Consider the following 245,801-nt stretch of genomic DNA (forward strand, 5'->3'; position numbering starts at 1 on the left):
TAAGATAAGAGATAGTGATGAATCCTAGTAATGGCGTACCTTTGCACTGTTAAAAAATACAATAGCAGATAGGCTTGAGTGTCACAACAGAAGAGTTCATCAGAAGATTGTAAGTTTGGGTGGGAATTCTGGTGGTATTCTCTCCCCTGTCACTAATCAATTATGGCATCTATGAGTTCATGTATGTGGAAGAAGTCCAGATGTGTTAAACAGTTTAGATCATGGCACCTTTGGTGGTAAATATCAGTTAATATTAAGCCGCATACCCTGATTGCAATAACTGCATCAAGCCGGCAAACCACTGACATCTTCAAACTGTTGCATTCTTCTCTTCTAGGTTCTAAGTTGTTTAACACATCTAGATGTAAATATATAAACAGTCACTATCTGGTGTGACCTCCAGCTGCTTTAAGTACTACAGTGCATCTCATCCTCATGGACTGTACCAGATTTGTCTGTTCTTGCTGTGAGATGTTACTCCACTCTTCCACCGAGGCATTTGTCAGTTCCCGATCACGTCTGCGGGGACACAATGTTACATGTAATTTTCCACTGCGAGGATGATCAGCTGTCCTTCCTGTCTCCCTGTAGCACTGTCTTAGGCATCTTACATTACAGACATTACAGTTTATTGCACTGGCCACATCTGCAGTCCTAATGCCTCCCTGCAGAAGGCCTATGGCATGTTCACGTAGGTGAGCAGGCACCCTAAGCATCTTTCTTTTTTTTTTTTTTTTCCAGACAGTGGCTATATGATGTTGAGATCCATCTGTTCACACTGAGGACAACTGGGGGACTCGTACACAGCTATTACATAAGGTGCAAACATTCACTGATGCTCAAGAAGGTAACACGATACATTAAGAGCCAGGGGGATGTAAATTTTTTAACAGGATGTTCGGTGTAACTTGTTAGTATTTTGTCTTCTGGGAGACATGTAACTATACTATTTAGCATCTGAAGGGCAGTACTAAATGAGAAAAAAAAGATCTTTAAACAAAATAAACAAATTGTTAGAAAGGGGTCAAATATGCAGAATATGATGGGGATAGCACAGGATGTGCAGGGCCTGGAGGATTTTTCTGAAGAACAGTGGGCAGTTAAACTGCTCAGGACAAAAAAGGGACTCATTAACAATTATCACAAAATAAAGAAACAGTCGTTGATCATCCAGGTAACACACAGTATTAAGAATCAAGGGCATGTAAACTTTTGAACAGGGCAATTTTTAAAATTCAGCTAATATCTTGTCTTGTGGGCTATATGTAAACATCTTTTATGTGAAATAGTTTATTCAGGACAGTACTAAATAAAAAACAATATGGGATTTTTATGATCACTCTTATTTTGTTAACAGTATTAAGATTTAACAGATTCTGCAAGGGGTATGCAAACTTTTGTGCACAACTGTGTGTGTGTGTGTATATATATATAGTGTATTGAACACGTCAATATTTTGTTCAGTAAACATATTTTCAATGAGGTTATTCACATGAAATTTAGACCAGACTTTGGTATTAACTCAAGAAATCCACACATTAAAGAAATCCAAACATTGAAGTCCATACATTAATCTATTAAATCGTTTAGCAGATATGATCTGACATATTTTTTTGGATATGGCCCATTATGACTAATATGCCTATATCTTGTGTGTACAAAGCCCAAACTTCTCAAAACTGTACGTATGGAGAACAAGTCATTCTGAGGATACATGCTTAGTTTCATGAATTCCCAACTACACATTACTTCATTACAATTAATTAATAGCTAATAAGGATAAGAACATATAACTCTTATCTTCTTCATGCATTATATCAACAAATGTGAGCTGTACATTTGGACATGGAAGCTGTTGTAAAAAGCCTTAGACTTGGGCTTAACCTAAGACATCAGCACAAAACAAGTTACTTTACAACACTTGCTTCACTATGCATAGTTTTCATATACCCACTGGGTGGCAATGGCACCATAGTGCTTGGGCCCTTCATCGCTGCTTGCAGCTATATTTATATGTTGTAATGCTGTAACGTGTTGAGGGTGGAAAAAGTCAATAACTGACAATTTGCAGTCAATAACTGCCTGAAATCTTAAACCCATTGACATCATTAAATGCTGAGTTTCCTCCCTTGAGATGCTTTGCTAGGCCTTTACTGCGGCTGCCTTCAGTTGCTGCTTGTTTCTTGGTCCTTCTGCCTTCTGAAGTTTTGTCTTCAGTAAGTGAAAAACATGCTCAATTGGTTTAAGGTCATCAGACATTTAAGAACATTTAAATTTTTTCTCCATAAGAAGCCCTTCTTATCAGAGAGATGGACAATTGGTCTCCAGATGGCCTCCTTCACTTGCATCATCACCTCTTTGGATCGCATATTGAGAGTTCCCATGAACAGCTAGCAAATGCATATTCAATGCTTCGAATCAACTCCAGACCTTTTATCTCCTTAATTTCTCATGAAATAACAAGGAAACAGGCCACACCTGGCCATGAAATTGTTTATCAGTTTATAGGTTGCTCGAGCATTTTTAATTTTCCTAAATTTGTTTTCAGTGATTACCGCTACAGTATGTATTGGCATTGCAAAACCAACAGTTTTTCTTTTTAATTTTACTTGGTTTAACTAAGATGGCCATCTTTGTGTCATGGCACGCAACAAATTTGGTTATACAGCGGTTTATCGAAACCTCAATATCTCGCCTCAGTATGGTTTTAGCTCCTTGGAACAAAAACTGATCTCTAGAGCACATTACAAGGTACATGTTCATATATAAACATTTTCCACATTCTTGTTCCTTAGACTTAGGACTGAAGTCCAAATGCAATGCTCAAGATTGCTCACAGTTCCACATTTGGCATCAAGTTATAATGGGAAGGGTTCAAGTCTTTTTTATGGGGTACCTAGGTAAGCATATTGTGCATGCAGAACATTTCAGGTTTGAGACTTCTCTTTTTTTATGGGGGGTGAGAGAATGCATTTAAAAAAAAATAAAAAATCCCCTCCCTTTCAGGTTTAATATCTCTGGTGCAGGACTAGATACAAACCTGAAATGTTCATAGAAATAAGTACTCTATAGTAGCATGCTGATGAAAATTTTTTCGTTTGAGATTCTACTGATTACAAAGCTAGTACTAGTAGAAATCTGTGGAGAAGCCTACTTTATTCATGCATTTTGAGAAACGAACAGATACAATATAAGCATAACAAAAATAATAAAAATGAACCGTATATTACAGTAATTGTTTATCATTGACATACAATAGCATATGCTTGTCATTGAGATCTAAAATGTTACTATATATAGTCATTTACTGCTTTTATCACAGGAGAAACAATACCACAGCTCTATTTATGATACTGTTCATTTGTAAAACACCATGATGAACACTGTAGTTCCATATTTGGATAGAATCTATTTATGCATAACAACTGTACACCTGTTCCAACATGATAGATCAGGTCAGTTCTTCAAATTTGGCCCTCAAGGTCCACTGTCCTGCAGAGTTTTGACTCTAATCAAACACACCTGAACAGGCTAACCAAAGTCTTCAGGATTACTAGAAAATTACAGACAGGTATATTTGGAGGTTGAAGATATTTTAAGAAACTGGATTTTAAGAACCCTGTAATAGATCATGCTTCACTGTTGCCAATATCAAATTACTTACATTTTAGACCTCATTGACAAGAGAAAGGCTGGACCAGTACAGTACAACAGTACAGCTGGACCAGCCCAGTACAACGCCTCATGTCACACAGGTTCAAATCCTCTCTGCCAGTCTCTGATAGCTTGCTTATGCCACAGATCATGTATGCTGCACCAGAAAAGTTGCAATGGAAATATTGGTTTGCATGTCCACATATGACAGGTGAGCCAGGGACCTCCCGGAGCTGAATATCAGGAATGTAAGGATGAGGCCTCTTTCAGGTGAGCCCACAGGGTGGGGGAGTTTGGGCCACAACCTGCATGTAGCTGGTCTCCATTCTTTTGCAGGTACTGCAAAGAGGTACTGTAGATGGCATGGTATATAGGTGCAATTGTGTAGCTCTGCACATTGCAGAGATCTCAGCACAGACACAGCAGCTGGGATGGCCACAGCAAAACTTCAACAGCCTTTCACAGAGCACAATCACAGACTGCTTCAAAGAAGGACATTAAAAGCAGTCTTGGGGAGTAACTGAGTACATGTTACAGTTATGTACATGTTACATGTTACATGTTACATGTTAACATGTACATGAGTACATGTTACATGTTATGTAATCAGGATACAAAAAACGGGTAACTGTAATCGGTTACAGTTAGGTTAGAAAACAAAGTAATCAGATTACAGCTACATTTTGTAATAAATAAATAAATAAATAAATAAATAAATGCATAAATACAAGAAAAATTGGAATACTATCAGGATTGAAATTTTTCTTTTTTAAACCAAAGAAATTTAACTTTTGCAGGGCTTGACTGTGCAAATTACATTTTTGTGAATGACATTTTTGCCACTAGCGAGAATAAAAATTTACACGTTATGATGAAATATTTGCATGCAATGTCTTTTTAATTGCGTGTTCTGTGAGGAGCAGCCTGTTGTCTTTTGGCTGTCATAATACACACCATGTTTGGAGAAGAAATGTCACTGCACATCATCCTAAAAACATTACACCAACAGTGAAGTTTGGAGGTGAAGCATCATGGTGTGGGGCTGTTTATCATCACATGGTACTGACAGACTTCATATAACTGAAGGAACGATGAATGGAGCCCTTTACCGGGATAATCTTGAGAAGAATCTGCTGCCATCCACCAGGATGATGAAGATGAGATGTGGGTGGACTTCCAGCAGGACAACGATCCAAAGCATACAGCAAAGGAAACTCTCAATTGGTCTCAGAGAAAAAAATCAAGCTGTTAGAATGGCCCAGTCAATCACCTGACTCGAATCCAATTGGACAAGATTTAAAGACAATATGTTTAGAAGAACGGGCCAAAATCACACCTGAATACTGCGGCCGATTAATTTCTTCATACAGTCTTGAAGCTTCTCCACTAAGTATTAAATACGTTTCAGTTAGCGTGTTCAGTACTTTTTTCCCGTGTCATTCCGCTTTATTACACATAACTTCATTTATGAACGTTAATGTTTGGATTTCTTTATATGTGTGGATCTCTTGAGTTAATACCAAAGTCTGGTGAAAATTTTATGTGAATAGCTTCGTTTGAAATATATTTACTGAAAAAAATGTTCAGTACTTATTCTCCCATTGTATAACATAATGGTTAAATAACAAATTCAGCACTCATCCTACTGTCTGGAATGCAGTGTAATTGTTCCGATCATGTGGTGTTATTTAGTAATAACCCCAGCTCACAAAATAATTCCTAGCTCTGCCACTCTTTTAAGGGTCCAGATGAGGTTGCCCATGGTGTGAACACCAAGAAACATGAAGCTCTTGACTCTCTCCCCAATCACACATTTCATGTGCAGTGGAGTTGTTTTATCAACATTAAAAGATAGATTGTTGTCTCTGCACCAGTCTGCAGGTTGATCCACCCCTTCCCTGTATGCTGACTTGTCATTTTTGATAATGAGGCCCACATCAGCAAATATGGCAAAGTGGTTTTATCTGTGGTGAGTCAGCAGCAGTGGACTGAGCACATAGCCCTTGGGAGCACCATTGTTCATTGTTCCGATGCAATATTCGAGGGCCCACCTACATTGCCCATGATGTTTTCCATATTGTACTGTTGTTGTAATAATGATTAATGACAGAAAGCATGCTTTTTGCTAGTGTCTAATTTAATCTATGTAATCATAACGCAGACTATCTGAAGAAAAGGTCTTTTCCTAAATTGGCAGCTGTTTTTGAATCTTTTAAAGAACATAAACATACTATTTTAAAGAACATAGCTACTCTTCTGACGAATGCAAAAGACTGCTTAAAGTTATAATACAATTTGTTACTTAAAATATTTTTAGGAACGTAATTATTACAGAATCTACTTAGTGTTTCATTATAATGTGTTCAGTGTGTGGAGAGATTTTTGACAAGGTAACACGTCATCTTCAAAGGTCATTGTGACATTGAGTACTCTTGAGCAGTCTCAGACTGGACTTCTAGAAAATGAGCTCTCAGACTGCTATTCGATGATATGTCTATGAGCTTTTTCAAGAGTTTTAATGGGGAAGCAGCTGGAAGCTTCATTTCAGTGTTCTCAGTGAAGGAGTTTTTAATCCACTGGTAAGAAGCGGCTTGATCCTTTGTGCAGGGAAATATCTGTCAAATTTTTGAGAGATGCACAGTTACGTGATCTTTAATGATGCTGAAATCCAGCTTTCTTTCTGCTATGAATGCATGTGTTGCTCAAACATGTTACTGATTCAAGAGGAGGCATGTTCCAAAGAGATCGTTTTCTTTCGAAAGTCTTTGGTGATTGCATTGCTTTGTCAAATTCTTTGTCTTACTGAATATGTCTGCAAGATAGCTAGAGCGGGCCATTTGCCATAAGCCAAAAACTCCACACGATCAGATATCTTAATACAGCAAAGTGGAGGCCATCCACATCAGATCTGCCTAAAATCATCTCAACAAAACTTTGACTAAAGTATGCTTAACATGGCAAACATTCAACTTGCTCAGTATTGAGTTCAATACTGACGTTTAGTTATTCTTCTTCTATCTTTAGTAGTTTGATATGTAATATTTAACTACAATATAACTACAATATGTAATATTGTAATATTTATTTGTAATAAGTGTACATTAGTTAGCTCTCTGACAAAGACATTGCAGCATTAGAGATGTGTATCCAGATGCTAGAAAGAGGTAGCAACAGTAGGAGCAGCATAGTTTTGGTAAGGGAAAGTCTGGATGCCTTAGGCAGATATAGCACCAACTCTAGCATTATAGCCCTCTGTTGGATGATGACTAGGTGGCATAATCTCTAAGCCAAAGCTAACGCTAAGGTTCCCCCACAGAACACCACTCCTCAATGCTTCCCCTGTCAAACAGGTTTGGCACCCACTGACATGCCTGAAAGACCTCTGGTTATAGGAGTGGCACATGAAATTAGCTAGGACTTTAGGGGCACCAGGAGCACTAGATAAGTGTTTACCAAGAGCCAGGGCACCTGACATAGGAGGTTATCTTAGGTCTTAGGAAGCATAGCTTTTCAAAGGTAGCTTTCATGTAAGAGCTAATGATATATGCCTTTGTCAATCAGACTAACATTGTAGAGGTGTGTAAATTCCACCATATTGAGACTGTGTTTGTACCCTGAGCTAAACATAAATGTAGAAATATGCAGAAAATTTGATTTAGTAACCTAATTAACAAAGTATTTCATACTAAATACCAGCCAGCACATTTGATCTGAAGCTAGAACTTTTGAATATTAGATCTCTTAGATTTGATATCTATTACTTAAGTAATAGATATAAATATACAATATTTATATTTATACAGTACATATACAGTTATTTACATCACCCTCATCTATCTGGCAGAGGAGAAGGTGTTGCATTTATATTTATTTCTAGGCCACAAAAAAATAAGCGTACCCAGTCAATTCCATTAATTAATATTTACAAACCCCCAGTGCTGTATTCTGAATTTCTTTATGAATTTGCATATCTCTCCACCATAGTAGAAGATAACAAAAATAATTCTAGATTTTTATTTAATACTGTAACAAAGTTAACTTGGAATAAGACCACCACAGAAGCATACACACCACCAATATTTAGTAGTAATGACTTTATGAATTTTTAAATGGTGTGACGTCACTAGAATACCCATAAAACAATTCTCCTCATTGAGCTGAGTGTTTTGTTATGTCACAAGTCTATCTTGTGGTACTTTTGTGATTCTACTTAATTTGGGGTGCATGTGACATCACATGATATGATCATATGATGTCACTAAAATACCCATAATGCAATTCTCCTCATTGAGCTGTTTTAGCTTTAGCTAGGAAACTATTTCTAGTAACCATATAAATCATACAAGTCATGCACATTTTATGGACCATCCTTTCTTGCAGAAAAACTACTGAGTATTTAAAGATACAGTAATCGATGGGTTTATATTACAAAACACAAATGCACGATATGTAGAAAATAGAAATAAAGAATGTAGTTATAAAGCTGATGGACAGAGTCACAGGTATAGGATGCGTGATGGTAAAGCATCTGGATTCGTGATGGTAAAGCATCTCTGGTGGTAAAGCCTAATGTATTGTACAATGCATACCTTTTTATACCTCTGACCCTTTGTGAAGTGTATCATGACAGAGAACCAAATGGAAGTGACACAGTGTATTTTACGGCATTATGGAGATCACCCTAGTGAATTGTAGGTTAATTACTTTCCTCAGAATGAGTTGGTGGGTACAAAGGCAAAAGGTCTCCTGTGTAGACCATGTGGTCTTACACACATTGTAAGATATAATAATATATATTGTATCTTTCATTTAATACAGTTGTATTTATGTATGACATCACCACATTATTCACGATGAAATATGGATTAGATTGATGATAAACATGCCCTGAAGAATATTGTAGTTAAGCATAGTTTAGATGACTAAGTTCAGTTCACATGGTCTCTTTGACCCACATTGCTGATTACTTTAACCTTAAACAAATTACTTCCACAGTTTATATATGTAATACATTCATCAGTTCATAAGGCAAATGTTATACCTGCACTTCATTAATCAGCACTCATCTGAATTTTGTTCTTTTTATTCAACTCTCACACTAGGCTTTACATATGTAGGGTTTTAAAGTTGTGTGTGTGTGTGTGTGTGTGTGTGTGTGTGTGTGTGTGTGTGTGTCTGTGTGTGTGTGTGTGTGAGTGAGAGAGAGAGAGAGAGAGACAGACAGACAGACAGACATAGACATATGCACATATTTTCCACTTTCTGATGATGTAGAGGTTCAAGAATGTCCCAATCATATCGAGTCCCATGATAGGTTTTGAAAAACATCAGGCTTTGGAAAGATGGTGAGACTTATGTGAGACACTGGACAAAGTGGAAGATGACTTTAAGGAGAGCTCAGACACAGTAGACACCTTGGAGGGAAGGTCAGAGGAGTTGGAGATATTTGTGGGAATGGAATGCAGGGCTACGGCTTCTTCAGCAGGAACTGTATCCTCAATTGTCCTTTAGAGATTTTTATTAAGCATCGTTAGAATCTGAATATCATGCAAAGTAAGCCTATGGACCTGTAGTATTTCCCTGTTTTAGCACACTTGATTTGCCATATATAAATCCTTCAAAAGCTGGAGCAGGGAAAATGTTAAACTGGGCAGTTTTATACAGTTGAACAGTTCAGTAAGATTCTCCTGTTCTGGTCAGTGGAAAGAATGCAATACATGATCTAAATGTGAACTCACCTCCTGTCCAGAGACCAGAGCTTATAAATTGATATCATGTACAAGAGCCCTCCAGTAAATTGAAATATACTTCCAGCCCATCCAACAAACAATGGTGTGCCCAGATCAAACCTGAAATTAGACAGAGAAGCAAGACAAAACCACATTGTTCTCCAACTCAGTTAATTAATGATATATCACAAATTACAAGACGAAAAAAAGTTTGCAGAACCATAGTAGTACTTCACTGATAATCCTGATTATTTGATTATTTAATCAAATGCTTATAAAGTGCTTACTTTAATTCAAAACTAGGATTGAAGAATTCTGCTGTAATGTTGCGAGCATAGACAGCATACCCTGCTGCAGATAACAAACCTTTAAGATGAGAGATTGAAGAGAAACAAAGTGGTTAATTTCACTTTTGAGGGACTTACTGTCAAGGTCAAACATATAATAGTAATTTAAAAAATGAATCTCAGTACCACTGGTAGTATGACAGAGGCTTCCTATGAAGATGGCTCTGTTCTTCTCCTTCTCTTTGCCTCCTATGTAAGTGCATTCCATCCCTACCAGGCTCAGAATGAACCCCAAAATGCCAATGGCTACTCCACCCATTAGTAGTGCCCTCACAATCTGGACATTATCTGGACATATAAAGTTTATTAAGTTGAATAGCTTTCTTGATACAGCACACGTCATTATTTGGCGATTTGTCAATAAAACAGAGAAATATGCACACCACCACAGCAGCAGTAATTGGTCTAAGTGTTATTAGATAGACTTTTGCCTGTACTTACTTTCCACGGACCAGAGCACGGGAAAGTCATAGCAGTTGGAGACAGCATTAGAGGAAGTGGTGCAGGTCCGCCACAGACTGGACCAATACCAAGTAATGTAGACGACAGAGCTGCCTCCCTGGCCGCCAGCAGCGGCCACCTTCCAGCCCTCCATTGCCAAAGAGCAAGCAATGAAAATCCATCCCAATACGGTCAGTAAAAATCCCCAGATCTGCGTTTCACGGACCTCCATATTCAGTTCACTACTCTACTCTCAGATACTGATGTCTGATTTTTTTTCCCCTTGTTGTCTGCCTGTCTGTACCTCTTTAGCAATCCATTTTTTCTTCCTCAAACCTATTTTGTCTGAATTTACTGCACATGCGCCTGTCTAGTTTTTAACCTTTTACTAAAATTAGTCCTTTTAGGAGTTTTCAACAAGTTTTTAACTAGTCTTCCCCTCACATGGTCACAATTAATCTAAATCCTTTTTTTTTTTGTTGCTTTTCTGCAAACCAACAGTAGAGAACTGGCGCAGGAGACAATGTGTCCTTCTTGTTGTCAATGTGAGTGAGTCTTAGTGTACATTCTCAGAGATGGACTGATAAGTGAGGCACAGAGAACTGATAAAGTGCTTACCTAGACATGTAGCTCAAATTTCTGCTTGACTAACACATTGTACCTGACTTAGGAAACGTTTGTCTATCAAGAGAAGAAAATCCTATCTGAGTCAAAAGGAATACAATTATGACTTAATCTGTCAGCACAGGGTGTTCTGCTATGAATCAGTACTATAAGTAGGAAAACATGAAACTTTTTTAAAGGGGAAAAAAGAATGTGTATTTATTATGACAACAGAAGCATCCAAATATTTCACAGATTTTTTGCACTAATGTAAGCTGTCTCCCTTGACAATTTGTCTACTCCTAACAATCTGAAGATATAAATTAAAGCGAAATCTCAGTGTTTATATGGATTAAGTGACGATAAAGGCTGAGAAGAATTACAAACAAGAGAAAGGTCTTTATTTACTTAAAATATTGTCTCAGATTTAAAAAAGACATTACAGTATTAATTTTGCAATGTTTTGTGTGTATGTATGTTGGAGATGTTTAATTGGACATGGGTTAGAACTTTGTATGTAAACTAGTAATATCTCCTCTGCCTTTGATGTTTTGATATTAGCACCTTGTCAAACCAAAACATGGCTTAAGACTAAGAAAGTCATCCTTGTTTATCATCTACAGGTGAGTATGTATTTTTTTTTTTCAGTATTAATGCTTTTATTAGTCATACTGCCTCAGAAATTACCCAAATTCGAGAACCAACAAGAAGTAAACTGTAATGATCAACTTTAAGACATGCTAGTAATAAAGAATAAAGAAATAACAATATGAATAATAAAGAAATTGATCTTTAATTTGCAGTTCAAGTAAATCAAAAATAGTTCAATATGACTGGATTTACACATTTTAGATATATTACTAAATAAATGATTCAAAGGCAGCTTTCCCCTTTGAGGATTTTTAAGGAAAATGATAATTTCAGTGGTCTGACACTCATATAAACAAACTATTTTTCAAGTTCAGAAAATGTTTAGAAAATATGTTTCTTGCCATATCTTATAGTCATAAAATTTTCTTCAATGATTATGTTTTGTTGTTGCTGCTGTTATAATTATTTTAAATTCAAAGTAACAACTTAACGGTCATTCCATCTCAAGTGGTCCAATACAGGTTGCTCCGCCATTTTTAATTTTCCTACTTTTTTTTTTTTTACCTCTATGTATTGGCATTGCAAAACCACAAATTATTTATTTCCATCCATCCGTCCATCTTCTATACCACTTATCCTTCCTACAGGGTCGCGGGGGAACCTGGAGCCTATCCCAGGGAGCATGGGGCACAAGGCGGGGCACATCCTGGACAGGGCGCCAATCCATCGCAGGGCACAATCACATACACACTCACACACCCATTCATACACTACGGACACTTTGGACACGCCAATCAGCCTACCATGCATGTCTTTGGACTGGGGGAGGAAACCGGAGTACCCGGAGGAAACCCCCGCAGCACGGGGAGAACATGCAAACTCCGCACACACAGGGCCACGGTGGGAATCGAACCCCCGACCCTGGAGGTGGGAGGCGAACGTACTGGCATCTCGGCTTAGGATGGTCTGAAATCCTCGGAACAAGAACTGATTTCTAGAGCACATTACAAGGTACATGAACATATATAAACAACTTGCACATTCCAAATGTACTGCTCAAGATTGTGCACAGTTCCACTTTTAGTATCAATCTATAATGGCAGTACGTGACTACAACTCGGAAGACTCTCACTGCTTTTATCACAGGAGAAACAACATCACAGCTCTGTTTATGACACTGTTCATTTGTAAAACATCCAACTGAACACTGTGATTCCATATTTGGATAAAATCTGTTCACGCATACCAACTGAAGACCTGTATCAACATGATACATCAAACTAGTTCTTCAAATCTGGCCCTTGAGGTCTACTGTCCTGCAGAGTTTAGCTCCAACCCTAATCAAACACACCTGAACAAGCTAACTAAGGTCTTCAGGATTACTGGAAAATTACAGGCAGTTAAGTTTGGAGGTTAAAGCTAAACTCTGCAGATTTTAAGAACTCTTCAAATGTAGTAATATATTAGACCTCATTGACAAGCATAAGCTATTGTATGTCAATCATAAACATAATTACTGTAAAATAATGTTCATTTGTATGATTTATTATGCTTATATTTAGGGCTGTAAATTAATTACAATTTTAATCGAATTAATTACATGATTTGCCAATTAATTCATCTAATTATTCATCTAATCACCATATTAACAGGCCTATAGTCAACAGCAATCCATTTAGCTATCACATTTGTTAGTTTTCCTGATGTAGACTTAATAATTCTGTGCTTCTTGCTCTCGATCAGTGTGGTTTGGTAGAGTGTGTTGACTGTAGCCGCCAGGGTTGTGCTAACTGTACAGCTTGCTAAAACATGTTTTGACTTCAGGTGGCATTTCAGGCTAGAACTGCTTTGATGGTATGCAAATTCTTCATTGCAGATAGTGCATGATGGGGATGGGGATGGGGGTGTGGAGGTGGTTGTGCATGAACACAGCACTTTAAATGCTTTAATTCAGGGGTTCCCAAACTTTTCCAGGGCGAGGCCCGCCAAATGGCATTAACATTTGCCCGAGGCCCCCCTTTTGCAAGATGTCTTTAAAACACATTAAAAATACAGACTTCTGAATATATCCTCGTTTTTTATTAATAATTACATCTTACATCTTTACATTACATTACATTAGGAATTGATTGTGTGTGTGTGTGTGTGTGTGTGTGTGTGTGTGTGTGTGTGTGTGCGTGTGTGTGTGTGTGTGTGTGGGGTTGTCTGAGAGTGAGAAAGAAAACATCATGTATTTATTTATTTTTCACACCAAATTGTTGAGGCCCCCCGGGCGCCCCCTGGTGGCCCCCACTTTGAAAACCACTAGACTGATGTACAAGAAAAAGTTGTTTACAATTGTTTACTTCCTCAATATCTTGATTGACAGATGTGTCGTGCAGTCAGCAGTAAGTAATCCATTCGCAAAATATACCCACCTTTTCCGTTTTGTCCGACTTGTTAATGTGTTTTCAGATTGTCATTGTGTTTATAATTTGTTGTTTTATTTCTGAATTTCTTATTTTGTTTTCGGAATTGTTATTTTGTTTTGTATTATATTTGTGTTTTGTTTTGCACTTCTTGGCCACTGCATTACGTACTTTCTGAACTACTCATCAAATTACTTGTCTTTTCTTGTCAGTTCCCTTTCTCTTACTCATGACATCACCAGTGTTAAATGAAATCTGAGTGCAAAACAAATTCTCTCTTTTGCACTAATTCTACTTTATTTATTACCAACCTAAATTATACACGGATAAAACAGACATTCATGAGTCATGACTAAAGGGTTGCATCTTACACAATGGTTGGTAGTGAACAATTTAGAAAAGAAGAACAAAAAGAATATATTTATAAAAAGTTTTTGTATGATACACCATTTCACTCAAAACAAAACAAAACAAACTTATAGTGAACTGATTCCTAACCATTTCACCCCTTAATGGATGATCATGAGAGAATGCATGCACACACATAGCTTACTGTTACTATGTTACTGTTACTACAGTAAGATTCACAATATGTTAGTTGCTCAGCCGAAACGAGTAGCTTGTCATAAAAGTCTTGGAGAAAGTTTTGGAGAAAAACGGCAATATAGATGAAAATCTCTAAATTTGAGCAATTTAGTTTATAATATAAACTATAATATAAATATTCTAACTATTATATAGTATATAATAAATAAATAAATAAACTTTATATGATTTTTTATAAAGTCTCCGCTTTCAAAGGTAACTTTGAAAGCGTTCTTTCTCATTTGTAAGTCGCTTTGGATAAAAGCGTCTGCTAAGTGAATAAATGTAATGTAATGTAATGTAACTACCATTATCGCTAGCTATTAGTAGTCTGGTTCTGGTGGCCAACTAGTTATCTGTCAACATAATGTTATAATAACCAAATACAGCCAGAAGCAACTGTTCAGTCTTACCTGTGAAAGGTAATTCCCCAAGATCTGGTTTGGATTGTGTGACAGTTTGTACAGCCCCAAGCTCCACATGAGTCAAGCATCTTATCACCAATCCAGTTATGAGATTCGACAAGTTGCCTGGATCAATATGGCAGCGTCGTTGACGTATGATTCAGTGGCCAATGCAGCATCTATGTATCTATGGGTTTAACACTTGAACTTAATAGCTGTGTCCTCGACATCATAATGCTGCATCCATCGCGTGTACCTAGCTAACATTTTTGCTTCCTAGAACATTCTGGGAATCAAAAACTAACTAGCAAGGAAAGATTTAGTTATGGAAATAGATCATTGTTTTGGGGTTTGCGGATCATTCCCCTAACGTTCCCTAACGTTCTCTTAATTTTCCCATAATGTTTTCTTAATGTTCCTCTAACATTCTCTTAACGTTCCCCTAATGTTCTCTTACCCTCAATTTTCATGATTTATGTTTAATATATGTACATTCATGCATCATTAATGATAAATAAAACAAATCAGTCTATATAAATAAATAATCAGCACACAATCCATGTTTTTGTTGATCCATTGTTTACATAAAATTACAAGCCATGAATCTCAGATCATTCTAAACAGTATTTATCTTTTTTTTTTTTTAAATCATGGAAACCTTTTCATAGATAAAAAAATTGCAAGAACACTGTACACCTGCCATGATCAGATGCAGTAGAAAGAAACGGTTATGCGAGTTGAATTCCAAACAAACCAACTCAGCTGATGGCATGCTCTGACGTAGATCAGCGAAGATTGACAGGACAGGGACACTTCAGGGGCCAATCAGATTTCAATGCCCCTCTGGCCCCACCCCTGGATCGGCCAGTGCTTGGAGGAAATTTCAATTCTCTAAATTGACCTAAAAATAACCATTAGAGAACATTCTATATAGGTTCTCTTTAGATTGTCACAAAAACCTCCCTGCAATGTTTTGGGAAGGTTAGTATTTGGTTACAAAAATAAAACCTAAAAATAACCATTAGAGAATGTTCTATATAGGTTCTCTTTAGGTTGTTAAAAATAAATCTCCCTGCAACTTTCTGGGAAGGTTAGTTTTTAGTTACAAAATAAGAACCTGCATAAAACATTCCTAGAACATTGTTATTTGGTTCCCAAAAAATCAACATTCTGTGTTTGCTGAGTAGTACTCGTCGAAAAACTTTGCTCACATTCCGAAGTATGTCTTCCTAACCCGCTGCCGTCAATCAGAGTAAGAGGGAATAAGGACAAACTATAAAGTTCCAGTCTTCAGAAGGGTTCGATTAATGCAGGCATGCATGCTGAAAAATACAGCTGAACTAGCTTTATTGTCAGAGCTCTATTTGGTTGTCTCAAGACAAACTTTTTCCTCAACCACCCCACTTTTCCTCACACGCTCCACCTCTCAGACCTAGCCCAATTACATTCAAATCAAAATGGAAATAGAAATAAATCATAAAACAAATTATCCAATATCACACACATTTAAAGCAATTTTACAAAAATAAATCTCACAATACATTTATGTAGTGTTCTAGATTGAAACCGTTCTCTACTATGTTACAGGCTATTTTCTCTTGTTTAAATTAAGGTTTTTCAGTGCTAACTTGTATCCTGGGTATAAAGTATGTACTATATGGAGAAGGAAAGCATTAAACTTTTAAACTTTATTGTGTGTCAAACAAAAATGGATGTTTATAATAGCAGGAAAAATAAGGTTGAAAAAAGGAAGTCATAATATTATAATGGTTATAAAAGTCCAGGATTTTAGTCGATTTTCTCTTTTATAAAAAGAGAAAATTGTGACAAGTTTTGAAAGAATTTGGTACCATCTCTTGTTGATGATGAACTTTATTTTACACATACCTTGTCTTAAAGACATCTTATGGGTCTGTTTTGCTTATTTTTTGTAATTTAATTATTCATTTTTGGTGTTTACCAGAGGTTTTAATGTTTGAGTAATTTAACTTTTTTGTTAATATTCAATTCTCTCTCAAATATGTATAGATGTGTTCTCTGTTTTCATGTACTGGTAAGTTCATTCTTGCAAGATAATTCCTACTTCCCAAGTACACAAGACTTTACTGTGTGTACTTGATGTTGTGAAACACCCCTGTTCTCTGAACTCATATATATGAACTTTTGAGGAGGCGCTAATTAATGTGGGACACCTGAAACCTATCTCTAGCCTATTGTTATGCGTTTACTTGTTTATTTCAGTTTTATCTAGCCTAATAGTTTTTCTATCTATCTATCTATCTATCTATCTATCTATCTATCTATTTATTTATTTCCTGGCCTTTGTGCATGCCAGTAATAATTTTAACTATTAATATCATCTCTCAAAACCAGTGGCAGGGCTTAATGTGTGATTGGGTGATCTATTTGAATTGATTGTTTTTGGAGGTTGTGAGGCATTATCTGAAGTTGGTTAAATAGCTAAACCAAATATGCAATTTTATGTTTCTGTTAAGTGACTGCAGTTGAACTGAGAAAGTACTGTTGTTGTGGTGCCTTCATCCAAAGAATATTGCACAGAATTGCATTGTCCAGTGGGAAATTTTTATTTGAAAGGCTTTTGAATAATACTTAGTGCTCAATTAAATCATACATTATTTGATCAATTGTTTGACATTTACAACTCCCTATTAAATTGATAGACTCAGATTCACTATGGAAAAGTTTGTGAATTATATCAGTGCATGCATTATAACAGCTAAAAATGTGTGACCTCTCCAGATCCCACATGAATTAGCTGATGTTGCTAGCTACTTCATTAAGTCAACATATCCACCAAATGGTAGGAACTGTGAGCAAAGCACTAGGATGTGAAAGATGTTAGAAATAAACAACAACGTTAAGACTGAAGTTGTACAAACATTAAAATCTATTTAGACATTTAGGCCCATAATTGTATTAGAAATACTAAGCTTGTAAATGAGAATTACATGAAATCACAAGATTTCCTTTATGTATAATTTTGTAAAGATACATTTACAGAAATGTTCACAATAATGAATTATCACAACCATACGTGCAACTAATCTTATATAACTTCACAACCACTAGCAAATACTAAGGACATGGGCTAAAAGGAGTAAACAGTACTAAACAGTAGACTGAACAGTAAAATTACCTTGCCAGCAAATATAACTTATAGCCATAACTCTCATATCTTCTATATATACACAAAAATTTCAGAAGTAGAGGTTTTATTAAAAGTACAATGTACTTTATTATATTACTTAACTAAAAACTACAACCATAACTAAACACTACAGTTTACTGGAATACCCAACACAGAAACATGTGGTTGGAAAGAAAGGTCCTGCTGCCAGCGCAGCAGAGCTCTGGAACGCACCAGAAATCTTCGAGAAACAGGGGTCAAAGTCTAGGGTTTCCAGTGATCATGAGGTGGAGACAGATGCTAGGTCCTAAAGAAGGTGAGTAGGCTGATCTAATTTCCGCATCTAGACAGCATGTTCCAGAGCCGGAGGTACATAACAGGAACCAACATCATAAATGTCTGTCATCAATTCAGTTGGTTATCAGGTCTCAATTCAGCAAAGGGCACATCCATTAAAGACAGAAGACTCATTCCATCTTCACTATATGCTGTCTTTTATTATCCCGACCCCCCCCCAGTCATCCCCCACCGCTCCCAAAAATTACAAAGAACGCTTCAGTAACTTCAGACCTGGCAATCTATGCGAACACTTTTATGTCTGTAAACGTCTAAAAATGCACAGGTATGAAAAGTTAGATAGTTATATAGTACTTAGTAGATTTGCTTTTAAAAAGACTAAAGCTAAAGTACAAAATTACATTTTCACTTTAATATCTACTTGCTTTAGTGATGGTCAATGTGTTATCTGTGGTCGTTTCCCTTAGTGATTATGGTTGTGCATAAAGCATATCCATTTTACAGCCTATAACATAGGCATTCGCTCTTATTGGTCAGTTTTTTACAGAACTTTCCTGTAGAGATATTACACATAGGCATTTCTCCCAAACTGCCTCACAGAGTAGCCTTGATCTGCGGCACCTTTTTCAGAACTTACAGGACTTTTGCCATTTTTGCTTTGAGTTTTCATGAAAGAGGTGACTCCAGTGTAGGTGTATTCCCTTTAAATGTGGAGAAAGTGTGATACATTATCATCTGTAACACAGACTTGTAAAATGATAAGTCGAAAGAAACTCATTAATGTTAATACTTCATATTTAATTAACAATCTTTTAATATTTGAGATAAATAGTTATGTACCTCATGCTGAAGCCCTCTGTCATGGAGAAGCAGAAGATACTGCCCCCCAAAAAGCAAAGGACAGATCCTGCCCATCCAATAAACAGTGCAGCCCCCAGCTCAAACCTGGACAGATAATAACAATTAGGCTGATATAATCAGATTATGTTTATAATAATTCCTATAATTAATATAATAAGTTTAATTGCTTTGCTGCAGTTACTTACTTTTGTGCCACAAATAAAGGGTCGAAAAACTCAGAGGTTATTCTGTGAGCATATAGTGAACATGTTGCTAATGAACAGACACCTGTAGAGAAAAATACAGTGAGAGATTAAATTCTTATCCAAATTACAGACTGAACTAAATGTCCTCATGCCAATAGCATGGATGCTAGTTTATTTGTTAATTCTATGCTAAAAAAAAATAAAAATACCCCAACCTTGTTACTCAACTAAGAGCAAAACACAACCACTGTCAGCAAAGAACATTAAAGATACTGTTACCTGAAAATGGTTAACACATTTATTAATTATTAAATTCAGGTTTTATTAGTTTCAAATTTTTTTTTTTTTAATGTTTCAAAGTTAGGTTAAATGACACCCCAATCATGGAATAACCCATCACACTTTTACATTCATTTGCCAGCTCACCTATTAAAAGAGGTTGAATGTAACCTCTTTCTGAGTTGAATGGAATACAACCCTTAATGAATCCTGTAAAGGATATTTTCCCCAAGAGTACAGTAATAATTTAATAAACTATGCAATAATTTCCTGTACTATGTAGTACACTATATACTATGTAACTATGCAGTGTAGAATAAATACCATTTTACATTTGATTTTATATATTGCAGTGTTCATTGCAAATTAATTATTATGAACCTTGAATTTCAACTAAAGCAAATTTCTCATTCCATTTAATTTACACAATGATCATTATTCTTACTGTGGCATTTTGTAGGTCAGACTAATCTTTTGATTTGTTTGAGTTGTTTTATTCAAATTTATGATGTAAATTACACTGAACATCTATATGAAAGTTTATGAAAGCTCTAGATGAAAGTTTCTCCTAGTGACAATGAAGATGTATAGTATCTATAGACATATTGGTGAGGAATAGGTTCCTGACCCCAGGTCTATTGATTGTAGTAATTAGAAAAGTAGTATAAATGTAGTAGAGGTCTAGACAATTACCACTGAGGATAAAATGTAGTCCAGAGAGGCAGGTAATCCTGGCCTTGGTAGTCTCAGAGCCACCTATCTTTGTGCATTTCATTCCCACTAGGGCCAGAATGGCCCCAAAGAAACCCAGGCACACTCCAGAGATCATCAGCCCACGACACACCTGAATATAAGCTGCACAATCAGGACAACAGATGCTTGAATTCACTGAGGTTTTCAGTGTACATCAAAGTAATGGCTGATTGGTAATATAAAGTAGGTAAGAGGTGCCAGTCAGTCCCACAGATTTTTTAATGACTTGAAGTAAAGGATTATAAACTGACTGTGGTAAAGAATAAGAAAAAAGTAGGCATTTAGAGACTACTACACTATATGACCAAAAGTATGTGGACACCTTACCATGACACCCATATTTGAGCCTTCCCCAAACTGTTGCCAAAGCTGGTAGCATATAAATTTCTAGAATGTCTTTGTATGCAATAGCATTACCACTTCCCTTCAATTGAATTCAGGGGTCTAGCCCAAACCTGTTCTAGCATGAAAATGATAATGAATCCTTATTGATCACATATACATTACAGCACAGTGAAATTCTTTTCTTCACATACCCCAGCATGTTAGGAAACTGGGGTCAGAGCACAGGGTCAGCCATGATACAGCACCCCCTGGAGCAGAGAGGGTTAAGGCCCAACAGTGGCAGCTTGGCAGTGCTGGGGCTTGAACCCCCAACCTGCCAATCAGTAACCCAGAGCCTTAACCGCTAAATCATCACTGCCCCATCCAAGTGAAGTCCATGAAGACATGGTTTGCCAGGGTTGTGGAAGAACTCAAGTGGCCTGCATTGAGCCCTGCCCTCAACCTTACTGCGCACCTTTGGGATGAATTGGAATGCCCGTGTACACCAGGCCTTCTCGCCCAACATCCGTGCCCAACCTCACTAATGCTCCTGAGGCTAAACGGGCAAATACCCACAGCCATGCTCCAGAACTAGTGGAAAGCCTTCCCAGAAGAGCAGAGGTTATTATAACAATGACTGGAGGATTATATCTGGAATGGGATGTTCAAAAACCACATGAGTGTTATGGTCAGGTGTCCACAAACCTTTGGCCACATAGTGTATCTTAATGCATATCAGAATGCTTTCCTAGACTGAGATTAAGAGTTTGTAGTGTTTATTACTATAGTTACCCATGTTTCCCATATATTGAATGCAATGATTACCAAAGTTAACTGATCTTATACAATTTCCAGAAATTGTACTTCTGTATGTCAGCACTACAGACTGGGAAGTCCTTCATGTTCTAATCTAGTGTTAGGGTTACTTTAAGTGCATTTGGCACAATTTAACCTTGGCACAGTGATGGCCCTTTCAAAATGATGCATTAAGCTATTTGGCCCTGGTTATTTTGCTGGGAGAGGACATCACTCAAGCCAAAGTCACATTAGAGCTATCTGATACTTTGCTTCTCTTTTTCCATTAACAAATGTTGTCATCTACTCTTCCTGAGAGGAAGACTTAACAAAATTAAATCCAGTCTCCCGAGAGGTTAACATCTCTCTACAAGATCGTCTAAGCATACATAAACCTAAAGTAATTTTAGTTTACCCACAAACTCACTACAAAATCATTTTTCTCTAGTAAGGAAAAGAAAGGCCATAAAAAGAGCAAATAACAAACCATCTAAAGCCAGCATGGAAGGGAAGTCCTTGCAGTTGGAGATTCCAGTTGAATCCGTCACACATGTCTTCCAGAGATTGGACCAAAAGGTTGCTGTTGTGATGACTGTTCCATCCACAGAGGACACTTTCCAGTAGTCAGTGGGCAGTGTGGAGGAGATCAGAACCCAGCCTGATATACTAAGCAGCAAAGCAACAATCTCCATAACCATCTTTCCCATAGTTTTCCCAGAGTCCAAATATGAACAAAGCCGAATCACTTGAAATCAGTGATTCAATATTGCCAGTCAATAGTTATTATAGGAAACAGTACTCAGGGTTGGCTATGGTCACTACATGTCAGGATAGCAGTGTTTCTAGTATGTGCTTCAGGAGGATGTGTTGTGGACTGAATTTGGCTAGCACTGGGTCCCTTTTGGTTGCATTATATACAACAGGGAGGGCTTTGTTCTCAAACCTTTTCAACAACTGACCAATAGCCTTTTTTATTCACATTAACCATCCATTTCACCACAACACAGTGACACACACACACACACACACACACACACACACACACACACACACACACACACACACACACACACACACACACACACACACACACATCACTCCACAAGAATGATTTGAAGAGGAAGGGTAAGCTATGAAAGGTCAACAGATGAGTACATTAGAGGTAGATGTTATTGAAAGGGCCTGAAATGTTGCAGTGGACATTGGGGGGAAAATCTTTATATAACAGTATTTCAAACACATATTACAAAAAGTTGTTAGATGTTAATTTTGGAGCAATGCAAAACTTTGTGGGTTTTTGTGTAAAATCAATTATAGGTTAGATTTCTGTATAGGTATTACTATCAAAACTGTTCTAACTCCACCATTGTGATTTGTTAATTAAAATAGTGTAGCAAGAGAGTAAATGCTTCTTTATTTGGATGTTTACATTTATTATCAATCAATATCTTCCACTCTGATACATTAACCAGTGTTGGGGGATTACAACCATGCAAAATATCAACAAACGTGCAGACCGTTTTAATGATGATATACCTATTAAGCTCAAAATAACTTGGGCTGCAAAGCTTTAATCATTCACGTTAATGATGTTCTTTCTTGTGTGCTATGGTGGTGCAATGGGTCCAGGGTCCTTGGTTTGATGTTCTCCCCATTTTGGTGTTGGTTTCCTAATAGTTTCTCTGGATTTCTACCAGCTCCCAAGACATGCTGGTAGGTGGAATGGCTACTCTACATGTGTGCGCATATGTAGCCTTGATATGGACTGACGTTCCATCTGTGAATTCCTGCCAGGCATCTGATTTCCTGGGATGGGCTCTGGATCTGACGCAACCCACGAGGTGGTTTCACCTGCAGAGCTCCAGCCGGAGGTCAACATGGTGACCTCATCACCGGAGGTCAACGTGGCGGCCTCATCTCCAGAGCTCCAACCTGAGACACATGAGGTGGTCTCACCTGCAGAGCTCCAGCCGAAGGTCAACGAGGTGACCGCCCACGTCAAGTTCAAGTCAAAGGTCGAAGAGGCGGCCTCCCACGCCATGTTCCTGTCTGAGGTCGACAAGGTGACCTCCCAACCAAGTTGCTAAATAATCCAATATATGACTTTTCCAATGTCACCTGCATTCACAGCTCTCTACGTATCACAACAATTCAACATTCAGCAATCCAAAATTTGACACTACCAAATCCAGATTCATTCACTGAACCTTCACCAAAAAGCATTCTCACTTAAGCTTAAGATTTTTCTTATCCATGCAGTATAAAATCCACCCAAATCATGCTTGCAAAAACTTCTTGACTTTACTTCATGTCACAGCTTACTTTGATATGTCCTGAGGCATTAAATGTTCCACAGCAGGAATTAAGGAGGATTGATGTATAGAGGTGGGTAGTAACACATGTACTTTTTACATTTTACATGTTACATTTACTCAAGTAACTTTTTGAAAGTAAGGGTAGGTTTAACTGGCTATACTCTTATTCAAGTTCATTTTTAATCACAGAAATGTACTTTTACTCTGCTACATTCTGTGTTGTTCCTCCATTACTGTTAAATGGTAATGAATATAAGTAGTTTTAATAATTAGTTTAAATCACGTATAATGAGGTCACGAGTCTCGCAATACGCTGTTGCGGACACAACAACTGCTCACTTTTTTTTACCGGGTTCAGTCCTGGAAGATAATGGCTGAAGAGGTGGAAGAAGTGAGAGTATTGATGGAGGCAAGACACACACACGTGCACACACACAGGTGTGACTAATGTTCGCACTTTGTTGTTTCCTGTTGAAAACACTCGCTGGAGCTCAGTCGTATCCTGCCAACAAGGTCACTTGAAGGATTGTGAAAAGTAATTTTGTTATTTTATTATTGAAGAATAATAACGACCTAGATACTTTGCGGCTCACAAGACAAATGGTAATGATAAATTTGGAAATAGGATGTAATTACTGAATGCCATATCACAGAAAACCAGTGACTCCATTTCCCAGGATGCACCATGAACTACAAACATGGCCGTAGAGGACTACACTTCCCACACACGCACGCACGCACACGGTCACCTTTTCCAGAGCTCTAATTACACACACCTGTTACCAATCTCACACTCACTCACTCCACAGTATATAGAGACTGTTTCAACACAATGACTTGGTGAAGTATTGAGTGTTGTCACTGTACCAAGCGTTTGAACCTTGTTCCTCAATATTGATTCTTGCCTTGCCTAGTTTATACCTGTTTTTGACCATGCTATTGTCTCATGATTTGGATTTGTCTGCCTGCCTCTCTTTATTAAAAGCTGTTATTTGCATCCGTCCTTAAACTCCTTACATGACACTGAAGAATAGTCATAATACCAATACATGACATTGTGTCACTGGCCACAAGGATGTAATGCTAGAATGCTACTGCTACATAAGCTCGGAAATTACATTTTCACCAGATTACAAAAAGATTAGAAGATTACAAGAGTAGAAAACAACTGTTGCTATTTTGAGATCACAAAAAATCATTGGCTTTTTAGACTTACTTAAATGCATTATTATTTCTATAGTAAAAGCTCATTCACAGGGATATTTATGGCAGACACTCTACATAAACCAGTCAAAATGTGCGTAAAGTTTTCTGTTATAAGACATTTATTTAACTTACAAGGAAGTAGTTGCTGTTACTGATTACATTGTAAGAGCTTTAGCCTATTGTTCCCTCATCAGCCTCTCTTTTACTCTTTCTCTTGAAGTTAATGTGGCAAAAGAAAACTCAATTTGTCATGATAAACTACTCTGTCTTGAAGACCCCAGTCGCATACGATCTATAACAATAAACAGTTAAAAAGCGAGATGTATTGTTCATTAATAAATAAAAAAAATTATTTGTTAGCATCATAAGAGGAATGCTATCTCCAATATGCAAATTCAAAAACTATCATTTGCATACATAATTTACTTTAATTTATAATATACATAAAATAGAAACCAAGGTAAATTACAAAGTTATGTTCAGCATCATGGACATAGGATGCTTGATGAAAAAGCATCTCGGATGGTAAAGCATTGATGGCAAAAAGCCCGTCTAATGGTACAAGGCAGCTTGACAGAGGTTTCTGTGGCTGAGAGGGTTCATCACTTGGTCATGGATGTAGTAATGTTTGCTGTATTGTTCACAGGATGCTGAAATTAGGCAGGTGGTAATTAACTCAGGTCCCTGATGTCTATGAATGAGGATTCATTGTTTTATGGTTCCAGTGGCAAACTAAGTGAAGTTCTTTTGTAACAATTTTTTTACTTCCTTTGAAACATCCAGATTTCTGTGGTTTTCTTGCTGCACATAGAAAACAAGAAAACCATGTGTGTCTTCACATAGAAAACAAACTTAATGCTCCAGCAAACAAAGAGTTAATAGTAGCAAAAACAATTGAGCACCAGAAAAAAACAACAACAGAGAACTAAAGCTAGGAAAGGCTAGGAAAACTTAAACTAGAAAACAAAACTATACACATTGAAAACAATAAATAATTTAACCATGCACACAGGCACAAACAAGGAGGAAAAACACACAGAACTTGAATAGGGTAAGATGATTGGGAAATACAAAACAGGTGTGCATGATCATGACAGGAAGTGGGGCAGACAACAAAAGAAGAAGTTAAAAAATGTGAGCGAGAGTGGCCTCTAGCGGTCTCGAGAGGTATTGTCCATAGTGGCTGTGACAACGCCTCTCCAGTCAAACCTGAGCATATTCTACACTGTCCTACCCTAATGCAGGGCCCACCCACAACATTCCCCTTAACAATGACGGTTAAAGTGATGTTCCTGGAGCTTTCAGTGTAAAGAAAAAGCTTGTATGTGCACAATGTATTTGGTCAAAATGCTCTTTATTTCCGGCCGGTCACCATACTGGTGGTCACGTGACTGGTTACTTGACTGTTATATTATACTGCCCTCTAGTGGTTTCATCAGTATGTAAAACACATATCAATACAGCTCCCCTTTTTCAAAAGACATTGTTTAACTCTGAACTTAAACCAGTTATAACATAATAACTTAAAAATCTGACCTTTCTAACCAGGTGACACAAAATAAATTTCTTCTTTATATTTCACAACTTAATAACAAAATCAGTTATTTCCACAGATTTGTGGTCAATTGTCCCGTATTACAGTCATTGGAATTCACTCCAAGACATGCAAAGATGGCTTTTGTGTGTGTAATTATCTGTTCTGTTGTTGCACTTGGGTTGCTGGTATCTATGACATTGGCATATCTCAAAACGCTGCACTAATGTCACAATGACTCTGTGAATGCCCAGCCAATATATATATATTTTCAATACTTTTTTCCTGTTTCATTCCACTTTATTACACATAACTTCATTTATGAACTTTAATGTTGTGAATTCTTTATATTTCCAGATTTTTTGAGTTAATGCTGATGCCTGGTGAAAATTTCCTTATATATTTGTAAAGAATGTATATTTATATTTTCTATATATTTAGTGAAAAAATGTTGACGCATCCAATACTCTCCCTCTCTCTCTCTCTCTCTCTCTCTCTCTCTCTCTCTCTCTCTCTATATATATATATATATATATATATATATATATATATATATATATATATATATAGAATGTGTATATGCAAAAATAAATCTCTTTTTTATCAGTGGTTTGATAATGATATTATATTAGTTGGTCAGTTATTAAACAATGATGAAGTCTTATTTAACATATACAGAATTTGTAAATAAATTTAAAATACCAATTAGACTTAAGGAGTTTAATGTTGTAGTGGATGCAAACCTGAAAAAGGTATTGATTCTTCTCAAAAATGCATGGTGGGAGAAAGACCCACATTTTGTTGACATCAAGAGTAAAATATTTATTGGTAATACAAATATTTTGAGTCTCAAATAACGGCATTAGAAATATACTAAATAACATTGTTTATCCTCCAAGTAATTTTTTTTTTTTGGTCTTCTGTTTTTGGAGTCTTGGATTGGTGTAAAGCTTGGGGTCTAAGGAACATTCTGCCCAGTTTTGGGCCAATGCTCAAGCTCCACTGTGGAGTCAAATTTGGGCCTAATTTGGAAGTATGTTTATCGTCATAACTTTTGAACCATGTGTCAAAAATTGAAAAGCCCTGGATTCCTTGGGTCAAGATGAGTTCAACACACCCCATGACATCAATTTCCACCTAATTAGACTTTGTGCCATCTTGGATTTTTTCAAAAACAGATTTTTTGCTAAATCTCCTACAAATTTTGTTCAGTCATCACCAGATTTGGCAAGCGTCATCCTCAGAGTAAGCCTCGCAAAAATTATCAAAAGAATTCTGAATACTCCAAATGCTTTGCCCGTAATGGGCCAACGAATCTGACAGCGAAGCAGCCAAACAGGACGTGAGGCTGTATCTCAGCAAACACTTTGTATACTAACACAAAACTTGGTAAGCATTTCAGGTACATGACCTGAGGATATGCAGCAAATTTCATGACAGCGCCAGCGTCATGGTTAAAAGTTACAAAATGCTTCCATCTAAGTGCCATTTTTGCTACTCCTCCCCTAAATGTTGTTCATATTTGACTCACATCATCTTGAGACCTGTCTAAACAAAAGTTATCAAAGGAACTCATGTTAAAAACCATTCTCCCATAACGCATTACCCTATATTTTGTATAACAAAATAAGAAGAAATAAAATAACAACAACAACAAAACAGTCCCATGCACATCACAAGTTGAGACCAAATAGGAACGGTACCCAAGATTGAGGAACTGTGAAGATATATTCACAGATCTTGCTGACGTTTGTATATCTTGGTTTTATTTTTTCCATATTTCATTTTGTAAAATGTTTAGGCAGGCCCACTTTGGGTTTAAATCCGAATACAGATAGTGGCATTGTACCCCAAACATATACAAATAATACTGATAGGGAGAAAAGATAAAACTGCCCAAAACAATCGATCATAAACTCGGGAATATACTGTTATACTCTCATAATATATCCTTTTGAATATTTTATTTTTCTAGTTAGAACATGTTGCTAATTTTGAAAGTAATCCTAAACACACGTTCTGTCAACGTAGCCTAACTCATTTTATACAGGGGGGAGGGGTGGACTCACCCAGTGACTTTATTGGACCAGCTAATCCCCGCCCCCTTGCCGTGGTCGTTTTCCGGTTCCTATTCTGTATTAGCCAATGAAACGAATGAGAGAAGAGCAGTTGTAAGGACGGCAAATTTTATTGGTGTAAAAATCAGGTCTCTGTGTTATGATTGGTCCGAGCTACAAGAGCCTGTCTACTCTACACAAGGACCGAATGATGGCCGTGCTTAAGATGTTGAAGATCTTAGTGTTTATCGTTTTTTCTCTGTATGTAGTTTCTGTGAATTGCGCCGATGATATTTTAGTTGGCTGCGGTGGGTTTGTCAAGTCAGATGTGGAAATTGATTACTCCCTCGTCGAGGTGAGACTGAGATTTTGTTTTATATAGACCGAGTTGGTTAGCCTGCTCTCCAGCTGAATTCATTTCCGGACACAGGTGCTTGGTTTATCGGCTTTCTACCCCCAGCTTTGACATGCGTGTAGCTAACCAGGCAACACAATCTCTAATTGTTACATTTGTTTTAAATACATTGTTGCAAGCAACTATTTATAGTAGTACACCAAGCAGCGTCAGAGTTAGACAGTTAGCTAGGACTAATAATAATAATAATAATAATAATAATAATAATAGTAATAATAGTAATAGTAGTAGTAGTAGTAGTAGTAGTAGTAGTAGTAGTGTTTAGAGAATAATAGTTTGTTCTTCTGGCCCAGTGCTTACGAAACACCGAAGCTGAAAAACAACAGGAACAAAATAATGTAGCCATATTATGAACAAATACGAGTTCAATTAAAAAACAAGTATTTAATGGAGAAAATAACTCTCTTGTTACAGTTACTTGTTACAGCAAGTAACAAAGTACTGATACCAACGATACACAGAAAATAGTTTCATAATGTTAATATAGAAACAAATTGCTCCCACATGCAGCTAGAAAGTCAGTGTTTTATAGTCGTGAAGCTTTGATATTTTGGCTTTTATTCTCCAGATAAGGCTGTACACTAAGCAAGGCTCCCTGAAATATCAGACGGACTGTGCTCCCATCAATGGCTATTTCATGATCCCGCTCTATGACAAGGTATGGCTGTAATATTTCTTACTTATGTAGACCGTAAACAACACGTGTGTAATTTCCTATTTGGAAAATTTAATGCAGTGTAAAGTAAATCTTAAGCAGATGGATAACGTGTATGTAAAAGTATTACTAGTCAGGAACATTCCAAGGACTTCTCTTGATCTTTCCTTACTTATTTATTGTAAAGACTTTTATTTTTTATATTTTTTTAAGTTTGAGGCTGAAAAGTGAGATTTAGTGCACTCAGTTTTACATGTAAAGTATGATGATGCTGTTATTTAAAGGAGCATTCACTGCATTGTATCTCTCAGCCTCAGCATTTTCAAAGAATTCACAATTTTTGATGTGGTTTTGCTTCACAATTCACACACACTAAATACCCAGCTTATACACTATACGGCTAAAAGTCTGTGGACACCTGACCATCACACCAATATGTGGTTTGCCGACAAACTGTTTCCACACAGTTGTATAGGATGTCTTTGTATGCTGTAGTATTACAGTTTCGGACGGCTGGAACCAAGGGGCTGAGTCCAAACATGTTCCTGCATGGCAGTGCCTCTGTGCACCAAGCAATAGCATCAGGGGGCATCTGTAATAATGGAGGACATAGTTTTCCAAGGTTGGGGTGGAAGAACTCGAGTGGCCTGTACAGAGCCCGGACTTCAGCCGTTCTGAACACCTTTGGGATGAATTGGAATGCTGACTGTGCCCCAGGCCTTTTCACCCAACATCAGTGCCAGACCTCACTAATGCTTCTGGGGATTAATGAGCATAAATCCCCACAGCCATGTTTCAAAATCCATTAGAAAATCTTCCTAGAAGAGGTTATTATAACAGCAAAGGTGGCACTAAATCTGGAATTGGATAATCAAAAAAGCACACATGAGTGGGATGGTCAGGTGTCCACAAGCTTTTGGACATATAGTGCATGTCATACAACTGTTGTGCTAAACTACTTTGATCAACCAGTGCTGATTGCTAGTCATATAGTGATATAGGGGACAGTAAATGCTGTGGCAGATAGTACAATGGATATAAAAACATACCCCTGTTAAAATGGCAGGTTTTTGTGATGTAAAACAAATGAAACCAAGATAAATCTTGTCAGGACTTTTACCACCTTGAATGTGAAATTACAGTGTATAAAAGCTAAGCGAAAAACAATTAAACATTTTGGCGAAAATGAAAAAACTTACTTAAGGGTGTGCACACCCTTTTATAATCGGGTTCAGAATGAGCCAGTCACGTTTGTTCTCATGTTCAAAAGTAATCATCATACAGCTGTCATCAACGAAATTATTCAGGTTAACCCCAAATAAATACCAGCTGTTTCTGAAGATTTTTCTTGACATCACCTTGGTTTCATCCGACTTCTAAAGCCATGGTCAGCAAAGAGCTTTCAATCGCTCAGGAGAGGGGTATAAAAGAATTTCCAAAACATTAGATATACCGTGGAACCCAGTGAAGGCCATCATTAAAAAGTGGAGAAAATGGGGTATTGCAGTGATGTTACCAAGAACAAGACATCCCTCAAAAATTGACAAAAGGACAAGACAGAAAATGACCAGAGAGTCTGCCTATGTTGCCTACAGCAACATTAAAGGAGCTGCAGGAATATCTGACAAGTACTGATTACACTCTGCATGTGATAACAGTCTCTCATATTCTTCATGTCTGGGCTATGGGGTAGGGTGGCTGGACAGAAGCCCTATCTCACAAAAAACATCCAAGCTCATCTAAATCACTCCAAACCATAATATTACCATAATTCTAGAAGGTATATTTGGTCCAAAAAAACAAAGCACATCATCAAAAGAACACCATACCTATGGTGCATCGTGCATCGTGCTTTGCTGCTTTTCTTTAGCCAGAACTGGGGCTTTTATCAAGGTGGAGGGAATCATGAATAGCTACAAATACCTGTCGATTTTAGTGCAAAGCTTTCAGGTGGCTGTTAGTAAGCTAAAGATGAAGGAATTTCACATTTCAGTACGATGGTAACCAAAAGCATACATCCAAATCCACAAAGGACTGGCTTAATCAAAAGAAGACCAAAGATTTATCACCTGAGACACCTGAATCACCTGAGGAAAGCATGGGAAAATATTGGCAAGTCAAGATGTGCCATGCTAATAGAGTGGTGTAATAAAATCAAACGGTGCTTCAATAAAGTATTAGTTTGTGTGTGTGTGTACCCTTATGCAACTAGGTTATTGTAAAAAAAAAAAAAAAAAATTAATAATAATTCCTATTTTTCTCTCTAACCTTTCTGATTGTTTTTCACTTAATTTTTGTATGTTCTAATGTCACCTTGAAGGTGGTTATCTCAAACTGGTTTCATAAACATGACCGTGAGTTCAGTGTTCTTCAGTGGCCTTACCAGTCTCCGATCTGAATCCAATAGAACACCTTTGGGATGTGGTACAATGGGAGAGTTGCCGCATGAAAGTGCACCCGAAAAATCTGCAGGAATTGCATGATGCAATCATGTCAACATGGACTAGAATCTCAAAGAAATGTTTTGAATGAAGAATTGAGGCTGTTTTGAGAGCAAAGGGAGGCCCTACCCAGTATTAGTATACTAATATTAATACTAATTCTATATAATAAAGGTTCGGTGTGCACGTGTGTGCCTGTAGATCCTACTCTACTTTCAGAATCTATAGATTATTGGTGTTTGTCAACATAGGAATGTGTTCAATATGTGAAACATGTATGTACTCCATTTGCTGACCTTCAGGGTCTGATGAAATACTGATGTGGCCCAGGCAGAATTTGAGTTTTATGCACATGCTTTTGCCATAGCTGGGATGTCAGAATTTGTGGCCAAAGTTTTAGCAGTTGATTGTCTATTGTAACACAATAAATAAAACAAATAATTTTTTAATAGTGGTTGTTTCCTCTTACAGGGTGATTTTGTCCTCAAAATAGAACCACCTCTTGGATGGAGCTTTGGTAAGGGATGATTTTTCATCAGCAGCCCTGAGCTCTCTGTAGATATACTGTTCCATATGCTGCTCTGTTTAACGTTGCTCCCTACTCACCATTCCCTACATTGGAGAATCATGAGCACCATATAGCATGTTGCTGTGTTGATCTTCATTCTATGGCGCTTATAGTCCCAATTCATGAAATAAAATGAACACCATCCCAAACATCTCATCTATTATTGAGAAGTCTGAAACCTATTAAAATGTATAGGTCATGTATTCCCTTCAAACAAAACTAGTTCATTAGTAGATAAGTATGTTGCAGCTGCTAGAGTGAAATGTTTACATTTTATTGATTATGCTTTCAGATACGATTACAAGATGACAGGTTTTAACAGTGTCCAATAAAGTAAATGCAGTGTTGTATCCGATAAGATGTTTTAACTATTGACACTTTGCTTCCTTTGCTCTTCACTTGATTCCAGAGCCAACCACTGTGGATATCCATGTGGATGGCCTCAATGACGTATGCACCAAAGAGCAGGACATTAATTTTTTCTTTACTGGATTCTCTGTCTTAGGAACAGTAAGAGAAATATTCTTGCCTGCAGTTTTTTTTTTCATGAGCAAGTCTTGTTTTATTCAATTTAATAATTTAAACTGTCTTTTCTTCAGGTTCTGAGTAAAGGTCATCTGCAAGGCCCAGCAGGAGTGGAGGTCAGTCTGAAGAATGCTGGAGAAGATCAAATACTTCAGATGGTGTTCACTCAGGCTGAAGGACAGTGAGTTGATATTCTCTTTTTGTAATATCATTCATTTGACATCGCTTGTTTAGAAAAATGCAGCAGAACTCGTACCATCAAGGCTCTCATGCAGGTCTATTAAGACTGGAAAAATATTGATTTTTAAAGGAACTTTAAACAAGCTGAGAAGTATGGAAATTATTTGGAAATATTATGACCATATATGCTGTAAGAGACCATGTATTCCTATTCGTGTATTCCTGTGACTGGAATGACTGACTGAGGCGCACGGTGGCTTAATGGTTAGCACGTACGTTCGCCTCCCACCTCCAGGGTCGGGGGTTCGATTCCCACCGTGTCCCTGTGTGTGCGGAGTTTGCATGTTCTCCCCGTGCTGCGGGGGTTTCCTCCGGGTACTCCGGTTTCCTCCCCCAGTCCAAAGACATGCATGATTGGCGTGTCTAAAGTGTCCGTAGTGTATGAATGGGTGACTGTGCCCTGCGATGGTCCAGGGTGTACCCCGCCTTGTGCCCGATGCTCCCTGGGATAGGCTCCAGGTTCCCCGCGACCCTGAAGATGGAGTAAGCGGTAGAAGATGGATGGATGACTGACTGATTATATTTGTTCTGCAGGTTCACTTTTTCGAAAGTACTTCCTGGAAATTACGAAATTACAGCATCTCATGCATCGTGGATCCTGGAACGGGTAAACTGTCTCAACTCAGTAATGTTTTCTCGTAGCTTGGCTAACAGTTTATACTAATTAGCAGGTATCAGCCCAAAAATATTGTTGGGGCTAACTTTACAAATGTAGTTATGGCTTTGTTTTTAAGTGTTCCTTTTTTTGCCACCTTGTCACAGTTATGCTCATTAATTTACATACCCCTTGCAGAATCTGCAAAACGTTAATAATAAAAAAAAGAGGGATCATAAAAATTTAATGGTTTTTTTATTTAATACTGTCCTGAATAAGCTATTTCACATAAAATATGTTTACATGTAGTCCACAAGATAATAATAATAATAGTAATAGTAGTAATAATAATAATAATAACTGAATTTACACAAGTGAACCAGTTCAACCAGTTCAAGTGAACCAGTTTGCATACGCTTGATTCTTAATACTGTGTGTTGTTACCTGGATGATCAATGACTGTTTTTATGTTTTGTGATGGTTGTTCATGAGTGCCAGAGAGATGTAAACTTTTGAACAGGATAGTTGGTGTAAATTGTTTTTATTTATTAATTTTTTTCATTTAGTCCTGCCCTTCACTAGCTACATAAGATATTTAAGTTTTTTCCAGAAGACAAAATAACAATTTACAAAGAACATCCTGTTCAAAAGCCCGTGCTGTGGGGGTTTCCTCCGGGTACTCCGGTTTCCTCCCCCAGTCCAAAGACATGCATGGTAGGCTGACTGGCGTGTCTAAAGTGTCCGTAGTGTATGAATGTGTATGTGATTGTGCCCTGCGATGTATTGGCACCCTGTCCAGGGTGAACCCCGCCTTGTGCCCCATGCTCCCAGGGATAGGCTCCAGGTTCCCCGTGACCCTGAAAAGGAGTAAGCAGTTGAAGATGGATGGATGGATCCTGTTCAAAAGTTTACATCTCCTTAGTTTACATCTCTTCATGTATCATGTTGCCATGTTGAACATCAGTGAACGTTTGCACCTTTTGTAATATAGTAGTTGTGTATGAGTCTCTCAGTTGTCCTAAGTGTGACGAGATGGACCTCAGTATCATATAAACTGTTGGAAAGGGGTCAAATATGTAAGAGATGCTAGAAAACCAAGGAAAGTGCAGGACGTGGAGGATTTTTCTGAAGAACAGTGGGCAGTTTAACTGTTCAGGATAAACAAGTGACTCATGAACAATTATCACAAAACGTAAAAAAAAAGTCGCTGATCATCCAGTTAACAACACACAGTTTTAAGAATCAAGCGTATGTAAACTTTAGAACGGGGTAATTTGTATAAATTCTTTTTTGTGTGTCTCGCGGACTATATGCATACATCAGTTACGTGAAATAGCTCATTCAGGGCAATACTAAATTAAAAACTATGTATGTTGTTTTGATAATGTTATATTTATATTCTAGGCCAAATGCTTAAAATAATCTTCTGTTTAAAGTATCTCAAAGTTTTCATCTCGCAAATATCTGTTCAACATGGACTCATTGGTTTGTGTTACCCCTGCAGACCTCAACCTCTGTAGTTGTGTCAAATGCCAATGCCCAGGCTGCAGCTCCTCTAGTGGTTAAAGGCTATGATGTCTCTGGTGAGGTGCAAAGTGATGGTGAACCCATGAAGGAGGTTACATTTCTTCTTTACTCTGCCACAGTGATGCAAGAGGTGAGTAGTTTCAATGGTCAAAACCTCATCAAGGACACTTTCCATCTATCCCAGTTCTGCTTGCATGCTTTTGGGACATTTACATACATTTACATTTATTCATTTAGCGGAGGCTTTTATCCAATGCGACTTACAAATGAGGAAATACAAGCAAAGCGATATATCAAGCAGAGAACAATACAAGTAGTGCTACTGTACAAGATCCGTTAATTGAGTTCCAGAAGAAGCAAAGTGTGCAGAGTAGTGGCGTAAGTGCATTTTTGTTTTGTTTTGTTTTGTTTTGTTTTGTTTTTTTAAAATTATGAGTTGGTTAGGTGTTGATGGAAGAGGTGGGTCTTTAGCTGTTTTTTGAAGATGGTGAGAGATTCTGCGATTGAGGTTGGAAGTTCATTCCACCACTGAGGAACAGTTAGTTTGAAGGTTCTGGAAAGGGACCTCGAGCCACGCTGAGTTGGAACTGCTAAACGTCGGTCGGTCGGACATAAGTTATAAAACAATGGAGCATGCCAAAATAAAATAATCAACCAAAGTAGTGGTGTGATGCAATGCAAATATGAAGTTGATCATTTTCCTATAACCACACATCCCAAAGTATTTCATTTCTCTAATGCCATCGCACTTTGCCAACAATAGAATTTGTGTTAAACAGCGACACATTGAACTTTTAATGTCCACAGAACAAGTTACATTATTGCAGGTTTAAACAGTCATTCCCTAACTTTCCCATGAAGACAGTCAAAATAAAAAAAATTTAATGAAATATTAAAATACCAAGGATAAAAATAAAAAAGAAAAAGATTTATCTCTGACTGATACAAACCACCGACACTGGAAACTCCTTCTGTAAATATGAGATAAAACTTCAACATGCCAACAGTTATACATTTACATTTATCCATTTAGCAGACGAGGAAATACAAGCAAAGAGATATATCAATCGGAGAACAATACAAGTAGTGCTATAATACAGGATTTTAAATTAAGTTCTAGAGAAGCAAAGTGTGCAGAGTAGAGGTGTAAAAGCCAGTGTAATAATTTTATTATTATTATTTTTTAAAATAACGTGGCGGTTGGCAGGTTAGGCGTTAGTTCACGGAAGAGGTGGGTCTTTAGTTGTTTGTTTTTTTTAAAACAGTGGCTGATTCTGCTATCCGGAATGAAGTTGGAAGATCGTTCCACCACTGAGGAACAGTTAGTGTGAAGGTCTTTTAACCAATCACAGGTTGCGTGAGAGAACGTAAACCTCAAGAAGAGTGTTGAGGTAGGGGGGAGCTGTTCCAGATAAGGTCTTGTAGGTGAGCATCAAGGCGTTGAATGTGCTGGGGCGGCTACAGGAAGCCAGTGGAGGGAGATGAAGAGGGGTGCTTTTGGGCTGGTTGAAAACAAGGCGTGCTGCTGCGTTCTAATACATATTTATTTGCTTAAGAAATTTCTTTGGCTAATACTTTTTTACATGCTTTATTATGAGACTTAGATTATGTTAATCATCCACACACAGGTCCCTATTAATAAGCAGTTACTATAGAAACAATTATTACTCAGTGCCAACTAGTGATGAAACTGAAAGATTTTTTAAAACCAATAAATGTATTTTTTTTGTATAATAGTATTAGACTTTTTTTTTTTTTTCATTTAATCAATTCATCACTTGTACACAACTGTTCCTCTGGGACACCTTGCTCTGTGCTGCACGTCAATCCTTCAGCCAATGCATTCATCACCTCTGCCTGTATCATTTCCCGTGCATGCTGCTCAAAGTAATGTTCTTTAAATTACGGCTCTAGTAATGCTGCACTGCAACAATAAACGAGGGGTGGGGTGTGACGGCATATATTCTCGGCTCATGTTTTTGCCCTTTATTTTCTTTCCCTCTGTCGGCCAAAAATTTTTTCGGCAGCTGAAATTTTGTCGCATCCCTGATGCCAACATCTGTGTGTGACAAACAGGAAGCTTATTGAAGGTTATTAGGTTATTGAAGAAAACTATTCTGGACATTTGACCATGCTGTGATCTGTTTGAATCAAATCCAAAGTCTATTCAGTTAATCTGCTTGTTACAATAATAATTTCTTCTAAATTCTACAAACATTTGTTTTTGAGATATTGCACTAATGGGAAGCTCGGCTGAATGGATTGATGGGCAGACAACCCAAAAACAGAATGTCTCCACCGGAGCGTAACAAAATGTATTAAAATATGCATGTTAATATAATTTGCTTTGCAGCCGGCTCCATTATGATCAAAGAGTGTTGTGTTTTCTGCAGATCAGTGGCTGTAGCTCCACTCCTGTAGATGGTGCCTTGTCAGATGATCCATCATTTGTATATCTGTGTAGTGCACAGTCACGTGAGGATGGCACCTTCTCCTTTCCGTGCTTGCCCAGTGGTGAATACACAGTGGTATGATTGTCCATTTTCTTTTCATCTTTGCAGAGTCACAAAATACTGTAGAAGTAGCATCAGAATTTGAATCTGTTTGAATCATCATGGAATTTGAATCTGTTTGAAATCCCAGGTGCCATATTACAGAGGAGAACGGATCACTTTTGATGTTGCTCCATCCCGGCTAGATTTCAGAGTCGAGCACAATTCTTTGAAGTTAGAGGTAAGGCTAATGATCATTTCTTCTATAACCGTATGACTTGTAAACTGATGAAGAATATCAATAAATCTATGAGGTGTATGAGGTAGTTGCGTTCAGGAGAAGCATACCACTCAAAATTACAATTGGGCATATCAACATGGTAGAAAAGAAACATTTATGTTAAAGCATAAAATTAGCATTGGGCAATTACAACAGCAACAATGTAAAAAACCTGCAATTTGTCATTCTCAGCGATTGGTACTGTTGGTTGTTGGGAATGCTGTTGATCACACCTTTTCTTTCCTTTCCGTTTTCCTCCCTAACGTTTTCTGTAGCCAATTTTCCGAGTGATGGGCTTCTCAGTAATGGGAAGAGTTTTGAACAGCCCCGATGGTGAGGGAGTGGCAGGTGCAGTTGTCACCCTTAACAACCAGATTAAAGGTAATTATAGTAATTTTATATAAAAGTCGTCGCATTTCAATTCAAAAAGGTCAACTAATGTTAACCTTAAAGTTAAGACCTCTTCCATATCCTCAGAAAAGCTTTTAGATCCTTTCAGTCGTACTACTCGCCTCAAATTCTTTCTGATATGTTAGAACTCAACTCAGCCCATAGAACCGCTTGTGGGGAATCTTATGGAAGTTATGAACTGGCACACAGATAGAGGACAGTCTCAACATTAACAGTAGCAAGATTGGAGTCTTTCTCAAGCCCTCTAGTGCCACCAAGTGATGAAATTTTGACATACGTTTATGCTAATAATTTTTGAACTGTAAGGCCTAGAAACAAAATGCTTTTCACCTGTTCCTTGGCTCAAGGATGACCCCTTTTCAAACTTGTCCTAGATGCTTTGTCCAATTTTCACCAAAATTGGCTCAGATCATCTTGAAACCATGCTAGCAAAATGTTATTAATAGCTTTTGTGAGTATTATTATTATTATTATTATTATTATTATTATTATTATTATTATTATTATTATAAAAAAATTTTTTTGGATGAGTCCATCTTTTTTTTTTTTTTTTTTTTTTTTTTTTTTTTTTTTTTTTTTTTTTTTTTACTCAACTTTGAGTGATGCCATAATATTTTCCTGGAATAAAATAAACTAAAATTAAACACAAAATGTTTTCTCATATCTGTGATTTGTTTATTTGCTACGACGTAAAAAAGCTAGGTGAGCATTCTTTAACTGTTGTGATTCCATAGTTTTTTACCAGGAGTTGTATCTATGTAGCCATCTCAAAGTTTTGGCACCCTATCTGTCCAACGCTTCACATTTTGACACCCTGTCTGTTCAATACTACAAGTTTTGGTACCCTGTCTGTCTGTCTGTCTTAAAACTGGACATTAACTTCAGATTTCAAACTGATAACTATTTTTAAACTTTCAGACTGGCTTTGTCAAGCCAACTTCAAAGTCAAGCACACATAAAGCAAACTTTACCTATCTAGTTAATCATTAATAAGACACAAACCAGAACGGAAAATTTGTACAAAAGTGTCTTTTAACATCCCTGTGTCTAAAACAAAAGGATACAAAATATATCAAGTCCACTTCTTGTTCTTTGCTTGTTTTGGAGTACAACTTTTCAATAAAATGTCTTGCATTGTCAGTGTTTACCAATTTTTTGTTATAAGCTGAAAGCAAGAGTTGCAGCAGTAAAATGTAATGTTGAGGCAGGAAAAAAAGCTAACTAGCTTGGCGGTGTGCAACGTAGATGATTTCACTTAGTTCTGGTCAGCAATGCCGTATTTGTCTGTGTGCTGGAAAGCTGTTGTGTATGATAGTTACACACGTGGCAGCAGAGAGTAGCAATGTAACGTGGTGTATTGCTCCGCCAAAGGGTTTCATGGCAGTCTGCGACTCCTGTGTGGAGAAATGGAGGTTGTTGTAGTATGATTTAGAGGGAGAGTGGTTGCAAAATGTTTGGGGAAGCAAAGCCAGACACACTCTGAGGAGAACCACTAGATTAATGAACTCGATAGGATCAAAGAAAATCAAAATGAATGTGTAGCTGGTCATAGACAGAAATGCATTTTAATCTGCAAGTCAAAGGTAAGGTAACTGCCTGATCATACAACATGACTGTGACCCTAATTAAGACTTGTATCCAGAGATAGTAACTTCTAACCATGACCTGTATGCTTTTCTCAGCAGTATTACATATGCTTTGGGGAAAAAAAATCTCATCCCTGTCAATCTGCCTTGTTGTTGTCTGCAGTGATTACTAAAGAGGATGGTTCATTCCGATTGGAGAATATGACCACTGGCACCTACACCATCAGCACTCATAAGGAGCTCATGTTTTTCGAGCCGATCACAGTGAAGATTGCACCCAGCACTCCTCAGCTGCCTGACATTATCACAGCAGGGTGAGACCTACATGGGTTGATTTTCATGGAATGTTGATGAATATTGTGTAGTATCAAACTTCTCATCTCCCAGGTATACGATTGAAATAAATCCGCTCCATATATACAGTAAATTTTTAAAGGGAGCAGGGCTACAGCGGTTGTAATCTTATTACACGCATCCAGTGACAGAAGCAGAAATATATAATTCGTTTATGTGAATAAATAAGGTAAAAGTAAATTATTCTTAGTCTCAAATTCTAGCAAAAAAGAATGAGGTCATAAAATCAAGTTATGAAGAACACAACGTGGTACTAACCAGGCAGCTTGCTAATGTTGATTTAATCACTTTGAATTTGAATGTTTGAGTAAACTGTATGGGGTGGTGGGGCTGTAAATATGCTCTTTGTTTATTATCAGATTCAGCATGTGTGGTCAAATTTCCATTGCCCATCTACCAGAGGGTATAAAACATCTAGGACGCTATAAAGTCATGCTTTCAGGCCAAGGGCATGATCAGACTGTGATCCGCATGATTGAGAGCAACCAGCAGGGAGTGTTCTGCTTCCAAGCCAAACCAGGAGACTACAGTGTCCAGGTATTACAGCTTTCACGAGTGGGCATTACAGTATCTAATTCTCTCTCTCATATAATCTAGAAGCCGCGCAACCTTCTTACATCCAAACAAGAGACTAAAATTGAATCTGAAATGTAATTGTACATTCTCTTGCTAATTTTGTTTTTCATGATGTTGCCTACATAGGTCACTTTACCAGAGGCTGAGGCCAAGGCTGGACTCGCGTTGCAGCCTCAGTCTCTCAACATCTCCCTGATTGACCGCCCAATTAATGACCTACTTTTCACCCAGTTCATAGCAGTTGTCTCTGGCACTGTCTCATGTTTGGGTAAGTCCTGTATTTTTATTTATTTATTTATTTATTTATTTTATTAATAATAATTATTTTTTGCTAATTCATTATTGTTCTATTGAGTTAGAGGTGCAGCTGGATAGTGGTATGGCTGAATAGCTTTCGGTTTACAAAATTTCCTTAAAATTTTGGTGCCATGCAAGAGTTTAAAGACCGTTTAACCTTTTATTTGGGGAAAATAAGAGGACAAAAGTTGCTTTCATTTAAAGCATGCATAAGAGCTTTGGAGACCTCTCTGGAAGAAATGTTATTGCAAGCAGCACTTTAGAACCTCAGTTGTGTTCCATACTTCTCCAAGAGGTGAATTATACTGAAGTTGTAAGGTAATATGCATATTCAGTAAATGGTAAAAATGACTTTGGAGGATGTAATTAGTGTAGTGTTACAATCAGATTTTTAAAATTTACTTTAGGGATGTGTCTGATATACAGATGTCTGATAGCGTGCTCATTTACCTGGGGGTGGGGGTATTATCTGATCTGGAAGAATAACAATGCCAAATGTCCTCAAGGCAAAATGGCTTGTTGAATTACATAAATTGAATAAAAACATATCGCAATAACGATACTTGAATTTTTCTGCCCAGTAATAACAACACTTGAGTTAGTTTCCTCTGCAATTCATTGCGTCTGAATATTTTGATTTAAAACAAAATTCCAGCATTCAAAATTCATTGCACACACATTCACCTTCCTAAAATACAGTTCCAAAATATTACACATTATTTTTCAACCTCGCATAGAGGGAGTGGGAGAGAAGAGACAGAAATTGTCACAAGTTTAATACTTGAAACTAAATTAATGATTTGTATAAAACAGAAAATGCATTTAATGAAGTTGAATATACAGTGAGGGGAAAAAGTATTTGATCCCCTGCACGTCAAAAATGTTATAAATTGATTTGCATTTTAATGAGGGAAATAAGTATTTGACCCCTCTGCAAAACATGACTTAGTACTTGGTGGCAAAACCCTTGTTGGCAATCACAGAGGTCAGACGTTTCTTGTAGTTGGCCACCAGGTTTGCACACATCTCCGGAGGGATTTTGTCCCACTCCTCTTTGCAGATCTTCTCCAAATCATTAAGGTTTCGAGGCTGACGTTTGGCAACTCGAACCTTCAGCTCTCTCCACAGATTTTCTATGGGATTAAAGTCTGGAGACTGGCTAGGCCACTCCAGGACCTTAACGTGCTTCTTCTTGAGCCACTCCTTTGTTGCCTTGGCCGTGTGTTTTGGGTCATTGTCATGCTGGAATACCCATCCACGACCCATTTTCAATGCCCTGGCTGAGGGAAGGAGGTTCTCACCCAAGATTTGACGGTACATGGCCTCGTCCATCGTCCCTTTGATGCGGTGAAGTTGTCCTGTCCCCTTAGCAGAAAAACACCCCAAAGCATAATGTTTCCACCTCCATGTTTGACGGTGAGGATGATGTTCTTGGGGTCATAGGCAGCATTCCTCCTCCTCCAAACACGGCGAGTTGAGTTGATGCCAAAGAGCTCCATTTTGGTCTCATCTGACCACAACACTTTCACCCAGTTGTCCTCTGAATCATTCAGATGTTCATTGGCAAACTTCAGATGGGCATGTATATGTGCTTTCTTGAGCAGCGGACCTTGCGGGTGCTGCAGGATTTCAGTTCTTCACGGCGTAATGTGTTACCAATTGTTTTCTTGGTGACTATGGTCCCAGCTGCCTTGAGATCATTGACAAGATCCTCCCGTGTAGTTCTGGGCTGATTCCTCACTGTTCTCATGATCAATGCAACTCCACGAGGTGAGATCTTGCATGGAGCCCCAGGCCGAGGGAGATCAACAGTTCTTTTGTGTTTCTTCCATTTGCGAATAATCGCACCAACTGTTGTCACCTTCTCACCAAGCTGCTTGGCACTGGTCTTGTAGCCCATTCCAGACTTGTGTAGGTCTACAATCTTGTCCCTGACATCCTTGGAGAGCTCTTTGGTCTTGGCCATGGTGGAGAGTTTGGAATCTGATTGATTGATTGCTTCTGTGGACAGGTGTCTTTTATACAGGTAACAAGCTGAGATTAGGAGCACTCCCTTTAAGAGTGTGCTCCTAATCTCAGCTCGTTACCTGTATAAAAGACACCTGGGAGCCAGAAATCTTTCTGATTGAGAGGGGGTCAAATACTTTTTTCCCTCATTAAAATGCAAATCAATTTATAACATTTTTGACATGCGTTTTTCTGGATTTTCTTGTTGTTATTCTGTCTCTCACTGTTCAAATAAATCTACCATTAAAATTATAGACTGATCATTTCTTTGTCAGTGGGCAAACGTACAAAATCAGCAGGGGATCAAATACTTCTTTCCCTCACTGTAGTTCTACCATCTACTTTAATCTCATATCCTACCCTGAACATCATCCTTTAGTCACTCACCATCATAACATATTAGATACTTCTCAACCTTCTAGCCTTGATGACTGTTTTTGTGGAGCAGACTCTACACCACGCTCAGGACTTGTGACCCAAGCAATAACCCTAACATTAAAACCACCTGCCTAATAGTGTGTAGGTCCCTCTTGTGCCAGCAAAACAGCTCTGTCCTGTTGAGGCACGGACTCCACAAGACCTCTGAAGGTGTGCTGTGGGATCTTCACCAAGACGTTAGCAGCAGATCCTTTAAGTCCTGTAAGTTACGAGGTGGGGCCTCCATGGATCGGATTTGTTTGTCCAACACATCCCACAGATGCTCTATCGGATTGAGATCTGGGGAATTTGGAGGTCAAGTTAACACCATGAATTCTTTGTCATGTTCCTCAAACCGTTCCTGAATAATTTTTGCAGTGTGGCAGTGCGCATCATCCTGCTGACAGAGGCCACTGCTATTAGGGAATACCGTTGCCATGAAGGGGTGAACTTGGACTGCAGCAATGTTTAGGTCGGTGGTACGTGTCAAAGTAACATCCATATGAATGCCAGGACCCAAGGTTTCCCAGCAGAACATTGCCCATCACACTGCCTCTGTCAGCTTGCCTTCTTCCCACAGTGCATCCTGCCATCTCAGCCCCAATTAAGCATCGCACATGCACCCGGCCGTTGCTAAATCAACTGACAAGAAAATTTTATCTCATTTAACGGCCTTCACACAACTTCACAATATTCTACACCCCCTGGCAAGTTTAGATCAAGTACAGGAAAAAAAATGATGGAATAACTCAATGTTGAGGAAAAAATTATGGAATCGTAATCACAATTAGTACTTTGTTGCTCCTCCTCTGGCTTTAATAACGGCCTGAATTCTTTGAGGCTTGGACTTCACTAATGAAAAATACTCTTCTCCATCAAGTTGGTTCCAACTTCCTTGAATAGCAGTTGACGAATCATCTTTGCAGGATGGAGCCTTGTCATGGACCTTTTTTTTTTTTTTTTTTAAATTTCCACTCTTGACACAGGTTTGCAATTTAAACAAATATATTTAGTAAAAGAGAGAGGACATACCTTCTAGTCCTTCATCCATGTGCTTCTTGAGGAAATGACATGCTATGCAAATACTTTGATTTTGGGAAAAACCATTCCTTTTGATGTGCATTTCCATAATGGGTAACATGGTTGACAATGCTTTTTTTTGGTCACATAAAATAAGGTATAGTACAATTATTTTTGTAGTACTCACCAAAATGTTTTGATGATTTTAATCTACTGTATCTGAAGGCAAAATAATTAACTGAATTTATATTTGAGGTCATTTTCATGCTTAGGTGCAGAGTTGAATGATCAAATTTACAAAATTGGACAGCTGAATACCAGGGTTTTACGTGATATACACCTTCTTTTTGAACATAAGACATGGCTTTCCTCACGTGTAGTTGTGAGATTTGTAAAAAATATTATTTTGCATTAGGAATGTAAGCATTGTTCCTATTTATTGATGAAAATATGTTAAAGATCTATCTAAAAAGAAAACAAAAAAAAACAAAACAATCTATTTTAAGTGCCATGATTAGCCTGGGCACGAAGATTAGTTAATGTTGAAGAAGAAAAGACCTTTTTTTTTTTTTTTTTTTTTTTTTTTTTTTTAAAAGCAGTTGTTCGGTAGTCGATCAGCCACAATAGCCATGACAGTTTTGCGCTTTGCCTTGAGTTTAGCATCATCTAAATCATTACACACTTTGTGGATCTGTCTCCCAAACAGTCTTGCTGTTCTTTTGGTTTCTGACCCACTGTTTCTATTTAAAACACACACACACACCACACACACACACACACACACACACGCACACACGCACGCACACATGCACGCACACATGCACACACACATGCACACAAGGACAACAGTCAAAACCCCATGTAGAAAAAATGATCAATTTCATTGTGTGTCAGTCTCAGGTAGGGGGAGTGGCTTAAAGCTTAAAGGCCAAAATGTACACTTGGGGCTTGGGTGATGAAATAGCTCACATTTAATTTATATGTATTTTGGTTTATTTTGCTATTTAATGCATCTGTCAAATGACTTTTTTGAGGTGTGTGTGTGTGATTAGAACTATTAAAAAAACACACACACAGTAATGTTGTATAATTGTGTAACGAGTGTGTGTACTTTTGATAGATTAATTAATCCAGCAGTGATCGTCCAGTCAGTTATGTGTGTAATCCTCTGTTAATAAGCTCATCACATCTAAATCACATTGTTTCATATCATCAGGTGATGATAAAGATTAAAGCTCCATCTCATGAACATGAGATGTACTCAAAATTATAAAATGACTCTGTGACAGTCAAGTCAAAGCAGGCTGCAAGCAATGCTTTGTGAGAATATAAATAGGAGGAACTACAGCATCTTCCTGCAATACAAGTAACCTTATAGCACATTTTATGCTGTTTAAACGGTGTCTTTAATACCGAGGCCTTCCTCAGCCTGCAGTATCAGTGAGCGTGGTTGTTCAAAATTAGCACGATGTGCCGTGGATTACGTGCACACAGAGGTGTTCATGAGCATGAAGCAGTGTAGTGAGCATGCAGAGAAAGTGCTGCATGTAAGCACTCGAGTTCTGTGAGAACTGACGCACATTCTCAGTCAATTCAAAAAGTTAAATAATAAATGATCAAGCAAAAACCAAAGACATTGATGAGAAACGGCAGTAATTTGGTATTTCAGCTTTAATGAGTAATTGTATTTTATATATAATGTATATATTTTTTTTTCCTTCTTGATGGATCCCTCAGCTGCATGTGGAGATCTTGTAGTAACGCTCCAGCCTATAAGCAGACTGGGTGAGCGGCAGAACATTCAGCTCTCCAGCAGTAGCGAAGTACTCAGCTTTTCCTTCAGTAAAGTCCTGCCTGGAAAATACAAAGGTAAGAGGAAAGACTCAGAAAATATAATGCTGATGCATACATAATGATGACCAATTTAAATGTGTTAGCAGATTTACTTCTTTTCTGCCAGCAAGTGTGTGTGTGTGTGTGTGTGTGTGTGTGTGTGTGTGTGTGTGTGTGTGTGTGTGTGTGTGTGTGTGTGTGTGTGTGTGTGTGTGTGTGTGTGTGTGTGTGTGTGTGTGTGTGTGTGTGTGTATTTCTGGCGTGTTGTATTTCTAGTTGGGGCTGCTCTAATGTTGTGGCATAAACATTTACAGGGGATGCATTGCAACCAAGCATTTGTTTACAGTGCTTCAAGTTACAAAACCAGACATCGCAATATAGGCATTTAAAGATAAGCACAAGAAGTGGCGTAGTTTTTTTAGAAAACGCCTAGTTGACAGTAAAAATCATTCAAAACACTACTGAAGAACTGTACTCCACGTATGTGACTGCTAGCTTACACAGTCATATATATATATACATTGTCTACTTTCAACGTCCCCTTCCTTCTTAGCAGTGAACCATGTTGGGTATGTTGTCAGTGTTTGACTTGCTCCAACACTACCCACAAATAAAGGGCGTAACCATGGTATGGACGTTGGGGTGGGGTCCAATTAGTTGTCCTTAGCCCAAATGTAGTGTAAAGGAACGAAATGCTGTGCAACTTTCCTCACTTTCACTCGCATTTATAACAGTCTGTCACAACGTGAGGGTTCACAACGAACTCGGCGGGAGGATGTGCAAGTGAATGTAACGTTAATGGTCAAAAACTGGACCTGACGTTAGCCTAGCCTGCTTTGTGGGTGTGCAAATATCAAAAGTTCTTAAGAACAAACCAAGCCATGGTATGATGCCTTCTATACTAAGCTAAGGTCACCTACTATTTATGAATCTAGTTACTGACTGTCTGGAAAAAAGCTCGTATGTTCTGCTGCACTTTTCTATGCTTGGCTGCGGTCTCCATTTCTTACAGACTGAGCTGCTCAAATAGATCAACCAACTTGCAGTGAGTATGGACACAACCAAGTGTACAATTGGAGGGGGGGGAACACACCTATTTTCCTTACCAAACGGAAATATATTAAAAAGGAATCGAATCACATGTAAATGAAGAAATAAATTAAAAGGTAAAAAGGAATAAACATAAATAAATAGAATAGATCAAGAAAAGACAGATCCGTTGGCAGGGTTCATTAAAGGGGGACATATAGAAAATATTTTGTACTGTATATTGGGGGGACAGATTGGTATTTCCTCATCATTGGGGGGGGGGGGGGACACGACCCCCCAAAGAATGCGTGGTTACGCGCAATACAGAGCTATCTGCATTATAAGAGCTCTTTTTTTTTTCTGCCCTTCCACTAAGACAGTGAACATACAAACTGTGATAAGCTTCAATTTTTTTTTATGGTTTCAACACATTCTGTATCAACAAGGTATTGATGCACATCAGGGAAACAGGACATTGCAGAAATCTGTTTTCTCAAATTCTTGTTACAAAGGATCTGATGATGAATAATTCATTGATCAACTTGTATATATTTTTGTCTGTTTGATTTTTTGGAGGGATGAGAAGTCTGAGCTAGTCATTATGTTTTAACACCTTTACATTTAAAAATGGTGCCACCTGAAGGAGCAAACATGCACAGTAAATGTATTATAGTTTACCTCATTGAAACAGTCCATTAAAATGTTTATATATGTTTACGATCAAACATAACTAGTCCACCTCACTGTGTAACACAGGAGAACTCTAATGGCTGCATAGTGTAAGAGCTGATTTAACATTTAACATGAGTGCTTTGTCTGTCAGTGTCGATTACCCATGAGGAGTGGTGCTGGAAACACAAATCAGTCGAAGTGGAGGTGCTGGACTCGGACATGGAGGGGGTGGAGTTCAGACAGACGGGATACATGCTGCGCTGCTCCCTGTCCCATGCCATCACACTGGTGAGGGCCTTTCTGACATTTACCACCATTACAAATCAGTAATGATAACCGTGTGTTAGCATTCTTTTTACATCCTCCTATGCAACAGTGACCGTGAATATCATGTCATGTGTGTATTTGTTTTATCCTTAAGGAATTTTTCCAAGATGGTAGCAAACCTGAGAATGTTGGTGTCTACAATCTTTCAAAGGGAGTCAATCGCTTCTGCCTGTCAAAACCAGGTTTCTTTGATGCTTTTGTTTTCTTCAGCTGTGTAAAATTATCTTTTTTATTTTTTTATTTTATATAAGTGCTGACATTGCTATATTGCTCCTTGTAGGTGTGTACAAAGTGACACCACGTTCCTGCCATCAGTTCGAACAGGATTATTACACTTACAGCACGTATGTATATTTATAGTAAAAAATTTACAATTAAATTTTCTAAAACTCTTACTATTAAACAGGTTGTTTTCTTACTGTTCTATAAGATTAATATTGAAATGATTCATCTTTGTGCTGACTGATTTACCACTTCACATGTGAAATGAGCCACACCACACTCTGCTGGCAACATGTGTAGTATCATATGGAAAGCACGACAAAATGAATATTGACTTGATGATAAAACAAATGGACTCTTACCTAACAGCAGGGAAAAGTAATATCGTCAGCTTGACCTTTTTCATGAGATTGCTGCTTCAGTATGACTAAATGTTTGACACCAATTAAATATGTGAGTTGACCAGGAATCTTCAGATGAACATGAATGTAGGATTGATGTTAGATGCAACAATATGGCAGCCAAATGACTGTCAAAAGCCTTTACACAAGACCAACAGCCGTGTTATGTTATGTTTTTAAATATACTAGGGCTTGCTTGCTAAATGTAATTTGCGTAAGTATCTAATCCTACTCAAAGTAATTTGCATAAGTAGCTAATGTATATTCATAGGCACAGACAGTGTAGCTAATCTAAAGTAAATGCAAGTTATATAGGGACTAGCTTGCTAACAGTAGCTAGATGGAAATTACTTTATAAATCTCTCAGCAATCCATGAAAATCACAACTCTAAAGGTAGGCTAATACTACAAAAGTAAGAGGCTTATCATTTCTTTAGCATCACTGGCTATTTCTGAGCTGGTAAACAGGCAAATGTAAATACTACAGTTATTGATGCAATAACTTGTGCTGTTTCATGGCTGATGATCCATTTGTACCCAGATAAGGCAGCCTTCTAATCAACGATTATGGCAAATAGACATTATCTGATAAACATTAGAGGTTTTTCCTTAGAGATGCCACAAACAAACCCCAACTCCAGCCATTCCTTAAGATGTTTCCTGTCATTCAGGATGAGTGTGTTTTGCTGTACACCCAACCAAAAAAAAAAAAAAAAAAAATCTGCTTCACTATCCCTGCTTCTGACTGTGGTAAGAGTACCTATAAGCATTCAGTATAATATGAACAGATAGTACATGATGGCGGTCATATGTAAATGTGTTCATGGGAGTGACATCAAATCCATAAGCAATTTATGTTGGGCTGTCTAAGGACTAGGGAGGGACCGGTATGTTTAAAACTTTATTTAAAAAGAGTTTACAGAATGCAGCAAGCTTTGCCAGCAATCCGGACTGGCCATTTTTTAAATTTCTTTGAATGCACTGAATTTTGTACCATCAGTCTTGATCTCTGTTCCTGGGAATTTGTTTTTTTCCAGATCTGCCCCCAGTATGTTAACCCTGACTGCTGTCAGGCATTACATGACTGGACTTATCACAACAGACAAAATGCTGGACGTCACAGTTACTATAAAGTGAGTGACGGGGAAAATATGATTTATCATTTAAAACAGATAGGGGCACTTTAAACCAAACACACCTCTGACCAAATCTCAGGTCATCCATTGAAAGTGAGCCTGCTCTGGTCCTGGGACCTCTGCGCTCAGCTGAGGAACAACGCCATGAGCAGCAGCTACTGGAAATCGCAGCTCGCAAGAAAGAGCGGGAAGAGCGAGGAGGAGAGGACAATGGCGCACCTGTAAAGGAGAAATCGGAGGCGCTCCATGAGCCATTCCACTACGTGTTCTCCTACTGGGCACGGTGAGAGATTTATTCTTAGTGGGGCATTTTTTTTTTTTAAATTCTGGAACCAGGCCTGGTGTGTAAAATGCTCATAATTAATTAGAAAATAAAACATTACTCCTATCTTATGCCTACGATTAAGAGCAAAGTACAAAATTCTTTAGTCTGAAAAATATTCTTAAATGGGTGATATTTGGGAGTGCGAGATGTACATGTTTATGCAGTCACCATCCAATTTATTAGGTACACCTGCACCTACATTCACACAGTTATCTAATGTAGCTGCAGCACCTTCTTGGTATGCAGATTGCAGCAATTTATTTTTATTTTAAATGTTCAAGAACAAGTGATTCATTTTCCCTGTGTAATTTCCACATATAACTGAAGAAACACGTACGTAAACGTTATCTAAATATTTGTTTTGCTGAAAGTGGACATGGACTTGTTGGCTGAAATTGCTCATTGTGTGATCCAGCCATCATGGTTACAAAGATATTGAAGATTGTAAAAAGACCAGGTGGGGGGGGGAAACAATCTGCATTTTTAATAAATGCTGCAATCTGGATGCCATCATCTTTCAAATTTTCACTGATGCTGTTCACCACTGTTTTTTTTAATTATATTTATTTATTTATCTGTTTATTTTTGTACAAGATGGAAGCCATAGCAATTAATCAGATACCATATTCAATTCCACAGTAACATTTTCTGCTAAGCAGATATCGTTGCGTAGTTCCATGCATTGTTCTTTGACTTGCATTCTGCATTCCTTGTTCTGTGACTTGCATTCTGTTTTTCAGAGCTGGAGAAAAGATCACAGTTACACCATCATCCAAAGAACTTCTTTTTTACCCACCTGAAGTGGAAGCTACAATCACAGGAGGTTAGTGTCCAAGCACTACATATGTAAAGATCTGCTTTACAATGTTACTTAAATTAACTTGTCTAGTGTCTTATTTAAAAATCACCTTTTATTTTAAGATATTATTATGGGTTATTTTGAACTAAGAGGTCTTCTCCTTGGGAAAGAGAGAATAATCCTTGAGCCCCCTTACAAGGGTTACAGTTTTCTCGATTACACCTTTTTGCACATGGCTTTTCCATCTAGATGTGCTAATACCATCCTTCATCTCTCTGTAAGGATCCAGAGTAAAATGGGTCCTCACTATCCCAATACTGTTTGCAAACAGCGGTAAAAGGGGCGACTTGTTTGCCATAAGTTGTGACCCATGTCTGTGGAGGAAGAAATCCTGGTGCCTGAGAAATATGGTTTGCTGTGGCTGCCACTGTTTCAACGCTACTTTGTCTCATACTTCACCTAGATGGGAGGTTGGAATGGCTCACTCCAATCAATCGGCTGGTCAAGACATGCTCTGAGAGTTCTGTGATGGTTTAACAACTGCTAACTTTCCAGAATCCCCAGTAAGTGTTGGCTAAGGGTCAATCGAGTGGATAGAGCAGGTTATAATATACTTTTACCTGCTTGGGTATTTCATTCTTATAGCCCTGATGCATATTCTGCAGGAATTCCGTGGCACTGCGCATCCCTGTCTTTTTGGGCTCCAAGGTGGGTGTGGAATAAGGATGATGAAACAAAAAACTTAACTTAAAATATGGCTTCAAAACATACTTACGAAAAGCGGTTTATAGAGTTGGATACAGACTGCAATCTTAGAGAATAAATGTTTACTCATGCCAAATAGTGGAGTGGACAAGATTGATAATCTCGAAGAAGAACGCTATCGTCTTGGCATTGGACTTCTTAAAGACTATGCAACAGAAAAACTTTTAATATCTACTTCTGCTGGGTACCTGGACATTATGGAATCCTGGGAAATGAAGAACCAGGCACTGTTGCAAAAGAAGCGCTATCAACGGATTTCACAGATTGTCCAATACCTCCCACTGACCTAAAACACAGAATAGACTCGCAAACTGAGTGAGGAACAATGCACCATGAACGAAGTCCATGAAATCAGCCCTATTCTATTGTTGACCAACGTTTCTGTTTTCAAATCCCGGGACCAGATTGTCTACACCCGCTGTCGATTAGGTCACTCCCGGATGACACAAGTTTGTAATATTAGGAGACTCCCCAACATGTACCTTCTGCCAGAATTCATTATCCTTTAAACGTGTTTTATTAGACTATACTGGTCTTAACCCCGTGAGAAACCTTTTTTATTCAGTCAACACTCTGGAAGAAATTTTTAACGGAGTCAAACCTAACAATTTTAGAGTTTTTAAGGAAAAATCGATGTTAAAAACCTTATATAGAGTTCCTCAGACATTTCTCACCTTGAAAATAGACGCTGGCATGGCACTAAAAAATGAACTTCATCTCGTATTTGCATTCATGCCTGTTATAAGAAGGATCCCCTGGCATGTGAAGAGGTTAAAACCGATGTGTTGATTTCCATAAGTATTGTTTATATTCCTAATAACTGAAGGTTTTATTGGGGGTTTGCAGTTGTATTGCTAGAAAAAAATATTGAAGGCTCCTTCCTTCATTTGTTTGCTTTGCCAGAGAGCTGTCCAGGTCAGATGGTGGAGATCATGGGGCGAGCTGGACTCTTCTTGCAGGGGCAAGTGACTCCGGAGCTGGAGGGTGTGGAGATTTCCATTAGGAAGTCTGGAGCTACAGAGCCTCTTATCACTGTTCTCACTGATCTAAGCGGAACCTACAGGTACTAAATGCTAAGAAGTTTTTCTGTATTAACATTTGCTTCATTATTAGTATGATTCTACTCACAACTCAAATCTAGCACACTTGACCTGACAAGTCTTCAAAAGTATTTGAATTTAAAAAATATATATTTTCAAATATTTAAGAGTTGTATTATGTGTTTTGTAAAATTCTCCCAAAGAGCAATATAATCCTCAGAGTGGCAGTAATCTTCCCTTTTTAAGCATGTCAAAAAAAACAAACTGTGATTGTTTCTAAATGAAGAAAAGTGATGCGTCCAAAATAACAAGTACCATTATGTCTAATATATTTGAAGATGATTGTTAAACTGTACATTTCTTTGTAAATCCCTACTACATTCTACAGTGGTGCTTGAAAGTTTGTGGACCCTTTAAAATTTTCAATGTTTCTGCATAAATATAGCCTTAAAACATCAAGTCCTAGACGTAGATAAAGAGAACCTAATTAAACAAACGTGACAAATATTGCACTTGGTCATTTATTTATTTATTTATTTATTTATTTATTTATTTATTTAGGAAAATGATCCAATATTACATATCTGTGAGTGGCAAAAGTATGTGAACCTTTGCTTTCAGTATCTGGTGTGACCCCCTTGTGTAGCAATAACTGCAACTAAACGTTTCTGGTAACTGTTCTGCACATCGGCTTGGAGGAATTTTACAGTAGCCCGTTCCTCAGTACAGAACGGCTTCAACTCTGGGATGTTGGTGGGTTTCCTCACATGAACTGCTTGCTTCAAAGACCTTCCACATCATTTCTATTGGATTAAGGTCAGGACTTTGACTTGGTTATTTCAAAACATTAACTTTATTCTTCTTTAACCGTTCTTTAGTAGAACGACTTGCGTGCTTACCGTCGTTGTCTTGCTGCATGACCCACTTTCTCTTGAGATTCAGTTCACTGACCAGTGTCCTGACATTTGCCTTTAGAATTCACTAATATCATTCAGAATTCATTTTTCCATCAATGGTGGCAAGATAAGGTTCTTATGCTGGAATGCAGTGTTTTCGTTTCTCCAAACGTAACGTTTCTCATTTAAACCAGAAATTCTATTTTGGTCTCATCCGTCCACAAAACATTTTTTCCAATGGCCTTCTGGCTTGTCCATGTGATCTTTAGCGAACTGCAGAAAGGCAACAATGAGCTTTTTGGAGATCAGTGGCTTTCACCTTCCAACCTTGCCATGCACACCATTGTCGTCGTTGTGTGTTCTCCTCATAGTGGACTCATGAACAGTACAATTAGCCATTGTGAGAGAGGCCTGTAGTTACCATGGGCTCCTTTCTGACCTCATGGGCTATTACACACCTTGCTCTTGGGGTGATCTTCATTGCTCGACCATTCCTGGGAAGGGTAACAATTGTCTTGAATTTCCTCCATTTGTAAACAATCTGTGTGACTGTGGATTGGTGGAGTCCAAACTCTTTAGAGATGGTTTTGTAACCATTTCCAGCCTGATGAGCACCAACAACTCCCAGAAATCTCCTTTGTTCATGCCATGATACACTTCTGCAAACATGTGTATTGAAGATCAGACCTTTCGATCCCTGTTCTTTAAATAAAACTGGGCCCTCACTCAAACCTGATTCTCATTCCGTTGATTGAAAAGACCTGACTCTAATTTCATCTTCAAATTCACTGCAAATCTTCAAGGTTCACATACTTTTGCCAGTCAGAGATATGTAATTTTTGGATCATTTTCCGTAATAAATAACCAACTTTAGCATGAATCCAACTTTAACGTTTGTCTCATTTATTTAATTGGGTTCTCTTTGTCTACTTCTAGTACTTATGTGAAAATCTGATGTTTTAGGTCATATTTTTGCAGAAATATACAACATTCTAAAGGGTTCACAAACTTTCAAGCATCACTGTACAAGAAATGGATCACTCCATTAAAAACTTCAGCCAAACTGTGACATGAGTAAAATTTCAGAAAAAGGAAGGTTGAACACTCCAAACCTTACACTTACAATCAGCATAACGGCGTATGGGTTAAAATATTAAACAAAAACAAACATGAGTTTTGAGTGGCGATCACATTTCACATTGAGACATCTCATTTACTGCTTTGCACATGTGACAAGAAATTTGATGTGTATAAAAAAAAATTTAAAAAAAGTTGTCAATAAATGACTATCAGAAGTTTGAAAATCAACAAATTGGACCAATCTCAAGATCAGTTAACAATATTTCAAGATAACTCTTTAGTCTATTTTCGATCTAATCAAAAGGATTCAGAACACTTAAAATAAATAAACTTATTTATTTTTATTTGATTTTATTTTCATAGATTTGAGTCTTCTGCCACTGGGAAATTCTTATTTTTTTTAGTTTAGCAGGTATTTTGTGCTTTCTGCACTGTGAGCTTTGCTTTTTATCGAGTTTTATGGGCCTCACTAAATGCAAATCAGCTATGCCGTGCACGTTCCCAGAAATTTACGGGTTTTAAGAAAATCTGCGTTTTCAAAGCTTTTGTAAATCTGGGAGAAATGTTTAGTTTGGGTTTGCTTACACAAACATTGACACACACTTTACTAAAGGATTGATAAATGAGGCCTGCTGTTGGATAAAACATGCTATAATCATGACTATGATTGTTAGTACTTAACACAAATCACACCTTCAAGACTCTTATATTAAACATGCATTTAGCGCATTACTTTTAATGTTCCTTTTCCAGTGTCGGACCTCTGCACAGTGACTTGCAGTATGATGTTAGTGCCAGTAAAGAGGGCTTTGTATTGACTCCAGTGGAGGGCAAATCAGAAGACTTTAAAGCCTTTGCGCTGGCCGGTGTCACTTTTGAGGTAATGTTGCGTGTGAATAAGTCCACCACAAATCACCAGATTTTAATAAATGCTCTAGACTGACTGTCTCGGATTTGCTTCATACGTTCTAGAAATGGTCACAATTCCCAATAAATAGTCAAATGACTTTGTCATGTTTTGAAGTTTTAGTGCATACACCTAGTTGCTTAAAAAATAACATAAATCCATTAGTCTACACGAGCAATCACAATCTCAACTAGAGGAGAATAATTATTGATTTGCTCCTACAGATGGATGGATTAATGGATGGATGGAATAGTTGAAACGTAATGACTTATGGAACATTGTAACTTTTTCCTGTAGCACTCATTTTCACTGAAAAATTAGGGCCACACCCCGTTTTAAAGCGTCTATATCTCTTAAAAACTAATGCAGATACAAGTCTGAAATTTGTACACTGTTTATAGCAAATACAGGGATTACTTCCAGAAGCTATGAGGCAAATCTAAGATGGTCAGTCAGGAGCCCTTAGATGATTTCACATGGACTGACCCATGTATGCATGCATATGTACATACGTGCATTCCTATTCTAAAAAAAAAAAAAAAAATTCTTTATTGAAAATATTCTATATATTAGGGCATGTTCACACATTTATTAGCCCATTTTCTGATCAAAATCAGCAAGATTTTGATACCTTTGGTGTGTTTTGCTATTTGGTTTTCTTCAGTTTCACACTGCACATATGCGGTATAAAATTTGCGTGTAAAACTTTTCATTGTTCTGAAATATGGCAGTTATAAAATTTAAACAAACCTTATGTTCTACCATTTGTGTGTAAACATTGAAGAGCTGTTAGTAGAATAGCAGTGATCACATTCATCAATCCCAAAATCTGCAGTAATTCAGAATGCTTGTTGCTGCTCTGCATCAGTCTGTTTTTCTTAACAGATTAAAGCAGAGGATGGTCTGCCTCTGTCTGGAGTGCTTCTCTCTCTCAGTGGTGGAAACTTCCGTTCCAATCTACTCACACAGGACACAGGACTCCTGACCTTTAACAACCTGGTAAACAACAACCGATGTGAAAACATTCACAATACTGAGCTGACCCATATCGCTACCGTATCGTTACGAATTTACTAGTAAAAGTAAATCCTTTTGTTTTATAGGTTCATTTTACTCAGTTATTTAGTATTGGGTACTGCTTTAATGAATTCTGCAGTACTGATATTCTGCTTATACTTCCATCATTGTGAAGGTGTAAAGACTGCATAGTGGTTGTCTTATATAAAGGTTAAAATAATTACTCTTATAAAAGTGTTTTTCACTGCTATTCAGTGCACTCAACCTCCCCCCCACAGAGTCCTGGCCAGTACTACTTCAAACCCATGATGAAGGAGTTTCGTTTCGAGCCCTCCGCTCAGATGATCACGGTAGAAGAAGGCCAGAGCCTCCGTATCCCCATCATTGGCTTCAAAACTGCATACAGGTACATAATGCAAGTGTGGATATGTACAGAAATCTGATCTTCCATGGATTTTTTAATTTATTTATTTATTTATTTATTTATTTATTTTTAACATTTAAAACTGGAAATAAACCGTTTTAGAATTTTTAAAAAAAAATTTAAACAAAGAAAGGAAATGTTCAATATCTTGAATATTAAATATTCAAGATTATATTACTTATTCAAGAGTCTATAACATTTCTAGGTCACTATTTAATTTGATCTAAGAAGGATCATGAGGTTTTACACAAACATGTGGAGTCCATGAGTGCATGCTGGCATTAAAATAAATGGGCGATCTAGCTAATACTAAGAAATTCTAAAATGCATGTAAATATTTTTGAGATTCTACTTTTTACGCAAGTTGCTGTTGATATTAGGGTATTTTAAGTTGGTCAGTTGTCCACAAACTTATAATCACACCCGTACACTGATCAACCAAAAAAAAAATTAAAACACCTGCCTAATATTGTGTAGGTCCTCCTTGTGCCACCAAAATAGTTCTACCAAAATACCTCCTGAAGGTGTGCTGTGGTATCTGGCACCAAAACGTTAGCAGAAGTCCTCGGAGTTATGAGGTAGGGTCTCCATGGATTGGACTTGTTTGTCCAGCGCATCTCACAGATGCTTGATTGGATTGAGATCTGGTGAATCTGGAGGCCAAGTCAACACCTTGAACTGTTTGTCATGTTCTTCAATACATTCCTGAGCAATGTTTGCAGGGTGCATTATGTTTCTGAAAGAGGCCACTGTCATTAGGGAATACCGCTGCCATGAAGGGGTGAACTTGGTCTGAAACAATGTTTACGTAGGTATTACATGTCAAAGTAACATCCACATGAATGCCAGGACCCAAAGTTTCCCAGCAGAACATTGCCCAGAGCATCACACTGGCTCTGTCAGCTTGCCTTCTTCTCATAGTGCATCCTGGTGCCATCTCTTCCCCAGGTAATCGTCGCATATGCACCCGGCCGTGCACATGATGTACAACCCCAATTCCAATTTGGGAGACTGTGTAAAATGTAAATAAAAACAGAATGCAATGATTTGCGAATCATGTGGGTTTGAGATTTGCAAATCATTGCATTTTGTTTTATTTACATTTATTCACATTTTACACCATGTCCCAACTTTTTTGGATTTGGTTTGTACAAGAACACGTGATTCATCAGACTACTGTCTGTGCCAAATGCACAGCAAGCTGTGATGCACTGTGTGTTCTGACACCTTTCTGTCAGACGCAGCGTTTACTTTTTCAGAAGTTTGTGCTACAGTAGCTCTTCTGTGGGATTGGGAATTTTCACACTCCATGTGCATCACTGAGCCTTCGGCACCCGTGACCCTGTCGCCGGTTCACCAGTTAGCCTTCCATAGACCACTTAACCACCCCACAAGGCCTGGCATTTTTGGAGATGCTCTGACCCCATTGTCTAGCCATGACAATTTGGCCCTTGTCAAAGTCCCTCAGATCCTTACCATTTTTCCTGATTCCAACACATCAACTTCAAGAACTGACCGTCTGCTTGCTGCCTAATATATCCCACACCTTGATCGGTGCCATTGTAACAAGATAATCAATGTCATTCTCTTCACCTGTCAGTGAAAGCTGAAAGCACACAATTGTATAGAGTGTCTTTGTATGCTGTAGCAATGCCCCTGTGCACAATGCATGAAGTCATGGTTTGCCAAGGATGGAGAGGAAGAACTCATGTGGCCTGTACAGAGCCCTGACCTCAACCCCACTGAATAGCTTTGGGATGAATTGGAATCCCTACTGCACCCCAGGCCTTCTCGCCCAACGTTGGTTCCTGATCTCACTAATGCTCTTGGTCATAAATTTCTGATCTAAATTTGAAATGTTTTTCACTTTTGGCCATATAGTATGTCATTTGTAATTACAAATGTATTCAATTTAAAAGAATGCAAAATAGAAGCATTTTAATTAGTGTTCTCAGACTTTTGGACCTCACAGTGTAACTCATTAAGCTAACAATAATTATTGTTTTTATACAATGTTAAATATATCCTTTTATTTAATTCAATGTATGTTCACTGTAAAATGATCAGTAAATAATGATCACTGAACTGATTGGTGGACATTGAGTTCACTGGTATCTAATTTTGGAATATTGTTGATGATTGGTAAAAGTTTGGTCTTGATATGTTGTGACCATTGCACCATTTTTGGTATCTTACTTTTTTTTTTTTTTTTTTTGTCTGTAGTTGCTATGGCACAGTGCAGTCTCTGGGAGGCGATGCTGAACAGGGGGTGGCTGTAGAGGCTGTAGGCCAGGGTGAGTGCAGCATATACAGTGAGGACACAGTGACTGATGAAACGGGCCGGTTCCGACTTCGAGGACTGCTGGTAAGACTTACTGTCAGTTATGCTAATATGATTGACAATAAATGGAATGTGAGCTTCTTATGCTCAACCTACCCTTGATTACACCTTTCTACCAGTAGGGGTTTCTGCATACGCATAGTCAGATGTAATTCGGAAATATATACACATCCTAATGCACAAGAATATCTCATTCTATTATTAGAAATGTGTGTGCGCTCACGGTTTATGCACAAAACTATGCATACACATAATTGATCAATCTACAGTCCCCTCCGAAAGTATTGGAAAGGCAGGGCTAATTCTTTTGTTTTTGCTATTCATACAAGATGTTTGAGATAAATAAGACGATAGGTCAGAAATTTGTACATCATATCAGCAATTTGTGCCACAGTAGCTCTTCTGTGGGATCGGACCAGACGGGCTCGTCTTCACTCCGCACGTATCAGTGAGCCTTGGGCACCCGTGACCTTGTTGCTGGTTCACGGTTCGCTGGACTTGTGTGAAAATCTGTTTTAGGTCATATTATACAGATATATAGAAAAATTCTAAAGGGTTCACAAAGTTTCAAGCACCACTGTTCTGGATGTGCCCAAGCATTCAGAAATTGGGACGTGAGGAAGGGGTTGCTTGGATAAAGTTTAGTCATCACCCTTTCTATGTATTTTGGCAGCTGACGTGGACAACATAATGCTAAGTTAATCATATTAACTGCTGAATGTTATTATTTTTGGCAAGAAAATCTATCCTTAAACACTGGGTATTTAATAATATACCCTCGCAGGGGGATTGGTATGGGGAAGTCTTAAGATTATTACCTCTGGAGAGAGTGATGTTTTTATGCATGATAATATAAGTGGTTTAAGCTCTAGAGGTGGGTCATTAACTCCCCAGGTGTGAAATACATCAATACTTATGCCAATTGACATTCCCTCGCATACAGTCATTCTAAAACAAAAAGTGTCTCATGCACAATTTAAATCAATGTATTGTTTTATGTGAATGAATGAACGAACAGGATGGTTTTCACAACATGTTGTAACAAAGACACTAGTAATAATCCAGTCCTCAAAAATATATTGTTTTATGGCCCTAGATCGTTGTCCTTAAATATTTTTTTACTAAGTTTAAACTTTTTCATAAAAATACAAACATGTTGCTCACACGTTATTGTAGCACAGTTTGTGCTGAATATAATGTCATTTTTGAGACTTTTGCCATTAATATGCTATAAGTAAATGATATAAGAACAAATGTCAGGGAGTCAAAACATCTCCAGGATCCAAAAAAAAAATGCCTCTAACTCCTCAGGATTAACATATGGCAACCAATTGTAAATGAAGTACATCTGCTTAAAGTGAAGACTTTTTTATTTACTTTATCTGCCTTAAAAATGTATGATAACCATCTAGTGTGTGTTTGTGGCTATATGTTTGTGTTTTGGTTACACTTGTTCTGTTAAATGTGTGCAAAAGACTGATGTAAAACTAATGTAAAGCCAAAAGGAACCACAAATTAGAAGAATCTTTATATTTCTTTTGTTTTATTATAATCAAGCACACCTGCAAGGAAAAAAGTGTTAATATAGTGTACCTGTTAATATATTACCCAAAAGATTGCTTAAGGTGAGTAAAGGTATAAAAGGTGTACCTTTTGAGGGTTTCAACCCAGTGATGAGAAAAGGTACCCTTTTTTCTGAGCGTGCATTAGAGCACCCGAAGTTTGTATTGGTACTCTTGTGATTGACATGATATTTTTACAGTATCGGATAAAAGTAGTATTAATTTTGTCAGCTATTTTTTAAATTTAGTCCTAGTCCTGTGTCACATGTCCTACTTTTTTTTTTAAATCATATTTAGTCAGCTTTATCCCTTTTTTAAAAATTTTTATTTATTTATTTATTTATTTTTATTTTATTTTAAGTCAACTTAGTTGAGTTAAAACAGGGCACACCTGGGCAACAAGAAACACTGGTCAATCACATGTTCCAATATTTTTGATCACTTGAAAAATGGGTGGATTCAAACAAAAGGTGATGGTATAAATTGTTGATGTAAATATCAGGAAATTAAAGTTGAAATTCTGATCGATCGTCTTGTATTAAATTTTTGATCTCAAACTCAAATGTCTTGTGTGCAGAAAAAAAAAATTGAATTGGCCAATACTTTGAGAGGGGAGTGTAGTTGCAAAACTTAGTGCTAAGTAACTCTCTCTGTTTGTTGTTCCCTAAAACTGACTTTCTTACTCATGGTATTTGTCTGCCCGTTTGTGAGGACTGTGCATTCCCTTTTCTGTTCCTCCACACTGAAACGAGTTCTAACGTGCATTATTGTAGACTATAGCTATTTCTTGTTATGGCCCGTGCTTGAAGTTACACTATATGGCCAAATGTTTGAGGACTCCTGCCAATTATGCCCATATGTGTTCCTTCCCCACACATTGTTGCCACAAAGTCACAAGCACGCTTTGCGTAGGATGTACTAAGGGGCCTAAACCTGTTCCAGCATGACACTGCCCATATTCATAAAGCGAGGTCCATAAAGACATGGTCTGCCAAGGTCGGTATGGAAGAAATCTATTGGCTTTAACCTAAAGCCCAGAGGCCTTTGGTTAGACTTGGACCACTGACTGGGCACCAGGCCTTCTTGCCTGACATCAATGCCAGAAATCACTAATGCTCCTGTGGCTGAATGGGCAAATACCCACAGGAATGTTCCAAAATCTAGTGGAAAGCCATCCTAGATGTCTGGGTTATTATAACAGCAAAAGGAGACTAAATCTGGAATGGGACCAACACATATGGGTGTGATGGTCAGATGTACGCAAACTTTTGGCCATGTAGCGTATGTTTGACAGTTCAAGAGGAATAGATAGTAAATGGTTAAGTATGGTTAAAAAAAATACTTTAAAGGTCTTCCAGTGTATTGTTTACAACTGTTTGCAGTTGTTGTCTTTAGTGAGGGTATAAATTTGCCCAATATAATACTGATTATTGGTTGGGGGAGGGGCTATTAATACATGGAAATATCCAACAGCTATAGAGGTCCTGCTGCCATTTGCAACTTGCACCTTATCTATCCTAGAAAGAGTCTAAATGTGTTGAGGATCCCACCTGTGCTCCTTCTGGTCATGTGGATGAGATTATCTAGCTAGTATTATCCCAATGTACTGTATTTAAGCACTACAATTGTAAGAATTCATTTTGAATAGGTATTGATTGCTTTTTATACTGTTTGTCTTTATTTGTTCCCCTCCCTCCCCCCAGCCTGGGTGCACTTATGTCGTTCAGCTGAGTGGAGAGGGCAATGATCACATAGAGAGAGCACTTCCTCAGCACAGAACCATTGAGGTAGGAAAATTGCATTAGTTTTTGTGTTTTTTTTTTTTTTTTTTTTTTTTTTTTTTTACACATATATTAAAGACGTTTCTAAATGCTCATGTTGTAGGTGGGTAGCAGTGACGTAGATGGGGTCAACATCATCGCCTTCAGACAAATTGATCAATTTGACCTGAGTGGCAATGTTATAACTTTATCTGAGCATCTTCCAACTCTGCTGGTAAGTATATTCCTACTAAGTATATTAAAATCCATTTGCTTGTTTTTAAAGTGGCAATGCACTTCTGTTCCCAGGTGAAGCTCTACAAGAGTGACAACCTTGACAGTCCCTTCCAAAGTGTGCCACTAGGCCAATCACTTTTCTTCCACTTCTCCCCTCTCCCACATGATGGAGAGGTAAATCCCCCAAACTTGTGACTGTTTAAGCTTTATGCTTAACATTCGTTATTACATACTAATCATCATACTTGTTTTCCCCTGCAGAGTTATGTTTTAATGCTGGACACCAATCTTCCTCGCTCCCAGTATGACTTTAAACTTCCTCAGGTCTCCTTCACATCCTCCGGCTACCATAAACATGTGACGCTCACTTTCAACCCTACTGTATGTACACCCAAAATGGGCTATGGATAGGAAGCTAGGCTTTTGTAGATTTGTAAGTCATTTGAAAATGATGTTTCCATTTACTCTCCATAGCGAAAACTTCAAGATCAAGAGGTTGCTCAGGGATCGTACATAGCACTGCCTCTAACTTTGCTGCTCTTACTGGTGGTGTACAATCATGAAAGGGTAATTATTAATTTCAATGTTCTTTTAGAATAATTTGCACCAAGTTTCTTTTTGTGCCTGATTTGTAGTAGATTGATATAACAATAGTATATTGCTATATTGGGTATAGCAAATTGCACCAAAACGTCCGTTTCATACAAACATAATTATAGCTATATTTATTTTGATCTAATGGATTAATGTGTTTAATTGTACAAGAAAGGTACACTTAAATCCCATGCACACTCGGGTCTTTTCTACTCTAGGGTTTTTGTAATGGGGATATTTCCACGAAATAATTTCTCAACCAACTCCGGGCCAAAAAGTGACACGGGGCTGCTCGTATCACTGGGCTAGCAGAGCTAAGCCAAATCCTGTCTTTCAAAGATTAAAAAAAGATCAAATTTGCTGCCCATATCATGTTATTGGCAGATGCTAAATGTTTTATAGAGGAATATTTTGTTTCGTTGTGAAAGAGTGCAACGGCATTACCAGTGGCCATAAGAAAAACACACAGTATGAAATGAAGCAAGGCTAACTGTACTGAGCCCAGTGCTGTAGATTCATACAGTCTACCTGTGGCAGTGTCATGTGATTACACAGTGACACGTCCCTATCTCCATTTGGGCTATTGTATTCTAGACAATTTCAGTGGCATGTCCGGTCTACGTCATTTAACAGCTGTGTTACAGGTTCAGTCACAGTGGACAGTGATCATTTACTCATGTAATCATTTACATTTATCAACATTTTTTTCCCCCCAACAATGCCTAGAAACTAAAAGCATATAGACTAAGTACACATTGTTTAATCAAAATACAAATTACACCAAAGGACAGATGATGGTAAATACATTACATTTACCGTATATGGCAATTTAGAAGCTGTAGCATTTACCAACATCTGTTGCATACAGCTGTGCATATGTGATCAATGTACATTTTCGAGTGAAGTTTAGAACCTGTTCTCTGCACACTTTGAATGGTTCATATCAGTCGTATCAGATGTTTCATTTATCAGTCATTGCTACCGAATAGCACGATTGATGTGGAGGTGTTTCACGGATATACCCATTTCACAATATCTTATTACAAAAAGTAATAACAAAATTACACAAGTGTATAATTTTTCTACATGATCTCCATTTTTTTTTCCCATGCAATTGTTTCAGCATTTCAATGGGTCTGGATTCCATTAGAAAAACATTGAATTGTAATTTTACTCACCTTTTGTACAAAGCCATGGATACACTACCGTGTAGTCTGCTGCACAAGTTGATACTCCAATTAACGTACACTTAAAATTCAAATCCTGTCATTAATTATGAGTATAGGCTACTGTGACTGCTGAAAATATTTGGCCTGAGTATTTAGATGCATTCATAAATGAAATCAGCAGCACCTTTTTGTGTATTTTATAAGATATGCATTAGGATTTCTTTTATGAGCTTACTGTACAGCCTGCTGCAGTATCAGCTATTCACTGTCACTAACTGTTCATGAAACCTGCCATTATCTATAGCAGTGGGGTTGAACTAACCTCTTACTCTCAACTGATATTAGTAATATTTATATATGGTTGTTGGGCTATAGCAAGGTACATTAACACCCTCTTCTTACAAACACATAAGAATTATAAAGTCGAGACATCCTGTATTTTATTTCTGCATAAATTATTAATTTAAAAAACATAAATCCCTTCAAAATCATGGTTGATGCAGTAATGGTATGCACTCTGTGGTCTGCAGATGATCCCGCTCTTCCTGCAACTGCTCAGCCGCATTCAGGGCGTCCGCAGCCTGGCCCAGACTAGCAATGATGGACAGGCCATGGAGGATGCCAAGCGCCCATCCAAGCGTCCCAAGACACGACGCACATGAGACACCAGGGCCATACCCACTACTCATTATTTCTGGCCAAAACATGACAATTTTGGTATCTCTGGATTATTAAAAAAAACTGTGAAGGCCAATGGGATTTCCACCATTTAGGTTCATCTTATAATACTTTTCTTTGCATGGACTGTCTCCCTAGTGTCCTTATCAGTAGACTGCGGTACATTTGATGTGCATTGATAACTGTCTGGTCCCTGGTATATGTGACTGAGGTTCAGAGATGTTTTGTGAATGATGGTCCTCTGTGAATGGTGGATGTGAAATGATACCTGTGTTTTTATATGTTGTAGATTCTAAGGCAGGACTTCTGATCCAAGAAATTAATAATTATGATTATGGTTTATAACTGAAATATTTATTAACAAGTAGAATCAGTTTGCCCAAATTTTCCTAGACTTTGTTTGTTTTACATTTTGATCCTAGGTTTTAAATTTCTATTGATCAACTTTTTCCATAAGAAATATCATGCATGAAATGACAGATTTTTAAGTGTCCCGTTTGAACCTGCATCTCTAAGTGTGAACTGCAAATTTTCCAGCAATGCTTCACCTTGACTATCCTGTAAGTATTTTGTGAGGCTTTCAATCACAGCCCCTAGCATGAGATCAGAGGGTCCTTTTGGATTTGCAGAGATAAAATAACAGTAATCCCAAAAATACTCCTGCGTGTGTTTGACTGTTGTGTGATGTGTGGCTTTGACATTGGAATTATAAGTGTGTCCTTTTTTTTTTTTTTTTTTTTCTTTTCTTTTTTTTTTGTCAAAAGTCAAACAGTTAATTAGACCCTGACCATGATCAGTGTTAACTTCGTTAACGAAAACTATGGCAAAATTGTTTGTCGACGACCCCCCCCCCCCCCCCCCCCCATGACTAATTTGAGACGATGACGAGACGACACCGACGTCATAAAACACCGTGACTATATCAACATGTAATAGTGTTGACGAAAAAAGGCGAGAATAAATGTAGGCTAGTTTTTTTTGTTTGTTTTTTTTTAAAGAACTTTACCAAAATATCTCTTTATATTTGTCAACACAAAAGAGGATACAAAATATTATACATTGTTTTCCCCCTAAGTTACAATCCGAATATCCTGTTTATTGAATGGTATGAGGGTCAATTTCCTTTCTTGACTTTAAAGCAAGCACAGAGGGGCGTGCCTTTTAAACTAACCTCGTTTTGGCTAGATTCAGGGCTGCAAATTGGGACGACGCGGAGGACTGAGTCCGGGAAGTGAATTTTGATAATAAATAAATAATACACACGGTGTGTGTATAGCTCTCTTCTGGTTGGGTCGTTGCCACAGGATGAGAGAGGGATGAGAACGTGATTACATACTTATGTCGGGAAGCAAGGACAGAAGTAAAGTCTTTGTCGCCTATTCGAGGCCAAGTTTAATATCTATAAATTCATGTGCATCCATGCTGTCGGCTTCTTTGTGTGTAAATGAGCGATGGCTAAATATAAAGTGAGAAAATACTCAATTGATTATGGTAAACGAATGTGTGAAAAGAATAAGACGGCTGATAAATGACATTAATGATTGTTGTAATAAGGATCTGTTATTAAAGAGCCTACTAATAAGGAAGAAATGATTAGATCTAAATTAGATGATTTGTACCTGAAAAAGGCACAAGGGGCATGTATACGATCCAGAGCAAAATGGATTGAAGATGGAGAGCAAAACCGTTCCTATTTCAGTAGATTAGAAGAAAACGAGACAGGGAAGAAATGCAATTACTACTCTCAATGTAAATAATAAAATTGTGACTGGTCCAAGAGAAATAGATTATGAAGTATTTAAGTTTTATCAAAGCCTATATTCATAATCTTTTTCTCAGGCAAACTCTGAGAAATTTTCTTTTAAAAAGTAGATCATTTTATTAAAAATGACCCAGATTTTAAAACCATATGTGACTCTGGTTTAAACATTGCGGAAATTGATATGGCTGTACAGAAAATGGCGTTGGGGAAATCACCAGGTCAAGACAACTAACTTTTATCAGTTTTTCTGGACTGATATAAGAGAAATGCTCTTTGAAACATTGAAGGAATGCATATAAAGTAATACACTAGCCCAGGGGTTCCCAAACTTTTCCAACGCAAGGCCCTCCAAATGGCATTAACATTTGACCGAGGCCCCCCTTTAGCAAGATGTCTTTAAAGCACACTAAAAATGCAAACTTCTGAATATATCCCCTTTTTTTTATTAATAATAATTACCTTTTTCATCTTTACATTACATTAGATATTGATTGTGTGTGGTTGTCTGAGAGTGAGAATCATGAATTTTATTTATTTTTCACACCAAATTGTTGAGGTCCCCCGGGCGCCCCCTGGCGGCCCCCACTTTGAAAACCACTGCCCTAGCCTACTAACAGTGAAACAAGCTATAATTGTGTTAATACCAAAAAAAAAAAGAAACGGACAAAACTTTTATTGATAATTCAAGGCCAATTACGTTACTCAATGTTCACTACAAAAGATTTACTAATGCGAGTAGACTTAAAAGTGGTATAGGTGAAATTATTAGTGATACACAATCTGGATTTCTTCCGAATCGATTAACACACAATAACATTCGGCCTGTTTTAGATTTGTTAGATTGTTCACGTTTGATAGAGGATGAGCGTATAATATTATTTCTGGATTTCTTTAAAGCTTTTGATGAACTTGAATACCCTTTTATTTTACAGTCTCTGCAATATTTCGGCTTTGGGGAAAAAATGATTAATGTAATTTCAGTGTTGTACAAACAAATAAGTGCTGTCTAACTTCAATCAGGTACTACATGGAGATTTGATATTAAAAGGGGAATGCGTCAAGGAGACCCAGTCAGCCTGCTTCTTTTCTTACTTGCAGTTGATTTACTAGCACGGTATATTAAAATAATGAAAGTATAAAAACATTAAATATTTTGGGTAGATCCTTGATAATTACACAACTAGCGGATGATACAACCTTAGTTTTAAAGAACTATGATCAAATACCTAATGCCTTAAAAGCAGCATCTTTCTTTTCAAATACTTCAGGGTTATATTTAAACTTGAAAAAGTGTGAGATCTTGACTATTCATGATAATACACAAAATTTTATTTATAATATTCCAGTCAAAAATGAGATTACATACTTGGGAATAACTATTACTAAAAGTTGCAGTGACAGGGAAGAAAATAATATTTAAAAAATAAATTTTATATATATATATTGAATAGCTGGTTACAAAGAAATATTTCCATTTTTGTAAGAATTTTATTAACATTTATTTTATAAAGAAAAAGGAGTTTGGGCTGTAATGCATTTAATTGGTGAAGGTAATATATTAAGTTACTATAATTGTAAGATACAGTTTAATTTGGAGTGTTCATGCAAACAATATTCTTTAGTTGTCAAAGCTATTCCTGTAGTTTTGAGGAATCTAATTAAAGGTATATTACAATATTTTTCTGTAATACCTACTTTTGTTGATTTGTTGATTGACAGTTATAATTTATTGGATGATAAATGTAATTAAGGTTTTGAGATCACTAATTATGAAACAATATTCTCTTCCTGTTTTAAAAGAGGTTTTATCTCAAAGGTTTTCAACGGCTGCCACTATAAAAGTTAGAACTGTGTCATTTCATTTATTAGCTAAAATGAAGGGTGTACACTTCAAAACAATGTGCGACATTTATCCATGTAATGAATATCTAAGAGTAAGGTTGAATTTGGATAGTAATGTATGTATGTTCTATCAAAAAGATATTGAATCTCAGGAACATGTTTTCTTATATATATATATATATATATATATATATATATATATATATATATATATATATATATATATATATATATATATATATATATATATATATAAAATACACACACGCAGCGGGGGAAATAAGTATTGGAAGCGTCATTTCCCATGAGGCTATTCACATGAAATTTTCATGAGACATCAGTATTAACTCAAGAAATCCAGAAATTTAAAGAATTCACAACATTAAAGTACATAAATAAAGCTATGTGGAATTACACGGGGAAAAAAGTATTGAACACGCTAAGAAAAAGCAGTTCTCCAAGGCAAGGTAAAGGAAGGAAGCAGCTGAAATCCGTAAGTAGTTAGAAAGTAATTATACCTCCTATCTGTGCAAATTAATATCAGCTGGAAAACTGGAAAAACACAAACAACTTGAAATAAACTGATAGTTTTACAATGCTGAAAAAGGAATTGTGCACTATTTCTGTCTCACTATTTGAATTTAAGCATCAGGATCATTGGGTTTTACATAACATTGTAAAGGGAACATACCAAATACTAAGAAATTGAGAAATTCATGTCAATATTTCTAAGATTCTACTTTTCACTGCAGATCTTGCTTATAATATCATTTGTAATGAAAGGCTTTGTGTTAAATTGATAGAAGCAGAAACAGAAGCACCAGTGGTAGACTAGTGGCCTCAGACTTTTGGACATCACTGTATGTATTTCACAGTATACTGTATAGTGAGATCTAAAATCAAAACTTTTTCTTTATTCTGATGTTTGATGTGAACATTAACTGAATGGAAATTGTTGGCTGCTTGTTGTTTTTTTGTTTGTTTGGTTTTTTTGTTGTTGTTTTTTTTTTTTACATATTTGGACAAGCAAACATTTGATCATCTTTGAAACAGTGCCTATTAATAAAGTTGATATACCACAAGGAAAATTAGCTTTTTCAATCATTTATTCAACAGAAATATCAATAGATGGGATACTCTTCTTTGGAAAAAGTAAATACACCCATTTCCTCAGAAGCTAGTATTGCTCACTTTAGCAGAAATAACCTCTTGTAGGTGTTTTGCATAATTGTCCACCAGGCTTGCTGGAATTTTTAACCACTCTTCCATGCGATGTTCTTTCAGTTACAAGATGTTTGAGGGTTTTCTTACATGTACTGCCATTGCAATCCCCCCCCGCGCCCCCACAACATTTCAGTGGAATTCAAATCCAGGCTTTGACTAGGCCATTCCACAACACTTCATTTCTTCTTTTTGACCCATTCCTTAGGATCATTATCCTGTTCAAAAGTCCACTTTCGGTTCAGTTGCAACTTTCGGACAGATGGCCTCACATTATCATTAAGCACTCTTTGATATGATGCAGAATTCATAGCTGAATCCATGAATGTCCACCACTGTGCATCACAGTTGCTATGAGGTGCTCCTGAAAAGCTGTCTTCAGTGTCCGCCAAACATACTTGCTGTTTCTGTGGCCAAACAACTCTATCCTGCCCTGGTGGAGAGGTACTGCACCACCACCATGTGTGCCCCCAGCCTGTGGACCACCTGGAACTTGAATGGCTGAAGTGCCAGATATCAGAGTGATCAGCGCATTGGCATCCTTCATGCGGTGGAGCCATTGGAGCGGACGTGATCAGAACACATGGTGAAAGTGTGCCCCAGTACATACTATCGGACAGTAAGGACCACCAGACACTCCTTCTCAATCATGCTGTACAGTTTCTGGCTGATGTACAGCATGGGGATCTCCTCTCCCTCTACCACCTGGGACAAAACAGACCCGAGCCCTCTGTTCAATGCATCAGTCTGTAAACAAAAGGGAGAGAAAAGTCAAGAGAATGCAACTGCAGGGCCCCATACAAAACCATTTTCACCTGGCAGAAAGCCCGCTCACACTGCTCCATCTACTGAATCGGATCTGGCACCCCCTTTTTAGTGAGGTCAGTCAGCAGGCTGGTGACGTCTGAAAAATAAGGTACAAACCTTCTATAGCAGCCATCCAGACCCAGGAACTACATCATTCCCTTTTTGGTCTTGAGTCTCTGGCAGCCCACAATTGCTGCTGTCTTACCATTTTGGGGACGCACTTGGCCATGACCCAAATGGAAGCCCAGATACCGTACTTCTACCGACCCAAGATAACATGGAAGAGCGACCTCGATTAATGGTAATGGGTGCAATGGCACTTTTGGGATGACTGGTGGATTCACCAGCTGACATTTGCGACATGCTGCACACCACCTGCTAACATCGCCGTTAATGTCCGGCCAATAAAAATGAGCCATTAGACAGATTAGTGTCTTATCCTGGCCCAAATTCCCAGCATGGAATTATGATGAGCAGCATGGAACACAATTTCTCTAAGGCTTTTTGGGACCAACAACTGGATCATCTCTATCTTAGTTTGCATTACTTGATATAACCTAATTGCTCACTTAGTCAAAGGTGTGCCTCAGGGTCTCATCGTGAGTCTGCTCTAAAGGGAAACCCTGCCAGGGGTGGAGAGGCAGAGCCTTTGTGTCCCCCAGATGAAGCACTGACATTGATGGCCCCGGCATCGCCTCCCCAGCCAATGGTGCGCACATTCCACATAGTGCCTCGCTACTGCAGGACCCATTCACAAATATTTTTCTCACTAATGCCTGAAATCTTAGACAATTTGTCCCAAGAATTAGTGAATGGTTGAGGTGAGGACTAAATGCCACCTCTGATTTATGCTCTTGCTACCAGAATTTAATACTGACTGGCACCCGTGGATATTTGTGTACATCCCCGTGCACATATCTCACCTTCACCAATTGCATGCCCCGCACTGAATCAGGCTTTGATGGGCAGTGGTCTGGTTACACCCCAAATCCACCATGGCCTGCTGTGCACTCCCTTGTATACTCACTGCCATGCAGTATGTTCCCACTCAATTTGGGGAGGCTTGTAGAATGTCAGGAAACCGGATCAGTATTCCCGCTTCCATGATGGAATGCTGATCCTGGAAATGCCTGGATTTCCCGCAGTGCCAGCAATCCTGCCTGGGCTTTGCCCCAGTTTTGGTGGGCATGGAAGGTTCTACCTGTGTGGAGAGTGAGAGAGAAGGAGTTATGGGAGACATCAACAGTGAAGGAGAAGGAGAGGAGGGAGGGGTATGGAAACCCCAGGACCAGGGAGCTGGTTTTGGGGGAATTGGCCCCTCTTTACAAAGTGCAGGGACAACGGGAGGGTGGGGAAAAAGGGGGGAAACAAGAAAGAGAAGGAATGAGAGAGAGAAGGGGGGGGCTCACCTGCCCCTGGATATGTTGCCATTTGGTCCTCCACCAGTTGGATCACTTCGTCTAGTGAGGCCGGACAGTGGCACTGGACTCACTGTGCCATCTCCTGGGGTAGTGGGGCGACAAACTGCTCCAGCACCACTAGGTCGACCACATCTTCGGCACCACGTTCCTCTGCTGGGCGATTGCAAACGGGCGGCCAAGTGCTGATGGTGCTGTTCGGGGTGCGGCCATCCGATTGCAAGATGGCCTGCTTTAGGTCCACATACTCTAGCAGGTTCATGAGCTGAAGTTGTTGGGCCACAAACTGGGCTTCCCCCAACAGGAGCAGCAGCAGGCGGACCACCCAATGTGCCCACTGTGACTCTGGCCAGCCCTATGCTTCTGCAGTATGTTTGAAAAGCTTGACAAATGCCTCCGGTTCATCCTCCAGTCCGATCTTCGAAAGCGTGATGTGGGGCATGGCTGGGGCGGCCACTGGGGCTGCTGCTGGAGTACCCGCTGATTGGACTAGGCTCTGTAGCACCTTCCAGTCCTCAGCCTGAGCTTGTTGCAGGTTCTGGAAGCAAAGCTCCTGATCGGTACACAGCTCAAGGACGGCCTGGTGTTGCGTCTGGTGGATGTCGGCGACGGACTTGATGATCTCAGTGAGTGGAGAGGGCTCCATGACAACGAATCTTCCTCACTTCCTGGGTTTCAGCACCAGTGTAATACTTCTCCCGGGATGTGTTGGAAATGAGGGATGTGAAGCAGGCTTGTGACAGCACAAAACTGTTGTGATGTGGAGAGAGCTGCGATGGTGACACTGCAGACGACAAATATTGCATTATATACGCAAATGAGTAGTGGAATACTGCTCTGAAGGAAGCCTTGAGTAGGCCTTGTTGAAATCTGCAAAAGTTCTGAAAGTGTGTCGACACATCTTTGTCCACTTCTCAAGTCTACGTTCCCTTTTGTTCTATGTTTAACTGTGTGTGAGTGAAGATGAATAAAGTGTGAATTGGGAAGCATTGTGAATTGACCAAGTCACTAAGAGTCATGGCAGAAGAAAATCCTGATGTTAAGCTTAACAGCATGATCAGTGAGGCTGATATGGCAAGGGAACTCTGTGACAATATCGAGAGTGCAACCGAGTTGAAGAGAAGTTATCTCAGAAATGCACATCGCTCATAACTCATTGTGGAACATGGAGGAAATTAAGAATGCATATGAGAAAACAAAAGCCACTAGTAATAAGCAGAAACAGCTCAAGAGAGCCTTGGTGGTTTTGTCGCATATTCGCAGGTACAAAGAGATCCAGTCTGAAATGAACAGAAGATTAAAAGTTTATGAAAGTGTTTTCTCTGCTTTGAGTAGGGCTGTGATGGTGGCCATGACAATTGCACTACCGTGGTGGTAGTTTGCAACCGCAGTAGTGGAGTTCCACCTATGGTAGTGTCACATCACACGCCACATTGATGTTTCTGCTTGAGTGGGCACTATGACAAGTACAAAGTACAATGTTTTGTGTACAAGTATAATAATTATAATAACAGTTGCTATATTCATTTGTATTTATAGCCTACCACATAGCGGGAGATTTTATATTAATACACAAATTACGTAATCATAATCAAACACTTTATACGGTGTTTTCTGTTAGTGTGGCGTGGGTTTGTTTGAGCACATCAAAATCTAGTCAGGCAAATTATGCTGTTTCACTTCGGGTTCTGCTGCTTGTTGGGAAACTGAATGTTACATCAGCGATCTGGGAACATTTGGGATTCGTGCCTAACGAGAGAGAAATGTGCGACTGTGTCCACTTATATATATATATATATATATATATATATATATATATATATATATATATATATATATATATATATATATATATATATATATATATATATATATATATATATATATAATATAACAACCCTAACCCTAATTTTATATAATTTTCAGTACCCCGCTGCAAAAAGAAACAAAGAAAATGTTGAAAAATACTATTGTTGTGTTGGAGAGCTTCTTTGCTCTCCTGAGTGCTCCTCCTTATACAACACCCAGTGCCCCTCCTTACTCTGAGATGAGTTCAGACCAAAGTCACCCTCAAGATATGAAACTGGTGAACTGCAATAATCTTGGAGAAAAAGGACAAATGTAACAAGGCTGCCACCTGCTGCCCGGAATGGCAAATTGTCCTGTACCAACAATGGATGAGAGTGGAAATCAGAGGAAGAAGTGACCCAATTGAGGTCTATGAAAACAACAATCAGAGGTGGAGTGATAGTGCACCAACATCAGAGAACTGAACTGAAACATGCCAGAGAAGAAGGGATGAAAACATGGCATGAACTTCATCGCATTCATCTGTATTTACGATCTACAGCCATATGATGGAGTGATTTATTTTATGTTCTACTGACTCCACAAGAACAAGCAACACTCAGAGCTTTGGATGAAGCTATCGGAGCAGACAAACAAAATATTGATGCTGCATGGGTTGCAATAGAGGAATGGATTCACAATCAAGCACACGCACGTGTCTGCTGGGGGAAAATGATCAGCGGTGTCCAGGGTGCACACGAACCATTCACATTATATGAAGCATGCTTTAGAGAAGTCTTGTGCAACCATTCAGGCATTGGCGACATCAGAAATGACAATAGGAATAACAGCAATCATGGAGCATTTCAACTAGCTCTTTTGAATGGGGCACAAACTGATCTGACAAATGCCTACAAGCTCACAAATCCTCAATACAGAGTGAGAACATAGTGATCTGGTTGGTGGCCTGGTCCGCCTTGAATGAGACATTGAGCCATCAAAGCCAAAGGTGAGAGAAATTGATGCAGCTAAGGAAACATCTGACACCCAAGAAAACACCTGTAAGAAAAATAAAGATGTTAGGTGTTAACATCTAATGTGGGAAATTGGGTCACATCTCTAAACAGTGGGTCCTTGTCTCCAAACCACAACACTTCCAAACACCGTTAGATGAAGTTTGAGGGACATTATCAGGTAATCATTGTCACTGATGCAGATGTGATGGTGAAAGGAAAACCACAGTGGATTCATACCCCACTTGAAGTTGGCAGATGAACCTGCTGGAAAAAAAGGAGCAACAAGACTGCAAGTCGATTAGGTGAAGTACTGGTGACCTCTCCCTTTCCCGTGCTTGTTCTACACAATGTAAAGTAGTAAACAGGCCAGAAGAAAGAAGCTTCACAGTATTTTTAGAGACTGAGTAACACTATCACAACATTTAATCCATAGTATTCATGTAGTCTTAGATGTTATGTTAATCCATTATACCACATAGCCTTATAATTGTTGTGTTTATTTGATTGTTTTTGACTGATGAATATTTTGTGTCATTAAATGTGTATTCTCTGAGTTTAAAGATACAGAAAGAGAAGATGTGAGGGTGTACGCTGACGTCATGGAGAGTGGTGAAACTATAAGAAACTAAAATGAGAAACTATAAATGGTAAGATAAATTGTTTAATTAAGAGTCATCATATCTCCTTGTACAATAAGATCCCATTCCATCTCAAACCAAAGTGACTGCGAGTAGGGATCTCATTCCACTAGCCTATATGCCCAAATCTTACTCTGTTTCGTAAACAAAGGTAATGGTCCACAAGAAGACCGTAGTTATTGTTCTCATTGTTTGTGTTATGGCTCTCCACCTGTCGAAATCACTACAGGCACACACCGGCACTTTCGTGTTGAGGTGTGGGGGAGGGATCAACCGGCATACAATGGTACTTTATTCGTCTGTGGCAGACATGCTTATCATGTGCTTGAGTAATTGAGTGGGATCCTGTTACTGGGGTTATGTAGTGCCAAGTTTCTTTGCGGCTTTAGTTCCACACTGTGGTGTAACAGTAGCTCTCGAGGAGATTCAGAGAGTTGTTCGTACCAAGGAGCACATTGGTATTGACACTGCAAAAGCCCTTGCCCAATTATCTTCAGAATTAACAGCTGTGTGTAAAATGACTCCTAAAAATTGACTGGCCCTAGACATATTACTGGCTGAAAAGGGAGGTATTTATGCTATCATTGGGAAGGAGTGCTGTACATTCATCCCTGACACATCTACGAACGTTTCTTCTCTAGTTACTGACATTCATCATCAGGTGCGATCTTTGAGTCAGGGTGATTGGACACTATGCTGTCACAATGGCTGTCATCTTGGGGTGGACCATGGTTTTCCATGATTGTTCAAATAGTCATGCCAATCATTCTTCTGTTGCTATTTTTCACAGTTGCTGTTGACATAATGAGGTCCTGTATTTCTGGACAGCCACAGTTCGGGCGTATCACACTATTACACCAACAACCTCAAGTCACGATTATATCTTTGAATTATAGAGCTTGCTGTCTCTCACATGCAAGTAGATTACATTCTCAGCCTCACCATGTAGCTTGGCAATCTCAGTTGTTACTCACTTATATAAGAATTTTTCATTGAATTCCTCATGTTATCATTTCATCCACATTTATTCATATGTAATCCACATATTAATCAATATGTACTCAATAGATAATCAATGTATTCTTGTTTGGATTATTAATTATTTAATTAAGTACACTTTTGGTACTGTAGGTACCAACCAATGCGTACCGGGAACACCCCACAAGACCTGCCATTTTGAAGATGCTCTGACCCAGTCGTCTAGCCATCACAATTTGGCCCTTGTCAAAGTGTCTCAGATCCTTACGCTTGCCCACTGTTCCTGCTTCCAACACATCAACTTCGAGAATTCACTGTTCACTTGCTGCCTAATACATCCCACCCCTTAACAGGTACAATTTTTAACAAGATAATCAGTGTTATTCACTTGGTTATTCACAGTGGTTTTAATGTTATGACTGATCGGTGTATAATTCACAGCATTCTCATGTCTTCCGGTATCTAAATACGAGACCTTTAGTTTTAAAGAATACTCAGTCCTAAAACACATCCTTTCTGCCCTATCCCTGATCAATTAATTTCAATGAAAAGATATAGATGATGAGTGTTGGGAATCTCTTAGCTGTAATACAGATCGAGAAACCCATTTTAAAATACTATACAGGATGCACATTACAGTGCCCAAAGTATAATGCGGACTTCGGCATACACGTTCTGGACGTGCCCGAGGATTAAGAAATTCTGGAGGGAAGTGAGGAGGTGGTTGCTTGGATATAATTTACAGTTATTAGTGTACCCCATTCAGTGTATTTTGGCAGCTGACATGGACAATGCAATGCTAAATTAACCATATTACTTGCTGAATATTATTATTTTTGGAAAGAATAACTATCCTTAAACATACCCTCTGGAGAGGGTGATATTTTTTGCATGATAATATCAGTGGTTTAAGTTCTGGACGTGGGTTATAGATTTCACTCCATGTTTGAAATATATAAAGATTCATGGCCTTTGACAGTCCATTCCAAAATAAAAGTTTCACACAAAATTGAAATCAATGTATTGTTTGAATGAATGAACAGCGTGGTTTTCACAACATGTCCTAGTCTACATAATCCAGTACTCAAAATCGTGTGAAAATATATTTCGTATGTGTTTTATAGCCCTATCACAGTGTAATTAATATTGTTTTTACTAACCAAGTTTAAACTTGATTTTTTTTTGTTTCAAAAATACAAACTGTATACATGCTGCTTACAATCATTGTAGCACAGTTTGTGCTCAATATAGTGTAATGAGACTACAATGAAAACACTAATTAGAAGAATCTTATATATATATATATATATATATATATATATATATATATATATATATATATATATATATATATATATATATATATATATATAGTTTTATTATAATCGAGCACACCCGTAAGGGGGAAAAAAGAGTGTTAATATAGTGTACGTTTTCAATCTATTAAAAGGTGCTTACGGTGAGTAAACTAAAGGTAGGCTATAAAAGGTGTACCTTTAAGGGTATCAACCCAGTGACAAGAAAAGGGACCCTTTTTTGTGAGAGTGCATTATGGTGCCTGAAATTCTTACTGGTACTCTTGTAATTGACTTTAATATTTTGACAGTATAGGATAAAAGAACCCAGATGTGGTCTGTTTGGCTTGCTTACAGTCATGTTTGTTTAGCCCGGATGTGGGCAGCTGGTTTCCGTTGATGTCCTATACTGCGTCTTTAAGCGATAGGTCGGTCACCGACTGGATAACTGGATCATCACTGCCTTGAGAAGACGACGGTGTTCAGAACCCGTTAGAAATCTTTACATCCGGCCATTTCCCCATGTAATCTAGGCAGTATCATCTTAATGTTCATGTGCAGGATATATTTCAGCTGACAGTTTGTGTCCGTCAGTCTGGGTGAACATGGTGAAGAGGAAGAGCTTGGATGACGGCGACCAGGAGAGTTGCGCAGGAATACCATTTCCGATCCAGACCTTCCTGTGGAGACAGACCAGGTTGGTGATTTTTAGCCGTGATAAGGAATCACATGTTTGTAGAGAAAAATCGAAATATAATGATATCTCTGGTCGCTTATTGAGGCAGATGCGCGATCACCCATCCTCCCCCCTCCGCGCTCCCCCTCGCCCCCGTCATTCCGCCTGGTCTCAGTATTCATCTTCCGTGCGCTTTACTGCTGGTCCACTGCACAGCACCTATTCAGAATCCAGCCCGTGTGATATAACCGGGCTGTGTATTTATCTATACATTATATAGCTATCTATACCATGGTCTGTCTGAATACTCGATTCTGATTGGCTGGAAGGTGTGCGTTCAATCCGTACAGTGAGCACAGTGAGTTTAAATCGCTGTTCTAAATGAATGCGCTGCCTATAAACAGCTGTAACCATAATAACATACATTTAAACTCACAGCTTCATTGTTAGTAGACGCAGTTTGCGCAGACGAAGGTGATTCACACACGCACAATATTATACTCATCCATCCATCCATCCATCTTCTACACCGCTTTATCCTTTTCAGGGTCACGGGGGAACCTGGAGCCTATCCCAGGGAGCATGGGGCACAAGGCGGGGTACACCCTGGACAGGGTGCCAATCCATCGCAGGGCACGATCACATACACACTCACACACCCATTCATACACTACGGACACTTTGGACACGCCAATCAGCCTACCATGCATGTCTTTGGACTGGGGGAGGAAACCGGAGTACCCGGAGGAAACCCCCGCAGCACGGGGAGAACATGCAAACTCCACACACACAGGGCCACGGTGGGAATCGATCCCCTGGAGGCGTCAGGCGAACGTGCTAACCACTAAGCCACCGTGGACCCTCTATTATACTTATATTTATTATAATTAATCAAAAATAAATGTAATCTTATGGCACTACTTTATGTCTGTGTATGATTTGGACCAGGCAGAATTCTCGCTCTAACGGCCCGTATATAAAATAACCAATGCAAATTAACGTTATTTTTATCCTTACAGTCAATCCTGACAAGTGACCATGGTATAAGCACGGAGGTACTTTGTGTCGGGTGGTTCTTTTCCTCCACCTCATGTATTAAAATCGTGTACCGCACACCTAGCCGTGTATTAGCCCTTATTGTAGGCTACTCATTGGCTTCGGGCTGATGTGTTGTTTTTACCTATTTCTTTATTTGCATTCTTTTCAGTGCGTTCTTGCGACCGAAGTTAGGGAAGCAGTATGAAGCATCTTGCGTGGTGAGTACTCAGTGTTCCTCTGTGATGTTGGCTCCCCTCACCCATCCTCCTTAATCGCTTATTACACCTGAGGCTTCTGCCACTGTCATGTGACTGGTCCCGGTGCCTTATTATATGAGCAGCTTTTGATATTTGACATTGCTTGTTTTTAAAAGACCCATAAAATGAATAGGAAATATGAAACACGGTGTCAGTTGGCAGAGAATGCAAAGGGCTCTTTATATACTGTACAGGATGTATGTAGAAACGGATCGAGTCTGCTGAGCACACCATATACAGTGGATACAGGAAGCCTATACATACCCCTGTTAAAATTGCAAGTTTTTCTTTTTTCCACCTTTAATGTAAAATAGAAACAAAAAAAATTAAAGTGAAAAACAAATAGAAACATCTTAGAGAAAAGAAAAAGAAAAAAACTTACAACAACCTAGTTGCATAAGTGTTCACACCCCATAACTAATGATTTGTTAAAGCACCTTTTGCTTGTAATACAGCAGTCAGGTTTTTTCGTTTGTTTGTTTTGTTTTGTTAAAGTCTACAACCGTAGCTCATCTTCATTTGGCAGTTTTATTCCACTCTTCCTTGCAAAAAGGCTCCAGGTCTATCAAATTGCAAGGACATCTCCAGTGCACAGTCCTCTTAAAGTCATTCCACAGGTTTGTTATAGGACTTAGATATAGTCGCTTACAGGCCCATTCCAAAATATTGATCTGCTTCATCTGAAGCTGTTCCATCCCTGCTGACTTGGATTTGTGCTTTGGGTCATTATCATGCTAGAAGGTGAAATATATCTTCTTTTCTCTTTCTAACAGAGGCCTGCAGGTTTTATGGCAAAATAAATTGTTATTTGGAGCTATTCATGATTCCCTCTGTCTCAGTTACAGGCACTTTGTCAGAGCCAAAGAGGAAAGCGAGACTGTACATGCTGTACAGACTTGTGTTGTGTTAACTTCAAATTTGTCCTAGATGCCAATCTTTATAATCAACCTTTCAATGGGAGTTAAACATTTAAAATCATGCCTTTGAGGTCAGAAATGCATGAAACAGAACAATAATTTTAACCCCAGTGAAATGACCCTGTCCAGCTCAACAAACAACACACTTGACAGGCTGCCCATGTTAAACATTTATTGCCATAGAATCAAAAGATATGACATGTGTCACTTGGAGATTCGTTGCTAAGTAGTAACGGACATTTACAGTTACACTTACATTTATTCATTTAGCGGAGGCTTTTATCCAAAGCGACTTACAAATGAGAAAAATACAAGCAAAGCGATATATCAAGCAGAGAACAATACAAGTAGTGCTACCGTACAAGATCCGTTAATTGAATTCCAGAAGAAGCAAAGTGCGCAGAGTAGAGGCATAAGTGCCAGAATAAATTTATTTATTTATTTATTATGGGTTGGTTAGGTGTTGACGGAAGAGGTGGGTCTTTAGCTGTTTTTTGAAGACGGTGAGAGATTCTGCAGTCCGGATTGAGGTTGGAAGTTCATTCCACCACTGAGGGACGGTTAGTTTGAAGGTTCTGGAAAGGGACCTCGAGCCACGGTGAGTAGGTACTACTAAGAGTCGGTCATTGAATGATCGCAGATTGTGTGAGGGGACGTAGGCCTTCAGGAGAGAGTTGAGGTAGGAGGGAGCTGTTCCTGACAAGGTCTTGTAGGTGAGCATCAAGGCGTTGAATTTGATGAGGGCGGCTACAGGAAGCCAGTGGAGGGAGATGAAGAGGGGTGTGATATGGGTTCTCTTGGGCTGGTTGAAGATGAGTTGTGCTGCTGCATTCTGAATCATCTGAAGGGGTTTGATGGAGCTGGCCAGGAGGCCCGAGAGTAGTGAGTTGCAGTAGTCCAGTTTTGAAATAACAAGAACCTGGACTCGTATCTGTGTAGCTTGTTTGGTGAGGTAGGGTCTGATTTTCTTGATGTTGTACAGGATGAACCTACAGGACCGTGCAGTTGTTGAGATGTGGTCTGTAAAGGTCAAGCTGTCATCGAGAATCACCCCAAGGTTCCTGGCCGTCCTGGTTGGCTTGAGTGTGGTTGAGCCGAGCTGTACAGTGAAACAGACATGACGTTTAAGTAAGACAGTTCCCCAGCTGCTTGATATGCCCATAATACCTGTGTTTCTCTTGTAGTCTTTTGAGCGGGTGCTGGTGGAGAATAAGCTCCATGGGCTTTCTCCAGCTCTTACCGAGGCCATCCAGAGCATCATGCGCTGGGAGCTAGTGCAGGCTGCACTGCCTCATGTCCTCCACTGCACTGCCATCCTCCTCTCCAACCGCAACAAGCTAGGTAAGAAACCAAAGCCTAAAGCTGCTTACTATGACACACACACACAGCCTGATACAGGTCAAACTGTTCATGTGGTGTGGTGCAGTGGCTGATGGGAATTGTAGTCTCTAGATTTTTTCCGGCATTTCCATGACAGTCATTTTAAAAGGAGTACATAATGCTTTAGCACTGTCTCTACCAGGGCACCAGGATAAACTGGGTGTAGCCGAGACCAAGCTACTCCACACTCTTCACTGGATGCTGCTGGAAGCAGCTCAGGAGTGCCACCAGGACCAGGGACATTTATGGTCTGGTGGAGGTAGCAGTGGCAGCAGCAGTGCCTTCTTCCAGCCTTTGAGTAACCAAAGCCATCTGGAACACAATGGCAGTACTCCAGAAGAGAACGAGTACGCTCGAGCCAAACTTTACCACAAGAATATGGCCACTGTAGAGCTGTTCGTTTTCCTCTTTGCTCCACTTGTCAACCGCATTAAGGTCTGTTCTGTTCCTGTGCATATTTTCTGTCATTTATTATATTTTCCTACAGTATGCCTTAATTTAGAAAACTGTTTGGAGTAACAGTCTGGAGTGCTAAACTCCAGTTTTGACAGTCCAGCACAATTTTGTGAGTTGAATCAGGTGTCCTTAAGCAAGAACATCACCAAACAGTACTAAGCAGTGGTGGTGTATGATGTATGTAGGCTATATGCAGGCTAATACACAACACATTTAAACCTAACACTTTGTATTGGACAGGAGTCTGATCTTACATTTCGATTGGCTAGTGGTCTTGTCATTTGGCAGCCAATGTGGGAGCATCGTCAGCCTGATGTGCCTGCCTTCTCTGCTCTCATCAAGTCTATGCGCAATATTGTTACTGGTAAGATTTGGGTATAACTAAATAATGTTATACCAAAGGTAAAAAATTATACCAAAGCAACTTCTCTTCCTTTTGCTAAAATCAAAAATCTGATTAAAGTTTGTTTATTTTCACAGGGCTTATTTAAATTAACCTTGTTCCAATCAATTAAAACTCCCAAATTAAACATGTGGATTTATACTACTTAAACTACTACTTAAAATTGTATATAGAGTAGGGATGTCACGAGAACCGATACTTCGGTACCAAGTCGGTACCAACATTCTTAAAACGTGACGGTACTTGTTTTTCTGCAGTAGCGTTAGCACCGTTTGTGACGAGAGTACCGGGTTGCGATTCTTCCGGAACTGAAGGGGGCAGCAAATACACGCAAGTGTTTTCATCGGTCCACAAGTGGTGAAAAAGAAGAAGAAGAAGAAGAAGAAGAGGAACGCCTACAAGCACACGAGGAAAACTACAGAGGATTAGCTTAGCTTAACAAGTTTAGCTCCGCCCCGACTCGAGAGCAAAGCTAGTATCGGTTTCCGGTGTGTAGCCGATGCTGTCGTTCATTTCAAGCAAAGCGAGGAAACACCTGGACTTTGGCGAAGCACCTGAAAGACGGTCCCTATATTATGTTTGTTTCAGGCAGCTGGCACTGTTGCCATGGAAACCAGCTAACGTTACGCTCCGTGTAATGTTAGCGATAGCCAGTTATTTGTTAACGACGCTAACACATTGCAGTGTTATAAACTACCTCCGAATGTTCCACCATGCATCGCCATTCAGCCCGGGTCCTGTCAGATACATGTAGCCTCATGTCACTAATAATTATTCACATGTTCATGCTTTTAATAAATCTTTCTGGCCTGCCACCATATCAGTGAAGTTAAACTAATGCTTGCATTCAGAGTATAAGGTGTGTGTGTGTGTGTGTGCGCGTGTGTGCGTGCGTTTAAGAGTGCACCTCTGGAGACTCATTGTCAGACAGTGTTTGATAACTAAAATACCCCCCCCCCTCTCCCCCCTCTCTCTTTGCCAGTATCAGCCAGAGGAGGATGTCCTCCAGGAGAGTTTTTTTAATTTTATTTTTTTTATGTTATTTTTAAACCACACCGTGGTATCGACTTTGGTATCAAGTATTGTGCACTTTTGGTGCTATCGGTACCAACTGCTAGATTTTTGGTATCGTGACATCCCTAATATAGAGTGCCCTCCAATAGTATTGGAATGGCAAGGCCAAACTTTTGGGTTTACATTTGGGTTTGAGATCAAAAGAATATGAGTATGAAATGATTGCTTGCATTTCCTGATATTTACATCTAGATGTGATAAACAACTTAGAACAAGGCGCTTAGAATATTTGTTTGAACCCTCCCATTTTTCATAGTTCACTATTGAAAGGAAGTTTTAAGCATAACACTTTTATAAAAATGTTGTATAAAAAATATTGACTGGTACAATTCTCTTTTTAAAATGTTCTCCACAGCAAAGAGGAACTCTCTGGTAAATAACCAGTGTAGCCTCTGTGCTCCCAGCAACCCTTGCCCCACAGTGAGTACTTGAACATTTCTTGATAAAAATCCTGGTTTGGGGGAACCAGCAGAATAGGAACCAGCTACTTTTCATACCTACATCACAGACCTCAAATAGGTTCAAGTACATATTCATTAAACTAAACAGGTAGTAGACAAAGTCAGGAAACTGAGCGATTGATCTGATGGTTTTGTTTATTGAGCATCTGCGTAGTCCCTTAGGCCTCACACTCCCCCGAGAGCTTTTTTCCTGCTATAATGTGATTTCTCACTGCCTGGGTCATGTAATCTGATTTCCTCTCCTCTCCAGGTGGTGTGTGAATCTGTTCAGTCTGACTCCTCCTCCACTTCAGTGAAGGCTCAGAGCTGTCGCCGTGGAAACTCAGTGGAGAGAGGAGGCACCTCGCAACAGCCATGTGATCGAGGCCTCACTCAAAAGAAGTGAGCATTCTTACATGCATAGAGAAACACACATATAACACACACAGATTGAGCTAGAAATTAAAATATGTACAGTTTAAAATTTGCATACACTTAGGCCAGGCTAAAGACATTTAAACACAATGTTTCACTCATTTCATGTTATCATCCATTTCCTGTGTCAATTAGGCTTTATTTACTTTCCACTTTATTTCCATAAGAGGGAATTTCAAAATAATAGCTAAGAATCAGCTTTATTTCAGCTTTTGTTTGATCATTATGGCCAAACTGTTTGTCCTCCAGAAGGCTTCATCCTGGTGATCACCTGCCAACTTCAGTCTGACTTTTTTATGCCAGTCTTGGAGTAAGGGCTTCTTCCTTGTAGAACAGCCTTTCAGGACATAGTGAAGTATGACTCTCTTAATGGTGGATGTATATATTTAGTACAGTGGTGCTTGAAAGTTTTTGAACCCTTTAGAGTTTTCTACATTTATGCATAAATATGACCTAAAACGTCATCAGATGTTCACAAACGTCCTAAATGTAGATAAAGAAAACCCAATTAAACAAGTGAGACAAAAATATTGTACTTGGTTATTTATTTATTGAGGAAAATGATCCAATATTTCATGTGGCAAAAGTATACAAACCTTTGCTTTCAGTATCTGGTGTAACCCCCTTGTACAGCAATAACTGTAGTTACATTCCTCTGTACAGTACAGTTTTAACTCTGGAATGTTGGTGGGTTTCCTCACATGAACTGCTTGCTTCAGGTTCTTCCACAGCATTTCTATTGGATTAAGGTCAGGACTTCGACTTGGCCGTTCCAAAACATTCACTTTATTCTTCTTTAACCGTTCTTTAGTAGAACGACTTGTGTGCTTAGAGTCGTTGTCTTGCTGCATGACCCACTTTCTCTTGAGATTCAGTTCACGGACACTTGTCCTGACATTTTCTTTTAGAATTCACTGGTATCATTCAAATTCATTGTTCCATCAATGATGGCAAGTCCAGGTGCAGCAAAACAGGACCAAACCAAGATACTTCCACCACCATGTTTCACAGATGGAATAAGGTTCTTATGTTGGAATGCAGTGTTTTCCTTTCTCCAAATATAAATCTTCTCATTTAAACCAAAAAGTTCTATCCATTCACAAAACATATTTCCAATAGCCTTCTGGCTTATCCACGTGATTTTTAGCAAACTGCAGAAGGGCAGCAATGTTATTTTTGTAGGACAATGGCTTTCTCCCTGCAACCCTCCCTGCAATCCCAGTGTTGTTCACTGTTCTCCTGATGGTGGACTCATGAACATTAAGATTAGCCAATGTCCGAGAGGTCTTTAGTTGCTTAGAAGTTATCCTCAGTTTCTTTGTGATCTCAGTGATTATTACACATCTTGCTCTTGGAGTGATCTTTGTTGGTTGACCACTCCTGGGGAGGGTAATAGTGGTCTTGAATTTCCTCCGTTTGTACACACTCTGTTTGACTTTGCATTGGTGGAGTCCAAACGCTTTAGAAATGGTTTTGTAACCTTTTCTAGCCTGATGACCATCAACTACTCTTTTTGTGAGGTCCTCAGAAATCTCCTTTGTTCGTATCATGATACACTTCCACAAACGTGTGGGAAGATATGACTTTGATAGATCCCTGTTATTTAAATAAAACAGGGTGCTCATTTACAGCTGATTGTCATCCCATTTATTGAAAGCGCCTGACTAATTTCACCTTCAAAGGTTCACATACTTTTGCCACTCACTGATATGTAATAAAGGATCATTTTCCTCTATAAATAAATGTATGATATTCTAATAAGTATAATATTTTTGTCTCATTTGTTTAACTGGGTTCTCTTTGTCTACTTTTAGGGTTGGTGTGAAAATCACATTGTTTTAGGTCATATTTATGCAGATATAGAAAATTCTAAAGGGTTCACAAACCTTCGAGCACCACTGTACATGTTCATGAGTTTGATGGGTAGATGATGGCTTTCTTCACCCAAGAACATGGACAGATAAACAGACCAGTCTCATATTATTCAGCAAATTTGGATCAAGTGTCACAAGGATGGGGTCCGTGCCTAAGAGCAATTCAAGCCACGTGTCTGGATGTGGAGTCAGAGTGGCTCACAGTGAAGTGCCCACCTGCTGTACATATGATGATCACTATGAATTGATCGACACAAGTTACTGCTATACGACGGGTACAATGGACAGCAATTCAGGAGCTGCCCAATATCATGATTGAGAAGGCATCCCCCGTGAACCCAGCAACCTTGTTACAGACTGAGGAGGATGATCACAACTTTTTTGAGATTGTTCAGATGATGGAAGAGCAAAGACAGCTTTTAGGACTTGTGTGAAAATCTGATGATGTTTTAGGTCATATTTATGCAGATATATAGACAATTCTAAAGGGTTTGCAAATTTTCAACCACCACTGTATTTAATGCCTCTGACTCCTTCACCAGTTCTTTTCTTGTTGTCTTGGGTTCAGTTGAACCTTTTGGACCAGAATTCATTCATCCCCGTGAGTTCATTTGTGCCTCCTTTCTGCACAGTGCAGTGTTTGTGTGGTCTCAATATTTTTATATTTGCATACAGTTGTTTGTACAGATCCATGTGGCATAGTTGTTTAGAAATTGCTCCTAAGGAGGAATTGGACTTGTGGAGGTCCACAGTTTTTTCGGAAGTCTTGGCTTGTTTGGATTTTCCCATGGTATCAAGGGCAAAAAAGCACTGGCTCTAAACGTAGGCCCTCTTAACTCCTTAATTTCACAATCCTCAGTCTTCCCCCTCTCCTTCACTATTTTCGCCACGTTGTCAGTCAGAGAAAGTTAAAGTAAAACGAGCTAAACTGAGCTAGCAACAACACCAAAACCCAGCCTCCACCTGCCATCTTCTCTTGCTTCCACCGACACTTCCACCGACACTTCCACCGACACTTCCACCGACACTTCCACCGACACTTCCACCGACACTTCCACCGACACTTCCACCGACACTTCCACCGACACTTCCACCGACACTTCCACCGACACTTCGTGCTTAAGCTCAGACATTTTTTCCTCAAAGACATTGTGTATGAGAGTCTCTTTTATATGTGGTATGATTGTGAGTGTAATTGGGAACAGGTGTCTCTGATTAGTCCTCAGGAACAGGTGACGTGACTCTGTGTAGTTTTGGGAGTTGTAGTCATAGGCCATGTTTATAGTTTGCGGTGCATTCTAGGAAATGGAGTCGTGAGTTTGCCATGACATGACAATAGTAATGGGAAAAAGAAAGTACACCCTCTTTCAATTCTATGCTTTTCTTTACCAAGGCCTAAATAACAACCGTGTGGTCCTCACCAACTTCTATAAACAAACAAACAAATAACCTCAGGTGACAAAAACATTTCAATATGTAATTACTAAATCAAATTACTAAGAAAAATTAAATCAACATTTAGAACCCAGATTGGGTAAAGGATGGGGAGTTTATCAGTCTCACATTGTTTCTATGAAACTCTGGCCCAATTTTTCATTTTACAGCATTCTTTCTGTTGATTGATTTTTCTCAGTGGGGTTGCGGTGTGGGGACTTTGACTTGGCCATTCCAACACCTTGATTTTTTTCTTCTTTAGCCATTTGATGTCAGTTTGCTAGTACACTTGGATCGTTGTTCTGAATGAGCCAATTTCGGCCCAGTTTAAGCTGGTGGAATATGTTCTCTCATTTGTCTCAAGAATATTCTGGTACAAAGTGGAGTTCATCGTTTTCTCAATGACTGCAACTTTCCCAGTCCCTGTCACTGCAGAACCAGCCCAAATCATCACCCATCCACCCATGTGTGGTGATACACTGTGTTTGGATTGGATTTTTTTCAATCTAAAGGATCTTGTTCCAGAACATTTGTGTTTTGTTCAAATGCAATTTTGCAAACCTAAGTCTTGCTGCCATATTCTTTTTGGAGAGAAGGATCTTTTTCTTAGCCACCCTTCCAGAAAGCCACACTGGCCGTTCAGTCTTGTTTCTGATTGTGCTGTCATGAACATAAACATTTAATGTGCTTACAGTGGCCTATAGGTCACATGAAGTAACTTCTGTTTTTTTTTTTTTTCTGAACATTAAATGGTTTGACCTTGGATTGGATTTGTTGGGATGCCCAATTTGGGAAGATTAGCAAATGTCTTGAAGGCTCTCCATTTGTGATCAATCCTTTTTATTGTAGAATGGTGTTTGGAGGTGGCCTTCTAACCCTTCCCAAATTGATGAGCAGCAACAGTTGCTTCTCTGAGGTCATGGCTTGTGTCCTTTCTTCTTGGCATGATGTAGACACACACGCCTGAGTGCTCCAGAACAGCAAACTGCCAAAAGTTCTGCTTTTATAGTGGTAGTCACACTAGGAAGGGTTTATTTATTTTTTCACACCTGGTTTCTGAATGTTGGTTTACTTTTTGGGAGGAAAAAACTTATGAATTGAAATCTGTTTCAATAAGTGTTTTTTTGTTGTAACCTGAGGTCATTTGTTTGTCTGTAGAAGAAGGTGAGGACCACACAATTTTTATTTCTGATCAATTTCTGATAAATAAAAACATTTCTTTCTCTTCCTACTAGGTTGTCAGCACCTGGAGCTATCTCTGTGTGCCAGAGGGCACGCTATGCCACCTTCTTTGATGTGGCAGTGCTACGGTGCTTGCTTCAGCCTCACTGGACAGAGGAGGGTGTGCACTGGGCGCTTATCTTCTACCTGCAGCGGCTCAGACAGATTCTGCAAGAGAAGCCTGAGCGCCCACCAGAACCCCCCAGAGCACCCCTGGCAAGACCACGGAGCAGCTCCATGGTGGCTGCAACGCCATCTTTGGTCAACACACATAAAACACAGGTAGATTACACTGCAAACCTGTTACATGTGGACTAGGGGGTTCTAGCAGGTTCGCCTGACACCTCCAGGGTCGGGGGTTCGATTCCCACCGTGGCCCTGTGTGCGCGGAGTTTGCATGTTCTCCCCGTGCTGCGGGGGTTTCCTCCGGGTACTCCAGTTTCCTCCCCCAGTCCAAAGACATGCATGGTAGGCTGACTGGCGTGTCCAAAGTGTCCGTAGTGTATGAATGGGTGTGTGAGTGTGTATGTGATTGTGCCCTGCGATGGTGTCCAGGGTGTACCCCGCCTTATGCCCGATGCTCCCTGGGATAGGCTCCAGGTTCCCCCGTGACCCTGAAAAGGATAAAGCGGTATAGAAGATGGATGGATGGATGTATGCCAGTAAATTTTAATTATTAAATTAATAATATTAATTATTTAGTTAAAGAAACTACTAGAATATTATTAAAGTGGACTTTAGTTCTGGGGAACTTTTTAGTCTTCTCTGACTTCCTTCAGAAATTTCAGCTCTATGCTGAAATTTTTCTAAGCTGTTTTGTTATCCTTTCACATAGATTTAAGAATTATTGCTTCTGACATGATAATCTGTACTGGTACATAATTTACACCAGTATAGTGTCACTGCTGTGTCCCAACCAGGGGCGTTAGCTGGACTGTAATCATCTGGGGCTGATCCCAGATTCTTCTCCATGTATTTTTTCCAGCTCAGCTAGAACCCTAAGTTTTGTTTTATGGAAGCTGAGGTAACATTTACACACCTTGTTTTCCTGCTCAGTATGAGAGGATGTTAGTGTTCCAGTTTCAACCCCTTTACTGTTTTTTTTAAAAAAAAAAAAAAGATGTATATCCATTTCCCTGTGAGTGAGCTAGTGTTTGGCAGAATTGAGAACTGTCAGCCAATAAGACACGAGTGTTTCCATGTATTTTCCTGTAAGCCCTGTCTTATTGGCCTCAATTCCGTTCACTAAAGTTGTAAAATTCCAACATTGCCGTCTTCTTTTACTGACGTTCAATTATGTAGTGACAAACCACTCCAAGTGGAGAATTGTTTGGGGCTTAAGAAAAAATCTTCAGGCCTGAATGCCCAGGCCGTGTTACACCCCTGGTCTCAACTTTAAAATATGGTAGCAATCACTCACCTGAAGCTTAATTGAAGTTGGCTGATTCACCAAGGCAATTTTGAGTAAATTAACAATAAAGTGTTTTATAAGGGGAGAAAAGGTTTTGAAAAGCCCAAATCTGTCCACACCTTAATGTAGTTGAGATGCTGTGGCATGACCTGAAGCTGTCTGTTCAGGAAACCACTGAAAATCTGATGAAATGAAACCGTTTTGAAGCAAAAAACATTTGGCGATCCATCGGTTATTAAAAACAAATGTTCCCAGTCTGTTTCCAGCCTGCACTGTGAATGCTAAATTAATGTCTTTAATAAAGACAGTAAAAGTAAAAATAAAATAAAAAATATTATTGGTTAAAGCAGGAGGTTTATTGGATGTCTGTTAGTTTGATTTGAATGAAAATCGGATCAGATTTTAGGAGAGAAATGCATTTGCATCCAAAGGGTCCACAGATGATTTCTTACAACAATTGGTCAGTGTAGAGATTTAGTTTTTCTGGATATTCCATGATTGTTAAATTGTATATAAAATGATGTGGTTATACTCGCTATGTTCTAAGGACATGACCCTGAAATGTAATGAGGAGGGGAGGTCTCTGAGCTCGGAGACCTTCTCCAAAATATCCATTACCAACCTCAGAAGACCAGCCATCCCAGACCTCTCTACAGATGTGAGCATGAACATTTTCAAAAAGGTTTGTTGGTTCCTGAACCTTAACACACATTAATAGGTTGAGTAGTCAAATGCTGACGAATCAATTCTACCTTACAGGCATGTTAAGGCTTTTGTTTACTTTCAGTTTAAGAACCGCAGGGAGGACAGAGAGAGAAAGGGCTCTATTCCTTTCCACCATACGGGGAAGAAGAGACAACGGCGTATGGGGGTGCCTTTCCTCATGCACGAGGACCACTTGGATGTGTCACCTACACGTAGCACCTTCTCATTCGGGAGCTTCTCTGGATTGGGTGATGACCGGCGGCCCTTGGAGCGAGGTGGCTGGCCCTCCACTATCATAGGTAACACTAGTAGGGCATTTAATTGATAGATAAAAGCATTTTTATTTGTCAGAGAAGTGTTGTATTTTGGGTGGTGATGTTTTTTATGAATTAATTCATATTCTGTTATTATTATTATGATGAAATGGTAGTCGCCAAAAACAGAAACAATATAGGAATATAATCCCGTCTCTCTGAGTTTGAAACCAATTCATATATTGTACTATGTATTCTACTGATAGTGTGATACCTTTTGTCCCACCTAGACAATGGGAAATTCATAGAATATTAATAAGGTCTAATAAAGACTAGAAAGCAGTCAGTTTTTCCTCAGAATGTCACTTTCATGACCATAATTTAAACATTTGGTGTGAGTAATACTAAAAGCTAGCTGAAGTGTAAAGTCTAAGCTTATACATTCTCTTGTTTGATCAGTGCTGTTAGTTTGGGGCAAAATGTATTAATGTTCTAATGCTTGACTTTTTTAAGACCATGAACATGAGGACAGCATATAAGGAGTCCATTGCTTCTAGAGAAGTGTAGCTTGAAAACCTCACTTTTGTCATTCTAACTTTTTATTTACAGGGATAACATTGAGGCACAGTGTCATTCTGTAATATTCGTACTCCTAATTATAATAATTATGTGATAATATTATCTAATATTACATGTTGGACTATGTTAAATGTGTATGTTGGTTTTTTGTCTGGCAGGGAAGTTGACTCGTCGTGGCAGCACAGACACGGCAGGGGATATGGACAGTCTTGGAATAAAACACTCTCATTCCCATCACAACCTGCCCGACCACTCCAACAGCCACAGTGATAATGCCATCAAAGAAGGTGGTGAGGCATCCATCATCCTGTGTTGTTAAAATGATCTATTGATTTTTCTGTCCATTACAAAACATAGCGCAGAATCAGGAAAAAGGCAGAAGTCCAGCAATATGCAAACAGAGTTACTTGGGCAAAAGACACAGACATAAGGGAGTGAGAAATGTAGTCGTTACAACAGGCACAATAACTAGACAACAAAAGGCTTGGTATCGACAGGTACGTGACACTGAGCGTATACTTCACCATGAGCAAAGAAACATGAGGGCTTAAATATAAAGATTAATCATACTGAAAGTAATCAAAACACACTAGGGAGACAAACAGTGACAAGACATGGACCAAAACAAAATGCACACGGTAACGTTAACAAACACTTCACAACACGGGAGTAGGCGTCATAGACCTGAGTACTGCAGTGCGCACTCAGTAACGGTCACTGATTATAAACATGTAATCTTTGATATGGCAAAACTTATTGTGAGGAGACTTTTATTTAGCATTTTTTGAAAGTAATCTCCATTGGTGCTTTGTAACAATCTAAGATAAAGCTGCATCTTCAAAATAGAGGGTTTTTTTTTCCTTTTTTTTTTTTTAACAGTGTAACATGACAAGCTGCATTTTGTGTATTATTAACTTCCATAGAGAGAGAAATAGGAGAGCGTGGTCAGGGAATAAGTGTTCATATCTGCTGTAATAACAGGAACTAACGTGTTTCATGGACATTCTACAACATAACTATAAATAGATTTTTAAAAAAAGCATGGTGCAGTATGTTGTTCTTTAATTAATAAAAAACACAATCATTGACAAATTGTTGTGGCATTAAGAAGAATAAAACACACAATGGGACGTTCTGTTATTTGAAAAATAATCAACTTTGGCGTGGTAACAGCATCGCACCATATTGTCACTGATTATTTCCTATAAAAGCATGCTACATTATCTGCCTCACCCTTTGTCTTCCTTTCTTTCTGTGTCTCTCATCTCCCAGTCCGTTCCCAGATCTCTACTATCACTATGGCCACCTTTAACACAACGGTGGCCTCCTTCAATGTGGGCTACACTGATTTCTTCACGGAGCACATTAAGAAGCTCTGCAATCCCAACCCCATCCCTGAGATGCCTTGTGAGCCATTGGCTTGCTCCAACCTGCCACGCAGCCTCACTGACTCCTGTATCAACTACTCATGTCTGGAAGAAAGAGACAGCATTGAAGGAACCAACAGCTTTATCTTGAAGAACGGCATGCTGGATCTCTCTGTAAGGGGGAGGAATTTTTCAGAAAGTTGTTTACCAGTTTTTGGAGGGGTTGTTTTTGGAATATAATGAAAATAAATGCTAAGTAGTGATCAGAAGATAAGATCAAAACCTGGAAGACCAAAAATTTATAAAATTTTGATGGTTTAAGAGAAAGGTATGGTGGTGGACAACTGATTGGAAGGGTGTGAGTTCAAATCCTAGCACCACCAAGCTGCTACTGTTGGGCCCTGTAGCAAGACCCTTAACACTCATGTGCTCAGTTTCTAAGCGCTTTAGACTGTTTCTCATTCACCCATTCACACACACGACAGCAGAGTTGCCATGCAAGGTGCTTGCCTGCCATTGGGAGCAACATGGTGTTCAGTGTCTTGCCCATGTGGGGTCATGCTGGGAATCGAACCACCAACTCTACAATTAGTGGACAACCTGGTCTACCACCTGAGCCACAGTCGCCAGAGTTGCTTTGGTTATACAGTCATGGGGGGGGCAGCAGGGCCTATTTAGCAGGCCCTAATTAACAATTGTGTGGTCCTCACTAACTTCAGATGACAACAAAATCACACATCAGATTTCAATCTGTAGTATTTTTTTCCAAAAAGTAAATCAGCATTTAGAAACCAGGTGGGGAAAAAATAAGTACACCCTATAATGGCAGTGGTGGTACAATGGCTAAGGCTGTAGGCTACTGATCAGAAGGTCAGGATTCAAACTGCCACTGTTGGGCCCTTGAGCAAGGCCCTTAATCCCCTCTCTGCTCCAGGGCTGACCTTGTGCTCTGTGAAACCACCTTTAGCAACAATAACTTGAAGTAAGCATTTTCTGTAGGAGTTTATCAGTCTCTCACAATGTTTGGCCCACTCTTTTTCTTTTTTTTTTTTTTTTTACAACATTGCAACATTTCAGTTTATTGATGTTTGAAGGCATTCGTGTATGCACAGCTATCTTGCCAGAGCATTTCAATGGGCTTGAGGTCATTCTAACACCTTGGTTTCTAGACATTCAAATGTCAAATTACTGTTGTACTTGGAATCATTGTCCTGATGCACGACCCAATTTCAGCCCAGCTTAAGATGCTGGACAGATGGCCTCACATTTTTCTTAAGAATATTCTGGTATAAAGTGGAGTTCATCACTATCTCCATGATTGCAAGTTTCCAAGGTCCTGTGGCTGCAAAACAAGCCCAAATCATCACCCATCCACCACCATGCTTGACAGTTGGTATAAGGTGTTTGTAGTGATTAGCTTTATTTGGTTTTCACCGGGCCACACTGTGTATGATGACCAAACATCTCCATACAACAATACTTGTTTAATCTTTTTCTGATTCTGCTGTAATGAATATAAAAATTTAATGTGCTTACAGAGGCCTGTAGGTCACATGAGGTAGCTGTTGGGTTTTTCTTTGTATCTCGGAGCATTAAACAGCGTGACCTTGGACTGAATTTGCTGGGATGCCCAGTGCTGGGAAGATTGGCAACTGTCTTGAATGCTCTCCATTTGTAAACAAGTAGGATGGTGAATTTCAAATTGTCTACATCTTGCCAAGAAGAAAGAGTTATAAACCCATCTCCACACAAACACCTGAGTGCTCCAGAACACCAAACAGCCAAAAGTTCTGCTTTTATAGAAGTAATCATGCTTCTTGATGATTAACCAATCCTTTGCATTTCATTAGTAAGACCTGGCTGCTAATTACTTCAATAATGATTGTGGAAGTAGGGAGGGTGTACTTATTTGTTCCAGTCCTGGTTTCTGATTGTTGGCTTACTTTTTGGGTAAAATTACTACATATTGAAATGTGTTGTGTTTTTGTTGTTACCTGAGGTTATTTGTTTGTTTGTAGAAGTTGGTGAGGATCAAACAATTGTAAATAAATAATTCTAAATAAGGCCTTGATAAATAAAAACATAGAACTGAAACAAGATGTACTTTCTTTTTCACATGACTGTAAGCCTCAGCCAAATGAGATAAATGTAAATATATGCTAATATAAGTTTATAACCAAGGTTTGTTTTTTTCTAATCTCATTATAATTTCTAGGCTGTCCTCAGGGCTGTGTATGCCGTCCTCACGCATGACATTAGCTCACGGATCTGCGATGTGGCCCTCAGCATTATTGAGTGCCTCCTACAGCTGGGTGTTGTGCCCAGCATAACCAAGAAGGTTGCCAAACCAGAGGACAAGGTGAAGGAGGCAGACCTTTCTAAGGAAGGAGCCAGCCAGAGTGTAGGCGGTGCTCATGGAGGTGTGGATGGTGGTACAGGGGCTGTTCCCAGTGGAGGGAGTGGAGATGGTGACGGAGGAGGTGATGGTGGAGGAGGAGAGAGTGGAAGTGGAAGTAAAAATGATATTAAAAACAACAAATGCAATAAGGTATACAATTGAAATAGATTTTTGTAGGACAATAAGTGACAGTTAAGAGAAAGTATGATTTTCATGCGCATGAAAATGGCCATGTGCATTTAGATATGAAGACCACAGTGAAAAAACCATCATAGTCACAAAACTGTATTCTTGGAGTTGTGTAGCCATGGCTGTTGATTGAGCATTGAAAAATGATCTCATAAATGTACTTGGATGATAGAAAGATCAGGGTCACAGAATTTTCCATTTAAAATAAAGCCATGCTATGGAAAAATGATCAGAGTCCATAGCCTACTGTGAGAAAATGATCACAGTCCAGTCACATGACCGAAATCAGCCAATAGGCGTGGAGTAATGACGGACGCCCAGCCGAGTGAATTTCATTGTTAACTTACTGTCAAATTTCTTCAACATATCTCATTAGTAATTGCTCTCAGCAAATTTCAGTACTAGATCAAACAACATGGATGAGTATCCTCAACAGACTGATGAACCAAAGAACAGACAGATACGTGGAAGTAAGGCAGAAAAAGAACTCCCTGTAAATGACAGAATTGTGGATAATATTCCAGTTGAGATTCATGTATAGTGTATATTCTGTGAGTTTTCAGTAGTTCAGTGATGTTGATGATGCTCAGTTGAATAAATCAGTAAAAGTTCATCACTGTATTACTGTGAATACCCACGAAAGAAAGATCAGAGTCCGCGCAAGCATTTTTCCATGCTTCAATTAACACAATGTAAACAATAATGGCTGATAACTTTCTCAACTATTATGACATAAGAAGGTTCTGAACTTTTAAATTCAAATTCTGGAATTCAAGCACAATGTGACTCTGATTGTTTTATCATTGGTGCCTTCATATGCATAGCATTCCTGTACTGCCGGTAAATAATAATGAACTAATACCATATATTCTGATGGTATATTACATTTACCTTCATACTATATTCCATGTCATATTCCCAGGAAGAGGACTCTGCCCTCAGCACTCACAGATTAGCTCTAACTATGCTTATTAAAATTGTGAAGTCTCTTGGCTGTGCCTATGGATGTGGAGAAGGCCATCGTGGGCTTTCTGGAGACCGTCTGCGCACGCAGGTCAGTGTCTTGGTCTTAATCATCTCTGGTGCTGTGCTTCCATAAATTTCATTCAATTCAATTAACTCAAGTGTTTCAGGGTTCCATACTGTAAACCTCACTATTATAGCAAACATTGACAAACATTTCAGGAGAATTTGATCCAGTTTGAATAACAGTTTAAATAATAAAATGATTGATGGATCAAATGCTGTCAATCAGCCAAATTGAATTTTAAGTCTAAATGTCTATTTCACAAAAAACTGCATTATACTCACCAAAATTTTAAACTATCACCCATCATCTCAAAAGACATTGTTTGCCTAAGTAATAGCATTAGTATATAAATGTGATAAATGAATTGTAAAAGATATCGACATGAAGTCGCCCCGTGCTTTGGGGGTTTCCTCCAGGTACTCCGGTTTCCTCCCCCAATCCAAAGACATGCATGGTAGGCTTATTGGCATCTCTAAAATTGTCTGTAGTGTATGAATGGGTGTGTGAATGTGCCCTGTGATGGATTGGCACCCCGTGCAGGGTGTCCCCCGCCTTGTGTCCCATGCTCCCTGGGATAGGCTCCAGGTTCCCCGCATCCCAATAAGGATAAGTGGTATAGAAAATGGATGGATGGATAAACATGAAGAACACGTAAAGTCCGAACCCCAACAATGCCACAGCCATCCATGGTCAGGAGTCAAAGGCTGTGCTCTCTGTGTGGGAGAGATGATATTCCTCACTCCCTTGTCAATCTCAGTGACAACCACGAATCTTGGCCACCTCTGAGAAGAGTTTGTTTAGTACTTTCCTCAGAGTGGTGTTCACTGTGTGCTGTGACATATCATTACGGGCAGTTCGTAAAGATGCAGTGACTGGCTTTATGTGCCTTGGTGGAAGCACGTTAGCCTTCACCTTCCCCAGTTGGTATCTGTCTTGTGATTCAGGAAAGCTGGATGGTATCTGGGAATTAGCAAATAAAAATTAAATCATATAAATATGTAAATGAAATGAAATTATTCCAGGTTCAGCATTTTATCTAAGCACTATGCTTTTGTACATTTTTATATATAATAGTGTCAATATACACATGTAAGATTTTACCTGACATGAACAGACACAGTTTGAGGCAAATGAAAATTTCGGCATTGTGTTGTTGTTGTCGTAACATTCATAAGGCAAAAATAGAAAACTCTGCTGGATCCAGAACTTGTTATATTATTTAGCATTAATATCAGCACTTTAACACCATTTGTAGTAGTAAGTTGGATTGTGTGTTCATGCTGTTTGACTTCCACTGTGTAGGCTCAGAACTGCCTGACCAGTCTGTACAAGCTAGATAAAGTGCAGTTCCGGCAGACCATGAAAGAGTACGTCAACAAGGATTCTCTCAACAACATAGTGGACTTTCTGCATGCTCTTCTTGGCTTCTGTATGGAGCCCATCACTGACAGTAAGAGGAAATGTCTACAGCCAATGTATACCACACTAGCTCATAATCAGTTATATGTGTTTAACTCAGTAACATAGAAAAGGCCGATACTGTAAAATCAAAGTGGACTAAAAAATGTATGCATTATTTCTTAAATTATCAACAGGAGGTAAATTATTAACGTAGCCATTGAACCCAGTTACAGTAAATCACAATTCTCCATCATTCTATAAACATTTGAATATTTATGTGCCATATGATATTTCCAAATAGCCCAAATAAAGGTATCACCATAATGCCATAAAGGATCAGATAAGATCGTGACACAGGAAACCTGTTCCTACTGTACTGCATTTCATAAGTCGCTCTAGATAAGGGTGTCTGCCAAATGCCAGAAATGTAATGTAAATTTCTGTGTGTGTCTCAAGGCTTTCTATGTTTGCTAGTGTGTTTCAGTCTGTCTATTCAGCATACAATGTTTTGCAGTGTGACATGATCCCTAAACACTGTGATCAATTTAAAAATGTCGAAACAGATATTTCACCTCAGGAATGTAGGAAATGTACGGTGCCCTGCATAACTATTCAACCCCCTTAAACTTTTCCACATTTTGTAATGTGACAGCCTGGAACTGTAACAGACTTGTGTAGGTCCTTTAATAGTATTCCCACTCCCATGATGATAACTTCTTGCTAACACCTTTTCACAAATACAGTGCCTTGCAAATACATATATAACCCAATATGCTCTTAAAGCAGATGTTCGAAGTCAAAATTTGGAATTTCTCAGAAGATCTTTAAAAAATAAAATAAAATTTTAACTGTTGCTGCTTGCATAGGTATTTAACCCCTTCAGACTAGTACTTGGTAGATAAATTTTTTGCTGCAATAACAGCTTTAAGTCTGTTTGGGGTATGTTCCAACCAGCTTTGCATGCTGTTTGGGAGTGATTTCCCCCAATTCTTCCTTACAGATTTGCTCCAGGCTCTTCAGGTTTGTTGGATGATGTTTATGGATCGCAACTTTTAAACAGTGCCACAGATTCGCGATTGAGTTGAGATCTGGGCTTTAAGATCTGGGCTTTGAGATCTGGCCACTGTAGAACTGTGACTTTTTGTTGTTCAACCACTCTTGTGTTGGTTGTCGGCCTTGTGCTCGGGATCTTTGTCCTGCTGAAAGGTGCGGTTTCTCCCAAATTTTTAGTTTTTTGGCAGTTTGAAACAGGTTGTCTTGCAGTATCCTCCTGTGTTTTGCACCATACATCTGTCCTTCAGTTTTAACAAGACCCTCAGTCACTGCTGAGGAAAAGCATCCCCACAACATGGTGCTGCCACCACCATATTTCACTGTTGGGATGGTGTTTGTTGAGGAATGGACAGTGTTAGGTTTGCATCACAGAAATCAATTTCTGTCTTATTTGACCACAAAACCTTATCTTACATTTTTGCAAGGCACTATATAATGATACACCATCTACACAGTCATAGTTGAATATTACATAGTTATATAAATACAGAGTGTATGAAAATGATCTCTTCTAATTTAAATACAGGGTGTACAAACATGATCTTTACAACTTTGATACTAGAATTACCAATCAAGGAAATGTAGACGCACAAAACCTAATATCACAGGCTGTGATGTTTGGCAGTCTAGGCAGCCAAAGAATGGCACATCCGTGGTGAGTCCAACTGTTTGGAATTGTCCTATTCAGAGACTCAAAGATAATCGAGGCCTAATGAGGCAATGCACCATCATCACAACTTAATGTGTTCCTCTGTAAAATGGGTAAATCTCAGTACTTCTACACCTTTTTTATACTGAATAAAAGTTGTAAAGATATTTTTGTATGCAATGTAGATGCTGCAATGCCTATACTCAGACTTATGCAAAATTAATACAAATCTGTGTTCCATTGCTAAAATACAAAGTAGGGAGAAATGGTATTGTTTTGGAAATACTGATCGTGTCTGTGTTGTTTTCCATTCATTTTTCTCCACTTTCCCATCTCTCCTCTGTCTCTCGCCTCCCTTAAAACTGTGTTTTAGGGACTGGTAGGGGCTCTAAGGGCAGTTTAGGCTGTAGTGTGGATAGTTTTGTCCTATTCTACCCTCAGATGTACCTTCTTCCCATAAAACACCAGTGTGTGTAAATAATTACTCCTCCGTTACTCAGTCACTCATCCTTTCAGTAGACTTGCCAATCATTAATATTAAGAAATGATAGATGGTGCATGGTTTTCAGTAAATTATGTGAACTAAATTTTAATGTACTTACGGTACGTTTAACTGTTGGCAAGTTAGTGAACATATGAGTGGAATGATAATGAAACCTTGAATATCCCTTGGTGTGCTAGGTTTGTGTGTGGGAGGGGTGGTGGGGGTGGGGGGGGGGGGTAGTGTTTTCCTGAAAACTATATGTCTGTGCTGGCCTGACACCAATGTTGCCCCACATCTCTTCTCTTGCAGAATACGGCAGTGCAGGTGAGAGGTCCAGGAGGGCGAATAAACGAAACTTCGGTAGATACACAATATCTAAATTTACTGCCAAAAAACTAGGCATTACTCCCATTCCTGCACCCCTCCCTGTGTCTAAGGTGGCATTCTCGCCTCCAGATTAGGATGAATACATTAGAGTAGCCACTACTAAAAATGACATGAGATCTTTCTAAAATACTGCTTTTTCAAAATCTGCAGAAAAAAAATCCTGTGAAATGGAAGCATAACCTGATTGTTAGGTCCAAGACTGTTATCAGGCCACAGACATTTGCATGTGTGCTATCCTTCAGTCCCTTTGCCTTGCATATGTGCTTTATAATTTTTTCCTTTTATCCATCTTGTATGTGCCGATTGCTTTTTGCTTGCGGTGTTGTTCTCTCACTCATGCCTGAGCCACAATTCATTTGCTCCATCTTGTCTTCCAGCCTCATGCACGGCATCTAAAATCACTTCTATATGTTTTCAGACAAGGCTGGCTTTGGAAACAATTTTGCTACAGGAGGGGATAAATCTCTTGCCCAGAGCATGGAGGCCGTGGTTGTGGGCTGCATGTTCAAATCCCTCATAACCAGATGTGCATCCACTACACATGAGCTGCACAGTCCAGAAAATCTGGTGAGGCCCAACAATTAAGAATTTATTACTTTATTTCCAGTCTCACAATTCTCATGAATTCATAAGTGCCATATATTTTTTCATTGTGCTTCAGCGTTTTGTGTGTGAATGCTCTGTACCCTATCACTAAGTTTATAAGTGTTTTATCTTTCCCTCTCTGTCTCTGTCTCTTTCTCTCTCTTATGTACACCATTCACATGAAAAACAAACAAACAGGGTCTGTACTGTGACATTCGACAGCTGGTTCAGTTTATCAAAGAATCACACGGCAACGTATTTCGCCGTGTGGCACTAAGTGCCCTATTGGACAGTGCAGAAAAACTCAATGCCACAAAGAAAACCGAGGACAAAGAGGACACCAAGCCAACTGCACAAAAAAGGTTATTACATTACACAAATAGCAAAAGAGACACTTAAATTCATTAACATCATATAACATCAGAATCATTCATTATATCTTACCATTTAGGGGATTTTTTTTGGGGGTTGTTTATGATTATTCAAGTGAATTCTTACACAAAATATTATTCATAGTTATGTTAATAAATAGTTGCCTTAAATGAATAGCCAGTTTTCACTGACACCTGTCACTGTCCATTAGTATTCATAATGTTCAATAATACAGTTAAGACCAAAAGTTCACATACACCTAGGCTAAAGATATTCAATCAAAACTCTGCATATTTCATGTTCCCATACAATTTTTTGACAAGTCACTTAGGGTATCTACTTTGTTCACATTTTAAAACAATTGATTAGAGACAGATTTAATTCTCCTATGATTCACTATATGAGAATTCCAGTAGGTTCGAAGTTTACTTACACGAGTTGACTGTGTCTTTAAACAATCTGGAAGATTCCAGAAATTGATGTAGTGACTTTTAGAAGCTTCTTATTGGCCAGTTGTCACAATTAGGAGTTCACTGGGAGGGCACCTAAATTTAGAGCCGGTGCCCATGGCAAAATCCAAGCACCTCAGCCAAGACTTCAGAAGGTACCAATCAACTGAAGGTACCGGGAGCATCTGTACACACAACTGTATGCAAATATTAAAATCTAGCAAGCTGAGATGAAATGTAAAGATGGAGTAACTCAGATCAGAATTATCCTTCCTGTAACTGCCTGTAAAAGCAACCGTGTTCTGCTGGCTTGGAAAGGTGTGTGGTTTGATAATATACACTGCGCAATGTTTTAGAAAACAAATTCTTACTTATACACAGGAGATACCACATGTCATATGTCACTCAGAGGTCCTGATTGATCAATCACAGGAGGGACTCCCAATGCTTGAATTATGTATTTCCATATTTCATTCTTAGTATTGTAGCACTTGGGTGAAAAAGTATGACCTCTGCTAAATGGGCAGAAAGCGTTACAGTCTGATGCAACAGATCCCTACATACCATGACACGATATATTAAATTCTAGTTTTTATGCTGGAATTCTCCTTTAAGTCTGTAGTTCTGTCTGAGGTCTGAATACCAATGCACAATTTCAGTGCTCTTCACTGCACACTATTAACTTAACTCTGAATACAGCTTATGTAGCTTAACATTTTATTATGGGGCACCGAATGTAAAAATACTCTTTTCTGACTATTTTAACAGTTAAGGCCATTCTGACACATTTATATAGTGACTCACGTAAAATAGCAGTTTTAAGTTTCAGTGTATTATATAAAATCGAAACTTTAAACGTAAATATTAAATGTAAGTGTTAAATGTAAATGGCAGATATGTTCTCTCAGAGTGTGCATCACTGGGAAAACACGGTGATGGTAGGGTTGCCATTGTTTTACACCATACTGTGCTAGATTTGGAGTGAGGTTGAGGATGTAAAAATCAAGTCTTTTGGTAGCATTTTTGGAAAAGTTTAAATACAGTCCATAGCAACCAGGATCTTGTGTGAAAACAAATAATAAGAATAAAATAAAATTTAGATTTAACTATTACATTTATTTATATATATATATATATATATATATATATATATATATATATATATATATATATATATATATATTTATTTATTTATTTATTTATTTATTTATTTTAATGGCTTCAAATAAAAGTACAAAAAAAAGTCAGAGAGAAAAGAGTATTAAGTTTTTACATCAAATACAGCACCTTTTAAAAACACCTCATGTTGTACTTGGCAACCAAACCCATTCTTTCCAACTATAGATTTTGTCTGTACTTTTGTATTTTTGTGTTGTTTTTCAAAATTATAATTTTTTTCTAATCTATTTTTATGGTAAATTTGATTATGCTGTTCATCACCTGCCTCCACCCAACTGCATTCAAGGGCCATATTGAGTAACCTTATTACCATTGATTGCAATATGCATGTGTGTCAGTGAGGAGCAGATTCCTGGAGCTCTATTAGGAAGGAAGGACTTCTGGAGGAAGATGTTCAAGTCTCAGAGTGCTGCCAGTGACACCAGCAGCCAATCAGAACAGGACACATCGGAATGCACTACCGCCCACTCGGGCACGACCACAGACCGCCGCTCACGCTCTCGCTCCCGACGCATCTCACTGCGCAAGAAACTTAAACTTCCCATAGGTGTGTATGTGACACCCATTTATCCTTATTAATGTGCTGAGAATTCAAATCTCACTGACTGACTGTGATTCAAAGATATTAGTTGTGTGTAATGTACAATGTTATATCATTGTACATTTTCTGGACTTGGATTTACAGTTGGGTCTTGCTTATCTATTATTATGTTGGCTTGAAGGATCCAACATTCTATTTTTCTTCTTTTATTGGAAAATTTGTACCATTTTCACGAGTAGCAGTTTTTGACATAGAATTCAGCACAGACCAAATTCAGCACAGGCGTAGATCCCATACAGAAATGGGGTGCTTGTGCTTTTAGGATGAGAATTATGGGTGCCACCTAGCAGTGCTCCAAAGCGGGTAATTTGACCATAAAGAATAGGTCAAGTTTGTTTTATTTTTGTTCATTACGCCATGCAAACCAAACCACAGGATTCTCAGACAGGAGACTTAATAATTCTGTAGTACATGAGGAATCTAGCAACACCATAGCAAACAACTGGATTATCATGGGGAAGAGGTAGCTCAGTGGTTGGGACATTGGACTTCTGATCAGAAGGTCATGAGTTCAAATCCCAGCACCGCCAAGCTGCCACTGCTGGGCCCTTGAGCAAGTCCCTTAATCCTCAGCAGTTGTATAAAAAAAAAAAAAAGATCATTGTAAGTAAATGTAAAAGTAAATCATTGCATAGCTCCATGAAGGAGTTAGCCCTTACAACTACATCTAACTGGGATCATATAAACCTAGAAATACCAGAACAAACACCTGGGACCAAATAGCAACCACCTAGTAACACCCTAAGTTAGCTTAGTAGCCTTACGATGCCCTATCATCCAATCGGGTTAGCGTAAACAGTTTAAACGCTTTTAACATTTTAAACTTTACATATGATAAACTTTTAACCTTTTAACCTTTACACATTAAAACCATTTTAACCTTTTAAAATCAATGACAACAAAACCCTGTAATATCATTTAACTCTTTTAGCTTGTTTAGCGGGCTCTGTCAAGCCAACATCAAACTTTAGCCTTTTAGTTTAACATTTTGCTGTTGTCAGTTATTCTGGTTCATCACTGTTGTGTGTAATATGATGGCGACATGTCATATTTCATTACGTAATTTTTAAGCCATGTGCAGATTTGTCAGTCTTGAATACCTGTGCTTCATCTGGCAATCCAGGCTTGTAAGACCTTTTAACATATATTTTTACTGCTTATTTTTAATTTCATTAGAAATTAAGAATGAATTATATGCACATGGCTTATGTGCCATTGGTGTACTGAAATTTTAGAGGTTCAAACCATACTCATCTCTCTTTTTGTGTTCTTTTTTGTCGCCAGCATGCCATAGGACTGTACGCCTTCCATTCACTCTCTCCGTCCTACGTATGTGTGTATGTGTGTATATTTTGTGATCATTACAGATCTCTAAATAACGATTATATGGGATCTTTTTAATGAACTTTGAATGTTTGTAATCTGTGTATGCAGTAAGCTTTTTGTGTGTGAAACGTGCTGTTTGGTTTTTGTCCAAGCTATCTGTGTGTGTGTGTGTGTGTGTGTGTGTGTGTGTGTGTGTGTGTGTGTGTGTGTGTTATCCTTCCCCCATATCAACCCAGTGCTTTTCCATTTCCATGTTGCTCATTTGCTCATTACTCAGGTATGAAAGTGCTTCTGCATCAACTGAACCAATTATCATCTAAGCCACACACTGCCCAGACTGCTTTTCATAGGTAGTGCTTTAGCAAACGTATAGAAGATATGTGATGATAACATGTTAACTATAACTATATTTAATAAGTCAGGTGGTCTATTTATTTGGGGCAACCATGTTTTCTGTTGTTCACAACATGTGACCCTGTGTGTAGGCAACTGGCTGAAGCGTTCGTCCCTGTCCGGCCTGGCTGATGGGGTGGAGGACCTCTTAGACATCAGCTCGGTTGACAGACTATCCTTCATCCGGCAGAGCTCCAAGGTAAGACATTGCGATGAGCTACAGTGCCCTCCACTAATATTGGCCCCCTTGGTAAATATGAGCAAAGAAGGCTGTGAAACATTGTCTTTATTGTTTAACCTTTTAATCTTTTCTTCAAAAGATTCACAAAAATACTCAGCTCTCATGGATATCAAACAATTAAAAAACACGACACAGGTTTAATTAAAAAATATATATATCTTTGTTAAATATAGGTGTGCAACAATTATTGAATTGAATTCATATGAGAGAAATTTATTTGAAGAATTTTCCCATTCATATTTTACATTTTTCTGTACACCTGGGTGACTAGGAACAGGAAATTGTTGAACCGTGACTTCCTGTTTCACAGGGGCATAAATATGTAGTAACACATAGGCCAAATTCCCTTAGAATTCCCTTAAAACAATGGGTCAGACCGAGGAATATAGCTGTGATGTGCGGTAAAATTTGTTGAGCTTCACAAAATGGGGCGTGTCCATAAATAAATAGCACAAGCATTGAAAATGCCCATTTCCACCATCAGGGCAATAATTAAGAGGTTCCAGTCAACAGGAAATGTTATGAATCGACCTGGAATTGGCCGTGTGTCTATATCGTCTCAACGCACTGTGAAGAGGACGGTTCGAGTGGATAAAAAATCTCCAAGGATCACAGCTGGAGAACTGCAGAAGTTATTTGCGTCTTGGGGTCAGAAAGTCTCCAAAACTACAATCTGAAGTCACCGACATCACCACAAGCTGTTTGGAAGGGTTTAAACGAAAAAGTCTCTACTCTCATCCAAAAACAAACTCGAGCGTCTACAGCTTGCCAGACACTACTGGAACTTCAAACGGGATCGGGTTCAGTGGGCAGATGAAACCAAACTATAGTTTTTTGGCAATAAACACCAGAGGTGGTTTGGGCGCACACAGAGAGGTAGCCATGTGGAAAAGTACCTCATGCCCACGGTTAAATATGGTCTTTAACCATATATCTTTAATGATTTGGGGCTGTTTTTTTCTGCCAGAGGACCTGGACATGTTGTTAGAATACATGGAATCATGGACTTTATCAGATATTAACAGCTGACTCTAATTTCTCAAATTAACTGCTAATCCTAGAGTTTCACAATTTTTTTTCACTCACAGATATGTAATATTGAATAATTTTCCTCAGTTAATAAATTACCAAGTATAATATTTTTTGTCTTATTGTTCAATTGGGTTCTTTTTGTCTATTATTAAGACTTGTGTGAAAATCTGATGATGTTTTAGGTCATATTTATGTATATATATAGAAAATTCACAAACTTTCAAGCACCACTGTATATGGTATTACACCTGTTTTTAGAAGCATAAAAAGTAATATTTTTGGAAAAAATATCGACCTTGAGGTTGACCACATTGTCGTACCAGGTGAAATTCACCAGCGCCGTCAAGCTGTCAGAAGGAAGTGCCACAGAATACGGCCACGAGGAGGAGGAGAACTTCTTCAAGAGGCTTGGTAAATGGCGGTCTGGCCGGCGGAACCCATCTAAACTTCACCACACAGAGGAGAAAGATGGTAGAACCCTGGGGTTTTCCCCCTTGCCCGTCTGTACTTCCACCACTCCCTCTGTGTTTGTGCCAGTCCATGTCTTGTCGTCTGCTTCTGGTGCACTCACTGTTCTCTACCATCTTCCATGCCAACTCTGTGTGCGTGTTTGTATTTGTTTGTGCATCCCGGTGGGAAGCTGTCTGGTGACACAAGGACTGTGATTTTATCTATTTTGTCCTGGCTGTCCATGGAATAATATTAACTGCCAAAACTACCAGCTCTCCACAAGAGGTGCCTAAATGTGAAGTATTGGATGTTTACATAACATCAAATTGTTTAATTTCATCTTGCTTTCTTAATTCTACTAAATGGTAAAAGGGTCATTCCATCTCAAGTGGTCCAATACTTGTTGCTTGACTATTTTTTTGTGTTGGGAATGCAAAACCACCAGGTATTTATTTATTTATCTATTTATTTATTTATTATTTTACTTGGTTCAACTGTGACAAATTTTTGTTATACAGCTGTTTATGGAAACAGTATCTCTGCTCAGGACAGTCCAAGCTCCTTGGATAATCAAATTTGTGTGCGCCATGACACAAAAATGGCTGTTGTGGTTAAACCCAGTAAAATAATAATAATTTAAAAAAAAAACTGGTGGTTTTGCAGTGCCGATAGATAAAGGTAATTGTTTAAAAAATGTGAAAAATTTAAAATGGTCAAGCAATCAACTTTGCAATTATTGAACCACTTGAGATGGACTGACCCAATAATGGCATCAAATGTAGAAAATAACCACAAATTATCAACCATATATCTGACTAAATCCATACCTTGTACATATTGTCATTGTACCTCTCTTATGGTGTTATCACCACCAGGATGCCATGGATTCCCAGAGCGCTTGACTTCGAACCAGGATGCAATAAAGAATAAGAACATAGTAAATCTGGGTGCCATCAGACAGGGTATGAAGAGGTTCCAGTTTCTCCTGAACTGCTGTGAGCCAGGCACCATCCCTGATGCTTCTATCCTGGCTGCTGCACTGGACCTGGTTTGTTCCAATTATCCTCCTGACCCACCCTCATAGCATGGAGAGACCTTTGGTCACTTTCAGGCTAGATGACTATAATGCATTACTTTTTGGTGTATCAACAAATTTTATTAGTTAAACTCCAATACATCCTCACAACAAAACATAACTCCTATTCCACTTACTTAACTCCTTACACTGACTTCCTGTACACCGCTGTATTGATTATAAAATCCCCACACTTACCTACAAAGCCATCCATGGCATACCATTACCCTATTCAATCTTACACATTCTCTTCACATAGCCAGGCTTTCTGTTCTGCACCATAGCAGACTGAAAATGGTGGCTGACTGCACCTTTTTATTGCAGCTTTCCCTGTCTTTGTAACAGCTTTGTGAGAGCTTGAAGAGCTCTAAAATGCACCAGTCTTTTTATTTATTGCCATACATAGACAGCCAGCTATTCTACCTGCATTCATTCAATATTAGGACTGTCCAGTCACTGGTATACTGCTCTGTACTTTTAATCAGTACCCTTACTTATGTCCAATGCACATCTGGACAGTAACCTAGTATATTGCACTTTGTTTGCACTGTAGCTGATATGAAAAACTTTCAATATATGCCACTGAGATACACTGTACCAGTGTGTCTGTTTGTTTATACCCATTTTCTAGTCATGCTTGTACTTTTCATTTTCTATTCTATATTCATATAATGTATGTACATATTATGCTGCTAACTTTTAAACTGTATACTTATGATATTTAGGGGCCACCCTATAGTTATTCTACTTTGTCTTATTAGGGGGCCAAGCACCGTAGGTGTGTAGGCACCCTATTTTTATTTAGTCTTTCCTTATTATTAGCGCTAAAACCCTATTGTTTTTGTAGGGATTTTTATTATTAATATTATTAAGATCCAAGCACCACAGGTGCATAGGGACCTATTGTTTTCATTACTCTTCTTCTTCTTCTTCTGCTGGGCCAATCACCGAAGGTGCGTAGGCACTTTTTGTAATAGTTAGTGTTCTTATTATTATTCTGCTTCTTCTTCTTCTTTTTCCACTCTTCATTCTATGGCAGCTCATAGAACCATACATAGGAAAGTTATTAAATTTGGCATAAAGATAGAGGACAGTCTGAAATATCAACAAAGCAAATATGGAGTCACTGTCTCAAACCCCTTAGCGCCACCAACAGATCAAAATTTCACTCATGTTTATGCTAACTTTTGAACCATAAGGGCTGGAAACAAAATTCTGCCCAAGATTTTCTGCCATTTTGAATTTTCTTAAAAACCTACTTTTTCAAACTCCTCCTAGACCGATTTTCACCTAAATTTAACCAGATAATCTTCAGACCATTCCGGTTAAAAGTTATGGAATTGGTCAAACCATTCTCAAATAATGAGCAAACAAATTCAACGGCTAGCCTGCTAGTGAATTCAGGCCAAACTTAGTATATGTAATAATCATCATGACTTGAGGGTACCTGCACCTGTTTCAGAACAGCGCCACCTAGTGTTCACGAGATATGAAAAAAAGCGTATTTTTGAGCAGTTTGTCGTAAAATCATGAAACTGGTCTCATTTGATTCTGTGGAGCATTCCAAGTCAAATGATATGAAATTGTCATAGGTCAGCCATTTTGAGTGTTGGCCGTTGCAGACTGTAACATTTCAGACTGTCCTCAATGTTTGTGCCAAATTTCATAACTTTCCTACGTACAGTTCTATGGGCTACCATAGACTCAAGAGCAGAAGAAGAAGAAGCATAATAATAATAATAATAATAATAATAATAATAATAATAATAATAATAATAATAATTACACCAACAAAAACAATAGGTGCCTACACACCTGCGGTGCTTGGCCCCTAATGAGAACACTAACGATTACAATAGGGGCCTGCGCACCATGAAAGTTGATGAAAACTGTGACTGTGCTTGGCCCCTATTATTATTATTATTATTATTATTATTATTATTATTGTTAATAAGAAGAAGAAGAAGAAGAAGAAGAAGAAGAATGAAATGCCTATTTTGTGCGGCGTTGCCTTTTAGAAGTTTTAGAAGTCATTTGATCTGGAGCATCTGTGCTCTCAAACATAACTCAGTTAACTTTCTGAACTATTACATCACTGTTTAATTAAATTTGTCTGGCGCCAGGATTTTGTTTGTTTCCATATGGCAGAGGCAGTCTGTTTATTTATTTTGTTTATTTTTACCCTTCAGGAAGCTCCAGTGGTGGCAAGGGCCTCCTTATTCCTGGAGTGTGCTCGTTTTGTGCATCGCTGTAACCGTGGCAACTGGCCAGAATGGATGAAAGGTCACCACGTCAACATCACCAAGCGAGGGCTTTCGCGAGGACGCTCACCTGTGGCTGGGAACAAGAGAAATAATAAGTTGCAGTGGAATGCAGCTAAGTATTTCTACCAGTGGGGCGATGTGAGTCCATGTCCCAGCTGTAACTCATGCTGAAATATCCCAAATATAAGTATGTAGAGCTACAATAAACATTTGAATGCTCCACATGTTTGTTAGGAAATAATGCGCTTGCTTTAATGGAAATTTTTAACATGTTGCAGTTTACATATCACTAAAGAAATGACATAATAATTAACATAATACTCACTACATACAAAATTAAATATTAACAACACAGTTTAACAGTATGTGATGGACACACACAATAATTTGCATTACCTTTTGCCCAATTTGCAGAAATTAAATTAAAAATGATGACGTGTTTTCAGTGTTTCAATATGATACAGATCTCAGAGCTCTGTGTTTTGAACAATACCCAGTAATAATTTGATATTGATATCCTATTAGTAACCAGTCCTTCTCTTTGCAAAATTTTGTGCCAAGATATGCAGAATATCAGAGGCCCAATAGTGTGCTTTAAGAGAAATTGTATCTTGTGTTTATTTGCTAAACATGTATCAGGTCAGTGAAAATCTGATGTTTTTAGGTCAGTATCGACCCTGATACTAATATTCAGTATCAGGCCTAGTCTGATTTTCTTTGTCAAAAGCAAAATTTTTAGACATTATCCTACACTAAGCATTAAATTTCTTAAGATGTAATAGTTCCTGTTTAACTCTGTAATGTTTTCTCCAAAAGGCAATTGGCACTCGTCTTAGCGAGCTGTGTCACTCAGATAGTGAGAGTCCAGCTAACATCCTGGGCTTTATTTATGACGAGGAGAGCAAAAGGAGGGCACGGAAAGAGGATGAAGAAGAAGACTTCCTGGATGACAGTACGAGAGACAATATGGATAAAGCTCTAACATCATTCAAGAGAGCGATCATGTTACTGATCTTGCATGATATCTCGGTGTCTCTATGTTTAACAGAGGTGGATTTGTGTTCACAATATTCACAGGTACTGTAAACCCCACCAAATGCAACTGTCCCTTTGCTCTTAAGATGTCTGCTTGTCAGCTGCTTTTAGAGATTACTACCTTCCTGAGGGAGACTTTTCCCTGCCTTCCACGCCCACGCACAGAGCCCCTAGTGGTCAGTATGTGTATTTGTTCCTCAGTTATGACTGACCAGATTTACTGTAACTACAGAGGTTAATGATATTTTCAAAAGAGGGTTAAACTTAATCTTTCATGAAATACAATATATTGCCAAAGGTTTGTGGACACCTGATCATCATATGTGGGCCTTCTGCAAACTGCTGCCACAAGGTTGTTGTGGCTATAATATGCACCATTGTCTTTGTATGTTGTAGCATTAAGATTTCTTTTCATTGAAAGGAAGAGGCCTAAATATGTGCACAAAGGTCATGGACGACATGGTTTGCCAAGGTTGAAGTGGAAGAACTTGAGTGTCCTGCACAGAGTCCTGACCTCCACCCCACTGAACAGCTTCCGGATAAACTGGAACAACGGCTACGTGCCAGGCCTCCTCATCCGACATTAGTGCCTGACCTCATTAATATTCTCGTGGCTGAATGGCCAAATCCGCCCAGCCACAAAATCTAGTGGAAAGCCTTCCCAGAAGAGTGGAGGTTATTATAATAGTAAAGTGGGGACTAAATTATATGGGTGTGATCGGTCAGGTGTCCACATACTTTTAGCCATATAGTGTATCATCATAAATTTACAAATGTGCCCAAACTGCCCCAATATTATAGGATTTAGAGAGTTGCCGGCTGCGTCTGGACCCAGAGCTGGGCCGTCATCGCTATGAGAGGAAGATCAGCTTTGCAGGAATCTTAGATGATGAGGACAGCCATGATTCCCTGAACAGCAGCAGTCACACTCTGAAGTCTGACACAGCATGTGATGAAAAGAAATCATCTCAAGAACCCCTGGGTATGATTGTTTCAATGAATCGGTCTTTTTTTGTTCATTTATATATATTTGATGCTCACTTGCACTCTTCAGCTCCCACCAGGAAGATCCGCATCGGAGGTTCTCGGCTACTGCAGATTAAAGGGGCGAGGAGTTTCAAGGTGAAGAAAGGTGGTTCTCTGTCCTCCATCCGCAGAGCTGGCAGTCTGAAGAGCACCAAGATGTCTCGGCAGGACTCGGAGTCCGAGAACGACGCCGATTCTGATCGTCTGCTGTCACAGAGCAGAGACACGGTCACTGATATCGGTGAGAAAGGTTTCTTGATGTGACTTTCTACATACTGATTTGCACAATTGCAAATGTCTTGACTAAGACTAAATTAATACTTGTGTTTTGAATGATTGATTGATTGAATGGAGAATGATTTTCCGACGTAAAACTTTATGAGCAGGACTCCATCCCATTTCTCCTATGCACATTATTTTTATAATCTGAAAAACAAGGTTGGCTACTGGTAGCTGTCTCCCATTTATTTTAAGAAAGGCGGTTAGGAAAACAAGTCTGCTACAGGGTGTCCAGTTAGAGACTTCACTTGAGAAGATCCCATTTATCCCATTTATTGTCGCCATACTCAGTACACTGGGTAAATAACATATGGATACAGTTGAGCTTGTGCTTGTGTGTGGTTTTTCTATAGAAAAGGAAAATATAATACAAATACAATGTACTACAAATATAGTACATAAGCATGTGCATAAAATCAATAATCACACTAAATATAATGACATTAATCAATAGAAAAAAACATATTAGAAACATAAAAGATTTTTAAATGTGCCATCATATACACTGATACACACTCATTTCACTCTATACACTTTGACACCCCAAAAGGAACACTCGCGGAGCCACTCTGTGTCACGATTCCCCCTTGAAGCAGCGTGCTCTAAGCGCGAATGCGCGAGCACCTGCTTTTCCGTTGTTGACTGTAATGACATCTGGACACGTGTGTTTTGTTTCTGTTTCTGTCTCCTCCCTGTTCTGTCATTGGCTGGGATTTCACGTGGGTCTGTATTGCTCTCAGCTGCTAGCGGTTTAGACGCTGAACATGTCCGCATATATACCGCGCGCCTCCCAGCACACAGCGCGGAAGATTGTCATAGAGTTAGATTAGTTCGTATCGTAGTCATAGTCACGGTCCATGTTTAGTATTACTTTAGTTCGTATCGTAGTCATAGTCATAGTCATAGTCACGGTCCATGTTTAGAGTTAGTTCGCGCTGGATTATCCGCTTCCAGTCCCTCGTCATAGTTCGTTTCTTGTTTTGTTTATCGACCCTGTTTTCCGTGACCACGACCTAGATTCCTGCCTAGCCCCGTGTATGCCTGTTTGCCAATCGCCTGACCTCTTGCATGTTTATGGATCACGTTTTGGATTTGTCTGCCTGTCCCTCTTTCAAATAAACAACTGTTCATCCTGCACTTGCATCCGTCCGATCTCTGCTCCGTCACGGGGAGAGAGAGAGAGAGAGAGAGAGAGAGAGAGAGAGAGAGAGAGAGAGAGAGAGACCCAGCACCCCAGCACAGAGCCAAGTGTGTTTATAACAGTGAAAGTAAAGTTTCGAATAAAGCCCTTTTTGAGTTACTCCGAGTCCGCCTCCCATTTCCTCATTCTCGACCCAGTATAAGTGTCACAATGTATTTGACAAATATCAGTTGATGTTACACTGATTTGCTCACCTCCATAGATGTTGAGCAATCATAAGGCAGCATGCTCAGTGTAGCTCCACTGAGTTATGGTACCTAGTGATCAAAAATGGGAACTGAAACAAGCACTAATAGTGACCTACTAGTGCATTGTGACACTTCATGGGGTAGTTTGGAAATGAAGAGACAGGAGACAGGCTTGGGACAACTCTTTATTCTCCACTTTATCAATTTCGCTTGTCAGCAGTTTTCTTTCACTTTACACACACAAACACATGGCTCTGTTCTGCTCAGCACTCTCGCCCATGCTTCTCGTCTCTCCCCTCTGTATCCTTGCCCCCACTCACTGAAACACAGAACACTCGTTAAACATCTGGTTCGCCGTACATTCACAAACCGGCGCTCGACCAAGCTCAGCCACACCTAACCGATCAAGCAGTTTCTCAATGTGGGGCACTGGGTACATATCAAATTTAGACACCGCATTGACTTTTCCAAAGATACAGAGAACCAGACTGAACCGTCAGCCACAGGATCCAAGACCATCGATCTGGGCCAGTCACTGTAGGACTCCTGGATTTCCCTCATATCGAGCATGGTCTCGAGCTCCTCCCAAACCACTTGTTTTTTTGTGCTCAGGCAAACGATGGGGGCAGCTGTGTACCACTCCCCTGGGGGTGTCTCAATGTGGTGTTCTATGAGATCAGTGCACCTGGGCAGAGGTGAGAGCACATCAGAAAATTCCACCTGCATCTTGGCAACCTCTGTGATTTGGAACGGTGAGAGGTGGTCTCCATAAGGAACTGAGGTGGATTGAGCCACTGTTTTAGATTTGCCAGATTTGCCAGTACTAGCTCCTCCCTCTCTGGAACGACCATTGCCAAAGCCACAGGGACCTCCTCTCTCCATGGTTTACGGAGATTGAGGTGGTATATCTGCTGCACCACACCTGAATCTGTCTGCCTTACCTCATTACTTCATCAGTCAATGTCCCTGACTTGCTGCATGACCTCGAAGAGTCCTTGCCACTTGACGAGTAATTTGGAGCTCAATGTAGGTTATAACATGATCACTTTATCTCCAGTGAAAACACACATAACTGAGTGCCCCATTATACAGACTTAGCAGATCCTGTGTTAATTGCCCCAATGTGTGAAGTACTGAATTGCACTTTTGCTTTCCGAAGGCCCCTCATCCCAATTTTTTCTAATGATGTCTAAGAAGCTGTGCGGCTTGCGTCCATATAGCAATTTGAATGGGGAGAACCCAGTGGAGGCTTGCAGGACATAGAATAATAGGGGTTCAAGACAATTATCCCAATTCTCGTATACGAGCTTCCGAGTCATATTTGTAAGGGTTTGATTAAACCGCTTGACCAGGCCATCTGTCTGAGGATGGTAAATGATAGTATAAATTGATTTAATCTCTAAGAGTTCATAAAGTTCCCAAAAGGCCCGATGTTGCATCTGGTGGATGTCGGCGAGGGTCTTAGCGATTTTTGTGAATGGTGAGGACCACATGATGGTAGATCTCCCTCACTTTCCCACCAGTTTCGACAACAGTGTGACACTTCATGGGGTAGGTCAAAAATTAGATTTGGGACAACTCAACAACCAGGGACTCTTTATTCTCCACTCGATCATTGCTTTTTTTCCAGTGACTTTCTTTCACTTTACACACACACACACACACACACACACACACACACACACACTCACTCACTAGGGATGTTACGATACCAAAAATCTAGTAGTCGGTACCGATACCACCAAAAGTGCACGATACTCGATACCAAAGTCGATTCCACAGTGTGGTTTAAAAATAAAATTTAAAAAATTTTATTCAAAACTCTGCTGGAGGACATCCTCCTCTGGCTGATACTGGCAAAAAGAGAGGGGAGGGGGGGTATTTTAGTTATCAAACACTGTCTGACAATGAGTGGAGGTGCACTCTTAAACGCACGCACGCACACACACAAACGCGCGCACACACACGTTATACTCTGAATGCAAGCATTAGTTTAACTTTACTGATATGGTGGCAGGCCAGAAAGATTTATTAAAAGCATGAACATGTGAATAATTATTAGTGACATGAGGCTACATGTATCTGACAGGACACGGGCTGAATGGCGATGCATGGTGGAACATTAGGAGGTAGTTTATAACACTGCAATGTGTTAGCGTCGTTAACAAATAACTGGCTATCGCTAACATTACACGGAGCGTAACGTTAGCTGGTTTCACGGCTACAATGCAGCTGCCTCAACAAACATAATACAGGACCGTCTTTCAGGGGCTTCGCCAAATTCCAGGTGTTTCCTCGCTTTGTTTGAAATGAACAATAGCATCGGCTGCACACCGGAAACCGATACTACCCTTCCTGTCTTTTCCTCTCAACGAGTCGGGGCGGAGCTAAACTTGTTAAGCTAAGCTAATCTTCTGTAGTTTTTCCCGTGCGCTTGTAGGCGTTCTTCTTCTTCTTCATCACTTGTGGACCGACTAAAACACTTGCGCGTACTTGCTGCCCCCATCAGGTCCGGAAGAATTGCAACCCGGTACCTCCATTAGAATCGGTTCAGTGCAGAAAAACAAGTACCGTCACGTTTTAAGAATCTTGAATCTCGAAGTATCGGTTCTCGTGACATCCATAACACACACACATATGCACACACGTCTCTGTGCTGCTCAGCTCTCTCTCCTGTGGCTGTCATCTCTTCTCGCGACTCGCAGTGAAAAAGGATACTTAAAAATATCAAGTCGGTTAAGCGAGCTGGGCGTTGTTCACACAGGAAAACAGTGCAGAGAGAAGCTCATGCTTGCGAACGTTCTTCTCAGTCATCTCAGCAATAGCTGATAAGCATTACGAGCGTTCTGAATTCGCTTTACTACCGCTGCTCGTCTCTTTTCCAGCATTTTCTCAATTACCTCTTTAGCAAATCAACAGTACAGCTTGAATCTCCTGCATGCTTGTTGTTGCAGGGTCGTTATCAGATTTAAGAAAATAGACTGTTTTTAAAACACTTACCTGCAAAAATCATTCTGTGACCAAGATTTGAACCAGGGCTGTGGCAATGAGAGCACCGAATCCTAACCACTAGACCACCAGGTTGGTTGCAGCAAGCTGTTTTGTTGCTGTTCAAAGGTTTGGGTTCCAATATGAGCCCTCTACGTGTTTTTATGATTATTATCATTATTACATCATTAAAGTCAGCTTCAAAGTCATATGTCACCGGACTAATTTGCCTAATCTTCGCGGTACTTTAGACGGCGATGGAAACACAGACAGCAAAGGTCTGGAGGAACCAAATGGTCCCTTGAAAAAAGTTCTTGGGATTAATTGTTCAGGGTAATTTCGGTGGAAAAGCAGCTCTACTTTCTTTCAGAAGAACTACTGAGTATTTAGAGATAGATATCACAAATGAACAATATACATAAAATAGAAACAAGGTAACTTACAAAGTTATGGTCAGCATCACGGACATAGTAAAGTAAAGTGATGGTAAAGCATCTCTGATGGTAAAAAGCGCTTGATGTCAAAAAGTCTACAATGGTCAAGGCCTAATTTTGTATTGTAAATAAGCATATCTTTTTATACACTTTGAAGTGTATCAATGACCAGAGTACCAAATGGAAGAGGCACATGTGTTGTATGGCAGGATGGACCCCCAGCTGATTAGCTCACCCTAAGGAATTGTATGTTAATCAAGTTCCTGAGAATGAGTCTCCACAGACTCATTCTCAGTATGTGTGAGAATCCGAGAGAGGGCGTGCGTGCGTGCGTGCTGGCAGACGGTGGTTTAGTGGTTAGCACATTCGCCTCACACCTCCAGGGTCGGGGGTTCGATTCCCACCATGACTCTGTGTGTGTGGAGTTTGCATGTTCTCCCCGTGCTGCGGGGGTTTCCTCCCCCAGTTCAATGACATGAATGGTAGACGGATTGGCATGTCCAAAGTGTCCTAGGAGATTGAAATCTTTGAAGATCTTGCCACTGGATCATGGCGGTCACCAGGAAGTGAGCGTGAGGCCAATGCTGCGCAGGTCTTCTTCATTTTAATCCAATTCACGCGCAAGTCGAGTTCCAGTTTGTGTTCTCCATAATGGAGGCAGCAATGGAAACTTCGGTCTTTTTCGAAATCGACGGACGAAGTCCTGTGTGTGTGTGTGTGTGTGTGTGTGTGAAACACATTCCTAATCCTGATCATATTAACCTTTATCCAATTACCGCTAAAATTTATAAATATACTACACTTGTTTCCCATGCAAAGGCTGAGAAAAAGAAAAATATCTCTCCATTTTCCAATGCCCTGATTGTTTGGGTTCATTTCAGGTCTTTTGTGGAAACCTGGCAACCCTGGTAATTGATATTAGCTCTTATGTGTGGACCTAAGGTACATCTAAAATTTCATTTATGCACATTCTATTTGAAAAGCAATAAAATACACCGAGTACCCAAACGATGCCCTGTCTGTGTTTTTTTTTTTTTCTTGAAAACAATTTGCAGCCCCCTTCCGATCTCGCCACACGCCCCCCAGGTTGTGAACTACAGGGTTAGTTAATACAGCAAAAAAACAGCTCAAGTCAAGGAGTTTTTGTTTTGTATTTTTGACTAATGATGTAAAATAACTTTAACAAGCATTACATGTATATCATAATCTGGTTTACAGGAATTGTGAACATGCACAGTTGCAATCAAAATGATTCAACCCCCATTGCAAATCAGGTTTATTGTCAAAAATTCAGCTGTTTGCAATGAACAAATCAAACAAAAGCAATTGAAACGGTTCAACACAACAAATGCTTCCGCAATTTTGAAGGGGTTTCCCCAAATTCAACTGAAAATACAACTTATAATGACTTCTCCAGTTTCAAAATTATTCAACCACATTCATGGCAAGCACTTTTAGTACTTAGTAGAGCACCCTTTTGCTGATATTGCCTGCTGCAAACGAGATGCATAGCTTCTGGCAGTATTCCTGAGGAATCTTAGCCCATTGCAATGGCTTCCAGTTTTTGGAAACTGGAAATTCTTGGGTTTGCGTGCTGCAACCGCCTTCTTCAAATCCCACCAGAGATTTTCTATGGGGTTCGAGTCAGGTGACTGTGATGGCCCTGTAGAATCTTCCAGGACTTCTTCTGAAACCAAGTCATGGTGGAATTTGAGGTATGCTTGGGATCATTGTCCTGTTGGAAGGTCCAGTGGCACCCAAGCTTCAGCTTCCTCACAGACAGCCGTTTTCTCCTAGGATTTCCTGATGCTTCAATGAATCCATCTTACCTTCCACACGCTGCAGGTCTCCAGTGCCAGAGGATGCAAAGCAGCCCCAGAGCATCACCGAGCCACCACCATGCTTGACTGTGCACAGTGTTCTTTATTCGTTCTCCTTCCTCCAAACATACTGCTGTTCATTTTGACTATAAGCCAGATTTGCAAATGGGTGTTGAATAATTTTGATTGCAACTGTATCTGTATTTTCAGGGAGCTCCTGGAGCGCTAGTGAGCCCAGCATTGAGCCAGAAGGTCCTGGAAGCACAAGTGGAGGGGACGACTACCACCGCAACATGTCATGGCTACATGTAAGTTCACACACACTAATTTGTGTGTGAGTGTGTGTGTGCGCATGGTTATAAACATACTTATTTTCATCCCCTTTCAGATCATGATCCTGCTGTGCAACCAGCAGAGTTTTATCTGCACTCATGTGGACTATTGCCACCCTCGCTGCTATCAACGCCACAGCCGCTCCTGTGCTCGCCTTGTCCGTGCCATCAAGCTGCTTTATGGAGAGACTGTTGATAGCCTGAGAGAAGACAGCTCCAGCAGTATTTTTGGCACCCGTGCCAAGAAGAGCAAAGAGGTATATAAATACTGTTATTAATTGCACTAAACTGTTATTAACAGTACTAAACACTCTATGACTAAATGATTTTAAAAAATACTTACACCAGAAGAATTTACTACACTGAGCCTGGCAGGCTTGGGACAGCTCAAATGGCACTTTTTCTTTTTTTCTTTACTTTCACCTTTCAGCAAAATCACTTATATATACACATGCATGCACATGGCTTTGTGCTGGTGTCTCTCTCTCTCTCTATCTCTCTCTCTCGCCACTCGTCTCTCCCTTTTATCCTCGCCACCGCTCAATGCAACACAGAACGTTCATGAGTATAATTCCCCACAGGTGTGCAATCCTTACCACTCACCTTATCTGGCTCCGCCCTCCATTCACAAACTGGCTCGCCCCCCGCTTCCACATAACCCCACTGTCTAACTCAGTCCGGGGAGCCGTCCAACCTGCTGCTGACTCTCCCCCTTGCCAAGAGAGGAAATCTGCCACAGCCATCTGCACCCCTGGCCTGTGGACCACCTCACCACCCCAAGTGCCTTTTACCATCGGGTGATCTTTGTTGCGGTGGGGCCACAAGAGTGGAGCATGGTCAGAACAGAGGGTGAAGGCCTGTCCCAACAGATAGTACCGGAGGGTGAGGATACTTAGGAGACTATACTTAGTCTCTCACATGGATGGCTTGCAGCTAACGTACAGCAGAGGTGCTCCTTCACCTCCACCACCTGGGACAACATGGCCCCCAACCCTTTGTCCAATGCGTCCTTCTATTAAACAAAGTGGTCTGCCACAGAGTTGAGCTTTTACCTGCCTAAATGTCTGTTGGCATGCCTCAGGGTCTCGTTGTGTGACTGCTCCAAGGAGAAATTCTAGAGGGGAATCCCCACCAAGAGAGGAGGAGCAGAGCCTCTGTATCCCCCTACCATCCACAAATATTTATTCTGCTAATGCTCGAAACCCTGGACAATTTGTCCCCAGGATTAGTGGCTGGGTGAGGCGAGGACTAACTGCCTCCTCCACTATGTGTTTTTGCCCCCAGAATTTAATGATGACCGGTACCAATGGATATTCGTGAACATCCCAGTGCACACAACTCAGTGTAATGTTATTATATGTTATAAACATATTTATATGTTTAGATTTATATTATATTTACACTCCAGTCATCTGAAAATGCCCCCCACCCCCAAAATCTCCCCAATTACAGTCCCCCAGTGTATTTTTGTCCATTTGTACCACTTGGTGTACTTGGTCTGCAACAATGTTCAGGTAGGTGGTACTTGTCAAAGAAACATTCACATGAATGCCAGGTTACAAGGTTTCCTACAGAACATTGTCCAGAACATCACACTGTTTCTGCTGGCTTGTCTCCTTCATCCTGGTGTTGGTTTGCCTTCTACTGCAACCTGGTGCCATCTCTTCTTCAGGTAAACGACACACATGCAGCCGGCCATCCATTTAAAAGAAAATGTGATTCATCAGACCAGACCAACTTCTTCCTTTGCTCTATGGTTCAGGTCTCATGCTCACATGCCCATTGTAGGCACTTTTGGTGGTGGACAGGGGTCAGCATGGGCATTCTGACCGATCTGTGGCAACAGCCCCATACGCAGCAAGCTGTGATACACTGTTTGTTCTGGCACACAGTCTTCATGAACTTTTTCAGCAATTTTTGCTACAATAGCTCTTCTGTGGGATCGGACTAGACGGGCTAGTCTCCGCTCCTCACGTGCATCAGTGAGCCTTATAACACATCAACTTCGAGAACTGACTGTTCACTTGCTGCCTAAAATAGCCCCCCCCCTTGACAGATGCCGGTCTTTTGTTACATGCAGCCAGTAGTTAGGAAGGGAAACAGACTCAAATTTTATTTTTAAATCACATGAATTTGTCATGTCAATCAGTTCCTCCTGTGCCTTTAAATCGAGACTTGCACCTACACCAGAAGCAAAGGGGTTCCTAACCCAGATGATTAGATGAGTGTTTTCAAGGTCAGGGAAATAGTCTCTGAAGTATCCCTGTAGGTACTGAAGGTGGGACTGGATCAGTGGAGAGATGGTGCCCAACTCGCCAGATGATAGGAGCTCTTGGTGAAGTAATGGAAACATTTTCCATTCTTGGAGCTTGTTTGACCATAGCGCTATCTTCTTCGAAAAAGCACGCACTTGCACATGTCTTGCACATGCAATATGTAGGTGTCACGCCCTTGCATGCTTTGATTCAGTACATTTAGATGGTGGAAAATATCTGACATATATGCAAGTTCACGAGTCCAGGCTGTATTTGTAAAACGGTCTGCCAGCTGATGCTTTTCACATGAGAGGAACTCTGCAATCTCCCCCCTCAGTTCATGTACGCGGTTCAAAACCACCCCCCGTGATAACCAACGCACGTTCGAATGAAGCAGCAATCCGTCCAAACAGGCGCCCGTCTCATTGCAAAGCAGAGTGAACAGTCTGTGTTTCATGGGGTGGGCTCTGATGTAATTCACAACTTGTATAACGTCTTGCAATACCTGGTTAAGCTCGTCGTCAATCCTCTGCGTGACGAGAGCCTCACAGTGTAGCATACAGTGTGTGGCAACTGCATTCGGGGCTTTCAGTTTGATACGAGCGGTCACTCCACTGCTCTTCCCAGTCACGGCCGTGGCCCCGTCCGAACACACCCTCACACAACGAGACCAGTCAAGTCCATTAGATTCTATGTACTCGTCCAAAACTTGAAAAATATCTCTCCCAGTGGTTCTACCTTCAACGGCTTTTTTTTGCATGATGAATTAGAAGTAGTGTTGTATTTTATGCTGATAGCCTGAGCCTTATGCAGGAGTAAAAACACAGAAGTAACTGAACTGATCACAAAAAGAATTATTCTTTTAAATTGAATAGTTTAGGGTTCATTGCCTAAATATAATGGCTCTCTTTCAGTGCTCAGACAAATCATGCCTGCGGACTCCATCTATGAAGAGACGTCCTACTGACATCAGCGCAGAGGGGAAGAAAGACGCGGGGATGCTGAAGTACATTCGGACACAGGTGCTACTTTTAGGCTCCTCAGAGCAGTTTTAGAATGATACTGCTTATAATTGAACAGTCCTCTCTCTTAATATAGCATTGAAATTCCACCCAAACATACCTGGCATCAGATCTGCATACCAGTGATAAAATACTGGCAAAGATTATTATATTATAAAAGATGCATAACTGTCTAGAATGGAAATTTACATTAATGGTTGTCACCTGCGGTTTACAGCTGTAACGTATACAAACCCTAACTCTAGAAAATCCATTACCCTAGATTACCCATAAACCAACTGATGCAAAAATGTCTGTTATGTTTTGCCTTTGCAGGTAATGAGTCTGTCACCTGCACCTCTTTCCCTGCTTATAAAAGCAGCTCCCATCCTGACAGAGGATATGTATGGAGACATTCAGCCAGCTGCGTGGGAGCTGCTGCTCAGTGTCGATGAGCACATGGCTGCTGCTGCAGGTCTGTTTCTGATTCTTCTATTGCTACAGCGAAGAATGATTATAGCTTTTTTGCACCAGTGCTGTACAGAGAGGAAAATTAACCAGTATCTACAGTAAATGAAAATATACAGATTGCTCAGGCATAAGTATAAATGTATATAATATGTATGTTCTAGATAAAATATAATAAAACAATACAATTCTGCACGGTAGTCGATTTCTAAATACAGTCAAGTATAAACCAGTGCAGAGAGGCTGAATTAAGATGAGAGTGTTACTGTAGTTTGTATTCGTTAGGCTTTCTAATTACAAATGTGCCGTTTCTCTGTAAATTATTTTATGATATCATGGTCCTTGATTTCTTGATATGTCTGCTTGATTATGTGATTATTATTCTTTAGTGATCATTGTCCATGAATTTATGATTTTCAAGATATATACGGTTTTGGTCTGTAAATCAGGCCTATGTGTCTCCTCAGCCTGTATGTCTTTTTCTTAAATGATCAAAGGTCTATAATGTCCTTATGCCCAGCAGGAAAGATACATTTCAGGTGCACAAGTGCAAATGCAAGTAAACATTGTCTTTGCCATATTGAATGGATGGTAAGCAAGAGGGATTTATGTCTCTCTGAGCAACTCAGAGGGGCTCACGCACACGCAGACAGATACACACAGAAGAAGAATTTTGTGTGTCAGTGTACTGTGAAACTGTTCTTTGAAAACTCTTTTGTTAGAGAAGTTATTTGAACCACTTTCAGGACTTTTAGACTCATAATTTTTAATGTAATCCTTACCTAAACATGTCATCTCTTTTTCTCTTGCTCCCTCTCCCTGTCTTTCTCATGCAACACATTTGCAGCGGCAATGTTTCTGCTGTGTGCAGTAAAGGTTCCTGATGCTGTCACTGAAATGATGATGGCTGAGTTTCAGCACCAGGAAGCAAGTCAAAGGATTAACTCCGTGCTCAAGTTCTACACTGTCTGGAGGTTCCGCTACCAGGTGTGGCCTCGCATGGAGGAGGGAGCGCAACAGATCTTTAAGGTACTAGTCATTGAGTCTCATTTACAGTGGGGGGAAATAAGTAATCAGACACTTTTGTTTTTTGGTATTTAATATACTTCCAGTGCGTATATCTACTCCAGATTTACTCAGATTTTATTTAGAGATATGAATAAAAAGTATGTGTTCACAAGCATTGTGTAGGGAAAATTAGCTCTTTGGCTTACATTGATGTATTCTCCACCATTATATGTAACGAAAATTAGCTGTTTAAATTGAGTTATTGGATTCTCCACCAAATATGCAGGATAGACTAGCAGATCAGCTCGAACGGGGAAATTTGGCTAATTTAGTATTTCTGATCAACTATTCATCTAGCGATACGTTGAACTTACCATATTAATTATGTATTGTCACAATCCGAGGTTGAGCCAGAAGCAGGTGCAGATAATGACATTTATTGAAGGAAACGTACTAAGAAACGAATACACTATGACAACTGGGAAACACACTGTGGCAAGAAACAAACACTGAGACATAAACAACATGAATCTAAGACTACTTGTCAGAATACTGTGGCAAAATTAAACATAAACTAACAAGATCAAGAAACATGGAACACAGGGGTCTAAGACAACGAAAGACAAGCTAATGGTGCCGACAAGGACTATATATACACATGAGTGCTCATTAACCAAAACATGAATCAGGTGCAGGTGGTCATGTGACAACTAGAGCAGTGCAGTGGCTGATGGAAAGTGGAGTCCAGAGTTTCCCAATACGTGACATGTATTAGATATTACCTCCATGGCCATCAGCAATAATATCCTAAATACATGGAATCATTATTTTAAGAGTATGTAGCATGATCGACAATTCAAGGCAGTGGACCTCGTAAACAAATAAGACACGTGGGTTTATAAACAGACGAAAATTTATTGAATTATTCTACGACACAGAAACTAATCTAACACATGAACACATACGTGCGCACACACACACACAGACACATGCAAGCAAGCAGAGGTGTAAATGGTTTAACAGAGTGAATGAAGCTCTGAGTTTATAACAAAGGATGTTATTTCACAGACCATGACATGAACAAGTCATCGATTTGATCGATCTAATTTCACTTCTTTAGAAGGGCTTTAAACTTAAAATATTATATACACCAGTCTTAGCTAGATTCTGGGGTATTGCTTGCCTGTTGAGGGGGCTTCCTCGTTACGGCGCAGTGTCGAGGGGATTCCCACAATGGTTATTCGTTCGTCTGGTCGGCATTGAGCGGCGTCTTGGAAGACCAGCCGGAACGCTGAATGGAACGGCGTATAGTATGAGGGATGTTTAGAGAGCTGGCGGCAGTAGGTTTGAAAAGCTGGGGTCTCTAGGCTGGTCTACGAGCAGATGTTGGCCTCCGATGAGGTGAGATGAGTTGATCTGAGCAAGCCGAGAGAGCGAACGGAAGAGTTGGATTTGTCACTCTTGTGACGTGAAGGGGCGGCTGTACCCCTGTTTGAGGGCCTCCTCAATGTAATATTCCATAGCCTGTGTGTCCTTAGTAGATAGGCAATAGATACGGTTGTGCGGGATTGCAGCTCCAGCCAACAATTCAATTGCACAGTCATAGGGGCAACGAAGAGGGAGACCACTATCCTTGGTTTTACTGAGTACCTCCTGATACACTTGGTACTCCTGTGGTATGAAAATGGGATCTGTGGTTTCTGGACTTCCAATGGAACTTGAGGCCACCTGAACAGAGGGCACGTGAAGAGAATTTGCATGACAGTGTGTGATTTGATGTCCTTTCCAGGAGATGCATCCAGGAAAACCCCAATACCACTGTTGGTTATGGTAACCAGCAGGGAGATGGTTTCCTTGTGAAGTGTGCTGACATGAAGGGTAAGGGGTTTAGTGCCCTGAGTGACTAATCCTCCCTCGATGGGTCCACCGTCAAGAGCTTGGAGCTTTAGTGGGTGTTGTATTGACTGTAGGCAAAGCTGAGGTTTCTGGGCGAGGGCGCTATCAATTAAATTCCCTGTAGCGCCAGAGTCAACGAGCGCTGAAAGAGAATAAAACCCTCCTGAGTGCTGAATCTGCACAGAAAAACAGGCAGGACTCACTGTGGTGGAGCAAGAATTAGAGACTACTCGCTCAGATGGGTGCTGTGGACCTTTGTCAGGGTGTCGAGAGGGACACTTTTGTTTTATTTTTGGCCCATGTCTATCATATCATGATGCTCCCACCCCCATGCTTCACTGTGCGTATGGTGTTCTTGGGATCATATGCACAACCATTCTTTCTCCAAACATGGTATGATTGATGTTTTGCCAAAGAGTTCTGTCTGACCAGGTTGCATCGTTCCAAAAGAGTTCTGATTTGTCTAAATGCTTTTAGATGTGCATCTCTGTGCTTCTTATTTTAGCAGAGAAGTTTTGAGTGAGGTGTAGGAATGGAGATGATTGGGATACAGTTTATTGATTATTGTTCTCTGTATAACTGGTGTTCCTGCTGCTTGCAGGTCACCCTGAAACACAAGTGACTGCTGCTTTCCTTATCATTAGTCTGAGTGCTTTGTGAAATCTTGTAAAGTGCACCTGTCCCGGCACAATCAGATGTGGTTCCATGAACTTTCCCGATGCATATTATTGAACCAACAGTTTAGACAGAGATTATTAAGGTCTTTGCTATGTCAAAAAGGCATTTGTACATTTGTAGTGGATACATGCACTGGATATGTCTGAATACCTATTTCCTCTCATTGTAGGTTTATTGATAAATCACAGTAGCGATCAGATCATGAAGAGAGGTCATAGACATAAAATACAAGAAACACATGACTGGCAACTAAAACTAGGAGACTTGAAACAAATTAAACCAAAATAATAGGAACCTATGTAACCAGACACACTGGGGAAAGAATGGAGGCAGTGACTGGCACACAAATTGAAAGGGGCCAGAAATTGGGCACAAAAAATGATAGGGTCAGATAGTGAAAATTTCATAGACGTCTGGGCTGTTTACACAGGGTGGGGTGGGGTGGGGTCGGGGGCGATTCAGGCACTAGACAGCTAATGGCACTGGAGCAGAAACTGACAAATGGAAGGATCAAAGACTGTGACGTACACACAGAAAGAAGCCTGGGCTGAGACTGACACAGTGGAAGGAACAGGTGCTGAGAATAATACTGCCTTCACTCCTCTGCAGCACAGAGAATTACAGTGGTGTTTAAAAGTTTGTGAACCCTTTAGAATTTTCTATATATCTGCATAAATATGCCCTAAACCATCATCACATTTTAATATAAGTCCTAAAAGTACTACAGACAAAGACAACCCAGTTAAACAAATGAGACAAAAATATTATACTTGGTCATTTATTTATTGCGGAAAATGATTCACTGTTGCGTATCTGTAAGTTGCAAAAATATGTGACCCTCTAGGATTAGCTTTTCATTTGAAGGTGAAATTACAGTCAGGTGTTTTCAATTATTGGGATGACAATCAGGTGTGAGTGAGCACCCTGTTTTATTTAAAGAACAGGGATCTATCAAAGTCTGATCTTGTTTGTGGAAGGGTATGACATGGAAGGTGATTTTTGAGGACCTCAGAAAAAGAGTTTTCGGTGCTCATCAGGCTGGAAAAGATTACAAAACCATGTCTAAAGAGTTTGGACTCCACCAATCCAGAGTCAGACAGGTTATGTACAAATTGAGGAAATTCATGACCATTGTTACCCTCATCAGGAGTGGTCGACCAACAAAGATCACTCCAAGAGCAAGATGTGTAATAGTCTGCAAGGTCATAAAGGAACCTGGGTAACTTCTAAGCAACTAAAGGCCTCTCTCACATTGGCTAATGTTAATGTTCATGAGTCCACCATCAGGAGAACACTGAACAATGGTGTGCATGGCAGGTTGCAAGGAGAAAGCGACTGCTCTCCAAAAAGAACATTGCTGCCTGTCTGAAGTTTGCTAAAGATCACATGGACAAGCCGGAAGACTAATGGAGAAATGTTTTGTTGCTGGATGAGATCAAAATAGAACTTTTTGGTTTAAATGTGATGCGTTATATTTAGAGAAAGGAAAACACTGCATACCAGCATAAGAACCTTATCCCATCTGTGAAACATGGTGGTGGAAGTATCATGGTTTGGTCCTGTTTTGCTGCATCTGGGTGAGAACAACTTGCCATCATTGATGGAACAATGAATTCTTAAGTATACCAGCGAATCCCAAAGGAAAATGTCAGGACATCTGTTCGTGAACTGAATCTCAAGAGAAAGTGGGTCATGCAGCAAGTCAACAACCCTAAGCACACAAGTTGTTCTACTAAAGAACGGTTAAAGAAGAATAAAGTGAATGTTTTGGATTTGCCAAGTCAAAGTCCTGATCTTAATCCAATAGAAATGTTGTGGAAGGACCTGAAGCCAGGAAACCCACCAACATCCCAGAGCTGAAGCTGTTCTGTACTGAGGAACGGGCTAAAATTCCTCCAAGCCGATGTGCAGGACTGATCAACAGTTACGGAAACATTTAGTTGCAGTCATTGCTGCACAAGGGGCTCACACCAGATACTGAGAGCAAAGATTGACATACTTTTGCCGCTCACAGGCATGTAATATTGGATCATTTACTTCAATAAATAAATGACCAAGTTTAATATGTTTGTCTTGTTTGTTTAATTGGGTTCTCTTTATCTATTTTTAGAACTTTTGTGAAAATCTGATGATGATTTAGGTCATAAAGAAACTAGGAGAGCAAGGAAGCTGAAGTAAATAACATAGCATAGAGTTCAGAACTGCAGTATAACATACAAGACTTTGCTCATAACACAAACAACCTGAAGATTGTTCTTCTCACTCATATACACGCTCTCTTTTTTGATTTGTGTGTTTTTTCTTATAGATTCCTCCACCCAGCATTAATTTCACTCTGCCATCCCCTATTCTGGGGATGCCCTGTGTGCCCATGTTTGATCCGCCTTGGGTGCCAGTGAACACTGGAACTGTTCCAGATGCAATCAGTGAAGATCAGTCTGTAAGTTCACTATGTTGGTACTTAAACTATTGCAAAGAAAAAGAAAAGCACAAAACCACTGACAGGAAACGTTTAATAAAAGCAATAATCCAAAAGAGGGCGTGTGGTAAAGTGATTTTATTACAGGTAATGGAGTTTTAAAAGTGCACTTACTGTACCTGTGATAAATAACTGTAACACGAGTAATGTCATGTTTTGTTGCTTTAATATGCCTCTGTGGTCCACTCGCAGAAATCGTTCTCGGCTCGGGCCGTATCACGCTCTCACCAACGTGCTGAGCACATCCTAAAGAACATGCAGCAGGAAGACGAAAAAAGGAGACTGGGGCGTGAGGCCAGCATCATCACAGCCATCCCCATCGCTCAGGAGGCCTGTTACGAGCCCACCTGTAGCCCTCCACCTGAACAGGAGGAAGAGGGTTAGTTCATTATCTGTTTGCCTGCTTGTTAAACGAAGATGAGGGGCTAAAAGCTGTCCTGAGACGGTCGCTTTCATTTTTCATTCATTCATTGCTGGATTGTTATTTAGAGTATCCTCAGCTATGGGAAGGGGTTTTGTGTGTTTTATTTCCATATTTATTGTTTAAATGACTAAAATATGGGGTATCAGGCATAGATAAATGTAGGATTTTTTTTTTTTTTACAATTTCTATTGTAAATAAATATTACTATAAAATCCAAAAAGGTGGCATGCACCCATGGGACCTCCATCTTTATCTGTCTTCTGTAATCTGTAATGATGTGTGCTGTGCCAACAGAAGATGTGGTAAACCTGGCGTCTCGGCGTCTCTCTGTGAGCCCCTCCTGTGCCTCCAGCAATTCGCACAGGAACTACTCATTCCGCCGCGGTTCGATGTGGTCAGTGCGCTCAGCAGTCAGTGCTGAAGGTTAGCCGTCATTGTCAATGTGTAATAATTAGTACATTTAAAAAAAAGATCAAATAAGGTATATACAAAGCCTGGTGCAGAGCCTTGATTTTAATAAGCATGATGTGATGCATTTATTTTTTTACTGTAAAGAATGGGATTTACATTATTTTATCTTGATGTATTTGTTCTTTCAGACGACGAAAACACTACAGAACACACACCAACACATCACATGTTGCAGCCGCCTCAGGCTGTTTTCCCAGCATGCATCTGTGCTGCAGTGTTGCCTATAGTGCACCTAATGGAGGATGGAGACATTCGAGAGGATGGTGTTGCAGGTATGGTGGCTTCACAAAAACCTGATTTTGTGCAGATTTAATTTTTTTTTAATCCTGCACCTGTTTGCTCCCAGAAAAAAAAAAATCTGTGACCAATCCAAGGGCGTATGTTTGATTTTGACATAAACGCAGTCCGTAGAGATCACCCCCTACCCCAGTGGGTTAGGGAGGCGGGAGAACAAGATCTGCTAACCATTTGTGCACCACAAATTGTGCTACTGCCTGTCTTGGCCAGAACACGCTTGTAAAAGAGATTCTTAACCTCAGTGAGACTTTTCCTAGTTAAATAAAGGTTAAATAAAAAAATAAATAAAAACCACAAGGCACCAACAGACAACAGTGGTTATATATAAATATATTATAATTGTTTTTCTGAAAATTATTGCTAGGGTCAATTTGGTAGTCTCTGGTTACGAGCCATACAAGCTCCACACCGTGTCTGAAATACTCCCATATTTATCAGTATGGTCTTTCTTTGCCTCATGAGCTTTATAATTGTCCTCCATGAGAGTAATTGTATAATTGGCATGAGAGTTAAAACTAATTGCCCCTGTGACATTTTGTTGGGTCCTGTGGATCACAGTCCTGATGTAAACCTCTAGTGCAAATGCTATTTTGTTACTAATGATTATGATTGTGATAAGTAGTATATAGTATCACTGAAATAAATTTAGAAATAAATTCTAAATGTTTAAGTATTTTTCTAAATAAATGTAGAAAATAAATGCATTTATTTCATACATTTATTAAACATACAATTATTAGCTAGGCGTAATTCATAATAATAAAAACATTTGCATTGTTGTTTATCAGTAAGTGATACAGTTATTGTTGTATTGGCTCTGTACTTACAGTACATTAACTTAACTTGGAGTATTTGGAACTCAGGCTTGGGGAGTAACGGAATACGTGTCACTGCGTTACATAATCAGGACACAAAAACTGGTAACCGTAATCCGTTAGAGTTATGTCAGAAAACAAAATAATCAGATTACAGGTACGTTTTCTAAAAAAAAAAAAAAAAAAAACGAACGAAAAAAAGGGAATACTATCAGGATTACATTTTTTTATCATTTAAAACCAAAGAAATTAATCTTTTGTCATAACACAATATAGACAGCTGCTTGACTATAGATCTCTCTTGCTAGTCATGGCTCACACGAGCAACCTCCTGGTGCATATGCAAATAAATTTTGTGCAAAGTTCATTTGATAGAAATGAACACAAATTGTTCTCTGGAATGTTTTCGTTAGGGCGACCATACATCCTCTTTTTCCCGGACATGTTCTCTTTTGCGGACCTTAAAGCGTTTAAATTTGAGAAAATGTCCAGGATTCGGCTTTATTTTCATTATGATGTGCTTATGGTCTAATACTGCATCATGTGTGTGCATGTTTGCATCGCTTTAACTCCTCTCTGTAATTCCCGCCTTCTCACACACCAATCGGTCGATTATTAAAGGCTTTTAGCAACTATTGTATTGGCCAAATTCCTGACTCTCAACTATTTGCCTACTCTCAGTGAACGTACGAAGGCGAAGCGGCGTCAAACAGTTGCTTGACAATAGCAGCGAATGACCGCAAATGAGCCGCCCTGAGTCGAAACAATGCCCATGGCCATATAAGGTCATTTTTAATTCCATGTTATCACATTGCTTCGGATTACATGGTCATTCAAATGTGTGAATGATTGCCGAAGGGGCGGAAGGTACACTCGTGGCATCTAATATTTTTATTTTATTTTGGACATTCAAAACAATGTAGGAATTTATTTATATATATATATATATATATATATATATATATATATATATATATATATATATATATATATATATATATATATATATATATATATGTGGTGCTAATAGTGTGTCTTTCAGTGTATTAAAATCTGCTTTCATAGTAACACTGTTTCGCTAGTAAGACTCGGGGGGGAAGTGTCCTCTTTTTGGAAAACCAGAACATGGTCACCCTAACTTTTGTGATATAATGTTACCCGCATCAGGGACAGTGATCATTTATTTATTCATTTATTCATTTATTTTCTTAAAACCAATCCAAACATCGAACATGTTTTTAAACTCTAAAATAAGCTCCAAATAAAAGTATTTTAGATCATGTTGCATTTCTCTCGACTTTATTTACATATGTGACCTTGATGTGATCGTAAAGCAATCATATTACATTACATTCATGTTGTGATACTTGGATTACGTTATTGATGACATTTTTATGAAGTAATTTGTAACTGTAAAGGAACACATTTTTAAAGTAACCCTCCCAACCCTGTTGGAACTGAATTTACATTTATTCATTTACATTTATTCACTTAGCAGACGCTTTTATCCGAAGCGACTTACAAATGAGAAAAGATACAAGCAAAAAATCCACAAATGGAGATGCAGGGGATTGAACCCTGGACCTCATACATGCAAAGCATGCGCTCTACCACTGAGCTACATCCCCAATTTTTTTAAATATATGACTAACTTTTGATAATGCCTTTGATTACCGTTAATAAATTTCCTAATTGTCTAATGCTTACATTGCTATTTGCATCACTTTGATCACTGTGTACACAGTTAGTGCCGTGGCTCAGCAGGTGCTGTGGAACTGTCTGATTGAAGACCCAGCTCTCGTTCTCCGGCACTTTCTAGAGAAACTAACAGTTAGTAACAGACAGGTAAGACATGATTACAAATACAACTAGTCCGACCGCAATGAACATAAACATAGCAAGTTGCGCATATGGTTTTGCTGTTAAAGTGTCTAAGCAGGTTCATTGTCTTTTTAGGATGAGCTGATGTATATGCTAAGAAAGCTGCTCCTCAACATCGGGGATCTTCCTGCACAAACTTCACACATTCTCTTCAACTACCTGGTAAACCCCTTTGTTTAAAACACTTGAAATCTAGATAATTTACTCACAAACATAGAACCATGACGACTGTTTGTGCTTTTCACTCAGGTGGGTTTAATCATGTATTTTGTTCGGACGCCATGCGAGTGGGGAATGGATGCTATCTCAGCTACACTGACCTTTCTGTGGGAGGTGGTGGGCTATGTGGAAGGCCTGTTCTTTAAAGACCTTAAACAGACCATGAAGAAAGAGCAGTGTGAGGTGAAACTGCTGGTCACCGCCTCTATGCCAGGTACAACATTTTAGTGTGTCTGCATAGGAAAGCAGACAGTGTCTGTAATAGCATTACATTTTTTCCTGTAGCATCCGAACATGAAAAAAAGGATCCCTGTTGTGATTTCCACTTTGATTTGGTGAATATAATGTGTCTTGTGTGTGGGCATATAGGAACAAAGACGCTGGTGGTTCATGGGCAGAATGAGTGTGATATTCCTACACAGTTACCAGTACACGAGGATACACAGTTTGAAGCCTTGCTCAAGGTAACTATTACAGTTTTAGGTTACCTTCAAATTGTACATTATTAAGGTGTTTGACATAGACAGTAGTCATACATTCAAAATGTATTATGATCTACAGTCAGGTGATAAATTTAAGGAAAAACCAGCAAGTGTCTTAGTACGTTGGGTCACCAGAACAGCCTCAGAGTGCCTTCGTATCGATTCTACACGTTTCTGGAGCTGTGCTGAAGCAATGAACATTGTCCCTCCAAATGATGTTCCCTCAGTTACTGTTTTGATGATGGTGATGGAGAGAGCTGTTGTCATGTAAGAGGACAGATGCAAGCACAGTAAAGAGTTTTTAATTACGAGAGCTGGCAAACAATTCCCAAAAAGTGAGTCAAAATCATAAACGGGAAACAAGCAGAGGTCAGCGAAAAACAACGGCAGGGATAATCCAAAATACGCAAACTAGGGAACAGGATGAGATTGAGAACCAGAGAATCACAACATGGAACAAAACACTTCGGTAAGGTCGGGCAGTCAAGTGCTGAACAATACTTTGCAGTGAACAAAGAAACACAAACACTAATCAAGGGGCTAATTGAAAGCATGTGAGAGTAATTGGGAAACACAAGAGAGACAGCAAATGACCGAAAGTGGGAGGAGACAAGACTGGAATCAAAACAAAACCCATGTGGCAGCAACAAAAACCAACACTTGACAGCATGGGAGAGCGCACCGCAACATGGTGAGGTTTCTGCTTGCAGCACTTGGAACGAGGGAGGAAATACATGACATCTTTCTAACACATTGCTCTACAATCTACCATAGGTGTTTAATTGTGTTTCAGTCTAGTGACTGCACAGACCATGGCATATGATTTATTTAATTTTCATATGCCTCAAACCATTCACTGATCCCTTGTGCCCCATGGATTGGGGCAGTGCCATCCTGGAAGAGACAAATCTTGACAAATCAGGAGAGAAATGTTTCCTCATAGGATAAACGTGATCAGTCGGAAGAACTTTGTATTGATTTGCACTGACTCCTGCCTTTAAGGGGACATGTGGACCCAAACCCTGGCAGCAAAACGCAAAATGCCCCGCAGCATTACTCAATGCTTCCACCAACCTTTCCTTTCATTTGTCACTCATCAGTAATTAATCTTTGCAGGGCCCCAAAAATGAAATATAGAGAAGCAAGATATACCATAAAATACATGCACTTTATAAATTAAAGGGCAGACTTGATTGTCTGTATAGACACGGTAGATATTAACGGTTTGTTGAAAAGGTCAGAAATATTGTGTAGATTACTATCCCAAATGGGTAACAGAACTTACACATTATAAAACATTATAACTCAGACAGAAGTAAGGCGGGAAAACCATGTGACCACAGCAGAGTACCAGTGTCACGTAATGGAGGCTGAGACGGAAGCAAGTGCAGGTTAGGGAGTTTAATACAAGGAGTACAAGTCCAAAGGATCAGGCAGAAATCAATAAAGACAGACAGAGGTCAGGCGATCAGGCAAACTAGGCAAGGCAAAAAGACGAGGTCGAAAAACAAGAACGAAGTCAAGACCAGAATCAACAAACAAGGTCTCACGTCTTGGTAACGACAGAAACAAAATGTAACTTAGCATATAGTTCACAAAGAGTGAATACATACAAGGTCCTTGTAAACTGTGGTACTGATTGTGCTGTGAATTGGATGCAGGTGTGTGTGATTTAGAACGAAGGTGAGTGTTCTGGGAATTGCGGTCCATGGCGGCCATGTTTGTAGGCCGCAGTGAAGGATGGGAGATGTAGTCACTGGTTTGCTATGATATGACAACCAGGAACTACAGCAGATATATAGGCACAGTAAGATATCAGGAGGCTGATGCAAACGCAAGCTTTCTTTATTAACAAAAGCAAGAATAAAACAAACAAGCTGAAGACATGATCATATAATTAGCAAAGGAAGAACTGTGAATAAAAAAAGAACAGGGGATGAACACAAAACAACACCAAATTAACAAAACAATAGATGCTAAACAACTAAGGAGTGTAAATGCAGAACTTATATTGGGGCACTAATTAGGGAAAAACACAAAACAGCTGTGAACTGATAAGGGAGGCGCAAGGTCCTGAGATTTGCTTGCACTGCTGGCAGCTGTAGTTCATGTTGGAGATTTTGTGGCCAAAACCAGCATTAATGTGACACACAAGCTTACAGCAAGACACAATAATTTACATGACACAATAATTGTTCCAAGGAGTTATCAGATAATGATTCATATATAATTTGCATTTTTATTACCATTTTGCCTTGGCCGCTGTTTTCATCAGGAGTGTCTTGAGTTCTTCAATATACCAGAGGCCCGTTCAGCCAACTACTTCCTTATGGACAAGCGATGGAATCTCATCCACTATGCCAAGGTGTGCTTTTCATATTTTCAACTATTTATTTTATTTTTCAGTATAGCATTTCAGTTCTACAGCATCATTTGTCCTTTTGTAGACATATGTGCGAGACATCTACCCTTTCAGGAGATCAGTTTCCCCTCAGCTCAACCTGGTCTACATGGAACCAGAAAAGGGGCAGGAGCTCATTCAGAAACAGGTGCATCTTTTTTGTGAGATGTTAGCTTAAGCATTCCTTAATAAATCAAGATATTGGAATTATAAAGCTCTATTTTACTTTTTTTTTTTTTTGGTAAAAATTAGTTAATGTTATAAATGTCACTTACGCAGAGCTGAATATATTTGAGAAAGTTTACACCAAAAAATTACTTTAGTAAGTAACAATGTAGTGTTCATATTTTAGCACCCTTGTGTTTATTAATATGACTAAAGTAAGCACATGAAATGTTAATAACGGTAATTTCCTTTTCCAGGTGTTCTCCAGGAAGCTGGAGGAAGTGGGCCGAGTTCTCTTCCTCATTTCTCTCACCCAGCGCATGCCTGCAATGCACAAACAGTCCCATGTGTCCTTGCTTCAGGAAGACCTGCTGCGTCTTCCCTCCTTTCCTCGCACAGCCATAGACGCAGAGTTCACTCTCTTCAATGAGCCTCTGGGTAGTTCTGAAACTAAACTCAATAACTGAAATTATTTCATGTATACACATAATGGCCAAATGTTTGTGGTCACCAGACCATTACACCCATATGTGGGCCTTCCCCAGACTTTTGCCAAAAAGCACACAATTGTATAGGATGTCTGTAGCGTTAGAATTTCCCTTCACTAGAACTAAGGGGCCCAAACATGTTCCAGCATGACAGTGCAACTGGGTGCAAAGCGAGGCCCATGAAGACATGATTTGCCAAGGTTGGATGGAACAACTCGAGTGGCCTGCAGAGAGCCATGACCTTAACCCCACTGAACACCTCTGGGATGAATTGGACACCGACTGTGCCCCAGGCCTCCTCACCCAATTTCAGTGCCCAACCTCACTATAGCTCTTGTGGCCGAATGGGCACATCTCCACAGCCACGCTCTAAAATCTAATAGAAAGTGTTCCTAGAAGAGTGGAGGTTATTTTAATAGCTGAAATGGGATTTTCAAAAAGCACATATGAGTGCTATAGGCAAGTGTCCACAAACTTTCGGCTGTATAGTGCACCTTAACATTTCTCTGGTTGTATGACTTCAGCTGTGCTACATGAATATATCAGTACATTTTTTGGCTAATTAAAATGTATTAATATGCTAATTAGTGGCAGGTGTACCTGTTGCTTGTTGGACTGTTTTTTGTTTGTGTAAAATTTCAGGGAAAGAACTCTTTGGCATGGACACTTTGCACAAGGTTTTGTGGATCAAGCTGTTGGAGGAGATGTTTCTGGGCATGCCTAGCGAGTACCCATGGGGCGATGAGATAATGCTCTTTCTGAATGTGTTCAACGGAGCCCTATTGCTCCACCCTGAAGACAGTGCCCTCCTCAGGCAGTACACTGCCACAGCCATCAACACCGCTGTGCACTTCAACCATTTGTTCTCCCTGAGTGGCTACCAGTGGATTCTTCCCACAATGCTTCAGGTGTGGAACACAAAACCCACTCAAACTAGTGCATCCAAACTGTATCGATTAAAAATCTGTGAATCTATACATTTCTTAGTTTTAAGCCACTACTTATGAACTTTCATAAAACTTGCATAACATGTCAGGTATGATGCCCAGTCCCATGTTTTGATTGCCTGGAAACCTAAACGTATTGGCAAAAAAAGTGGTAATTAACATAATGGCCAGTGCACACCATAGTTACAACATCAAGGTGCGCTGCACCACCCTAAAGTGCACTACATTTAATCATAGTGTGGACAAAATGCAAAAATCCTGTACTTGCGTGAGAGTAGAGACACCTTTGGTAACATGCCACACGAGTTAATGTAGAAGTCTTCAATTTACATTTCTACTTGAGTTAAAGTACAAATGTACCCGTTTTTTACTCTACTGAAGTTTCAAAGGTTAAAGTCATTCTATATTATTTTAAGATTAAAAAAAATATATATTGACATAGTATTAACTATGATTAGTTCCTCAACCCTCTCTGACTGCAGAAAGAAGAGAGTTGTCAGAACTACTGTATATATGTTTTGTCTTTGTATTTATAGTTGTGTACAGTTTTTTCTGTTTTTTTGTGTGTGTTTTTTTAAATAGCACATTTGAGCAGGAATGTGTGTGGATGCCACTGTAAATAGAGAGCTCACTTTCTTGGCCAATTAAAACCCTAACGCATGCTGCACTATGATTAGTTGTGTTCATTTCGAAGGTGCGTCATGTTCAGATGTTTAGCCAATCCGGTTTTCTACTACTTGAGAATGATAAGTAATGATTGACGAGCTGCGGAAAGCAATTGGACAAAAGTAGGATATTTTTATTTAAACTGTAGCAGAGTGAAATGATCAAGTCTGCAAAAATGGAAATATTTTATAAAAGTACAGTAACGAATTGCATGCACTTCACGGCTGTCCACCATTGCATATGTTTTTATTTTTATTTTGTATAACTCAGTAGGAACCAGTGTTTATTTTCGTTGTTGTTGAATCATATTGTCCGCAGATGACGAATAAATAAAGTAATAGTCCGAACAGAAAATCTGTTTGTCCCCCATATGCAGGTTAATGATTTGTCCACCCTTGCATCTTGGGTAAATTTGTGACTGCTTCCTAAAACTTGGAGCAGCTTATGTGCATATTGAAGTAGGTACCGTAAACACTGATTACTGACTACTCTGTTTTGTTATTTACTGTATTGTGATTGTTCTTCTTCACGTCAGACATACGCTGATTATGAAAGTAACCCATTGCTGCGTCGAGGCATTGAGTTCTGCTGCCGGCAGTTTTACATTCTCCACCGCAAACCGTTCATTCTGCAGCTGTTTGCCAGTGTGGCCCCACTGCTGGAGTTCACTGTGAGAGCATAAAACTTTACAATTCATAAGTCTCTATCTTTCATGCTCCTTTAATAGTATTCAATAGAGAGGTCTGCTGTAATCACCATTTTTAAGGTGTGTTGTACTTGACATTGTTGCACTGATTATATCTTGCCTCAGACCTGCACCAGTACTGGACTGTCTAAAGGTGTGTCGGCACAGTGCCTGTTTGACCTGCTGCTGTCCCTGGAAGGAGAAACAACCGATAGCCTGGATGCTTTGGAGCTGGTCAAAGCTGAGAAACCACTACGCTCGCTGGGTTAGAGGTCATGTTAGACCCCCTCTCTAAACATTCAATATGTTTCACTTTCAAAACACACTTCTTATGCATTTTCTTTCGTTCAGATTTTTGCTATGGCAGTGAGGACCTAACTTTCTCCATCAGTGAATCCATCAAGCTGTGTGTAACTGTGGTGGCCTACGCTCCTGAATCCTTTCGAAGGTGCACAACCTAAAATACATCCATAGTCTTTAATAACACCACCTTCCTCTGTCAGTACTGATACTACGTCTGTGTAATAACATAATGTTTGCGTGTCTTTTCCAGTCTGCAGATGCTGATGGTTTTAGAGGCGCTGGTTCCTTGTTATTTGCAGAAACTGAAGAGTAACAGTCAAGCGCTTGAGTCAGTGTCTGTAGCTAGAGATGAGATTGCAGCTATAGCCACACTGGCCACCTCTCTTCAGGCTTTGCTGTATAGTGTGGAGTCCCTGACACGGTTTGTTCTTCTTTCCCTTTATCAACCTTCCTCTTTGCTTCACCGACATGGATTTATGATGTCCTTTTAGGTTGTGTGTGTATTTCTTTGTTTGTCTGCCCTATTTGTGAGCATCGGAAAGCTTTGATTTCAAGTTTCTAGTCATAGTTCCTATGTTTGGAGAACTGTCAGTCAGGAAACTGGAGAGCCTGGAGGAAACCCGCACAACCATGTGTAACATGCTTTTCTGGAAATTATTGTTTGTTAAGAGAGCCATGGATTTCCCTAGTTCTTGATTTTATTGGCTTATTAAATAGAAACTGAAATACTGATGGTGAAAATGTGTCACATCAAGGTTTCCTAGTTTTCTAGTTTCTGCCTGCCCTTCTTTTTCTAGTTCTAGGTCCTAGTCATGTTTATAGTGGTTTCTAGTTTTGACGTCCGCTTGACTGTTTTTGTGCGTTAAGTATAGAGTTGCCTGTGATAAACATATCTGTTTTATACCAAAAAAATCTTAAAATAAAGAGCAAAATAAAGGCTCCGTACTCCCATCAATCTAAGCTTTATTTCCATGACTAAATTGTAGAAGCCATTTTATTTTTATTAAAAATGCTTATAACAAGGCCTTATGTGCGGTTGGGTATTGATGGTGTTAATGGTATTGATGGTATTTTATTGATTGTTCCCCAGACCTATGACTGCACCTCAGATGAGTCGCTGCGATCAGGGCCATAAAGGAGGAACTGCTGCCAACCACACGATGTCTGGAGGACCAAACACCAGGTCAGGGCTGTTCTCTGAGCACAGTATTCTGATGCACTTTAATACCAATAGACACGTTAATCAGCTAAAGTTGTGAAAAGTAAAAACCTATGCACAGAGATAACCTGCACCTGCTGGAGGAGGGTCAGGGCATGCCCCGGGAGGAGCTGGATGAGCGCATTGCCCGCGAGGAGTTCCGCCGGCCTCGAGAGTCGCTTCTCAACATCTGCACTGAATTCTACAAACACTGTGGCCCACGATTAAAGATCCTGCAGAATGTGGCTGGAGAACCCAGAGTCACTGCTCTGGAGCTTCTGGATATAAAGTCTCATATGAGGTACGAGCAAGACAGGAGGAAAGAAGCATTTCAAGTGCCTTCTATATGTTGTATACGTATAGATCCACCGATTTTGTCTTGCTTTACCTTGACGAGGCGCTGTTTTCTTCGGTCGATTTGTGTAATCTGAAGAGATACAGGAAGTGTTCAATTATTATAATTAAAGGTTTTAATGTAGTTGAGTATGTATGTATTTTAATGTAATAATAATACATTATATTTACGTAGTGCTTACAACACTTCCGAAAACATGCAAAGTTTGCAAACAACATTTGGAACAGTAAACCCATTGTCCAAAGTACAAACACAAAAGATAATCAAGTTATGGGAAGGGTAAGCAAAATTGTCTGAGAAAACAATGTGAAGTTTATCTAACAACGTGAAAATAATTGACGAAACCTCAAGGGTCAGTGCGCCTAAGAGTAAGGCTTATGCTGTGATTTTTATGTTCACAAATAGTTTGCTATTTACGGAACAAAACCTGACCTTTACAAAACAAAATGGCTTGAGTAAAAGTATTGCTACTGTAATAATAATTCCCTTAGTGGAGCAATAGTAGTGCACAAGACAATTACTCACGTAAGAGTAAATAAGTCATGTGGTGAAAAGCTACCTATGCTGAAGTGAACACCACCTCCACCATCAGCAGTATATAAAGAAAGGTAACATTAGCTGGCTAGATAACTTAGCCAAATGTTGCTTGCTATCTAGCTAGCTCATGGTAGTTCATACTTGTTTCTTATGGGATGAAATTAGTCTCAAAATGATTAACAAATGTGTGCACATTTATCCATGAACTTCATGAATGTTGCAAATGCATCTTACTATCCACAAACAAATGCCTTCCAATTTGTGTCTGCGAGATTCATGTGTTTTTTTTATTCTTTTAACTAGATAAAAAAAAAGTAAGCTTGAAGACTTATCGCATTATATAGTTCAAATTGAGACTAGTGCATGGATAAATGTGCACGCATTTGTTAATAATTTTGAGACTCATTTCATTCCATAGGTTTCCAGATACATTATTAGCTAACTAGCAAAGATGCCCCTTACACATGACCCTGAACATTACCAGTACGCTGTAGATATAATCAGATATATTTAACACAACAGGCAGTCGCTACCGAACATTGAAGTGACATTTTAAGTTTTGAGTTAAGAGCTTTTATACTGTAAACCATCAAAGGTCTGACTAGCTAGTGTAGCTCACTTAGATAGATAGCCTAGTTGCTTGTACGTGTACATGTTTCTGCAGATTGGATGTTGAGCTCTGAAATGCCAATATCGCCATGGGTTTTGGCTCGCACAATCTGCAGATCATTATCATGCAGTACCTGATCAAATTAGCCAGGGGTGCTCATCTGTCTCCACTGTCTCAGACGTTGCTGCTGCTGACTCGGCATCCGGCACCTGAAGGCAAATCGAGTGTATTTTGTGGTCATTTCTCTATGTAGTTTGTATACACTGAGTAAACAAGACGACATAAAGTGCTTATACATGATAGTGTGAGATAAGTGCAAACAATACAATAAAGGCAGAGGACAGTGCACGTCAACTGGACATGACAACAGAACAGTGTTTTAAATTGACACACGCTGTCTTTTAATTAGCTTACAGTTTGTAGTGAAGTTTATTTACATAAAAAAAAAGTTAACTAAATTATTTAATTATACTCAAAAAAAAGAAAAAAAAAAAGTACTGGTACAGTGAACTGTATACTCAAATCCCGTAATGGGAGTACAAGTAGTTTGTTATTTTCCAGCCCTGGAGAGCAGAATTAGAAATACAGTATTAGAACAGAGATAATGTGATCCTTTATAATCCAAAGTCTGTCTTTTATCTAGGCTGGCAGAGATTGCACATTCGCTCCTGAAGCTGGCACCGTATGACACTCTGACCATGGAGAGCCGTGGCCTGCGCCGCTACATCACCGAAATGCTGCCCATCACCGACTGGTCATCAGAAGCAGTGCGGCCGGCTCTCATCCTCATTCTCAAGCGCCTGGACCGCATGTTCAACAAGATCCACAAGATGCCCACGCTCAGGTGCGCCCGCCCACAGGCTCTGTACTCCAGGTCTGTCCACATTTCCTCAGTCCTTTCTGTCTCTTTCTGCCTCCCTCCCTCCCTCGCATCTCTTTGAGATGCAGTGCTCGTCGTTGTCATCGTGTTTTGGTGCCGTGCGCTTCTTCTGTGCCCACAGCTTTCTCTGTAAGTTCTTGATGTGTTTGAGTGTATAGAATTTGTGCTGAGGTGGGTATGAGAAGTCAGCATGAGTGGTTTTTGGTTTTATATGATTAAACTGTTCAAAGAAAAACCCCAAAACATACAAATATCATAACAGAACTGCTGGTTCATGGCAGCAGCAAGAGAGCTTTAAAATCTAAAGGCCTGGTACAGAATAAGCTACGGAGACTGTTTTATAGCTTCTACAAGAACACATCTGTTTATTCCATTTTGTTTTTATATATCAGTTACCTTTTTGACACGGGGTCAAGGTCTGTGTACTTTTGCAGTCATACATTATTCTATTTTTAAACCGAAATGAATGTTTTATGATTTTTTAAAATTCTGTAACAGACGTGTTAATAAATAATTGTTCCCTTTTTCACAATATTTGTAAATGTAAATTCAGTATGATCTTTTTTTCCTCTTTGTTATTTGTTAAATTAATGTGCTTAAATAATAATAAAATACAAACATTTTAATATAATAATGAAAAATATTGATTGTTTGATCCTGTGCTCAGGAAATTGTTTGACTGTGTTTTGCTCCAATTTCCCCTTAGGGATCAGAAATGTACATCTAGCTATCTAGTCTTATGTTTGTGAGGACTAGATAGTTTACCTTTGTGGCAAGTATACCATTGTGGACACTACAGTGAACCCAAATGGGTGATCAGTTTCATTGCCAGTCAGTCTGCGGAACCGGGGCATCTTTATGGTTATGTGATGTTTGAGAGATGCTTTATGGTTCACAAGATAAATATTGATTTAAAAAATAGGATGTAATTACTAGTATCGCCATAATACCAATATATGGCAATGTGCCGATGTAATGCTAGAATGCTATTTCCATCTATCCATCCATTTTCCATACCGCTTATGCCACACAGGGTCATGCCTATCCCTGGAGCCTCGGGGCACAAGGCATGGGACACCCTGGATGGGGTGAATTTGGAAATTCCAGTCAGTCTACAGGGTATGTCTTTGGACTGGGGGAGGAAACCGGATGCAAACGCCACGCACACAGGGTGTAAGCGGGTTTCGAACCCCCAATCCCAAAGATGTGAGGCAAAAGTGCTACTGCTGCTTGATCTCAGAAAATAACTTTTGTTACTTATCATGAGAATAAGTTGTTCTGATCTCGAGACACAACTCTTGGTATCTTGAGATCACGAGTTTCTGGACTTCCATAAATCAGTCTGTACAGGATTTCACTGAGTTTTGTGTGATTGTTGCAGCTAAAGATGCTTGATTTTGCTGCAGCTTTTTCAAAATTTTTGAGTTGGCAAAATTGCTGTTGCAGAAAATTGTTTTGCACTGTCTTTCACCGTGATCATTGTTGTTAAATGAGACCTTTTGAATGCAGAGTAAAGTCTTTACATTTTACTTTACATTGATGGCATTTGGCAGACGCCCTTATCCAGAGCGACTTACATTGATCTCATTTAAACATCTGAGCAGTTGAGGGTTAAGGCCCTTGCCCAAGGGCCCAACGGTGGCAGCTTGGTAGTACTGGGGTTTGAATTCATGACCTTCCGATCAAAACAGAAAATTTAATGAATGTAAAAGTACACTGACCTGTCAAATATAGCAGTGGAGCTTCAATAAAATAAAGAAATACAAACCTACTGAAATACTCAGTATTCAAAAAGTGTTTTTACAGATTATAAATATATGAACAAGAATCAAAGGTACATGAACAGGCACAGTAAAATAAAGTTTAGAACACTTATACAAGAAATTTGGTTTTGTATTGAGTGCAGTGTAGACCTGATATTTGACCTTCATATGTGTACTACTGAAACACGGGTGTTTGTGGGTTTTTCCTAGACGACAGGTGGAATGGGAAGCAGCCAGCAGTCTGATCGAAGGGATTTGTCTGACTCTTCATCGTCAGCCGATAATTTCCTTCCTCCCCCACCTGCGCTCTCTCATCAATGTCTGTGTCAACCTGGTGAGCATCACTGATCTTGGAAACACTTTATTTTGGTACACCTGTACACCTGATGATGACTTTACCTACGAAACTAAATATATAGCAGATTCATTAGCAGGCTCAGGATGTAGCACTGAACTCAAAGTTACATTGGATATAACTCTGACTTTCTCACATTGAACCAGTTTGCTTCAGAAAGACTGGATACATGAGTTGCCCTGTCCTAATACTGTGAGTTGTGTGTTTATCTGTTCAGGTGATGGGTGTGGTTGGACCCTCCAGCGTAGCAGATGGTCTGCCATTGCTGCACTTAAGTCCTTACCTCTCCCCTCCTCTCCCATTCAGCACGGCTGTGGTTCGCTTAGTGGCCATGCAAATACAAGTAATGCACTTTTAGCTGTTTTTAGTTCAGCACACTAATCATTTGATTCAGAGTAGATCTTAGTCATTTGGGCCTATATGTGATGCAGATTTTAATTCGCTCTCATTCATAGGCTTTGAAGGATGACTTTCCGCTCAGTCAGGTGATCTCACCCTTTACTAATCAGGAGAGACGAGAGGGCATGCTACTTAATCTTCTGATTCCATTCGTGCTGACCGTTGGCTCAGGAAGCAAAGGTCAGTGTTGAAAATGATCAAATTAATCTCAAATAAGCGTAATGCGTATTGATAGGCTCTTTGGATTTGAACAGTTCAATTTATTTCTAAATACAACATATGTGTTCATCTCAAATCCATCTACTGTTCATTATAACTATAGAAATATACACACAAAAAGCACTTTACATGCATCAGGATTCTCCTGTGTCATTTTTAACTTTTATCACCTAAGTATAATCTCTGTAATATGGATGCTTTAAAGCCTTTTTAGTTTAGGATAGGTTTCCTTCTTTTGTAGGTGCTACTGAGTGAATTTCTGTCTGAATTAGCGGTGTTTGTGGGTGTTTTTTTGTTTTTTTTTCCTTACCCTGCCCTTCTATGGTCTAATGGCTGTATCATGATTGTAGTGTTTTAGAAATAAATTACTGTGAACATATCACAAAATTACGATGTGTGATGCAAACATCAAAGTTTGTGAGAAAAGAAGCTGTTAGAAACTGACTTGTCCTGTGTTAAAACTCTGCATGTGGATGGCTATAAATGATCACAATTAGTTTTACTACAGATATCATAATGAAAAACTGATCCTCTCTGAGGGATGTGTGTTAAATATGTTTTATATTAGCAGACATGACTATAAATCTGTGAATATGTGTTTGTATGTATCTGCTGCCACAGACAGTCCTCAGATTGAGCAGGCAGAGGTCTTCCTGCTCCTGCAGACAGTCATCAACATCCTGCTGCCTCCGCGCATCATCAGCACATCTCGCAGTAAAAATTTTGTTTTAGACGCATCCCCGGCACACTGCTCCACCCCCGGAGACACGGGCAAGGACCTGCGCCGAGAGGGACTGGCTGAGTCTACCAGCCAAGCCGCTTATCTAGGTACAGATATTCATTTGGGAGCTATAGGACCTAGAATATGACTAGAAACTAAAAATGTAGGTTATGGACACAACTGTGAACGATAGTTTTAAGAGTTACAGCTACACTGAGTGATGATGGTATTCAAATAAATAAATAACAGTAACCATTGTAATTCTCTTTGTATATGCTCTCGCGCACAGCTCTGAAGGTGGTGCTGGTGTGCTTTGAGAGGCAGCTGGGTAATCAGTGGTACAGACTGAGTCTGCAGGTGAAGGAGATGGCTCTGCGCAAAGTGGGTGGTCTTGCTTTCTGGGATTTCATCGACTTCATAGTGCGCACTCGCATCCCCATCTTTGTGCTCCTGCGCCCCTTCATACAGTGCAAGGTGAGCGAATTCTAGAACCAACTTCATTATTACTTCTAACAAAATTATAATCATCCTCTTCATGTTCTTTGAAAATCCCAGGGAGATAAAGGAGGAAATGAGCATCACATAGTCATGTTAACATAACCATCTGTTAAGAGCTTCATACAAAGCGAGTGAAACTGCTTATTGCTGCTGTTGTGAGAAAATTCATCTTCTGACTCTTCGGGGAAAGCTACATTCATTAGATGTTTGAGAGCGTCCTGAAATTCATGATGAATTTTATCTCACTTTGTCAGCTGCTAACCCAGCCGGCAGAGTCTCAGGAGGAGATTACAGCCCGGCATCACATCGCTGACCAGTTGGAGAGGCGCTTTATCCCACGCTCACTCTGCAAGAGCTCACTGTTCGCGGAGTTCAACAATGAGCTCAAGATCCTGAAGGAGGCCGTGCACAGTGGCTCGGGTTTGGATTCATTCACTGTCTGAGTTTTCATTAGGGTCAAACTGCCGAAAACCAAGTAACCAAGAAAAATGCTTAATTCGCAGGGTGTTACCTGGGTGTTATGATGTTCTTAATGTTACCTTAAATTTAAGTCAAATTAAAATTTAAAAGTACAATGAGTGCTGTTGTAGGAAAAAATCTGCAAAAAAAATCAGTAGACAAAAAAAAAAAACGTTTATCAAGTTACTTAACAACCAAAGTGCAAAGTCCTTAAAGGAACAGCTTTACCTCGGGCTGTTACAAAGCGTTGACGTTGGAGACTTTAGGAAAACACCACCATATGAAGAATTACTCACATCCATTGATGTGGTGTATCTGCCATACAAGTCCATGTGGACATTGTTACTATAGACATAATAATGCACTGGAACAGCAACATTATCATAAGCGTATGATTTTACTTTCAGCTGAAATTACTGTCTGAGCCAAGCCGTAACAGAAAATCAATCAATACGTTCTGACCAATCAAAATCAACATTTCAACAGTTATAAGTGTTTATAATACATTCCTATTGTTCAGGCAAAATATGCTGTCTACACATTGCTCTCTCTCTTTTCAGCATACCAAGGAAAGACATCCATTAGTACAGTGGGCACGTCCACATCAGCCTACCGGTTGAGCCTGGCCACCATGTCTCGGTCAAACACAGGCACAGGGACAGTGTGGGAACAGGACAGCCAGCCGTCTCGCCAGCCCTCACAGGACACACTTAGCCGCACTGACGAGGAGGAGGAGGAAAGTAAAGCCACCCCTCCTCCATCTCTAGCTTATATTTTACAGAGAAATAATATTTGATCTAATAATTTTTAAACTGCTCACCAATAAGAACTCACTCTATTTTTTTTTCTTCTTCTTGATAAACTTGTGCATTTTTCACCCAAAGGGACTGTACTAGAAAGCAAGCAATATTATCGAACAAGCTAATGTGTTTAACTTCTGATTTAATTTAAGGTGGTCTCCAATTTACTTGCTCATTCAGCAAGTCAGCTTTCTTGTGCAATTTGTAGGGTAGCTGTGGCACTCATTTGATGTTTTCTGTATCTGGTTATGCACTTTTCTTCCTCTTCTTCTTTCTTACTAGATGATTCTATAAGCATTCCCAGTGTGGTAAGTGAGCATGAAGCATTCATACCCAGTGTAATTACACAGCGGCGTTTCTCCAGCCATGCCACAGGTTCTGCCTCCACACAGCCAGAGCCAGGTCTAAGCACCATGCTGCCCAGTCACAGGTAAACATCCCTACTCATTCTGTTGCTAACATTAACACTAAGTGCGAAGCAAAAAAAGATAATCATAAACACTCCGCCACTTTAACAGTCAGTATATGTCTCTTTGAGCTACTTTGATGGAGTATCTGTTTCCTTCATAGATTCCCAGTTTTTGCTGGCGGTCACCACATTTTATCTTAATATACCTACATGACATAACCATATCTTTCCTTTAAAGAGAGGGGTGAACGTCAGCTGTGACTTGCATGCAACTCCAATCTTTCCCCTAACCTTGTTCCCTGCCCACTCTGCAGTGAACCCAATGTGCTAGATGAGTCCCAGGGGCTGCTGGAGGAGGGTACCCTGTCACGGTACAGTGTACAGCCCTATGTGTGCTGTGTCTCACTGTGTGTGTGCTGGGGCCGGGCCTGCCTTTCCCTACTCATCACATTCACTGACTCTATGGACAGCACTCCCTTCCTTTCTGTTTTTTTCCTCTACCCTCTCTGTCTCACTGTCCTCTAATTGGTTTTGTTCTTTCTCTCGGTTATGGACACTAATACTAAATGTCACTACTTATTATCACTGTGTGGTACTCATGTCATTTCCAGTGAGCCTCATGGTGCCATGGTGTCCATTCATGTTTCAGGCTTTTTCCCCACTGCTCAAATTGGAGTTCCTCTCTGGGGTGCCAATCTCTGGGGCTGAGGAGTCTGGTCTGGCAGGTGCAAATCATAAGCAATTTGCTGACTCATTATAGTTCAGTAAAACATAATGTTGCCCTATTTATACAGTTTATTTAATTCATTTTTACAAAACGGAAATCTTGGGAATTATTTTGAAGGGTGTAAGACCCTGCCAACACCAGCTCCTCTAAATCCCTTATGGTGTTGTGAATGACATTGCAGGTGTCTAATCTGCAATTCATGTGTCACGATTGTCTTTGTCACTGTGTTTGATTAATGATGAGCCTTGGACTGTTGGGGGATTTGTGGAATTCACACACTTCCTCTAAACTCTCCTGTGTCTCTGGGGGATTGAACCAGGGATTGTGTTCAGCTCCCTTAACCCCCCTTGCTCACATGCTGCTCTGTGGATTCTTCTACAGGGTTGCAAGTGTCCAAAGTGAGCCAGGCCATCACAATCTCTTACTTCAGCCACCACTTGGTCGAAAAAGAGGTCTTAGGCAGGTGAGAGGGCAATAAGAATTTCACTGAATCTGTTTTGCAGTAGTGTACACTCTGGGGGGCAATTCAAATGTGCGTGAAATGTAGTGTTTTTAATTTAGCAATGAATAAAAAGCAAACAAGTTGATTGCAACAACATGTAATATAAGGTTGTACTGAATATTTTTATATATATAAACTTGTGGACGGCCTTTTACACAATGACATGTTAATGTTGTTGCACTTGTGTCAAAAGGACCATGGCTCATTTTTGCCCCAGAGTGTAGTTTGCAGGATGAAAGCCTATTTCTGGTTTCTCCAAAACTAAATGAGGCAGGGGATTGTCTTTTTTAGCTTCGTCGACCACTGCTGTCCATCCCACAGATGCAAGATGACTGTCGTGGACGGCATGGAGCCAGACTCTCAACCACTCGCAGGAGCATTCAGCCCAAGAACAAAGCAGTTGATCGAAGTGCGTATGTATTTGTGGCCTAAAAATGTAGTACATTGATTAAAACTAGAGTTCATATTAGGATTAAAATTAATTAGAAGGTCAACTGTAAGTCTACTAAGCTCATGCATATAGAGTAACATTATTTTGAGCGAGCTGAGGACAACTGGTTGTTTAGCATATCCTAACATGGTAGGGAAGCTCCAATCAGAACTTGGGGTCAGCCACTGTACAGTGCCCCTTGGGGAAGTTCAGCATTGCTGAAGAGTTCAACAGAGAGTGTCATGGGCATTAGCACAAAACCTAACATGCTGAGCAACCAGGGCTCCTCATATTTTGACTATTTCCTTTTGTACGTCTAATCAAACGACTGTATTGCTCTGATATTTCCGCCCTTAGTACACAGTGACCAAAAGAGGTCGGTCACCTTCACCGAATCCCAGGAAGCTTCTAGAAAGTCTCCTTCTGCTACACCCACTCCGAACACTGCTCTGCTGGGAGCGAATGGAGCCAGAAGACCTAGCCACTCACCCACAGCTACTGCTCGCTCTGAGACTCCATCACCCTCCATCAGAGCTGAGCAGAACATCCCAGCACATCCACAGGTGGGGTTTCATAGCTATGTCACATTGAACAATGTATCACTGAGAGTGACATAAATACAGATTTTTTTTAGCTTGCTTAAATGTGGTTATTTTAAGAATCATGAAGAACTGTAATGAGAGATGCTTCATATACATTCATGTGAAAAAATAAGTCCACCCAATGGACATTGTTGGCTTTTTTGACATATTCGAACAAGCAAACACTTGATCCTCTTTGAAACAGTGCCTAGTAATAAAGTTGATACACTCTATCATGGACACATAAAATTCAGATTTTGTAGCAATTTTCACATTTTAATTTAACAAGAAAACAGATCAGTCACAGAGAAAAAGTAAGTACACCCCTACATTTATCACACCTTAAAATCCATTAAATTAGAATCAGTTGTTCAAGATTGGGTGTCAGTGGTTAGAACCTGCTTAGGGAGTGCAGGTGGAACCGGTCTTATTCATACCCCTCTCATATCTAGTGTCTGGTGTTCCCTTTGTTATTGAGGTGTGGGGTGTCATCATGCCAAGATCTAAAGAGTTCTGTAAGGCCTTCAGAAAAAAGGTTATAGATGCCTATGAGTCTGGCGAGGGATTTAAAAAGATCTCCAAATTATTTGAAATACATCGTTCCACTGCACGTAAAATAATCTACAAGTGGCGCAGATTTCAAATGACCCAATTTATACAGGACTGGTCGTCAGCCCAAGAGTAGACCATCTGATGCCAAAAGAAGTCTCCAAGAACCCCCAAAATTAATCACATTTAATCTGCTAATAAGTTTTGCAGCTGTTGGTGTCAAAGTGCATGCTTCTTCAATCAGAAGGAAATTGCACAAATTTGACCACAGTAACAGCAGATATGTTTGGCACAGACCAAACATGGCTTTTCAGGAGAAGCACCTCATACCAACGGTGAAGCACGGTGGTGGAAATGTTAAGGTTTGGGGTTGTGTCGCTGCCTCAGGGACTGGACAGCTTGCATTCATTGATTCAACTATGAATTCTGCATCATCAAGAGTGCTTGAAGATAATGTGAGGCCATCTTTCTGAAAGTTGAAGTTGAACTGAAAGTGGATCTTCCAACAGGATAATGATCCTAAGCACACTAGCAAATCTACCAAAGAATGGCTCAAAAACAAATGGAGAGTTATGGAATGGCCTAGTCAAAGGCTGGATTTGAATCCCATTGAAATGTTGGGGGAGGATTTCAAACGGGCAGTGCATGCAAGAGAACCCTCAAACATCTTGCAACTGAAAGAATATTGCATCGAAGAGTGGACAAAAATTCCAGCAAGGCACTGTTTCAAAGATGATAAAATGTTTGTTTGTCCAAAAAGCCAACAATTTTCATGGGGTGTACTTTTTGTTAACATGACTGTGTGTGTGTGTGTGTGTGTGTGTGTGTGTGTGTATGTGTGTATATGTATATGTATGTATGCACACACAAAGTCAGGGAAATAAGAATTTGAGGCATCAACACTTTTTTCAGTAAATATTTTTCCAGTGAGGTTATTCATGTGAAATTTCCACCAGACTTTGGTATTAACTGAAGAAATCCAAATATATAAAGAAATCACAACATTAGGGCTCCATTCATCGTTCCTTCATTTATATGAAGTCTGCCAGTACCATGTGATGAAAAACAGCCCCACACCATGATGCTTCACCTCCACACTTCACTGTTGGTGTAGTGTTTTTAGGGTGATGTGCAGTGACATTTCTTCTCCAAACATGGTGTGTAGTATGACAGACAAAAAGTTCAATTCTGCTCTCGTCTGACCAGACTACACTCTCCCAGTATTTCATAGGCTTGTCCAAATGAGTTGTAGAAAACTTTAAACGAGCTTCGACATGCCTTTTCTTTAGTAATGGAGTCTTGCGTGTGAGCGTGAGCAGTGGAGTGCACTGCCTATTGTTTTCTCTGTGACGATGGCACCTGCTGCCTCCAAGTGTTTCTGGAGCTCTTTCCGAGTGGTCCTTGGCTCTTGGGCTACTCTTCTGACTATTCTTCTGACTCCCTGGTCAGAAATCTTGTGAGGAGCTCCTGTGCGTGGCCGGTTAATGACGGAGTGATGTTGCTTCCACTTGTGGATAATGACCCCAATGGTGCTTACTGGAGGATTCAGAAGTTTTGAAATACATCTGTGTCTGATTCCATCAATATGTTTCACAACAATAAGACTGCAAAGGTCTTGATATAGCTCTTTGCTTTTACCCATCATGAGATGTTTCTTGTGTAACACCTTGGTAACGAAAAGCCTTTTTCTAGACCATCGATTTACTAACCCAGCTGATATTAATTTGCACAGATAGGAGGTATAATTACTTTCTAACTACTTACGGATTTCAGCTGGTTCCTTGCTTTACCTTGCTTTGGAGAACTGCTTTTTCTTAGCGTGTTCTATACTTTTTTCCCGTGTCATTCCTCTTTATTAAACATAACTTTATTTATGAACTTTAATGTTGTGAATACTTTGTGTGGATCTCTTGAGTTAATACTGATGTCTGTTGAAAATTTCATGTGAATAACTTTATTGGAAATATATTTACTGAAAAAAATGTTGATGTGTTCACTACTTATTTCCCCCACTTAATGCATTAATTTAGTGCGCTTAATTATTCATTAATTACCCGTACGTCATCTTACATTGCATGCAGTTGCTTAGTGATGAGCATGATGCAAGGCGATGACCAAACTTTGCTTGGCATTCTGAAGGGAAATTTTTAATTCCAAAACGCATCTAGATAGTAACCCTGATAAGACCAAAGTCTTTTGCACTTTTACAACAAGGAAATTGCATACTATCAAAGCAGTTCAAGCCTGACCTCAAAGTATGTTTTAGTGAGCTCTGCAGTTAGCACAACCCCAGCTGCTACAGTCAATAATAGTAAGCCTATATTGGAAAAACTAACAAATGCGATAGCTAAATGGATTGCTACGGAAGCCCTAACGGCCGTGCATTATTACTATTTTTTTCTTTCTCGCTTTCTCTTGATCTTGACATAGACATAACAAAATAGTTGTTTTCTTGTGATATTGACATAAAAGTTGTTTTCTCCTGATCTGGACTTAATGAACCCCAATTGCAGATAAGGTTTATTGTCAAAATTTACAGACTGTCAGCTGTTTGCAATGAACAAATCAAACAAAAGCAATTGAAATGGTTCAACACAATAAATGCTTCAAGCGGTTTCCCCAAATTCAACTGAAAATGCAACTTATAATGATTTCTCCAGTCTCAAAATTATTCACCCCCTTCATTGCAAGCATCTTTAGTGGGTTAGTAGACACCCTTTTGCTGTTATGACCTGCTGCAAACGAGATGCATAGATTCTGTGAGCATTCCTGAGAAATCTTAGACCGTTCCTCATGAGCAATGGCTCCAGTTCAGTAATATTCTTGGGTTTGCGTGCTGCAACCGCCTTCTTCAAATCCCACCAGAGATTTTCTATGGGGTTCAAGTCAGGTGACTGTGATGGCCCTGTAGAATCTTCCAGGACGACTTCTCCAACCAAGCCTCGGTGGAATTTGAGGTATGCTTGGGATCATTGTCCTGTTGGAAGATCCAGTGATGCCCAAGCTTCAGCTTCCTCGCAGACGACATGACGTTTTCTCCAAGCATTTCCTGATACTTCAATGAATCCATCTTGAATTTCAAACACTGCAGGTTTCCAGTGCCAGAGGATGCAAAGCAGCCCCAGAGCATCACCCAGCCTCCACCGTGCTTGACTGTGGACAGTGTTCTTTCTTCATTCTTCTTCCTCCAGACATACCGCTGATCCATCGTGCCAAAAAGTTCCAGGTTTGTTTCATCGCTCCACAGAACAGAATCCCAAAACTCCTGTGGATTATTGATATGATTTTGAGCTGACATTTTCTTGTGCTTTTGGGTCAGTAGTGGTGTACGTCTTGGAGTTCTGGCATGGAAACCTTTAGTACGTACCATACTGTGCTCACTGAAACCTCAGAGCCTGTTACACCAAGTCTTGCTGCAAGTCTTTTACAGTCACTCGAGGGTTTTTCACAACCTGCCTTCTCACAAATCTGCTTGCAGCCGTTGATAGCTTCTTTTTTCTGTTTCATACGTTTTCTGCCCCTAGACACTTCAGATATTTCATGTGTTCCAGCTCAAGCAGACCTCGTGCAACTAATGAAGTCCTTGATTAGCTGTATCAGGTGTGCTTGCGACTACACCTATTTTGCGTATTTGTGCTGTTGTTATGGATACTATTCATGGGGTTGAATCATTTTGAGACTGGAGAAGTCATCACAAGTTGCATTTGCAGTTGAATTTGGGGAAACCACTTAAACCATTCATTGTGTTGAACTATTTCATCTTTCGTTTGATTTGTTAATTTTTCTAATTAAAATTTGACAATAAATCCGATTTGCAAATGGGGGTTGAATATTTTTGATTGCAACTGTAGATATTTATAATGGATGCCACCATACATTTTCAGCTGAATATGGTAAAAAAACAAAAGAGGAAAAGTGCTGAAAGATTTGACCGGAAGAAAAATAAGAGTAAAAATGCCTACAAAGTGTCAAATCTAACAATTTAGAAATAATTGAATGGTAATGTTAATTATAATGTGATCAAAACATTGTTTGGCTATGCAGGGCCAGTCAGCACAAACATACTGAAAGCAACAAATTATCCGTGAAAATGTCACCCGATTTGTAATAGGACTATGTTGAAAATGTTTTCTGTGTTTTCGTACATCCCTACCCCATTTACTCAAGCAGTTTCATTGCTTTTAAGAGTTCAGAAGTCAACTAAACCCACTTTTTTCCTTAATTACAAAACTCCATGCAAAGCTTAGTTTATCAAACATAGATGGACCCTATAATATATACTAACTGTGCATTTATTTCTAATCCAAGTCATGATAGGCACAATCAGTAACTGCTAAGCCATCCACTCTCCTGTTCTAGGCTTCACCTGTTGCTGAGAGTAAAGAAAAGCAAGACAAGGGTAGTACGAGAAGTAGCCTCTCCCCCACGCCATCCTCCACTCCAGCCTCCAGGTCATGCTCTCCCCTCCCTTCCTCTTTCCCGATGCTGAGCACTCCTGTCCGTCTGAACCCGGCTCAGATCCGTGAGAGTCCAGAAGACGAGGAGACATCAGGGCTTTTGGAAAACACAGACACCTCGCTCCACATGGCTGAGGAGCATGGCACAGAGAACCCTCTCCTCACCTCTCTCCTCACACCTCATTCTCTGTCCCCTCTACCCCTGTCTCCTGTAGATCTGGACCTAGACGAGTCTCATGTCTGAAAGCCTCAAAACCTTTAAAAGCTTAATCAAAAAGCATCAGGGAAGGGTCAGTGAAAATTCAGCATTTGGCTATTCAAATGCCACAATACGCCATGACTCATGAGGGAACAGGAAAGTGGTAGTTCTATGTAAGTGACCACAAGAGTTTAAAATCTCACACTTTGAGATTTAAACAGGTTGCCAGATTGACACAGTCGATTCATTGTGCATTAGTCACCATTAGTAACCTTTAACTGCTTTAAAACTGTGTATTTTAACCCACAAAACAGTTTTATGGGGAAAAAAACGTCAAATCTGTTCACTATGTAGATTACTAAAGTATACCAAACAAAAGGTTACTGTAAATGTTAGTTGCTCTGGGGAAATTTAAACATTGACTATGTTTACACGGACAGCAGTAATGTAATTATTGAGCTTACTCTGAGTAAGATAATACTGTGATTAAGGTGTGTACACGAGTCGCTTTTAGAATACTCCTGTCATGTTCCCGTTTTACATGTTATAGAACATGATTAGATTAACGGCACACGTCATTACGTCACCACGTCACGCCGTCCGACGTCCCTCCAGAATTTCACGTATCTACATACAGTTGGTCTTCATTATGGGACCGTATACAGTTTTGGGTGTTTTTATTTATTTTTTTTTACGAACGCTTTAAGTGCAGTTAATTATCTGTCGTGCTGTACGTGCTAATAGACGACTGCTTGAAGCCGTGGGCTGCGTCCCAAACCGCGTACTTACCGTCTATATAGTAGCCGAGATACATGTATTTTTCCCCACTACAGGCCTATAGTAGGCAAGTATGCGATTTGGGACGCAGCCGAACTCTCTTGTTCGCCGTAAAACGGCCGTGTGTGATCGTGTCCTGTCACAAAATGCGGTGAAAACTCTCACACGACGTTCATAATGTGATCAAGGTGTTTACATGTCTGTAATACACAACGATAATGCGACTAAAACAGGAGTACTCCACCTCCATTAATTCGATTATTGTATTATGTTATATTACTTCGATTATGACCTTAATTAGATTAAGGTAAGTAAAAATTGCTGTTTACATGCTAGTTTCTTCATTAGAGTATGGTCTTAATCGGATTAAGAGTGGATTATTGTTGTCCATGTAAACGCAGCTAGTGATGTATTCGAAAACTCAGTTATATACCAGGGGGATTCAACTAAAATTAAAGGTCTGGATGAGCAGCTAATATGACTAAACGATGACAACAGTTTTGCTTAAACATTAATGATTAGTTTATGGCTATAAACAAAAAAGTGTTTTTGTTTTGTAGTGGTGTATCACGTTACTACTTTTAACTTTTGAATTTGCTGTATTTCAGGTGACCTAAACTACAGAGACGTTAAATCAGTTTGTGCAGTGCCCCTAAGGTCATTTATGAACTCCCATACATCTGACCTAGTAGAAATGTATTCTGTAGTTAAAACTGGTTGCTCTGCACATCACTCAAACAAATTGGTTCTAAATAAACTGGCTTTAGATGAGTCTAGATATTCATAAAGCACTGTGAGTTAACATTAGAGCTTTAACCTCCAGAGAAAATCAATAAACAGGTTCAGTGTTCAGTTCTGGGGGGTATTCCAGTGAGCGGGTTTAGCAATGAACCGTTCTCAGTGGGGGAAATAGTTCTCCGTTCCAAAAACTGTGATACTCATGATTACAACTGTTGATAATCAGATGATTGTCGAGAGTAATTTCTATCAACTACGAGCAGTCGCAAAGCTGAAACCACTCCCCTCAAATCAAGCTATGGAAAAAGTCATCCATGTTTAAAGAAACAGTACTGTATAAGGAATTATCGTAATTCTACATAGGACTCAATAAGTCATCCCTCACCACCAATTAGTTCAGAATGCAGCAGTTAAACTGCTAACTGGCACCAAGAAAAAGGATCATATCACTCCGGTTTTAGCCTCTCTGCACTGGCTGCCTGTCCAGTACAGGATCCAATTTAAGGTCCATTTATTTGTTGTTAAAGCTCTTAACAGGATAGCCCTCTCCTATACCATGGACCTGCTCTCTCAGTACTCAGCTCCTAGGTCTTCAAGGTCTTCTGATCAGTCACTCCTGGCCGTCCTACGGCCAAGAGGTTGAGGCTAAAGTGTGACCGTGCCTTTGCGATCGCTGCGCCATGGCCATGGCTAAACTTGCTATCACTATTATTACTATTTCATGTCTTAGCATTATTCTCTTTTTTTTTTTTTAAACAATTAATTGGGCCCTGTCTGTATTTTTAATCTAATTTTTTTTTCTTATGTATTGTCCCCTCTGAATGTATTGGAATGCAAGGCCAAGGGTTTTGTTTTTGCTATACACTGAAGACATTTGGGTTTGAGATCAAAAGAATATGAGATTATAGATCAGAATTTCAGCTTTCATTTCCTCATATTTACATCGAAATGTGTTGGCACTGACACTTAAGTGCACAGAAGTACAGGAACAGACAGTTAATTAAAATCGGTAACACTTCATATTGGGTTGCATGTTCATTGCTTGTAATAACTGCTTCAAGCTGGCGAAACACTGACCACCAAACTGTTGCATTCTTTTTTTTTTTTTTTTTTGGTGATGCTTTTCCAGACTTGTACTGCAGTTTCTTTCAGTTGTGGTTTGTTTTAGGGGTTTCTCCTTTCAGTCTCTTCTTCAGGAGATGAAACGCATGCTCACTTGGGATAAGGCTAGTCTAAAACCTTCCACATTTTCCCCCTGATGAAATCTTTTGTTGTGTTGGCAGTGTTTTGGGTCACTGTCTAGCTGCAAGAAGTTCCTCACAATTATATTGGATGCGTTTCTCTGTTAACTGACAGAATGTTTCTGTACACTTCTGAATTCATTGATTAGAGGTTCATCTTGGTTCTAAATCTTTTGTGGCTCATTTCTGTATTTCTTTGTGAATTCCAGTCTGAACTTCTGATTCGTACTGCTGATGAGTGGTTTGAATCTTGTGATATAGCTTCTACATTTCTGCCCTCAAAGTTTTCTTGGAAAGGAGGATTGTGATACATTCACTCCTGCCCTGTGGAGGTTATTGGTGATGTCTCCGCAGCTCTCACAATGTTTCTGTATCAGTTGCTGTCGTTTACCTTGGCAGACTGGTTTAATGTCTGGTTGTTAGTACACAAGTGGTTTCTTTCTTTTCCAGGACATTCCAAATTGTTATATCAGCTATGCCCAATGCTTGTGCAGAGGCTCTGATAGATCTTCCGTCTTTTCAAAATGGCTAGCTTTTCTCCCATAGACAGCTCTCTGGTCTTCACGTTGGTTCATCCTTTTTAACAACAAATTCAGCCATATCCGGTGAAACCCAGGGCTCAAACCAAGCGTAGACATTCAGAGCGAATAATTGTTTAGACAATCATTCTAACAGGGCACACCTGGGCAACAAGAAACACATGATCCATATACGTATAGTCCAATCCATAAGAAGTCACATGTTCCATATTTTGTATTACTTGAAATATGGGTGGATTCAAACAGAAAGTGGTTGAACACATCTACATATGAATATCAGGAAATGAAAGCTGAACTTCTGATCTATCATCTCATATTCAATCTGAAATCTGAAACCTGAATGTCTTCAGTGTATAGCAAAAACAACTGAACTGGCCTTGCTGTTCCAATACTTTGAGAGGACTGTATGTACACTTTGGGCGACTATTGCTGTTTTAAATGTGCGTTATACATACAGCTAACTTACTTAAATTATTTTAAGTCAAGTGGACATGCAAAAGTGCACATGCAAACATGTGCTAACACAAGACAGTGCAGTAACTACTGAAACAGGAACAACAGGCACAGTAAGTGACCGATTTCTGCCAATTCGATATTCTATTATTCACTAATTGATATTTCCCTGAACAATATCATTAAATTAATTTAGTCTTATATTTATTGCATGCTTTTAGACTCCATTTTATAGGCCTTAGGACAAGGCTAAACTAGAGTAAAAAATCTACAGGAACACTTTCCTCTCTGAAGCACCTTCATCCTGAAATGAACATGCACAACAGTGAATGCGGTCTACTTAAATCGAATCACCAAAAATATGGTTCAAAATGATATGCAGACGTGTGAGGTTGTCGGTGACTGTCGAGGGATGATGCTTGGATTTTACCCAGGTAGAAGATAACGTTCTGGTTGTTGTCTGGTTGTTATCTGGTTGTTGTCTGGGTGGGGCGGCTGTGGATCAGGTGGGGCAAGACACTGAACCCCAAGTTTTCCCGATGGCAAGTTAATGCCTTGCATGGCAGCTCTGCTACCGTGAGTGTGTGTGTGAATGGGTGAATGAGACACAGTAGATAAAAGCACTATATAAGTGCAGTGCAGACCATTTGCCTACTAGGGATCTAATATCAGCACCCCTTCAGTTCAACTACGATCAGATTAAATATGATTATGATGTTGATATACCAATACTTTATATACACTGCCTGGCCAAAAAACGGCCACTGTGTGGCTTTAAATAAGGAAATACTTAAGAGCCTAGGATTGGATCTTTATTGCAGTGATTCATATGTTTCAGCTGGCAGCAATTCTTTTAACCCTAATAGATGCAGTGTGTAGCTTCTCATTTCTTAAACAACCGTGTCGGAAGACGTATCCCGTGGTCGTGGAAAAGATGTGCGTATGTTTCAGAAGGGGCAAATTATTGGCCTGCATCAAGCAAAGAAAACCACTAAGGAGACTCCTGGAATTGAGAACTGTTAAGAACTGTCTAATGCATTATTAAAACCTGGAAGGAGAGCGCTGAACTGTCAACTCTGAGGACGAAAAATGTTCAGGATCTTGAGCGATTGCGATCGGAGCTCTTGAAGACACTCTCACATCGTAAATAATCTACAGTAGAACTCGTGGCTATGTTTAACGGTAAAACTAAGAGTATTACGACATGCACAATGCGACGAGAACTTACAGGATTGGGACTAAACAGCTGTGTTGCCTAATCAGTTTGAGGCTAATCAGATAAAAACGACTTCAGTTTGCTAGGGAGCATAAAGATTGGACTGTGGAGTGATGGAAAAAGGTCATGTGGTCTGATGAGTCCAGATTTACCCAATTCCAAAGTGATGGGTGCATCAGGGTAAGAAGGGAAGCAGATGAAGCGACGCACCAATCATGCACAGTGCATACCGTACAAGCCTCTGGAGGACTTGTTATGATCTGGGGTTGTTTCAATTGGTCAGATCTCGGCTAAGCGATGTTATGCAGCAATAAAATGAAGTGAGCCGAGTACCTGAATGTACTGAATGACCACGGGCACGGGCATGTTCCAGGACAATGCCAAGATTAATCAGGCTCAAATTGTGAAAGAGCGGTTCAGGGAGCATGAGGAATCATTAAATGGCCACCACAGAGTCCTGACCTTAACCCCATTCAAAGTCTTTGGGAAGTGCTGGAGAAAACGTTTCAGAGTGGTTAGACTCTCCCGTGCTCTATACAAGAGCTCAGACAAAAATGAACGCAACTCTGGATGGAACTAGATGTTGTCACGGTGCACAAGGTTGGGTGTCCTGCGACTCTTATAACGAAATCAAAATTTAAAGCATACCCACTGCTCTATGACTCTGCCAGCTCCTCTGCTTGTGTGAGCAGTTGGGCTGGATTTTAGGCGCTTCAGCCTTCTTGATATTGGCTACAAAGTGAAAATAAGTCTGAAATTAGTTTCCAATTAAGGAAACGTTGTAGCTATAAGCAAAAAAATATCTTTACACATCTTTGGCTTAATTGAATCTCATGTTCTAACGTGTTGGTAAATCCTTTTATCATCAATCATTGAATGGATCTAAATACTATTTTGGAAACCCAGACACCCCAAACTATTAAATTCAGGCGCAGTAATACTAACGAACTTCTGAACATTAGTGTTTCACTTCCATTAGACATTTACACAGTGCACACATTCAGACTTCAGTATTTTATATTTCAGCTGTAAAAAATATTTTCGTCTCATACACGCTGTATAAATCCTTTATCAGAATGCCACCAATGAGGGAGTTTTATGTTCACTGTGAACATACTTGGAGCAGATAAACCTCGAGCATTACAATTCTTATCTGCCAAATCTAGATAGTTCACACTGGCTTTACTCAGGTTAACTTAGGCTTTGTTAAACCTGCTTTCTGGAATACACTCCCCAGATCATCATCATCATCATCATCAAAGGTAATGTTATTTAACCTAAATATTTCCATGTGCACATTATATGTGATGTAGATTCAATTTAGCATTATTTAAATAAAAAAAAGTGCATTATACAAAATATTTATTTTGAGTAATAATCAAATATATTTGCAATAACACTAAATAGATATTTTCAATCATGAGTAGATTTCCAGACCTCATACACACGTTAAGCGAGTGTCTATCCGAGCTGAAGTGAAAGAATTAGTATTACTTTAGGATCATCAGTTATGTGAGATACGTTTTTCTATTAAACACATGAAATTTATTTCACATTTTGTTTACTGACATAAACTGGTCGTATTCTACCAGCAGGTTCTGTACAAGCCCGAAAAAGTCCATCGTGATGTAGATATACAGTATATAATAAAACGGCTATAATCAGACAATGCAACAAACTGTAGTAGCTGAAGCTAACGAGGTGCCTGTGAAGAAAGAGACGGTCACTGTTTGTCAGTGAGTGCAAATATGCAGTGTTTTATGTGTCTACTGTTTTTCCTGTCAGTAAACTTGTTGCTAACTATTGAGCTTGTGCAATAATAAAAATATATACTCCAACCAACCATTAAAGAGAACCGATGTTTTTCTTTCAGAAACAATGCTGAGACACAGGAATACTAACAGTTTTCAATGCGTCGTTCGAAGTGTCATGGTTGATAATAAATTAGAGAATAAGTTCGTTCCCCGGACAAAAAAATTTAATAAAAATAAAAAAAATGACACAGCTACACCAATCCACCAGCAGTAAACACATTGCTGCACAGTTCTTGCACCTGGACTAACGTAATTTAGCATAAAATTGGATCACCAGTTATTGGCTAGACGTGGTCAGTGGTGCTTCATTTCCAAGCAGCCAAGTCCTGGTTCTTTATGCTTATCAAACATATTATTAGCCAGATTACACAGATTTGGTCACAGCGGACAGGAAACACAGTCTACCCAACAACCGACAATGCAGTTTTATCCTACATTAAAATTGTATTTGTCCAGATGTGCAACCTATTAACATTGTACGGTAATGTGCTACCATTGGTGGATGTAACTTTTTATCCAGAGAGCTTAGTAAAGATGTTGAAAGAAGCATAAAGAGTGCAGGCTCTCGTTGAACTGTTAGCTTACTTACCGAATAAGTACCAGGAGACTTCAGCGATCGATGCATATAACAACAACAACAACAACAACAACGAGAGATACAAAACTGGGTAAGATTTATTAGTAGAAAGCAGATATTTGTTAGACACCAATATGGCTCAACTCGTGTTGTATTGTTTAGACATGAACGTCTCAAGGAGCTTGAACAGCCGGTCCTCCCTTGCAGCGGCTTCTCTATCCCTGCGCTCCTCCCTTTCTCTGTACTCCTTCTCTCTCCTCTCCTCTCTGGCTTGCAGCTCCCTCTCCCAACGCTCCTGCCGGGAAAGAAGATCCTGCTCCCTCCTCTTCTCTCGCTCGAGAGCCTGCCTCTCTCTTTCCTCTTCTCGCTCAGCCGCCCGCCTCTCCCTCTCTTCTTCTCTATCGGCTGCCCGCCTCTCCCTCTCCTCCTCCCTCTCTGCAGCACGCCTCTCGCGCTCCTCCTGCCTTCTCTCAAGCTCCTGCAGGGCAGCTAGCCAGTACTGCTCCTTCCTCTTCTTGGCAGGGGGAGCGTCCTGTCCAGACGATGGCACAGGGAAATGGCTGGACGAGCTGGACAAGTTGGATAGGTTGGACAGATTGGATAGAAGCGAGTGAGCCACAGTGAGCTCACCACTCAGAGCCTGATCCATCACGGTGTACCACTTCCATGGAGTCACTAGCGGGTCACCTCCCATCATACTGAGGCTCTTAATATCCTGCAGAAACGCAAGCAATGAATTATGGGTTTCAGAGCAATCACAGGCAAATAACTATATATAAAAGGTATGCCTATATATAAAAAGCCCGCCAAATGTGGTATCCACATCACTGTTTTAGAGCACTATATTAATAAGTATTAAAGATTTATTAGTCACAAAGCGTTTACCCTTCATGGGAGTTTGTAAGCAAGTGGGAAACGTATCAGTAAGAAGTCAATAACTTCTCAATAATGTTAATAAATGTGTGCGAGTTGAAAGTGCAAAATATAAAGCACGTTTAAATAATGAGCCGACTATTGGAATATGTTCTTAAAATAAACGTGTAGTGAGAGGGATTTTTGGGGTTGGATATTAAAGCGCACCTATTACGGATTCGAAACGTGCCTAATGTTGTTTTAAAGGTCTCATACAATAGATTTACATGCATCGAAGATCAAAAAACCCTTTAATGTGCTCATAATTTAAATTTCAGCGTTACTTTTTTTCCACCCAGTGTCACAAACGACTCATTAAATGATCCATTCTAAAGGATTCATTCTAAACTCCTTTCAGAGAGCATACTCTGCTCTGATTGGTCAGATGTCCCAGTCTGTTGTGATTGGTCTACCGCTGTCAGTGATGACCAGAGGTGGGACTTTTTATCACAAACCTATGTAAGTTAGTACAGGAAATAAAGTCTGGAATCACTAATGACTCGTTTCAGCTGTTCAGAATCAGTTCCTTCTTTTGGGAGTCAATAACTCAGTTTGTTGTGCACTTTGATTTAGTATCGTTGCAGACATTTTTACATCCACAAACAGCTCTATAACACACTGCATGAAAGGTAATATTTGAAAAACCATAAGGTTTATGAAAAGTTGATCTAGAAAGCTGGCCTGTAACCTCCACTTAATATGAGCTTGGGCCAACGTGTGTTCTACTGATGAGAAATGAACATATGAATGAGCTTAACTGTGTGTTAAAGAACAGCATCAATGAATAAGGGCCTTCTAACATCAATGCACTGTATGGGGTGGCAATCAATCACAATCAAAATCAGTGTTGCCCCTGTTTGGCCAAGAAGTTTCAACAAGCAGACTATATATAATGTGTGTTTTATATATATTTAAAAAGCCTTTTTAAATAAATGACTGCCCTCCATCTGCAATACAAATGGCTAGCTATCTAGTTCTGAAACAGGAATAAACAATATTCATAATACTAGGGATGCACCGAAATGAAAATTCTTGGCCAAAGCCGAATATAATGGAAAAACTTGGCCGGATACCGAACATGTTTTTTCGCGTTTTTTCCATTTTTTTCACCACTGCATAAATTAAATAGTCAAAATGTGCTTTGTATTATTTTGTCTTGCTTTTCAAAGAAAAAAAATCAATTACAAAAACTAAAATTTCAAAATATTTATTTAACACTGAACATATTTTTTTTCATTCCAGCAGGCACTGGCTACCAACAAGGCACAATATAACTTTAAATTTGGTCGCGTCATCAAACACGTCATTGTTTGGTCAAATTCATTCGGCCTTTTCACTTATTAATTTCGGTTGCCAAACATTCGGTGCATCCCTACATAATACTTACAGATGAGTGCATGTCCATAATCCAAACAGCACATGGGCTATACTTTGCATTTTGATTATTTCAGGTTTTATAAATGAAGTTCAAAACAAACTTGATGCAATCATACACAGTGATAATTAAGGTTTTACAATAATGTCTGTGATCATTTGTGGCCTTTAAAATCTGCCCACTAGCCAAAGAGTCTTAAGGCTGCCTTCAGAGGAACCTGTTTATATGAGTGTGGTCTAGGCCAGGGGTTCCCAAACTTTTCCAGGGCAAGGCCCCCCAAATGGCATTAACATTTGACCGAGGCTGCCCTTTTGCAAGATGTCTTTAAAACACATTAAAAATACAGACTTCTGAATATATCCCCCCCCCCCTTTTTTTAATTAATAATTACATCTTAACATTACATTAGGAAGTTTGTGAGTGTGTGTGGTCATCTGAGAGTGAGAATTTATTTTTCACACCAAATTGTTAAGGCCCCCCGGGCGCCCCCTGGCGGCCCACACTTTGAAAACCACTGGTCTAGGGGGTGTTGCATTGTTTTGCATGACTTGTCTCTGACAACCTCAGTAGCTTATCTACTCCACTGCAGACTGTTGTAGAACACATGAAGCAAATCACACAATAAAGAAGATTGAACTGTAAATGCTGACTTGGTTGCCATTACCTTATATTTCTGTCTCAAGTTCTCCCACTTCTTTTTCACCCATGCTGGCGTCACTTTCCCGTCCAGCCGCTTCTCCTTCACAAACAGCCTGCAGAATGAGACATGTTTAATATTTACAGAAGAACACACAAGGCATTAGGAGGCGATGAAGTGTCCCTGTGTCACTCACTCGAAAGCTCGCAGGGCGGTGTTCTTCTTCCCCGTGAACAAGCTGTTATTACTGACGCGCCACACAATCAGCTCTGCTGTGTTCGCATCGGTCCCTAAATAAACACCGCACACATTTACACACTTCTTTTCCCCGCTCCGTGAAGTAACATTAAAGCTGAACTTCCCAGTCATGCACTGGATCTACATGACTATAAACCAGCCGTGAATCCAAGCTTGCAAATATGGCGCAGTACTTTTTTTTGTGTGTGTCAGCTGCGTGTTTTCATTACTTCAGTAAGCCATTACAGCTCATCGCGGAAGCAGTAAACATCAAAGCCGTACATTCCTAAACAATATTTACAACAGAAACATGAATAGGAGAAAAACAAACAACTTACATTTAAAGGCTGTAAAGGACCCGACCTCTAATGTTAGGCCTACTGTACTCTCCATTTTATTGTTGTTTTGTTGCTGTTTTCTTCGCGTTCCTCTTCACTCAGTAGAGAGTCCGAGCGCGCTGTCGCCCCCTGTCGGGAAAGCGGTGTCATGCAAAAGACGCCAAAAAAAGCCGTGTAGTGATGGAAAGTTCGGATCATTTCACTGACTCGGTTCTTTGAATCTCGTTCGACAAAATGAAGGAATCTTTTTTGCGAGTCATTTCGTTCATTTCAGCAGAATATAATTAAAATGTTACGTGTTAATTTCCCCGACACTTCGAGTACTTAATAAACTATCAAATAAACTGGAGGTTACTACAGACAAGGCTGAATTATGAGAAACAGAAATGATTCATTAATAGTCTAGCATTAGGTCTTCAGGCTATGCAGTCTGTTAGTTCACGTCACCTCACATCCCGATCCGAGTCCTTTCTTTTCTCACGTCACATTTGTCACGTCTGTTCCCCGGAAACAGAAATGATTAGTTCACGACTCGAACCCGAAGACGCGAGAGATGAACTAATCATTTCTGTTTCTGGTACAGAACCTATGGGGATGTTACAGCGCATGCGCGGACAGAAATGAACGTATCACTCTGAGACAACTCGTTGTTCCCGAGTCATATTAAAGATTCGTTCAAAATTAACGAATCGTTCAAGAACGACGCATCACTAGTACCGTCGAAAAGCGGGACCAACTGGACCAACATCACTTAAGTATTTGGATGACATTTAATTTGACATTATCTTAGCATAGCACCTTTTTCTCTCTCTCTTAGGAGGTGATAGAGAGATCTAAAGCAAGAGATATCCCTATAGTCACTGGTGCAGTAAATCTCAAGTTCCAGCTGTTGAACAGATGGGATATTCTTCCACTTTTTTAAATTTAATATATAATACAACATAACCACACTCAATGGCGTAGGTTTGATTTGCCAGAGCCATATCTCCCTGCAGTTTCCTACTGGTTTCCTACTGAAGCTAAACTAAACCAGTACACCTGCGTGAAGTTGGCCCCCCACCAACGCAAAACGTCAGCAGGTAGCCAGTACCTGGGTGGAGACCTCCAGGGGAAAACTAAACTTGCTGCTGGAAGTGGTATTAGTGAGACCAGCAGGGGGCGCTCAACCTGTAGTCTGTGTTGGGCCCCATGCCCCAGTATAGTGACTGGGACACTATACTATAAAACAAAAAAACAGCACCGTCTTTCGGATGAGGCGGTAAATTGAGGTCCTCTCCCTGTGGTCATTAAAAATTCCAGGACACTTATCATAAAAGAGTAGGGGTGTAACCCCGGTGTCCTGGTGAAATTCCCCATTGGCCCTTCTCTATCATGGCCCCCTAATAATCCCCATCTCTGAATTGGCTACATCACTCTCTCCTCTCCATTAATAGCTGGTGTGCGGTGGTGTTCTGGTGCACTATGGCTGCCCTCGCATCATCCAGGTGGATGCTAAACACTAGTGGTGGTTGAGGGGACCCCGTGCCCCCCCCCCACACACACACACACACACACTGTGTAAAGCGCTATGTGTCTAGAAAAGTACTATATAAATCTAACTGTATGTAACATTTTTCTTGGTGCTCTTGTTGTCCAAAGAATCCTTGTCCCGTCGTGAACCTTTCCAGCAAATAAACGAATAGTGTATACACAGATCAGTGTGTGCCTCCACTTTCTACCTGTTTAAAGCACATCCTCTTTTCAATCCGCCGAAAACGCACTCATATTTGTTTACCGCTGCTGTGCGCCACTCTCCAGTCCAGCAGGTGGCGGTACGCGCATCATATAGAAGTGGAAAAAATCCACATTAGAAGAAGACTGAAGCGGAAGTAGCTGCTGAAAGAAACTGTGTAGTCACTGTGTGACCGGTCTCCAATCAAGCTTTTAATAAATTAAATAATTCCTAGCTTTGGTTGTTTTCTTCATTACCGGCACCATGGTAAGACGTTCTGCAAAAAGCCGCTGCCTTTTTGTGCTGAACATGAACATCTTTAAAGCTCTTTAAAGCTAGCCAAAGCTAGCGTGTAGCTTAGATTGCTATATCATGCTCGCATTTCATATCCGAAACTAAAGACGCTTCAAAAGGCTTCTGTCGATTTCGTTGTAGGAGATGTCTAGCTGTGACTGACCGGGCTGTTTTTCTTATTGTAGTTGTAACCCGCTCTATATTTTAGCTATCTAGGTAGCTAAACTTTATTAACTCCGCTAAGCTAAGCTAACATCCAGCTAACTAAAGAGAAAATAAAAGTATCGGACTGGTGCTACTGTTAGCATCACTAGCTAGCAGGGTCTCAGCAGTTAATGGAGCTGTTCATTATACTGCCTAATGGAAATACCCGTTTGAAAGATAAATATATTCTGTCGTTAGCATTCTCTTCTATTAAAAAAGACGCGATTTTTTTAAAAGGGTGCCAATACTTTTAGAGTAGTTAAAGCTTTGTTTCCAGTGATTCTAGTGCAAATTTCATATATGTACAGTTTCCCTTGAGGGAAGCAGATATCACACTACTTGAACAAGGTTTTCACTAAAAGTTTTTTTGTTTGTTTGTTTGTTTGTTTTGGTTTTGAATCAGTCTTGATGAAGGATGTGGACATTACTGTATAAAAAGAGGGAAAACGTTTAACCATACAATGTTTCTCTTGTATTATATACATATTCAAATGTACACCCTTTTGTAGTGTGTTAGAAATAAAAGCAGCAGAAGTATAGCCTTTAGCATTGCACGGTGAAATCCAGACAAACCTCAGGCACTTGGTAGTATGTTGAAGTACGTTTACTTCTGGATTGAATTTGAGAACTGATTAAGGATTTGCAAGATTAAGATTTTTATTTAAAATAAACTATTAAATATGTGTAGTCTTTACTGTCTTTTCTAATTGGTTGTAACCCCGGTCTTGTTTTTACAGTCTATAATGTCCTATAACGGAGGGGCTGTCATGGCCATGCGTGGGAAGGACTGCGTGGCGATTGCATCTGATCGGCGGTTTGGTATCCAAGCCCAGATGGTCACCACAGACTTTCAAAAAATCTTCCCCATGGGTGACAGACTCTACATTGGCTTGGCAGGACTGGCCACAGATGTGCAGACCGTGTAAGTACAGCACAAGCCCCTTCCTTCATTTGCTTTAAGGTTGTTGTTTTTCCATTATTATTTATTTATTTTTACTTTATAGGAGATAAAATTGACATTAAAGCATGTAACAGTATCATCTAAGTTCTCAGCTGAAAGAGCAGCAGTGCTTTTGATTCTGTTTGGAACTGGTCCTGATTAAAATGCACACATTTTCAACAGTTGATCATGTAAAACCCTTATCAACCCAACGACACATTTAAAAGTATTTAGACATTTTGTCCTTTTTCCTGTGGGTGGTTTGGTGTATGATTGATTTTGAAAATACTCGGATTGGTTGGATTTATAGGACAGCTTGCCCTAGCGCTTTATGTCAATAAAATATATATTACGCCGTAATTATTTATGATTTGTGAAAACGCCGCCTTTTATCCGTCTTGGCAGATCGCAACGGCTCAAATTCCGTCTCAACCTGTACGAGCTGAAAGAGGGTCGTCAGATCAAGCCGAAAACCTTCATGAGCATGGTGTCCAACCTGCTGTATGAGAGAAGGTAAGTGCAGTGCCATGGTTATGCTTTATGTGGGGAGCAAAAATGAAATCTTGACTTTCCTCCGTTAGCCTTTAGAAGCTGACAGCGCTGTTCCCTTCTTGTTTTCAGCGACCTAAAACACAAATCAGAATCGGGGATCTTAATAAACTCGTAATAACTTTAGCTTTTTCGTGTGTAGTCCACGTTTGGAAAAAGCCTAAATATTCAGCATTATCTCCGAAACGCACGTCTTGTCAGCGATCTGATATTTTCAAAGCTAAAAGAACAAAAGAGAGTTTGTCATAGCTGTTTCTGAGCAAGAATAATGCCATAATTGTTGAAGCATATTCATCAAAAAGCTCAATAAAAAGAAGGCATCTGTTTATTAACATCAGTGTAGTTTTCAAATCCGTTTTTGAAATGATTCTGTGCAGAAAGAAGCGTTACTTTGGGTGAAGTGACGAGGCCTTCAAAAATAATGAGATTCGACGTTTTTACGTTTCAGGCTTGTTGCCATATTGAGTAGTAAACAGTAAAGCAAACAATAAAACCTTTACATTTATTCATTTAGCAGATGCTTTTATCCAAAGCGACTTACAAATGAGGAATACAACAGACGTTAAACAGAATAATAACTTGCATAGCTTAGATACGTCAAATCCAGGTCCAGCTTTGGGCACGCAATCAGAGGAGAGAGAGACTCGTCTAGTAATGTATAAGAAAACAAACAGGGGAGTGTTTTCAAAAAGCTGTGAAAGCACTCCACATCAACATTTGCGAGCAGACTTGAAAAAGATGCATTTTTCTGTGGTTTAGTGTGGATGAAAAGGTAAAGCAGTTTAGAAAAGATAAAAGCTTTCCTCTGAAGGTGGCACCCTTCACTGTGAGAACTCTGACGGGTCGTCCTCTGTAGGAGTCAAAAATAACGCCCGTTTAGAAACCCACTTGAATGTCCTTACATGAAGCTGAAGACAGTGTTTTATCATCACACACGGACCATTTATAGGTTAGCCCACATCTTTCCATGGAGATTTTTTCCATTCAGCATAAAAACAGCTGGAGCAAAGTCTCCATCATAGGACACTGACGGGCCATTTGAAGTGAATGATTTTCATCACTTCTATTTGAAGTGAAGAGGGTCGTGAGTGGTCTCCTTCTGCAAACTGATATAACATACTAATTTATACTGTTTCTATCTACAATTTTAGTTGATTGTTTTTAACAATTGAAAGCCCTGATCAAAAGTACAAAGTATGACTTACTGACCAACAATGTGGTAATAATCATTAAAGGAGATGATGATAATAATAACATATGCTGCACTAATCCTGTCTTCTTTTTCACTAGTAAGCAATATCATCAAAATTTTGGTATCTTTAGTCTACAGACATTAACCATCCTTGAAAAAAGGAAATCTTTTGAATGATTATAATTTAACAATGGACAAAAAGTTTGCAGTATTTTATTCAAACTGCTCTAATAGTGTTAATAATTATGTATAAAATTAAGATATGTCTAAGTAGCTTAGGATGTCCTACATTATTTGTATTGCTGCCTGTTGGAGTTACAAAACGAAAACTTTAGAAAGGAACATTGTGTAAAGGCCTCTAAGGGTTTTTGCCAAATAAGCAACAAGGGGATTCGATTTTTTTCTTTCCTTTAAGCCGGGCAAAGGCATTTAGTTGTGGAAATAGTTTGTTTGTACTCCCTGAAGAAACCTTTGTAACGCTCTAGACAAATGCGTTTAATATGAACTCTACACAAAGCCTCCTGGATCTCCTTTCTTAGGTTTGGGCCATACTACATTGAGCCTGTGATTGCTGGTCTGGACCCAAAAACCTTTGAGCCTTTCATCTGTTCCTTGGACCTGATTGGCTGCCCCATGATAACCGAAGATTTTGTGGTCAGTGGCACTTGTGCCGAGCAGATGTACGGCATGTGTGAGTCATTATGGGAGCCTGACATGGTGAGTGGAGCACAATAAGGTGCATAAGAGATTTTCTGCTAATATTGTGTATATAATTAAAGCTACTGTGCGCGCGCACACACACATATGTATAAAATTTTGGTTTTTTAATTGGGGGGAAAAACACACTAAAACACAACATCCAGAGCTGACGCGAGTCATCCTGAAAAGTCTGTGAAATATTACCTATGCATATATCACATGCTAGCTCTGATACGTTGCATGTTATGCTCCAGCTTTAGGCACAGAAGAAGTCTGGTGATGGGCAAGAGCTGGCAACCAATAAAAAGAGAGCATGTCCAGTCTAATATTGTTATAAAGCTAACAAGGGAGTGAGAGAGTCCAAAAATGCTGTAATAAAACAAAAACGGACTACAAAACACTTAAGCCACTATGAATTAGGATGTCTGCTAAACGCTGTAAATATGACGAGTGTCCGAGTGAGCAAAGGAAAGGATTCAGGACTAATCCAGGATTTGTCCTAGTCAAATGAACGTCAACTGATTTATCCACATTGTGGAGTTTAAGCTGTTTTATCCAGAGAACTCATGATAGCCATCTTAGTGGCTGCTTGAGTTCGTGTGCATTTGTTAAATTGCAATGTCTGCTTGCTAACCCAGGTCAGGTAGTGGCTAATGGGGGGGGGGGGGGGGGGGGGGGTTATTGTGTTTTTCTGTACTCATTTAATTTCAAACTCTGTTCACTTTTATGTTCGTAAGGCATCTGAGGCTTCTGCTCACCTTTAATGTTACTTTTTCATTCGCAGACCCGTGAAAGTTTTTGCGCTCATGTATATGTGAATACTGACTGGGCTGCATTGCAAACCACATTCTATCCTTCTAAATACAATGGATATATGCAAAGTCTACACTCCTGTTAAAGTGGCAGGTTTTTGGGATGCCAAAAAAAAAATCAAACTACCCTTAATGTGAAATTACAACATATAGAAATTAAGTGAAAAACAATCAAACATTTTAGGGAAAAATAAGTCCCAATAACCTTGTTGCATAATTGTGCACACCCTTTTATAATTGTGCATGTGGCTGCGTTAAGAATGAACCAATCACATTCAATCTCATGTTCAAAATGAATTGTCATACAACTGTCATCAATGAAATTATCCTGATTAACAGGACGTCCCTCCAACGACATGCTTATAAAAGTACATGACAAAAAAATGACCAGGGAAGCTGCCAAGAGACCTACAGAAACAGGAAAGGAACTGCAGGGATATTTAACAAGTACTGATTACACTCTGCATGTGAAAGCAATGTCTCATATTCTTCACATCTATGGGCTATGTGGTAGGGTGGCATGACAAATGCCCTTTCTCAGAAAAAAAAAAAAAACCCATCCTAACTCAACTAAATCACCTCAAACCATGTAGCAAAATGTGTTATGGTCTGAAGAAGCCAATTCCAAAAGGTATATTAATCCCTTAAATCCAAAAAGTAGGTTTGATGCAAAAAGAAAAAAAAGAACGCCATGCCCACGGTGAAGCATGGTGTTGGCAGCGTTATGCTTTAGAACTGAGGCTTTTATCAAGGTGGAAGGGAATCATGAATAGCTACAAATACCTGTCGATTTAATGCAATACCTAATAAAATACCTTTTAGCATGACAATGACCCAAAGCATACATCCAAATCAGCAAATTTTTACATTTTATTTATTTTCTTTTTTTAAACCTAGCCAAAGTACATCAGTAGTACATCAGTAGTGTCCTTGCTGTTGAGGTGCATACAGATACAAGTTGTTGTGAATTATTCTGGGACACAGATTCGACTTGTTACTGAACCCTTATTACTTGGCACTTGTAATAAAGCTATGTGGTAGACTGTAGCACAGTGCAACATATTATGAAATGTTCTTCTGCAAGTAGCTGGCATTAGCATTTTTTTCTGTTAGACATGGTGAAATTCCAGGATCTTCACTTTGAAGCTTTGAATGTTTTTTTTAAATTTTTTTTTTTATGTTGTGTGTTTTGATCTGCTATTCCTTATTGTTTTCAGGGTCCAGAGGATCTGTTTGAGACTATTTCACAGGCAATGCTGAATGCAGTTGATAGAGATGCTGTTTCTGGCATGGGAGTTATAGTGCATGTCATGTAAGTATTCAACCACTCAGGTTACATTTCTGAAACAGGAACTTAAGCTGTGATGGCCGAGGATTTTTGATGTAGTAGACGGACTGAGGCGGGAACCAGCCATCCACATTTGCACACGGATAAAGTAGCACCGTTGAGTGGTGGAGATATTTGTTTTCGGGCGTCCATCTGTCCGTCCAGCCATCTTGAGATTCTCGTTAGTATCTCAAGAATGCATGCTTGAACGCTTGTAGGATTTATAAGCAGTTATCATTGTAACCAGTAAATGAACTTTTAGATTTTGTAATTGATCCAAACGGGGTCAAGGTCAAGTACCTGAAATAGTTTTTCTTCAATAACTTCCCTTCTGTTCGTCACGCAGAAATCTCATTGGTACCGTATCTCAAGAACAAGTAGTAGGATTTTATCTGGAATTATCAGTATTATGGAATCACAATAATCAGATGACTAGATTAGACTTTGGAGATGATACTAAACAGGTTCGAGGTAACTGCAAGGTCAGATGTCCGAAATAGTTTTTCTTCAAGAGCTTCCTTCATGTTTGAAGTATTTTTTTTAAGTTTATTTTTTATATTTCTGGCATTCACATTAGTAACAAGAAGGGCCAGACTTGTTGATAGCAGAGGCATCCTCCATCAATACCAGTGGCATCTAGTTTGACTTGTTTTTATTTGTTCTGCCTGTATTAGAAGTATTTACTCCACTTTTCAGGCAATTGGTCAGTTTTGTGAACTGGCCAGTAAATATATTTGACAGTTCACCATGTTGCAAAACTCCAGACTGCAGGGTTTAGTGCTTCCCTGCTTTTACCAGTGCTATGCCCATTAGCTGATTTCTTGAATTCGGTGTTTTAACTGTTTATAATGTGATATAGCTATACTGAAAATATACTGTTATATACTGAAAAACCTTTCCATGCAACATTAGCGTTTTTAATATTTTTCCCTCTGTCAGGATTTGAAGCGTATGTTTTCACAATTAAAGTATTTTCTATTTTGATTGTACTGTATTTGTGTTTATTTCATTTTATCATTAAATTAAAAACAGCTTTAAAATAAGTGAGCTATATAGAAGTTAGTCGTTCATGATTTGCAATTGTGTTCGTTTTTCTGATTCACAGTGAGAAAGATAAGATAACTACACGGACCCTGAAGGCCAGAATGGACTAGAAACACAAATGCCACTGCTTTTCCCTCCTCAGAATACTCTTTTTTTTGTATGTAATAGAAAAAAAACATTTTGGATCCATTTCTTCTTTGAGATGTGGTGTTCAATAAATTGATCTACCATTTGATTTTGTGTGCTCGTCCTCTTTTTGTGTTTGGTAAAGATGCTGAAAATACAAACACAACATAGAAATATTATAGGTTAAGTTGTAAAAGGTCACTGAGCATGCTAGGCTAGCAATAAATAGATAAAATCTTTACTTGACTATTCCTTTCCTCCACAGTAATAACATGCAGTGGGTTGGCTAGATGCTTATCAACCACTATAAAGATTCTTTAGAAAATTATTAAATAAAGCCCTGGCGAAGTATGAAATAAATATTTTGATACAAGATTACATAGCACTCCATAGAGCTACTATTTATATATAAAATAACATACACTCTGTGGAACTGCTTTATTCAAGGCTGCTTTCAGTTAAAATTATAAAAAATAATTCTGAATTTTTTTTTTTTTTTAATCACTTGATCTACAATCACCAAACTTCTGCAAAATAAGCTATTTTTGCTAACAACCAATATTTTCATTTTATTTTCTAGCACTAAAACAATACAAGGAATCACTATAAAAGTGACTGTGCAGTCCAAGGACAAAATGATTCCAAATATTCAAAGAAATAAAATGAATTTTAAAACACGCATAACAGGGGAAATAAATGGAAAAGCTGAAAGATCATCCTATACAATACTTTGTCATTTTTTGTCCATCTTATTGTTGTGTTCCGTAGCACATTTCACCAAGTATTCGACTCCATGTCGGCCGATAAAACATTTATTATTTGTTTGTTAACATTCATTTACAGTGTTTTTTCTTACGTAGGTATGACGAGACATAGGTACAGTGGTGTTTTGGGGTCATTGTTTACAAAAATTAAAATATAAGATTGTGAGAATAAGGTCATAATAACCTGATCAGCCATAGCATTAAAAATACCCAACTAATCTTTTGTAGGTCTGCTTAAACTACATATCACGCATTTATGTAACACACCACATTGGTGCATTAATGGCTGTTATGTTAAATAAAGTTGATCAACTAAAGCAAAGCAAGTATACTTTACCTGTGCACACCGTTGTTGACTCGTCTCCCCTCAGATACAGTGCTGGTGTATCAGTGGATCCGATATTACAAAACCGATAGCAGATTATGGAAAAACGCTTAAATATGGGGAAAAATATTGTTAAAACCTATTATCGGTTGATCTCTACCATGAAGGGGTGTACTTGGTCTGCAACAATGTTTAGGCAGGTGGTGCGTGTAATATCCACATGAATGCCAGGACCCAAAGTTTCCCAGCAGAACATTGCCCAGAGCATCACACTGCCGGCTTTCTATACTGCATCCTGGTACCATCTCCTCCCCAGATGAGTGAAACACATGCACCAGGCCATCCACGTGATGTAAAAGAAAACGTGATTCATCAGACCAGGTCACCTTCTTCCATTGCTCCATGGTCCACTTCTGATGCTCACGTGCCCATAGGCGCTTTCGGTGGTGGACAGAGATCAGCATGGACACTGACCGGTCTGCGGCTTCACAGCAAGCTTTGAGTTCTGACACCTTTCTATCATAGCTGGGGTTGGTTTTCTAACCGTGAGTCAAACCTGGGCCATATGCTAGCCACTAGTCCACCAGGGAACCAAAGAAGGCATGTCGTGTAATAACTATAATTGTAAAAAAAATTTTTTAAATTGTTACTTTTATATGCTACTAAAACTACTAACAATAATAATAATCATACTCATAATAATAATAATAATAATAGTAATAGCTTTTTGGGGGGCCAAGCACCCAAACTCATTGAGCCACACATTCACAGATAAGCAATTACAGGAAAGCAGATCCATAACGATAGGCAAAGGGATTCAAGAATGATTTGTAATTTCACGCATTTGCCAGACCATTATGGGAGAAATCCATTAATCCATCCATCTTCTACCGCTTTCTCCTTCTTCAGGGTCACGGGGAACCTGGAGTCTATCCCAGGGAGCATGGGGCACAAGGCGGGGTACACCCTGGACAGGGTGCCAGTCCATCGCAGGGCACGATCACACACACACTCACACACACATTCATACACTACGGACACTTTGGACTCACCAATCAGACTACCATGCATGTCTTTGGACTGGGGGAGGAAACCGGAGTACCCGGAGGAAACCCCCGCAGCACGGGGAGAACATGCAAACTCCACACACACAGGGCCACGGTGGGAATCGAACCCCCGACCCTGGAGGTGTGAGGCGCACGTAGTAACCACTAAGCCAAAAACTTCTGGAAAATTCTGTATATATTTCACAGAGGTGGATAAGTTCAGGTAACAACATTAAGTGAATGTTTTACATTTTCCATAACCTACTGTAAAACATTATAGCCCCATTAAGTTCTGTGAACTTATTTCTTCTCTTTAACTCCAACTGTCATGACAAGTTTTGGATATTGAACTCAAGTTTATAAGTTTTCCAAAAATTAAACTGAAAGTAAACCACCGACTTGAAAGCAAAGGTTATCTTCAAGTGGAGTGTCAAGTACTCACGTTTTTAAGTTTAACCAACTTAAAATGTCTTGCAGTGTATGATGAATGACTCACAGGAAATGACTCACAGGACATTTACACCTGAATGCAAATGTAATAATATTTTTGAAGTATTTTAATGATTAAATTCTGACATAAGGTTTAGGTATAGCGGGTGTGAACATGATGCCGAAATTTGCTCATAGATTGTTTTGGACGATATATATATATATACACATGTGGTCTACCTTCACATACATACAGTTGTATACAAAAGTTTGGGGGCACCCGTCACCAAATTACATGTTTCATTGATTTTTGATGTGAAAAAGAATACAACCTCTGCACCAAACTATTTTTAAAAATAACATTTTCCTGAAAATATTAATGTATACTTACTGTATATTTGCTGAAATGAATAAATAGAAAAAAATAGTAATGATGGCATGTGCAAACGTTTGGACGCCCTACTAAGTCCCTACTTAATAACACCCTTTGGCAGATAGTACAGCTTACAAATGCTTTCGGTAGCCAGTTAGGAGTATTTCTGTTCTGGTGTTAGGGATTTTCACCCACTCTTCTTTTCAGAACACTTCTAGTTCTGAGATATTCTAGGGCCACCTTGCATGCACAGCATTTATAAGATCTACCCACACATTTTTAGTGATGTTCAAATCATGGGACTGTGAGGGCCAGTCCAAAAGCTTCAGCTTGCATTTTTTTTGAGTAGTCTGTGGTGGATATTGAGATATGTTTTTGGATCATTGTCCTCTTGTAGAAGCGAGTCTCTTTTCAGCTTTAGTTTCTTGACTGACTGCATAACATGTGCTTCTAGAATTTGCAGGGTCAGGGTGTGTATAAAGTCTGAAGATGGCAGAAGAGGCGTCTTCTTCTTGCTTTTCTTCCTCTTTTTTTTTTTTTGAGGTTTCATGGCGGTTGGCAAACCAGCTTGTGGTTCATATTAGTGATGTGTCGACCGTGAATGATTCGTTCAAATGAACGAATCTTTAATATGACTCGAGAATACGACAGCGAGAACTAAGAAGCGTTTAGAGGATTAAGAACTCCTGAACCCGAAGATTCGGAAGAAACACACGTGACAAAAGAAAGAAGGATTCGGATCTGGATTTGAAGTGACTGGAGCATCTTCCGCCACCTACTACTGTAGAGGAGGCGTGGCGGAGGCGTGGCGGAGGCATGGCTTTTTACCGCTGAACGATTGGTTGCGTTACTTCTATGTCGTCACTTTCCTGCGCCAGATATAGGGATATACATATATATTCTATCCAGACCGGCGACACGAGGATATTACAGCAACTCTAGCACGAGTTTTATGTGGTATTACCCGCCTTTGCAATGCCTGAAACATGGTTTTATCCCACAGTCCTGTTGTGTATATATGGATTTTTCTCCAGTCTCAGACCGTCAGAGCCTTTCCTCACCGCGTTCCTCATGGGACCTGATAAAAACCTGACCGAGAGAGAGGTGAGACCTGCAAAATTAAAACATGCGTTAGACCCTGTGTTAGGCCCTCAAATCTCCTGTCTTTTCATCGGTGGTTTTGTCTTTTAATACGTGTTTTATTGTTTTTTTTCTTCTTCTGGCACACGTTGTCTTTCAGTGTGCAGTAAAAAGCTGAAGGTCATTTCCATGGCGCTGACGCTGTAGTCAGTTGAGAAATTGGCAAATTGGAGAAATTCATAGCTAGATTAACTGCTCAGTTCCTGTTCTGCTTTAATCCCCCAACAAATTTCACCCTGAGATGATGAACATACCCAGTCTGTACTCAAGTAAAAGTGTTACAAGTCTAAATCAACACTCTGGTAAAAGTTGAAGTACATCTTCTTTGTTCAGACTGAAGTAGAAAAGAAGTATAACACTCTGAAATGGACTTGAAGTATGAAAGTGAACGACAAAGTAAGCTTCACATGAGAAAAGATGGTGATTTGTAGTTAGTTTCGATTTGAGAGTATACTTCCCTTGTAAAATTCATACAGTAAACAGTAGAGTACTAGTGCATGGTGTAAGAGTATAGTTAGAGCCCTGTTCACCAAGGAACCAAGACCGGTTAAACCGGCTGCATCTAGCTGGATTTTTTTTCCGGGCGCGTCTTTTACACACTTAACGGTAACAGCACTGAAACCGGAAACCGAGCGTTTGAGCGCTTCTACACAATAAAAGCAAATAATCAATGTAAATAAATAAGTACCAAAACCAAACGTTTACAGCGTTTCTGAGTGTACAGAATAAAAGTCTTTTATAATTCTTTACATTTAAAAAAATAAAATACAAGTTTAAATACATGTAAAGCTGAATAAAAATAACTTTTTATTTTAAAAACTATATGATGGTTGCTGCTGCTGTTATTATAAATCTGACCATAAATACATTTTTAAAACGCGTACATGGTTTATTTCCGAGGAGATCTAACCCTAAAGTAGTAATATTTTACTTTATCTCAAGGCTGAAGTAAAATGGACATTTCCAATTGCTAGACAATCAAACCTACTCAGATCAGTTCATATGGACCTAGACTACGCTCACAGTAAAGATCAATTCATTAACTGTAGAAAATGAAAGTTATTGCTATTCAAAATCACCGGATCTGTCAATATAGTTGTGCATGGAATAATTTTTTATTATTATTATTTTTTTTTAATGGACATTTCAAATTGGTAGACAATCAAACCCATTGAAATCAGTTCACCGATGTTTAAATCAATGGATTTTACTGTAGAATTTTGGAGAAATATGACATTATTCCACTTCAGAGGTCTATACAGATATCAGTTCTAATAAGTAGAAAATATTAATGGCCAGTTCATGTAAGAAAACGTCCACACTTCATAGGAACACATTTTACTGTAGCCTGTAAAGACGTGAAATCAAATAACTATTAAAATTAAAATAATAAATGATCCATACTTATAGGGGATCTCCCAGACTATATACAGACCTCATATGAAACAGGACATTATCAAAAATGATGTCATAAAATTATTTTACTTAAATAAAATCAGTATTTGGTATGACCACTGTTGGGGAAATTAGACAACACTCGCAGACCCGTTTTCTCAGGTAAAGAGGTTTATTACAGGAGGATGAATACGGGATTGAAGAATGCAGGATAGAAGAATGAGAGCGCTCTGAGGCACATGTGCTGAACATTTATTATATATATATATATATATATAATATAAAAAGCGCAGGGCATGATGCACTTCTATGTACCGATAAGGAGCAGTTTGAGGCAGTTCAAACAGGCTTCGTTTCAGGGTCGAACCCTTAAAAACATAAAAACATGTTTGTGTCTCTGTACGCAGATAAACATTCCGTACTAATCTAAATGACGTGACCTTCTTTGACGTTATCCTCTGATGAGCGTGAACAGAACAAGAATCAAGTAACTATTACAAAAACTATCGCAGAGTAAAAATTAAACAGGCGACTTTTGAAATGGACGTGCTGAATGGAGAGCCAGGGCAGATAATGAAGTACTGGTGTAATATGATTCCTTGGCCATGTTTTGGGGAAAAGGCTGTTGTGGTTTGGAAAGCTAAAGCCATTCGAAATGGAAAGAAAAAAATTGTCGATCAAAGTTGTGGCTAATTTTTTTTTTTAAATAAAGAACTGACCTGAATGTTAAAAGGATGTAATCTAAACCAATGTTTTCTTTCTAGGTTGTGAATGAGATCTACCCAGTATGGACATATTCGTATCTGATCTTACTGTTTCCTGTATTCCTGGCTACGGATTACCTCCGTTACAAGCCCGTGCTCATCCTTCAGGCAGCCAGCTACATCATCACTTACGCAATGCTGCTGAAAGCTCAGGGTGTGCTGGCCATTCAGGTTCTGGAGTTTTTCTATGGTCTGGCTACAGCCACCGAGATCGCTTACTACTCCTACATCTACAGCGTGGTTGAACCGTCCAGTTATCAGAAAGTGACTGGGTTCTGCCGCAGTGCGACTCTTCTGGGGTCAGCTGTAGGATCACTCATTGGACAGATATTGTTTTCAGAGGTTCATGTTTCATTGCTTACGCTCAGCATCATCACACTGTCCTCATCCTGCTTGGCATTCCTGGCACCATGGTTTTTGCCTATGCCCAGCAAGAGCCTGTTTTTCCACCAGAGAGAACGCGAACGTCAGGACAACACTGCACAGGAGCTCGCTGACAAGTCAGAGGACCACCAGAGCAAAGTGCCACTTGGTGTGAATGAAGACAGCGTGGTTGGTATTATTTTGTCATTCATTAGAACTTACAAGTCGAGGTAGAGTTAGACAATACGTAAGGAATAAAACATGATTGTGTGCTGGAGAAAAATAATCAGTGTCCCGGTGTGGTGTGATGCAGCCTGCGTGAACGACAGACTATCTTTTCTTTATTATTATTATTATTATTATTATTATTATTATTATTGTAACAGCATATCGTGTCATGTTTTATTTCTGTTATAGCACAGGAATGGAATGATCAGAGCTGCTTTATTGAAAAGGAATCAATCAGTTTTCAATCACTGTGCTATAAGAATATATCATCTTGATATCCTAAACAAGTCCCAGTGCAATTTTCTGAGATATCCTTGGTATCATCAGCACTTTTCTAACACTGACCAACTTTACTGTTGCTCAGAGTAACAAGGGGTCGCTTTTCCTTCTTACTTTCTTTCTTTCTTTCTTTCTTTTTGTTGTTTTTTTTCCTCCCCCAAATTTGTTAAAATGTTGCACTACTGAAAATCTGAATATGTACCGAGGACCTGAGTATGGTGTTGTATGCATCACGGGGGAAAAAAAAAATCTTAGGCCGCATTACACCACATGGTTCAAGTGACCCAATTCCGATTTTTTTATAAATTTTTCTTTCTTTCTTCCCCTCCCATGTGGCACAGATAAGATATGACCCATGAACATGTAAGCAGGAAAAAAAATCACGTGCATTCCGATATTCTCAGATCCGTTTCAGACCTCGTTCATATGTGGAAATAAATCCGATACGAATCGGATACGTGCGTCTGCGTCCGCCGTGTAAGCGGACAGATCGGATACTAGACCTGAAATTCATTATGTCAATAAGTTACATTTCTGATGTTACATAATGTTCAATTCTTATTGCTGCCACAAAAAAACCCTCATGCACCTGAGAACTGTAGCTTTTTTTTTTAAACACTAAAATCACTTGCTTATTTTATACATCTGCGATTTTATCTAAATTATGTCAAATGTAATTATTTACTAGTTTGTGTGTTCAACCCAGGAACAACCGCTTCCACTTCCTTTTATGTACCTCAGTCTTTCAGTTGCTGTAAACCCATGGTGGACTGATTTAACCTACGTAAGTGTGCGCGTCACGAGAGAACTGCATTTTTTTCCTGTCAGATTTTGAAGGAGAGACGTGGTGGCACTGGAGGTCTTGTCGGGGTCCTGAAAACTCTTGGAGCAGATTTTGTGAAGTGTTATTCATGCCGCACTCTTCTGGCCTGGTCGGTGTGGTGGGCTCTGACTACCTGTGGCTACTTCCAAGTGGTCAATTACGCCCAGGCCCTGTGGGAGAACATCCTGTCTTCAAAAGATTTTGTGATCTATAATGGTTATGTTGAGACCATATCTACTTTGCTTGGTATGCTAAAGCTCTTTTCTCTGATTCACACAGCTTTTGAGATATTTGAGATTATAAATGTTTTTATTTTTTTGGTAAATCCTGTTTTTCTTTCTTTTCATTTTTTTTTTCTTCCAAAATGAAAATTGTCTAGGTATTGTACTTTAAGCACCTCGGAGATGGGATTTTGTACGCTTACTTGTGGTTAATTAATTTATTTTTTCTGCTGCCTTTTCATGAGAAAATCTCATTGATATATTTATTTATTTGTTTATTTTTGAACAGGTGCCTTTGCTGCTTTCAGTGTAGGATTGGTTAAGGTGTCGTGGGCAGTGTGGGGCGAACTCGCGCTCTGCGTTTTCTCCATTGTCATCGCTCTTTCTGTGTATGTCATGGACACGGTCAGGAACATCTGGGTCTGTTACACCTCTTACGTGATCTTCCGAACCGCCTACATGCTGCTCATCACTATAGCAACGTAAGAATGAAATCACTCCTTTATGTCAATCCTTGTCATTGTTTTTAATGCTCAAACCCTGCAGAAATCTGTTCATTTTTGTGATCACTAAGGACAGTATACTATGGTGAGGAGTAGCAATATCATTAGTGTGTTTTATATGTGTGGTATAGGTAGCATTATATTTAAAAAAATAAATAAATAAAATGGGGGAGGGAGGGGGGGGGTGCGTCCTTTAAATTATGCCATAAAACCACACCCAACTTTTTTTTTAAGTGTAAAAAACAATAGAACATTGCATTAGTATTCTGTTTTGACAAACGACTAAAGGACTAAAGGCATTTCATTTAGCAAGACCATTTTAAAACAGCAGTTTCCTTATTAATTAATTCATTATATACTTGACCTTTTAATGCTAACCTGCAACCCCTGGCAAAAATTATGGAATCGCCACACCTCGATGAATTTTTGTTTAACAGCTGGACATTCTGGCTTCATGAAACATCACTGAAACAATGAATGAAATGAAATAAATAATTAAATTTTATTAAATTAACTTTTAATGAATGGAATATTTATTTATTTATTTATTTATTTATTTATTTATTTTCCCCCAGATCAAGTAGAGGGACAAAAAATGATAGAATCACCTTGTAATTTGCATTTCTAAAACAAATACCTGCACAAGTCTAAAAGTGCAAATTAGTCTGCAGTTAAGAGTGCACTTACAGACCTTAACCTTCGCCTTTTTGAAAGGAAACAGGGAAGTTGTTGCAGTGGGCTAAAGAGACGCGGTCATGGAGTGTGGAGGATTGGATGAAAGTGATATCAGTGATGAATCACGAATCTGCATTGGCTAAGGAGATGATGCTGGAACTTTTGTCTGGTGCCGTTCTAATGAGACATAATTTAAAAAACCATCAAATTTCCCTCCTCATGTATGATATGAGGTTACATGTCAGGTAAAGGACCAGACGAGACCTCTACAGACCATGCACAGGTGTACACTGAAATTTTGGACACTTTTCTTATTCCATCAGTAGAAAATAGTTTTGGTGATGAAGTCATTTTTCAGGATGATGATGCATCTTGCTACAGAGCAAAAAGTGTTAAAGCTTTTCTTCAAGAAAGGCAGATTAACTCAATGACACGATCAGCAAACAGTCCAGATCTCAATCTGATTCAGATTTATGGGGGAAATTAAAAAAATCGGTCCACGATGAGGCTCCATACTGCAGAGCTGAGATGTCAACTGCTATTCAAGGAAGTTCAGAGAACTTGATGGAGATGGATATTGTTCATCACTAGTGCAGTCCATGCTTCAAAGAATTCAGGGCATCATAAAACCATGAGGAGGAGCAACAAAGTGCTAATTGTGTGGGGTTTTTTTTTTCTTTTTCTGATGATTCCATATTGTTTTACTCTACTTGACCTGGGGAAAAAAATGCCATAAAACAATTTCATTAAATTAGATTGAGGCATGTTTCATGTAGCCAGACCATTCAGCTATTTTAACAAAAATTGTTTTGTGTCAAATCTGCGACTCGTTTAACCCGGGTTCACACTGTACGATTTTGGCCGTGATTTGGTAGTCTGAGACGAATTTCGAGAATCCTGAAAGATTCCTATCTTCCTAGGCCAAAATCTGTAGTCTTCGATCGCTAGTTTGACCCGTTCCCCGACAGCCGATTAATAGCCGTTGCGATCAAATTTTCCCTCCGATTAAATTCTGGTACTATCAGAAGATTTGAGGCACAGTCCTGTAGTGTGGCTTCTCTCTACGATGACTGTTAAATCAAGAACCAATAGGAGCACTCCGTACGAGTCTTCTTGCCGGCGTCCGTTTTTCACATCTTGACTGTTGTACATTAATGACAACTGAGATCCTACAGTGTAACGTGGCTTACAGCGGGGATCAGGTTCATACAATCTGACCAGCAACAGTCACAAAGGACTATTAAAAATCGCACCGTTTGCACCCGGCTTTATTTGCTACGAAGGTAAAAATAAATAAATAAATAAATAAAGGCAGGTGAGCATCCTCCATGTGTGGTGATTCTGTAGTTTTTGCCAGGGCTTGTATTGGACAACATGAAGTTAATTTTTTGTACCCCTTTCACGACATTATTTTTTTGTTGTTGCAGGTACCAGATTGCAGCCAATCTAAGTATGAAGAGATATGCCTTAGTGTTTGGCGTGAACACGTTCGTGGCATTGTTGCTGCAAACACTGCTTACTGTGATTGTGGTCGACCCTGTCGGCCTGGGCCTCGATCTGTTTCCCCAGGTAAAAAACAGTCACTTCAAAGCGCACACTTCTTTTCCACTAAAGTTTTATCGAAATTGTCATGCATATAAATTATACATTATATATCTCTCTTCTTGATTTACGGTGCGGTTATAATATAGTATTAGAGCACACATGGACCGTTATCAACTCTAAACACAAGTTAACTTTCTTATTGCGAAGCATGGTGTAGTGTACATATCTAAATCCTATTACTGAATGCACAAATACACGTGTACACAAATGTTTGGATACCCCCGGCCAAATCACATTCAGATGTGCTTCTTGAACATGTAAAACCATTGACATTAATATGGAGCTGGTCTCCCTTTGCTCCCACATATGTATGTAATGGGCAGGTGTCCACATACTTTTGACCTCGCCGTGTGTGTTGTTGGTTTTTGTGTGTAAAGCGTAAAGAAGTAAGTAACTTTGTATGTCCGAACAGCTGAGTCACTTCAAACGGCGTCTGGAAACCCATCTCTTCCTGAAGTACTTAAATTAGCACTTTAAAAAATAAAAATAAATTTTAAAAAAGGGTTGCCGTATGCTTTTCTTACTATATCCCCTACCCAACAGTTTTTAGACTGATAGTGTTCTTAGTCCGTGACCTAATGAACCGGTATCAAGATGTATTTATTGAGGGAGACTTCAAAGTACTTCTGTAAGTCGCTCTGGATAAGGGCATCTGCCAAATGCCATGAATGTAAATATAAAGACAACCTCATATAAAAATATATAAATATAAAAACAGCAATTTTTTAAAGCAAATGTTAATGTACAATTAGTTTATATTTGATCCACTTCAATCTCTCTCTCTCTCTCTCTCTCTCTCTCTCTCTATATATATATATATATATATATATATATATATATATATATATATATATATATATATATATATATATATATATATATATATATATATATATATATAAAATATATTATATATGGGGGGAGATTAGGGTATGTGTGGAAGTTTGGATACTTTTCCAGTTGTAAAGTCTCAGAATTGAATTGAAGTCTCAGATTGAATTGTTAAGCCTTGATTGGCTTGGTAGGACTTGTTACTCGGCTCAGGAATTGTCAGAAAGGCAATGCAAAAGCTCTACATGACTGCAAGGACATGCAGGAAGGTTGAACTGACCCAAGAGTGGTGGTACACTGTTCTGCTCTGCAGCGTTGATCACACAAACATGATCTGAATGGAAGCGCCATCAGAAGGAAAACATGACCGTGACTTCGTGCCAAAAGTAATTGCCTGATGTGTGCAAAACAATATCTATTGTGGAAAATACTTTGATCTGATGAAGTAAAAATTGGACCCTTTTGGCCACAATCACCAAAAGTATTTGGTGGAAAGAACACCTTGCTACCTGTTAATCATGAGGGTGGATCTGTTATGATTTGGGGTTGTGTGGCCACCAGTGGCACAGGAAACATAGCACAGGCGTATTGAAGAATGAATTCCAGTAAATAGCAACAAATTCTAGAAGCAAATTTGACCGAGTTAGTCAGGAAACTGCAGCTGAAAGAGACTGGCTTCTACAACAGGACAATGATCCAAGCATTTTTGAAATACCTAAAAATAAATAAATAAATAAACAACAGTGCAAGCTGAAGCTTTTGGACTGGCCCTCACAGTCCTCTGACTTTAACATCATTAAAGATCTGAGGGGTAGATCTTAAGCATGCTGTGCATGCAGTGTGGCCCTAGAAAATAAATAAATAAATATAGTGTGTGTGTGTGTGTGTGTGTGTGTGTATGTATATGTGTTGTTGTTTTTTTGTTGTTTTTTTTTTCTCTTCTTTTTAGGCATTTGGCAGACGCCCTTATCCAGAGCAACTTATATTTGTCTCATTTATACATCTGAGCAGTTGAGGGTTAAGGGCCTTGCTCAAGGGCCCAACAGTGGCAGCTTGGGGTTTGAGATGGGGTTTGAATTCATGACCTTTTGATCAGTAGCCCAAGGTCTTAATCAGAATAACAGAATAAAAAGACGAGTAGAAGTGTTTGCAAGCTGTGATATGTGCCTTTTCATGTCAAAAATCAACAAAATGTCATTCAGTGAGGAGTACCCAAACTATACAGCAAAAACAAGAGAGTTGGGATGTTTTTTTTAAATATATATTTGTGTGTGTGTGTGTGTGTGTGTGTGTGTGTGTGTGTGTGTGTGTGTGATATAAAATAGACAGAGAAAACACAACATGCTAATGGTATTTATTGAAGCAAAAAAAGTCATCCAATACCAACTGGGCCTGTGTGAAAATGTATTTGCCCCCATAGTTACTCATTCCCGAAATCTATGAAACTGCATTCATAATGGGGTTCAGCTGGACTAGACACAACCAGGCCTGATTACTGCAAACCCTGTTCCATCAAATGAACACAAAATAGAACAACATGAAGTTGCTTAAAAGGTCTTACCCAGTAACACACTATGAGGAAGAAGGTGATTGAAACGCATCAGTCTGGGAAGGGTTACAAAACTATTTCAAATGCTCTGGGACTCTAAAGAACCACAGCGAGAGCCGTTATCTCCAAATGGAAAAACTCAGCACAGTAGTGAACCTTCCCAGAAGTGGCCGACCTTCCAAAAGTCCTCCAAGAGCACCGCAAGGACACATTCAGGAAGTCACAAAAGAGCCAAGGACAACATCAAAGGACCTACAGGCCTGTCTTGCATCAATAAAGGACAATGTTCATGTCTCCACTATCAGAAAGACACTGGGGGAAAATGGCATCCATGGAAGAGTAGCGAGGTGAAAACCACTGCTAACCCAGAAGAACATTAAGACTCGTCTGAATTTTGCCAAAACACACCTTGATGATCCTCAAAACTTTTGGGTGAATGTTCTGTGGACTGAGAGTCAAAAGTGGAACTGTTTGGAAGACAGGAGTCCCGTTACATCTGGCATAGAATTCCACAAAAATAACATCGTACCTACGGTCAGTCATCGTGGTGGTTGTGTGATGGTGTGGGGATGCTTTGCAAACATGAATTCTGCTCTCTACCAGAAAATCCTAAAGGAGAATGTCCGGTCTTCAGTCCGTAAATTGAGACTAAAGCGTAACTGGATTCTGCAGCAAGACAACGATCCAAAGAATCCGATTAAGTCCTCGTCCTAGAAGTAAGTAAACGTCTGATCTCCAGTTATCGGAAGTGTTTGGTTGCAGTTATTGCTGCTAAAGGTGGCACAACCAGATTTGTGAACCAGATGGGTGATGGTTGTTGGACAACATTTTTTGCTTCAATAAAAAATAAAAATAAAAACTGTATTGTGTGTTGACTCAGGTTGCCTTTGTTTTATTAAGTTTTATTTTGTTTGAAGATCTAAAATGTGCGTGTACATAGCTAATATGTTCCTTGTTCCCTCTGCAGTTCCTGATCTATGGTAGTTACTTTGCTGCAATTGCAGTGATCTTCCTCATTGCTGGGTTATATAAAGTGACTACACGTAGCAGTGCTGCTGCTCCCGAAGTACAATCTGAGAGCGCAGAGAGTGAAACCGACCCATCCGGTGCAGAGACTCCCAGCCCCAAAGACAACAGTATTATTTAAGGCATTGTGAAGAATTTGAGCACTTCTCATTCAAACTTGGTTATTTACTAAAGTAATGATGTATTGTAAAAGCACTGGTCATCTGCCGAGTGTATGCTCGAGCCTAGAACAAGGTGTTTCCGTTTAGTTTTCTTTGAGCATGGAACAGAGGTTGGTTCTGTGTGTAGTTTCGCAGCATTGATGAAGCAAACACCTGTACAACTATGGTTCGTGGTTATACAAGGTGTCTCAAAAGTCTTCATACACAGGGGACTGTGTATACCAGCACCACGTCAGTCGTGCTTTCATCTATTGATGTTTGTGGGCGTTCACTTCCCAGTTGGTCTGCAACACTTCCGGCTTTTGTGAATTTGTTAATAAGTTTAGCAACAGTGTCGTCTGATGTGCTTGCCAATGTTTCCTGTTAAAGTCCACTGCAACCGTCCTGATCCAGCCATGAGAATGATTTCAGCAAAAAAAGACTGAGTATGAAAAATTTCGGAAGACATTTTTTGCTAAAATGTGTTAATTTCCCCTATGTATTGGAGACTTTTGGGACACCCTGTAGTTGTAAGAGCGAAACAAGACCACAAAGATATGCAACCAAAAACTATAACCAAATAGACATGGAATGTAGACAAGATAAGAGTGTTTGATCTTATCTATGAACACTACTGTAAGTACATTAATGCTGTGTAGAGGAGGTCACCACCGGCGAACCGCAGTTCCACTACCGGGTTTAGACGGGGGTGAGTTTTCGTTGACTTTCACAAATTTTAGCTTTGTATTTAATCTCTCTGGACCGCCGAGTGAAGTGAATATATGTCTTGTGTGCCAAAAAAAAAAAGAAGAGGAAAATCGAATGAAATTTAAAAGTCGAATTTACAGAACCTCTTCAAGATGCTTCAGGCTCAAAACTGATATACCATGTCTTCAGAGTCTGTGGCCAAAAGTGGTGACAGAAGCGGCATTGTGAAACACCACACCTTCAAATGGTCTTATACATGGTGATTTTAAAAAAGTGACCACTTGTTGAACAATAGAACGCTGTAACTCTTGATATTTGTTGCTAATCATTGTGGAGAACTGAAGGACCTCTGTCCATGCTGCTCCAAATTCCATATGGTAGCCATTACTACCAGATTACAGTATTATTCGGAAAAGAAAACTGTAAAGGAAAATGTTGCCAGTAAGAGTTGAATCCCCCTTGAATTAACTAATGGTTAAGCATCAGAAGGTAACTTTTGTCACCATTCGATCATGTTCGTTGCTTATCTGAACCTTCTTTTATATAAGGAAGGAATTTTATGAAACTGGACCTTCACATACAGTACTGTCCAAAAGTCTTGGGTACATGCAAAGAAAAAAAAAAACCAAAGCTGCCTTGAAAAATAATTTTAAAAAATTTCTACGTTCTAAGAAATGGGGCCCTTAAGACTTTTGCACAGTACTGTATTTCAGTTGAGTTGCGCTGCTGTAGAGTATAACCGAGTTGCTTCCAGAATAGTTTATTAAAAAATATTTTATTATTTTTATTCCTGTATCATATTCCAGTATGACTTTTGGTTGTTTGTTGTTTTTTCCTACGTTGTTTTTGAGGTAATTGAGAATGTAGGTCTTTTTATTTGCAGTCCAGAGAACACATTTTCATCGTTGTCTTCTAATGCTAGAACTGGTATACTAGCGTACTTCTAATGCTATTCTAATGTACCGATTGCACTAATCTCCTGTAATAGTTATCTGTTGCCAATTGGCAAACGATGACCTCTTACGTGCTGCGATGCTGCTTTGCATCATTTCAGTACTTTAGTTGAAGATGGGTGTTTTTATAAAAAAAAAAAAAAAAAAAATTTATTTTAAGACAGCTGTTCGCTCTGTAAGAAGCTTCCTTTTATCATTCAACATTCTCTACCTCTTTTCTTTCTTTCTTTCTTTTTTTTTTAATCACTAACTCGATGCAAAATATGTTGGTAGGTCACACAGAACGTCCTTTGCTCTTATTTCTCAAGGTTGCAAAATGATCTTGTAGTCCTGCTACGGTTACAGGTTTATACAGGCAGAGATTAAAATGAAGTTGCAATTACTAGTTCAGTTACAGTTAGTTGTTTTCTATTTAGTTTTCTGTTCAGACACATTTCTATGTAGGCAGGTGTCATTTGAGATTTGTCAGCTTCAGCTGTGCAGGCTGGATGAACAGAGAGCTACATAACAAATGTATTGCCTAGTGACGTGACCTCATCAAGTCTGCCCGTTAACTCTCACTTCTTCTATTTGCACTCTTACCGTACCTACACGCTGTAGGCAGACGCCATGTAGTGAGATTACATGTTTGCCATGTAGTGATACGGTATAATATCCACATAACCAAATAAGTTAAACGATAGCCCCCACCCATACAAGATCTGTTTCAATAATTTATTCCTCTTGTCCTTGGTCTGACGGAATGTATTCGAATGTGGAGCGACGGAAGTCATAAATACAGCGTAAAGCACTTCACATTCGATGGACTATGTACAATCATTGCAGCTACAAATAGTTAAAAGGTCTTCAATTATTAGAGCAATAATGTGTATTTAGGTTAGATTATGTAGTACAAATGCACATACTCTGACGTTACATGAATGATTATCATACCAGCAGCACTTAGAGAGCGCCTATTACTACGCCTTGGATTTGTATGTGATAGTGATTTGATGATGTTAATATACAGAATTGTAATTTTGTAAGTGTAGTGTCATAACAGTGGTCTTGACAACTGTCGGGCTCAAATTTGTGTGTGAATATATTGAGTTCCTGTCGAATCAGAGTCGATTATTCACTATTATAATAAACAAATGACAATCATAATTCTGTTGACATTGATGTTGAATCATTTCTTTCCATTAACAAAACTTTATTTTTAAGAAATATGCAAATAGTTTTGCGTTTTTATGAGAGAAACGTGATTTTTTTTTTTTTTTTTTTGGTGGGGGAGAATATGAGATTTCAAAATATGAAATTACTGATTTTTAACCTCCTAAAGCAGAGATTCCTATCTCCTCCAGAGGACCTGCTGGTTTCAGGTTCTTTCCAACGTGACACCTAATCCAACTGATCACTGCCTTTTTTGTAACGGCATTATTCTGATCGGTGTCGCAATGGATCTAGAGATGAGGTGGGAGGCGGAAATACACCCTGAATGCGACACCAGTTCATTGCAGACCACCATGCACATACATTCAGACATTTGTTCACACCTAGCGGCAATTTATCTTAGTCAGTCCTCCAACTGGCATAGTTGTGGGAGGAAAAGCGTGCAGCCATACAAATTCCACCCCCTCCAAAACTTATCAGCTAATTATTAAATCTTTAATGAGGTGGGCAACGAGTGACGATGGTTCAGAAAACACAAACAGTAGACTTTTATTTTAATTAATCTTCAACTCCCCCAGCTTAAAGAGATTCTTGCATTTTTTTTTCTCCTGTACTGCACTGCTACACCCGACAGGGGGCAGCACAACATAGTAAGCCCTTATGATTTGTTTAAACTTGTTCGTCCCGACAATTGAAATATTTTTAAAAGGTAGTGCCATCTTTAATATGTAGCTTGAAGAGCAGTAGGTTAAATTCATTGTCCTGATAAATACAGTACAATTAACAAATCTGAGTAACAATTATTTAATTCTGAACCACTGATGTAAAAACAAAAAAAAAAAAAAACCCGTATAAAACAGAACACATTCAGAGTACTTTATCCTGGTCTGGGTTGTGGTGGATCCGGAGTCTATCCCCTTGGCCATGATGCAGGAACACATCTTGTATTGGACTTTAGTTCATTACAGGGCATCATGTGCACATCTTCATACCTAAGGCCTAATTAGTGCAGCCAATACACTTATAGCATGTTTTTGGGAGAACCCGGAGGAAACCCATACGGATATACGGAGAACATGCACATGCACACAGACACTGACAGTCCACTGAACTCAGGATCAAACCGAGCACCCTGGAACTGTGAGGAGCCAGCATATCGCCACCTTTTAAATGACATTAAATTGTAACTCTTATAACACTGTTCATAAGTCAACTACCCAAACAAAACACAATGGACATAGAGAAAGGCCTCACAAATAAGAGTAATGCTACAGAATCAAACCATAGTGCTATCTTAGTGATTACTGAATTAATCAAATTTATCAAAGTCTGGCTGCTTTTTTGAAACTGGCTGGAAAAGAAGAAAGAAAGAAAAAATCAATGGACACTGAGATCAATGGGAAGGTTTTTCTTCTTTTTTCCACTGTTTTAGTAACTGTAACCACGATGATAGCCTTCATGGTAGTCTTCATGGTGACCGTATTCTACTTCGGGGCAGTGCATACCCAGTGACTGCTGGATGGCCATCTCCTGCCTTCGCAGCTGCATGGAGTCGATCAGCTCATAGATGATGGACATTGACCACATGGGTGATGGGTACCATGACTTCACATTGCCGTCTTTGCCCACCAGCAGCATGGAGAAGTAATCCGCACTGACCTGGAAGTAGTTCCTAAGGTCATGCACTAGGGAGGCAGAAAGGCCCTCACGCTCCACCGTCGCACTCCCTAGAATGGGAAAAGACATGGATTAAATGATACAGATGACCAACAAGCATGACCTGATGCAATCATTTACAAAAGAACACCTGTACGTCTGTCCAATCAGCAGCAGTGCGATGCATCAAATCATGCGCATACAAGTCAAGAGCTTTAGTTAATGTTCATATAAAATGATGTTATCTCTGTGCCTTTGAATGTGGAATGGTTGGTTTGAGTATTTCTGAAACTGCTGGTCTCCTGCCGTTTTCACCCACAAAAGTCTCTGGAGTTTACACAGAATAGTGCAAAAACAAATACAAAAACAAAAAAACATCCAATAAGCAGTAGTCATGCAGGCAGAAATGCCTTTCTGATGCGAGAGGTCAGAGGAAAATGGCCAGACTAGTTCAAGCTGACAGGAAGGTTACGGTAACACAACCACTCTCTACTACCGTGGTGCGCAGAAAAACATCTCACGATGCAGAACACATTGAAACGCAAGGTGAATGGGATACAACAAATAAAGACCACATCAGGTTCTATTCTTGTCAGTCAAGAACCTGTGGCTATAATGAGCATTGGCTCACCAACACTAGACAGCTGAAGATTGAAAACAAAAGTGTCACCTGATCTGATGAATCTTGATTTCTGCCGCGACATGGAGATGACTCCACGGACTCAACCCACCATGTGTCGAATGTTCAGCTTGCTGCTGGTGGTGTAATGGTGTGGGAAATGTTTTCTTGGCACATACTGGGCACCTTAGTACCTAATCAATCATCCTTTGAAGGCCACAGTCTATCTGAGTATTGTTGCTGGCCATGTGAATCCCTTTATGGCCACAATTTACTTGCTTTCTCTTATAATGGCTACTTCAAACTGGTTTGTTGAAACATGACAATAAGTTCAGCGTACTGCAATGGCCTCTCCAGTCATCAGATCTGAATACAGTAGAGCAGAACAGGAGCTTCACAACATGAATGTGCAGCCGACAAATCCGCAGCAATTGTGTGATGTGATCAAGTCAACATTGACCAGAATCTCTATGGGAACATCTTGTTGAATCCATGCCACAAAGAACTGTGACTGTTTGGAAAGCAAAGCCTGTTCTGCCCACTAGAAGTATAGTGTCCCTCAAAGTCGGTGAGTGAGTGTATATTAGAAATGCACACAATCAATGTAATGCCTTATTAATTCCTTAAATGGAATTCTAGGCTGTATCTAAATATAAACCTGGAACAACGTTGTGGTCCGAGTGCAGTCAAGGGTTCGAGTCCTCGCTCAAAGGCGAGGTGCTTTTCCACCATTTCACTCTTTCAGACTCTGCTACAAAGTTTTATTGTGTAATAGGGTTGCCAGACGATTGGGTACACCTGTCTGGACTGGCCATCAGAATTGGCCATACTTCTTACCTGGGTATGGATTCTAGAGGATACTGGAATGCTATGCAGAAAGATATCCCTTTCCGCTTCATTTGGAGTGAGATCTAATAGCTGTGCTGTTCACCGAAGAAGTGACCCACACTGACCATCACCTTAAATAACAGGTTGTTAACTGGCACAATTCAGAAATGAGGCTGAATAGCAGATTCCGATGTTTGCACCTTAAGCCAGGAGTTCCGTTTATTTATTTATTTAAATGTATTTCATTTGTGTGGACTTACTTTCGGTCATGAATCAGTCAGTGTAGGTGTACGTCGTTAACTTTTAAACATACATTTAATTTAAAAATGCATTTGCTTTATTAATGCTGACATTCATTCATGGTATGTTAATGCTAACTAAATGTAGTATATATTGTCAGTTAAAGGAGCCTTAATGAAAATGTTACCATCCTTTTTTTTAAGGGTGTGGATTACAAGTCACCCATCTTACCATTGATTGGATAGAGCTCCAAGACTCCACCCATGTCCTCCATGGTCCTCCCGGCAAGCTTTAACACAGACATGTGACGCAGCCCTGGAGCGTGAGAGAAGATACATTGGACATTTCAGACAGGCTCAGGGCTCACAAGCGGTTCTGGTTAGCAAGTTACTGGACCATAAGGAAAACAGACTACAAGAACATGTTCCCATAGATGTTATCTACTTCAAAAGCAGGCAGGTCATTGGAATTAAAGACGTCTTTTGTTGTTTTGTTTTTTTTCCTGGTCTGTAAATGAGCCCCTAAAGGGCATCAGTCAGGCTGTCATGCTCCAGACAGAACGTGCCCTCTACCAGATGGCGGTGTATGAACCCAGCCATCCACAGATCCTACAGGACCATCATGTTTAAGTTATTGAAATCAGCATCAACTGTGCAAGTGTTCAGATATGGGCTTGAAAACAAACAAGAAACAAGAAATCAATAAAGCCAATAAAAGCAGCCAAGAACATTTTTCTTCAACAAGGCTGCTTGGTTAAAACCCCTGGCAAGCACAGCAAAATAAAATGGCAACAGTACACATGTTCAGTAATTGGCAGAGTGAGCGAAAGCCCCCTTAGGGAATGTTGTCCTTCGTAGTATTTAAAGAAAGCATCTGATACCCAATGAGTCATGAAATGAAGTAGAAGCCAATAAAAACAACAACGACAAACTTGACTATTCAGCATCAGGATTTCCCATTCCCAGTACAGTGCTGCACACATTAGTGTCTTCTCCACTTACGGGATAATTGCCAGTTGCCAGATAACTGGGTTTAAAATGAGTGTGTTTGAGCAGCATACTCGAACAACAGAAATGGAAAACACTACTGTACATGAACACAACAGACAACAACACGGCAAAAAGTAAAAGTCCAACTCTAGCCCATGATGCTGACATGGCAAAAGTTTACTGACATTAACTGCTAGCTTTTTTGTTTGTTTGTTTGTTTGTTTGTTTTAGTTTCAATAGAGATTTCAGTAGCTAACTAGTTCAACACAAATTGTATAAAATAGGTTGTTTGGATTGTATTGTCAGATTAGCAGCACAAGATAACTGTACTAGCTATGTACACTTAGCGGATGCATCAAGGATCTCTGCCTCTTCTTTCGAAGCTTTATTTTTCTTTGAAATGGCTCACATTTTAAGGAGAATTTGTATATCGAACTAACGTTGCAAGTGAGGAAGTTGAAAAGGCCAGACTACACTACTATTGGTCAAAGGAATCACTTGAGCCGATTGTTCAGCTGGATTTGCTGCTGTAACACATCATACCTAATTTACATAGAATAGAAAGTCTGAAATCCTTTGTTACTGTCACTCTGTCACGCCATCATTGAAATCGTGGCTCTGTGTCACATGCATGCAGAGGAAATGATCGTCGTGAACGTAGGGTATGTTTCCTTGTTTTTATCCAAAGACAAAGCTGTAAACATGTATTTGATTATCTCACCCAAGTGGCAGGCCTGACTGGTCAGGGCATGGAGCTGCTGCTGATAAGCCCACTCCTCATCATCAGGGGTGGAGATGACGAGCAGCCTTCGTCTCCAGCGAAACCTTGAGCAACAATGAATGAGAGAGAGAGAGAGAGAGAGAGAGAGAAAAAATTAGACAAGCCAAATTTAGACTGTAAGGAATGTGCGGTCCAAATGTTGCATCACCTTATGTTTATTCGCTTTGAAGGATAATTCATTTTGATTTAATATGAAATATACAGTCAAATGCAAATATTTGTAACTTCCATAGTTTTCCAAAAAAAAAAAAAAAGGATGCAAAAAAATTAAAAAATAAATGTGGGCGTATCTTCTCACAAAGCAACAGTCTAGAACATAAGGGAACGATTAAGAGAAAAATAAATAAATAAATTCTTGCCACAACCGCTCTCCACACAAAAGAACTGAAGGTAGTTATAAAGACAAGGAAGGGTCTAAACGTTGTTCGAGCCTCGATTTATATTATATTCATTATTATATATTAAGATCAAAAACCACTGGAAACCTAGAGAGGAAATTCTCAAGAGATCGGGACTTGTCTTCTTTCTTGCACGCAATTCCAAGCTTCCTCTGAAGCTCCATCTCTTTGAGGCGCGATGAGAAGGTGTCAATGTAATCGAACACTGCCTTCATGATAATAGGTACTTCATACTGTTGCTGTGACACAGAAGCAAAACAGGTCAATCGTTAAAATCTAAAGGATTGTATAACTACCTCTCCTGCCTACTCAGATGGCTGACTTGCGATAAAGAAAACAAACCTTCACTTTCATGTCAAAGTCAGTCAGCACCATGAAGAAGTCATTGTAAACCATGCCGAGCTCCTTCCGGAAGGCTGTGATGAGTTCCTGGTTGATGAGCTCACTGACTGGCATGCTGCGTACTGGCTTGTCCTGCTCTGTAAGCCATAGAACAAAACCACAACACACAAAGAAAGTCTGAATAGAACAAATGTCCTGAGTATTGACGGCAAAATAGGCAAAAGGTCAAAAGCTGAACTCGCCCATCTGGTAATGGTCCATCTTCATGGTCCCGTTGGATAGAGGGCCAAAAATGGTGATGATGGAGATTTTGCGCAGAGCCATGTCACACACTTGTTCCAGATACTCATCCTTCTGCTGACTGTACATTTTATTATTCTCATTGGGAGTGGTAATCACCTGCAAATGGAGATGTTTTCCAATGTTTCAAATGGAAACACAATTCCAAAGAGTGACAGAGTACTTATGTAGCCCGTATTAAACACACACACACACACTTCAAAGTTTTTTGTATTTGCACTTATATAATATACTCACAAGCAGTCGTCTTCTTTTCTCAAAATAACTAAGGAATGTCTCTAGCGCCCTCTTGGTATCAACAGGCTTTTCGGTAGGCTTGCCAACAGCATCTTTATCCTCAAGGCTGCTTGCTTTTTGCGCCACATTTCTGCTGTGAAGATTTACCTTGGCATCCTTGGAGGGTTTTGCACCTTTTTTCTCTGCATTGTTCTTTTTCACAGACTTCTCGGTTCTCTCCGTCTTTTTCTTCTTCGCAGTTTTCTCATGGGTGGGCTTCCCTGTTTTGGTAGTCAGAAGGTTCTCCACCGGTTCACTCAATGTAGGCGTTCCTGCTTCTTGCTCTTCTACTTGTTCATTGATCTTTTCCCTCCCTGGTTTTTTTCCCTTTGGTGGTTTGTCCTTGGTGGGCTTTTGCCTGCGAGCTCCAGGTGAAATCTTATCTGTCCGGACTTTGTGTTTGTCTCTGTGTTGGATCATTATGTCAGAGGTAATGGATGGGTCAGTTGCAGTGCGTTCCCTTTGGTGGTTGCGTGTAACAGGTTCTATGCTGCTCAGTCGGGTTTTGTGACTGTGTGATGGTGTGTGTGGGTGTCTATGCACCACTGCAGTCGATAAAGTAGTGGGACTGACAGTGGTTGAAGGCAAAGTTGTAGGTAGTGTAGTGGATGCAGTAGTTGTAGTAGTAGTAGTAGTAGTAGTAGTAGTAGTAGTAGTAGTAGTAGTAGTAGCAGCAGCAAGCGGGGTTGTGGCTGCAACTGTTGTAGTTGCAGGTTTTTTAGTATACGTATGTATAGTTATTCTCCTTCTAGTACCTTTGTTGGTAGAGATGGTGGTAGATTGTGTGGTAGTACTCTGAGTGGGCGTTGGAGGAGGTCTTGCACCTTCTACCATGTCAAGATCTTGAGAACCTCTGTGCACACTGGATTCGGGGTGTGCCAAAACAGTCCCAATCGACTGCACTACCTTTCCCTGCATTCCAGTTGCCCTACACCTTTCCACAAAACCTTTCTGTCTAACCTTCTCAAGTCTGCGCATAGGCGTCTTGTCTATTATCTCATACATTGCCTCAAGCTGCACTGGGTATGGGTACTTCTCCTCGACCTGCAAGGTTTTCCTCAGCAGCACCATGCCGAACTTGCCCTCCTCCAATTTCAGAAAGCTCATCAGCCTGGGCACTAAGGCTGGCTCTAACTGTTCCTCAACAATCGAGCCATCATTGCTCACACATCTCACTTTGCCACCCATTTCTTCCTTTCCATGGAACATGATGATCTGCTGCATGTGGCGGTCTGCCATTTGGCAATACACGTCCGGCTTGAGCAAGCTCATCATCAGCCTGTAGTATCCGTCCGACTCATGCGGCGCTGAAATGACCAGCACCCGGTTCCTGCCTGCAAACCTAGCAAGGATATTTATGGAGCTGGTGCGATTGGAGATCCGGAAGTGGGAGCTCGGAGAGCCCTGTCGAGCCGCACCGGTGTCCGTTTGAGCATGAAGCACGTTGGGTTTCTCCACGGGTTGCGTGTTTGAATTTGCTTCAGGTACAGGTCTGCGTCCTTTCAAAACTCGCCTCACAGGGGATCTCGAGGAATGTACAGCCTGATCTGCCTGAAGAAGTGCCGTGTCCCCGGCAACGGCTGCAAAAGCGTTTGATTGCAATTCCATATGTCTTTTCACTGCATGAGTCTGTGTTTTTGTGAAATGTGTGCCTACAGAAGACTTGAAATCTGATGCTTGTGCTGTCCATACCAGAACACACAAAACCACATGTGTTTGAAAGGGCCTCATTGCAGTGGAGTCACGCGCAGAAATTCTATTGGGCAATAGCAAGTACAGCATCGCCCAGAGTAAAAATGGTCCGTTTAAAAAAAAAAAATTTTTTAAATGTCAAATTAAATTAATAATAAATCCCGTTACAGAGGACGCAAATCCATGCAGATTTTGACCTGGAATTGATTTAAAAAACAAACAAACAGACAAAAAAAACATCATTCATTCAAGTGGGGTGTCCAGATACAGGTTTTAAGTCAACATATAAACTAGTGAATGTATTTATATGTATATGTATATATTAATCTATCCTTAACACAGAGTACTGTTTAATCTAGAGATCGGAATTGTCAGCTGTCATGACTGCTGCAGGTTTAGTGTTTGTGTGTGTGAGTGTGAGGAAACTGCGCTTTTTCCGCTAGCTGAACTCCATGAAAAACAAAGGCTTAACTCACCCTCAAATCACAACCGCGGTGTCCTGTCCGCTTTCATTTCCTTAACTAACGCCGTACGAGCTTCCCGAGCTTCTTCTTACAAAGCATTCCTCTCCCTAGTCGAGCACAAGGAACGGGACCACATCCTCCATCGGCTCTTATCGCCCTCTGAGGTCCACACATACGGGCAGCCTGGAGTAAGAGCATGCAGCTGTTCCTCTGTCCTCAGCTGCGTAGCCCCGCCCACCGCCTGCCTGAGACAGGAACCATGGCTGTGTGCTTGTATGCTTGCTCGATTCAATACAATCCACTTCAGTTGTATTTAACGCCTTTTAACAGTGAACGCTGTCACAAATCAGCTCTACAGAAATCTGAACCTAGATGTGAAATTCATCAATGTATCCCTAATGAGTAAGCAAGAGGCGACGGTGGCAAGGAAAAACTCCATGAGACGTCATGAGGAAGAAACCCTGAGAGGACCCAAACTCACACGGGAACCTGTCCCTATCTGGAAATAAATTATAAATAATTTCTCTTTTATAGCAGGGTGCGAATTACAGGGCGAGGGGGGATGGTTGACCACCCTAAATAAGGCTTGATCCCCCCAGAGGACGTCAAAAGAAGATGTAAGGGGGTGTCTTGAAGCTTTCACGTACTATTAAGCTTTAATAGTGGGGGGAAAAAAAAATCGTTCGTCAATACTAAAAGTAAACGTCAATATGGATACGATCACCCCTAAAATGTGTCACGCTATCGTCGAGGCACGAGCGCGTGCAGTAGGCTAAACGCGGGGAATACCATGCGACCGTGCGCTCGGTGAGCCGAATGCAACGGAGATAGCGTAAATGTTTGAAAGACGCTTTCTTGTTGGGAAAGAAATGTCGTCATCTAAATATGGTTGTATCTCAAGCATAAATTTCCCACACGGTTCTACAAAATGAAATGTTTAAGGTGAGTGATGAAGTTAGGATGAAGTTTACCTGTCGTCTTGAGGTCACTTTAAGGCTTGAGTGCGTGCGAAGCACGCTGATAAAATACTGTTAATTAAAATAGCATACGACTCTGAATTCGAACGAATACTGTAATTTACGACCACAGAAATGTAAATTAGACCACATATGTTACTCCCAGCATGTATTTTAACTGGCTCGATGTTTGCGCTTGACAGTAAGCTACGTGTGCGCACACGTTCTCTCATGATCATCCATTCAGTGGTGAAACGGTTAGGAAGCAGTTCACTGTCCTGACATACCGAGATGTTGTGACGTACAAGACACAATTTTCTTATAAACATATTCTTTTTTGTCCTTCTTTTCTAAATTGTTCCATACCGTATCATCGTGTAAGACGCAACCCTTTGGTCACGACTCACGAATGTCTGTTTTATCCGTGTATAGTTTTCACCTGTGAAAAACAGAGACCCTTTTTTTGCATTCAGATTTCGTTTAAGACCGGTGATGTCAAGAGTAAGAGAAAGGGAACAGACATGAAGCAGTTCTTTACTGGCGAGAAACGATAAGTAAGTTGAGGAGTAGTTCGGAAATACTTACTACTTTTTAAGGCATACATGGAACTATTCGTCACATAAAGCTGAACAGCATTGTATCAGTTATAGCATTTAAAGTGTTGTGTTCATGTGCTGTTTTAAGGATACAGCACAGTGGTTCACTGAAGCATGCATTTGCACTACACAAACTAGTTAATCTGGGCAAACTGAGAAGCTGACCCCCCCCAATAAATAAATAAAAGAAAAGAAAAGAATTAAGTCAATGTATAATTCACACACTGCTGTATAGACAAAAAATGAAGTTATAAACTATTCAGTGATGGTGACTGGAGGGAAAACTGTTCTTAGCCATTGCAGCCCTAAAACGATCCAAGGAAGAACATCCACAGCCATCTTTATGGTTTTTGTGCTTGAAAGTCTGTGAACCCTTTTGAATTGTCTACATTTCTACATAAATATGACCTAAAACATCATCAGATTTTCACACAAGTCCTAAAAGTAGATAAAGAGAACCGGATTAAACAAACGAGACAAAAAAAAATATTATACTTATATATTTAATATATTCAAAAATATTATGAGGTACATGATCCAATATTACATATCCGTGAGTGGCAAAAATATGTGAAGATCTGCTTTCAGTATCTGGTGTGACCCCATTGTGCAGCAATAACTGCTCAGATCTTTTCTGCTCAGATCAGTGAATGATACCCTTCCATGACCAGCAAATTTGTACAGGTGAGGAATGAAGGAGGATGAAGTGTGCAAGGTATGTGGAGGGAGAGGCACATTGGCGCACATACTGGCAGGATGTAAGACTGTGCTTAGCCAGGGAAGATACAGATGGCATCATGATGTCCTCCGAGCACTGGCTGACATCTTGGAGAGACGGAAAAAGCGCCAGTCCCATAAGAGTCCAGTGCCATCTATCCAGTTCATCAGGGAGGGAGAGAAGCCACACTCCTCCAAAAAGACCAAGAAGAGCCTCCTGCAGGAAGCACAATCATGGGAGATGAGAGTGGACTGGGAAAGGAAACTATGTTTTCCCCGGGACGTTCAAACATCCCTAAGGACAGACGTGGTCATATGGTCTGAGGAGGGAAGAAGGATCATAATGATTGAGCTGACAGTCCCGTTGGAAGATGGATGCGAGGAGGCCTCAGAGAGGAAAGCCACCATGTACCAGGACCTGCTCCAGCAATGCAGGGATAAAGGGTAGAAGGTCTGGCTATATCCAGTTGAGGTTGGTTGCAGGGGTTTCCCTGCTCAATCTGTGTGGAAGACGCTCAAAGCTTTGGGAATTACAGGAAGGGAGATGAAAACATCTATGCACAGGTTGGGGGAGGTAGCAGAAAGAGCATCTAATTGGCTTTGGAATAGGTGGGAGGAGTTTAGCTGTCAGCCAGGAGAAGATGGGCAGTGACTGGCCATCACTGCCGACCCACCAACTGGAGGACGTTGTGGTTTAGGGTCGAAACGTCTGAAGAAAGTTGGATGCCACCTGATGACATCTTCTCCCGGCTGAAAGCTACAGTCACAAGTAAGTGACTGCAGGAGGCCGCAGTTCCTATGTATTTAATAGCAACTAAACATTTCAGTCCTGCACATCGGCTTGGAGGAATTTTAGCCCGTTCCTCAGTACAGAACAGCTTCAGCTCTGGGATGTTGGTGTGTTTCCTCACATGAACTGCTTGCTTCAGGTCCTTCCACAACATTTCTATTGGATTAAGGTCAGGACTTTGACTTGGCAAATCCAAAACATTCACTTTATTCTTCTTTAACCGTTCTTTAGTAGAGCGACTCGTGTGTTTAGGGTCGTTATCTTGTTGCATGACCCACTTTCTCTTGAGATTCAGTTCATGGACAGATATCCTGACATGTTCTTTTAGTATTCGCTGGTGTAATTCAAAGGTCATTGTTCCAACAATGATGGCAATTTTTCCAATAGCCTTTTGGTTCGTCCATGTTAGCAAACTGCAGACGGGCAGCAATGTTCTTTTTGGAGAGCAGTGGTTTTCTCCCTGCAGCCCTGCCATGCACACCATTGTTGTTTAGTATTTTGCCCCACCTTAGACTGCCAAGCCAATAAAGTCACCGGTTCTAACTTGGCCACTACATTGTAAAAGTTCAGGCTACACTCTTGGCAAGAACTATCATTTTGTATACAACAGTCATGTGACTACCTGTAATCAGTTACCTCAGGATTACTTTTAACTTGCTCTATATTTCTTATACCAAAGCTCTATTAAATGCTCAAATCTGTGGTCAGGAGGTATACTAAAAACATCATAGGGTTATGTGAATGCACTTGTTATAATACATTATTGTTTCTATAGTAACAAGTCATTTACAGGGGTTTATATGCTAGACACTTTGCATAATCCAAATCTAATTAAAAAAAAAAAACAACTTAAATAAACATGCTCTAATATAACATAAAGAATTATGCAAGGAGACATTTATTTAATATTTATGGAAGGAGTCTCCAGTTCTCCAGGAGGCTCTTTATAACAATTAGTAAGTGTTACACCACATTTTCTTTTCCAGTTTCTTTGTAAAATAACGAGCTGTTTTATTAACTTTAAAAGAGAGAACAAAGAGAGGTTGGTGAGGGAATGACTTTTTAATCTAAGTGACAACAGGAGCTAACTTGTTTCATGGACGTTCCACAACATTAAATGTAAATACTTAAAAAGGGTGATGTGTTGTTTATTAATAATTTTTTTTAAAACTGTAATTGTTGGCAAATTTCTGTGGTATCAGAGAAATAAACCACCTCAGGATGGTAAAAGCAACTTCACATCACACGACCTTGTGGTTAATTATTTTCCTATAACAGCATGCCCTTTTATGTTGTATTGTTTAGTTAGTAACTATAACACAATGTGTAACCTGATGTTTAAAAGGAAATATTAAGCCATCACAGATTGTTAGGATTTAAACAGCTTTTAAAGGACATGCATTATTAATAAAAGTATTTATTTGTTAAAAATTGACTGACAAGGAATACAACAACAAAGCAGGTTAAGATGTTGTTTAGTTGTCGTTAGCTGTTGATGAGATGAAAACACTTTGCAACATAACCGCAATCTTTACATGCACGGGTGCATCTAAAAAAATTCGAACATCATGGAAAAGTTCATTTTCTCCCGTAGTTTAATTCAAGAAGTGGAACTTTCATATTTTCTAAATACATTACACATAACGTGAAGTATTTCCAGCCTTTCTTCATTTTAATCTTGATGATTACGGCTTACAGCTCATGGAAATCAAAAATCCAGTATCTGAATCTCAGACTACGTCTTCCAGACCCCCGCCAGCCCTATCAACCTGTTCTACCATTACTTCTATTAACTTTTAGTTCCGTGCTGCTATGAGCTAGAAAGTGTGGTTTACCGCAGAGTTCAGGCCTGGAGAGTCTGAATGAACACACACTGACACTTTCAGTTCTGTGCTGCTATGAGTTTAAAGTTAATAGCCTGGGATGACTGTATGAGCGTGCATGAAGTCAGTGTGTGTTCATTTTAGACCCCCCAGGCCTGAACGCTCCACGGTAAACCACACTTTCTAAAAGTTATTAGAAGTAAATAATTGTAGAACAGGCTGAAAGGGCTGACGGAGATCTGAAGACATAAATATGAGATTCCTGAGACACTTGGAAGTCTAACAGTCGACCGTCTGGAGAGAATGTTAATTTATGCACGCGATACTCGGTCTGGGTTTGAATCCTTTTGCAGGAATTACTGCATCGGTGCGGCGTGGCATGGAGGCGATCAGCCTGTGGCACTGCTGAGGTGTTCTGGAAGTCCAGGTTGCTTTGATAGCGGTCTTCAGCTCGTCTGTATTGTCGGGTCTGGTGTCTCTCGTAGATTCTCTATGGGGTTCGGGTCAGGAGAGTCGGCTGGACGATCGAGCACAGTAACACCACGGTCAGTAAACCAGTTACTAGAAGTTTTGGCACTGTGGACACGTGCAGAGTCCTGCTGGAAAAGGAAATCAGCATCTCCATAAAGCTCGTCAGCAGATGGAAGCATGAAGCTCTCTAAAATCTCCTGGTAGACGCTGCATCGACTCTCGACTTGAGAAAACACACTGGACCAACACCAGCAGATGACATGGCAACCCAAATCATCACTGACTGTGGAAACTTCACACTGGACTTCAAGCAGCTTGGATTCTGTTCCTCTCCACTCTTCCTCCAGACTCTGGGACCTTGATTTCCAAATGAAATGCAGCATTGACTTTCATCTTCCCCGTGATTGTGTGTGTACTGAACCAGACTGAGAGATTAAATACTAAAGACGGATTTTTGATTTCCATGATCATCAAGATCATGCTGTAATCATCAAGATTAAAACAAACAAAAAAAAGGCTTGAATATTTCACTTTTTGTGTAATGAATCTAGAATATATGAAAGTTCCAGTTTTTGAATTAAATTATGGGGAAAAATGAAGTTTTCCACAAAATGCAAATTTTTCGAGATGCACCTGTACAGCAGCCTAAATGCCTCCGTTGCCTTGAGATTATGTGCGAGGTCCACTCTTATGTGAAACAAATCCTGTAATAAACTGATTAAACAAGGTGTGATCAGTTACCTAATTTATGTTTATTTTATATTACATCATTTAAATATGTCAGTGTGATCTAATGCATGTTTTGTGGAATTGATTCAACATTCCTGCTAAAAAATCCAGCTTGGTCTGGGTAACTACCAGCTGCCGAAACACAGCCCGAGCTGGTCGACCAGTTTCTGATTTACGGCTATTAGTGCAATGTCATACACAAGTATTTTTAAAAGAAAATAACACACTACAGAAAGACAATTACAGAATCGCTAACATTTATTAATCAGTTTAGACAAGTAATAAGGAAGCTGGAAAATAACATACCAGCTGACAAAGATGGTCTACCATCTTGACCATCTTAGCATGCTTTTTGGCAGCTTGCACACCATTGGACTTGGAGGAGGACCACAGAGCTAGTACGCTATTTGTAACAGAGCAGCAGGTCTGGCCAGATAATACGGTCTGTGTACTGCTTGTATACTGAAAAGATGAATGTTGCTCACATACTGCATACTACACATTTGGGTGGGATTATATCATTTGAAAGATACTGTAGAAAAACTGTAATGTGTGTGTGTGTGTGTGTATTATTATTATATAATTATTAAGTTTGGAAATATCGAGTTCTTATAGTGCCCTGTGATGGATTGGCACCCTGTCCAGGGTGTACCCCGCCTCGTGCCCGATGCTCCCTGGGATAGACTCCAGGTTCCCCGTGACCCTGAAAAGGATAAAGCGGTGTAGAAGATGGACGGATGGATGGATGGATGGAGCTCTTATAGCTATTAGGCGAGTTTAATTGGTCTAATATTTTGAACAGGTTTACTCAAACCTCAGTAAATATGCTTATAAATAATATCAACTTAAATCAGATGACAATTTTTATTAAACGAAAAGGTGGGTGGAAATTTAGGGAATAAAGAGGTCTATGGCCAAAATATTATTCATTCATTCATTCATTTATTCATATTCAGTAACTGCTAGACCCTGATGAGGGTGGTGGATCCAGAGCCAATCTTAGGAACTGGGCGCAAGATGGGAGAAATCACCCCAGATGGGATGTCAGTGCATTACAGGGAACCATTTACACACACTCACACACTCTATGGGCAATTTAATTGAGCAAATCCAAGCAGCCTAGCTGCATGTTTTTAGACAGTGATATGAAACCGGAGAATCTGTTGGAAACCCATACGGACATGGGAAAACACGGAAAACCTAAACCCAACCAGATTGACTTGACAGGACGAGACCCCCGATGATGTTTTCTACTGTTGTAGCCCATCTGCCTCAGGGTTTGATGTGTTGTGCATTCTGGGCTGCTTTTTTTTCCTCACCACAATTGTAAAGAGTGGTTATTTAAGTTACCATAGACTTCCAGTCAGCTCAAAGCAGTCTGACCTTTCTCAACAACAAGGCATTGCTGCAAACAGAACTGATGCTCATTGGGGGTTTTTGTGTTGGTTTTTTTTGCACCATTCTGCATAATCTCTAGAGACTGTTGTGTATTAAAATTGCAGTTTCTGAAATACTCAAACTAGTGTGTCTGAAACGCCACTCAAACAGAAACTCAATCTGAGGATAGACCCGGGGACCCCAGAGCTATAAGGCAGCGCCGCTTCCCACTGCACCACTGCAGACCGGGTCAGTTGGTTCCGTTAAACAGACTACCGTTTGTCACCCTGAATAAAATACCTCTGAGGGTTTGATTCAAATTCATTTCTCTGCTTGAGTAAATCAGTGTTATTTGTGTCAGGAAACTAGTACATTCGGCATTAACAACAACAGATATAATGTTTCCCATACCATATGTGTTTAAAGTTCTAACAGCATCTCCACGTTTTCTGACTATATGAGCCAGTGTAATTAGGGAAGCACACATGAACACAGACGTGCTTACTATGCAGCAGCTAGTGAAGCATTATTGCCTGATTGTTAGAAATACCAAGCCTGTAAATTAGTCAGAATTTCAGAATTGTGCTGAAGATTGCAGGCTAATGTGTTATGATGTGCAAATAACTTTCAGATGACCTAATTTCAATAAAGCTTTAGGCCTTTCTTTTTTTCTTTTTTTTCTTTTCAGAGAGTAATACCCTGTGAGTCAGTTTTCATTCTGCTCATTGATTAATGGGGCAAATGCCTTGCAACGTACTAAGCCTGCTCTATTTTTTAATAAGCCTGTAGGTCCTGCCAGCTCTGAGCCCTGTTTAAAGCTAATACAAGTGTTCCCATACTTTCATGAACACTGTAAAATTAAGTGCTTCATCTTGTCACGCTTTGCCTGTGAATACTAAAATCTTTGTTTTGTAGTGTTGTTACCTCGGTTCATGGTGTACCATAATTGTTTGCAAAAAAAAATTTGTTGGTCATCTAAATATTAATCCATTAATTTTCTATTTCTTTACAGCTGTGTTGCCTTATATACAGAGCGGGGAACGTATTGGACGCATCAACGTTTTTTTCAGTAAATATATTTCCAATGAGGTTATTCACATGAAATTTTCACCAGACTTTGGTATCAACTCAAGAGATCCACACATATAAAGAAATCCAAACGTTTACGTCCATAAATGAAGTTGTGTGTAATAAAGCGGAATGACACGGGAAAAAAGTACTGAACACACTAACTGAAACGTATTTAATACTTAGTGGAGAAGTCTTTGTTTGTAATGACGCTTCAAGACGCTTCCTGTGTGAAGAGATTAATGTTCCGCAGTATTCAGGTGTGATTTTTACCCGTTCTACTAAACATATTTGTCATGTATCAGAGAAGGAACTCTGGACTACAGTTCCCAGGAGCCATGCACCTTACTACATCAGTCACATGATCACCTGCACCTGAATCACGTTCTTGTTAAGGAGCACTCGTGTGTATATAGCCACAGTCTGCACTGCACTCCTTGTCTTATGTTTGTCTTTCTTTCTGTGTTTAGGTCTTTGGTTTATGTTTAGTCTTTGCGATAGTGTTTTGCCACAAGGTCTTAGTGTCTTTTTATGTTTTTGTTATGGTCTTTATTAAACTTATTATCTGCACTTGCATCCGGCTCCAAATCATGACAATATTGTCTTTAAATCTTGTTGAATTGGATTCGAGTCAGGTGATTGACTGACTGGGCCATTCTAACACCTTGATTTTTTTTCTTCTCTGAAAACAATTGAGAGTTTCCTAATACTTATTTCCCCCACTGTAGAGGTCCAGAGGGCTTTGAGCTGAAATATAATTATTTGACATAAGAACTTTCCACTAAAAATAACGTTTTGTACAAAATTAGGTTTTAACAGGAACCTTTCTGAGATGAGATACAATATGTCACAAAATAATGCTGCAAATGGCAAATATTTATAGCTGACAAAACTGAGAGAACTTAAACAAACTACTGAAAGGAAGTTTGATGAATTGAGTGTTTTGCTGCATAAATAACCCTGGGGTTGGTTAAACTTACTGCGTGCTCTGGTGTGAGTGAGTGAGTGATGTATAGAGGGAGATTGTCATCTATTGGTAGTTCCTCTACTGAAGGAAGAGTAATTGGTTAGTTCGTTCATTCATTCATTCATTTTCAGTAACCACTACATCCTGCCAAGGGTTGGATTGGATCTGGAGTGAATCCCTGGGAATTCACGGGGTGTCATTCCCTCGCAGATACCATGCAGACACACACACACACACACACACACACACACACACACACACACACACACACACATTCACACCGAGGAGCAATTTATGGTTAGCAGTCCATCTGGTATGTTTTTGAGAGGTGGGAGGAAATCAGAGTACCTGGAAGAAACTCACAGGGATACAGGAAGTCATCTGAGCTCAGTATCAACCCAGAGACCCTAGTGCACTCTACCTACTCCACCACCACGCTGCCTATAATTACTTAATCCAATTCATTAATAAAGAATAAATGGTAAATTTTGATTTTCTAAAATGAAAGGAAATTAGCAGTAAAAGGAAGATTCCCTAGGGCCTCAGACACCTAAACTTTGCTCTCCTTGATTTTCACACCAAATCAAGCAAGCATGACTTGTAATTGAAAGTGAAGGTGTGAGATTGTGAGTGATGGAGGAAGGAAGAAAGAGAGAGAGAGAGAGAGAGAGAGAGAGAGAGAGAGAGAGATCGCCATCTACTGATAGTTATGTTACTAAGGGAGGATTCATTCATTCATCTTCAGTAAAGGAGTTTATCCTGGGAGCACTGTATGGGATGTCAGGCCATCAAACGGCATCACACACACACATGTTCACACCTAGTGACAATTTTTCATTGCCTATCCACCTACCAGTATGTTTTAGGGAGGTAGGAGGAAAGCAACATATTTTTTTTTCTTCTTCTAAAAATCACGTTTTCTTTTGTTAAAGCTAAATGGCTGGAAATTGCTATTTACTTCAGTTTTTACTTCAGTTCGGACTGATGGTTCTGCAGCACCAGTGTTTTCTGGAGCCACCAGCTTTGAATGAACAGACGAAACACACACACACACACAGGGCCTGGTAATTTAAGCCTCTTAACACTAATGCATGTGTTGCTGAGTGAGCACTGGACAAGAACAAAATGGCTTCAGGAAATTCATCAGCAGTTTAGAACTATGAAGATTGATAATATGTCCCAGTTTTGATTTTGGCAGTGTGTTAAGATAGAATAGAGGGCAAATACGTAACCGGTGCAAGTCCTTGGAAGTACAGTGAATAGGATAAAATGGCAGATGTGGTGGGTATGTGGGAGGTGCCTCTCAGTGATGGGATTTACCAGATTGAGTTTGAGCATGGAACCACCACAGGGAAACGTGTTATTTATATCAACGGAAAGGTGAGACGAAATGTTTTATTTATAGGCTGTTTCGATTTCTAGTTGATGAGAAACAACGTAGGTCATTCACAGTGTCATCATATTACATGTTCAATACACGTTGCAAACGGTTTCATTTTAAAGGAGGTCCTCAGAAGAGACTGGATGTTCAAACTGGTGGGCAAGGAAACATTTCCTGTTGGACGTACAGGCGCAAAAGCTACTATAAATATCGAAGCACTTACCGGCTTTACTTACGAGTACACTCTGGAAATCAATGGAAAGAGCCTCCAGACTTTTATAGACAACTGGGCCAAAATATCCATGACTTGGCTGCTGAAACTTGATGGTGCTGACTGCAGGATTGTTCTGGGTAAGAGAGAAAAAAGCAACGCAGCAGGAGAAAATGTGTTCAGAGAAAATGCATTTAGGGTAAAATAGCTAGCGTGTAATTATCTATGCCACTCGTTATCTTCAAGGAGCACATTGTCTTCAAGTGAATCTCATTTAAACCTATGTGTGCAGTCTTCTACAGTCTTTTTGCTTACTTATTTTCCAGACAAGCATACAGAGAGTTCTAGATGTTTGTAGCATGTGTAATTACAGGATTACAGCCATAGGCATACTCCTTTGCCAGATGTTGCAATACTCCTGCATGTCCTCATGTGCTCCATTTTCTAATGTGTGTTGTTTAAATAATTCTGGTTTCTATAACTTATCAGAGAAAGACACCATGGATGTATGGTGCAATGGTCAGAAGATGGAAACCACGGTAAGTTACTTTTTGAATCATGGTGCAGACAAGTGGAATGCGATAAATATGAGTATAAGTACATATACATTTGCTGGGATATTCGTGTGTGCTGTGCGTTGGTCGCTATTGCATTAGCAACTTTTATAAGATAATGCTTTATCAATCTCCAGACGGAGAAATTTGGGACGATTTGATCATAAATCTGTGCGTTTATATTTGTAATTATGTACAGGGGGAGTTTACAGATGACAGCACTGAAACACATTTCGCAGTGGGAACACATGAGTGCTGCATAAAAGCCACTAGCAGTGCGAAAAAAAGAACTGGAGTAATGCACACTCTGTTCGTGGATGGGACAAAGGTCATGTGATCAAGAGGAAGTACCTGTTTCACTTTTGAGTACTTGAGGCCAAGGTGGAGAAGGAGCAGAGAGGCTACTTCCTTGTGCACAAGCACTTCTGAATCGAACGTTAAGCTAATAAGCTATAGTCAGAGCGGCATATGCTTTGTCTGGGAGAAAACCAGTACAGATTTCAGCCAATTAAATTCATTTCAATTCAATAAAGACTGCATTGTTTATTCTATTTTTTTGTGCTATTTCTACGTATACATTTGTAGAAATAGATCTAGAGTCTGAGAATTGGTTTGCCAGATTGGATTAATATGTTTACTTATTTTCTCATTGCAAGAATGCCTTTTCATGCACAAAATAAATCGAAATGAATTGCAGTATTGTGTGCACCGGAACACATATTGCATTAACTGATTATGCCCCACTTCATTTTAAGTCCTATCTGTGTGTACATATGCAGTTAAACACATGAGGTTGTGCTCAGATTAAACGCCGGGGTTGAGTGATAAGTACACCACATTTGTTGCTATGCGACTTGTGTGTTCGGGCGTGACCACATGGATGGCAGCTGTCACTCTTAAAATAAGCCTTACCACCCCAATTCTAACCACACATCTTGTGTCTGAGAGGTTTATTACTCCTATGCGGTTAATGCAGACTTAATGAATCTTATCTTACTCATGTTTATTTAGCATCAGGCATTTTGATCCCATGCCTTGAATAACTACCGAGTAACTATTAAAGCCAAGATTCTAACATCATAATGTGGCCATTCATTTTGCACCAAGAAACATATCAGCTATTATGCAAAAGCAATACTGTCTTAGAGATAATTAGATCATGGCTGTGATGTACGTGAAGGACAGGCGGTGAGGTAATACAGAGATGATGATGTAAAACAGCTTTTCAAAATCCTTGAATTCATTCATTTATCTTCAGTAACCACTATACACTGGTCAGGGTAGTGCCAACAAACTGAGCACAGTGGTGAGGAAGGACAGCTCTGTAGTGGGGATGGAACTGGATGGTGTGAAGATAGTGACTGAGAAGAGGATGAGAGGGAAGCTGAAAGCTATCATGGACAATCCTTCTCATCCTCTGTATGCTGAGCAGGGAAGGCTCGGGAGCTCGTTCAGCCACAGATTCATCCAGACACGTGCCTCAAAACGTCTGGGGAGCTCTTTCATGCCATCAGCCATCAGACTCTACAATGTCACTGTACCCAGTAACTCCTACTCCACTGACTGAGTCTCTCTCTCTCTCTCTCTCTCTCTCTCTCTCTCTCTCTCTCTCTCTCACACACACACACACACAAAATTGTCATTCCGCAGATATTGCACATGTATATATACAAAGAGAACTCTATTTTATTGTTTCTATTATTTCTATTGTATAGGTATTTGTGGATGATCTGATCTTATCCCAGGAACACAGAACGTGAAGTGGGAATACATCCTTATTGAGTGTCCATTGCAGAGTTCTGGTCACACACATTTACACCTAGGGGCAAATCTTTTTACTGGCAATGTTTTTTGGTAGGTGAAAGAGTACCGGAGAACCCAGAATTAACCCCAGACAGTAACCCGAGCTCGGGCTCAAACCTGAGAGTCTCTAACAGATCCTAATTCTTAATTTAACCTATATTTGCCAGCTTATTATCTAAAACATGGACACAAAGGTACTGCGGACTGCACAGGTTTAGCGCAGCCAGGGCCGTAACAACCCTGCTGGAACGACTAACCCATTTTCCCAACACACTGCGCAGGTTTGTTGCAGCCAGGACCGTGACCAACGCTCCACAGCCGCGACTTTCCTGTAGGAAACGTCCCGAGGAGCGAGCACGCGCAATGGTGTGAGAGAGGATCCGGACGGGACGGAGAGCGGTGCAGGAGGAAGCGGAACGTTCGCGTCTTTGCTCGTGAAGCAGAAAACAATACAATCCAGGGAGACGAGCGACCGGAACCGAACAGAACATGACTATTAGTGTATTCGGCAAGCTCGTGATGTTCGCGCATAAATAGTCAGGCGGCTGTACTCTGTGTGTGGCCGCGCGCGCTGAAGTGAAGACAGAGAGGGAGCAGAGCGGAGTGCGCAGAGGCGACACACTACAGCGGGCTAGCGCGCTAGCACATCACACACACACACACACACACACACACACACACACACACACACAGAGCTAACCGGCGCTCTCTTTCACAGTTGTTGCGTTTATTTGTTTGACTGGTTTTAAACGAGGCGGCCAGAAAACAATGACGAGGCCCGGGCCGGGTCACTTTATTCTGCACGACCCGAGCGGGTTTTAAGGGGCCTGTACTTGTCTTTTCTTTCTTCAACATGGCTAGCTAGATAGCTTTAGCCTGTAATAACAAACACTTGGTGATTTCAGCACGCTGAGGGTTGTTTATTATTATTATTATTATTATTATTATTATTATTATTATTATTATTTGGTGTGAGTTTTGTGTTTTCCTACTCCGGAGGCGGAGGGAGGATATGGGGAAGCTGTGCCGAGCTGACCGTCTCCATCTGCCCCTTCAGACAGGATCTGACCTCGGGAGAACTCCCAGTCTCCCTCCGGCTTTCGAGCTTCTTCACTGGGATCTGCTGTTGGGAAACATGACCATCACCCAGGCACACTTCAGAACCCCTGCTAGCTAGTTGCTCGGTGTTTTTGTTTGTTTGTTGGTTTGTTTATTTGTTTTATCTCGCCACTCCACAAACCTAGCCCTTTTGCAGGATTAATAAACATTAAGTGGTTGAAGAATACTGTGATTTGGAGAACGCTCAGAGACAGCATTAAGACACCCGGAGAGACCTGCCTGGTTCTCTGGAGATGGTCTAGTTTGCTGCGTGAATCTTCTAGAGACACGTTTATCTCGAAAGTGCATATTGGAGCCTGTTGAGAGGCTTTTTTCATCCATCCTCAGAATGAACTACCAACAGCATCTCGCCAATTCTGCGGCGATCAGAGCCGAGATCCAGCGTTTTGAATCCGTGCATCCGAACATCTACTCCATCTACGAGCTGCTGGAGAGAGTGGACGAGCCTCTGCTGCAGAACCAGATCCGGGAGCATGTGATTGCCATCGAAGGTAAGACCGGGTGAAGTTCAGACTCTTAATGGCATGGTCGTTTATGCTTTATGCATCTCCTTTATAGCAGACTTCTTCCTTGAGATCCTGCAGGTTTCATCTCCGACCCAAATCTAACACACCTGCTTTAGCTGATCGAGAAGTTCTTAAGGCAGTGACGAGGCAGGATTATGACCCGGGCTGAAGTCTTCAGGAAGGCAGATCTCCAGGAACATGAACAATATTTCATTGCACTTTGTCCATTTTTGGTTAGGTCGTGGTCTGATTTTACTCGTAGACATCTAATGTCCTCGAGAAGTTTTTATTGCCCGGACATCTCATGACAGATCAACACAGAATGGATTTGATTAGATTTGCACTGAAAGAGATTATTTTAGTCAGCAGGTGTTTTGTTGTATAACTTAGTAGCCAAGAGTTTTGGGCAGAAATCCATGCTTATGAAACGCACGGGCATTACATCATCAGATGATCTCCGTCGCATGTACTTTTCGGATTGGGATGAGATTTCCGGACGTCAGGACGTCTGTGATTATTGTCCGATTTGCACAGGGTCTTTTTGTATAAATCACAGACACGGGAGTGTCTTCAGAGTGTATGCACGGCCGTTACGCCGACATTTCAGTGCCCGTGCGTACTACATACACGCCATTTTAATACAAACGCAGTGATGTAACTGAACATCATTTATTTATTTATTTATTTATTTACATAAGCGCTCATTGTCTGCACGTTAGATCACATGACCATGACCTGTATGTGTACTTCTGGAAGACTTGAAACTGAAGAAAAAGCAGACAACACCAGGAGATAATGGAACATGCAGTGTATTACCTGTGATTATTTCTAGTGGTCATTTTATAGCCGGAAAGAATACAGCATAATCTTTATTAGATACGCGCGTGCACAATCTGTCGACGTTACCGGTGTGTTGGATTCGGACGGGGTTGGAATCGTTCTTCAGTTCGATTTGTATTGTGCTTTTCGCAGCTTTGCAGGAATATATACGTTTTTTTAAATGTGTAAATTTTATCCCGAATGAGCAAGCCATAGGAGACTCCCCGAGAGGACATGAGGATGAAACCTTGACAGGAACTAGTTTCGAAAGGGAACCCATCCTCGAAAGGGTGACACCGAATGGTTCGTTCAATTAATTAATAAAAAACGACAACAACAAAAAACCCTTCTCTAACCATGTTCAAAAAGTGCACTTGTGTAAACAGGAAATTCATGACAGTTTTCACATGAAGTCTAAATCCCAGAGATACTACAGCATTAATGACATGACCGCACATCCGCTTCTAAAAATAATCCAGTGCCAAATAATTGGTGTGAAAGACCGCAAATACCTGCAAGTAAAGTGTGTTACACATTTAGTACCTGTACAAACCTCAGTGTTCTCCAATGCAGTTCAACACACTGATCTGATTCCTTGCTCTGTTTGTCCCAGATTGTTTCCAAAAATAGAATAAATAAATATATACATGCAGGTTTTTTTCTGTCATGGTCCAAAATGGTTTGTGTCACCTTGTCGGACCCGATGCAAAGATTTATTCGGACAGTGTAAGCTTTGGGCAGTGGGGATTGAGCCTTGCTCAGGCATGTAGAAGGATCAGGCTGGCCTCCTGTACAAACCTAAAACAAAGGTAGCTCCTGATGTTTTCCTCAATAGGCCTAATTGAGTGTGTGATGAGTGCAAGCGAAAGTCATCCACTGGGTCGAAATGAACTGCTCCTGCTCTGTGTGGTTGTCTTCCACACGTCGTACGTCGTAGCATTTTTCTTCACAACGCTCCTTAGATTTCAGTCCAGATCAGTGCAGGATTTCTTGTACACTTTTAAAACTTTTTTTTTTTCCCTTTCCCTGCCAGGCTCTGGGCTTGACATATGGCAAATCCCAGCTGGAAACTGATACAGGATACGCTTCTTGATCTTTCACTCGTGAGAACCGTAGGATGTCTAATGGAACTATTTGTAGCGGAAGATGGTCAGAGACCGGATTCTGAAAGAACGCGGGGCTGTGTGCGAGCGCAAGAAGTAGACGGAAGAATGACCGAGAGAAGTGTGCTTCAGTTTTATGGAAGGGTGAAGGAAATCGTGAGTGACAAGCACAGGGGGGAAAAGGGAAAGCCGTGACTGGAAATAGAGGCTGAATTCGAAATGAGAGGGAAAGCAAAAGGACCGGAGAAGTGCGCGTATTATATAATCGGCCGATTGCCGCACTGGAGCATCAGAGAGATGCTTTTAAACAGTGCTTATATAGCTTTCAAACATGGTTGCGTATAGCGGTTATGCAACCACGTACTATGCCACTGTCCCGCGATGCTGATGTTAGGAGCCTGTGTGTCTTGGAGAGACCGGACAACGCGCAGTGCACTCATTGTTTCTTTATGAATCGCTCCCTCTTTGTGGTCATCTTTGTTCAGAATGTTGCTATGGTAACCCTCACCACATTTTAAAACGTACACGACACATGCAGAGCACATCTGTGAACATGTCGTTATGGCCTGTCTTTTGTAAAGGGCATTTTTTTAGCGTCCTGGTGCAGCAAATTGGGCCCAGCTAGCTATCATTTTGCCCTTCGGATTCCATTTGACTTTGCCTCATGTGCAGTGGCCATGTGATCAGAGTGCTCCGTGAAAATGGCGAAAGAAAAAAAAAGGAAAGATCCCAAAAGCAGCATAAATCTGCTCTCTCGGGTTAGCTGAGGCTTGTTCGTAATTACAGAGACCAGTAGATCAGTACCCGGCCCGTGTACCACATGGTCCAACGTGGTCCTCTTTTGCCCTTCATCTCTCTTCGTGAGCCCAGAGAGGAAGGGGCATGTTTGCAGTTGCAAAATAATTTTAGCACCACCTGCTCCAGTGCACCTGCGTGCTGTTCCCGATCATTTCAATCAACGCACGTCTTTCCTAACCGAATTGTTTTGTTTTCCTTGGCTAAATGGTGCAAAAATTATTTCTTTTTGAAAAAGTTAAAAAAACAAAACAACACTACCACGTCACGTTTCCCACAGGTGATTTGGAAGAAAAGGGAACCGAGTCCTCACGCAGAATGTCAGCAGATCCTCAAATTCAGATACCAGACTCGTGTCATACTTTAAAGGCTGCGTGTCCTGGCATCATTTGAACGTCAGGGTCGCTTCGGCGTGGCAACAGAGTTAGGGATCCCCAGATCAGCAGAGGCATCATGCACATGGCAATGTGGGTTAAAACTCCAGCCCCTCCTACCCGGTCTGCCTGGAGGGTACCGTTAATGAGTGGCAGCCTACAGCTGCCCTGTGCAGTTCGTTAAGAGCATCCGGACAACAGAGCGTAACACCAGGAGGGCTGCAGCAGAGATGCCCTATATCTGTTTAGATTTAATTAGGAATCCCTCAAGAAGGTCCACTGGGGCCGCTGGAGAGAAGAGTGTGCGCATATGGGGGGGGCCCATATGTCTGAGAACCAGCTATGTCAAGCCTGGGGTCAGGGTTGAATTAATTGACTCAACCCAGTACAGTATTAATGGTCTTGGTGAATGTCTGAACACAATAGGCAGTAGCTAGCTACCCCCTTTTGTCATAAGTTCAGGATTATCATTTACATCACTATCTATATGTCTAGATTTAATCCACAGTGCTGTTGAATTCTTGATTCTGCCTCGCATTACAGGTTTCTATAAATGTGCCTGTTCAGCTAGCTCATAACCGGAACGAACTCGTTTCATGGATGTTCCATGACATTTAATGTAACTATAAATGGAGTGCTGTTATTGAATCATAGCGTTTCCGTGCGCCTGCGACTGTATCTGATGATGATATGCACCACGATTAGCTGATTGGATGACTGCGTGATGGAGCAGGGTTACAGGTGTTCCTATTACAGTGGCCAGTGAGTGTATATGTGAAGAAGAATGTAAGGAGTAACAGCAGTGTACTTCAGTAATAAATGTAACGATTTCAGTTGTAGTGAAAGTTCAGTGTACTTCATGGTCATGTGATTCTTTTCTGCTCACCACGGTCGTAAATGGTGGTTATTTGAGTTACTGTAGACTTCCTGTCAGCTCAAACCAGTCAAACCAGTCAGCAAGGCTTGTCTGCCCACAAAACTGCCACTCACTGGATGTTTTTTTTTTGTGTGTGTAAACCCTAGAGACTTCTGCATGTGAAAATCAGCAGTTTTTGAAATACTCGGCCCGTCTGTCACGAACAACCATGATCAAAGCTCACATTTTCCTCACATTTTCATGCATGATGTTTGTGAACATTAACTGAAGCTCTTGACTGTGAAGTTTATCTGTGTGAGTGTATACATTGCTCTGGGGCTGCAGCTAACGATTGTTTTCATCATCGATTAGTTGGCTGATTATTTTTTCGGTTAATCGGAATTGTTGGTGACTCTGGGTATCTGCTAAAACTAGCGGCGTCGCATTACACGTGTATGAGTTCATGCGCCGTCGACTAGGAAGCGGCTTATACGTCCGGTTAGTAAAAAAACCCGCTAGTGTTCCTTTTGAGACGATGTTGCCTTTCTGAAATCGATACACTAGACGGTAGAGTATATAGTGCATAGTATAAGTGTACAGTACGTCATTTCGGACATGACTTTAGTATTTACTCTCCGACGCGTGTTTTCAGAACAGAAGTAATGTAGTGAGTAAATTCCCCCCCCCGCCACACAGACCGACTAATCCATAATGAGATTCGTCGACAACGATTTTAATAATCGATTATTATCGATTTTATTGATTAGTTGCTGCAGCTCTACGTTGGTCTATTTCCACATGATCGTCCGATTGTAAAATGGCATGAGTGTACAGGCGTTCCTAAGAAAATGGATGGTGTGCGTATATTTTATATCTACAGTTGCAATCAAAATGATTCAACCCCCAGTGCAAATCAGGGTTAATTGTCAAAATGTACAGCTGTTTGCGACGAACAAATCAAAGAAAAGCGATTGAAACTGTTTAGGACAATGAATGCTTCAACTGAAAATGAAACTTATAACTTCTCCTGATTCAAAATTATTCAAGCCCATGAATAGAATCCCTGACAACAGCGCAAATATGCAAAACAGATGAAGTCAAGGGCTTCGTTATTTGCACCAGGTGTGCTTGAGTTGGAACTATGGATGTGACGGTGAGGAAATTTTATGTCTGACAACACCGGTAATACCGGGATCACTTGGGGTGGGATGGGGGTGGGTTTTGTTTCCCCCCTCGTTTATGAATGCCCGTGCATCCAAGCACAATCCTTTTTTGCTTTCGAATTAGCGGCAGTTCGGGGGCGGCATTTGCTTGAATTATGGGTTCATTAATATTTTTAATGAAAAACACAACTACAAAACAATACAATGACAAACTCATTTATATAGAACTATTGAAACCAAATCTTCCACCATCGTCTTGTCAATCAGCTCACCGCACTCTCACTCGTGATAAATGAAATCTGAGTCCTGCTGATCTGTGCTGCGACTCTGACTCACTCATGCTGAATTGAGCAGATGCGTTCAGTTTTTAATTGTAGCGTCCGTTCTCGAACAGAATTCAATGGTTTTTATTACTATAAAAAGGCAAAATGGCAGTGGGGGCGGTGCCGCTGTGGGCGAGTGATGTAATCAGTGTGCGGCCCCAAAACCGGGAACACCGACTATCGCAGCAAGCCTAGCTGGAACACATGAAATATTTTAACAGGCTAGGGGCAGACGATATATGAAATACCTGGGCGGGGCAGAAAAAAGAAGCTATCGACGGCTGCAAGCAGATTTGTGAGAAGGCAGGTTGTGAAAAACCCTCGAGTGACTGTAAAAGACCTACAGCGAGACCTGGTGTAACAGGCTCTGAGGTTTCAGTGAGCACGGTAAAGCGCCTACTAAACGCAGAAGGTTTCCATGCCAGAACTCCAAGACGTTCACCAATACTGACCCAAAAGCACAAGAAAAGTCGCTCAAAATCATATCAATAATCCACAGAAGTTTTGGGATTCTGTTCTGTGGAGCGATGAAACAAAACTGGAACTTTTTGGCACGATGGATCAGCATCTGGAGGAAGAAGAATGAAGAAAGAACACTCTGTACACAGTCAAGCACGACGGTGGCTCGGTGATGCTCTGGGGCAGCTTTGCATCCTCTGGCACTGGAAACCTGCAGTGTGTGGAAGGCGAGATGGATTCACTGAAGTATCAGGAAATCCTAGGAGAAATCGTCATGCGTCATGCGTGAGGAAGCTGAAGCTTGGGCGTCACTGGAACTTCCGACGACAACGATCCCAAGCACATCTCAAATTCCACCGAGGCTTGGTTGGAGAAGTCGTCCTGGAAGATTCTACAGGGCCGTCCCAGTCACCTGACTTGAACCCCATAGAAAATCTCTGGTGGGATTTGAAAAAGGCGGTTGCAGCACGCAAACCCAAGAATATTATTGACCTGGTCGCCATCGCTCATGAGGAACGGTCTAAGATTCCTCGGGAACGCTGCAGAAGCTGGTGCCTGGCTACGCATCTCGTTTGCAGCAGGTCATAACAGCAAAAGGGTGCTCTACTAAGTACTAAAGATGCTTGGCGTGAATAATTTTGAGACCGGAGAAGTCATTATAAGCCTCATTTTCAGTTGAATTTGGGGAAACCCCTTGAAGCATTCGTTGTGTCGAACCGTTTCAATTGCTTTTGATTTGTTCATTGCAAATTTTGACAATAAACCTGATTTGCAATGGGGGTTGAATCATTTTGCTTGCAACTGTATATATTCTGTATATACGGTGTGTGATTGAGCGAGCTAGGCAGGGATATAAATATAGAAATGTACTCGTACACTATGTCGGGTACTTAAAATGCACTCCTGTATTATGGGTCATGGTACTGCTGGAGACTCCAATACAAAAAGGTAGGTATATTTTTACTGAGTACATGTTCCTTTTCAAGTCTAATTTAAAAGGAAAGGTTGCTGAAGACCGCTGCTCTGGGTTTGCTTCTGGCCTCATCACTTGTCTTTTTCTCTCTCCCCCTCTCTCTGTGCTGGATGTTTTGAGTGTGGGTGGTGAGAGACTGTGAGTTCTCAGGCTGAGCTGAATAGAGATTTGTTGTTTCCCAGTCAGAGGGAGGGGGAGAAACGACAGACATTTGCACTCCATTTTGATTCTTCTATGTTTTTTTTACTCGAGATCAGTAACGAGTGAAGTGTGTGATGGGTAAATATAAAATATAATCCCCCCGACCCCAATTCGAACCTTTGCCAATTTCAAATCGCTAGCTAGTTCTCCCATATCACAGGACCAATACCGACCGTGAAGCCGAGCTCTGCATCTTCTCGTACTGCTGCTCATGCTACATCACAGAGCAGCGCACACCTGGAAGAAGGCACTATCTACAGGCTCCCGAGAGGCGCGACAAAAAAAAGTATCGCTCTGATTGACTTGTGAGAGAGCATGGGATCCCTCCCACTCAGAGTGCACAGCCAGTTTTGTTCTCTAAACTCCCAGACACGAATGGCTATAGCATTTCTTTCTTTCTTTCTTTCTTTCTTTCTTAAGGATTCACACACTCCAACTCCTGTTGACAGGGCAAACCTTTTTTCTGTTGCGCCACTCAGGAGTCCTGTTTGACCATCTTAATCTCCTGTTAATTAGTCACAGTGTTCAGAAACCTAGATATGGGTTAATATGGTAATTACGCACCGCTTCGAGGCTCCAGCTTGGTATGCAGTCCTCTCATATATTCTTCAATAGCATTTGACATTATGAAACCGTTTTGGACTGGGATCTTTTAGCTGGCCACGATGCAGCACTGTGTGCTCTGTAGCGTTTCCCCAGACAAATGGCGTTTAAAGATGGAGTTGAGAAACGCTCAGTTTCCCAGCAGCTATTTAACGCCCCTAGGAGGTGTAAGGCATAAAAACGTGCCTGATGTGAAGAGCTGTGGCAAGTGGCGTTATTGAAGTCGCCATGCTGGTAGGAACGGCGGAGGATCCACTTGCCACTTCAGCCCCAGGGGTATACTTCTTAAATCTTCACAGTTGGGAAGCTCCGTAGTTCACACTGCTTACACAATGCCTGTTAATCTGTCTGTGCTATGCAGATCCAGGTTGTTTATTTATTTATTATTATTTAATGTTAATCAGTGCTTCAAAGCTCTGCATACTGGTAGTATAGTATGTAGTGTGTATATATGTATATAGTAGTGTGTATATATAGTATTCGTATTTGTTTTATTTTATTTTATTAATTGTAAATGTTGGTAAAATCTGAGAGTGGAATGAACTTCAAGCTAAGACTAAAGACCTACTTCTTCACCGAAGCACTCGGTTAATCTTTTTAAACATTCCCTTGGCTTGTGTGTTTTCTTTTCTGGCTGTACTATCCTCCTCCTAACAGACTTTTAACTCGAAGGTATTCTTAGCTGCTGACCTATTAGACTAGCATGTGGATTTGTTTTTGCTCTGCTAGTCTCTCTGGGTATGGGTGTGTGCAATAAACGATGTAAATGTAAATGAGGTTGTTAAGGTCAATATACCTTCTTCAGCCATGGAGAATTGGAAGGGAGAGAGCTGTGTGGCCTGTCGTTAGTTTTTCTGCTGGGACTCCCTGAGGAAATGGCAGTTCTGATCTGGGGATGGGGTGATGTCATGCCTCTCGACACCGTCCTTTGTTGTGACCTTGGCTTGCCGTGATGCTTGCCTGACTCCTGCTGTGTGTCACGACGGTAGATCCCTTTGAGAGATACTACTGTGTTTTGTTTATGATACTATAGCCTGATGCGTCGGGCGGAACATGCACATATACCTGTAGTTCTTCCTGTTTCGTGCTTTTATTTCGTTTTCAGGAGGGTGTTGGTAAACGTGTTACAGCATTGCAGCGGGGGAAGCTGACTCCTCTTGGGTGCTGTGGGCGGAGCTTTGAGAAATTTAGCAGCACTTGAGAAAATGTAAGGAAGCCTGAGCGCACCAGCTGTGGCATGCAGCTGCACCCGGCGTTACTGTAAGCAGGACACAGGAGTCAGACCCCAACCCAAACAATAGCCGAGCTCTGATTCAGGTCTCATGGAGACGAGAATAGAATGTGTGCAGCAGTCTTCCTGCTGTTTGGCCATGATGCATCCCTCCCACCGTGTCCCCAAGGACCCAGATACCCGACATCACTTCCTGTGCGTCGATCACTAGCTGCGGTGTTCCAGTTGCTGCCGGTTTGTGACGAGCCGTCTGGTGGACGCCCTGATAGGTCTCTTGCAGCATCACTCATGATCGATATGCCGCTCGTCAAAGACATTTGTACAGTTTCCGGATGGGAAGGAAAAGAAGTGTGTGTGTGTGTGTGTGGGGGTTTGCAGGAGTAAGACTTGTATCTATCGTTAGATCTAATTACACTGCAACAAGATTATACAGCTCCTGAGACATAGCTAATCAGGACTGAAGATGGATTTTTACGTCATTTATTATAAATTTCAATCATTTCCCCTTACAGTCTTTTGATTTGATGTAATGATATAATGATATGAAGTTTCTCACAGCCTGAAATGTCATCGAGTGAGCAACCACACCTAAAAGGTGGACTAGAGAAACGGATTTCACTACCGGTCAGCTGCTTTATTCCTCCCTTGCCTTTTTTTTTTTTTTTTTTTTACTTCCAAAAGTGGAATTTCCCCTCAGCATGTTTCATGTTGGAAGCAAAGGACGTACATATGTCTTAGATTTGAAACTAGTTCGATGGGAGAAAAGATCTAGACATGGGATCTATTTTTGGCCTCGGGTTGTACACTACCGTCACGCCTTGACCATAAACCCCTTCAGTAAGGCTCATGTTGATTATTATGACTTATCTTTTTTCAGCTTGACTGAAAAAAAACCCCATGCCTCTGCTTCATGAGACCTTTTGCTTAATGTAGTATTAACTCAAATGCAGTCCTGGTTTCCATGGAAGCTGTATGGGGAAGTTCATTTCAGCCACAATAGCCACTCTAAATAACTGCACCACAATGGGAACAGCAAGCCTAATACCGGCAAATAATCTCGGACTAGAAGTGCTAATCGATCCTCTGTTTTTGCAATTTTGATTAGAGCAGATCGGGCAGCAAAGCGATCTCCGAAGACCGCTCGTGTCATGAATATCAAATAGACTCCGGTCAATTTCAAAGCCCGATGGACGACAGACTCAAATACCGAGTTAGCCGAGCCTGTGTGTCTATCCGTGCATTTTGGGTTAGTTGATACTATAGCTCGTGATGGTGTGTGAGAGAGAGGCCGAACCGCTTTTGAGAGTGAATGTGTTGCATCAATAGGAGGCACTCTTCCCATCTGCCAGTGTTTAAGGGGGAGAGAAAAAAAATCAATGGCGCTTTCCTTGTGACAGGTCACCATCTGTCGGCTCCTGCCCCCACTCCTCGTGTTAGCGCTGCAGTTAATGTATGTTACTGCACGGTGTAAGTCTGCTGAAGGTCCAGCCCATGCACAGTGACCCAGTTCTGCAGAACAAACTGGATGAATTATCTTCATATATATCGATACACCTCACTGTTTCTCCCGTCACTGCCTGGCTGATATTTTGGAATGTCTGCGGTTTCCTGTTGAACACCGGTTTAGAAGACAAACCTAAGCTTGTTTTGTATACAACAGAAGTATTCGATTCAGCTTCGGGAAGGTCCAGTTACATAAACTTCCTTCCTTCTAAAAGTCCAGATAAAGCTGCTAAGACGATCGGATAGCGACAATAGTTCGCTTTTAATGCTTATCCGGTAGTGATTTAGTTCATGGCGACCGATTATATAGAATAAATCTTATGTAAACAAATTGGCATTTCAGAATTAGTCTTAGTCTTCATTTACAAAATAGCATGGGAAGGTCTTTTTAGAAACTACTTTTTTTAAAAAATAGTTCTGCCTTTTAGACCTTCTAAATGGATAATGATTAATTCCACAATTCTGAAGGAAATGCAAATATAAACTTTATTCAGCAAGTTGCTCCACAGTAACTGGTCTCATCAACAGAACACACAGTCCTCTCATTAACATGAACACAAACTCAATTCTGAAGATCAAAGTGAGATTCTTAACTTATTGAATGTTATTCGTTCGTATTAACATCGACTGAATTGTAAAAAACCTCGTGTTAGTCTCACGTTCACTCACCACACACACAGGCATCTCTACTCCATCATGAACATCAAACTGCTCATATATAATATCAACTTTTTATATATTAACACGAACTGGATATGAAATATACCACTCTACAAATATATTTTTCTGTGCTCTATCTATCTATGTGTGTATATTTTTGTCAACTCCCCTTCATTGGAATCTTTCATGAGTGTACTGGTGTTTTAATTTAGTGCGAGCAGCGCGGCAAAAGAATAACTCGGACTGTACGCCGAAACTCGCGCTTCACTGCTGCGGCGTCCCGTATAAAATTTTATCAGTGCAGACGTTACAGAGATTACAGACTGCAGTTTTGTCATCATCTTTACACACAGCACGCAATCCATGTGTTTTCCCGCCCTCTTTTGATTGACAGGGTATAATCGGCCCCGATCGTCGGATGTTTTTAAACCACTAGCGTGAAGAATAGACTTTACCGGCCGATACTTCGGTGCATCTCTAATGTGAGGTTGATATTAGTGATTTTCTAGCTGACAGTGTGATTTGCTTGACTTTGTGTTAGACCTCATCTCTTTGTTTCCCACCCGGTGTCTACAACGTCTCCTGTGCGTCCTTTGACCGTCTCTGCATTCTTATGTTTTGCCACGACCCAGGCTGTTCTTAATGAGCCTTCATGCGCACACCCTTGGGCTCTAAGAGGACGGACTAGCACTCCTTTTATTTGCTTTATTTCATTTATATCACCTGACTACTGAAATAACTTTCTGAGCGAGTCTCCCCAGCGCTGTAGTGCGTCTTTGGTCAGTTTACGTCAGTGCATGTGATTGGATAAGCTGCAACAGGAGCGCAGTTTTTGCACCCTCTGCTACAGCATTGTTTTTTTCCCCCACCTACTCGGTTCGGCCCGTTTAAATACTTTAATGGGTCTGCGTCTGGACCGCAGTACGCTGGGTGATGAACCCTGGTGTACAACAAGGCTTTCTAGTTTGGACCCAGTTGCTTATTGTATGTATAGTGATATGGCTACCGTAGTTTCAATATTCCAGGGATCATCTGCCACTGTTAGGATCAGGATGATCTGTAAAAGGGAGGTGAAGATCTCACGAGCGTTTTTTTGAGTCTTGTGTTCTATGCCATATAAACTATACCACTTTGTTCTAGAAAAAGAAGAATGCACAGAGAAGACAGTGCAGCACCATTGTTTTGACAGCTGTAGACTCCTTGCCCTGGAACTTCTATTTAAGTCATTTATTGTGGACAGGATGCCACAAAAAGATGACATGATCTCACACATACACACAGCTGCACTCTGGGGACAGGTGTTCCGGTGGGCTAGGGTTACTATGGTAGTGGTACTAGGTTGCCAGCATTAAGCTAATTAACCCCTGTGGATGTCGCTGTTGGCGGCTGCAGTGATACCGGGCCATCTGTACGGACCGGGAACTGGTCCTGACCCCAAATCCCTCCTTTACATCTTTTTTTTTAGTTTTTTTTTTTTATAATCGTCCTTTTTAGTTTGTGTGAGATGGAGGCCCTTGTGTACATCCATACATTTTCTGTACTGCTTATCCTACACAGGACCGATCCCAAGGGAGCCACCAATCCCGGTGGTGCGACGCGAACGTGCAAGCGCTTTGCCGATCATATACTGTAATCAGGCCTCTTAGCACTCGGAATAAACATTGAATACGTTTTTAATCTTTACGCTTTGTAATAAATCATACATCTGCTATAGCCAGTTAGTGTACTCACAGGTTGTGTGGGTATGTAAGGAAACAAAATTGTCTCATCGTTTTTAGAAGATAATGTATCACCCGAATGCCAGCGAAGCAATTGTACTGCATTTGAGGGAAAAAAACAAAACAAAACCGTGAACTGTGATGGATTACTTGAAAGCTGCAGTTTGTTGTATTTTTTTTTTGATAATGAAGACAAGTAGGGATGTTGGGAATGCCTTTGCTGCAACCAGTCGAGTTCTTCTTGTTACTAATTTGTGCTGCTGAAACACCCTTAAAATATACTTTATACAGGAAGGAAGTTATTGAAGAAAAACTATGTCAGACATTTGGCTGTGCTGTGACCGTGCTTGTTGGCTCAATTCCAAAATCAAACCAGGTCATCTGCTGGTTGCAACGATAAGGCCGTATAAATACTCCAAACATTCAACCTCTTTTTCTTGAGATATTGCACAAACGATAATCTTGGACAGACCCATGGCCGGGCAGACAGACGGAAAACATAACGGCTCCATCACCTAGTGGCAGAAGCGTAAAGAAACGCTGTATACCATGAGCAGGTATGATTCACCCTGACAGTCCAGTGATTGTAATTCAGTCAGTGGAGTGTCCGGTGTTGGGTTGAATTTGGAGGGAAAATTTGTACACACGTGTCCTACAGCAACTCGGGTACATCAAGTGGCATCATACCCCAACTTTAGCCACGAAAGAAGTCAGACTAACAGGTGACAGACAGGAGCCAGCTTCCAGTTAGAGAAGTGAGAGTATAGTGGGTATGCATTGGCGTCACTTTCCCGCTGGAACACGCCCCCTCGGCTGGTCTGAGTGCCAAAACTTCCAGCTAAAAGGCTGGTTTAAATAGGGGAAGCTGCGAAAGCGCTGGCATAAATAAAGATCATCAGGTTAAAATAAAGGCAGTTGGACTCGATAGTGACCCTTACAACTTGCCCAAGAACCTGAGGTCCATGGACATTGGCATGTGGCCAGAAATCGGTTTCCCCCACATTTATATGTACCTGAAGCCTGAAGGAATACAAAAGCCTTGACGCTTGGTCCTACTTCAAGGCGGGATTTGTTGGAGAAATTAAAGTTACAAGAACATCAGTAAACATTCTAGTTGTATGTGGACAGGTATGTACGAATATCTTTATCTTATGATATCATTTTATCCGCTAAACCGTAAGCTAGCTAGTCCTAGTTAGTTTGTAGCGAACACTGCTTCCAGTAGTGAATAGGTGATCTATTTGTGAAGGTGAAACACAGTCAGAGAATGTATGAGCCCCCGTTATTCATCACTGGAAATAGGCAGCGTTTAAAAAGAAATCTGTAGCAATTTATTCATCATTGTACATGAACATCACATGCCGGAAGAGCTTACACTTACACTGCTCCACTTAGTCAAAAAGGACTGAATGGTTTTCTGGCACTCTGTAAAAAGATTGCTCTGAAGTCCATCTCACAGCAGCTTTTCCCATTTTAATGCTGCAGCTCAGTCTTTTTTCCACTCAGTGGGCGTGACCGCGGCGAGTTCCGGCTTCTGTGACGTCACGCGCGTACCCTCTATAACAAACGGGGATCAGAAAAAGCGTTTCTTTGTGCTCTAATTTGGTGGGAAGCTAATGAACAATAGCTGATTTGTCCTTTTGTTGAGTTTGTATCATCATCAGTGTGAAGTTGTTTGGCTAGTACTCATGATAGAAAGCTAGTGTCTGATGGGAGGTTTTTCAGTTTTTTTGCATTTCAAACTATTGGGCAAATTGAACTACAAGTATTGGGCAATATGACGTAGTCTGGGGCATCTTCTTACCTCGATGTTTAACTTGTATTTACTGCTGCATGTTTTATGTTTCATTTGGACAAGCCTGTGAAATACTGGGAGAGTGTTTGGAGAAGAAATGTCACTGCACATCAGCCTAAAAACACTAGTTTGGAGTGGAAGTGTGGAGGTGAAGCATCATGGTGTGGGGCTGTTTATCATCACATGGTACTGGCAGACTTCTTATAACTGAAGGAACGATGAATGGAGCCCTTTACCGCGAGGTTCTTGAGAAGAATCTGCTGCCATCCACCACGATGATGAAGATGAGACGTGGGTGGACTTCCAGCAGGACAACGATACAAACATACAGCAAAGGAAACTCTCAATTGGGTTCGGAGAAAAAAATTAAGCCGTTAGAATGGCCCAGCCAATCACCTGACTCGAATCCGATTGAACAAGATTTAAAGACAATATGTTTAGTAGAAGGAGCCAAAATCACGCCTGAATACTGCAGATAATTAATGTCTCACACAGGAAGTGTCTTGAAGCGTCATTACAAACAAAGGCTTCTCCACTAAGTATTAAATACGTTTCAGTTAGTGTGTTCAGTACTTTTTTCCCGTGTCATTCCGCTTTATTACACACAACTTCATTTGTGGACGTAAACGTTTGGATTTCTTTAATGTGTGGATCTCTTGAGTTAATACCAAAGTCTGGTGAAAATTTCATGTGAGTAACCTCGTTGGAAATATATTTACTGAAAAAACGTCGACGCGTTCAGTACTTATTTCCCCGCTGTGTATTCTGAGAATAAAGTATGGTTGAGTATCACTGCACACCTGCACTTTACAAAGCTGCATCAGACACTTTATGGAACACTAAACATATTGCTGCTACCCCACCAATGGTTTACAGTTTACAGTCCATGTTCTGTGGATTTATTGTCCTGCACTCACACTGTTGAAGTCTTGGATATTGTCACGTGTTGCCCCACGATCCTGGAGGAATGACATTCCGTACCGGTGTATACAAGTTATATAGAAGGATGATGATAAAAACCCACTTGACTTGAAAAGACACCCCCCGCCCCCCGGATTGAGTTGAGCTCCACTTGAACTGAATCATATCCAACATTCATTGCAGTCCTGATCATTGACACGACCGCATAAAGCCTTACGCAGTTAGTTCATATCCGCACAAGTGGATGTAATCAGATCAAAGTTAATAAGCCAAAACAGTCACGACAAACGAGGAATCCAGAGGTCTTCCAAAGTCGCATTTTTCTTTCAGTCGCATTAAAAGGTGCTCTCCAGAACTGATCCACTACTTGATCCAACATTTGATGTCCTGTGGTGCTAATAATGCCTCTGTAAATTAAAAAACAAACAAAACAAAACCCACGTCCCTAGTTCTACGGCCTAAAGTAGGGAAGATTCTGGCCAAAAATCCGTCATGTGTGAGGCAAGGGCAACCAGGCTACGAGAAACCTGAAGCTAATCGAACCCGAACCCAGCCTAATCCCAGCAGTTACTTGAGAACTCCTGTCGGGTTTGGACAGTCATGTCAAACTGTAAAGGAGCGTGTAGCCAGCTGGCTGCTGTCTGAGCCAGTGATTTTATGTGAATCCGGTCAGAATGCTAGTGACTCACTTCTGCAGCAGAGAAGGGTCGTCTGGCCTCGAGACGCAGGATGACATCATGTTTCTGTGCCGGTCTTAGTCATCCAGTTGTGTGAAAATATGTGGTGCGCATCAGTCATTTAGAGTGAGCACGTCTCTCTCACTGGTACACCTAATCCGTGATGCGATCAGATTTAGCCCCTAATCTCACGAGTCAATCAAACAGTTCTCTTACATTTCATCTTACTGTAGCACTGCGCCAGACATGTGAGACGGCCGCTTTCAGAATAATCCACAACGTGATGACCCTATGATCTCCTGGATATGAAGAATGCCCACTACTGCCGTAGGACTCTTCTACATTTTCCCAGAACTTAAGACTCCTTTATCTGCTCATCAGTGATGCACATCTCATCTCCCTTATTTATTTATTTATTTATTTATTTATTTATTTATTTATTTATTTATCACCCCCACACAGGATAGGTCCCACGGTCTTATCTGTCCTCCACCCCCCCCGCACTTGACCTCCATTTTGACCTCCGTGTTTCACACCTCCTGTCCCGTGTAACTTCTGACTCGGCATTTATTATCATAAGCAGTCGCTCGTCCTCGCCGTGCTCAGTCCGAGAAGAACTGGAAGGAAGAAAAGAGAGGAAGCGCTTTTTTTTTTCTTTTCCCTCTTCTTCCTCTCCTGCACTACAGAAACAGCGTTTGGATATTTGGAGGTCTTTTGTTTGTTCCCCTGAGCTTTGTTGTTAGGGAACTGAATAGACTCGCAGCTGTGTGTGTGTGTGCGTGTGTGTGTTTTGCGCGTGCACGTGTGAAGAATAAGGGCTGGGCTGTGGTCTGGCATGAAGCTCTTCCTCTTTCTCTGTACTGCTTTGTCTCTCGTTCTCTTTCTATGAAATGGAGCACTGTCTGACTCATTCACATCATGGCCTTGCTTTGAACAGAAGAGGGGGAGAGGCTACTTGGGTACTGGAGTCCCACAGAGAGGAGGAATGAAAGGGAAGGAAGAAGACGTGTTAAAAAAAAAAAGAGAGAGAGAGAGGGCACTGTTGCTTGTGGAGAGCCATCTTGACATTTGAGGGCTGGTTAGAGGATGGAGCGGAGAGCACTCAGATCAACGTTTGTGGCCTAAAATGCTGCTTGGAATTGAATTATGCTCCGAATTGCAGCTGGCCTGGTGCCCTCTTGGGGAAAGTGGGTTAGTGGTGGGAATGTGCACACACAGACCCTCAATTCTTCTCCAGCTGCACAGTGAAGCCCCTGACATTTCTGTTTTTGACCACGTGTGTAACGGCTATGTATGTCTGCATGTATGTTAGAGCGATGGGGTGAGTCAGTACCACACAAAGATTATGTTCCTGCGGCACACCCCGACGTGTGTTATTCCTCTCGTAACGGTCCGTACAGGACTTCTCTCAGGTTTTCTGAGCTTTTTATTTTTTTTTCCTCAATGGAACACTACTCGAATTGGCGAAATCGCAGTGGCGTGAGATTGTTCCGCGCGTGTTTGTTGGTAAACAAGAGCGTTTAGCTGTACTCGTGTTCAGCGCACATGAAGCCAAGAGGGCTTTGACTAAATGACGTCACCTGACGTGTCTTCGCCCCGATCAGCCCGCTAGTGGTTTGGACTAAATGGAAGTATAAGCCGTTTCCCAGTCGATCACGCATGACGTCTGACGCGATACCGCTAGCTTTAGCAGAATTCCCAGACGCTCCACAGTCTGCACCGGGTTGGGGAAAGTGGTGCGAGTTGCTTAGCTGGAAAGCTAATTCAGCGTGCCACATATTTCAGCTGTTGTTCCCTGGAGCCGTGAAATCACACAAATGGAAATTGTCCTCGGAGGACGGAGGACGAACACGACATTAGGGATGAATAACCGAATTCCGTTATTTATTTATTTACACTTATTTTCATGTGCGTATACTAGGATTGTGCGATATTTACCATTAAAAAAAAAAAAATCGTCGTAAATGATTTAATCGTTCAGAACTGATGGCCAAAAAAAAAAAAAGACCGGATAAACATTTCAGCCTTCAGGGTTTAGCAGAGTAGGTGAGGGAGTCGTAATATTACCAGCAGTGTGGTCAGGGACTGCTTGATGACCGGGGCAATCACGAAAACTCATCAGTGCACAGGAAAAAAAAACAACACCACGGAACAGTGCATGCACGATCTCGCCGTATGGCTACCAAAAAAAAAAATCACATTTAATCACTTTCGAACCGTCATCTACGTTAGCATTGTTTGTAACGTTCAGTTTGAAGCTTCGTTGTTGGTTAATTTGATCATTTTAGGCATAAAAAAAGGACCATTTTCAGCGTAAAGTCATCAGTGATGTCTGTAATAAATAAAATGAAGCAAAGTTAACGATAAACTTGTCTGACGTCCGATACGTCGAACATCCGTCGATGGATATTTCACATTAACGAACATAAACGTTCTGCGTTCATCTCGACAGAACGCGAGAGCACCCCGTGAGAGCACGTGAGATGGGTTGAGGGGGCGGGGCTTCCGGGTGATGTCAGTTAATATTGCACAGATAGTCAGACTGGTGTGTCAGTTGGCTGATCTGTTTTATTGGCTGCTCTTTGCGCGACGTCTCCTACTAGTGTACCCTGATATTAAATCGTGGTGCTCCTATACGAACAGTGTAAAGATTGGCAGGCTGGTAATATCGTATATAAATCCGGTGTAGAAATGATCCCGTAGTTTCATCACGCATGCCTAGTGTGGGCGCGTACGTTTACACAGGCGTTCTGTGTTTTGTCCCGCTTCTGCCAAGTCAATTAGGAGAGCAACCTGACACTCGGGATACAAGCCACAGCCCAAGTACGTGGCACGAGTGTGTCATGGTGACGGTGTGTCCGGGCGTTTCACTCGGCTGCTGCGCTGTGAGTCTCCAGCGTGTGCTCATATTCACACATGCCGCAGAGGTTTCTGTCTACTTGTTTTTATGCAAATTCTAAATTTGGATTGTGCCGGCCTCGGCCGAGCCGCCAGGTCCGGCCTCTCGATAAGGAGAAGCTATAATTAAGGATGACGGAAACTCGGTGACTTTTTTGAATAAATAATGAAGTTCCAGCTTCTGCGTGACCTCTTGGTGACCTCACCCTGAGGATTCACAGTAACTGAGCGCGACAGACAACGTGGAACACAAAAGGCAAAGCGTTTGTAGTTGTACGTGTAGAGTCCGCTACAATGCCCTTCCTCAGACACTAAGGATCTGTTTACACTAGTGCCTTTTCGTTTTAAAACGCATAACGGTTGCTACGGTTACGCCCGTCGTCTACACTACTCCGGCGTTTTCGACCCTCGAAAACAGTTTTGACTTTCGGAAGCGCGGTTGTTCAGTGTAACGGGCGAAAAGGAAGACTTTTGAAAACGAAGGCGTGGCTCCGCCCACATTCGCCCCCTGATCGGGGATTCTGGATCAGTGCGTATCCATCCCTGATTCGTCAAGCCCCTCCCACATGACCATTACGCTACCTCGATCGTATACACAACACCGCGGAGACTGAACCGCGAGCTTTGCCGGCTTTGTCGTCATTCTAAGCTGCCATTGTGCAGTTCGGTTCTGTGTTTTCTAAAACTGCAGCTGCTACACGCGCACCAGGCGAGCTACGATTAGAGAAATCGCCAACAAATCTCATTTCGAGTGCCGGAATCCCTACACGGAGCGCTGTAATCCTACACGGAGCGCCGGAATCCCTACACGGAGCGCCGGTTTGTCGTGCCTGCCGGAGTCTCGCGACCGGCTTCCTGTTTACGCTCGTACACACGTATCCAGTGCGCACGAATGGTCATGTGACATGCGTGTTCGGTCGTGCGGTGCGGACGGGGATCGTTTCTGAAACGCGGCGGAAACGCCAGTGCGGACGAGGATCGATTTCATTTTGAAACGCCGCTTTAAAACAGAAGCGCACTGGTGTGAACACGGCCTCCGATACACGGTGTTTGAGCACGTTAAAGAGTTTTTTGATCTTGGATGCGTGTAAATCTATTGTATGAGACCTTTAAAACAAAATTAGGCACGTTTCAAAACCATAATAGGTGCGCTTTAATAAATATTAAAGTAAATAAAAGACGTACATCAAGACTGAACAAAAAGTAACACTCCAAATAACAAATAAAATGATCCAAAATAATTTAAACACTTCAAATAACACAACAAAACTTGTCAGCGGTAGTGTTTTTTTTCGCCTCTAGAGGCCGCTCTCGTACAGTATAATAACCGACACTTCCAGCCGTCAGTCATGGGTAGGGCTGGGTAAAAAAAAAAATCGATTCTCCCGTTTTAAACGATCTTCAATTTAACGAAACGATATCTATTTGGGAAATCCCCGAATCGAATCTTAAAGCGTGTGCTTTACTTGAGAGGATGTGAATATTGTCTGTAGTTCGCCTCTCGTCCTTCACCTTTTGAATTTTGGAAAGTTGTTAATGAACGTCACTGTTGCACATTTACAGCGTTTTTATTTACTTTCAGTTTGTGCTTACCTCGTGTGCACATATTTACGATTTCCTGTTACAGCGTTTGTTACTCAAAGTAAAAGTAAAAAGTAATTAAACATACTCGTGTGGGCTCTATTGTTAATGTAAACGTGTATTTCAGTAATATAGCTAAGTAGGAGGGTTTTCAGTTACCAGCATTTATATTAAAACATGGATTCCATGTCTGCAAAACTAACATTTCAAATGAAATATTGATGACTAATTGAAATCGAATCAAAACCATATAAATGAGAATCGATGGGTCGCGATACCCAGCCCTAGTGATGGGTGCCGATTTAATCAGCAGAACCTCTAGTGTCCTCTAAAGCTGATCAAATCACCAAAGGGTAATTTTCATATAATACTTATTTGTGCAACAATGAATCAATAAGTGTGTCCAAAAATACAGTCATAAAATAAATACGTGTTAATATAAACATGTAAACAAAAACATTGAGTAGTAAATAAATGTATAAAAAAAGGTCCCTGTAGGCATAGTGTAAGATGTAAATCACCTCTAAATCATGTAAGAGCATTACTGTAAATTAAAGTAAACTTTCCGGACTATTTACTAGAAAGAAAGAAAGAAAGAAAAAATTAAGTAAACAAATGAGTTTATCATGGACTCTATTGAACATCTTAGATTAATTTATTATTTTTTTTACTGTGTTTTTTTTTTCTTTTTTTTTCTTTCCCTTAACTAGTGGAACCTCCTTTCAACACGCAACCGTTCTAATCTTTTATATATCCAGAAATGATATTTCTTATTGTCCTCCAGCACGACGTATTTTACACTTGGATATCCGATATCCAGTCCAGCGTTTTCTGTTAATATCAGTCTGATAGCGACACGGGATATCAGATCACTGCGAATCTTTACATATTACAGTAATAAATATGAGGTGTGTGTAGGAGTGGACACTTTTCCATGATGCACAATATGTACCATGATGCACAGTGTTGCAAAAAAAAACAAATCGATGCTATATTTAATTTTATCTAAAAAAAAATTAAACATGCTAATATTTAACAATGAAATGATTAAACAAAAAAAAAATCATTAATCCAGCTTCTTCCAGTCATTTTGTAATTATTAAAAGAGAATATTTTTTCGAATAAAAGGAGATCAGGATGTCCGGGACACCTCAGGAAAAGTGTGACGTTTCGAAATCGATCGTGAGTTTTGAGATACCGGCATATTACCCAGCCTTAAAGTGCTGTGAGTTATGATCAAGAGCGCTTTCACTGTTAAATCACATGTTGAATAAGACCTAAAGAAATCTTTTCCCGACTCACCTGTGTTTTTTATTTTTTAAGGCTGACCCAGTAGTTTAATGTGGCTGTTTAGAGCTCAGCACTGCCCCCTTGTGGCCACTCTCTGATAAAGCCGTGTGGCAGTATAAGATTATCATTTGTGCTAAAATGTCGAAATGATTATCTAAAGCGCACCTATTATGGTATTAAAACGTGCCTAATTTTGTTTTAAAGGTCTCATACAATAGATTTACACGCATCCAAGATCAAAAAACTCTTTAACGTGCTCATAATTTAAATTGCAGCGTTACCTTTTTTATCCACAGTGTCACAAACGACTCGTTCGATGATCCGTTCTAAAGGATTCGTTCTAAACTCCTCCTTTCAGAGAGCATACTCTGCGCTGATTGGTCAGACGTCCCAGTCTGTCGTGATCGGTCTACCGCTGTCAGCGGGCAGCCGATGATGACGAGAGGCGGGATTGATATTTATTTATTTATTTATTTATTTATTTTGTTACAAACCTACGTAGGTTAGTACAGGAAGTAAAGTCTGGAATCACTCACGACTCGATTCAGCCGTTCAGAATCGATTCCTTCTTTTGAGAGTCAATTACTCCGTTTGTCGTGCGCTTTTGATGTCGAACCTTTGCAGACTTTTTTACATTCACAAACAGCTCAATAACACACCACATGAAAGGGAACGTCTGGAAAAACCATAATAGGTGCACTTTAAAAATATCATTGCAATGATGAAGAGAATCAGACTAATCATCATCTCTGTATCTTTTATCATGGATGTATTTGTCGCTTTTGAAAATGGGAAGAAAACAAAAAAAGACGATTCTTTCCCCCCTAGAATTGGTCCGCTGACGAACGATCAGAGAACGAGACGAGCGCATGCCCGCGGGTTGAAGCGTTTTATTTATAGCCGCGTCGAGGACACGGTGTCGGCGTGCATACAGATGAGATCAGCGCGGCCTTCAGAGTGTCGCACAATGAACGCCTGTGTTCTCACACGCACTGCTGCATTTTAATCACTGTGAGGCAACAGAGAGCCACAGCACAGCTAAACACACACACGACTGACACGTCCTATAGATGTCCCAGGCATCACGGCGCTTCAAGGCCGTTTAGATTTCACTGCTGTCGTGATCCTTCCGCAGTGGAAATGCACGCGCTTCTCGCCGAAAGAAACGCTCCGGGCTGTCCGCTTCCTGCGTGTGACCGAGCCGCAGCTTTGATTTGAATAAAGTTCAAACATTCGATTTTTTTTTCCCCCCGTAGCCTCGTTTGAACGTATGATGACTACGAGTTTATGACCTACTTAAAAAAAAACAAAAACAACAACGATCGGTTGCACCAAGAAGTGTAGTTTTATCATGGCTTTTAAAGTTCCCTCCTCCCTCCCCCCTCCTCGTACATGCGAAATAAACCGTAAACAGAACGTGCTATTGTTTCTCGGAAGAGTAAAGAGGTGCGTGTTTACATCTGGAAGGCGTGTCATGATTTTCTCCGTGTGAACACGTTTTGCGGTCACTGGACACGAGCACGACTGATCCCAGGGTGAACTACACGCAGGCCGTTTGGATATCAGGCGCCGTGAGGATTTAAAAGATCGCACAGGACGTCACGGGTCCAACAGCGTATAATAGATCATTGTACACGCCAAAGTATCCAAAACGTCTTTATTCTCAGCGTGATGTTTTATACTCCGTTCAGACGCAGATCGAATTCGCAGCTTTCGCGACACCCGAGGTCGCTTCGCAGATACGATGCACATGCAGTATTATACGCTCAACACTAAAGCGCGTATTACGATGACGTATTATGTGACCATTTCACAGAGACTACGCAAGCCTGAAGAGTTTTTAAAGAGCTGGGAAGGGGTTCGCGGTCGCGGACGTGATGGAGAAGTGAACTCCCGAGCTCCGGGGCCGTGTGACTAGAGGCTCGTCCAGCCACGGTGCTAAAGTTCACGTGTCGCTAGTAGATCTGCCGAGGAGGATCGCCGTAAGCAGGCCGGGGTGTCGTTATTATATATCGTAGATTATCCTTCATCCTTGTATGTTATTAAATAAAGACATCCGCATCACTTATATTGCGAATATTTTTTAAAAAGTATCTGTATTTATATATCTCTCTGTATGTAGACGTCGACCGTTCCAAAAAAGATCTTCTCTCCCCTCTGATATCTGATGCACCTTCACGTTTTTGGCTGGTTCTGACCCGTTCCTGATCTCGGGGATTGAATCAGTGCTATCTTTGTTATTAAAATGTCGTCGTTGTATGAGAGAGCAAGCAGAACAAGCGCAGAAAGTGAAGGGAAAAACAAAAACGAGATCATCCGAGTCCAAACTATTTGGAGCGGGCGTGTGTTTAATGATGACATCGTTAGTTTCCACAAGACGCGTGTACCACGAGTGGCAGGGAACGTTGTGCGACACGGAAGAGGTGAGGTGCCTTATTCAGATACGGGGAGGAGGACACATCCCGGAGCAGCTCAGCAAAACGTTTAAGCAGGAAACTGAAGGAGTCTGGGTTCAGCATTCAACCGCATTCGGACTCGGACCACGGCAAACCTGCCCGGTGTGAAACCCCGCCTCAACGACTGAAGAGTTCAGTGTGATACACTGCAGAAAAAGTATTTGCACCCATTCTTCTGTTTTTGTAACTAGTTTTAGATCTTCAAATGAAATACAGCATCAATAAGGCAACCTGAGTAAACACACGATAGTTTTTTTTTATTATCCATCACTTGTGACCAGTGTGAAAAACTAATTGCCCCCATAAAATTCAAATCTGGTTGTGCCACCTTTAGCAGGAATAACTGCAGCCAAACACTTCCGATATCTGGAGATCAGTCTTTCACTCACTTCTAGGACGAGGATTTGCTCCTACGCTTTGGAACGTCGTCTTGCTGCAGAATCCAGTCACGCTTTAGTTTCAGTTTACAGACTGGAGACCGGACATTCTCCTTTAGGATTTTCTGATAGAGAGCAGAATTCATGTTTCCCTCAATTACTGCAAGTTGCCCAGACCCTGAATCAGTAAAGCATCCCCACACCATCACACTTCCTCCACCATGCTTTACTGTAGGTGTGATGTTCTTTTAGTGGAATTCTGTGTTTGGTTTACGCTAGATGTAACGGGACTCCTGTCTTCCAAACAGTTCCACTTTCACCTCATTAATCATCAGAACATTCTCCCAAAAGTTTTGAGGATCATCAAGGTGTGTTTTGGAAAAATTCAGACGAGTCTTAATGTTCTTCTGGGTTAGCAGTGGTTTTCACCTCGCTACTCTTCCATGGACGCCATTTTCCCCCAGTGTCTTTCTGATAGTGGAGACATGAACATTGACCTTTATTGATGCAAGACAGGCCTGTAGGTCCTTTGATGTTGTCCTTGGCTCTTTTGTGACTTGCTGAATGTGTCCTTGCTGTGTTCTTGGAGGACTTTTGGAAGGTCGGCCACTTCTGGGAAGGTTCACTACTGTGCTGAGTTTTTCCATGTGGAGATAACGGCTCTCGCTGTCATCCTTTAGAGTCCCAGAGCATTTGAAATAGTTTTGTAACCCTTCCCAGACTGATGTGTTTCAATCACCTTCTTCCTCATCATCTCTGGAATTTCTTTCAGCTTTGTCATAGTGTGTTACTGAGTAAGACCTTTTAACCAACTTCATGCTGTTGATAAAGTTTTATTGCGCTTCAGTAAATAACATTATCGGTTAAAAACTGCATTTTGTGTTTACTCGGGTTGGCTTTGTTTTATCTTGGATTTTGTTTTCATGTATGAAACAATTTCATACGAGTTGTACAGGAAAACAGAAGAAGTCGGGATTTCTGTGAAGAATACTTTTTCACAGCGGTGTGCCTCAGAGCAGGGGGTCCAATCTTATCTGCAAAGGTCCGGCGTGTACGCAGGTTTTCATTCCAACCCAGCAGGAGCCGCACCTGATTCCACCTGTTTCATCAGTTGATCTCGGCTTTCGGTAGACTCGGGCGTGGCTCCAGCTCGGTTGGGACGAAAGCCTACACCCGCACGGGCCGTGTTCAGGATAAGATTGCGCACCCCTGCCTCAGACTCTACAGTTACATACGAACAAGCTCATGTTCTCAAACAGCCATCTAGATGACGGTTCAGCTCTGAGCGACTGCTATAAGGACGAGCTACGAACGCTCCACCATCCTCAGCCCCTCACGCGCGCGCGATATAGTAGCCGGCTCTTCTTCTTTCCGTTTACGGACGTGACCTGACCACACGGAGACGAATGACGTCACCTGACATTTCCCGTGAAACCTGACCCGACAGCTCACGTGATAAATCGTTATTATGAGCTTAGCGGTGCGAATCGGGGTAACGCACTTGGCATTTCTTTGATCGATCGCTTAGTTGGATAAAAGGCCAGTTTTTATTTCCTGTCATTTTTTTTTTTCTTCGTGTTCTTAACTGAAAGATGCGTGAAAGGTCATGCTATACATTGTGGAAAGGATTTTAAAACACATATATATATATTAACATTATATTTAAAAAACAAAAAACAACTGTTGTCCACAAGCTTTAAAGCAGACGTTCAATCACTACTACGAATGCTAAACAAACAGCAGAAGCGCAGACACAGTGTTACCTGGTGAGAGGTTGAACGTCCTGCAGTAACGCACGCGTTCGCTCATCTGAACACAGTGACGTTACTTTATTCTCTAAACGTACGGTGCTCTCTATACGATCACGTGTTATAACCCCATCGCAGTCGCTGCTCTCGTAGACCGTTATTTTTGTTTGTAAATAAAGCGTTAAACGACACACATCGATCAAAAGGATTATTTCCGTCA

General features: G+C 40.0%; 10 protein-coding genes and 1 non-coding gene across 16 annotated transcripts in view; 6 read left to right on the top strand and 5 right to left on the bottom strand.

The window, feature by feature from the left end:
• Positions 1-8,865: 8,865 nt before the first annotated feature.
• Positions 8,866-10,791, bottom strand: cldn10e (claudin 10e). Its single transcript, NM_001329277.1, has 5 exons — positions 10,172-10,791; positions 9,857-10,018; positions 9,671-9,749; positions 9,393-9,503; positions 8,866-9,159 (listed from the first exon to the last, which is right to left on the bottom strand). The coding sequence occupies exons 1-5, from the start codon at positions 10,401-10,403 to the stop codon at positions 8,982-8,984; spliced, it is 762 nt and encodes a 253-aa protein (NP_001316206.1). The 5' UTR covers positions 10,404-10,791; the 3' UTR covers positions 8,866-8,981.
• A 7,687-nt stretch (positions 10,792-18,478) lies between these two features.
• On the bottom strand, positions 18,479-22,271 carry cldn10a (claudin 10a). Its single transcript, XM_017481076.3, has 5 exons — positions 21,892-22,271; positions 20,226-20,387; positions 19,254-19,335; positions 19,048-19,152; positions 18,479-18,908 (listed from the first exon to the last, which is right to left on the bottom strand). Exons 1-5 carry the CDS (start codon positions 22,109-22,111, stop codon positions 18,773-18,775), a joined length of 705 nt encoding a protein of 234 aa, XP_017336565.1. The 5' UTR covers positions 22,112-22,271; the 3' UTR covers positions 18,479-18,772.
• A 6,387-nt stretch (positions 22,272-28,658) lies between these two features.
• On the top strand, positions 28,659-66,793 carry nomo (nodal modulator). The gene is made up of 31 exons (XM_017482373.3): positions 28,659-28,871; positions 29,500-29,589; positions 32,499-32,544; positions 33,005-33,105; positions 33,195-33,301; positions 33,895-33,967; positions 35,460-35,612; positions 37,876-38,010; positions 38,126-38,215; positions 38,530-38,635; positions 40,415-40,565; positions 40,965-41,142; positions 41,308-41,449; positions 46,660-46,791; positions 48,608-48,744; positions 48,878-48,965; positions 49,064-49,127; positions 50,444-50,539; positions 50,622-50,825; positions 51,608-51,690; positions 53,335-53,494; positions 56,201-56,327; positions 57,240-57,353; positions 57,650-57,777; positions 60,019-60,160; positions 63,402-63,485; positions 63,583-63,693; positions 63,768-63,869; positions 63,957-64,076; positions 64,170-64,262; positions 65,989-66,793. Exons 1-31 carry the CDS (start codon positions 28,677-28,679, stop codon positions 66,118-66,120), a joined length of 3,684 nt encoding a protein of 1,227 aa, XP_017337862.1. The 5' UTR covers positions 28,659-28,676; the 3' UTR covers positions 66,121-66,793.
• Positions 66,794-79,424: 12,631 nt separating this feature from the next.
• LOC108272372 (unc-80 homolog, NALCN channel complex subunit) lies at positions 79,425-165,257 on the top strand. Its single transcript, XM_053684187.1, has 64 exons — positions 79,425-79,598; positions 80,785-80,833; positions 82,974-83,130; positions 83,312-83,604; positions 83,866-83,989; positions 85,458-85,522; positions 85,814-85,944; positions 90,521-90,788; positions 92,465-92,599; positions 92,705-92,921; positions 93,614-93,742; positions 94,728-94,996; positions 97,038-97,370; positions 98,332-98,463; positions 99,742-99,889; positions 102,336-102,386; positions 102,832-102,980; positions 103,197-103,360; positions 105,337-105,545; positions 107,411-107,517; positions 108,915-109,062; positions 109,917-110,089; positions 112,306-112,518; positions 113,197-113,332; positions 113,458-113,591; positions 114,217-114,397; positions 114,470-114,682; positions 121,562-121,659; positions 121,740-121,940; positions 124,853-124,960; positions 125,276-125,414; positions 126,255-126,436; positions 131,298-131,429; positions 131,661-131,847; positions 132,187-132,315; positions 132,492-132,635; positions 135,220-135,320; positions 135,432-135,518; positions 135,606-135,789; positions 135,945-136,039; positions 138,333-138,422; positions 138,505-138,606; positions 138,881-139,061; positions 139,754-140,019; positions 141,260-141,394; positions 141,536-141,674; positions 141,761-141,857; positions 141,963-142,133; positions 142,803-142,895; positions 142,993-143,211; positions 145,056-145,256; positions 147,266-147,389; positions 147,628-147,753; positions 147,866-147,989; positions 148,650-148,856; positions 149,039-149,223; positions 149,502-149,667; positions 150,267-150,446; positions 150,789-150,936; positions 151,230-151,286; positions 152,024-152,105; positions 152,436-152,553; positions 152,932-153,137; positions 158,064-165,257. The coding sequence occupies exons 1-64, from the start codon at positions 79,507-79,509 to the stop codon at positions 158,403-158,405; spliced, it is 9,966 nt and encodes a 3,321-aa protein (XP_053540162.1). The 5' UTR covers positions 79,425-79,506; the 3' UTR covers positions 158,406-165,257.
• Positions 135,032-135,103, bottom strand: trnaa-ugc (transfer RNA alanine (anticodon UGC)). The gene has a single exon. It is a non-coding gene; the product is annotated as a tRNA-Ala (tRNA).
• A 533-nt stretch (positions 165,258-165,790) lies between the features above and the next one.
• Positions 165,791-169,368, bottom strand: si:ch73-193c12.2 (putative uncharacterized protein DDB_G0271982). Its single transcript, XM_017482329.3, has 4 exons — positions 169,215-169,368; positions 168,836-168,929; positions 168,667-168,754; positions 165,791-166,430 (listed from the first exon to the last, which is right to left on the bottom strand). Exons 1-4 carry the CDS (start codon positions 169,267-169,269, stop codon positions 165,855-165,857), a joined length of 813 nt encoding a protein of 270 aa, XP_017337818.1. The 5' UTR covers positions 169,270-169,368; the 3' UTR covers positions 165,791-165,854.
• Positions 169,369-171,066: 1,698 nt separating this feature from the next.
• On the top strand, positions 171,067-178,221 carry psmb3 (proteasome 20S subunit beta 3). Its single transcript, NM_001201234.1, is given in 6 exon segments — positions 171,067-171,192; positions 172,161-172,345; positions 172,769-172,876; positions 174,644-174,821; positions 176,833-176,927; positions 178,048-178,221. Coding segments are annotated over 6 exon segments (618 nt in total). The 5' UTR covers positions 171,067-171,189; the 3' UTR covers positions 178,097-178,221.
• Positions 178,222-181,902: 3,681 nt separating this feature from the next.
• On the top strand, positions 181,903-200,431 carry slc19a2 (solute carrier family 19 member 2). Of its 4 annotated transcripts, none has more exons than XM_053684188.1 (6): positions 181,903-182,153; positions 184,349-184,900; positions 186,056-186,287; positions 186,552-186,744; positions 188,868-189,009; positions 192,393-195,398. In XM_053684188.1, the coding sequence occupies exons 1-6, from the start codon at positions 182,025-182,027 to the stop codon at positions 192,570-192,572; spliced, it is 1,428 nt and encodes a 475-aa protein (XP_053540163.1). In that variant the 5' UTR covers positions 181,903-182,024; the 3' UTR covers positions 192,573-195,398. The 4 variants fall into 4 exon arrangements, with proteins under 4 accessions (XP_053540163.1, XP_017337595.1, XP_017337594.1 ...); XM_017482106.3 differs by lacking the exon at positions 192,393-195,398 and adding an exon at positions 198,951-200,431 and having other exon boundaries at positions 181,904-182,153; positions 186,047-186,287; XM_017482105.3 differs by having other exon boundaries at positions 181,904-182,153; positions 186,047-186,287.
• Positions 196,193-204,214, bottom strand: ccdc80l1 (coiled-coil domain containing 80 like 1). The gene is made up of 8 exons (XM_017482104.3): positions 204,002-204,214; positions 201,795-203,722; positions 201,500-201,656; positions 201,258-201,394; positions 201,003-201,154; positions 200,458-200,561; positions 198,979-199,062; positions 196,193-197,131 (listed from the first exon to the last, which is right to left on the bottom strand). The coding sequence occupies exons 2-8, from the start codon at positions 203,613-203,615 to the stop codon at positions 196,833-196,835; spliced, it is 2,754 nt and encodes a 917-aa protein (XP_017337593.1). The 5' UTR covers positions 203,616-203,722; positions 204,002-204,214; the 3' UTR covers positions 196,193-196,832.
• A 9,941-nt stretch (positions 204,215-214,155) lies between these two features.
• On the top strand, positions 214,156-216,180 carry faimb (Fas apoptotic inhibitory molecule b). The gene is made up of 4 exons (XM_017482107.3): positions 214,156-214,863; positions 214,987-215,215; positions 215,565-215,614; positions 215,829-216,180. The coding sequence occupies exons 1-4, from the start codon at positions 214,753-214,755 to the stop codon at positions 215,964-215,966; spliced, it is 528 nt and encodes a 175-aa protein (XP_017337596.1). The 5' UTR covers positions 214,156-214,752; the 3' UTR covers positions 215,967-216,180.
• Positions 216,181-217,736: 1,556 nt separating this feature from the next.
• agap1 (ArfGAP with GTPase domain, ankyrin repeat and PH domain 1) overlaps positions 217,737-245,801 on the top strand; it is a 174,157-nt gene continuing 146,092 nt past the window's right edge. Inside the window, exon 1 of one of the 3 annotated variants that reach the window (XM_017481758.3) lies at positions 217,737-219,042. In XM_017481758.3, the coding sequence (XP_017337247.1) occupies positions 218,880-219,042 (163 nt within the window). In that variant the 5' untranslated portion in view covers positions 217,737-218,879. The remainder of the gene's footprint in view (positions 219,043-245,801) is intronic. The other 2 variants (XM_017481760.3, XM_017481759.3) reach the window with 2 other exon arrangements.

This window comes from Ictalurus punctatus, chromosome 12, assembly GCF_001660625.3.
Source record: "Ictalurus punctatus breed USDA103 chromosome 12, Coco_2.0, whole genome shotgun sequence".
NCBI classification, from domain to species: Eukaryota; Metazoa; Chordata; class Actinopteri; order Siluriformes; family Ictaluridae; genus Ictalurus; species Ictalurus punctatus.

Coding starts and splice junctions, on each gene's coding strand:
- cldn10e (NM_001329277.1), bottom strand. CDS start 10,403: ATGGAGGTCCGTGAAACGCAGATCTGGGGATTTTTACTGACCGTATTG. Junction 10,019..10,171: donor CGTGCTCTGGTCCGTGGAAA/GTAAGTACAGGC, acceptor TTATATGTCCAG/ATAATGTCCAGATTGTGAGG. Junction 9,504..9,670: donor AATCCTAGTTTTGAATTAAA/GTAAGCACTTTA, acceptor GTCTAATTTCAG/GTTTGATCTGGGCACACCAT.
- cldn10a (XM_017481076.3), bottom strand. CDS start 22,111: ATGGGAAAGATGGTTATGGAGATTGTTGCTTTGCTGCTTAGTATATCA. Junction 19,336..20,225: donor ACTACATTTTATCCTCAGTG/GTAATTGTCTAG, acceptor TTTTCTCTACAG/GTGTCTGTTCATTAGCAACA. Junction 18,909..19,047: donor ACAGAGGGCTTCAGCATGAG/GTACATAACTAT, acceptor CCACATTTAAAG/GGAATACACCTACACTGGAG.
- nomo (XM_017482373.3), top strand. CDS start 28,677: ATGATTGGTCCGAGCTACAAGAGCCTGTCTACTCTACACAAGGACCGA. Junction 46,792..48,607: donor CCTGCCTGGAAAATACAAAG/GTAAGAGGAAAG, acceptor TTTGTCTGTCAG/TGTCGATTACCCATGAGGAG. Junction 63,486..63,582: donor CTCAGCACAGAACCATTGAG/GTAGGAAAATTG, acceptor CTCATGTTGTAG/GTGGGTAGCAGTGACGTAGA.
- LOC108272372 (XM_053684187.1), top strand. CDS start 79,507: ATGGTGAAGAGGAAGAGCTTGGATGACGGCGACCAGGAGAGTTGCGCA. Junction 99,890..102,335: donor TATGGAGCCCATCACTGACA/GTAAGAGGAAAT, acceptor CTTCTCTTGCAG/AATACGGCAGTGCAGGTGAG. Junction 135,790..135,944: donor GGTCACCGCCTCTATGCCAG/GTACAACATTTT, acceptor GTGGGCATATAG/GAACAAAGACGCTGGTGGTT.
- si:ch73-193c12.2 (XM_017482329.3), bottom strand. CDS start 169,269: ATGGAGAGTACAGTAGGCCTAACATTAGAGGTCGGGTCCTTTACAGCC. Junction 168,930..169,214: donor GTCCTTTACAGCCTTTAAAT/GTAAGTTGTTTG, acceptor GTGTTTATTTAG/GGACCGATGCGAACACAGCA. Junction 166,431..168,666: donor ACTTGAGACAGAAATATAAG/GTAATGGCAACC, acceptor GCGTTTCTGCAG/GATATTAAGAGCCTCAGTAT.
- slc19a2 (XM_017482105.3), top strand. CDS start 182,025: ATGCCTGAAACATGGTTTTATCCCACAGTCCTGTTGTGTATATATGGA. Junction 182,154..184,348: donor AAAACCTGACCGAGAGAGAG/GTGAGACCTGCA, acceptor TTTTCTTTCTAG/GTTGTGAATGAGATCTACCC. Junction 186,288..186,551: donor GACCATATCTACTTTGCTTG/GTATGCTAAAGC, acceptor ATTTTTGAACAG/GTGCCTTTGCTGCTTTCAGT.
- ccdc80l1 (XM_017482104.3), bottom strand. CDS start 203,615: ATGCTGTACTTGCTATTGCCCAATAGAATTTCTGCGCGTGACTCCACT. Junction 201,657..201,794: donor AGAAAAGAAGACGACTGCTT/GTGAGTATATTA, acceptor CTCCATTTGCAG/GTGATTACCACTCCCAATGA. Junction 200,562..201,002: donor CTTGAGAATTTCCTCTCTAG/GTTTCCAGTGGT, acceptor TTGTTGCTCAAG/GTTTCGCTGGAGACGAAGGC.
- faimb (XM_017482107.3), top strand. CDS start 214,753: ATGGCAGATGTGGTGGGTATGTGGGAGGTGCCTCTCAGTGATGGGATT. Junction 215,216..215,564: donor TGACTGCAGGATTGTTCTGG/GTAAGAGAGAAA, acceptor ATAACTTATCAG/AGAAAGACACCATGGATGTA. Junction 215,615..215,828: donor GTCAGAAGATGGAAACCACG/GTAAGTTACTTT, acceptor AATTATGTACAG/GGGGAGTTTACAGATGACAG.